This window comes from Canis lupus, chromosome 8, assembly GCF_011100685.1.
Source record: "Canis lupus familiaris isolate Mischka breed German Shepherd chromosome 8, alternate assembly UU_Cfam_GSD_1.0, whole genome shotgun sequence".
NCBI lineage: Eukaryota > Metazoa > Chordata > Mammalia > Carnivora > Canidae > Canis > Canis lupus.
In genome coordinates this window covers 69,489,388-69,770,794 of record NC_049229.1, presented here as the reverse complement: position 1 = coordinate 69,770,794, position 281,407 = coordinate 69,489,388, and the positions used below count along the sequence as shown (strand labels likewise).

The 281,407-nt window shown below is 46.5% G+C and overlaps 1 protein-coding gene, 5 long non-coding RNA genes, 92 other non-coding genes and 7 pseudogenes across 102 annotated transcripts; 3 read left to right on the top strand and 102 right to left on the bottom strand.

The window, feature by feature from the left end:
* Nucleotides 1–67,077: 67,077 nt before the first annotated feature.
* MIR410 (microRNA mir-410) lies at nucleotides 67,078–67,133 on the bottom strand. Its single transcript, NR_049375.1, has one exon. It is a non-coding gene; the product is annotated as a microRNA mir-410 (primary transcript).
* A 538-nt stretch (nucleotides 67,134–67,671) lies between these two features.
* MIR409 (microRNA mir-409) lies at nucleotides 67,672–67,725 on the bottom strand. Its single transcript, NR_049373.1, is given in 1 exon segment — nucleotides 67,672–67,725. It is a non-coding gene; the product is annotated as a microRNA mir-409 (primary transcript).
* Nucleotides 67,726–70,502: 2,777 nt separating this feature from the next.
* On the bottom strand, nucleotides 70,503–70,571 carry MIR377 (microRNA mir-377). Its single transcript, NR_049479.1, has one exon. It is a non-coding gene; the product is annotated as a microRNA mir-377 (primary transcript).
* Nucleotides 70,572–72,000: 1,429 nt separating this feature from the next.
* On the bottom strand, nucleotides 72,001–72,098 carry MIR496 (microRNA mir-496). Its single transcript, NR_049495.1, has one exon. It is a non-coding gene; the product is annotated as a microRNA mir-496 (primary transcript).
* A 5,112-nt stretch (nucleotides 72,099–77,210) lies between these two features.
* Nucleotides 77,211–77,269, bottom strand: MIR485 (microRNA mir-485). The gene has a single exon (NR_049372.1). It is a non-coding gene; the product is annotated as a microRNA mir-485 (primary transcript).
* A 670-nt stretch (nucleotides 77,270–77,939) lies between these two features.
* MIR134 (microRNA mir-134) lies at nucleotides 77,940–78,012 on the bottom strand. The gene has a single exon (NR_049472.1). It is a non-coding gene; the product is annotated as a microRNA mir-134 (primary transcript).
* A 316-nt stretch (nucleotides 78,013–78,328) lies between these two features.
* MIR382 (microRNA mir-382) lies at nucleotides 78,329–78,385 on the bottom strand. The gene has a single exon (NR_049371.1). It is a non-coding gene; the product is annotated as a microRNA mir-382 (primary transcript).
* A 1,965-nt stretch (nucleotides 78,386–80,350) lies between these two features.
* On the bottom strand, nucleotides 80,351–80,430 carry MIR487A (microRNA mir-487a). The gene has a single exon (NR_049491.1). It is a non-coding gene; the product is annotated as a microRNA mir-487a (primary transcript).
* A 3,333-nt stretch (nucleotides 80,431–83,763) lies between these two features.
* MIR544 (microRNA mir-544) lies at nucleotides 83,764–83,852 on the bottom strand. Its single transcript, NR_049499.1, has one exon. It is a non-coding gene; the product is annotated as a microRNA mir-544 (primary transcript).
* A 675-nt stretch (nucleotides 83,853–84,527) lies between these two features.
* On the bottom strand, nucleotides 84,528–84,666 carry MIR889 (microRNA mir-889). Its single transcript, NR_128844.1, has one exon. It is a non-coding gene; the product is annotated as a microRNA mir-889 (primary transcript).
* A 455-nt stretch (nucleotides 84,667–85,121) lies between these two features.
* Nucleotides 85,122–85,197, bottom strand: MIR539 (microRNA mir-539). The gene has a single exon (NR_049498.1). It is a non-coding gene; the product is annotated as a microRNA mir-539 (primary transcript).
* Nucleotides 85,198–85,954: 757 nt separating this feature from the next.
* MIR487B (microRNA mir-487b) lies at nucleotides 85,955–86,012 on the bottom strand. Its single transcript, NR_049370.1, has one exon. It is a non-coding gene; the product is annotated as a microRNA mir-487b (primary transcript).
* A 438-nt stretch (nucleotides 86,013–86,450) lies between these two features.
* On the bottom strand, nucleotides 86,451–86,525 carry MIR381 (microRNA mir-381). The gene has a single exon (NR_049480.1). It is a non-coding gene; the product is annotated as a microRNA mir-381 (primary transcript).
* A 1,652-nt stretch (nucleotides 86,526–88,177) lies between these two features.
* On the bottom strand, nucleotides 88,178–88,306 carry MIR1185 (microRNA mir-1185). Its single transcript, NR_128840.1, has one exon. It is a non-coding gene; the product is annotated as a microRNA mir-1185 (primary transcript).
* Nucleotides 88,307–89,553: 1,247 nt separating this feature from the next.
* On the bottom strand, nucleotides 89,554–89,631 carry MIR300 (microRNA mir-300). The gene has a single exon (NR_049517.1). It is a non-coding gene; the product is annotated as a microRNA mir-300 (primary transcript).
* A 498-nt stretch (nucleotides 89,632–90,129) lies between these two features.
* On the bottom strand, nucleotides 90,130–90,187 carry MIR376A-1 (microRNA mir-376a-1). Its single transcript, NR_049369.1, has one exon. It is a non-coding gene; the product is annotated as a microRNA mir-376a-1 (primary transcript).
* Nucleotides 90,188–90,489: 302 nt separating this feature from the next.
* MIR376B (microRNA mir-376b) lies at nucleotides 90,490–90,588 on the bottom strand. The gene has a single exon (NR_049476.1). It is a non-coding gene; the product is annotated as a microRNA mir-376b (primary transcript).
* A 301-nt stretch (nucleotides 90,589–90,889) lies between these two features.
* MIR376A-2 (microRNA mir-376a-2) lies at nucleotides 90,890–90,947 on the bottom strand. Its single transcript, NR_049368.1, has one exon. It is a non-coding gene; the product is annotated as a microRNA mir-376a-2 (primary transcript).
* Nucleotides 90,948–91,260: 313 nt separating this feature from the next.
* On the bottom strand, nucleotides 91,261–91,346 carry MIR376C (microRNA mir-376c). The gene has a single exon (NR_049477.1). It is a non-coding gene; the product is annotated as a microRNA mir-376c (primary transcript).
* Nucleotides 91,347–91,635: 289 nt separating this feature from the next.
* On the bottom strand, nucleotides 91,636–91,694 carry MIR376A-3 (microRNA mir-376a-3). Its single transcript, NR_049367.1, has one exon. It is a non-coding gene; the product is annotated as a microRNA mir-376a-3 (primary transcript).
* A 2,477-nt stretch (nucleotides 91,695–94,171) lies between these two features.
* Nucleotides 94,172–94,312, bottom strand: MIR3958 (microRNA mir-3958). The gene has a single exon (NR_128845.1). It is a non-coding gene; the product is annotated as a microRNA mir-3958 (primary transcript).
* Nucleotides 94,313–96,219: 1,907 nt separating this feature from the next.
* Nucleotides 96,220–96,277, bottom strand: MIR495 (microRNA mir-495). Its single transcript, NR_049366.1, has one exon. It is a non-coding gene; the product is annotated as a microRNA mir-495 (primary transcript).
* Nucleotides 96,278–97,982: 1,705 nt separating this feature from the next.
* Nucleotides 97,983–98,040, bottom strand: MIR543 (microRNA mir-543). Its single transcript, NR_049365.1, has one exon. It is a non-coding gene; the product is annotated as a microRNA mir-543 (primary transcript).
* Nucleotides 98,041–99,980: 1,940 nt separating this feature from the next.
* On the bottom strand, nucleotides 99,981–100,061 carry MIR494 (microRNA mir-494). The gene has a single exon (NR_049494.1). It is a non-coding gene; the product is annotated as a microRNA mir-494 (primary transcript).
* A 2,470-nt stretch (nucleotides 100,062–102,531) lies between these two features.
* Nucleotides 102,532–102,591, bottom strand: MIR329A (microRNA mir-329a). Its single transcript, NR_049364.1, has one exon. It is a non-coding gene; the product is annotated as a microRNA mir-329a (primary transcript).
* Nucleotides 102,592–102,838: 247 nt separating this feature from the next.
* Nucleotides 102,839–102,918, bottom strand: MIR329B (microRNA mir-329b). Its single transcript, NR_049488.1, has one exon. It is a non-coding gene; the product is annotated as a microRNA mir-329b (primary transcript).
* A 665-nt stretch (nucleotides 102,919–103,583) lies between these two features.
* MIR758 (microRNA mir-758) lies at nucleotides 103,584–103,664 on the bottom strand. The gene has a single exon (NR_049513.1). It is a non-coding gene; the product is annotated as a microRNA mir-758 (primary transcript).
* Nucleotides 103,665–103,896: 232 nt separating this feature from the next.
* On the bottom strand, nucleotides 103,897–103,952 carry MIR323 (microRNA mir-323). The gene has a single exon (NR_049363.1). It is a non-coding gene; the product is annotated as a microRNA mir-323 (primary transcript).
* A 673-nt stretch (nucleotides 103,953–104,625) lies between these two features.
* MIR380 (microRNA mir-380) lies at nucleotides 104,626–104,682 on the bottom strand. The gene has a single exon (NR_049362.1). It is a non-coding gene; the product is annotated as a microRNA mir-380 (primary transcript).
* A 1,153-nt stretch (nucleotides 104,683–105,835) lies between these two features.
* MIR299 (microRNA mir-299) lies at nucleotides 105,836–105,898 on the bottom strand. The gene has a single exon (NR_049474.1). It is a non-coding gene; the product is annotated as a microRNA mir-299 (primary transcript).
* Nucleotides 105,899–106,294: 396 nt separating this feature from the next.
* On the bottom strand, nucleotides 106,295–106,352 carry MIR411 (microRNA mir-411). The gene has a single exon (NR_049361.1). It is a non-coding gene; the product is annotated as a microRNA mir-411 (primary transcript).
* A 1,226-nt stretch (nucleotides 106,353–107,578) lies between these two features.
* MIR379 (microRNA mir-379) lies at nucleotides 107,579–107,637 on the bottom strand. Its single transcript, NR_049360.1, has one exon. It is a non-coding gene; the product is annotated as a microRNA mir-379 (primary transcript).
* A 249-nt stretch (nucleotides 107,638–107,886) lies between these two features.
* LOC111097169 lies at nucleotides 107,887–110,969 on the top strand. Its single transcript, XR_005363791.1, has 2 exons — nucleotides 107,887–109,015; nucleotides 110,051–110,969. It is a non-coding gene; the product is annotated as an uncharacterized LOC111097169 (long non-coding RNA).
* LOC111097168 lies at nucleotides 109,456–125,660 on the bottom strand. Its single transcript, XR_005363792.1, has 4 exons — nucleotides 125,497–125,660; nucleotides 122,319–122,379; nucleotides 119,045–119,141; nucleotides 109,456–110,068 (listed from the first exon to the last, which is right to left on the bottom strand). It is a non-coding gene; the product is annotated as an uncharacterized LOC111097168 (long non-coding RNA).
* Nucleotides 125,661–125,819: 159 nt separating this feature from the next.
* LOC119873027 lies at nucleotides 125,820–135,427 on the bottom strand. 2 transcript variants are annotated; one of them, XR_005362967.1, is made up of 9 exons: nucleotides 135,314–135,427; nucleotides 134,312–134,396; nucleotides 133,335–133,426; nucleotides 132,345–132,427; nucleotides 131,123–131,174; nucleotides 130,580–130,665; nucleotides 129,137–129,200; nucleotides 126,128–126,190; nucleotides 125,820–125,942 (listed from the first exon to the last, which is right to left on the bottom strand). It is a non-coding gene; the product is annotated as an uncharacterized LOC119873027 (long non-coding RNA). The 2 variants fall into 2 exon arrangements; XR_005362968.1 differs by having other exon boundaries at nucleotides 125,820–125,939.
* On the bottom strand, nucleotides 129,659–129,732 carry LOC119873128. The gene has a single exon (XR_005363920.1). It is a non-coding gene; the product is annotated as a small nucleolar RNA SNORD113/SNORD114 family (small nucleolar RNA).
* LOC119873069 lies at nucleotides 132,921–132,996 on the bottom strand (annotated as a pseudogene).
* Nucleotides 133,907–133,981, bottom strand: LOC119873068. Its single transcript, XR_005363869.1, has one exon. It is a non-coding gene; the product is annotated as a small nucleolar RNA SNORD113/SNORD114 family (small nucleolar RNA).
* On the bottom strand, nucleotides 134,882–134,952 carry LOC119873091. The gene has a single exon (XR_005363888.1). It is a non-coding gene; the product is annotated as a small nucleolar RNA SNORD113/SNORD114 family (small nucleolar RNA).
* Nucleotides 135,428–135,882: 455 nt separating the features above from the next.
* On the bottom strand, nucleotides 135,883–135,944 carry LOC119873117 (annotated as a pseudogene).
* An 873-nt stretch (nucleotides 135,945–136,817) lies between these two features.
* LOC119873096 lies at nucleotides 136,818–136,892 on the bottom strand. The gene has a single exon (XR_005363892.1). It is a non-coding gene; the product is annotated as a small nucleolar RNA SNORD113/SNORD114 family (small nucleolar RNA).
* Nucleotides 136,893–137,785: 893 nt separating this feature from the next.
* LOC119873121 lies at nucleotides 137,786–137,855 on the bottom strand. Its single transcript, XR_005363914.1, has one exon. It is a non-coding gene; the product is annotated as a small nucleolar RNA SNORD113/SNORD114 family (small nucleolar RNA).
* A 478-nt stretch (nucleotides 137,856–138,333) lies between these two features.
* Nucleotides 138,334–245,194, bottom strand: LOC102152259. Of its 3 annotated transcripts, XR_005363788.1 has the most exons (55): nucleotides 245,099–245,194; nucleotides 244,843–244,997; nucleotides 244,030–244,201; nucleotides 242,229–242,384; nucleotides 240,992–241,085; nucleotides 233,658–233,724; nucleotides 232,812–232,884; nucleotides 229,863–229,934; nucleotides 226,895–226,984; nucleotides 223,099–223,177; nucleotides 218,385–218,471; nucleotides 210,275–210,379; nucleotides 204,594–204,680; nucleotides 202,545–202,615; nucleotides 201,070–201,146; nucleotides 196,081–196,121; nucleotides 194,016–194,079; nucleotides 191,262–191,303; nucleotides 190,117–190,191; nucleotides 189,185–189,246; nucleotides 188,261–188,326; nucleotides 187,482–187,560; nucleotides 186,382–186,462; nucleotides 185,457–185,525; nucleotides 184,498–184,582; nucleotides 182,624–182,752; nucleotides 181,948–182,016; nucleotides 180,976–181,051; nucleotides 180,003–180,087; nucleotides 179,024–179,107; nucleotides 177,499–177,583; nucleotides 176,317–176,398; nucleotides 170,305–170,390; nucleotides 169,524–169,607; nucleotides 165,041–165,125; nucleotides 164,113–164,190; nucleotides 163,138–163,222; nucleotides 162,171–162,252; nucleotides 161,549–161,624; nucleotides 160,381–160,468; nucleotides 159,423–159,494; nucleotides 158,511–158,589; nucleotides 157,517–157,584; nucleotides 156,487–156,570; nucleotides 155,516–155,603; nucleotides 154,601–154,686; nucleotides 153,667–153,715; nucleotides 152,684–152,765; nucleotides 151,637–151,719; nucleotides 150,471–150,555; nucleotides 145,577–145,663; nucleotides 143,093–143,187; nucleotides 140,809–140,892; nucleotides 140,245–140,331; nucleotides 138,334–138,401 (listed from the first exon to the last, which is right to left on the bottom strand). It is a non-coding gene; the product is annotated as an uncharacterized LOC102152259 (long non-coding RNA). The 3 variants fall into 3 exon arrangements; XR_005363789.1 differs by lacking the exon at nucleotides 140,245–140,331; XR_005363790.1 differs by lacking the exons at nucleotides 138,334–138,401; nucleotides 140,245–140,331; nucleotides 140,809–140,892; ... (16 more) ...; nucleotides 164,113–164,190; nucleotides 165,041–165,125 and adding an exon at nucleotides 168,449–168,666.
* LOC119873097 lies at nucleotides 138,905–138,979 on the bottom strand. Its single transcript, XR_005363893.1, has one exon. It is a non-coding gene; the product is annotated as a small nucleolar RNA SNORD113/SNORD114 family (small nucleolar RNA).
* On the bottom strand, nucleotides 140,638–140,709 carry LOC119873077. The gene has a single exon (XR_005363876.1). It is a non-coding gene; the product is annotated as a small nucleolar RNA SNORD113/SNORD114 family (small nucleolar RNA).
* On the bottom strand, nucleotides 142,684–142,758 carry LOC119873090. The gene has a single exon (XR_005363887.1). It is a non-coding gene; the product is annotated as a small nucleolar RNA SNORD113/SNORD114 family (small nucleolar RNA).
* Nucleotides 143,660–143,735, bottom strand: LOC119873102 (annotated as a pseudogene).
* On the bottom strand, nucleotides 144,633–144,706 carry LOC119873123. Its single transcript, XR_005363916.1, has one exon. It is a non-coding gene; the product is annotated as a small nucleolar RNA SNORD113/SNORD114 family (small nucleolar RNA).
* Nucleotides 145,182–145,253, bottom strand: LOC119873103. Its single transcript, XR_005363899.1, has one exon. It is a non-coding gene; the product is annotated as a small nucleolar RNA SNORD113/SNORD114 family (small nucleolar RNA).
* LOC119873076 lies at nucleotides 146,154–146,225 on the bottom strand. Its single transcript, XR_005363875.1, has one exon. It is a non-coding gene; the product is annotated as a small nucleolar RNA SNORD113/SNORD114 family (small nucleolar RNA).
* Nucleotides 147,832–147,901, bottom strand: LOC119873116. Its single transcript, XR_005363909.1, has one exon. It is a non-coding gene; the product is annotated as a small nucleolar RNA SNORD113/SNORD114 family (small nucleolar RNA).
* Nucleotides 148,857–148,931, bottom strand: LOC119873124. Its single transcript, XR_005363917.1, has one exon. It is a non-coding gene; the product is annotated as a small nucleolar RNA SNORD113/SNORD114 family (small nucleolar RNA).
* Nucleotides 149,732–149,803, bottom strand: LOC119873084. The gene has a single exon (XR_005363881.1). It is a non-coding gene; the product is annotated as a small nucleolar RNA SNORD113/SNORD114 family (small nucleolar RNA).
* Nucleotides 152,226–152,297, bottom strand: LOC119873094. Its single transcript, XR_005363890.1, has one exon. It is a non-coding gene; the product is annotated as a small nucleolar RNA SNORD113/SNORD114 family (small nucleolar RNA).
* Nucleotides 153,242–153,313, bottom strand: LOC119873125. The gene has a single exon (XR_005363918.1). It is a non-coding gene; the product is annotated as a small nucleolar RNA SNORD113/SNORD114 family (small nucleolar RNA).
* Nucleotides 154,230–154,303, bottom strand: LOC119873114. Its single transcript, XR_005363908.1, has one exon. It is a non-coding gene; the product is annotated as a small nucleolar RNA SNORD113/SNORD114 family (small nucleolar RNA).
* LOC119873088 lies at nucleotides 155,115–155,189 on the bottom strand. The gene has a single exon (XR_005363886.1). It is a non-coding gene; the product is annotated as a small nucleolar RNA SNORD113/SNORD114 family (small nucleolar RNA).
* LOC119873064 lies at nucleotides 156,090–156,161 on the bottom strand. Its single transcript, XR_005363865.1, has one exon. It is a non-coding gene; the product is annotated as a small nucleolar RNA SNORD113/SNORD114 family (small nucleolar RNA).
* On the bottom strand, nucleotides 157,072–157,143 carry LOC119873079. Its single transcript, XR_005363878.1, has one exon. It is a non-coding gene; the product is annotated as a small nucleolar RNA SNORD113/SNORD114 family (small nucleolar RNA).
* Nucleotides 158,109–158,182, bottom strand: LOC119873105. The gene has a single exon (XR_005363900.1). It is a non-coding gene; the product is annotated as a small nucleolar RNA SNORD113/SNORD114 family (small nucleolar RNA).
* On the bottom strand, nucleotides 159,017–159,091 carry LOC119873087. Its single transcript, XR_005363885.1, has one exon. It is a non-coding gene; the product is annotated as a small nucleolar RNA SNORD113/SNORD114 family (small nucleolar RNA).
* Nucleotides 159,985–160,052, bottom strand: LOC119873089 (annotated as a pseudogene).
* Nucleotides 161,151–161,225, bottom strand: LOC119873127. The gene has a single exon (XR_005363919.1). It is a non-coding gene; the product is annotated as a small nucleolar RNA SNORD113/SNORD114 family (small nucleolar RNA).
* Nucleotides 161,768–161,842, bottom strand: LOC119873085. The gene has a single exon (XR_005363882.1). It is a non-coding gene; the product is annotated as a small nucleolar RNA SNORD113/SNORD114 family (small nucleolar RNA).
* Nucleotides 162,747–162,818, bottom strand: LOC119873092. The gene has a single exon (XR_005363889.1). It is a non-coding gene; the product is annotated as a small nucleolar RNA SNORD113/SNORD114 family (small nucleolar RNA).
* On the bottom strand, nucleotides 163,716–163,789 carry LOC119873095. The gene has a single exon (XR_005363891.1). It is a non-coding gene; the product is annotated as a small nucleolar RNA SNORD113/SNORD114 family (small nucleolar RNA).
* LOC119873098 lies at nucleotides 164,627–164,701 on the bottom strand. The gene has a single exon (XR_005363895.1). It is a non-coding gene; the product is annotated as a small nucleolar RNA SNORD113/SNORD114 family (small nucleolar RNA).
* LOC119873073 lies at nucleotides 165,634–165,705 on the bottom strand. The gene has a single exon (XR_005363872.1). It is a non-coding gene; the product is annotated as a small nucleolar RNA SNORD113/SNORD114 family (small nucleolar RNA).
* Nucleotides 166,789–166,863, bottom strand: LOC119873120. The gene has a single exon (XR_005363913.1). It is a non-coding gene; the product is annotated as a small nucleolar RNA SNORD113/SNORD114 family (small nucleolar RNA).
* Nucleotides 167,762–167,834, bottom strand: LOC119873119. The gene has a single exon (XR_005363911.1). It is a non-coding gene; the product is annotated as a small nucleolar RNA SNORD113/SNORD114 family (small nucleolar RNA).
* LOC119873099 lies at nucleotides 169,132–169,206 on the bottom strand. The gene has a single exon (XR_005363896.1). It is a non-coding gene; the product is annotated as a small nucleolar RNA SNORD113/SNORD114 family (small nucleolar RNA).
* Nucleotides 170,111–170,188, bottom strand: LOC119876580 (annotated as a pseudogene).
* Nucleotides 176,900–176,971, bottom strand: LOC119873086. Its single transcript, XR_005363883.1, has one exon. It is a non-coding gene; the product is annotated as a small nucleolar RNA SNORD113/SNORD114 family (small nucleolar RNA).
* Nucleotides 178,029–178,103, bottom strand: LOC119873065. Its single transcript, XR_005363866.1, has one exon. It is a non-coding gene; the product is annotated as a small nucleolar RNA SNORD113/SNORD114 family (small nucleolar RNA).
* On the bottom strand, nucleotides 179,581–179,655 carry LOC119873067. The gene has a single exon (XR_005363868.1). It is a non-coding gene; the product is annotated as a small nucleolar RNA SNORD113/SNORD114 family (small nucleolar RNA).
* Nucleotides 180,559–180,633, bottom strand: LOC119873072. Its single transcript, XR_005363871.1, has one exon. It is a non-coding gene; the product is annotated as a small nucleolar RNA SNORD113/SNORD114 family (small nucleolar RNA).
* LOC119873113 lies at nucleotides 181,538–181,611 on the bottom strand. The gene has a single exon (XR_005363907.1). It is a non-coding gene; the product is annotated as a small nucleolar RNA SNORD113/SNORD114 family (small nucleolar RNA).
* Nucleotides 184,065–184,139, bottom strand: LOC119873074. Its single transcript, XR_005363873.1, has one exon. It is a non-coding gene; the product is annotated as a small nucleolar RNA SNORD113/SNORD114 family (small nucleolar RNA).
* LOC119873080 lies at nucleotides 185,055–185,129 on the bottom strand. The gene has a single exon (XR_005363879.1). It is a non-coding gene; the product is annotated as a small nucleolar RNA SNORD113/SNORD114 family (small nucleolar RNA).
* Nucleotides 185,960–186,034, bottom strand: LOC119873066. Its single transcript, XR_005363867.1, has one exon. It is a non-coding gene; the product is annotated as a small nucleolar RNA SNORD113/SNORD114 family (small nucleolar RNA).
* Nucleotides 186,865–186,936, bottom strand: LOC119873101. Its single transcript, XR_005363898.1, has one exon. It is a non-coding gene; the product is annotated as a small nucleolar RNA SNORD113/SNORD114 family (small nucleolar RNA).
* On the bottom strand, nucleotides 187,853–187,927 carry LOC119873078. Its single transcript, XR_005363877.1, has one exon. It is a non-coding gene; the product is annotated as a small nucleolar RNA SNORD113/SNORD114 family (small nucleolar RNA).
* On the bottom strand, nucleotides 188,801–188,875 carry LOC119873081. The gene has a single exon (XR_005363880.1). It is a non-coding gene; the product is annotated as a small nucleolar RNA SNORD113/SNORD114 family (small nucleolar RNA).
* Nucleotides 189,745–189,819, bottom strand: LOC119873075. Its single transcript, XR_005363874.1, has one exon. It is a non-coding gene; the product is annotated as a small nucleolar RNA SNORD113/SNORD114 family (small nucleolar RNA).
* Nucleotides 190,670–190,744, bottom strand: LOC119873070. Its single transcript, XR_005363870.1, has one exon. It is a non-coding gene; the product is annotated as a small nucleolar RNA SNORD113/SNORD114 family (small nucleolar RNA).
* On the bottom strand, nucleotides 193,169–193,241 carry LOC119873110. Its single transcript, XR_005363904.1, has one exon. It is a non-coding gene; the product is annotated as a small nucleolar RNA SNORD113/SNORD114 family (small nucleolar RNA).
* On the bottom strand, nucleotides 195,382–195,455 carry LOC119873100. The gene has a single exon (XR_005363897.1). It is a non-coding gene; the product is annotated as a small nucleolar RNA SNORD113/SNORD114 family (small nucleolar RNA).
* On the bottom strand, nucleotides 198,051–198,126 carry LOC119873109 (annotated as a pseudogene).
* LOC119873118 lies at nucleotides 200,396–200,468 on the bottom strand. The gene has a single exon (XR_005363910.1). It is a non-coding gene; the product is annotated as a small nucleolar RNA SNORD113/SNORD114 family (small nucleolar RNA).
* On the bottom strand, nucleotides 201,765–201,842 carry LOC119873107 (annotated as a pseudogene).
* LOC119873106 lies at nucleotides 203,859–203,933 on the bottom strand. Its single transcript, XR_005363901.1, has one exon. It is a non-coding gene; the product is annotated as a small nucleolar RNA SNORD113/SNORD114 family (small nucleolar RNA).
* On the bottom strand, nucleotides 206,762–206,833 carry LOC119873111. Its single transcript, XR_005363905.1, has one exon. It is a non-coding gene; the product is annotated as a small nucleolar RNA SNORD113/SNORD114 family (small nucleolar RNA).
* On the bottom strand, nucleotides 209,556–209,627 carry LOC119873122. Its single transcript, XR_005363915.1, has one exon. It is a non-coding gene; the product is annotated as a small nucleolar RNA SNORD113/SNORD114 family (small nucleolar RNA).
* On the bottom strand, nucleotides 217,605–217,676 carry LOC119873108. The gene has a single exon (XR_005363902.1). It is a non-coding gene; the product is annotated as a small nucleolar RNA SNORD113/SNORD114 family (small nucleolar RNA).
* Nucleotides 219,719–219,790, bottom strand: LOC119873112. The gene has a single exon (XR_005363906.1). It is a non-coding gene; the product is annotated as a small nucleolar RNA SNORD113/SNORD114 family (small nucleolar RNA).
* MIR370 (microRNA mir-370) lies at nucleotides 228,929–229,007 on the bottom strand. Its single transcript, NR_049478.1, has one exon. It is a non-coding gene; the product is annotated as a microRNA mir-370 (primary transcript).
* On the top strand, nucleotides 236,523–259,324 carry RTL1 (retrotransposon Gag like 1). 2 transcript variants are annotated; one of them, XM_038545742.1, is made up of 3 exons: nucleotides 236,523–236,599; nucleotides 245,946–246,008; nucleotides 254,779–259,324. In XM_038545742.1, the coding sequence occupies exon 3, from the start codon at nucleotides 254,865–254,867 to the stop codon at nucleotides 258,906–258,908; it is 4,044 nt and encodes a 1,347-aa protein (XP_038401670.1). In that variant the 5' UTR covers nucleotides 236,523–236,599; nucleotides 245,946–246,008; nucleotides 254,779–254,864; the 3' UTR covers nucleotides 258,909–259,324. The 2 variants fall into 2 exon arrangements, with proteins under 2 accessions (XP_038401670.1, XP_038401671.1); XM_038545743.1 differs by lacking the exon at nucleotides 236,523–236,599 and adding an exon at nucleotides 237,821–238,090.
* On the bottom strand, nucleotides 242,054–242,130 carry LOC119873140. The gene has a single exon (XR_005363931.1). It is a non-coding gene; the product is annotated as a small nucleolar RNA SNORD112 (small nucleolar RNA).
* Nucleotides 254,882–254,937, bottom strand: MIR136 (microRNA mir-136). The gene has a single exon (NR_049359.1). It is a non-coding gene; the product is annotated as a microRNA mir-136 (primary transcript).
* On the bottom strand, nucleotides 255,051–255,137 carry MIR432 (microRNA mir-432). Its single transcript, NR_049493.1, has one exon. It is a non-coding gene; the product is annotated as a microRNA mir-432 (primary transcript).
* On the bottom strand, nucleotides 256,555–256,614 carry MIR127 (microRNA mir-127). Its single transcript, NR_049358.1, has one exon. It is a non-coding gene; the product is annotated as a microRNA mir-127 (primary transcript).
* MIR433 (microRNA mir-433) lies at nucleotides 257,641–257,714 on the bottom strand. Its single transcript, NR_049357.1, has one exon. It is a non-coding gene; the product is annotated as a microRNA mir-433 (primary transcript).
* Nucleotides 259,325–263,658: 4,334 nt separating the features above from the next.
* On the bottom strand, nucleotides 263,659–263,726 carry MIR665 (microRNA mir-665). The gene has a single exon (NR_049522.1). It is a non-coding gene; the product is annotated as a microRNA mir-665 (primary transcript).
* A 1,861-nt stretch (nucleotides 263,727–265,587) lies between these two features.
* LOC111097167 lies at nucleotides 265,588–266,645 on the top strand. The gene is made up of 2 exons (XR_005362966.1): nucleotides 265,588–265,636; nucleotides 266,212–266,645. It is a non-coding gene; the product is annotated as an uncharacterized LOC111097167 (long non-coding RNA).
* A 578-nt stretch (nucleotides 266,646–267,223) lies between these two features.
* Nucleotides 267,224–267,284, bottom strand: MIR493 (microRNA mir-493). The gene has a single exon (NR_049356.1). It is a non-coding gene; the product is annotated as a microRNA mir-493 (primary transcript).
* Nucleotides 267,285–281,407: the final 14,123 nt, after the last annotated feature.

Sequence of the window (281,407 nt, the reverse complement as noted above, 5' to 3'; positions counted from 1 at the left end):
CCCTATGTTGTGCAGAGGACAGAGAGGGTTCTGGTGCCGGCCCAGGTCTCTGAGGCCTCCGCACACCCAGGACACCTGCCCCCAGTCTTCTGGTGTGACTGTGAGTAGCACCCAAGGCTGGCCGCTGGCCCCTCCGGGAGTCCGGCCCCAGCGGTGAGGCTTTGGCCATCTCCAGGGGCTGCAGACAGTGTCTAGGAGCTCCTCGGCCCAGGCCCCCAGGGGGACGCCCAGGACATTCTGAACCCCCTCGCCTCCCGGCTTTGGAGGCCACCCCCAGATCTGCTGCACTTTCCTTCCATCGGGAAGATGTTGGACAAGGAGCGCTGGCCACCGGGGTCACTTGAGGCCGGGAGGACTTGGCCCCACGCCCCGACCCTGGCACCGAGCTACCAGAACCGGCTGCGCCACCGCGTTTTGAGACACACGAGTGTGTGCCCGGGAGCTCGCCGAGAGGGAGAGCACGCGGACGCATTGCCATTTTCCGAATGGCTTACCAAAAAAAAGGTTCTTTTCTTTGGGGCTGGCAAGGATGCCAGACGTGCTCGCATCTGCATCCTTGCCAGCGTGGTAACCTATTCGTGCTGGGGCTACAACCCAGTGGTAATTTATTTGCTGTTTCTTTGAAAGTCCACCTCCCTGGCAGTCGGGCCAAAGCCTTAAATCCTGCAGCTCCACTCCGGGTGGAGGGCCCAGGGCCTGGTCCAGGTAGGACCCTGCTCCACAGCCGAGCCCTGGCGCTGCCACCAACTCCCTTCTCATGACTCACTCTCCCCTCCAACCTGAGCCTGGCCTCCCACCATCAGAATCCCTTGCAGAGGACTGCAAGAAGGTGGCCTGTCCAGCCCCCACCTCCCCATGGTATTACATGGAAAACAGTGAGTGCCAAGTTGCCGTGAGGGCGCCGTCCTTCTGGGTCCCTACTGCCCTCCGACACAGCCTGTCATCTCCCCGTGGGGCGGCAGCAGCCCATTTCCTTCTGGGAAGATTGGGAAGCCTTTGGGGCCCGGATTGTCAGGAGTGGCCTCCCTGTGCACCCTGGGCAAGTCCTGTCCCCGCATGGAGTATGGGTCATCTTCCAATGTCTACAGGTCTTCCTTTGATGGCAGTATCAAAGCCCAGGGCCCTCGGGACATGAATCTCCTGCCCACTAGGAGAGGCTGACTCAGCTCCCAGTGAAGGTGCTGTGGTCAGTCTTCGGGGGAGGCAGAGATCGAGGTGGGACATTGCTGGGGAAAGAGAGGGACACTGTTGATGCCCCAGTCTTTAAAGTCAGATTCCTCAATTAAATACCCATATCATCTCCTTGCAGAAGAAAGAAAGGGAGAAAGAGGGAAGGAAGGAAGGAAGGAAGGAAGGAAGGAAGGAAGGAAGGAAGGAAGGAAGGAAGGAAGGAAAGAAGGAAGGAGGGAGAGAGGAAGGGAAGATCACTACTTGGATTGGAGACCTGCAGAGGCCCCTCTCTGTCCCTCAAAGCTTTCTGGAGAGTTCACAAAGAGGCCTGGCCTTGGTGCTCTGCCTCCAGGTCTGGCCTCCCTTCTGTCCACATCCGCTCCCTACCGTCTCCAGCAGGACCAGATGAGGGACGAGGTGAAGGGTCTGGCTTCCTTGCCTGAGGTCTCCCCCTCTTTTCCCTCTTCCCCTTCTTTTGTTCTCTCCCTTTCTTCCTCCCACTGCCTTAAAGCTCCAGAGTGAGATGTTTGGTTTAGCTCACGGTTTGTTCCTGAGACTGTAAATCTGATGGACCTGAGGATCTTGAGAGGGGAGAATGACCCTGGGGCACCCAGGTTGCCCCTACCTGTAATTATCATGTGTCCTCACGAGGGAGAGACCTGATTATGGAAGAAGGTGGTGGTGTGGTCACCGAAATAAGTAAGATGCAGTAGTGTCAGCAGTCAGAGGAAGGAATGAGCCCAGGAATATGGAAGCCAGAAGAGACAAGAGAAGATTCTCCCCGAAGAGCCTCCAACCTGCAAACACCTGGTTTTGGACCAGTGAAGCTATGGAGGACTTCTGGCTTCCAGGACCATCAGAGGATAAATGTCTGTTTTAAGCCACCAAATTGGTGGCAATTTGTTACAGCAGCCACAGGAAACTGATACAAAGGCTTTCTGGCATTGGTCAAACCAGCAGGGCAGGTCGGTGCTGCCTGGAAGGAAGAAACAATGAGATTAACCAGCTTTCTGCCTAGAACCACTATTTTCGTTGTCTGTGTTTCAAGTAGGCTCTACTCCCAGCACGGAGCCCAACATGGGGCCCGATCTCACAATCCTGAGATCAAGACCTGAGCTTGACTCTTGAAATCAAGAGTCGGACGCTTAACTGACTGAACCTCCAAGGCGCCCCTGCTTAGAACCACCATGAGGTCAGGTCCACAGTAGGAGGAGGACTCCTATATGAACACAGTGGTCTGGTGGGGATGAGCAGGGCAGGATTGCAGTTCAGGGCTCCCAAGGCTGCTGGGGTTTGTAGAGTCAGGTTGAAATGAGAAGGGATCGAATCCGGTAGAAGAGTTGCTGCAGAAACTCTGGGTTCTTTTAAATAACATGCTGTGTATATGTGCCAGGCGAGACTCCAGGAGGCTAGGCGAGGAACAATTCTGGATAGCTGTGGGCCGGACAAGTTCCAGAGCTCACAAACAGTTGCTTGCTTTCCAACTGGCCAGAGTGGAGGGACTGGGAAGGCCACACTTTAAAGTAGAACTAAATCAGTCTGAGAGGAGAGGCCACATAGTTTATAAATATCTCCAAAAGGAAAAGCTTATCCACGTGAAAATTAACTCCCCACTGGAACAAAACTCAACATTCTAAGTGCAAAAGACAAAACCAGCTGTTTAGCAAAATAGCATCATAACATCCAGGACCTTAGAAAGGAAGGAAAGAAGGAAGGAGGGAAGGAAGAAAGACAAACAAACGTTACTCTTGAAAGTGTCAGAAAAATAGATCCCAAACTATAGCAGAAATGATGGAATTAAACAAAAAATTTAAAAATTTATTAGAAACAGGATCGTAAATTTAAAGAAAACCATGTACATTATGAGGAAACAAATACAGAATCTCAGTGGAGAAAAGAGAACTATTCCCAACAAAATTAAGTGAAAATTCTAGAACTAAGAAATACAAGCATCTAACCTGACATGTTCACTGGATGGGCACAACAGCAGATTAGTTGTCCATAGCTAATATCACACAGAACTGTGAAGAAGACTGAATGCTTTTCCTCTGAAATTGAGGGCAAAGCAAGGATAGCCAACCTCATCATTTCCACCCAGCATGCGCTGGAGGCCCCAGCCAGGGCAAACAAAAGATATAGAAGGCACACAGATCAAGCAGAAATATGAAAGTATATATTTGCAGACAACATCTTATCTACGCAGAGAATCCCAAAGAATCTGCAGCCGAAGCTCCTAGAACTAAGTAAATCTACCAAGCTTACAGGTTAAGAAGTCCATATACAAAAATTAGTCGTTTTTCTGTAGCATGTGAAAATTGAGAAAACTGTAAAATGGCAATTAACAATAGCACCCAAAGTCAAATACTCAGGGGTTAATCTAATAAAATATGTGCAAGATCTGTACACAAAATCTCCAGAGTACCGATGAAACAAATAAAGATCTACATACGTGAGACGATGCCCGTTAGTTAGAAGATCAATTATTGCTGAGCCTTCAAATCTCTCCAAGTTCATCTATAGATCCCAGAAGTATGCTTGACAGATATTCACAAGCTTATTCTAAAATTCATATGGAAGGCGAAGAAACTAGAAGAGCCAAGATAATTTTGAAAAGGAAGTTGGAGGACTTACACTACCCAATCCCAAGATCCATTATAAAGCTATGGTCATCAAGACAGCACGGCTCTGGTGAAAGCACAGACATATAGATCAATGGGAAAGCATAGAGATTTCAGAAATAGAATAGAGACTCCCACACATGGGGCCAATTTGGATGTAGTTGAAAAGCATTGCAATGGCTAAAAAATTGTCTTTTCAACAAATGGTGATGGGATCATTAAGCATCCAAATGCAAATATGAAACTGGCCTCATACCTCATGCCTTACACAAAGATTAGCTCAGAATGGACTAGAGACTAAATATAGCACTTAAAACTATAAAAATTCTAGAAGAAAATACAGGAGAAAATCTCTGTGTCCTTCCTTGAGTTCATCAAAGCTTTCTTATGTATGACACCAAAATCACGATTCACAAAAGAATAAAATTAATTGATTGCATCAAAGTTAATAATTCTAACCTTCGAAAGGCTGCTTTATTAATATTAATAAAACAAGCCACAGATAGAAGAAAATATTTGATAAGGTTCCTGATAAAAGTTTTCTATCCCAAATATATAAAGACTCTCAAACCTCAAAGTTTTTTGAAACGTGCAAAGGATTTGAGCAGATACACTTCACGGAAGGAAAATAAGCACAGATAAAGATATTCAGCATCACTGAGCATCAGGGAAATGTAATTTAAAACCACAGTCTGATGCCACAGTATGCTTATTAGAATTGCTACCATTTTTTAAGGGGAAAAAAAACCCACTGTAATATCATGGTGGCGGAGAGGATGTGAAGCAACTGGAACCCTCATTTTTGCTGGCTGGAATGCAAATTGTTACAACCACTTTGAAAAATGTTTGACAGCTTCCTACAGCTTTAAACACACACTTGCCATATAACCCAGTGATCTCGCTCTCAGGTATGAATGCAGAGGAAATGAAAATGTATGGCCACACCAAGGCCTGTATGTGAGAGTCCGTGGTGGCTTTCTTCACGATTCCCAAAGATCAGAAATGACATAAATACCATCCACCCAGTGAATGCACAAGGAAACCAAACAACATCCTTAGAACGGACCACTACCCCCAAACTGAAGCCGCCTGCTGATCCCTGGAACAGACATGATGCAACTCAAAAGCATCATACTAAGACTGGCTGAGCTAGGAACTCAGTGAACCCACCGTCCCCTCAAAGCCACAAACATTCCTGCAAAACAGTGAAGTCCAACCGTGTTGGAGCTCTGGAAATGAACTATAGGCAGAGAAAGACTGAAAACCACCTATTCAAGAAAGACAGCTGAAGCTTGGTGACAACAGTGGGCCTGTGGCATTTCAGAGTGGGGGCTGATCCCACATGCCATCCTCTCCCACTTCGGTGCTGCGGTTCTGTTAGAAGCTCGGAACCAGAGAACAGTCAGCAGGTTGACCTGCAACTCGGATCCGCAGGGAAATCTCCATCGCCCGGGGGTATTGTTGCTCTGTGATTTGACTGAGACCGAGGATCTGCAAATAAAGCCCGGTGCCCGGAGCATGACTGAAAAATATAGGAATCTGCTGGTCACATCGCAGTTGCCTGAGGCTGTGATTTGTGTCGGGGCAAATGAGCCTGGCCAAAAAAATTGAAAAGCAAGACCTGGATAACCAGGAAGCCAAAGAAAACTTGGAAGAGTCTGGCATATTCCTGAGAGCCTTAGCGGTCCTGTGTCTATGCAGGGCCACGTACTGACCTCTGGCTGACTCACAGGTCCTGCACAAACAGGAAGTGAAAACAGGGACAATTTCTAAACCACCTGAGGTTTGAAGATGTACCTTCGCTCACAGATAATCTTGACAAAGGACAGGAAACAAATTCTTAAAGCAGTTAAGGAACTCTTCCCATCGATCACTGCCTGAGCGCTAAATTGTACTCACACAGGGAGGAACCCTAGGAAGCCAGGCTTGAAAATATAAACAAGAACTTAAAGAAAAAGCAAGCAGAGAACTCAGTGGCTTGCACTAGAAAGAATGCAGCATTAGTCCAGGAGAGCCACCAAACCAACAAGCAGCAGAAGGAAAAACAAAAGCGAGCAAACAACAAAAAAACCCAGCAACATCACCAGTCCCTGGAGGCAGAGGGGCTGATGACAGAATTGTTACAATATGTTCTTTAAAATGTCCAGTTTTCAACAAATATTATGACACATGCAATGAAAGAGGAAAATGTAGTCCATACACGGGGCAAAAAAGCAGCCAGCAGAAAATGTCCCTATGGTGACCCAAGGTTGGATTTAAGAGACAGTTTACATCTGTTAGTATAAAAATGTTCAGAGAACTTTTAAAACTATTTTTAAAGAATGAAAGTACAATAACTATGTCTCACCAAACAAAGAATATCATAAAAGAGATAGACAAAATTGGAAACAAACAAAAGAACCAAGTAGAAATTCTGGAGTTCAAAAGTATAATACCTGAAATGAAAAAATCTCTAGAGAAGCTCAACAACAAATTTGAACTCACCTAAGAAAGAATTAGGGGCCAAACGTTAAAAAAAATCAATACCAACTCTTCACAAACTCTTCTTCAACATAGAAGAGGAGGAAGCGCTTCCCAGATCATTCCTTTAGGCCAACATCATCCTGACGCCAAAACCAGAAAAAGACAGCACAAGAGATCAATATCTCTTATGAATATACATGCAAAGTCCACAACAAAATACCAGCAAACCCAATCCAGCAATTATTCAAAAATGTTACAGCATGACCAAGTGGGATTTACCCCAAGGATGCAAAGTTGCTTTAACATCCAAAAATCAATTAATGCAACTCACATCAATGGAAACCAGGGGATCACCTGACTATATGGAGAAAAAGCAAATGACAAAATTCGACATCCTTCATGATGAAAATATGCAACAACCTAGTAATAGGTGGGAGCTTCTTCAAAATGACAAAGGTATCTGGAAAAATCTGCAGCTAAAATTATATTTACTGGTGAAATCCTGGATGCCTTCCCCCATAAGATCATGACCAAGATAAGAATGTCTGTTCTTACCATTTCTATTCAACTTTGTATTGGAGGTTCTAGCCAAGGCAATTAACAAAGAAATTTTTAAAATCCATATTAGAAAGGAAGAGGTAAAGCCATCTCTCTTTGCAGCTGACATAATCTTATACAGAGAAAATTCTAAGGAACTTACTTAAAATACTATTAGAACTTAAAAATGAATTCAGTAAGGTTACAGGATGAGAGATCAATATACAAAAATCAATTGCATGTCTATAGTTGCAATAAATAATCCAAAAATGAAATTAAGAAAACAACTCCACTCATGACGGCATCAAAAAGAATGAAATACTTTGGAATAAATTTAACCAAATAAATGCAAAACTTGTATTCAGAAAACTACAAAGCATTGTCAGAAGGAATTAAAGCAACTCTAAATAAATGGAAAACATCCCATGTTTACAGACCAAAATACATAATTCTGTTAAGATGGCAATGCTCCCCAAACTGATCTGAGTTCAACACAATCCCTATCCAAATTCCAGCTGACTTCTTTGTATGAAATGACAAGCTGACTATAAAATTCGTATTCAACTCAAGGGACTCAGAATACAAAATAGCTAAAAACTAATTTTAAAAAGAAGAACAAAGTAGGATTTCAGAATGTACTACTTCCTGATTCCAGAATTACTACAAAGCAATAATAATCGTCACAGTGTGGTAACTGGCATATGGATAAGTATACAGATGAAGGGAATAGAATTGAGAATTCAGAAATAAATCCATATGTCTAACGTAAACTGGCTTTTGACAAGATCACCCAATGGGGGAAAGAATAGCCTTTCAACAAATGGTGCTGAGACGACTGGAGAGTCACATGCAAAAGACTGAAGTTGGACCTCACACCATATTCAAAAGTTAAAATGGATCAAATTGGGATGCCTGGGTGGCTCAGTGGGTTAAGTGTCTGCCTTTGGCTCAGGTCATGACCCCAGGGTCCTGGGATTGAGCCCCATATCAGGCTCCTTGTTCAGCAGGAGTCTGTTTCTCCCTCCTCCTCTGACCCTGCTCATGCTCTCAATTGGGCTCTGTCTCTCTCTCTCTCTGTTGTAAATGAATAAAATATTTTTTTAAAAGTATCAAACGTCTAAATGTAGGAGCTGAAATTCCAGAAGAAAACATAGAGGTAAATCTCCATGAAATCCAATTATGGCAGTGAATTATTAGATATGACACCAGAAACAAGAGCAATAAAGGAAAAGATAGTTACATCAGACTTTGTCAAAATTAAAATATTTCATGCTTCAAAGGATGCTACTGAAAGACAGCTCACAGAATGTGAGAAAATATTTGCAAATCATATATCTGATAAGAACTTACAGTAGCCAAAAGGTGGAAATATCCCACTTGTCCATCAACTAACAAATGGATGAACAAAATGTGATCTAATCATAAAATGGAAATAAAGCACTGACATCTGCAGCAACACGATGAACCTTGAAATTGCAGTGCTAAGTAAAAGAAGTCAGTCACAAGAGGCTACACATTATATGACTCCATATATATGAACCGTCTACAACAGGCAAAACCAAAGAGATGGAAAGTAACTTAGTAACTGCTTTGGTCTGGGGTGCTGTGGGTGTGGAGGACAGGAGGGTGATGGCTAAAGAATACAGGGTTACTTTCTGAGGTGTGAATGTTCTGCATTCTTGACTGCAGTGCTAGCTGAAATTAATCTACAAATACATTGAAGACCATTGAACAGTTTAAATGGATAAATTGTAGGGTATGTGAATCATATTTCAATAAAGCTAGTTTTAAGAAGGAGGCAGTTATAAACTGTGCAGAATGCTGCTGAGATGAAAATTAAAATAAGAAGGCTGGCCATGGGATGTGACAACCTGGAAGTCACTGGTGGCAGAGCGTGAGTGATAGCTCATCAATCACACAACACATGCATAATGGGAGCCCCAAGATGGAGAAAAAGAAAGAATGTGGCCAAAAGAAATATTTGAAGAAATAATGGCCTAAATCTTCCCAAGTTGGATGAAACTATTAATATATACATCCAAGAAGCTCAGCAAAATCCAGGTAGATTAGACTCAAAGAGGTCCACACCTAAACACATTACAGTCAAACTGACCAACGTCAAAACCAGAAAGAACATATTGAGAGTAGCAGGAGAGATCCATTTAAAACGTACAAGGGAACTTGTGTGAGATTAACAGCCGACTTCACCTCAGAAAGTGTGGAGGACAAAAAGCAACAGCTGCAAAACATTGAAAATAAAGACTGTCAATGAACATCTATTTAGCAAGACCACCCTTCAAAAAGGAAATAAAAATAAAGCCATTCTCAGATAAACAAAGACCTAGAGAATGTGTAGCCCTCATATCAGCTGGATCAGGAAGATTAAAGTGCATCCTCTAAGCTAACAGGAGAGGACACTAGGTGAGTACTTGGATCTTCACGAAGAAACAGGGAGCACTGACAAAGGCAACACACAGGTAAATATGAAAGACAGTATAAATGTACTTTTGTAATTATTTTTCTCCCATCTAATTAAAAAGACAACCACATAAAGCAATAATTATAAATTTGTGTTGGTGGATATACAAGGTACATGGTTGTCACTTATGATCATAACAGCACAAAGGAATGGGGAAGAAATGGAGCCATAAGGGACAAATATTTTGGTGGTGTTAAAATTAAGTTTGTATTAATCCAAACTAAACTGTTATAAGATTATCATTTTAATCTACAAGCAACCACTAAGAAAATAACTTAAAAACATGGATTAAAAGAAATGGCAAGAGTTTGAAATGGTACACTAGAAAATATCTATTTAACATAAAATAAGGCAGTTACGGTGGAGTAGAAGAACAGAAAAAGTATAGGACACATAGAAAATAAATAGCAAAATGGCATACATAAATCTTATCTATTTACATTAAATATCAATAGGTTAAGCACTCCAATTAAAATTCAAGAATTGGAAGAATGGATAAAAATATGATCCAACTATATACAATCTAAAAGAGACACATTCTAGATCCAAAGATACTAATAGATCAAAAGTAAATGGATGGAAAAAAGCCATCCTTTGCAAATAGTGACAGAGAACTGGGGAGGCTATAGTAATATGAGATAACATACATTTTAAGATAAAGGTCTTGCTAGAGAGGGAGGGATGACATTTTATAACAATAAAAGAGTCAGTTTATCAAAAAGATATAAGAATCATAAACATATATGCACCTAATAACATAGTTCCAAAATACATGAAGAAAAAATTCAGAATTGAAGATGCAAATAGACAATTCAGTAAGAATAGTTGCTTTCAACACCTCACTTTCTATGATGGGTGGGAAAGGAAATAAAACAGGAAATAGAGGACCTGAAAATTATGAACCAGCTAGACCCACCAGAAATCTGTAGCACACACCACTCAGCAGGAGCACAATCCACACTCTGCTCAAGCACACATGGGGATTTTTTTTGGGACACACTGTATGTTAGGGCATTCAAAAAGTCTCAATAAATTCAAAAGGACTGACATCATACAAAGTATGTCCTCTGATGACAATAGATGAATGACAATCAGAAATCAATGATGAGAGGAATGTCAGTAAATTTATCCATATGTGAACTTAAACAAAGCACTCCTAACTAACAATTGATCAAAGGATAAATTGCAAGGGAAATGAGAATTTATATTGAGATGAATGAAAACAAAACCACAGCACACCAACACCTGTGAGATGAAAAGAAAACAGTACTAAGAAGAAAATGTGTAGCTGTAAATGCCTCCATCGAACAAATAAGATTTCAAACCCATAACCTAACATTTTGCCTTAAGAAATTAGGAGAACACTAAACCCAAAGCAGTACAAGGAAAGAAATTAACAAAGACTGGAGTGAAAATTAATGGAAGAGAGAAGAGAAAAACTATGGAGACATCAACGGAACCAAAAGATCAACAAAACTGACAAATTATAGCAAGCCTGATGGAGAGAGGAAGGGAGAGAATTCACATCAGTAAAATCAGGTATTAAAGAGGCTTCATCACTACAAACCTTACAGAAATAAAATGTATTCTAAGGAAATACTATGAACAATGGTCTGTCAGCAAATTTGATGACCAGGGTGAAATCATTTCCTAGAAAGACGCAGACTCCCAAAATGGGGAAAAAGAGAAAATTAAAATATACCTCTAACAAGTAAAGAGAATGAGTTAGTAATCACAACGCTTCCCACAAATCAAAACTGCGAACCAGCTGGTCTCACGGGCCTCACTGGCGAATTCTGACAAATGTTTAGAGAAGAACTCATGTCAGCCCAAATCCACCCCAAACCTGGAAACAGAAGAGGTGGGAGCACTTCTCAATTCATTTTTTGCAGCCAGCATCACCCTGATACCAAAACCAGACAAAAACATGACGAGGAAAGAAAAGCAACATCCTTTGTGAATACAGATGCGAAACTCCCCAGCAAAATACTGGGGAGTTATAATAACTCCCGAATCCACCAGCGTATGAATAAAAAGGACCATACACCATGCCCAGCTGAGATGTATCCCAGGAAAGCAAGGCTGGTTAGATCACAATAACAACACACAAAATCAATTAATGGAAGATGCTCTTTTAAGAGAAGAAGGGATAAAAGTCACATCATCTCAATAGATTAAAAAGAAAAAGCATTTGACAAAATCTAACAACCATCTGTGATTAAAACAACAACAAACCACAACTCTCAATAAAGTTGGACTAGAAGGGAACTTTCTCAGCCTGATCAAGAGTATCCAGGAGAAAGCTCCGAGAAACATGAGACTCGACGGTGAAAGACTGGATGCTTCCCCCGCCAAGATCAAGAACAGGACAAGGATGTCTGCTCTCAGCACTCCTAGTGAGGGGTGCCCCCAGATATTTATAACAGTAATACCAAAGATCTCTGAGCACAGATCACCATAACAAAGAGCAAAATATTGGACGAGTTGGGAATGTTTCGAGAATCCCCGAACGCGGACACAAGACATGAAATGAGCAGATGCAGTTGGATACATGGGGCCGACAGATGAGCTCCACGCCAAGTTCCCACGAACCTTCCATTTGTGAGAAACACAGTCTCCGTGAAGCACAGTGAAATGGGCTGTGCCTGAATATTCTCTCAGTCACAGCTTCAGCATCCAGTCTCCGTCAGGACAAGGCCATGTTTTAGGGCTTGGGGTTCCCTTGGGACACGTTCATGGATTGAGGCCAGGGGCTCCCTCAGCACTCATGGTTTTAATGGGATCATCTCCCTCAGGAGGTGGATACAACTCTAGAGCTACGGGCACCATCCGAGCAGGGCCTTAAGGGACCGACCATAAGCTCTCGCTCCAGAGTGTGGTGATATGGATCGATGGGCTCTTGAGGACTGTCATTTCTCTCAGCACCTCGGGCACCCTGCATCACCCCCATACTGGGCAGGTCCCAGCTGCCAGCCATCCAGAGAAATCTCCCTGGCTTTGCCTGATTCCTGGGAGTTTGTGGCAATGGAGGGGGGGGTGGGGCTCCTGGGCAGGTGAGGGCTAGGGGCTCCTCCTGAGGTTGGGGGCCGCAAGAGACCAAAAAAGAGCAGAGGTTTCAGTGTCACTCCCAAATCTCTTCCCAAATCTGGATTGAGGACATGTGGTTCAAATCTCCTGTTTGGGTTTCAGTGCTTAGCACTTGGCAAGAATTTCTGTCAATCCTATATATTCCAAATAAATCCGCCTGCAAGCTGAAGCTGGGAAGGGTTTTTATTTTTTCTTTTTTTTTTCCTTCAACACTGACATCCCAGAGTACTCGAGGAGCTCAGACCATAAGGGCACAGAAAGTGCTTTCTGGAGATGTGCTCATCACTGCTGAGGCTTTTTGCTCCGACCCCCACTGCAAGTGGCCTGACACTTGCTTGTCATCCTATCATTCATACATGACTGGCATTTCATCCAAGGGATGCAGGTCTCCCGGGTGTGGGCCAGCCCAGGGCAGCTGGGGGCTTGACCTGGCCCCAAAGCTTCCCACCCGGATTCTCCATCAGCTCCACATTCAGCTGCACTGACCAGGGCTCCAGACTTGCAACTGCCTTTGCACCTGCTCACCCTTCTGCCTAGACTGGCCTCCGGCTCCTTCCCCGGTTGAGTCCCGTGTCTCCCCGAGGAGGGCCAGCATGGTGGGTCATGGTCACTTCCCTTGCAGCGCAGCGAGTGGCCCCTCCCACAAGTGGGAACCCATCAAGGAAGCTCCCTGACTCTGTTTCTTCTTCTAAAGAATGGGGTCTTCATGGCCCCCACCAACGGGGCTGGGACGAGGGTGAGGCGAGGGAGGCCCTTGCTTGGGGTGCAACATTCAAAAAGACACCAAAACACTCAATAATTGAGATCCACAATACTCAATCGGCACAGCCTATTAGAAAAATCAAAATTAATGCTAATATATCCACAATGATTGAAATATCAAAATTGTACATAAAGATGGAATGAGTCTATCCGAGGCTTTCTCGGCCACGGGCTCCTTCCTGTACTGTCGGGGTGGCGCAGCTCGCCCTACGAGGGGGCGCCCCCCGGGACCCAGAGCTGGGAGAGCGCTGTGTCAGCCACGCAGACCTGGCCCACGGTGGTCCTCGAGGCCCTTTTCCATGGATCCAGCACGGATGGATCAGGGGCCCTGTGCTCCCCTCGTGTCCGTTCTCTATCTGCAGCCCGTGGCCCGCCTCAGGGCCTGTGAAATAAAGCAGCCTGGAGTCTGGGGACATGAAGGGTTCTTCAAGGGCACCTCAGGACAGTGGCAGGGAGGAGCAAAGGCCACAGCAGGGAGGAGCAAAGGACAGTGGCAGGGAGGAGCAAAGGGGGCAGGGCGGCAGGGCCAGAGCAGGGAGTGGGGTCCGGCCTCACCCTGACCGTCTGTGGGGTCTGCGCAGAAACAGTCTTCCCTCCGTGGGGAGATGCTCCCACGCTGGACCCCTCGCATCTCAGCTGCGAGACCCACAAACATTGCAGGCAGCGAGGATCAAGGGAGCCCGGCCCTATCCTGCCTCGGGTCTCCGTGTCCTCATCTGGGCAACGACCCGGGTCCCCTCCTCTGTGGGAAGGTGGCTCCTCGCTTCCCTGCTCTGTTTCTGTTTCCTCAGCTCTTCAGCTCCCGCCGAGGTCATCTGGCGATGGCGCTGTCGCCTCTTCTGTCCCTTCCTCTTCCAGCCCTGTCTCCGTTACCAGCCTCGCCCAGCTGCATGGGGTCCATCTGTCCCGGCCGCCCAGGCAGTCGCCCCTCTGCCAAAGGCCCCCTCCCCTCTACTCCACATTTTATCCGCACCATCCAACGTGGGCCACGCTGTCCTTTGTCACCCCCCGCGCCAAGCCCCGCGTAAGGACCCCTGGGCATCTGTGTTGACGGAATGGTGGAAACGCCCATTCTTGGAGCCTTCTCCGTGTCCCCCCCCACCCATCGCCACCTTCCCAGCAAATACCCACACGAGCTCATGTTTTGCAGTCGGGCTTTTTTCCTTTTTTTAAGTCAACAACTGTGAAGCAAAGCGAGGCCTGTCTTTCAGGCCCCTTTCTTATTTTTTTTTTTGTCAACATGTAGTATAACATCCAGTGCTCATCCCGTCAAGTGCCCCCCTCAGTGCCCGTCACCCTGTCCCCCCGCCTACCTCCCCTTCCTCTACCCTTTGTTCATTTCCCAGAGTTAGGAGTCTCTCGTTTCAGGCCCCTTTCTCTTTTTCCTTTTTATAGATTTATTTTTTATTGGTGTTCAACTTGCCAACATATAGAATAACACCCAGTGCTCATCCCATCAAGTGCCCACCTCAGTGCCCATCACCCAGTCACCCCCACCCCCCACCCACCTCCCCTTCCACCACCCCTAGTTCGTTTCCCAGAGTTAGGAATCTCTCATGTTCTGTCTCCCTTTCTGATCTTTCCTACCCATTTTTTCTCCTTTCCCCTTTATTCCCTTTCACTATTCTGATCAGCCTCCTGTCATCGGAGGCGTCTGCAAGATTTCAGCCACCAGCCATCCTGCCGCCAGCTGTCCCGGGACCGCTGCTCTGGGACTGAGAAGCTGGGGGCCAGCTGCAGACGGCCGGGTAGGGGCCTAGATGCTCCCTCAAAAAGCACGTTCTGGGGACATCAGCCTGGCCTCTCTCACTACCTGCCCTGTGCCTTCCCCACATCCAAACTGTCATTACATAGGAGGGACATGTGCGCGCACACACGCACACACGCACACACACACACACACACACACACACACAAAATCCCAAGTTCCACAGCAGGAAGCCCAGCCCACCGCATGTCTTCCCCCCCCCCCCCCCCCCCCCCCCCCCCGCCCCATGCCCTCACCACCAGGATCCGTGGGGAGGGCGGGGAGTGGGGGGTAGCCAGGGCCTGGGAGCCTGCAAAGAAAACCTGTCACTTGATACTGTTTCTTTTGTTGTTGTGAAAATACCTCTCTGGGAAACCAGTGATAGCAGTTTGCGCTCCAGACCTTTCCTTTGCATTGGCAAATACCTAGATGGATATTTTACCAAGACATCGCTCAGTATTGTCCTGCAACGACTTTCTCTCACTCGTGGAAATATTTTCACATTAGTATGCGTGCATCTACCACATTCTTAATTGACTGTATAATATTCCGTTGTTTGGAAGTATTATTTTGTTGAATGGGTTCCTCTGCCTAAGAGCTTTTTCTTGGCTCTTACAAATAACATGATGGGAAACATTCTTGTAAATACACACTAGCACGTGCATTTCTGCTACTAGTTCTATGGGGTGGTTTCTGAGAAGTGCTCACGCTTGGTTAGAGAGTGTGCATATTTTAAAAGGTGTTAGGTGACACTAAATCACTCGATCATGTGAGTCCTCAAATGAGAAACAAAGCAACACACACACACACACACACACACACACACACACACACACCTCTCTGGGAAGAGGATGGCTGGGCCCCGGAGAAACCGCCCTGGTGGATCAGGCCAGAGATTTGCAAATTTCAAGGGACTGTCCAGGCAGAGTGAGTCTGTCTGTCCAAAGGCTGTCGGGGGCGAGACTCGTCTCCTTCCCCCCGGGCTCCACTCCCAAGGGCCCCCTGGAACCAGCTGGTTGGATGCAGATTCCAGAGACTTCAAGGTGGGACCATGGCGGAGGCTGGCCCTGCAAGGCTTCAGAGACAGACCTCATACCTGTGCGCTTGAGCCCCCGGGAATCCGTGTCTTTACTCCTAGGAGCTGTGGCTTCCTTTTCTTACAAAATGGAGAAAATACATCTACCCTGGATGGTTTTCCCTAAGTGAAAAAGAATCAACGTGTAACTTGTAAATGCCAAAGAGCCATCTAGGTGTCATTCTTATCAATCACGTTAAAAAAAAAAAGAAAAAAGAAAAAAAAAAGATCGTTCCTATGACATAAAATAAGTTTTTAGTCTGTTCATTCCATCCTGCTCTGGGGTCTGCATCCTGGAGCACAAAATCCTTTCCTTTCCGTTTTATCTATTTTATCCATCTCACCTGATCTGGTCTGCCCCTCCAGCTCACTCTCCTTGGTGGGTGGTGGCTCTGGGGGTCTGACAACAGTAACAGGGGTGGGGGCGACTCAGTTGGTCCTTGGTCCTCTGGCAGCCCTTGGAGGCACGGTGCTGGGGGAGGCGTCTGGCTGGGCAGGACTCTGGTCAGAGTCACAGACCAAGTCTGTCTGTGAGAGGACAAAGGTCCTGGAGAGTCCCGGGCCAGCCGCTGCCTCTGCTACATGCCCGGGACTCGCTGAGCTGGGTGTCCTCACAGAGTGACATCCTGGGAGGGAGGCCGGGAGGCAGGGAGGCTGGTCTTCTCTAGATGGTGGTGTCTGAGGCTGCTGGACAGAATCAGAGTCCAGAGGCTTCCTCATGTGGATGCTGACACCCATCTCTCAGGTGGGAAAACCAAGGTTCAGAGAACCCCAGCTCCATCTCCAGAGATCTCCCATTTGGATCTCATATACCTGTCGTTAGGCTCAACAGGGGAAGCCCCCCAGGATGTGGGACCGGCCCTGAACCTGGCACACAGTCCTGGGAGACAGAATCATGGCCACACAGACACAGGCTCTGGCACAACAGGACTTAATCTCCTCCCCAGCGCCCAGCGTGGCCCACAGAAGTGGCAGTAAGTGCTGGCCCGGGTGTTGGCTTGGCTGCCGGTGGCTCAGCTGGGTTTGGTTCAACCTGGATTGTCCCGATGCTGCAGCAAGAGCCAGACCCCAGGACTCCGGGTGCTTGGGCCGCGGACATGGTGTGAGGGCATCGCCTCCATCCCAGCCTGAGAGGGACGGCAGCCTGGCCCGTGGCTGACCATCTTGCTGAGCATTATTACCAGAGCAGCCCCTGCAGGGGCTCAAAATTGGTTGAGCCTCCTGGTGGGAAGATCCAATTTTCACCTGGGAAAAAAGGAGGGGGGGTTGCAGCCTATTGAGGTGCCAAGCATCGCCATCCCATTTGCGCCCGAAAGGCCAGAGGCCGACCGTTTCCCTGCTGGGCAGGAGGGCTGCCAGCAGGAGCAGGGGCCAGGCTGAGCTGTCTGAGCTGGCCTCTGAGGTCCCCAGGGTTCACACACCAACCCTCCACACCCTGTCTGGGTCTCCACTTCTGTGCCTACAAAATGAGGGAGCTCTGTGGACTCTCCAAGCCCTGCCATTCTGCTCTGAGATACCCCCGACTCCTGCTTTGAGCTTAGAACATTCAGCCACTCAGCGAAACTTCTGGGGCACCTGCTCCGGGCCAGCGGGTTAGTTCTACCCAGGGCTGATGGCACTGAGTCACTGAAGATGGGAGAGAGGAGGAGACCAGCTGCAGCGGCAGCTCTGAGAAGGGGCATGCGGCCCAAGCTAGAGAACGTCAATTCTTCATTCAACACTTATTGAGTACCTTCTATGTGCCAAGATCCCTAGGCAAGAGCCGGCCCTGGACGAGGCCCCTGGCCTCCTAGAGCTGACACTCCAGCGGGTGGGACGCCATAGAGAAATACACGGATGAGCAAATGAGGTAACGTCAGACCACAATCATGCTGTAAAGAAAACAAAATAAGAGGGGCCTGGGTGGCTCAGTTGGTTGAGCGTCTGCCTTTGGCCCAGGTCATGATTCCAGGGTCCTGGGATCGAGCTCCACATCGGGCTTCCTACTCCAAAGGAGGGGGGGTCTGCTTCTCCCTCTCCCTGTGCTCCTCCCCCCTGCTCATTCTCTCTCTCTTTCTCTCTCTCTCTCTGTCAAATAAATAAAATCTTTAATAAAAAGAACAAAAACAAAATAAGGAATGGTCGAGGCATGGCATGGCTGGCAGGGCAGGGCACTCCCTCCAGCTGGGGTGGCCAAGGCGGGCCTCACAGAGGAGGTGATGGCTGGGAGGAGTCCTAAACAGCTGCCCCATGGGCTGTGCTTGGGAGTCAGAGGCCACAGGACTTGCTGGTGGCCGGGGTGTGGGCAGCAAGCAGCCTCGGGGATGCACTTGCATTTTTGGCCTGAGCAGATGGGGTGGTGGTGTCATCTGCGGCAACAGAAAACTGGAGAGTGACCAAGGTTTGGAGGGTTGGTGAGTGATGTGTTCACTCTTTTGTCCTATTGAGCCTCGGGGTTCAGGGGGGTGTGGTGCTCCTCCCCTCTGAGAGAGGAGCTCGATGCCTCATCCACTTGAGCGCACGTTGGGCCGGGCACCCCTCTGTCGGGCACCCCTCTGCCTCCCCCACGGAGGCTGGGAGGGGGTGGGATTGAGTTCTCTCTCCTCCCCGAGTATAAAGGAACAAGGGACTGCAGAGACGGGCGTCCTCCACCAGACCTGCCCCTGAGGCCTCAGTTTACCCGTCTGAAAACTCTCCAGTGTGAACCCCATGTGCTCCATGCATTTCCTTGGTTTTGCTCTGCAGCTCCGTCCGCAAGTGTGTCTGTACCCCTGTCCCTCTTGTTTTGAGAAACTTTTCCCTAGAGAAGGCAACTTTAGAATTTCTCCCTTCCATCATATTTTTTTTTCTTTATAATGATACAGTCTCTCAAAGTAGCCTTCTATTTTTACTTTTCCTTTGGCAAGATAATTTTCTAGCCTTTTCTCACCACTCATGTCAATTTCCTTTGTTAATTTCCAAGCCTTTTTTTTTTTTTCCCCCTGCAGGGGCCTCACCTCTTAGCACTTAATTGATTTATTCTATCACATAATTCCATGGTTTCATCAATAAGTAATTTCAGAGCCACTGTCAATTTCTATTTTTTATACCATTTGATCTCTCAGAGGTGAGTATCCGGATTAGACACGAGATGAGCTTTCATTATCGCGTAGATGTCAATTTTCCCCCTGGCCCCTTTCATGGAGGCAAGAACATCTTCGGGACTTTCTGTCCTCCCTTGTAATTAGTCTCCGTTTTATTCACTCTGCTGACTTCAATCCTGTGGGTTAAAAGTGTAAATTAACACATGTCTCCTGCTTCAGCTGTTATTCTAACATTCGGGGATTTTACCACACGGACCCTCGCTCCCCCCACGTTACATCCCGGATGCCACCGGGGTGATTTTATCGACATTTAAGTGGGATTTCTTTCTACACCCGCCCCGAGGATGCGCTTTTCCCGTTGCACGCCTCTCGCCGCCCCCGTGCATGGTCAGGTCCTCGAGTGTGGGAGGCACAAGAGGTCGGGGACGGCCAGGGGCTGAAGGTGACCTTGGGGGTGGGCATGGCAGGTGCTCGGGAACCCTCGCTGGACTCCGTGCACACAGCGCCTTGGGGCCCGCCTTTAGCAGGCGGCTTGCAGGCCCGGCCAGGCACCGCGGACCCCCGTCTGGACTTCTGACCACCTCGAGGAGAAATCTGTCAAAAACATTCTGGATCGGGATCCCTGGGTGGCTCAGTGGTTCAGCGCCTGCCTTTGGCCCAGGGCGTGATCCTGGAGTCCAGGGATCGAGTCCTGCATCGGGCTCCCAGCATGGAACCTGCTTCTTCCTCCTCCTCTGTCTCTGCCTCTCTCTCTCTCTCTATGTCTATCATGAATAAATAAATAAAATATTTTTAAAAAAAGCATTCTAGATTGTTTTCAGCTTGCATCCACCGGCCCTGCCTCTGCCTCTCCGGAGCAGATTATGCTAAGCTGAGCAAGCAGCATAGTGAGGCCCACATCCCTAACCCGCCTCGTGATCCTACCTGCCGGGAGCGCCCCACCACCACCACCACTGCCCCAAAGAGAACAGGTCCTGCTGGGAGTGTGTTCTGCGCCTTTTATGTTTGTTCCTGAGCTGCCAGGGAGCTGCAGCCCAGGCCCACGGTCCGCCGCTGATCCCCGGAGTGGCCGGACACCCCCACGGCCCCTGGGCCGCCGTTCCTCCGGGCCTCTCATGGCCTCCCCTGACGTCCCAAGCATCACAGCAGATGCCTTTGGCCACTGCTGCGACATAAGCCACCAGGCTGCACGAAAACTCAGCCCCGCTGAAAGTGTCGCCAATGCTTCCCGCAAGGAGGTCGGTGGCCCTGTGACATCACAGGTGGGTCCCTTTAAGAGGACTCTCAGGGCAAATGTCCTTTTGGGCTCGGGGCCTAACCCATCCAGATGCCTCCTGACCGGTTTGGCCTACCTCATTGTCATGTGACTCACGTAAGCATGAGTGGCGATGATGATCATGTTTCTCTCTTCGGTTTGGCCATTAGGGAGCTCAGGAAATAGGGCTTCAGGGCAGGCATTTGGTGAGCCCAGCTCCAGTCGCCGGCTCCATTTGCTGCCCTGCTCGTGTGTTCCCCTTGCCTCTCCTTCCCTATCCACTTCTCATTCGTTCATTCATTCATTCATTCATTCATTCATTCATTTATTCCCTTACTGAGCACAACCTCATACTGACACTGTGCAACACCAACTACCAAGTGACTTGGTGCTCAGGGAGGACATAATCCAGTGACACTTAAGAATCAACAAGCAGGGGAGCTGGGGTGGCTCAGTCAGTGAAGCATCTGCCTTCGGCTCAGGTCATGATCTCAGAGTCCTGGGATCTAGTCCCGCATCCGGCTCTCTGCTCAGCAGGGAATCTGCTTGTCCCTCTGCCTCTGCCCCTCACTCCTGCTTGTGCACGCTCATAAATAAATAAATAAATAAATAAATAAATAAATAAATATCTTAAGAAAAAAGAATCAGCGAGTAAACAAGCAAGACTCTTTCAAATTAGTGAGAAGTGCTAGGTGTGAGCATAAATAGGATTGCAGGATTGTCACAGTCATTGGCAGGGGTGGGTACAGGTGGATGGGGAGGGGGAGTTCTCTTTGAAGAAAATGCATTGTAGCTGACAGCAGCTAACTGAGAAGGAGCCAGCTGACCCGCAGGGGTGGCAAAGCCTCACATAGGCAGGAAGGACCTCAACTGTTCTGGGAAGAGCAAGGAGGCCCGCAGGGCTGGAGCCAGGAAGGGAAGGGGACAGAGGCATCGGTGGGACCTTGCAGGCTTTGCCAATATCTGTGTGGTTTAGGTAACCTTGAGCATGCCCTTCCTGAAATCCTCCTCTGAAAGAAATAAACAAATCAGCAAACTCACGTACATGTGTACGGACACTCGACAACTCTGCGCCTTTTGGTCTCCCGTGAGCAGCTTGTCGAATGCGATGGTGCAGTACGTGTGTGTGTGCAGGAAATGACACCTCTGCACCTCAGCGTTGGCCTTAACAGGACAGGAATCCAGCAGCACGTTTCTGGTGGCGCTGCAGGGACGGTGAGTTGACCCTGGCCGCAGCCGAGCCGGGCCTCCTGCGGAAAGGACTCACACAGGTCGGCTCCCGTTACCGCGTGTGTATATTTGACATGTGGGACTGGTTAGGGGAGCGTGAGCCTGGCCGTGGCTACTGACATGATGAGTTACATAAGATCCGACAGCGAAAGTTTCCGTGGACGTCTGGCAGGACGTATATAACCTAATAAGAATCCATAACCTCTTTAAGGCGCATGGAGACTTTGCCCCTCTCTTGCCTCCTTTGATGGAGAATGACCTCAGCTTACGAGAACCCTCCTTACTGGAAATGCCTGTGACGCACATGACTTTTCCTCCCGCCCTGGAAATTGTTGAGGGTCAGCATCCCGCGGCCCCGGGAGGTGGCCAAGGGTGTCTGGAAGCTGGGGCCCAGAGAGGGGTTTGGGCTGAGTTGGGCCATGGGGCTGAGACGACTGTTTCCTGGGTCTCGTGTCAGGGAGGTGGTGGGGGGGGGTGCAGGGGCAGGGGGGGGCATGGTGGCCAACAGAAAAGCATTTTCCTCTCTGCAGCTTGGCAGGAAGAGGAGCCCCAGAGAAAGGGACCTCGGCTGGCATGACAAAGCCTTCCTGTCCCCTGGGATGTGGATGGGGCAGCCCTGCCAGGTGGTGAGCTCCCCATCTCAGAGTGTGCAGCAAGGTCTTAATGCCTCTGCTGACATGTTTGGAGGCCGCGGGCCCCTCTGTCCTGCGGGGGGGGGGGCTGTGTTCTGGCTTCCCGTGTAGTCCAGTGACCCTTTCTCCCTGCTGGGCCCCAGTCTCCCTTTTGAAAAATTATGGGGAGGGGCCACCTCCCCCACCCTCAGCCCCCCAGGCTGAGCAGCAAGGGGTCCTGCGGGCCCGGGGCTCCCTGGGCCTGCCGCCCCTATGGGGCCCGAGCAGGAGGGGGCCCCTGCTTTCCAAAGCCAAGCTCTCAGCCCGGGCCAAGCTGGAGTCGGAGCGCCCGGTGCCCGTCCGCGATCCCCTCGCCGCGCCGGCGGCTGATTGACCACAGGACGGGATCCATGGCGCGTGTACAATAAACATTACTTCGGCCTGGAACCGTCTCCTGCCGAGCTGTCCACCCCCAAGCGCTGGGCCCAAGCAGGGCTGGGGCCTGGCACACCGAGGCTCCCACGGTCACCACCAGCACGGCTCCCCCTCCTTCCCGGGACCGGCCTCCTCGGCCCAAAGGCTCCGAGGGGCAGCAGGGAACACGTCTGGGTAGGTCTTCGGGGCGCAGGGACTCAGACAGGCAGAGCCACTGCCCCAAGGTCACACAGGAGGCAGTGTCAGACCCCGGGTCTGACCCCAGATCTGCTGGTGTCCTGTGATAGTGTCCTGGGGCTGCCCTAAGAGACCATCCCACGCTGCGGGGGCTGAAAACCACAGAAGCATAATTGCTCGCGGTTCCAAAAGCCCGAAATCTGAAGCTAAGTGTCATTCCAGGCCCACGCTCCCTCCTGAGGCTCGAGGGCAGCCCTTCCTCACCTCTTCCAGTTTCCGGTGGCCGCCAGCGTTCCTTGGGTGGTGGTCACACCACTCTGACCCCTGCCTCTGTCTCCAGACGCTCTCCTGCTCTTTGCCTCTTCTTCTGTCGTGTGTAGGGACTCCCGTCGTTGGGTTTAGGGCCTCCCCAGGACGACCCCATCTCCAGATCCTTTCCTGCATCAGCAAAGACCCTGCTTCCCAATAAGGTCACATTCCCGTGCAGATTCCAGGAGCGGGGGGGTGGGGGGGGGCGGGCATGGACGTATCCACGCACCATATGAGGCCCACGGTCCTGCTAGAACCTAATTCAGGTGGGAGGAGGAAGCTGTGTTCAACAGAAAGGCTTCGGGATGCCCGGGTGGCTCAGTGGTTGAGCGTCTGCCTTCGGCTCAGGTCGTGATCCCCAGGTCCCAGGATCGAGTCCCACGTCAGGCTCCCTGCATGGGGCCCGCTTCTCCCTCTGCCTGTGTCTCTGCCTCTCTGTCTCTGTGTCTCCCATGACTAAATAAATAAAATCTTTAAAAAAACCCCAAAACCAGAAAGGCTCCAGCGTGCTGGCTGTGGGGGACGTGGACAGGGAGGCTTGGCACCCACCCTGCCCCAACCCCAGCCCCAGCCTCCCTCCAGGGTGCCTGGCACCCTCTAGCCTTGGGCCTTCAGGGACGGGGCTGATGCTGATGGAGGAGGTGGGGACCCAGGTGGGCGGTGGTGGGCCTGACCCCATGTGGGAGGAACCCTGGTCAGGTTGCTATTCGCAGGGCAGCACCGGGCCCACACTGGGGCCAGGGGGCTGGGTGGCCTGGCGGGGACGGCACTGGATCGCCAGGCTGCGGGGTGACCCCAGTGCCGGAGGCCCAGAGAGGGCCCTCGATGGGAAGCGACGGGCCGAGGCCCCGGGCTCAGGGGCGGTGCGGGCGGGGGGCAGACCCGGGCAGGGAAACAGAAAGAGCCCAGGGGCCACCTGGAGGCAGCGAGGTGCGCCGGGCCTTGGCTTTACGGGCTCTGGCGGGGGACCCCGTGGCAAGGCCACCTTCTCCCGGTGCCAGGCAGACAAGACGCCCACCGAGTGCCGCATGGGGTCCGTTCAAGCTGCTGTAACAGAGACGCCCCGGACTGGGGGCGGACACACGGCACACCTTTATCCCTCGGTTCTGGACGCGGGGTTCGGGGTCTGGCGAAGGCCCACTCCCCGGGCACAGGCGCTGTCTTCTCCCCGAGTCCTCGGGGGCAGAAGGGGCCGTGCAGGAGCCCTGTGGGGTCCCTCCCAGGAGGGCAAGAATCCTGAGCTGAGGGCCCCGCCCTCGTGCCCCAACCGCCTGGCAAAGGCCCCCCTCGGCCAGCGCTGCGGGTCATGAAGCGGGGACCCACGCTCGGTCCACAGCGGCGGCTCTTGGGCCGGCCCCGCGCGCTGGCGGGGAGGCGGCGGGCGCTCAGGGACCAATTCCCCGGACCTCGTGTCCGCGGCTGCGGAGGACATGGTGGCCCCCGAATCCAGGTGGCCGAGGCTGTGCTTGCCAGGAACCGCGTGTGCCACAGAGCTGTGTGCACGCTCACACGTGAGGGTGTGTATGCGCGTGGGGAGGGGGTGCCCGTGTACACCTGGGCCTGTGAGGGGCTGTATGCCTGTGTCTCTGTGAGTGTGTCTGTGTGTGTGAGTCTGTATGTGCGTCTGTGTGTGTGTGAGTGTGCCTGTGTGTGTGTCTCTGTGTGTGTAGGTATGTGTGTGTCTGTGTGAGTGTGTGTCTGTGTCTATATGTGCATGTATCTGTGTGTATCTATGTGTGTGTATATCTCTGTGTGTCTGTGTGTGTCTGTGAGTGCATCTGTGTGTGTATGTGTGAGTGTGTGCATCTTTGTGTTGTGTGTTTGTGTGTGTGTCTCTGTGTGAGTGTGTGTCTGTGTGTCTATGTGAATGCGTCTGTGTGTGAATGTATCTGTGTGCGTCTGTGTGTGAGTCTGTGTGTGTCTGTGTGTCTATGTGAGTGTGTCTGTGAGTGTGTCTGTGTGTGCATCTGTGTATGTGAGCGTGTATCCGTGTGTGTCTGTGAGTGTCCCTGCGTGAGTGTGGCAGTGCTTACGTGTGCACGTGTGTGTAGTATGTGGGGATGTGTACCTATGTTTGTGTGCGAGCGCGTGAGACGCATGTACGTGAGCACGTGTGAGCGTGTGCGGGGAGGGTGCACATCGCCCCCAGGACTCCTCCCGGCACCCAGGTGCCCAGCCCCAAGGAGGAGGCAGCCTCCCCATCGGGCCACAACTGCGGGAACGACGGGCCAGGTTGGGGTCCCACGCACGACTGAGACCAAGGGTCAGAGTGTGGGGCCAGCGCGGCAGAGCCCCGACTGGACCGCGCCCCCAGGGGACCCCCATTCCCGCCATCTGTTCTCCGCGGTGAGGCCGGGGGGCCCGGCGGGACGGAGAAGTCTGCCGCCGCCCCGGGGTGCTGGTGGGCTGGGTTCGGCGACTCCGGCCCAGGAAGAGGGGCTTGTGCTGGGGCATTGCCGATAGCGCAGGAGCTCGGGGCTCGGGAGCCGCCACGGCTGCCGCAGCGAGAAGCCAGAGTCGGTTCTAAGCCGCTGATCTCTCCTTCCCCGGGGACGGTGACAGGCCCCGACCCTTCCGCGGGCCAGCCTGTGGGCCTCAGCCCCCGCCGGTCCCCAGGGCAGAGCAGTCGGCATAAGGCGTCGGGAGGCAGAGTCCAGAGCTGAGTGTCTGGAGGCCCTACTCCGGGGGACTCGGCGTGGTAGGGCGCACGGTCGGGGGTGCACGGTCCCCACCCCACTGGGACACTGACTGGCCGGGCCTGGGGGGCGCGGGAGGAAGACACGAGGTGGCGGCAGAGATGTGGTGTCCAGGTGTTCCAGACGGTTCTGGTCACGGGGCCCCAGGCCAGGCCGGCACAGCGTCGCCCCCAGCCTCACAAGACCGCGGAGGGTGGCGGCAGGGCCATTCCTGCCCCCCCGGGGTGCCCGACATGCACAGCGGCCTTTGCGGTGGGAAGACATTCAATCCGGCGTCCTTTTTTTTTTTTTGTATATTTTTTATTGGAATTCAATTTGCCAACAAATCATATAACACCCAGTGCTCGTGCCATCAAGTGCCACCCAGTCCCCCCACCGCCCCACCTCCCCTTCCACCACCCCTTGTTCGTTTCCCAGAGTTAGGAGCCTCCCATGTTCCGTCTCCCTCACTGACATTTCCCACTCAGTTCCCCTCCTTTCCCCTATGATCCCTGTCACTCTTCCTTACAGTCCCCGTATGAGTGACACCATAGGATTGTCCTTCTCCGACTGACTCACTTCACTCCGCATCGTACCCTCCAGTTCCATCCACGTGGAAGCACATGGCGCGGATTCGTCGCCTCCGAAGGCTGGGGAACATTCCAGCGTATGTCTACACCACATCCCCTTCATCCATCATCTGTCGACGGGCACCGAGGCTCCTTCCGCAGTGCGGCTGCTGCGGACTTGGCTGCCGTGAACACTGGGGCGCGGGTGTCCCGCCGTTTCCCTGCACCTCTGTCTTGGGGTTAACGCCCAGCAGTGCGATCGGACAAGGCGCGGGATCTGGAAGGTTTAAAGCGCCCCGGGTGGGAGGCCGGCTCCCCCACAGGCACAGCCTAGAGCCCCCTTTCCGGTGGGAGCAGTGGTCTGGATGTGGGCAGTCGGGGGATCCAGAGCTCCGAGCGCGGTGGGAGCCCCACCAGCAAGCCTGCAGGAGGCGGTTCTGTGGGCTGCATTCAGCTTTTAAAGAATTTTACAAAGTGAGAGCCACACAGGAAAGGGGGTGACTCAGGTGGGCAGGTGGTGCCTCCCCATCTGCAGACATGCAGGAAACCTCCCACCGAGAGAACATCCCCTGGGCCAAGGAGCCCCCTGACCCTCTCCGTCCGTACCCCCCGCAAGGGTCACCTGGAAGTTGTCCCCCGAGATCCCTTTGCCTGGTTGCGAGCAAATATAAATGACCGCACGCAGTGGGCCTCTTCGGGGTTGGCTTCTTCGGCTCCACCGAGGTCAACGGGGTGCGTCCTCGCCGCGTGCTCTTCCTCTGGCGAACGTAACAGCATTTCTTTGGTGGCCCACGCTGCAGGCAGATCTCGGGGCTCCCCCCCACCCCGGGGCGGCTCCTTCCCTCAGGCCTGCAGCTCTGTCCACCTGCACCCCAGGCTGAGGAGAACGGAGCCTCTCAGACGCTGGGTCTCCCGCCAGGACTCAAGAGCCCCCACCCCCACGTCCAGGCCCGGTCCTGTCAGCCAGGACTCAAGGTCACAGCACAACATCCCACTTAGCCGGCTGGGGGCCGAGGGCCACTTCTTTACTTCCCCAAGCCTCAGTTTTTCTACCTGGAAAATGGGTATGTTGATGCTGACAACCACATTGAGATGCTTAGCACAGAGCCTGAAACCCAGGAGCGCTCCCCCTGTGCCCCCTCCCGGGCTCCCCTTGGAAGAACCTCCCCAACCATATTGGCCCTCCACCCCTGTCCCCCAAGACTTGGGAAAGTTGCAATAATTGACTGACAAGAGTCGTGGCCCGGCAGATGAAACCAATTTGGTGCTTCCCCCAGATCCGGGTAGCTCAGGCTGGCTTCCCCTTTGTGACCCATCAGAGGGCGAGGGGGCCCCCAGAGGGTCCTTCGGAGGCCAGAGGGGCCCTGGGCCACCAACATCCAGACCCTTGGAGCACCCCCCCCACCCCGCCCACGGACAACAAAGCCTCCCCACCGTTGCAAGGTCGTGATCCTGGCCCGTTGTGCTGATTAATTACTGGAAGCCTCCCTTCCCTCAGCTGGGGGTGGGGGGGGACGTGTGTGCGTGTGCGTGTGTGCGCGTTTGTGTGTCAACAGAGGGAATATTCATGAACTCTGGGGGCGGGCGGTTTTGGAAGACAGATCTGGATTTCTGAGGGAAAAGACACTAACAAGATCTCGGTGGCCGGCCAAGTTCCCCCGCCAGAGTCTCGGGCAGCGCCTGAACAAGGAGGCCGCACAATCGGAGGCATCCGGGCCTCTCAAGAAACCTGGATACCCCGGGGCCAACTATTTGGTCTCCGCCGATGAACAATTTAATGAGGGTTTTTAGAAGGGCCAGACGAGGTGAATGGCTGATCCCGAAAAAAAGCCTCAGCTGCCACTTGGGCAGGAGAGGTTTAAAAACAGAAACAGCCTTCAAAGAAGGATGCCCCGGTCCCGGGCCTGGAGCATTCTCCTGCGATGGGCTGGGGAGGCCTGTTCCCCAGGGAAACTTGGGTGCCCCCGCAGGCAGCCGGGCGCAGATATGGGGCTCTTGCACCCCTGCCTGGCAGAGGCCAGAACGGGCTTTTGGGGTGGCGGGAGGAGCCTCAGATGAGCCCCGTCCTGCCCTGGCACCTGCTGCGCTCGGACACTCAGCCCGAATTTCTCCTCTCCAAGTTCTGGCCCCTGCCTGGGGCCATAGGACAGGGGTGAAGTCAGCCCCGGACCCTCCCCTGCAGCCTCTCCCGAAGCCGGAGCGCCCCATTGCCTCACCTGGCCAGCCGTGACCAGCCGTGACCTCCTCAGCTCCTGAACCATCATCCCCTCTGTCGCCTGAACCCCCTCAGAGCGGGCACGATGGGTCCCAGGGAGGCCGTTCTAGATGGGGACAGGGTCTCAGACCCTCGTGGAGTTAAAGGGAACTTTCTGCACTGGACTAGTTAAAAACCAGCAAGAAAGACTTTATTCAAGGGATGCCTGCGTGGCTCAGTGGTTGAGCATCGGCCTTGGGCTCAGGGCCTGATCTCAGGGTCCTGGGATCGAGTCCTGCATCGGGCTCCCTGCAAGGGACCTGCTTCTCCCTCTGTGTCTCTCATGAATAAACAAATAAAATCTGTTTTTTAAGACTTCATTCAAGACTACTGTAATAGGGGCAAGAGCGTGAACCCCAAAAGCAGCTGGGGGTGTACAGGCAAGGAGCACAGTAAGGGGTCAGTGGACGGGCAATCAGTAAGAGGACCTCGGTCAGAGGCCATGGGTGCGAGGGTTCCCTGATGTACGATGTAATAAATACGTGAAATGTACAGTTCACATCATATGGATGGGGATTCTGGGGATTCTTTGCTAAACTGGGTTCAGCCGGCCCGGGGTGGGCTGGTCAATGCCCAGGAGACATGAAGGCTCAGAGCACCCTGGGAAGTTTGGTCAAGGAGGGGGTTGTCCCTGTGGCCCCGCCACCCCCACCCCGCACAGGGCTCTCGGACGCACTGTCCCCTGGCCTGGCTGGGCTTTCTTGACCCTCACAGCACGGCCGGCATAGCCCAGAGGCTTGGACAAGCTTGTCTGATGCCAGGGGGAGCCAGCAGTCTTGGGTCCCCCATGGGGCTTCTAGGGTCTCCCACTTTTCCTGGGCGCCACGCCACACCGGTCCTGTGGGTGCCTCTGGCTCTGACTGCATTTCTGATCTGTCCCCATTTGCCACCCTGTGTGCTCCCAGGCGTGGACATGTGTTCGTCCACAGGATCGGGCTGGCGTGATGGAGGCTGCCTCCAGGCCGGGGCTTCTGAGACGGGGCTGCGCCCGTCCCCACTGCCAGCGGCTCACCGAGGGGGCTCATGCCCCAGAGGATGCCAGAGCCACAAGATGGAAGGGGCCTGGGTCCCCGGGTCCCCCCTGGAGGAAAGTCGCCCGCGGACCAGCAGCATCCACATTGAACTGTTCAGGAAGCGAGACCTGACAGTGTCACAGCAGGCCACTGAAATTTGGAGGCTTTGTTTGTTATCGATTATAATTTCCCGAATACGGCATGCCGCAAATGATTAGCCTCTGGCCGTCCCTGAATATAATCTATTTTTCTAAACCCAAATTTGGGAGTTTGTCTGTGCTTTCTCTGTGTCTCCCCAGCATGCAGCTGATCCCCTGGGTGGGGGGGGGGGCATGCACCTCCCAACACCTGGTGTTTCCCCGACCCCACAAGAGGGTCCCAGGAACGGAGGCTGAGCCCTGGGGCCCCGGGGGTCCCGTGGTGGCTGCTTACAAGAGAGGCAGCTTACCCCGCCACCTGCTCCATTGTCCTTGCTCTGCTTCTCCTGCCTGTCCTGGAGCTGGTGGGCGCCTCTTTCCCCTCGTTTCTTATTCATATGACTTTCATGGGAAGAAATTTCCCTGACAGCTGTTTGCACAGATTTTTCCGAGACAAGCGGTGTTGTTCGCTTCTCTTTCTCTAATCATCTGGAAATACTGTGTCTCTTGGCATCCCTGTCTCCCCTGTCTTCCATCCTCCAGCTGTCCAGCTCAGAGCATGCTGGAAGAGATTTGGCTCTGGAGGAGGATGCAACCCCCTTCAGAAGGTTCTGGAATTTAGAGGGCCGCCTTTCCTTGAGGCTGTGTGCGGTGGAGGGTACAAGGGGGAGAGGGAGGCGGGCTCACTGCTCCTGTTCTGGGCCTCGCCTCTGCACCCGGAGGTGCAGGAGCGGAGAGCAGGGTGGGCCTAAGGGGCAGGGCTGGGGGTGGAGGGGAGAAGACCCCTCCGGATCAGGCTCCTGGCTTCACACCCCCGGCTTGACCACAGATGTGCAGTCTCCAAACTGGAGAGGCCTCAGAAGCAGGAAGAATGACTATTTGGAGCTTGTACCCCTTTGTCCTGGGGGATCCTTCTGCTCATTTTACAGATGAGCAGGCTGAGGCTGAGGGAGGTCACTGGGCCTCACGCCGGGGAAGTAAGACTCTCGGGGGAGAAGTGACCGGTTCAGGACCTCAGGACGCGGCCCAGTGGTACCAAATGGATCCACACCCTGCCTCCCCTGACTCCCCCCCTCCTCTTCCTCTGATGAACACGCCCACGGTGGTCAGGGGGCTAGCGTCCCGGCGTCCATCTCTGAGAAGGGGAGCCCCAGTCCCTCTCAGGTCCTGGCTGCTGTGCCCACTCTTCTCCAGGCTCCACGGGGCTGGTTTTGGATGCTCTGTGCTCGCTGTGTCCTCAGGAGCCCTGCTCTCCTTCCAGCATCTTCCCTTCTTGCTCAAACCGGTTTCACCTGGTCTCCATTCCAGGGAATCAAACTCTCTAACCTGAGACCCTAAGAGCCCCACCTTTCTCACCCCAGGGCTGTTGCCCCCACCGAGAGAACACCTTTCCTCGCCCACCACGGGCAGCTGTGATGCCCAAGGGGATCTGCTCTCCCCCGGGGTTGTGGAGGTGTGGGCTGGGCCCAGGCCAGAGCCTTTGACCTTGCAGTACCCAACCAGTGTGTGGTTTATGGGACCCACAGAAAGGGGGGCGGGGGGAAGGACAAGGAAAGGACTCCTTCTCAGGAAAAGACAACACCTATGAGGAAGACAACACGACAAGATAATTTTTTCGTGGAGCCGAGAGGCGGAGACAAATGGGGTCTGCGGGGACTCTCCCCACCTTCTCGTGCAGCCGCATAACTTTGTTTCAAAGAACATTTTAAGGTTTTAGCCAGGCTTAATTTGTTCCAAAGAACAAAGTTTAAATAGTTTGTAGGCGAGAACTTGGTGAAAATTTGACATTTGATAAGAAACTAATTTTGGTTGCCTTTTTAATACTTTGAAACACTAAAGTAATAAACAACATCTATAAATGTCAAACTTTTCTATTTTGACTATGTTGCTTTGATTTTTATCAACATTTTTTTATTAAAAATCTACTGGAAATGAAATAGAGAAGGGGAGGATCGACACAAGAAGATAAATTTTACAATTTATCGAGATGTAAGAGGCAGCATCTCATTTTTTTCTCAGCACTGGGGATTGTTAGTATTTTTTGTCTCCCTGCGGTTATTATGATGTTTTTATCTGGTCTTCGAGTCTAGGAAAGCTGTGACTCTACGGGAATGGGGATTAAATTGCAGAATGAAGGCAGCTGTCAGGTTGGCCGGGCGGGGGACGAGGATGCATTTCCATGCTCTAGCCCTTTGGACAGCTGCAGGAAACACATGGTTGTACCCCTTCTGGGGAGGCTCCGACAGAGCCATGCCCTCCTCTGGCAGCCCTAAAGTTTTTCTCCGGACCCCTGTAAAATCCCCCTGATGTGGGACCCCCGTATCACCCTCCACCTGGGACTCCGTGTTGAATTGAAGCCTCCCATGGCAGCCCAGCTGTTCCTCCAGATGCATGGGTCTGACTCTCTGTCTTGGTTCTTTGTGCCCAACACAGAGGAAGTGTCTGCAGATGCTTCAAGGAGTGGTGGATCATGGATGGATGGATGGACACAAATGGTTGGATGAGTGATAGGTGGATGGATAAATGGTAGATGGATGGATGGATGGATGGATGGATGGATGGATGGAGAGATGAATAGATGGAATAATGGGTGAAGGGAGAGATAGATAGATGGGTGGATGGAGTAATGGAGTGATAGAGAAATGGCTGGATGAATGGAGAAATGGATGGAAGGATGGAAAGAGTGATGAATAGATGGGGTAATGGAAGGAGGGAGAGATGGATGGATGGATGGATGGATGGATGGATGGATGGAGAGATGAATAGATGGAATAATGGGCAAAGGGAGAGATAGATAGATGGGTGGATGGAGTAATGGAGTGATAGAGAGATGGCTGGATGAATGAAGAAATGGATGGATGGAGGGATGGATGGATGGATGGAAGGAGTGAGGAATAGATGAAGTAATGGAAGGAGGGAGAGAAGGATGGATGGATGGATGGATGGATGGATGGATGGATGGATGGACACAGATGGTTGGATGGTGAAAGGATGGGGAGATGAATAGATGGAATAATGGATGGAGGGAGAGATAGCTGGATGACTGTCTGGCTGGAGAAATGGTGGATAGAGGGAAGGAATGATGAATAATAGAGGGAGTAATGGAAGGGCAGAGGCATGGGTGGATGGGTGGATGGATGGATCGATAGAGAGATGGATGAAGAGATGGAAGGAGTGATGAATAGGTGGAGTGTGGAAGGAGGGAAAGATGGATGGATGAGTAGATGAAGTGTTGGAGGGACAGAGGCCTGGGCGGATGAAGGCAGGCAGGGAGGGAGGGAGGAAGAAAGGAGGGAGAATCAGAGTCTCAGCCCTGCCCGCTGGCTGGCAACCTTAGAACCCCGACGCTTCAAGGCTTTCGGCAGGCTTAGGAACCTCTCAAGAGCTTTCCAGTTCTGATCATCTTCAGGCTTCCAACGTGATGAGAAAATAAAGGGGGTGGAAAATAACCTTCCTGCTCCGAGAAGCAGCGCCCTAAAAGAACAGCCACAATCATTTCGTGGCCCGTCCTGATATGCAGGACCACATGTGACCACAACCTCGAGTAAACCGCCGAGAGTGAGCACCGCTCCTATTTACACACAGGGAAGCTGAGACTCGCAGAGGAAGGGGCCAAGTTCAGACGGTAAGTGCTGCGCAGCCAGGACCTGACCCTGGGGAGTCAAGCCTTCGGGTCCTCCTCCCCCAGGGAAGTCATCCCTGCCTCCAGGGAGCCGCACATCGCTGGGGTCCGGGGTGTGTGGGGGTGACACGTTAGCTCAGGGTCAATTACCGCAGTTTCGCGGGGAAGAAGGTGGAGCCAGAGAATGCCAGACAGTATCAGACGTCTTGCCAGAGGCGTCCCTCTAGCTCTGAAGCACCGTGGGGTCTGCGCGTTCACCCCAAGAGTCCAGGGGACCGGCCCCCCGGGCACAGTTCATTGTCACACCGGCGGCGTCCTTGGTCCGGCCCCCAGGAATCAGCCGGTCCTAAGGCTGCCGCGTGAAGGTGGCAGCGGGGCTACGTGGAGCCCAAGTCAACAGCAGCAGAGTCCGTGGGTCTCCTTTGAACAAACACTGCTGTGTGGGTGCCTCGGGGGCTCCCGATGGGAAAGATGCGCACATGGAACCCCGCGGGTCACGTCCCCTGTGCCCAAGAGGTTACGCTCCTGCTTGAGAAAAGCCCTCGGGGCTCCCCCCTAGGAATCACCTCTGCTCCCCTTGAACTCCAAGAAACACCTGCAGCCAGAGGGGGCAGCTCAGAACGCCCTTTAACGGACCCCTGAGCCCACCAGCTGCTCAACAATGAGCAAAACTTCCAGAAGCCCCAATGGCTCTGGAGTAGCTTGCGGTTTCAGCGGGCAGGGACTGGAGGGACATCGTCCACCACAACCCCACGTGGCTTCCTCCATCACCCCCTGGGGCGCCCAGGGGCCGCGGACCCCACGGTTAGGGCCCCCGTGAGCTGGGATGCCAGCCTTCCCTCCACCCGGGGGAACGGCCTACTTTTCTCACGTTGACATCGTATTACAGCAACCCCAGCTCTCGGAAGCTCGTTGCTCCTTTTAGCAAAACTAATAGATGATTTCATCTGCGTTGAGATTGGGGTTGCCCGCAAACTGAGGCCGGGCTGTGATCCTCCTCAGACAGGTTTTCAGGGGCCCCCAGAGCTTCGGGGAAACCTCCCCCTCCAGAGGGCTTCAGGCAACAGGGCAGGCCTGGCCTCGGAGTTGTGTCTAGAGGGCCGGTACTCCTGGGGTTGTGGGGATTTTGAGCTCAAAAGGGCCCCAAGCAGGTGCTGCAGCCTGCATGGCAAGGCCTGGGGCCCCAGGGACCACCCTGGCTGGACAGGGCCACGCAGCCTCCCAACAGCCTCCTGGCTCCACTCAGCCCTGCTGGGGGCTGCCTGGAGCTGCCTGAGGTGCTGATGGTTCTTCCAGACTTTTCTTCCAGGGCAAAAAATGGCCCCACTGTGTGGAGGGGAGACTTTGGGGTTGGTGATGGGAAGGCTGTGAGCCCTGCCTTCTAGGGTGGCCATGCACCTGGTGACCCCAGAGACGGAGGTCTGTCTGGGGGGGCCCGGAGTGGGGCTCGAGGGTGAGGTACGAGTCTACTGTGGCTGCTCTAATGTGTTACCACAAACTGCACATCTTCAAACAACACAGACACGATCCGAAGCATCTGGAGGCGTGAAGTCGGCAATGGCTCTCCCTGAGCCGGTGTCAGGGTGGTGGCAGGGCAGGATCCTTCTTAGAGGCGTGGCCCTGCAGGACCAGTGTGGGCGGGGACCAGGCTGCGGGAGGCGGAGGCCCAGTGGCTCCTCATCACAGCCACGCTGCCGGGACCCTATGCTGGGGTGTGTCCGGGGCCACAGACAAGAGTCCTCACCTGAGGGGCCAGAGCCACAGAGCGCACACGGGTTGGGGTCGGGTGGGGCAGAGGGTGAGGGATCAGGTCAGCAGTCAGGGGCCAGAGACAGACGAGGCCAGCGGAGGCTGAGGATGGATTTCAGGTAGAGGCAGGGATCCTATCCCTTTCTTCCCTCCCTCCTCTGAGTGTCCAGCCAAGGGCTCAAAGGTGACATCCCTGCACTCCAGAGTCCCCGGGCCAGTGCAGGACATCGTGACAGAGGCCAGTGTGGCCAGTGGCCCACGGGGCTGGCCTGGGCTGCCTGGGTGGGCAGGAAAGGCGTGCAGGGGCGCGTGGTATCCGGGCTAGCCTCCGGAAGGAGGGACCGGAGCTCCCCAGGTGCAGGAGGACCAGGTGCGGGGACCAGCGTCCCAGGCTGAGGTCCCAGCCGGGGGACAGGCCCACCCCGCCGGCCGCCCCCACTCCGTCTCCCCGGCTGGGCTGACTCGGCCAGGGCGTCCTAGGGCAGGCACCTGCCTTGGGCAGGGGGAGCGAGGGGGCGAGCGGGGGGAGCGGGCCTCGGCCTCGAGAGGAGGTTCACGGTGTTCCGAGGCCAGGCAGGGACCGGGCATCTATTTTTAAACCCAAGTGGGGCCCCTTTCTTCCCGTCTCCAGGAGCAAATGTTCACTCCTTTATGAGCAGCCTCAGAGGCCCCGCACCCCCTGGCCCCCTCGGCCCCCCTCAGCCCTTGACTGTTGCTATTTAAAAGCTTCTTGGTCCGGGCCAGAGAAAGGGGTAATTGGGGGCCTGGGAGATGAAAGGGCCCAGCCCCGCCCCGTGTGCCTGCCCTCGCTGAGAGGTCAACAAAACCCTCCTTGTGGCCCTGCCAATTATAGGCACTGAAGGGGGCCACTGGGCCAGACAGGAGACGTGACTGCCCCCCTCCCCGGGGTGAGCTGGGGTCACCGCCGCCCGCCCGCAGGGGCCTCGGGCTGCCAGGGTCAGCCTAGGAGAGTGGCCCCAGGCCGAAGCCCCGAAAGCCCCCAGCCCTCGGGAAGGCACGGAGCTCGCCCCACCTCACTTGGGGACACGGGTCTGCCCGTCACGGGAGGAGCCCGGCAGAGTCGTCCCCTCGTCCCCTCGTCCCCTCCGTGCAGGCCTCTGCGGCTGGTGGTCCGAGGCCGCTGAGCCCAACTGCCCCGGATGACGGCAGGGGGAGCCGGCCGCCACAAAGGGCCCTTTCTGGGCCCGCCAAGAGCCTGTCCTCGGCCACCCAGCAGCTGGCCTGAGGACTGCAGGTGGCCCAGAGTGTCACCGCCTGTCCCCTCGCCAGCCCGTATCCTGCACCTGCGCCCAACTGTCCCGGGGCAGGAAGAGAGGCCCTGGATGTGGCATTTGGGGTGCCGGTTGTCCCAGGCCCTGACGTGGCTGCCCCCTGGCGTCCCCGGCCTCCCGACTGGGACTGTTCCCACTCACTTCTTCCCAGACCAACAGAGTGCCAGCTGGGTCCCTGCTCACTGAGGCTCCCTCTGTGGCTCTGCCTCTGCTTCTATGCCCCTGTGTTCTCCGGCTCTCTATCTCTCTGTCTCTCTACCTGTTGCTCCCGGGCTGTCTCTGTCCCTCTCTGCGTCACGGGTTCCCCAAGGGGCTCCCAGCCCCAGAGCCATCGGCGTCACCCGGGCACATCTTGGAAATGGGTATTTTCTCGGACAGCACCCCTGACTCGCTGCGGTGGGAGAGGGAACAGTGGCACCCCCGTCCCCGCCATTCCTGGGAAACTCAGGGCCCTGGGGACTTCAGGGCCGACATCTAGGGGCGCATGGTGTCATCCCTGGCTCTGGGCACATGCTACATGTCATGGGGCCCAGTGAGTCTCTTGAACTTCTGGGGCCTTGTCTTCTTCTGAGAAATGGGTGCTGGGAGCTGGAGTCTCCCCCACAGGCCTGAGCACTCAACGCCTGCCACCCCGAAGCCAGCCCCGACCCCCAGTCCTCCTGGTGCTCGCCTACATCCCCCGTCCCCTCCCTGCCCGTCAGCATTGTCCCCCCGTCCACTGCCTTCCCCCAGCAATGTCCTCCCAGGCTCCTACCTGTCAGGGAGCCCTGGGCACCGTCCCCCTCCATCCAGAAGCTGATTTTTCCTTGGCCCAAGCAGGCCCCCCACCTCTCTCCGCTACTCCGTCTCCCCAGCCGACCGCCCCACCTTTGGCCAGGGTCATCACCTCCCTCTGCTCCACCTTCCCCACTGGGGCAGCCAGGTCACCTTCTGGAAACTCCCCGACCCCTTGTGGCTCCGAGGTGCTCCCTGGGCCTCGGAGCCCTCCCCAGTCCTGCCAGCCGCGCCCCTGCTAATCCCAGCAGGTACGAGCTCACTTCCCGCCCACTTAGTTCCAGCTGCTCCCTCATCCGAGGATGCCTGCCAGTGTGCGGCCAGCAGAGTGGGGGCATCAGAACTCGTCGCGGGCGCAGATCCCTCGGGGCTCCCACTGTGGGGACTCTACCCACCTCCCAATCTCACATCAGTTGATGTCTGGCTCCATCTGAGACCCACTGCACAACCCGTGCAATTCACTTCCTATCTCAGAGCCTCAGTTTCCCCACCTGTGAAATGGGCTGCAATGTTAGCCTTCCTCCTAGTTTGCAGACACTAGTGAGATGACGCAGGTGGGATGCCCAGCGCGAGCAGGTGCCCGGCACACAGTTCCCTTGCCGCCACCCTGGAACGTCACAGCCTTTGTGAGGATGTCAGCAACGCAGGGGGAAGGCGTCCGAAGCGACACCTTTTCCAGAGCCGCACATCTCAACCACAGACGCTCCCAGCATGCGTCTGCCAATCTCTGGCTTCCCGGGGTTCCCGTTCTTGCTGAAAGCCATGCACCCGGTGGTGGCCGCTCCTCCCCTCACCGCCGGGCAATCGTGCCGCTCACCCTGGTGGGACAGCTCAGTCCAGACCGAGCACGTGCTGCGTCCCCAGGCCGACCCTCCTAGGCCCCCGGGGGAGAGGCTGGGCCACTGAGGCCCGGGGCCCGAGACGGTGGACATGGGCGGGGAAGCCGGAGGCCAGGGTGCGGCCGGCAGGTGGCTGGAGAAGAAATCCCCTCTGCTTTCCCAGCAAAGGGGGCATCCGGATGGAGGTGCAGCCACGGGCGGGACAACCGCTCCACAGATAGGCCCAGAGGGAAAACAGTGCGGAAATGACGCAGGGAGTCGAGAGGACACGATGCTCCCTGGAGGCTGGGCAGCCTGGACCGCGGGGTGGCCGGAGCGTGTGGCCCGCACTGGGAGCCCGGGGCGGGGGGGGGGGCGGCGAGCGGCCCGCAGGAGCCGGGAGCTGTACGTGCACTGGGTGCCCTCAGCAAGTCTGCGATCCCCGGGGCAGCCCGTTTTACAGGCGAGGGGTGTTGGGCGGGGCGCGGAGTCGGCCCAGGCGCGGCCACCCCGGCTCCCCTGGCAGGGGGGGGCGCAGTTCCCCAAGGTCCGACGGGGTTCTGGGTCCGCGGACAGCCCTGCCCATTGACGGGGGCGGAGGATGGGCTTCGGGCAAGGCTCTCCGCCTCCGGGGCTTCTTCCCAGCCCCCCCCCACTGGCCGTGACCCGTGACCCCCCCCCCCCCCGCCAGGGAGAGTGACTGAGACTCGCCGTGGTGGGTAGCGTGAGGCCAGAGGGGGGCCTTGCCTGAGGACTGTCGTGCAGCGCGGGCACCTGCCCTCCTGGCCACAGGACTCCGCGGGCAGCCACCCCAGGGGTTGGACCCACACCCCCCAACGGGGGCAGGACTCTGCTCGGAGATGCTGAGGGCTTCCAGAGGGTCAGTGGCACAGCTACGACACTGGGGTCCCCCAAATCTTGGCTTCCGACTGTCCCAGGAGAATCCCAAGCAAAACACCCCACCTGGGGGGCCACTGACCCCGATAGTCTCGGGGTCCCTGTGACATTCGTGCAGCAACCAGGCCATAACTCGGGGCCCCGGGGCAGAGTGGGTATCTGTGTCCTCTGAGTGTGGGGGTCTCTGCTGGCCTCTTGCCGTCCACCTGCCCGAGGGCGGCCACCTGCGCTGGTGCTGGCTGGGTCTGCGGGGGAGGGGGCGTTGACTGGCTCGTCTCCGGACAGTCCCGTCCCATCCCTGGCAAGGGGCCTGCCAACCCCATGGCCGAGTCTGCCCTCAATTTCCTCATCTGTGAGATGAATGGCTTCCCAGAGTCCATCCGTCCGTCCTTGCTGCTGAATTACGAGGGCCACCCACCTGCTGCTCGCCCCTCTGTCCCTCACAAATCTCCAGCCACGGAGGGCTCTAGGGCTCAGGGCCCCAGGGTGTCCCCGGGAGCTGGGTGGCTCTCCCTGTCCAGGTGGGCACATTGGTTTCAAGGGCTTTTGAGGCCCCCGGTTAGACCCTCACACGCCCTTCGGCCCCACGTAAGAGTCGGGGCTCCCCAGCCACTACAAGGCCCTGACCCTTACGGCCTCCAGCCTCTGCAGAGCCCACGGTCAGCTCCCCAGGTGGACAGAGGGGACACGGAGAGGGTGAGACACCCCCCAGGCCTGGGGTAGGGGTTATGGTGACCCCTAACAGAGAACCTTTCCGGAGCATTCACCACCCCCAGATTCCCTCCCTGCTGTAGGGTAATGCCTTCCTCTGGGGGTCTCTCGCTCTGGGTCGGGGCTCAGCCACTTGCTAGAGATGGCCCAGATGGCGGGGCGACCCGGGCCACACACCGGCCACCTCCTGGAGGAGGTGAGGGGCCACGGGTGACGTAGTTTCCAGTAGCAGCGGTTCTGCTAGGTGTGGGGGTGATGGGGGCGGAGGGGGGGAGAGGCCGTCCGTCCTCCAGCTGCAGCATGCTGGGGAGGGGCTGGTGATGTCATCCTGGAACCCGTGGGAGGATGATGATCTGCATGTGTGCCCCGCGCCGCCCGCCGAGCAGGGACACGACGTAGGGAGCCGCTCCGCCACGTGGGCCGGGGAGCTCAGCCGCAGAGGCAGGAGGGCGCGTGGGGCGTGGGGCGGGAGCAGCAGGGGGAAGGCCCCAGGGGGTCGGAAATGCGCAACATGGGCAAAGAGGTGCGGGGAGGGCTCAGCTGGCCTTGACGTTAGTGACCGTGTCCCCCACTGTCCCCCGGGGACACCCAGTCCTCACAGCCCCTTCCTTCCCTCCCTCACATTCCACAGTCCATGTCCAGAGGAAGAGGTCCCTCCTGGCAGCCGGGACCACAGGGCAAGTCACTGGACAGCAGGACGGAGCCGAGCTGTCCGGGGGCGGTGGGCTGGAGGCCCAGGACACCGTGGGCGGGAGGTGGCCACAGAAACCTCAGAGCTGGCGCGAGTGGCCCCACCTGGGGTCACTTACACCACCTGCCCGTGGCCCCCGGTCCCCATCCCCACGTCCTAGAGCGTCTGGACCGTGGGCGGAGACACTGCGCCTGCCTGCACCCCGAGGCCTGTCTGGGTGCCTGGAACCTGCTAGAACACCCCCTGCCAGAGGAACTCAGCATTCCTCATTCCGTGGCTGAGGCTGCCCCACCAGCCCCAGGCCCTGGGCGCCTCTGCTCCTGCCCAAGGCCCCGTTCAAACACGCCCACCCCTCTGGAACCGCCTGGGCTTCCCCCCTCCCTGCAACAGGGCTCCTGAAACCCGCATCATGTAGAAATAGGGCTCAGAGCTCAGTCAGGGAAAGCAGGGTCCAGCTCGTAGCGGCACCCCCTTCCAGGCCAGGACCTTGCCCAGGCTGCTTGTCAGTTTTTCCATCCGTGAAATGGGCTGAGTCAATCATGGGGCTGCTGGGAGGGCAGAGCAGGGCCTGCAGGCAGCCTCCGGGAGTCAGGCTCGAGCTCACGGCCCTCTCCGGGGCTCGCCTGTCTCTGGGCCCCAGCAGCCAGCCCAGCCCAGTGCCCTAATGCCCTTCAGGAGATCCAAACTCACTCCCTGACATCTATAAACCCACTTACATTTCATGCGAAATCGAATCGGTGTATTTCTGATTCATTTACCATTAATTTGTGAGTGGTTGCTCTGCAAGGAGCCGCTTGGCCCAAACACCCCAAGGTCCCAAACGCCTGAAGGCTGCATCTCACCTCCCCGCAGGGACACCCCCCAGGCTGGCAGGAAGCCCCCCACGGGGGTCCAAGAGGCAGCATGAAAGCCACAGACTTCCAAGGGGTCAGGCTGCTGGTTCACTCGGACCTTGGCAGCAGGAGCAGGAGCAGAGGCAGAGTGAGGCCGTGAAGCAGGGGTGCCCCTGGAACCGGGGTCCGTCGGAGGGGCTGGAGAGGAGCTCAGTTCTGCGAGTGTGGAAGGGGCCTGAGGAGCTGCTGGCCACCTGATCAGCCTGCGTTCGGGTCAGAATGAGCGGGGTGTGGGGTCCCGGCCCTGCCCTCCCCGCCCCTGAGGCCTCCGGTGTCTTAACAGCTCCAACTTCGGTTTGCCGGTCAGGGAAGTGGGGGGTTGCCGCCGCTTACCGTGCATGCCAAGTACCTGGACTGTAACGGGGGCCCAGCGAGACAGCATGTCTGGGGGGCTCCCTGCAGCCTTGGGCTCTGGAGGACCCCTTCAAGTCGCCCAGGCAGAAGCGGGCCAGTCGGCAAGTAGGAGAACCCGGTCCCCGTTCAGCGAGGATGTTGCCGCCCTTGGGGTCGGGAGGGTGTTCAAGGTGATCAAATCCTTGGTTCTCCCTTATTTCCTTATCCACATCCTCTACTTTCTCTGCAGTGACCGCTGAGCACTTGGCGCTGTTTCCATGGCAGCAGGTGTGCTGCTTCCTGCTTCCCAGGACCCCCTGGCTACCACCTCCAAGCGCTCAGCGGGACGGGGGCCGGTGAGACGAGGATGGGGCCAACGGAGGAGGTTTGCCCCTGAGCTAAGGGAAAGGAGAAGCCGTGCTCCCTGGTCGGCTCCAGGTGAAGAGCAGCGCCCTCCCAGGAAAGGCCAGGAAGGCCGACCGGGATGCGGCCCTGTGCCCCCCGAGCCTTGCCAAGCCCGCGGCTGTCCACGGAGCCTGGTCTGGCCGACCCAGCAGAGTCTGGGCGCAGCTTCCACCCCAACGGCTATGGCCTGCTGGCCACCGAGGCCGTGAGGTTGCCAGGCTCGGCCGGCTCCGGCCATAAACACTTCCTACCAGCACGAGTGGAAAGAGGCTCCTGTCCCCTGGGTCCCCGTCTCTGCTTCCAAGTGGCCATTGAGGAATTCTGGCTGCAGAGGTGGGCAGCTCCCAGGCTGGCGGGACATGCTGTCCAGGGGGCCCCGGGCTCTACAGCGCCATACGCAGGCCTTGCTTCGCTGTTGGGTGACGTCCAGAGTTCTGCAAGAAACGATGTTCATGTGATGCTTCACCCCTGGCAATTTGCTCGTGGTTTTTGATGGGTGCTCATCGTGTCTCAGAAGGCCGTGGTTCTGCAAACGTGAACGGGAGGGCAGGGCGGGGCCTCCCGCCTTCAGGGCTGGGCCTGTGCGCAGGATTCTGTGTCCACGCAGCTCCTGGGGCATCCTTCGAGGGTCACGGGCCCCTGTGGCTGCCCTTCGTGGCTCCCTGCCCCACCTGGCCAGGGCCAAATCGTCACCTCCCCACAAACCCATTTGTCCTCCTGGCCCCTGGTCCCACCTGTAGTTCCAGACCACACGTTAAGGCCTGAGCCTGCGACCCTAAGGTCCCTCCCCTAGTGCCCCAGCCCCAGGGTAGGTTCATTCTCCATCTTTACTGTCTTGACACCTGCTGGACCCATTAACTTCTCTCGCTCCCTGTACCGAGCCACCTCCCTCTCCACCTGGACGGGACTGCAGCCTCTGCCTCACCTCCCCACTCAGCCTCAGTCCCCTACTGCTCCCCAGGAGTATCCAAGTGCATTCTGGTGGGAACACCAGAGCTTCTCTAGTCAGTCCCATCTGTCATGAGCAAAGGTCTCCTGTCCTGAAATGTCCAGGGCCCCGGACCAAGGACGCTTACTGCCCCAGCTGCCCCAGCCTCTTGACACAGCGGACAGGTGAGTGTCAGGCGCCTGAAACAGGCCCTCAGCACCTGCTATGAGTCCAGCAGGCCATCCTGAGGTGTCCCGCTGGCTCTGCTGGCCTTCCAGAGCCCGGGACATCTGCAGCCAGCACCCTGCGCAGGGGGAGGAGCTGCCTCAGTCGGGGTCCATCCTGCAGCCCCAGCAACGAGAGCGTGTACCCCTCGTGCCCTGTCTGGGACAGGAAGGCCCCGGGAAGGGGAGACCGCCTGGAAGAGCTGCCTGGGCGGAGTGAGGAAGTGCTTCCCGGTCATCTGTCTGGTCCCACTGTCCACATAATGGGGTTTCCCAAGGAGTCCGACGGTCCCCAGGGTCCGGCAGGCATCCTTCCCAGTCCTGGGACCGAGCACTGGCCGGTGAACGTTATCCAGCCTGTGCTTCCTGCCCAGCCTCCCTGAAGCCTGAGCTCCACAGGTGGCCATGGGTCCCTGCCTCCACCGTACCCCGTCACACGGTCACAGGTCCCTCCTTCTGCCTCGCGCTGCGGCTCCACTCGCGGGTCTGGGCGCGCCTTTCCCTCCTGGGTGCCGGATCTTCCCCCGGGAGCCTCTCCCTCCTCCCCACCCCCCTGCTCCTCCCTCCTTTCCAACACCTGCAATTATGTCAAGATTCCCTGTTCCCCAGTGCCCATCACCCAGTCACCCCAACCCCCCGCCCACCTCCCCTTCCACTATCCCTTATTCGTTTCCCAGAGTTAGGAGTCTCTCGTGTTTTGTCACCCTCACTGATATTTTCACTCATTTTCTCTCCTTTCCCTTTATTCCCTTTCACTAATTTTTATATTCCCCAAATGAATGAGGGGGGCACTTGGCGGGATGAGCACTGGGTGTTATGCTATATGTTGGCAAATTGAACTCCAATAAAAAAATAAATAAAAATTAAAGATAAATAAATAAATAAATAAATAATAAATAAATAAATAAATATAAAAAGATTCCCTGTCCCCACACCCCGCACCTGACCTCCTTGGGCCCAAGGGGATCAGCTCCCCTTGGTTGAGTGGGGGAGTGAAAGAAGAGGCACCATCAGGCAGATGCTGATACGCAGGAAGGGTCCTCCCCCGAATCAGGAGCACAAGGCCCCCGGGGGAGGGAGGCAGGCTGGGCGCCTCGGCCGTGCCAGGGAAGCCTCCGGACCGGCCACTCGCTTGCAGGGCCCAGCGAGGACTGCCATTGCTCCGAGGCAGCACCCGGCACACGACACCCTGCAAAGGCCAGCTGCCCCCCGCTGCCCTGCTGCTAGATACACCACCCCTGGGTGGAACCACGGAACACACCTGCGGCTCCCCACCTTGTCATCCTGGCCCCGGCAGCCGGTGGGCAGGGCGGTCTTCTCGATCCCGCCTTCCGCTCAGGAAGGAGGAGCCCTGAGTGGCTCCCAGGCACGAGGATTTGAACCCCGTGGGAGTTTCCTGTTGATGCTTTGACAAAATACCACGATCTCAGCATCTTAAATCAATACATGTGCATTCCCTGAATGCTAAAAGGAGAGCAGGAGTTCTAAATGGTTCTCGCTGGAATAAAGTCGACGTATCGGCCGGACGGCGTTCCTTCGGGAGGCTCTAAAGTAGAACTAGTCTATCCTGGCCAGCTTCCAGAAGCCGCCTGCGTTCCTTGGCTCGTGGGCCGTCCCTGCATCTTCAAGCCGGCAGCTTGGCTTCTTCCGATCTCTCTTCGACCTCTGATGCTGTTGTCCCGTCTCCTTCCCCGCTGCTGACCCTCCTGCCTGGTCTTACAGGGATGGCTGCGATGCTGTGGGGCCTGTGCACACAATCCAAGATCATCGCCCCATCCCAAGGTCCTTAATGATCACATCTGTAAGGTCCCTCTCGCCCTGTAAGGACACAGAGTCACAGACACTGGGAATGAGGACATGGACATCTTGGTGGGTCGAAAGCTATGTCACGAAGATAAGCACAGATTCTGAAGCCGAAGGACCGGAGTTCAAATTACAGCCTAACCACTTAGCAGCTCTGTGATCCTGGCAAGTCATTCAAATGCTCTGGCCTCAGTTTACTCATCAGTCAAAAGGAGCTGACAATAACACCCACCCATTGGAGCTGTGGTCAGGATTCAAGACGGCCAGATTCCTAAAATGCTTGAAATCTTAACATAATGTCCCCCAGGTGGATCCAAGCTGTCCCGAGTGACAAGATTTCCTTTTTTTGTGTGATGAAGGGATATTCCATTATATGTAGCTCCGTGTCCCCTCATCCATTCATCCAGCAGTGACACTCAGGCTGTCCCCGTGCCCTGGCTACTGTGGGTAATGCTGCATGGGCACGGGGGTGCAGGTATCTGTTCAAGATGGTGATTTCATTTCCTTTGCACATATACCCAGAAACGGATGGCTGCATCACGGGGGAGGTCTATTTTTATTTTTATTTTTTTTTTCAGGGGAAGAAGGGGCAGAGGGAAAAGGAGAGAATCTTTTAAAAAAAGATTTATTTGAGAGAGAGTGCACATGCGTGCATGGGTGGGGGGAGGAGCACAGGGAGAGAATCTCAAGTAGGCTCCCCGCTAAGGGGACAGCCCAGCACAGGGCTCCATCCCAGGACCCAGGAGATCACGACCTGAGCAGAAATCACCAGTCCCATGCTTAGCTACTCAGCCGCCCAGGCGCCCCTGTTTCTGATTTCTGGAGGAGCCTCCATACCGTCTCCCACAGTGGCTGTCTCGGGGGGCACCCCCACCAGCGGCGCACACGGGCTCCCTCTACTCCACATCCTCGCCAGCCCTGTCATCTCTTGTCTTTTCCACACTAGCCATCCTAACAGGTGGGAGGTGGGAGCTCGCGGTGGTTTGGGTTGGCATTTGCCCGGGGATGAGTGTGGCTGGGCATCCTTTCGTGTGCCTGTTGGCCGTCGGTATGCCTTCTTTGGAACCGTGTCTATTCAGATCTTCTGTCCATTTTTCAGTCAGATTTTGCTTTTGCTGTTGAGTTCTGGGACTTCTTTAGGTTATATATTTTTTATTTATATTTTATATATATATTTATATATTTATATATTTATTTATTTATATATATATTTATATATATATTTATATATAATATATTTTTAAATATATATTTATATATAATATATTATTTATATTTTATATATTATATATAATATAAATATATATATTTATTTTATTTTATTTATTTATTTTTTTGACAACGCCATTATGCTGTGCTCACCACAAGTGTGGCTACCATCTGTCGCCATACAACCCACTTAGGGCACCATCGTTTGTATTGCCTTGACTCCTTTCTATATTTTGAATATCAGCTCCTTATCAGGTATATAGCTGGCAGATACTTTCTCCCATTTAGTAGGTAGGTGGCCTTCTTGTTTTGTTGACGCTTTCCTTTGCTGCACAGAAGCTTTTGTTCTTTTCTCTCGTTTTTTTTTTTATCTTGATGTGGTTCTGCTTGTCTAGCTTTGCTTTCATTGCCTGTGCTTTGGGTGTCAGATGCAAGAAATCACTGCCAAGACCCATGTCGAGGAGCTTGGCCCCTGTGTTTCCTTCTAGGAGATTTTGCGGAGTTTGTGGGTTACATCTGAGTCTTTGATCCATTTTGATTTAATATCTGTGAGTGGTGTAAGGGAAGGGTCCAGTTGCATTCTATTGCGTGTGGAGATCCAGTTTTCCCAGCACCGTTTATTGAAGGGACTGTCCTTGCCCATCGTGTGTTTTGGTGTCCTTTTCGAGGATTCATTGAGCTTATATGCATGAGTTTATTTCTGAGCTCTCTATTCTGTTCTATTATTCTGTGAGTCCAAATTTATGCCAATACCACACTGTTTTAATTACCAGAGCTCTGTACTATGGTTTGAAATCAGGGAATGTTTTGCCTCCAGCTTTGTTCTTTTTTCTCAGCATTGCTTTGGCTATTTGAGGTCTTTTATGGTTCCCTTTGAATATTAGGATTGTTTCTCCTATTTCTGTGAAAAATTCCATTGGATTTTTGACAGGGATTGCATTGAGTCTATAGATGGCTTTGGGTAGTATGGACAGTTAACAGCATCAACTCTTCCAAACCAGCACCATGGGATAGCTTCCAATTTATTTGCACTTTCTTCAATTTCTTTCATTAATCTCTTGTACTTTTTAGTATACAGGTCTTTCACCTCCTTGATTAAACTTATTCCCAGGTATTTTGTTCTTCTTGATGCTAATGTAAATGGGATTGCTTTCTCAATTTTTCATTCATGATTAGTGTACAGAAATACGATAGATTTTAGCATATTGATCTTGTATCCTGCAACTCTACTGAATTCATTGATTAGTTCTAATAGTTTTTCAGTGGACTCTGTAGAATTTTCTGCAGATAATACCATGCCATCTGCAAACAATGACAATTTTACTTTCCTTTCCATACAGATTCCTTAGGAGTGTCTTATGATCCTTTGTGTTTCCCTGGTATCAAACATAACCTCCTCTTCCATTTCAAATTTCATTTCTTTCAGTCTTTTCTCTTTTTTTTCTTACTTGAACTAAAGGTTTGTCAGTTTTGTTTATCTTTTCAAATACCCAGCTCCAAGTTTTGTGGATCTTTTCTACTGTTTTTCTGGTCTCTATTTTGTTTATTTCTGCTCAGATCTCTATTTTTTCCTCCCTCTAGCTAACTTTGGGCTTAGTGTGTTCTTTTAGTAGCCACTTTAGGTGTAAAGTTAGGTTTCTTATCTGAGATCCATATTTTTTCTTACTGTGGGCATTCATCTCTATAATATTTCCCTCTGACAACTGCTTTTGTCACATCCTATAAGTTTTGATATGTTGTATTTCCATTTTAATTTTTCCCAAGATTTTTTTTTAATTTTCTTATTGATTTCTTCTTTGAGCCATTCATTGATTGCCTAGGAATGTGTTTAATTACCACTATTTGTGAATTTCTTGATGTTATTGTGAATTTCTTCTGTTATTGCTTTCTGGTTCATGCTATGTGGTGAGAAATGATATTTGATATAATTTCAATCTTCTTAAATTTTTTAAGATTTATTTCCTAGCCTTATGGTCTATCCTGAAGAAGTTCTTTGTGAGCCTTGAGAAGAATGTATATTCTGCTGCTGTTGGATGAAGTGTTCTGTGTATGATTGAGAGATCCATTAATTCTAAAGTGGAGTTCAAATCCAATGTTTCCTTATTGATTTTCTCTCTGGATGAAAGCGGAGTATTGAAGACCCCAGTAGCTTTGCATTGCTGTATATTCTTCCCTTCAGGTCTGTTAATATGTGCTTAATATATTTAGGTACTATGATGTCAGATGCATATATGTTTACAATTGTTATATCTTCTTGATGAGTTGACTCCTTTATCATTTATTATGATTTCCTTTGTGCCTTGTTACACTTTTTGACTTAAGGTCTATTTTGGCAGATGTAATCTGGCAATCCCAACTCTCTTGTAGTTCCCATTTGCGTGGAATGTGTTTATCCATCCATCCCTTCACTTTCAATCCATGAAACCTGAATTGAGTATCCTGTAGGTAGCATACAGCTGACTCTTGTTTTTTATTTTTTAATCCATTCAGCCATTCTAAGTAGCCACTCTACCAGTTTTGCCTGGAAATTTTAATCCATTTACATTTAAAGTAAATATTGATAAGTAAAAACTAACTATTGTAATCTTGTTAACTATTTTATTTTTTTAATATTTTATTTATTCATGAGAGACACAGAGAGAGAGGCAGAGACATAGGCAGAGGGAGAAGCAGACCCCTGCAGGGAGCATGATGTGGGACTTGATTCCAGGACCCCAGAATCACTACCTAGTTGAAAGCAGACACTCAGCCACTGAGCCACCCAGGTACCCCAACTATTTTTTAAAGATTTTATTTATTTATTTATTTATTTATTTATTTATTTATTTATTTGAGAGAGAAAGAGAGAGAGAGAGAGGCAGAGACACAGGCAGAGGAAGAAGCAGGCTCCATGCAGGGAGCCTGATGTGGGACTCCATCCTGGGTCTCTGGGATCAGGCCCTGGGCTGAAGGTGGCGCTAAACTGCTGAGCCAACCGGGCTGCCCAGTACCCCAACTATTTTCTGTTTTGTAGTTTCTGTGTTCCCTTGTTCCTTTTTTGCTGTCTTCCTCTGTGATTTGATGATTCTCTATAGTGGTATACTTTTATTCCTTTCTCTTTATCTTTGCATGTCTAGTACAAGTTTCTTTTCCCCTTGTGATTCCATGAAGCTTACATAAAACATCTTAGTTATAATAGTTGATTTTAAGCTGATAACAACTTATTTTTGATCACATACAAAAACTCTAACCTTTTACTCATTTCCAACTTTTATACTTTTGATATCACAATTTATATCTTTTGATATTGTGTATTCACCAACAAATCACAGTAACTATATTTGTGTTTAATACTTTTGTCTTTTCAGCCATATACTAGAGTTAAGTATTACACATAACCCTTACAGTATTAGAATATTCTGAATTTGACAACATACTTACTTTTATCAGTGAGTTTTATATTTTCCTATGTTTTAGAGTTACTAATTGGCATCCTTTCATTTCAGCTTGAAGAACTCCCTTTAGCAATTCTTATAAGGCTGGTCCAGTGGTGATAAACTCCCCTAGCTTTTGTTTATCTTAGAGTCTTTATCTCGTCTTCATTTCTGAAGGACAGCTTTGCTGAGTAATGTGTTCCGGGATGGCCATTTGTTTTTTCTTTCAGCACTTTGAATATATCATCCCACTCTCTCCTGGCCTGCAAGGTTTCTGCTGAGAAATCCACTGATAGTCTTATGGAGGTTCCTTTCTAGCAAATGAGTTTCTTTGGCTCTTTAGAATTTTGCTTTGAAATTGAAGACAACATAAATAGAAGCAACTTTATGGTGCTGGTTTGGAAGAATTGATACTGTTAACTGTCCATACTACCCAAAGCCATCTATAGACTCATTGCAATCCCTGTCAAAATTCCAATGGAATTTTTCACAGAAATAGGAGGAACAATCTTAATATTCAAAGGGAACCATAAAAGACCTCAAATAGCCAAAGCAATGCTGAGAAAAAAGAACAAAGCTGGAGGCATCACGTTCCCTGATTTCAAACTATAGTACAGAGCTCTAGTATCTAAAACAGTGTGGTATTGGCATAAAAACGGACACACAGAATAATAGAACAGAATAGAGAGCTCAGAAATAAACTCATGCATATAAGCTCAACGAATCCTCGAAAAGGACACCAAAACACACGATGGGCAAAGGGCAGTCCCTTCAATAAATGGTGCTGGGAAAACTGGATCTCCACACGCAATAGAATGCAACTGGACCCCCCTCTTACAACACTCACAAAAATTAAATCAAAATGGATCAAAGACTCAAATGTAACCCACAAACTCCACAAAAGCTCCTAGAAGGAAACACAGGGGCCAAGCTCCTCGACATGGGTCTTGGCAGTGATTTCTTGCATCTGACACCCAAAGCACAGGCAATGAAAGCAAAGCTAGACAAGCGGAACCACATCAAGATTAAAAAAAAGAGAGAAAAGAACAAAAGCTTCTGTGCAGCAAAGGAAAGTATCAACAAAACAAGAAGGCCACCTACCTACTAAATGGGAGAAAGTATCTGCCAGCTATATACCTGATAAGGAGCTGATATTCAAAATATAGAAAGGAGTCAAGGCAACACAAACGATGGTGCCCTAAGTGGGTTGTATGGTAGCCACACTTGTGGTGAGCACAGCATAATGGCGTTGTCAAAAAAATAAATAATAATATATATATAACCTAAAGAAGTCCCAGAACTCAACAGCAAAAACAAAATCTGACTGAAAAATGGACAGAAGATCTGAATAGACACGGTTCCAAAGAAGGCATACCGACGGCCAACAGGCACACGAAAGGATGCCCAGCCACACTCATCCCCGGGCAAATGCCAACCCAAACCACCGCGAGCTCCCACCTCCCACCTGTTAGGATGGCTAGTGTGGAAAAGACAAGAGACGACAGGGCTGGCGAGGATGTGGAGTAGAGGGAGCTCGTGTGCGCCGCTGGTGGGGGTGCCCCCCGAGACAGCCACTGTGGGAGACGGTATGGAGGCTCCTCCAGAAATCAGAAACAGGGGCGCCTGGGCGGCTGAGTAGTTAAGCATGGGACTGGTGATTTCTGCTCAGGTTGTGATCTCCTGGGTCCTGGGATGGAGCCCTGTGCTGGGCTGTCCCCTTAGCGGGGAGCCTGCTTGAGATTCTCTCCCTCTGCTCCTCCCCTTACCCACACATGCACGTGCGCTCTCTCTCTCTCTCTCAAATAAATAATTCTTAAAAAAAAATTCCCTCCCTTTTCCTCTGCCCCTTCTTCCCCTAAAGAGAATTAAAAATAGAACTCCCCTGTGATGCAGCCATCCCGTTTCTGTGTAAATGTGCAAAGGAAACGAAATCACCATCTTTTTTTTTTTTTTTTTAAGATTTTACTTATTTATTCCTGAGAGAGAGGCAGAGATACAGGCAGAGGGAGAAGCAGGAACCCAACGCAGGACTGGATCCCAGTACCCCTGGATCACCCTCTCATCCACCCAGGCGCCCCTGAAATCACCATCTTGTACAGATACCCACGTCCCCGTGCCCCCTGCAGCATTACCCACAGTAGCCAGGGCACGGGGACAGCCTGAGTGTCACTGCTGGATGAATGCCTGAGGGGACACGGTGCTTACATGCAATGGAACATCCCTTGGTCACAAAAAAAGAGGGAAGTTCTGCTATTTGGGACACGTTGCATCCACCTGCGGGACATCAAGCTGAGTGAGGGAAGTTGGACAGGAAAGGCAATTGCTGTGTGCTGTCGCTTCTGTGCGGAAGCTAAAAAAAGAAAAGGCAGGGCTCAGAGAGACACAGAGTAGAATGACAGGGGCCAGGCCCGGGAGGCGGCCGCCGGGGGGCGCGGGGCGGGGGGCCGGCCTCCCGGGGCCGGCCAGGATGTTCTGGGCGTCTGATGGACAGCACGGGGCACTGGGTCACGGCGCCGCCGCCGGGGCTGCAAAGGTGCTGCGCGCCTGCCAGCCTCCCCCGCCCGCCCGCAGCGCCAACTCCGGGGGGATGTGCGCGTCAATTAACTTGATTACAGTAATCATTTCATAATGTATAGGTATATCAAATCATCACATTGTACAACTTGAACATCTGCAATTTTATTTGTCAATTATACCTTCAGAAAGCTGGAGGATTAAAAAAAAAGAAAGAAATCCTAGCTAAAAAACAGCGCGCTTGGAACCGTGCCTGGCGCGTAGGTGGGCTCTCATGCTTAGCACGACCTGCCGAGGTTGGCCTCGCTCTCAGCTACTGAGAACCAGAACCCCGAGCAGCCCCGGCCCCCCGGGAGCCGGCCCCGCGCGCCCCGCGGCCCGTGTCGCTCTCCCGGAGGACCTGAATCATCTCACGGACACCGCGCTCAGACAAGGCCCCTCGGAGACAGTGATGGAAGGGGAGAAGCAGGGCCACCCCAGAACTTCGCTAAAGCGTGGATGGAAACGAGCTGGCCGTGCTCCCCTTCCACCCCGCACTCCCGCCCACTAGGGAGCAGCCCCTCTCTGGGCTCAAGGGCGCGACATCTGCGGCTCTGTCTTCCCTGCTGTCTGCAGATCAGGGTTCTCGAGCCCCCGTATGACAAGACAGGCCCAGCTTGTTCAGCTGCAGGTGGGATCCTGTGGCATGCGGCTGAGGGCACGGACACAGCAGCTGCGTGGCTCTGGACACCAGGCTCCAGCCCTCTGGGCACCTCTGGAAGTTAGAGAGCAGGAGGCAGTGGCCCGGCCTGAGGAGCTGCCCCTGGCCCCGCCCTGGCTCTCCACCTCCACGCAGGACGCCCTTGGAGAAAGAGCCTGGAGCAAACCGCCCCCACTGTCCCCAGGCGCAAAGGCAGTGGGCCCTGCCCACCAGGGAGGCCAGAGCACAGGTGCTCGTGCACCTTGGCCTTTTTATTTTTTTATTTTTATTTTTTAAAGATTTTATTTATTCGAGAGAGAGAGGGGGGTGGGCAGAGACACAAGGAGAGGGAGAAGCAGGCTCCATGCAGGGAACCTGATGCGGGACTGGATCCCAGGACTCCAGGATCACACCCTAGGTGGAAGGCCGGCGCTAAATCGCTGAGCCACCCAGGGATCCCCACCTTGGCCTTTTTAAATTAAAGTTTTATTTATTTATTCATAAGAGACACAGAGAGAGGCAGAGACAGAGGCAGAGGGAGAAGCAGGCTCCATGTGGGGAGCCCAATGCGGGACTCGATCCTGGGACTCCAGGATCACACCCTGAGCTGAAGGCAGACGCTCAACCACTGAGCCACCCAGGTGCCCCTCACCTTGGCTTTTTATCTTCATTTTGTATATATGGAAACTGTGTCAGAAGCATCTTCCCCAGGGATCCGCAGAGTCCCATGGCATCGGGTGGATGAGGAGAGGGACCCTGGGAGATATCTGGTAACTGAGGACAGGTGGGTGGGCTTGGTGGCTCCTGGGGACAGCCTCACTATGTACAGGAAGATTTGGTTTCAGATCCCCTAGCCCCAGATGTCTCTGTTGGCCACCACTCTCCCCCCGCGTAGTGGGGAGGGCCTCCCTCCGTGGGGAGAGCGGGTTCCTCAGGGTGACAAGCGAGAGGAGGAGGGACAGCAGGGCCCCACTCTGGGGGAGGGCCCCACAGGAGGCTGGGACGCACCTGCCCCTCACTGGCCTGGCTGTGTGTTCTGGAAAGCAGGAGAGGCATCCAGTGATGGGGAGCTGGAGTCCAAACGTGGCCCCGGGGGCTTAGGAAGCGCAGGCAGGGGGCGCATAGCGGGGTGCAGGCCCAGCGTGGACGTGAGCGTTCCGCGTGAATCCCTACCAGCCACCGCATCCTGTGTTCCATCGTGGGGACCTGAAGGCCCTGAGAGGCCAAGGGCCTGGCTGAGGGCACACAGCACCTGCTCAGAGGATCCGGCCACCGGGGGCCCACGTCCCTTGCCGCCCATCCAGGTGTGGGAGCTCTGGAGCCCCCCCAGGAAGGCAGCTGACTCTTGCGGGACCTTTCACAGCCCCGGGGAGCCCCAGGGTGGGCTTTATCCTTTCCACAGCTGAGCAGGAGGCAGGCCAGCTGCGGCCCCGCCCTGCGGAGCCCCCGGCGCAGCCCCCCAGGGCAGCGCTGCAGCTGTCTGCCAACCAGATGTGCACGCCCCCCGCTCGCCCCCAGACCCACCGGGCTGAAGGGGGGGCCGGGGTGGGGGGGAGATGCGCAAGGCCTCCAAGCAGCCCTAGGTGGCCTGATGCCCAAGCACGCGCGAGTCCCCACACCTGGGGCAGGTCCCTAACCGTGAGTGACAGGGCGCATGCATGGTCCCCCAGCAGCTGCCCACCCCGCCTGGCACCGGGCCCCCGCGGAGCAAGCCCACGCGGCCGCCCCCCCTGCAGCCCGAGCTCCGGGCCCCCCCAGCCCCCCTCGGCCCCCCAGCCCGCCGCCCCGCAGCCCGCAGCCCCCGCCTCCTGCCGGGACCCAGCAGCCGGCGGTGCGTCAGCGGCTGGGGCTGTGCGCACTTCATTTATTCAATAGCTTTGGGCCTGAAAAACACCGGCGAAATTGCATCCCATTTTCCCCGAGCCCATTAGCAACCAGCGGCTCTTCTCCGTGATTCTGCGAGGCACCCTGGGCCGGCGGGGAGGGGGCTGCGTTCAGCTGCCGCCCCCGCGGACCCGGAACAATGGCCCGTCTTAGTCACCATCAGAGGGCGGCCCCGCCTCTGCCAGCTGAGCCCTTTCTGGCCTCTTCTCTGCCTCTAGTGGCCTTCCTTCCTCCACCAGCGCTCCTGGCCGCAGCCCCACCCCGGGGCTCCCCAGCCTGGCTGCCCCGACCACCTGCCACCCCAGGTGCGAGGACCCGGGTCCCTGGGGCCCGTCAGTTAGAACAGTGACGGCCACAGCCAGCACCTTCCTTCCCCGAGGGTTTGCCGGGTGGGCACTGTGCCCACCTGAGCTGCATTAAAGCCCCCTCTCCCCCGCCTTCCCACTGGGGACCCCGACTTGGCACGGAGCGCCTCCCACCTGCTGGCCCAGGACCTCAGGCAGGTGGCTGTCCCAGGCCCAGGCTGCCTTGTTTTCAGCTGACAGAGGGAAAAGTGGTGCTAACAGCTGCCAGGCAGGGGGCCCGGGGCATTTGGGGAAGGAGGATGGAAGGGGGCCTTGTCACCGGGCATATCCCAGGGCCGTCGATGCATCACTCCATGCAGAGGCCGTGACCCGAGGGTCTCTCTCTCCCACCCTGAGGGTGGCCCGGGCCTCTTGGGGTCTCACGCCTCTGTCTCCTGGCTTGCTGGTGGCTCGAGACGCACCGAGCGCAGCGAGGTCTCCGTCCAGAGCACTGGGGTGCTGGGGTACCGCTGGCTAGGTGGAGGTTGGATGCGTGAAATATTAATACACACCCGTGGTGGTTGTCTGGTTCCAGGTTACGTTCAAAGTGCCGGGGAGCCCGGGAGGCCAGCGAGCCCCTAGCTGAGGCTCCTTGCAGTGAATCACAGCACTCACAGGGGAAGGGGACATCGGAGGGACCAGTCCTCCCCGGGAGGGGACGGGTGTCTAGCTCCAGGGCCCCTCTGTGGCTCACGTGTGAGGCAGGAGAACAGGGTACCCACAGGGCTTTTCGGGGGACCCCCCCCAAGTGACCCCCCATTGGAGAGATGGGGCACATGCCGTCTCTGTGCCCCAGGCCAGGGAAGAGGCAGCCTGAGTAAAGCGGGGGCACCCCCCACCCGCCGCGTGCTGTGCGGCCGCCAGCCCCCTTCCTCCTGGCCTGGCCTCAGGAAAGTGTCAGCGCGGGAGGGAGATGCCAAGTGGAGGATGGCAGCAGGCAGGAGACAAACAGCCGCCCCGCCCGCCTGGCCAGGCCTCTGCAGGGAAGGGGCCCTGGGCCCCGCGCCCCTCCGAGGGCTCTGATCACCGCAAGGCCCCGAGCGCAGCTGCCTGGTGGGCACAGCCTCATCCCCCGAGCGGCCGAGCCAGGCGTGGGGCGGGGGCAGGACAGGCCCAGCAGCGGGCAGAGACCTGCGAGGGCCCGGGCCCCGGCCAGCCGCCCCGCGCCGTGCCAGGCACCGTGTGCCACCTCTCTCCCAAGGCCCCAGGCCAGACAATGGGGAAGCCAGACTCCGAGGGTTTGAGACGCTTCCCCATGATCCCACGGCAAGTCCGCGGCGGAGCTGGGCCTGTGGCTCGGGCCCTGTCAAGGACACCTTTGTCCCCGTCCCGATCTGCTGTTTAAGCTTAGGTGGAGAGTGGAGCGTAAGCGGCTTCAATCCATCGGCCACTCGATCCCCCTTCCTGACGCCTGGAAATGTAATTGTCTCCGTCTTCTGGAAAACAAACTTTCTTTCTATGAGAGAAACTCAGTTTTATTCTCGGGAGGTGTGTGACCCCAGCCTGGCTCCGTCAGATGTGTCGCCTTCCCGGCCACCCACCAAAGGGGAGGTGGGGCCCTCTGAACAGTCCTCAGAGCAGGAACAGTGTCCCCGGAACCTCGGGAAGCAAATGAGCTTGGCCATTAAGGGAGCTGGATGTGAGGGGAAGAACCACCCACCTTGGAGAAAAGAGGCCTCATCACCAAGAGGCCAGAGTGGGGTCACCCTCATTAGTGACTGGGAGAGGATGAGAGTCCTGTGGCTTGGTGGCATCACACAGTGACCCCGGGGAACACCCGCCCAGAGGGTGGGTTGCTTTAGTCTCAGAAAGAACCAGGGAGAAGCCCCAGTGAGCTGGTCCACTCTGACCCCAAACCTTTCTTCTAGCCCAGCCGGTCACACAGCAGTCACCCATCACCGGTGTCCACAGCTCCTCGCCATCCCTGCCTGCAGACGTTTCTGCTGCCTAACTTCTCCGGCCACTTGGCACCCATTTGGGCTCCCTGACCTTGGCTGGGACACGTACCATGGCCCCTCTCCCTCACGTGACGCCTGCGTGAGTACGTGAGCCCCAGCACGGGGAGGGGTGTGTGTGTAAGGTGTACACGATCGCTTGTACCCATTCCTCAACCTTCCGCAAGTCAGTGCGGGGCCGGCGGGGTAGAGCTGGGACTGGAGCTCGCGTAGGGAGACAGAGGAGCTCCCGGCCGAGAGAGGCCTGGCCGCACCGCCCCTCCCTGAGGTTTGGGGGGCAAGCTCCGGGGAGGCCGCCCTGCCAGGCACGGTGCCCAGAGCCAGCCGGAATCACAGCGCTGACCGTCCCCGTCTGTCCTGCACTCCGACCCCGAGTTCATTTGCATCGATGCCTCTGAGAGTCCCCAAACCCAGTGCCCCCCACTCTGTCGTGAATTCTCTAGCTCCTCCCCGGTGCCAGGCTCCCTGCTGAGTCCCCAACTATCAACACCTAACTCGGACCCCGACTTGAACTTCTGCCTCCAGACCCTCCCATCGAGGCATCCGCCCACGCCTCCCCACTTCCAGAAGCCGCGGGAGGGAGGGTCTCCAAGACAGCAGTCAGGCCCCAGCGGCTCAGCAGTTGACCTCTGCTCCGAGGACCAAGAGGGGTCAAGGATAAGGCAAGAGAGCGGGTATAGAGTGCACGTATCACCATCTTAACCACAAAAATAAGGGGGGACGCCCTAGCTAAGTCTCAGGGTCTCAGGTCCCAGCTCGAGGGTCCTGAGACAGCGCAGTGAATCCCTCACCTCCTTGCCGTGCGTGAACTCATCCGCTCCTCACCGCAGCCCCATTCGACGGATGGGAAGCCCGAGGCAGCAGAGCTGGAGCAGTGCTCTCAGGGTCATACTCGGGCTGCCGGGGTGCAGTGCCGCACCCCCAGGACGCTGCTGCATGCCCTTGCGGTGGGGCGGGAGGAAATGACTGTCTCTCAACGGTCTGCTCCCCGGGGGGACCAGGAGAGCCCCTGTGGGCCCCGGCGTCCCAGGTAGGACAGGGATCCCCTGAAGGGACAGCACGTTTAGGGCGACAGAAGCTTCAGAAGCAATGAGGTCTGATTCTCGGATTCCAGTCGTTTCCCCTGGGGAGCCCTGATTCCCCCAGGTAGCTTCTAGAAACTTCCACGGAAGCTTCCAGCTGGATGGTACATTGGGAAGAGAAGGGCGAGGCGGGGGTGAGGAGTCCTGGGGGAGGGTGGGGGCAGGCTCCGTGCTGTCCCACTTCCCTGGACTTGGGGAATGCAGGAAGAGCAGCAGGGCTGGGGGCTTCCTTGGGTGATGGGGGGGAGCTGGGAATGTGGCGGGGGGGGGGGGCCGGGGGGATTGGACAGTCAAGGGGAGGGTGGCCCAGGAGTCCCCGCAGCTGGATCTGCATAGGGTGGGGAAACAGGAAGGGACGCCTGGGACTGTGGTGTTGCATAATCTGATTCAATGACGCCCATTTTACAGATGAGAAGACTGAAGGGCGGTGCAGGCAAGTGGCTTCCCGGGGTTCACCTGGGGCCAGGAGCCTGACAGAGCCACCACCGGGGGGTCGCCGGGGCCCTGTCCCGCGGCTCTGAGTGCAGCAGCCAGCCCTGCCCGCTGCGCGCGGGGCACAATGGCAGAGGCTGGTGGCGTGGTGCGACTTAGAACAGCGGGCGGCTCCGGGGGACAGTGCACAGGCAGGAGGGACAGGCTGGGGCCGCGGTGGCACCCGCCCTGAGCCAGCCCCTCGGCACATCCGTCTGGGGTCCCTACAGGAAGTGTAGAAGCTTATGGGGGCAGCTGACATGACCTGTGGGGCGGGGTGGGGGTGGACCTTGGGGACCACCCTGTCTACGCCTCTACAGCCACCCCCACCCCCAGAAGGTGACTTCAGCAGGCCACGGACCCACCACCAACAGAGCTGCTCATAGGTGCAGCGTTGTCCCTAGGCTTGGAGCAGAGGAGGTTGGTGCGGGCGGGGCTCCGGGGATGCCTGCCCCAGGTCTGGGGGACCCTCGGCACCCTCGGTGACCTGCTGTGGAGCTTTCCTTGGGACCCGGATACAGCTCTGAGCTCTGTTCCTCGTGGTTCTGGTCGGGGGTGCCTCTGGAAGCGAGGGGGACGCTGGGACTAGCACTGTGGGGTGGTCTGGACCATCAGGGGCTGTCCCCAGGCCCGAGTGCCTTGGGCTGCAGGTGTGCGGGGACTTCAGGATCCGTGGGGACCCTACCCAGCCATGGGTCACCAGGAGGAAGCCCCCAGTTTAATGAGAACCTAACCCAGTCAAGCACCCCACGAGGCACTCTGTACTAAGAACCCATCTCTCGTCCTGCTCAGGTGCGGGCGATAGTGCCCATTTCACAGATGAGGAAGCAGAGGCTCAGTGCCAGGAAAGGACAAGGCTGGATTCAAATCGAGGACCTCCCCGGAGCCCGCACACACCAGCCTTATTCTACCAGGTTTTTATTTTTTTAAGTTGACCTTTTTTTTTTTTTTTTAAGTAATCTCTGCGCCCAACCAAGGGCTCGAACTCACGACCTTGGGATCAAGAATCGGATGCTTTTCTAACTGAACTAGCCAGGCACCCCTATTGGTTTTTTTCTTTCTAATTTAAAAACATGAGCCCCTCTGGGGTCCCCCACCAGGCGCACAACGAGCTTGGGTTGGAAAGGCGACCTCATGCCTCCTTCCCAGACAGTCCCTGTCGGGAGAAGTGGTTTTGTTCCCCAAGGGAGAGTTTGCCACCTCAAGGGACTGGGGAGAAGGGGTGGCGGGTGCCAGGGGCCCACGGGGGGGGGGGGGCGGTGAGGGTCCGTCCAGCAGCGAGCAGTGGGCTCCCTGGGGGCTCCACTGGGTGGGAGGGGGCCGGCGGGCCAGAGCCACTTCCCGCTGTGGGTGGCCGTGGGTGGCTGTGGGTGGCCGTGGGTGGCCGGGCCGAGGAACGAGGCTGCCCTGGGCGCAGGGCCCCCTCTGGCAGGTGGGGACAGGCTCTCAGGAGGGCTGCTGGGGGGGTGCAGGGGCCCGGCTGCGAGCCGTGGTGGGGGGCGATGGCTGGCGGGGGCCCAGCCCAGACCCAGAGCGAGGCGGCCGCGCGGGGAGAGGCTCCGGGGAGAACAGTGAGTCACGGCCCGGCCGGGAGCGCGCAGGTTCCGCGGGTAATTATGTAATTTAGGGCTCGCGCCCCCTGAGTCAGCCCGGTGGCTGCGTCGTGACCAGCGGCCGCGGAGGAGGCGGGGGCTCGGCCTCTGCCCCAGGAGGGGGGCCGCGGAGGCGGAGCGCGCCCGGGCAGCTGCCTTCTGGGCCCTGGTGCCCACCTGGGGGTGCGCGCTGGCCCGGGGGGTGGGGGGGGGGGGTGGCTGCTGGGGCAGGGTGCCCTTCCACGGCCCCCCTTGGGCCAAGGCCAGCGACTCCCCAGGAGAACCCCTCCTCCCCGGGGGCAGGTGGCCTTTGTTTTTAAACCTTCCACTTAATGAACATCATCTCTGAACATATAGACACACAAACATATTTAGATCTTTATAATGTGTATTTATTATTCAAATAGCCCAACGACATGCCAAGTGTTTGCGAAGGGAGTTCCTGAGCCCCAGGTTGTGGGGGGGGGGCTGGGGTCTTCGGCTCTTGCGTTCTGGTTCACTGCCACTGGGAGTTCCCTGCGTGCCCACTGGGTCCACCCACCACCACCCCGGGCCCCCCCCACCCAGGGTGGGCCTGTCCCCGGATGGATCCCCCCCCTCCCCCCCCCCCCCCGGTCCCCACTCAGGGTCCCCTGAGGGGTGAGGAGTGCAGGGCCTTCTGTTCTTCCTGGGGGAGGCAGGAGAGGGTGCTGGTGAGGCAGGGCTGTGGGTCTGTCCCCGCGGAGCGCATGGGTGCCATCTGTCTTCTGCAAGAGTGGGACCTTCTGGGAGTCCAGGGAGGAAGACGCTGACACTCCGGGAGGGGAGGGTTCACAGCAGCAGAGGCCCCTAGTCGGGGAGGCAAGATGGGGAGTGAGGAGCAGGACCCAGAGCCCACCTGCAAACCAGCCGAGCGCTTCCCTGGGGTCCCCGGAGGGCGTCCATGGCTCTGAACCACCCGGCCCAGCTGGCACGGGCCTCTGAGTGACACCGAGTGACACCTGTGCCTCTGTTTCCTCACCTGACACCTGGCATTCTGGACAGAAGGGGATGCAGACCCCGGGGCCCCGGGGAGGGGCAGGCCCACCTCCCCTCTGCTCCTGCTCTTCCTCCCATCGCTTCCTCCCCCAACCAGCCCCCTCCCCACTTAAGCCCCCCTTCTATGTTTCCTGGCTTAAACCTGCCACAGACACCACCACGCCCGGAAAGAGATAAATAAATAAAAGAAAAACAGCCTCAACTGTGAAAAGCAGTCCAGATCTGAATTTTTTCCGGCCTGAGTTAATTACACTTTAAATTGGCATGTTTACTGATCGGGGATTTCAAGTTAACAGAGCCACCCCCCTCCCCAACTGTTTGTACAGTAAAACTCAGCAGGCTGGCGGGCTCCCCCAGCCCTTGGCAGGCCCCGCAGCTCCCCTGCCAACGAGAAGCATAACAGAAACATCTATTTTTGAGTGTTAGAGAAAACGAAGATATCACAGATGGTGGGAAGCAGCATTCTGGAAGGTTTCCCACACTCCGGGCTCTGCACAGCGGCTTGCCCCACGGAAGACCGGAGCCTTCACTCCCGGGGGAGCCTGGAGCCAGGGCCCCACCGTCCCCTGCTCAAGTCCCCCCCCCCCCCCCCCCCCCCCCCCGGGCAGCCCTCCTGCGGCAAGGCCGTGTGGGGTGCAGCCGGGAGGCCCTGTTTCCCTCCTTCATTCACTCCATGCTCACCGTGTGGGGTCTGGGGGAGATGGCTCCCTGTCCTGAGACCCTGCCTAATAATGAGCTTGGGTCTCCCCTAGACCCTGCGTGCCCTGGGCAAACCCCGCCTCTGCTCCGGGCCCAAATGGGAGGCAACCAGTGGTCCTGCCAGTGCGCACTCACCTGCCCCAAGGAGTGCCCCAGGGTCAGACGGCCCCCTGGCCCACAGCCCCCTCCATCCGGGCGGAGGTGGCCCGGTGTGGCTGCCACCACCCCGAGGCTCCATGCCCTGGGCGCCTGCCGAAAGCCCGATCCCGAGTGCCTGCAAAGGGAAGACGAGGTCAACGAGATCACGCGATACTTTCCCTGGGCCAGGTCCTGTGGGCCCCACGGTGCCCAAACCAGAACAGCCCCTGTCCCTGCAGAGCTTGCCAGCCGGGCAGGGGGATAAGCTGCTGATCAAAGAATCAGGGGACTTGATTTCGGACTGCAGGTTGAGGCCCTGTGTGCGTGTGTTGGGGGCAGGGGTACATCAGGGAAGGCTTCCTGTAGGAGGTGGCAGGGGACCTGGGCCTCTCAGGAGGGGCAGGCATCTCAGGTAGGGGCACAGCAGGAGGACAGGCATGGCGCTTACAGGTATGGTAAGCACCACCACACACCAAGGTCACGGGGTGGGCTTTCAGGTGCACCCATTGGGGCCCAGCAGCCATAACGGCCCCAAAGTCCTGCCCGACGGTGGGTCTCGTGGCCTTGGGTGACTCCTGTCCTCTCTGCTGCCCACTCTCGGGCTCCGGGGCCTGACCCACAGCTGCTGGCTCACCTGCCAGCGTGTCCTTCCCGGTGGTGGGGGGGTCCCTCCCCAGGCCCAACCCCACACTCACGCTGCCCCATGGGCAGTGGGTGGCGCGGGCCCCCTTCCGCGTCCTGGGGATAATGGGAAAACGATGAACGAGCCTCCTTCACACCCCTGCTTCCTGGCCCCGAGCCGGTGCCCCCCGCCCCGCCAGTGACACATGGCCCCTCGGCCTCTGCGGGGTCTTGTCAGCCACCTTGGTGGCGCTTGGTGGACATTTATGTCCGTCTTCCCTGGATTCTTCTTCTCTCTCTGCTCCTTTATTCCCTCGAACAACACGCTTTTGTTCATTCATTCTGCAAACGCCCTCCCAGCCCCGCCTGTGTGCTTCTCCCCGGCAGGGAAGGGAGCGGGGTCCCATGCACCCTCACGTGCTGAACACCTACTTTGCGCTGGTGTCTGGCCAGGCTGCATCCAGGCGTTAGCTGAGCACCTGCTGCAGCCAACACTGCCTGCCGGGCCAAGGTCCCGGCTTCTAGAAGCTCTGCCGTGGCGTGGCCGCATCACTCCCCCTTGGGTGTTGAGGTATTGAATCCTGCTTGCTGTTCCCGCAGCCCTGGGTCACCCCATTTTCACAAAGAAGGAAACCTACTGGGACGCCTGCGTGGCTCAGCGGTTAAGCCCTGCTCTTGGCTCAGGACGTGATCCTGGGGTTCAGGGGTCTAGTCCCACTGACAGGGAGCCTGCTTCTCCCTCTGCCTGCATCTCTGCTTCTCTCTGTGTGTCTCTCATGAATAAATAAATTAAAAAAAAATAAAAAAGAAGAAGAAGAAAACTTATTTGCCAGAGGTGGGTCCTGACCCTGAAGTTTGAGAGGATGCTCAGAAAAAAAAGCCAGGGCAAAGCATGCCACCCTCTGGAACCTGGGGTTCCTTACCTGCATGAGGATGTGAGTGGCAGGGATGGAGGGTGGGGACAAGATGGAATGAACTGGGGGGGGGGGCGCGTTCAGCCCTGACACCCATTGGTCCTTCCAGGACTGCACCAGCCACTGAGCTGTGCGGTGTGGGGTGCAGAGCAGGGCAGGGGGGAGGCTGTGGGAGCGGGGCTGGTGCCTGGCCCTGCCCCGTAGGGACCAGCCGGCTTGTTGGAGCTCCCCACCCTTGCTCACCAGCTGCCCTGACTAGATCTGCACACGACCCTCAAATGTGCTCCGATGTCGGCACCAAACTGGAGAGATGCCAAGTGGGTGCAGGGGAACAACCACAGAAGAGTATGGCAAGCGATGTGTTGGGCAAAGCAGGCCCACCTCATCGTGCAAAGGGAATGTGGGCGGGGGGCTGTTCTAAAGCCCTGTGGCTCTCGGGGGGGGGGGGGGGACCAGTAGCCTGGAGCCAGCACCATCCTGCCTGCCCGCTGGGTGCTTGCGGAGGAGCGTCTCAACCTCTCTGCGCCCCACATCCTCGCTGCAGAATAATGTCCATCCCCTCCCCACAACAGGCTGGCAAACACCCCAGAGGGGGGTGGGTGGGGCCGGGGCCAGGGTCGGGGCTGGAGAGGATTCAGGATTTCCCTGCTTATCCCCCACCCACCCCCGAAAAGGCTAAGGCAAGGAAACTACAGGGCCAGATGCTCTAAAGCGCCCCATTTGCAAAGTGGCTCCCATCAAACTGTGTCCAGGAGACGCAGTGCGGGGAGCGGGCCCTTGCCCACGTGGGCCCCGGGGGCTGGTCCGCGCCCCCGAGAGCTCAGCCCCACAGCCGGGTTAACTCGGTGCCTCGGGATGGGCCCAAGTCACTGACCCTCTGGCTCAAGGGTCCATAGCGACTGTCATCCCAGCCACTGCGGGGACAGACATTTTCATTTGGCCCTTTGTTTATTCTCTCTTCTGCTCAAACAATAGATAAACCAGTAATTTGGCTTTTAATGAAATTCTGCACGGAGCAGCATGGGGTCACCGTCTTTGGGTCTAAAATGAGTTTGGAACATATGCCGCTGAATGCCTGGTACCCCGGGCTGACATTTTGTCTCATGCATAATTCTCGAGCGGTGGTTGATCTACCAACGCTTCCCCCGAGCGGCAGTCTAGGGGGGCACCCGGGCTATTCAAGCTGGGGTGTGGGGATGGTTACATTGGAGCTATTAAATACGGCTAATGTCGCCTCCCACCCCCTACAAACATTTAATATATTCCAAAGATGTGTGGATGCATTAACAGCAATTTTCATCTCCAAATGTCCCATTTAGTCAGTTCCATGCATAAAATATTAGCCCTGACACCACACGCCAGCCTGTTGCAGGCAGAGCTCCCCAGAGCACCTGGCTCTGAGCACCGCAGTGTGCTACCAGGGGGGGCCGGGGGGGCGCTCAGTTGGAGGCTGCAGGATTATATTGGGGCTCATCACTCCCTTTGGGGGACTGGGGAGCCCCTTGGGAAGTGGAGAGGGGAGCCCAGACCCAGCTTCTGACCCCTGCTGCAGCAAAGCTTGTGTCTCCCACATGGCATCTGGAAGGGGCAGAAAAAGCCAGAAAATCAAACAGTGTCTAACAAATGTAAAGAGATTCTAAACCCCGGATGACTGTATTCACACGCTCAGTCAGGTCTTCAGGGTTTCCTCTGCGTCCCTGCGCTTTCCTGGGGATTAAGTTGATAAAGGTCCCCGTCCTTAGTGGGAATCTGTTAGTCAATCAACAAACACTCACCATCCCTCTATGATGGGCCTGGCCTGGGTCCCGGGACTGGGGACAGAGCAGAGAACAGCACAGAGAAAAAAAAAAAAAAAATTCCCTGCCCTGAGAAATCTTAGTCTGGGGGAGGAGAGGGCGAGAGGAGACATCGACGGCAGGTAATTTCAGGCAGCAGTGAGCCAGGAGGAAAACCCTAAGAGGATAAGTGACAGAGGGTGACTAGGACGAGGGGCGGCAAGACGGGGGTGGGGTGGGGTGGGGGTGGGGGGGTCAGGGACAGCATCGCTGACCCAAGGACATTTCATCCCCTCCAGAATCCTGAACCCCTGTCCTAGAGAGGGGCAGCCCCCTCTTCAGCAAGAGACTGTGCTGAGTCCCCGGAGATGGAGGCATGCAGGGCACCGGGGAGGCCGAGGCGGGGAGGCCTGGCCCCCGCAGGGAGGAGGCTGCCCAGGGCCCAGCTCCCAACACACAGGGTGGGGGGTATAAACGTCACAAGAAGGACGTGGCAGGGAGTGAGGGGGGCTCGTCTATGGGCCCGGGGTGTTGCGGGGCGGGGGGGGCGGGGCTCCGGGCAGTGCAGAGAGAGCCAGAGTGCTCGCTGGAAGGTTCTCCTGGCAAAAGCAGGAGGGGAGGCCCCACTGGGGCCCGTACGGTGGTCTGAGCCACAGAGGGCAGCCCCTGGGCCCGACTATGGGGGGGGGGCACACGCAGCAGGTGCAGCTGCCACAGCTGGGGCCTGGCGGGCAGGAGAGGGGAGGCGGCCTGGGGCGACAGCTCCACTGGGCAGTGACTGCTGGAGGCCGGGCGCCGGGTGCAGCGACGACACCAACGACACCGGGGCCTGGGAGGCAGCGGCCACCAGGGGAAAGGCGGGCGCAGAGCGGGGTGTCCCAGCCCGGGCTGACGGGGCCAGCACAGGAGCTCCCCGAAGCCCAGAGAGCGTCCACAAACACCAACACCCTTAGGTGGCCCCTGCGAGGCGCTCGGGAGCTCACCTCTGCGCTAACCCGGCCCTTCCCCCCCCGCGCCCCCCCCCCCCCCCCCGCCCCGTGACCCTGCCTTGGCCTGGGCGCCCCGGGAAGCAGCGTCAGCAGGAGGCGGCCTAGCCGGGCCGTGGGGCTCATCGGGGCTCCGTGGGGCCCTCGCAGCCTCCGGGGAGGGGGAGCTGGCAGGGGCACGCCGGGGGGGCCGACGGAGGGGACGTCGTCGGAGGCGGGAGTCGACACCGGAAAGAGGTTGACTGTATAATATTCATCGTATAGAAAGTGAACACCTCACAGGCAACCTATTTCAGGCACCACTGAGCAGGGCTGACTCCAGACGGGAGGCTTCTTCCTCGGGAGCCCGCGCGCGCCCCGGGCCGGGCTGGGAGTCAGCACGTGCTCGGCACCCTGGGCCCCCATGCACCCCCCCCCCCCGCGGCCCACAGCGCGAGCAGGACACATGCAAGGCGGGAGCTGATGCTGAAGAGAGGCCGACCGTGTATTGTGCGTCATGATGAATGCGAACGCGCCACGGGCAGCCTCTCCTCAAGCACCACACGGAGCAGCACGCACAGCCACAGGGCCCCGGGGCGCCCCCGAGGGGGAGGTGGTCGCGGGGTGACCCCCTGGGCGGGGGGGAGCGGAGCAGCAAAGCAGCTGGGACGTGCCTCCCGGGTGCAGGCCATGCAGGGGGTCGGCCCGGGGCCGGGGGTGCGGGGACACACGCCGGGGACCAGGACAGCAGTGGGGACCCTCCCCGCGTGGCCTTGGGCGCAGAGGACGGAGGATCAGAGCCATTCGTCTCGCGGCAAGCCAGGGCTTCGGGGCCAGCGTGGCGCTGCGACCCCCCGGCGTCCAGGGCCCTCCAGGAAGCTCTCCCGGGACGGACGCGACGTCGAGGGTCAGCGGAGAGGGCGACACAGGTCGGATGCAGAGCCCATGCACTCACGTACCCGGGACGGGGCCGGCCTCAGAGTCGCAGGGGGTACCGAAAACAGGCCATCTGTGTTATATTCGGCATTAATAAAGCGAACTCATCACAGACAACCTCTCCTCAAGTACCCAAAGAGACGCCGTCGAGGGCCGCAGCCGCCGCGCCGTGGTGACCGCCTCGCCGAAGCCGTCCTGCGGGGGGATCAGACACGACAGGTGAGGGGGCGCGAACCCCGCCCCGCCCCCACCCCAGGGGCACCCCGCTGGGGCGGTGACACCGTCCCCCCCACCGCCGCCACCCCGCGCCCGCCCCCGCAGGGCTCCGTGTCCAAGAGATCCTCCAAGGTGAGATTTGATACTGAGAAAAGATCAACCATGTATTATTCGAAGTCAATAAAGCGAATATAACACGGTCGATCTCCCTTCAAGTACCAGGAGAGGTGCTGAGCGGAGGAGCGGCTGTGCCCGGGCCCGCGGGCCCCGCAGGCTGCAGTGGACACGGACGGCTAGTGGACCAGGTGAAGTACATTCGAAACAATTACTTTCCAACTGGTCGACCATCCGTCCTGTACCCCAGAGCGGTGCTGCTCACGACGTCTTCCCCGAGGAGCCACGGCCTCCGAGTCCGCCTCTCTGGTGGCATTTGATACCGAAAAGGGGTTCACCGAGCAACATTCGTCGTCCAGATGCAAAGTTGCTCGGGTAACCTCTCCCCGAGTACCATGGAGAGGCTCGGGCGCTTGGACTAAGGCGGACGCTTCAAGGTGGCTGTGCTTCCGGAAGACCCCCCACCGCCTTCCCCAAGGGCGGCCTGAGCGCCGGGCATGCCGGGCGGGAACTTCGCCCCCTACCAGGACCCCCCCCCCAAGTTGTCGAGGCCAATTGGTCCATCACTTCCCCAGAATAAGCCAGATCCAGAGACCATTCCCCAAGTGAAATGCGAGGGCCAGTTGGTGGGGGGCGAGGGATCTTATGCTGGTGACAGGGTGCCCCTGCTTGGGCACGCCACCCCAAAGGGCTCCTCCGGGGAGCTGAGGGGCATCTGAGGTGCCCCTCTGCCCTATTGTCCTATGCATGGGCTACATGCAGAGGAGTTGGACCCTGACGCACAGCAGACAGAGATGCCACCCTGCCTGCCCTCAGCTCTTGATTTGCAGACCCCGGACAGAGAGTGACCCTGGGCCCTGCACAGGTACAAAGCCTCCCTCCGTGGGGGCATTGTGCGTGTGTGCACGTGTGTGCGTGCACGGCGCCAACGCCCATCTCTGCCTCCCTGAGGTGCCCCCAACACCACCTCTAGGCCTGTGTAGGGGCCGCCACCCCAGAGTCCTCCAAAGGGCCTTCTGATGCAAAACAACTGGTTGACCATTTGATCAGCCTCACAAATAAAGCAAACAAAACACCAAAAAACAGAGGCTGGGAGGGGGGGAGAAAAAAGCAAATGAGCCAAATGTAATCTCTCTTCAAAAAAAAAAAAAAAAAAAAAAGGCAAAGCAGCTCTGATATCAGAACCCTGGCTTTTCCCAGAGTTGACATCAGATCCCGAATCTGCCCCAAGGAATGGACTGGCCAGGGAGGGACAGGGAGCTGATGACACCTGCCACAAGCAGAGTCTGGATTCTGTGCCCACCACCTATTTTGCGAACTTTGGGGTGGGACCCACAGCAGAATCCTCTCCCTGGTGTCACGACATCAGGGAAAGTTCAGAAAGCCCTTGGGTCTTGCCTCAGCTGCAGCAAGAAACCAGCCACCCAAGGTCTGTCCTGAAGAAAGAAAACGTATTATGGAAGCTTCCCCGTCCACGGATACTGACCTGCAGTTCAGAGATGCTTTCCCAGAGTTGACATCGCCTCCTGGAAGTGCTCGTGAGAACGGGCTGGCAGCAACGGCTAGTGGACCAGATGACATACATCATCAACACATTCAGAGCATGTCCTGGGGCTGCGCCCATGCACCTACCCTGGGGAGGGCTCCAGCTGCTGGCCACCTCCTGAGGATGGTGGGGCTTCTGCGAATCTTCCAAGGTGGGGGTTCATCTGGAAAGAGATCCGCCATACAGTGTTGGTCATAAACAAATCATGCCAACCAAGGACAACCCCCGTTCACGCCCCAGCCAGTGGTTTTGATCCTAGAAACACCCCTTCCAGGACCACCTCCCAAGCAAGGCCAGCCTCCGTGACCAAGCGGCATCCAGCTGGTCTGTGGGGCTAGCATGGGGCTTTGGGACGTGCCCACACTGGGATCCTAGGAAGGAGTACACCTGAGGAAGTCCCAGCCTTCCTGTGGTTCAACAACAGTACTGATGACCACTGTCCCCACTGACCAAGGAACTCCTGCCTCACTTCGGGAGTCAGCACGTCCCCCAGAGCTCCACAGGGGGACGGAGGGAAACCAAGAGGGCACACACGCTGGTGACAACATGCACCCCCATTACCAGCGTGACACCCCTGACGTCAGCAAGCCTGCTCAGGAAGCTCTCTGGGACAGAAAGAAAAGGTCAGAGGCATAAAGGACGCTGCGCCTGGGCCCCGCGTTCCTACAGACCCCGCTGACTGCACTCTGCCCATGCGGACTGAACCACCTTAATGAGAACTGTGCCAACACTGATTTTCATACAAATCGTGTTTTTCACAGTGAATTCCATTAAACTAATCAAATTCCCTGTTTAGCCTTCCTGGCTATGCTGTTGGGCTGTTTTCATTTCTTTTATTTCCCTTTGCTGTTTTCCCCCAAATCATTTTCATTAGGATCAATTCTTTTCCATTTAAAAATTTGAATGGGGCTCTGATTCCTCAGTAAGCCTTTGTCTGCATCAACTATGGCTGCGTCGGGGCGCGCCACCGTCCGTCTCCTCGCGCGGCCGCCACGTCTAGAGTTCCATGTCCCCGGGTCGGATGTGGCAGCCGAAACGTTGTCGAGAAAATTGGATTCTTCTGCCAATTTGTAGACAATTGAGCATGTCTTACGCTGTGCCTTTTCAGTTGTGTTTAGTGTTATTTTGTGTTGATTACTTTTATCACTATTATTTAATACAAATGGGATGGACTACTGACAGCTCCTATTCGTCTCCTAACCCAGGAGAAAACTGAGAATGCTAGCGGGCCAGGGGGATGGCGAGACAGAGAGAGAGAGAGAGAGAGAGAGAGAGGAGTAGCCAACTCTTCACTAACCCGCAGGGGCAAAACTCCTCCTAGGGGGAAGTGGAGCCAGCAGACTGAGTTTGGGATCAGTGGTCCGAATGGGGACGTGAAGAGGGGCCCAGGTACGCTCTGGAGCAGATTCAGCCCTGACCCCATCCTCCCAGGGGACCCACGCTTTGCACAGAGCCTGTGTTCTCCGACCAAGCTCAAGCCTCACCCACTGGGGAAGGGGAGCATCCCCCACAGCGCCCGCCCCCTCACACCGTCCGTGCTTGCTCAGGGGACAGGTGCAGCCCTCGACCTTGCCACTGGGCCCCGGAAGCCATCACAGGCAGGATTTGATACTCAAACAAAAGTTGCCTTTGTGTGATTCAACATAAATAAAGCGAATTCACCAAGGGCAACCTCTGCTCAAGGGTCAAAGGTCAGCAGGGGCAAGAGCACCAGCAAGACGCCTCTTCACCGGGGCAGCGCTGCCTGCAGGCTCTAGCTGTGCATCCCCCCGGCCCCCGCTCTCTGGACAGGCTGGCACTACATCTGAGGAGCCTCCCCCGCCTGATCAGGACATGTCTTGGAGGGAGGGTATCATGCACCAGCTCGAATGACACCGGCTGACCCCCTGACCTGGCCTTGGCTGGGAGCGGGGTTGGTGGGTGAGGCCCTGAGCACACGTATCACAAGTCAGCCCCATGTTTGAGGCAGCATCTGGCCACTTACCCTCAAGAGGTGCAGACACCAAGGTCCCCTCCCAAGGCTGGCGTCTCCTCTGGGAAGTGCCTGCACGGGGATTTAACACAGAGAAAGGAGCTGTTCAGAAGTGCTGTGGCCAAGGCAGGACCCTTCTGCCTCCGAGCGGGCGGGGTCCCTGACCTGAAGACCGGTGAGTCCTCCTGGCCAGGGGTGGGCGGCGCAGCGAGGGCAAGCAGGCCACATCGTCGGGGAAGCCGAGGCTTGCCACTGTCCTTCATTCCCTCTTCCTGCCAGGAGGGCCTCAGAGGGGCACTTACTAAAGAGAATGTGTCAACCAGCCACTACCCATTCATTCAACATCACATCTACCACGTGCAATGAGGGGCACAGCAGTAGGCCAAAGAGACAAAACGTCTGCCCTCGGGGAGCTTGCACTCTGGTGGGCAAGAGAACAATAAAGGAAGACCTACGATACAGCAGCAGCAGCAGCAGAATAACGGTCACCCCAAGAGCCGGTTCTTATTCAACTTCACTAAGTGTCCAGCGCTGTCTAAACACCTTACGTATATATTGAGTTTTTATACCTACTCTACGAGTAGGTGTTGTCCTCGTTTTACAGATGAGTAAACTGAGGCACACTGGTGATCGCCTGAGTAACTTGCCCAAGATCACAAAGCGAGTAAACATAAGGTAATCATAAATGCTATGAAGGAGCCTTATCCTCCACCAGGAATCAACAAATCACGCCATGGAAACCTGTCTTCAAATACCTCGATGCTTACTCCCCAAGAAACCCCCACCCCCAGCCGCACGTCCCCAGGGTGGGCTTTGCTTCCCAGAGGTCACCCTGAGGACTAGGACACTCAAGGGGGTAGTAACACATTGCACGCACACGTTGTGAAGTGTGTGCCTTGTTGGAGCTGGAATGGCGCAAAGGCTCCAACAGGACAGAGGCTACCAAATATGCTTTCTTCACTAGTCAGTCTCCAAGAAAGGAGGGGTAACGACGACCAGAAAACCATGGTCTCCCCTAAAAAGCCAGCATCGTCCCTGGAAATTCTGGGCTGGGCGACATGTGTCACTCATCATGGGGTAAATGGTCCATTTCCTTACCGTGGACAGACACCGGATGAAACATGCCCTTGTGCAGTTTTCCCAAGAAGAATTTAGTACTGAAAGGAGATTGGCCATGTAATACTCATCATAAATAAAATGAACACACCATGGACAACCTCCATTCAAGTACCTGACTCGGGTCCTGGCTTCCGGCACGTCCCAGACAGCAGGCCTAAGGACGGAAGGGGTCCAGAGTGAGGATGCTGGCCGCTCCAGTGTGAGGAGGACGCATGCTCTGCAGGCCTGGCCCACTCAGCTGGGCACCACCGGTGGGCGTGGACCCACCACCCCTTACTTGAAATTAGTGTCCCTCCCAGGAAGTCATGCAGGGAGGGACAGGCTGGAGAGGAAGAGACAGCGCAGGGATGACTTCCTGTCAAACATGCAGAGACTCTACGATGAGATTACTGCTCCTTCAAGGAAACTGGTGGTAACCCTGGAGGTGGTGTGGACACAGGGGGCACACACACGGGAAGACGTGCACACGCTCAAGACCATCCAGTCAAGTGTGTGGATGCCAACTCTAGTTCCTGAAGTCGGCATCACCCCAGGGTGTTCAAAGGCTACATCTGATACTTAAAAAAAAAAAAGGTCAACCATGTATGATTGGTCAAAAGATAAAGCGAGGACATCACAGAAGACCTCTCTTCAAGTGCTGCCAAGAAACTTTGGTAGGGGGCACCCTGGGTGACTCAGTGGTTGACCGTCTGACTCTGGCTTGGGTCATGACCCCAGGGTCCTGGGATCAAGTTCTGCAGCAGGCTCCCTACAAGGAGCCTGCTTCTCCCTCTGCCTGTGTCTCTCATGAATAAATAAGATATTTTTTTAAAAAAAAAAAGAAAGAACCTTTGGTAAGAAAAGCCCCATTTTCCCCAAGATGGCACTGCCTCCCCAGATCTAGCTACAGAGGGATCACACAGAGGTCAGGATGGCACCTGCTCTGCAGTCAGCTCTGACCCATGATCCAACACCAACCACCACCCTTCCCGTCACTGACCCTGGAGAGGAATGGACACTGAGGTCTCACCCTGAAGCAGGGTTCCGCTCCAAACAGCGCTCCACAGCAGGCTTTGGAACTGAAAAATCGATGGATCACGTATGAGTCCCATAAACGAAGTGAAGGGAACACAATCTAACTTCCAGTTCCGCAGGTTAGCATCAACCAGTTGCTAATTCCTCTTCTCCAAAGTTAGCCTTCTCCAGGAAGTCCCCCTGAGGACAGAGTGAACACTGAGGGTTAGCAGACCGAGGGTCATGCAGGAAGTGCACCTGCCATGTTCCATTGTCCCATCCTAGACACTGAAGTAGCCCAGAAGCCAACACCTTCGTGGTGCTTGGCACAGTGTCTCAGAAGCACTTCCAGGGGATTTGAATGCGGAAAGGTCAAGTACATAAGAAGTCACTATTCTGATCACAGCAAGGGACCCTTTCCCATTCACATCAGCATACAACTGACATCAGGGATCCTTCCTTCACATAGTCTTGTGTCCAGCAAGTCCTCCAAAGCTGAAGTTCATTCATTGCAATACTGATTGTTCAAAAAAAAAAAAAAAAAACTGACCGCATGGGATGCAAACATGATTATAGCATGCACAGTGTGACACTCACTTCAGAATTATGGCCTCATCTCCAAAGGTGGCCTTAACTTCCAACAAGTCTTCCTGAAGATAAATTGCACACTTAGAGTTAATAGGCCAGTTGACATATGACCAAAATATAAATCCTCCGTTGTTAAAAGTAAATTCACATACCTAGAAGATGGTACCGACTCCATGTCCATCCCAGAAGTTGGCACTGCGATGAGGCATCCTGCCAAGGTGGAAGATGATACTGAGAAGGGGGCATCCAGGTAGGATTCATTTTAAATAGGCAAATGACAGCAAAAGAGACTTCCAGAAAAGATGGCAGCATGGGGCCAGATCACAGATTTTTTTCCCTCCCCCAAGAAACCCCCAGAAAAGACCAACACATAGAAGAGAAAAACACTCATAGAAATAATAGAGGGGGGAAAAAAGAAATAACAGAGGAAGACCTCCTTGAAACAAAGGAGCTTTTTGAATCAAGAAGGCACAACATAAAAAATAAAAAAATAAATAAAAAAAAAAGAAGGCACAACATGATTCAGAAAAGTTGATAAAGAGAACTAGTGACTGAGTAGGATCCTGGTACTGAGCTAGAGAACCCTCTCCTTCACAAAGGCAGAGAAATAGGACTACACATAGCCACAGCCGAAATCAACTAGTAAATGAATGCACAGCTAAAAGGAATGAAAGCCAGGGAAATGATCTGCTGCCAGTGAAGAGAGAATTCAATTCAGGGCAATGAGCTTGCAACCTGCCAATGAAGAGACCTAAGGGACATTGCTCTGGAGACTCAGAGAGCTTGCAGTCATCATGTCCAAGCAGAACAGGAGATGTGACGTTGTAGCCAACAAGTGCGGAGATCTGGAATGGAAAGAGGAGCTAGAATGTATTATGGTCCCAGAGAAATGACAAAGTTTGATTACATCTGGGCTGTGGATGGGATGGGCTCTCCTGTGAGCAGCAAAGGTCCAGGATAAAGATGCAATGAGGATGTATACCAGCCATAAGGTGTGGGAGTCTTTAAGCCAACAACTGGGTAGGAAAACTGGTCCCAACTGGTGACAGCCTTGGGTGCCAGATGGAACCAAACAGAGGGCCATGATGTCACAGCTCTTTTGCTCTTTTGCAAAGAGAATGAAACAGAAACAGTTTACTCCCCACTGATGATAGGTATCCTACAAAAAAGCTACAAAAGCCCACACCAAGAAAAGCACTGTCGGGAGTCACCAGACACAAAAAGAAGGACTTGTACCCCTTGAGTTGAAAGAAATTAATAATAAGTATCTCTAAAGCGACAAAGGTGATTAAAAAGAGGGAAAGATCACAGGGCCACATAGAACATCTGAAAAACCAGGTGGATGAGTAAAGGTAAGGGGAGTGATGGTTAGACAGAGATGAAAGACCTCACATAATATAGCCCACCAAAGTCTTTCTGGCCACCTACATGAAGATCCACCACACAATACAGTCCAGCTAAGCAAGAGTTACATGGAGAAGCCCCATCAAAAGACCTAGTAAAATAGTAAATGTATCAGGCAGTGGAGCAGTATCTACAAAGTTCTAAGGAAAAAAAGAAGTAGGCTGAGATTCTTATACCTAGCTAAGCTGTCCCTTGTGTCCAACAGCAAGAGACAGAGCTTCTCAAATGTGCAAGGACTGAGCAGTAGCGTCGATGAGCCATTCTTGAAGAAACAATGATAAAATCCATTGCACTGAGAGATGAAATAAAATTAAAAACTCAAGAATAGAGAAGGCTTCGTTTGAGGAAAAACAAAACAGAACAACTGGTGGTCAGTAATGAATCCATTTGAATATAAAACTATGATTAAGCACCTGCAAGAATTGTGGTCACAGAACAAAATGCAAATATCTATAATGGGAAAGTTAAATTGTAAAAAGCAGGAGGTGGATCAAAATGTACGAATGCTGGTTTCCCTATATTTCAGAACTAGAAGTGAAGTTGAAACAAGTAAAAACATTTAACGATCCCAACCAGTTAATGTTTTACACGTTAAAATTTTCCTTAATTTTAGAGGGATCTTTGAGGAATGAATACTTCTTGTAGTAGAGTGCGAGACCTTTAACAATTCTTTCAATTTTCTTCAGCATATTTTTATATTAAATTCAAGAAAATTAGAGTTAACATTTTTTAATAAAAAGATCAGGTAACTGTGCAATCTCATATTTATAAAATATTTTTTTCTCTTTGTCTATTTACCTTTCTATTTGCATATTTGCTCAGACAGGTATTTGAAATTTCTGCAGTGCTGACAGTTATTTCTGGGTGCACAGAGAATTGGGCAATTTTCTCCCCTTTTTTATTTACATTTTTCCACATTGCTTGAATTCTTATTATAAGCATATGTCATTTTCATAAATACAGCAATATGGTAAGATAATTATTCTTTTTGGAAAGAAAACCAAGAAATCGAAAACAGAACTGCCCTCTGTCCTCACATTCAGTACAGTTTCCAGGTCAACAGATGCAGTGAATCACCCCTTCGCTTAGCCCAGAAAAACTGTTGAGACCAATGCCCTTCCCTGACTTTGCCGGCATATCTAAGGAGTCATCCTTCTAAGACAAGATTTAACACTAAAAGAGAAGGCAACTGGCTGTTTTTCCTTAAAACACAAAAAAAACCCAGTCCAGAAGCATCATGAATACCACTACTCCCTCAGTCACTTGGGCTCCTAGATCACATGCTTTTTGCCCCAAATTGTCAAGGCCCCCCATGAGGATGAGAAGCACTAGGGACACATCTAGCCACTCGTTCCCGGGGCCCATTGCAGGTTCAAGAACATTGGCAGGGGACCCTGGTTGGCATCAGCTCCAAGAAGACGCCTGACGAGATGTGGTACCGAAAAGAGATCGACCGTGTATTGGGCATCATTAAATAATGCGAACTCACCACGGACAACCTCCCTCCGAGCACCATGAGGTGCCGCTGCTCGCGGCGTCCCTGCTTCCACGCGGTCTGGGCAGCTTGGATGGGGGTGGCCTCTCGGGGTGGACGGGACACTGAAGATGACGGGACCAGATGGCTCAAACCCCAAATCAAACCCATGCACTCCGGTCAACCCCTGGTTCACTAGCCCGGGATTAGTTGCCACTTCCTGTACCAGGCTGGCCATGCAAGCAACACTCGACGATGCTGAGAAGTCAGCCACGTGTGAGTCATTATCAATGAAGCAAAGAGCGCTCAAAAGGCCACACGTTTGTGAAAACAGATTAGCCACTGCCTCCTTAATAAGCCTGGAATCACCCCATGGGGGGTTCCCCGGAGGGTGTGAGGCTGCTGCAGGTTAGTAAACCAGGGGTCACAGGGGCCCTTTCCTGTTTTCTCCTACATCCCAAGAGCTAATGAAAGATGCTTCTCGATGCCCCTCTGACCTTGGATCTGACAGTACAAGGAGCTCGCTGTGTGCGTGGCAATGTTAATATCTTAAAAAGTTAGGGCATCCCAACAACCTCTCTACGTTATCCTGGAGGTGGTAGTGCCCCAGGAAGTGGCCCTAGGGTCACAGCGTCAGCCTGGTCATTGGGGTTAGTGCATCAGTAGCATGCGTCCTCAGGAAAGCGCCTGCTGTGGACTCAGCCATCCAGGCACCTACCTTGGGGACAGCACTGGCTCGGGACGCCTTCCGAGGCAGAATTTGACACTAAAAGAGAGGAGAGCCGTGTATGACTCGCTTTGATGAATCGAATTCATCACGGCCAGCCTCTCTTCAAGTACCATAAGTGAAGGCTGGCGCGAATCCATCGCCTCTCCCGTGAAGGCGGCTGCCGTCTCCGGGGCCCTGTAGGGGATGGGCGGGACAACATTGGGTAGTGGGCCGAGTGACATACTACCATTTTAATTGCATGCTCACCCGAGACGCACTTACCCTAAGGCGGGGTGGGCCCCGTTAGTCTTCCTGCAAGAGGGGGCACCATTCGACGGCCGTCAGCAAGCAGCGCGTCGTGGTGCCCCCTCGGCTGCTGAGGGCAGCAGCACTGACTGGAGCATCGGGGCCGCTCCCCAAGGCAGGCCTCGCCTCCACGGGGTCCTCCTGTGCAGAGACAGGATGGGATGCTGGGGGTTAGGAGGGCAGGTGCCTCACCTACTAGAGAAAACACACGCTCCGTGAACTGGTACGTACCCTGGAGAGGAGCCGGCCCGCTCGCGTCACGTCCCTCATCCGAAGGCAGCGCCACGTCCCAGGAGCGCTTCAGGGAGGCTGCATGGTGACAGCGACGAGGGGGCTACCAAGGAGTCACCACATTTTAAGTGAACACACCCTCCCGACCATGGCTGTCCAGGTCCACCGAGCAGCTGCCGCCACAAGTCCATTGCTGCTTGCCCCAAGTTGGCTGGACCTCCAAGAAGTCTTCCTGGGCGGGCGGGGTGGGTGCTGAGGGTTGGTGACTAGGTGGCCCACAGGGTGAACAGAGTGCTTGCCCCTCTGGTCAACCAGTCACACACCCTGGACAATGCTCACACCAGCATCTCTTCTAGAAGTTGGCCTGAGGCCCAGGAAGCCTCTCTTCCAAGTCTTGTAAGGTGACGCTGGTGACAGAAGCACAGCCATTTCCCCAGAGTTAGCATGGCCCAGGGGAAGGCCCCCTACAGGTGGATCGGACGCTCAGGTTAGTGGGCCAGATGACTTACAGCTAGGTCAAGCACGGTGTCCCTGGCCAACCCTCCATCCTTGTCTTCTCCACATGGTTGACAACACGAACGCATCTTCCCTGATGTTGCCATTGTGTCCAGGAGGTCCTTAGAGGTAGCATTTGGTACTGAAAAAAGTGTTGTCCGTGAATGATTCGTCATAAGTAAAGCGAATCCACCACGAACAACTTCTCTTCAAGTACCACAGAAAGGCAGAGACAAGACAGACAAGAGGTCCCCTTCCTCTTCTTTGAGGGGCGTGGCCTCCAACCGCCATCCTGTGGGCAGAAAGGACACAGAGCGTTAGTGACACGGTTGATGCGGGGCCTGAGAACACACTGGAGGTTGGGGGCGGGGGGCATCCACTCACCTCCCTGGGAGGGGTGCTGATACAGCCCCCCCCTCCCTGGAGTTGAATTTGTGTTCCTGAGTCCTCAGGGGCAGGGTTTAGAAACGAGAAGAGGGGGCGGGCCGCTTGTGCTTCGATGTGCAAACTCGCCACGGGTCGGGGCTCTCCACGCATGTACGGACCCAAGGGTATCTGAACGGAGGCCTTGGACTTCTCAACAGAGCACACTCGATTATCCACCAAGCACATGGAGGCACTAGCCAAGCTCCTTCATGACTTGGGGGGTCCACCAAACTGGGGGAGTTCCAGAGAGATCTCCATGGCCACTGTAGGGTGCTCCTGGAGAGTCTGGCCAGCCTGGGACCCAAGGCACCCTCAGGACGATCTGAGGGAGGCTTATCAAGCTCTTCCACCATTCCAGGAGACCCCTCCACTCCCCCCTTCCCACCTGCCCTCTACCCCCCCGGCTCCATTACCCATCACCCCGGAAAAGCACCCAAGAAAGCAATTCCAAGAAGGACACCATCAAAAAGTCACTCGCCCACCTTTTGCCAAACAACCTGGGACCAGTAGGACCAGGTTCCATCTTCTCAGGGTCAGAGTAATCTTTTCAACATAGAACCTATCTCTCCCTCTCACAGCCTCCACGTCACTCAGAACAGAATCCCAACCTGCCCCCACCTCAGCTCCAGCCACTCCTCCATAGCTCCGCCCAATCCCACTGGCCTTCTTCCTTTTTCTCAAAGATGCCAGAGGGCTTTCCATATACCATGCCCTCCTTCTGAAACGCTCTGATCCCAGATCGCCATCTGACCCACCCCCCAGTTAGTTCCTACTCTCCCCTCCCCAGAAAGAACTTTCCAGACCCCCGTGATTACCAGAATCATCCATCCCACTTCTATTTCTCTCTGAGACCTTACCCTACTTTCTTTTTCTCCATAAAACTCAATAGTGGATGTAATTATATCTCACAGCTGGCTTCTTATTGTCCATCTCTCCCATCAGGCTATAACGAGCAAGGACTTTCTCTTGTTCCCTGCTCTACCCCCAGTTCAGAGGAAAGACCTAAGGTCTAGAATCATCTAGAATGCATTCCTCATTGGTTGCTCAATTCACAGACCGTGTGGTTATGCCAGTAACAAGAGAATCTGATAATGAAAAGAGAAAGTCCTACTGAGAATCTGCCAAAGCAGATTACCCTTCCCCAAGGCAGTCATAGAAATGGGCTGGGTCTTGCAGGGGAGGAAAGCAAGTGAGGACCATCAGAAACAAAGAGCAGACTCTGCTCAACTCTCTCTCTCTACACACACTGGAAAGACATGAGGGCAACATGTCTCCCTGTGAAGTTGACACTGCTTCTGGAAAGCCTTTCTGGGCAAGATTTGATGCTCAGAAAGTGTCTGGCCTGGAGCAAATGCAATAAAGATGACCCAGTAGGTATCAGCCAGCATCAGTACCATGTCCTCATGCTGGCGTGGTCTCCAGGGGTTTATCTTACAGAGAGGACTGGGTTCTCATGGGTTCTCATGGCAGCAGGTGTTTGGTGGGAGTGGGATTCTCACTGGTCAACCTCCCATGACGGTTGGTACAGATACCAATATCCCTTCCAGAAGATCACAGCCCTGCTAGGCGGCCACTGTCTGCATAGAGTAGATTCTGGGCATGGGTGCGACAAGTGACAGGCATCGTCAAAGAAGCCTGTGCACCGTGCTCCACCGCCCGTGTACATACCTTGGGTGGGTATGGAAGCCAAGACCTCCTCCCTGCCGGTGGAATGCTGTCTGGGAGGCCCTCCAGAGCAGTATTTGATACTGAAAAACTGGATGTCCCTGTATGATTCGTCATAAATACAGCGAACACAGCAGGGATAACCACTCTTCAAGTACCGAAGGCTAACGCAGCTGAACCGTGTCTTCACCAGAGTCGGCCTGGCCTCCAGCTAGTCCTCCTAAGGACGAATTGGGGACTGAGGGTTAGGAGAATTGGGTGCTACATTTTGTAAATAAAGCCCATGCTCTCTGGCCAGCCATGCATTCCTGTCCCCCAGGAAGGGGCTGGGACCAACAGCTCTTCCCAGGCAAGATCAATACTTAAAAACACAAACCTTCCCTCATATGACTCAGCATAAAGAGAGCCAACCCAGCAAAGAGAAGGTCTTTTCAAGGGCCGGCCACTAGCATGGATAAGGAAACCACCACCTCTTCTCCCGGAGTCTGTCCCGAGAAGTCACTGGATAGGTAGGGACTGTGGATCAGTTGACATACATCATTGATAAAATGTATGTTCTCTGATCAACCATCCATTCCCCTATCATGGACAACGCCCTGCCCTCACGCTGGAGTCCTGTCGGGACACATTTCCAGGTGGGAGTTTGTCCTGAAAAACAGCAGCTCCGATGTGATTAGCCACAAACACAGCAAAGCCCCAACAATCAACCCAATACCACTCCACCCACCCCCACCCCCAGAGGCTGAGCATCGAGGGCTCAGTGCTACAGGGAGGGGGACTGTGGCTTAATCCTATTTTAGTATCTATGCTGCCGAAGCAAGCACAACTGTGGCTTAATCCTAATTAACACACAGGCTCTACAGCGGGCCATTCTTTCAAGTATCTGGGGAGGTCACTCCTCCGTAAAGTTGGAATTATATCCGGGAAAGATGAAATACTGTATTGTGTTTATAATGGAAAAGCATTGAAGAGCGACCCCGCCATGTCAGCCCTGTACAGGCGTGGCCGAGTAGGAGCCCCCACAGCCCCGCCTCCTCCTGCAGGTGGGCTGGATGCTGAGGGTCAAATCAGCTCTGTCTAGACCTTGCACTGGCACTGCCAACCATGACCTCTCCCAGGAGGGCCTCCTGGGCAGGATGGGATACGAGAGCTGAAGGACCACGTACTGTAAGCCACGAATACAGTACTCCCCACACCAGAACTCTGTCATCATGACAGGTCAGATGGAGCTGAGCGCTCAAATGGCCTGGCCCCTGGAAGTCCCGTATAGACGGGCTGTGGCCCGGGAGCCTGTGGACTCTCACATGCTGACTCCACCCATGGATGGTGTGATGGGGCTGACACAGATCCCCTCCCTGCAGGTGGGCACCTCCACACATTCTTCCATGATACCAGCATGAGGTCAACCGTGCGATATCCACCAAAGGGCGCCCCGGCGGCCCCTCGCTGATAAGAACCTTGGTGTCCCATCTCCAAAGCCTGCTTCACTCTGGGGGCTTCTCCTTCTCATTCTGAGGGTAGAATGAATTCTCTGGGTTAGTGGAGCAGGGAACATGCTCACCTAAAAAATGCACACCCCGGGGTCAACTGTGCATTCACGTACCTTAGGTGGAGGTGGACAGTTTTCTTACTGTGAGACTGGCGTCCCCAACACCACGCATCCATCCTGAATCCCTTCCATCGACAGACCCGACCACGCTGGTCATCACAAAAGGATGGGGGGCAGGAGGGCTTTGCAGCAGCACCAGGGTGTCACTCTCAGCATAGGCAAGATCCTGGGGCTCAGGGGACCCTCCACCAAATCTGGGGTCTGGGCCAGCCTGCCTCCCTCATAACAGAGGAAGTTTCTGAGATCGCTGTTGTGCTCCCGAATTGGACGCCGTCTGCAGGGAGCTGCCCGGGGCAGAGCCGTGGAGGAAAAGAGGCATCGGCTGTGTGCAGTCTTCATCGTGAGCACAGGGCGGGAACGCAGCTGAGAGCCAGGCTCTTCAAGGACCCGGCAGCGGCACGAGAGTCCCTCGTGGGAGCCCACCTGGAAAGGAAGTGGACAGTGGGGCCTGTGGCTTCACTGAGACATACGTAGGTAGAGCAGAAGACAACCTTTCACGTACCTGGAGAGATGGTGGCAGGGATTCAGGGAGCCATCCGGGGTGGGGTCTGGCCCTTGACACAGATTGCCCTCAGAGAAGTCTTGAAAGAAGTAACTTCACCTGGAGTATCCCCGGTGGGGTACGTGGTGGAAACCACAGTGTATCCAGGGGGCAGCACAGCCACCCTGCAAGGGGCTGCGTCGGGAGGTTCAGGGCCGGGCAGTGCTCTGGCCCCGGGGGTCGGCTCGCCAGTCAGGCATTCGCCGCCCAGCCCTGCAGGGATGTGGACACGGAGGCCCCAGCTCTGCAGCTGACCCTGCATCACACCCCTCACTCCAAGGCGGGTCGGCATTGACACGGGGCCGACTTTGTACAAATCAAAAACCACAGCAAGTTCACTGCAAAAACACTGCAAAGCCCCCCGGGCTCTTCCCGCCGCCGGCCTCCCTTCCAGGAAGCATGCCTCACGGAGCTCAGGACGGGCCCGGCTCACACCACACACCAGGCACACACTCTCACGTCTCTTGTGCGGGCGGCCCTCCGAGGCAGAGTTTGATATTCAAAAAGAGGTTAACCATGTATTATTCATGGCGAATGAAGCGAACAGAACACGGATAACCTCTCCTCAAATATCCCTGAATAGCTCTGATACGAAAACCATGGCCTCTTCCCCACCGGTGTCTTTGCCTCTGGAACATTCTTGGGATGGGCTGAATCCCAAAAGCCAGGGAGCCAGGCGTTCGCACCCTGTGAAGAAAGCACAGGTGCCAGCATCAACCGTCTGCTCCCGTGCTTGGGTCCCAGGCCTACGCTTGGCCCTGACACCACCCCAAAGTTCAAAGCATGCTCAAAGAGACCCCCAAAGCAGGTTGTAAGGGAAACAAAGCAACAAGAAAGCTTCCTCCGGGGATTCCTGGCAGATGGGATTTGACGCCAAGAAGTGACCAGGAGATTAATGCGTGGCATACATACCTCTTCGGATAAGACGGAGCGTCACGGATCCCCAAGACGAGGTCTCTACCGCAAGGTGGCCTCGGTCCCAGGAACATCTCCTCCGGACTGACTGGAAACGAAGGATTGCAGAATTAGAAGGTCTAAGCCATCGATGACGCTGCTGACCTAGCACCTGACGGGTCCTGCACCAGGCTGACACTAGCAGCCTCTCCCTGGAGGCATGATCTGGCTCCAAAGAAGAGCAATCTCCTGACATCAATGCACACGCTGAGCCCATCACAGATAAGCGTTGTTCACGAACACACCAGGAGCAGCGTGTGGATTCTGGGAAGTTCTCTCATGATGGATGGCATGTGGAGGGCAGGGGGCCGGGGCACACACAGCACAAACAAGGCACGTCATATCCAGCCCCGAACGGTTCCAAGTGTTGTCCACCGACCAGCAGCGCTAGCATCACTTGGGAACTTGCTAAAAATGCAGAATCTTGGTCCCTAAATCAGAATCTGCCTTTTAACAAGATCCCTAGGTGATGAAAATCTTAGAGGCATTTTATAGTTTGAGGAACGCTGTTCTAGCCAGTAGCTCACACGCACACGGATACGCACACACACACTACACACGCGGGCGCACACACACCCCAGAGGTGCCGCTGACCACAAGGCCTTATTCTCAAAGTCTGTGTTCCATCAGCGAGTCTAGGGTCTAGTCTAGATAGACCAGACTCTGGTCTAGAGTCTAGATAGAGTGAGTCCAAAAGAAGGCGTGGGCCCACACCACGTCCACCGAGAATAAACAGAACTTTCAGTGGACAGCTGCTCGGGCACACCGAGCGGCAGGGGTGGCGGGAAACATACCGTGCTGAATGTCTGCGCCTCCCCTGGGCACTACCCCAGGCTTTGGAGATACACCAAAGACCAGGGGACGCGGGACCCCGGTGCCCCCAGTCCACCCCCCAGGTGCCTCGAGAGATGCCTGGAACCAGCCTCTCTCCGAGGGCTGATATTTAAGCACAGAGAAGACAAAAGACAGTTGAATAATTATCAGCATCTTCCACGTGGCCCCCAACACCCAAACTGTTAACTCCACCCCAAAGCCGGTATTAGTTCAAGGAAATCACACCGATGGCTTGCATCCCAAGGCTACTGAATTAGTTATTCTACATCTTCAGAACAGGCATGCTCCGCGGCGGCTGTCCTCCTGCCGAAGTCAGCAGCGTGCTTGGGAGAACTTTTGAAGCAAAGTTGGATACTAAAACAATGGTTGTCCGATATTAATCACCATGAATATAGAGACCATACTACGGACAACCATTCTTTAAGCACCAAAGAACTGCACCATCCAGAAGAGCTTGGCATCTTCTCCAAAGTCGGTGTCTCTTCCAGAACGTTCTTCCCGGGTGGTCCGGACAATAAGGGCTTAGCAGGTCAGCTTCACACACTGAGGGTAGTCAGGCACATGCTTGGGGACCAGTCACATCCTCGGGTGGTGGTGGGGAGCGGGGGGGGGGGGGGGTGCTGACCAATGACCTGTCCCTAAGGCTGGCTTCACGTCCAAGAAGCAGGACCGACGAGCCTCAAAAGCCATGCCTGACACCTGCCCATGACCAACGCAAGTCAGCGGCAGCACCAAGGAGCCCACCGGGCCCTGGCCAAGCTGCGCCCCGCCGCCAGGGCCCCCGCCACAAGCCAAGCGCGTGCTCGCTCGTCCGTCCCCCAGCCCGGCAGGAGCCTTGGGGAGGGGTGCCACACGCAGCCCCCTTCTGGAACTTGCCATGGCGTCCAGGAAGTCTGCTGAGGCAGGATTTGATACTCAAAAAGAAATTGTCCTTGTATGATTCCTCACAAACACAGCGAACACACCAAGGATAATTTCTCCTCAAGTATGAAACAGCACGGACAGGAACACCGGCACCTCCAGGTCTCTGGCTCAGGGTTGGGCAAGTGACTGAAATTTAGCAAACCCAGGCGCTCACGCACACGCGCATGCACACACACGCAGGAGGATACCGCACACGCACGCACACACGCACGCACCACATGCACCTTGGACAGCCTCTCTTTGAGCACCGGGGAGACGAGCTCCCCGAACACGCTCTTCGCACTGCTTGGCATCCACGCCCAAGGGGCCTTCAGAGGGTGGATGGCGGCGCGGGTCAAGAACCCAAGGGTTGACCCTCTCACACGGAGCGGACGCTCTCGCTTGCCCTGCCGACCCCACCGTATTCAGCCTCGTTTCTGAGTGCCACCCGAGAAGGGCCCAGCAGCTCTGCTCTGGACAATCCCGTCACATACCTGAGGGAGGGTCTGAGGTCCACATCTCGACATTGCTCCAAAACGCCAAGGAAGGAATGTGATACCACCACCACCACCACCACCGCCGCCGCCACCACCACCGGGTTCGTGGCACCCGTAAGCATCGCGGCTACTACTTATGAAGTGCCAAGCGCCAGGCTCTACCCTAAGCCACGTACAAGCCTTAACTCCATCAGCCCCCAGCAGCCCCACGATCCCCGCTGGACAGGCGAGGCAGCAGGCACAGCGCGATGAAATCTTGCCCAATGTTGCATGGTTAGTAAGTGTCAGAGGCGGGATCCAAACACAGGAAATCGGACTCTATGGTCTGCGCTCTTGATACTGAAAAAGTGGATGACCCTGTACGATTCGACATGAGTAAAACGAACAGGACAGGGATAACCACTCTCCAAGTACCAAAGGTTAGCACGGAAAAGAAAGCCACTGCCTTGGGAGGACTTGGTACGTCTTCAAGGCGCAGTCCTGGGGATGAATTAGACGCTGCGGGTTAGTGGACCAGGGCACACACACCAAGCGTAAGCGTGCAGGCTCATGTACCAAATCACAACAGTGACGACAAACACCGCCCCACGCCAACACCGACCTGGCCGTCTCAGGACCCGGACCACACACACAGCGCATGCCTTCCGACCCACCCACGCAAAACGGGGAGAGGTGACGCTCCTTCCCTAGTGTCGGCTGCGCGCCGGCAAAGACGTCTCCGAAAAGTGGCGACCCGTAGCGATTTGCCACACAGCAAATGGACACGCACAGTCATGCACACACATACCGCATCCCTCGGTGAGTGTGATTGGGTCCAAGAAGACTCCCAGACAAGGTTTGATACTCACAGAGAGCTTGCCCTTGTATATTCTATGTCAATAAACCGAATATACAAAGGGCAACCTCGCTTTAAGTACCAAACAATAGCATTGGGCAGGTCCATCGCTACGGTTCACAGGCCTGGCCTCGTCTCCTGGGATCCGTCCTAGGGAGGGGTGGGAGATGCAGATCGGCAGACCCGAGGGCAAACACCTCCTGCCAGGTGTGTGCCCGTTGGTCGGCTCCCCATCCCACGGAGCCCAGGGAGGGGCAGAGACGCCAGTGCCCCTTCACGGCAATCGGCATCATGTCCAGGAATCGCTCCAACTCAGGACTTGTTCCTGAGAAGGAGATTAAGCCCACAGCCTTTGAGTGCACGCACAGAGCTCAGCCTCTCGATTTCTGCAAAATGACACCGGGAGTGGAATGAGCATGAGCACCTCCTCCAGGAAGTCCTCCTGATAACACACTGGGCTCTGAGGGCAAGGGGACCGGGCATATTTACATCGTAGAGAAAGCAAAGGCCCTGTGGTCACCACCCCAACATACCTCCCACTGTGAGGCATAGACATCGAGGTCATTCCCAGAACCAGGCCCCTCCCCACTGCCCTCCTGGAGGTTGGCATCATGCCTAGGAAGCCATGCTAGGATGGTTTCTATGGAAAAGGGGTCAACCCCCACATACTACAGAGTAACGGAGAACACACACCCACAACCAGTTGCCCATGGTGGCCTCTCCCCCGAGACGGCCCCACAGAAGGAGTGGGAAGTGAAAGCTAGAGGTCAGCGGGGACCTGACTCATCCCCCAGGCGAGGTGCTCACCTTTCTGAGAAGACATTTGCTCTTGATGGCGGCTGCCACAGGGCTCCTTCCCGAGGCTGGTCCCAGGGCCAGCTGACCCCCACGGCAACCAGGGCAAAGTCAACGGCCACACGGCCCAAGAAATGTCTCTGCAAACAGAACCGGAGCTCTCTTCTCCTAGCCACCGTCCTAGGGGTGAACGAAATTGCAGGCCGTTAGAGAACCGGAAGGCAAACACCGAGACAGAACCACGTCCCTCTGACCTGCCCGGGTTCACATACCTGGCGCAGGGGGACGGCTCCCATGGCTCTTCCCCAGAGCCCGGCAAGTCCTGTAAAGGACACTGTCTCCAAGGCAGGACATGAACCACAAATCACAAAAAGAAAACAGCTCTTACAGATTCATCTCAGGGACCGTGAGCAGGAGAACGTCCATCTGAACACTGAAGAGCATTGACAAGCAAATCTCAGCCTCTCTCCCAAAGCTGATGCCACCTCCTGGAAGCCCTCCAGGATGGATGAGTGGAGGCTGGTCCATCAGGCGTGAGACCGTCCTAAAGAAAGCTGGAGCTCTGGGGTCGACCGTCACGCACGTGTTACCCTTGGAAGGGTCTGGTATCAAGGTCTGTCTCCTGAGCTTGACATTGTACCGGGACTCTCCTGGGTATGACTCGGTACTGACAAAGGGCAGGTCCATGCATAACTCATCTTTAAAAAAGCAAACCACCATTAAACTCGGTGCAGACAAGAGGCGGCGTGTGCAAAAGGCCCCTCTCCCCCCCCCCACAGCCCCCCCCATCAGCATAGCACAGCCTCTGGGGCGTCCCCCAGAGGAGGGTCCCAGGGTCAGCATCACAGCCGAAGCCCATGTCTGGGCCTAGGGAAGCCGGGCCATACCTGGAAGGGCTGACATCTGGCTGACATCTCTGTCCTGAAGATGGAGCTGGGTCCGAGCGCCTTCCCGGTCAGAGTTTGATACGCAAATAAGAGTCTCCCCCTGTATATTCGCCATTAATAAAGTGAACATACAAAGGGTATCCTCTCTTCAAGTACCAAAGAGCAGCTCCAGTGAGGACCACACTGCGTCTTCCGGGGTGGTCTCCTCCTGCGGGGCCTGAGACCAGGGGGAGGGGCCGGTGATAACCCTGCCTCCTGCGTGCTGTGACCCAGCCCTGAGATGGGCTGTACTTCCAGCATCTCTCCAAGACAGGATTGTCTCCCTACAAACAGGCGATCCTACATGACCCAACATAAAATGGATGGATGAAGGGTGACGTTCCCGCAGGGCATGCAAAACCGCCCTGGGGAAAGCTTGCTGCCCCGCCCCAAACCACTGCCTCCAGGAAGTCCACCTGATAACACATTGGCTGCTTGCGGGTAGAAGACACAATAGCATGCATCATCAGAGGGGGAGAAAGCAAAAAAAAAAAAGAAAGAAAGAAAGAAAGAAAGAAAAAAGAAAACCAACACATTCCACGATGGACCGCCCATTCGCAAATGGTGTAACAGGGCTAAGACAAGCATCCCTTCTCCTGAACTTGGCATTGTGTCCACAAAGCCACCCACACTGCCACTCAAAGCACTTATCTAGTGCAAGATCCATCAGAGGAAAATGAAATCCTCGTGGGCCAGTACTAATTAAACAGATAATGACATCAGGGGTCCTGGGTCCTTCCATCACACCCAGCAATGATGCCGAGGGGGTGTCTATGGACAAAAAGAGCACTGGCGCTTGATGGTCCCAGCAGCACGTCCCATGCAGACACTGGGTGCTCTGGGGTCACCCTGTTCCCTCCCTCTGGACTAGCACCAACCTATCCCCTTCCCTCAAGTGGACGTGAAGACCCAGAAGTCAGCCCATGGATGATGGGCTGGGTGTGGAGGCCGGGTGGACCAATGACCCAAATCTCAATTAGACACTGACATTGCTCTCGAGCATCCTTTCATGTATCTGGGAGGTGAACAGACCAGGAGGTCCCCTCCCAGCGCTTGGAATCATGTCTGGAAAGCACCTGCCAGACCAGCGGCAAGGATGCTTCATCATCCCACGAAGCGGGCCCACCCAGGGAAGCACCGCTTTCTAAACAGAACGGTGGCCTTGAAAGGAAAACCAGCACATCATCTCCCAAAGTCATCATCTCTTCCAGAAAGTCCTCTGAAAGACGCACGGGATGGGGAGGGCGGGAGCGCCAGGTCACAAAGAGCAGGAAAGAGGCACATGCCCAGTGGCCAACCATGCACCTGCGTACCCTGCAGCAGTCCTGGCCCTCTGCTGGGTCCCCGAAGTCAGCCTGGTCTCCAAGCAGCCTTCCCAGGCGGGGTTTGCTCCTCGGAGAGAGCTTGTCCTTGCATATTCATTACAATCATACAAACACACGAAGGATAACCTCTCTTCAAGTAGCAAACGGCAGCACTAGCAGCAAGGCCACTGGCGCTGTGACACAGTTGGCATCAGCTCCAGAAGTGAGCCTAAGATAAACAGATCGGATGCGCGGGGTCAGCAGGCGGGCGGGCGGGCGGCACACGCCGCGTGGGGAGTACGCGCCCGTGGGTGACCCGAGCACCCACTCCGCCCACACCCGCCGGCGCCCCCACCGGTGCCCCTTGCCCCGAAACCCACAGCCCACCCAGGTACGCTCTCTAAAGTGCCTGCGGAGGAGACTGATCCCGGAAAACGCATCATAAACATGGTAAACACACAGACAACGGAATTCATTCCAGGTCAGTAAAGCACAGCGCAGCCTGGAAACCACGCGCTCTATGCCGAGGGCGCGTTTCACGCAGCGCGCGGGGCTACGTTGCGGTGGGCTCCTGCACCCGGCAGGGGTAGCCACACCATCTCTTCTTTGACGGCGAACTTCATATCGGCGGAGATTTCCCAGCAGCATTTGATACTGAAAACGTGGATTTTCCTCTATGATTAATCATAAATAATGTACTCATAGAAGGAGAATCTACCTTTTAAATACCAAAGAAGGATTCTGTCCAGGAGAGCGTGAACCTGCGTTTGAGTCATCAAAAATGAAAGTCACGTAAGGTGGACGAGCTTCCACGCAGAAATCGGACGACAGACCCCCGCCACACGATAACCTCACCAAGTTGGCCTCCTGGTGAGAAGTGGCTCCTAGGCACGTACGATCCTCAGGCGTTTGTCCCAAACTACCACGCGATGGGCAGCCCACCGCGATCTCACCTGCCCAGGCCCCGGGGCTGCCGGGGAGGGCCTCGCCCTACCGTCTCCTCCAGAAATATTCCCAAAGCAGCATTTGATACTGAAAACATGGATTTTCCTCTATGATTATCTATGAATCACGTAAACATAGAAGGAATATCCACCTTTTAAATACCAAAGAAAGACTCAGTTCTGGAAAGGACAAATGCGTGCACAGTTCATCAAAAGTGGAGGCGAGACAGCAAAGCAAGTTGCCTTCGGTCCTGTGGCACGGCTGTGACGACACACCACGGCCTCTCTGCCCGGGTGGCTCCTCCGCGAGCGGGGGCTTCTAAAGGTGATGGTCGGCAGACATATGGCACGAACGAAGCACATGTTCCGCGGTCCACCAGCTTTTCACTTACCCTGACGGGGCGCAGCCCTATCTCGCTCCCCTGACCGTTGGCTTCAGGCCAGCCATGTTTCCAAAGCAGCATTTGATACTGAAAACGTGGATTTTCCTCTATGATTAACCATCAAACACGTAATCATAGAAGGAAAATCTACCTTTTAAATACCAAAGAGGATTAATCCTGGAAAGCGTGAACCTCTGCACAATCCATCAAAAATGAAAGACGCGTGGCACAGCAAACACGGGTTGGCTGCCACGGAGAGACCGTGACCACGGACCCCAGCCTCCTCCCCGCGGTGGCGGCTCCGTGAAGGCCTCGCAAGACGAGGGGGGGTGGTCTGCAGGCATATGGCATGAAGATAGCGCATGGGCTGGGGGCCACCGTCTTTCCACTTACCCTGGAGGGGCTCACCCCGCCCCCCGGCTTCCCTGACGGTAGTGAGAGTCCAGCCATGCTTCCCAGCAGCATTTGATACTGAAAACGTGGAATTTCCTCTATGTTTAACCATAAATAACATAAACATAGAAGGAATATCCACCTTTTAAATACCAAAGAAGGATTTAGTCCTGTAAAGCCTGAACCTGAGCACAAACCATCAAAAACAAAGGTAACGCAGGGCCGGCGTGCTTGGCTTGTGCCTGCAGGGGTGGCGGGGTGGCGGTCCCCTCTGAGGACGGCAACTGTCCCATCACTAACGAGAACCTAAGTTTTGGGATGTGTCTTCGGTTCGCTCCCTCTGTTGGCGGGAGGAGGGGCGGGAGGCGCACATCAACTTTCCTCTCTTTCCCCCGAGAGGGGTTTCGTGTTCCGAAGTGTTTTAAAACCAACTTCAAATACCAAAAACGTGGATTTTCCTCTATGATTAACTATAAATCCCGTAAACATAGAAGGAACATCCACCGTCTGAATATCAAAAATTGAACAGCCCCAGAAAGCACAAACCTGCATGCAATTCGTCAAGTAAAAAAGCATCGTGGGGCAGTCTAGGACCTGTGGCACTCTGTGGCGGAGCTGTGACGCCAGGCCCTGGCCTTGTCGTGTCCAGATGGCAGGCCTGGCTCACAGGCACATGATTAGGGGTGAGCCCTGCTGTCTCTCATCCTGGGGAGGATCCCCCTAATGGCTCATAGGGATTTCACGGCCAAAAGTGTTTCCAAAGCAGGGTCTGAGTCCGAAAAAGTGGACACACTTCAAAAATTCGCCATTAAATAAAAGCAAGCACAGTAGGGATGTCCGTTCTTTTACCTTCCACAAATATCACAGACAAAAGAAAAAAGACCTACAAAGTTCCTAAAGTCAGCCTCAAGTCTGTGAAGCCTGTCTAAGGCACCCGATGGCGAAGGCCACGTAGAAGTGTGTGCTGAGAGCTGAGCATCCTTTCACGTACCTTAGAGGGATTGAGGACACCAAAGAACTTTCCAGAAAGGGAGACTTGTATCCAAAAGGTCCCGATAGTCAGGATTCGGTAAGTCAACGGGATAGGCTGTTAGGAGTACACAAGAGAAAGATCACAAACGAGACCTCCTCAAATACAACCAAGTGGCATCAAAGCATGATGCTCACCAGCCGCCGCCACCACCACCCCCGGAAAAATACCCCACAGCTTCCAGAAAAATCACTCTTCAAGTGGACTGTACACAGAGACTTACTGACATAGGTGCTATGGATCCTCAGTAAAGTATGCTTCCAACAGCAAAAACAAAAGCATCGATGACCCCAGACGTAGTCCCTGCCCTGTAGGGTCGTCACCTCCAGCAGGTCCTCCTGAAAACAGAGTCAGTGCCGAAGACACGTGGGCCAGGCGGCATTCTTCATAAACAACGCATAGGCTCTCTGGTCAACTGGTCAACCCTCCATTCGTATTCCCCAAAGGGGCACCCACATCAATACTGCTGTCCTAGCGTTGGAATCGTTTCCAAAAAAAGTCTTGTGCTTGCAAAACCACTGCCTGTCATGAAGGGTGGGGTTAGACATGCCTCCTAAGGACAAATAGATACTGAGGATAAAGTGGACCGAGGAACATCCATCATTTACAAAGAGCCAGATGCGGCTTGTTGAGGAAGCCGTCCTGATCCCCCCAAAGCCCCCAAGCACAATCTGTCATAAATAAAGCAAACACACAAGGCCGAGTGTTCTTCACATACCATCAGGAGCAAGGCCACACTCCCTCGGTGGGAGCTGCCTCTATGAAGCCCTGTCAAAAATAATGAGACACAGCTGGTTGGGGGGGGGGTCAGATGGTCCAAGTCATAAATAAGTATCCACGTGTCTTCCCAGGGGTGATTCTTGCAAGCATGGCCATGAATGAGGACGGCTTGCTATCGAGGAGGAATACCTGGCTGGGCAATTTTTTTTTTCCATTGAAATACAGGCAGCCAGGCAAGAGTGGGGATAGAGGTAGTGACTAGCCACCGAGCTCCTCCCCAGGTATCCCGGACGGCAATGCCAACCCACCTGTTGTCGCTTCCAAGAGGTTAGCATCCTCCCTGAGCGTCCTGCTAGGGCTAAAATGTTGGTTAGGGTACCAAAGGCCAGTGAGCTGAGGGTCCTGCTGACCGTGGCATGGCTTCATCCCCTTCCCTCCCCTGCCACCAGCATTTCCTTCTGGAATGGTCTTCCTTAGAATGCTTCTTGAATAAACCACCTGCCCCCAAGTCCTGAGGAGCAACCCCCCCCCCGCCTCGCCTCCTCCAAGTATAAGGAAAAAGTATGTGTTAATCACAGCAGGAAGAGGACAGAAAGGTAAGTCAGAGCCTATGTCCTGGGGACCCAGGGAACCCCTGGAGCAGTAGCTGAGACGGGAGATAGGGACATCTGAAGAGTGCAAAGACCCCGTGGTCTCTCTTTCTCTCTGTTGCCCATTTGGGAAGTTCCCCCAAATAACCTGGTATTCCACACCTTTAAAAAACAGCTATTGTTAAAATAAAGTTACGTTAAACTAAGTTACACACAAAAACATCGGCACACCTGCCACATATTTGTAAAAATTCCCACGATCATCTCGCATCTGTCATTTCAATTTTTCCAGCCTAGGTCTGTGTCTTATCGTTTCCTACAGAAGTTGACCTTCAGAAACCAAGGGGCTGGCGAGTGTATATTTGGGATTCTTCTAAAACTCTGAAAACCGTGTTAAACATTTTTTGGTTCACATTTCTTTGTCGACTCTTCAAAGAAATTGGTGTCACAGAACCTCATTTTCCACATATATGGCTTTACCTTCGGCAACAAGATTATATGGTGATTCATTCAATAAATTCTCAGATCTCAAAATAAATAAATGAAGGAAAACACTTGCCATCTGGTCAACCATCTGCTCACATACCCATACCCTCAGAGAGGGAGGGGCTCACACTCACACCCATTCCTGAACCTGACACCACGTGCCGCGGGTCCTTCAAGAAGGCATTTGATGATGAAAAGAGATCAACCGTGCAATATCTGCCATAAACAAAGCAAATACATCACGGACAACCTCCTTTCGAACATCTCAGACCAGCTTCTGTGACCACGCTCGTCCTCTGGCCGCCAGGGACTCCTCCTACAAAGGAGACAGAGGGTGAGGGTTCGCGCACGGGGAACACACGCCATCCGAGACGTGCTGCTCCCTCAGGGCCTCTCTCTGACGTACCTGGGGTGCTACAGGTAACCGTGGCCCACCCTGACATTAGCAGCAGGATTCGATGGAAAAGGAGGCTCAATGGAAAGAGTACTGTACCTTTCACGTTTCCCAGGCATAAAACAGAGGCCTCATGGGACAACCGTTCAACCTCTAGAGTAGAGGTGTCTCAGAACCAGAATCCCCTCCAGGAGCATCTCCTCTGGGCTGCAGGGACTCTGCGGGCCCACGGGCCAGGTGGCACACGTCATACACAGGAAGCATACACAGCCCGCCCGCCGTGTTGAGTCCAGAAACCCCGAGGAGGTGCTCCCGTGGCCGTGCTTTCCCGAAGTTGGCACCCCACCATCTAGAAGGATGGGACCTGAAGGTACAACAGGGTAACTGTGTGTGCCACAGCTTGGACAGCCTTTCTCCACGGGGTGCAGATAAGGCTGACACGGAGACAGCTGTTTCCTTTCCAAAGGCGCTTCTGCCCCTGGGAGGACCTCTGAAGGGAGGATGGGCCCTAGAGAATGGGTGGGACGGGAGCCACCACTGTGCAGGCATCTGCTGGGCCCAGGGAGACCCGAGTACCCTCAGTGGGGCTGCCAGCAGCAGCTCTTCCCAGAAGCTGGTCGGTGCTGGGCGTCAGTGACGGGATATGATACTCAAACAGAAGTGCACCCGTATTTTTCGTCATAAATAAAGCGAAGAAACACGGATAACCTCTTTTCTAGTACCAAAGTGTAGCACCAAGAATGACCCCGTGGCATCTCGTCCCAGCCGGCGGAGCTCCAGGCACTCCTCCTAGGGTAGACAGAAACAGAGGGTGAGTGGCCAAAGCGACCGTGACCGCCCCACACACGCTCTCTGGACCGTGACCCACCACTGACCCCCGAGAGCTGCTGACACCCCGAGCGTGTCAGCTCAAACCACCTATCCTCCCGGGCAGATGTGGTCCTGGAATGGGCCCGGCCAAGAATGACTCGTCACGAACACAACGAGTTCATTTGGGAAAACTCCTCTTCGAGTGCCACACAATGGAGCCGTCCGGGAGCCCTGGGGCCCCTCCTCCAGGAAGGCAGCCTGAGGATGGATTCATGGGGGCGGGGAGCAGAGAGACCCCAACAGCTGAGTCGCTCACGAGGCCCCATTCTGCAGTCACATCATTCTGTGGCCCTCCTTGGGGGCCGGCACCGAGGTCCCTTCTCCGCTGATGGCACCAAGGTCCCTCTGAGGCAAAACAGGAACCTGGGAAGAGTCAGGCTAGGGGAGGGGAGTGTTAGTCCCCATATAACAACCATCCTGGGGAAACCTCTCTCCCAGACCACAGGGACTGCCACCTTCCGCCATTGTTGGTGCTCCCAACCAATTCCACTATGGATGCGCGGGTGACCGTCCACCAAGTGACACGTCATAGTCAAACTGCACACAGCTGGCAACCGTCCACCCGCACCTCTGGAGGGACCTGGAGGATGGTTTTCACCAGCTACTTGTCTTTAGGACTGTAGCAGTGTTGGGGGGACTGTCACCCGAGTTCCTTTCAAATGTTGGGGGAATTCTTCATGAGAGAGCCTGGAAGTAGGTCTCCCCAGGCCTCCGTGCAGGGGGGGCTGCATAGGACTGAGAGGCCCAGCTGCGTCTATTCTTCGAGGTGGACATGGCCCGTGGCTGAGCTGCAGGTGGCCAGACGCCATGTGTCCCTCAAGCCGCCAACACGCAGGCCCAGGGCAGACCCTCCATGTACGTACCAAGACAGGCAGTGACACCAAGGTCCCTTCTCCAGTTGGGCCCAGGGAGCTCTTCAAGGCGAGATTTGATACCGAGAAAGAAGTGCACCATGTTTGTTTCGGCACGTATCAAGCGAAAATAACACGGGCAACTTCTTCCCAGGCACCAGAGGTGGGCGCCACTGGGCTCGCTCCCTCTGGCCGTCCACCTGCGTGAGAAGGGACACGGGGGTCAGAGTGCGCTGGTGAGCCGGGCCAATGCCACCCATCAAACACGTGCTGGAGAGCAGTAGGGCGCCGGCTCACCCTGGGTGGGGGGTGCAGCACGTCCGGGACGTCCTCGCAGGCGAGGCTGACACCGAGCGGGGGTGGGGCGGGTGGCGGTCCCTCTGCTCCACGACCCCAGGGAGTCCTCCCGGGCAGGAACCGACCATCAGGGCAAACAGGCTCCAGAATATTTCCTAATAACTCCACAAATGCTCACAGAGAGCGTCACTCCAGAGAAAACAGGACAGTCTGGACCTCAAGACGGAGTTTCTTTCACCAGTCAGCGGTTCTAGCACGGCCTCCTCTTGAGGGACAGGAGACCGAGGAGTCGGAATCAGGCCAAAGAGGCCACCAGGGCAGCATGAGCTCTCCTGTGTCTTGCACGGTTCCGATGGCTTCCCCTCCTGACAGGAGCTTCTGTTTCCTTCGCGACACGGCTGTGCTCTACAACACCGGCCGTTCAGGGTCTAGTACGACTTATGGCAGGTAGAGCAAACCCATCACAGAGGGCCAAGGAGCAGTAGATGTGAACAAGAACATCTTCCCCAAAGTCAACAGCACATCCGGGAAAGTCCTCCGAGGAGGGAGGGAGTCTGAGGGTGAAGGGTCAAGGGAGATGCTCTGGGATCTTCCATCCTTCAGGTCTCCCGGAGAAGGGCCCATGCCAGGGGCCCTACCCTGGATACAAAACACATTAATCAGGAATTATTTGTCATTTCATAAATCAACACATTTAAAGTCCAAACATAGTAAGTCCGTAAGAAAAAAATCCCTTTTTTACCAAGAATCTGCCTTAGATAGGATAACTGCGACTAGCCGACCAAGAGACACATGCCACTGAAAAAAGTGCATGAGGTGATCATCTGTTTTTAGCCCAAGATAAAACACAACTCAAACTGGCTTAAACGATAGATTTTTAGGCTTCATGCAACTCATAGGCCTAAATAATGTGAAAGTGAAGAGGCAGGGCAAGCTTCAGGTACAGTTTGATCCAGGGGCTCAAACAATATCATCCAGGTCCTGGTTCCCGGCTAACTCCCTAATCACTGCCTTTTATGGTACACATTTCCGTCTCTGGGTCTGCACAGCCCGGCCTTGCACAGAATCAGGCACTCTCCTCTCGGTCATTAAATGGCCATGGGAGCATCAAGGCTCACATTACCACATCACATGGCTGATGGGAAATACAGGATCTACTCTGGCATCTCTCACAGGAGATGGAGAAATATTTCCTTTCCCAGAAGCCTCGGCAAACACCTGGCATCTCATTAGCTCAGTGGAGTTAGGGGCCCACCTTTGGATCCATCGCAACAGCAAAGGGGAAGAGATAAAGCAACTCACTTAACCCGGGGTGCTGTGTGTAGGGTTGGGGCACCTGGGGGGTGGGGGAAGGGGCTTCAGTCCAATCCGGGCCACGTGGCAGGAAGAGGGGGAGCTTTCAGGACAGAAGCCAGGGGAAACTGAGGAAGGGGAAGGAACACATGCAGGGGGGCCGAGATCTCGACCAAAGCCCACTACGGCCGGAGCAGACGCGGCTTCCCCGAAGTCGGCGCCCGAAGCCAGCAGTCCTCGAGGCAGATTTTGGATACTGAAAAAGAAGTGCACCGCGAATGTTTCGTCACAAATAAAGCGAAAAAAACACGGGCAACTTCTCATTAAGTACCGCAGGTTGAGTCAGAGCGGCGGGGCGGCCCGGGCGGACGTCCTGAGAGCAGGTGGGCAAGCACGCCGTCCCGGATGGGCGCCGCGGAGGTCCGGTGTTCGTCAAACACACACGGTGGCTCACGGACAACGCTGCCTCGAACGCAATGGTAAGACCTGGGCCCCGACAGTCGCCCCGCTGCCGACCGGCCCTGGCTCCAGGCAGTGCTCGCGGGGCACGCGGGACGCTGGAGGTCACCGACTCAAGAACGAATCACGAACGAAACCCAAGTGCTCAGTGGCCCATGAGGACTGCCGGGCCACTCGCTCCACATACTCACCATCCCCACATCCGCACCCTCGCCACGACCTCCTCGTAGGTGGAGAGGGGTGCACCCACCCCTTGTCTTTGGGCTTGGCCATGCAACCCGCTCTGGCCAAACAGACGCAGGCAGAAATGCTCCAGTTCCAAGTTTCGGGGTTAAGTGACCACTTACTTTCTCGCGTGCCTGGCATCGCCGTGGGAGCCCCGGAGGAGGATTGCGGGGAGACGTCCACTCCTGCCTCCACTGCACAGAGTAGGCCTGGTCTCTGTACGCTGTCCTGGGGTGGGGGTGGGGGTGCCTTGGATCACGGGGCCAGGAGACGTGTGCTCCCGGGTGAGACATCCACCCCGTACCTCCAGGAATGAGGGCCCCTCTCTCAAGTCGGCATCACTCCAGAATGCCTCTTAGACAGAAGCTGAAACCCAAAGACATCCAGTCTGCTTGGGTCCTCGCAAGTCCAGCAAAGCTGGACAACAGACACGGAGTCGAGTGATGACAGCAAAGCCTCTCTCCCCGAGTAGTGAGCCTGGACGTGAAACCCACCCAGAGAGGAGTGGGATGACCCAGCAGGGGCTCACCGAAACCACACTCAGAGCTCCTCTGCCCCCCATCCCTTCACTCACCAGTAGTGCTGTAGACGCCAACGGCCCTGCCTGGAATCTGGCATCGCATCCAGGAGATCCTCTGGGGGTGAGACTTCCCACTGAAAAGAGACAGACCGTGTGACATTCATCATCTACGCGCCTAGCTCATCAGACCGGCCCTCTCCGGGTACCACAGAATGGAGCTGACTTCACAGCCACAGACGATCCCCACATCAGCATCGCTGCGCTCACGCCCTCCCACCGGGCCGCCCAAGGACAGACGGGCCCCCTGCATCAGCTGATACACCCATCCTGCATTCAACGCACGCTGCGGGGAGGGGGGCGCGGTGGGGGCACCGATAGCAAGGCCTCATCCCTGACCTTGTCTGTAGGCAGGCGGACGGTCCTCCTAGGCAGGATGTGAGGCTGAAAGAGAAGATTATTCACTAATGATTGTTTATACTTATTTTAAAACGATGAGACAGGGATCCCTCCCGCAAAGGGTGACCGCTCTATAGACACTGTATTCACACTGGCCTCAAACCCTCCTATATCTTCACCAAAGCATCCACGTGCACCAAGATGTCATCCCACAGATGAACTGGGCGCTGATGGATAGTCAAACGGGTGACCTACAGCATAAATGAAGCGCACGTCACCGGTCTACCATCCTCTCAGCTACCCTGGAGAGCGGCTGGCATTACAGTCCCTTCAATGATGCTGTTGGCGTGTCCAGAAAGCCATCCGAGCGAGACCCCACCCTGAAGAGCCACCACCCACCGGGAGTCATCAAATAAGACGCACACCATAGTGAGCCGCCTCCCTCCACCATGAAAACCTGGGCCCTGCTCCAAATGTGGCCTCCCTTCCAAGGAGCTGTCCACGGGACGGCAGGATCCTGAGGGCCACACACCGCCCGCCCTCCGCCCCGCGACACATGTCGCCCGGTCCGCCTTCCTTGCGCCTACTCAGGGTGAAGCTGGCCAGGTCCCTTCCCTGAAGGCCGCATCGGGAACAGGAAGTGCCTCCAGGGTGGGATTTGATACTAAAAAAGAGGTTTCCCGTGTATGTTTCATCATAAATAAAGAGAAGACAACACGGACAACCTCTCCTTCGAGTATCGACGATTAGCACTCATAAAAAAAAAATTAAAAGAAAAAAAAAGGAAAACACAAAAAGAAAACTGCTGAATCTTCACCGACGCTGGTGTGACCTCTGGGGACATTTCCTGAGTCTACGCTGCACCTGGGAGGCCAGATGTCATGTGTCCTATTCAAGCGTCCTGCAGTGGTTTCTGGACATCAGCCAAGAAACCCCTTAAAACTGATACCGGAAAGAGGTCCCCCATGAAATATTTTCCACCAAGACAGAGAACACTTAGTGTACAACCTCCCTCCGGTTATTGGCGCCTTCCTGCTGATGGCGCCACAGTCTCCTTCTGGAAGTCCGTAGGCCTCCGCGAGTGCCTCAGCGCATCAGGACAGAGTTCCCTGTACTGCCCACACTTTGTGGTCCTGGGACAGGTGACGCGGTCTGCAGCAGGCTGGCAGCCCGGCCCCTGTGCCGAACTGGCCATGCGGTCTTCCAGGCTAAGGTGTGATCCTAAAACCAGATGCACAGTACGGGGTTGGTCATAAGTCAAGTGAGCGCCCACTGCAACCTCCTGCTGGGTAGAGGAGGAAAGCAAGGGGCGGGGCCGGGCCCCTGCCCTCCAGAGGAAACACCATTCAGTGGCCTCCACTGCTTTCCCTTTAAGTTGGTACCATTGAGGAATGAAAACCAATCTCCTTTCCTTCAGTCGGTTACCCGAATGTTGGTGCCAACTCTGGGTTGGCTTTTCTGTTTTGCTACCAAACACCTTTGACCATTAACTTTTTCATCATAGAGGGATTATTGAGATCTCTGGACTCTTTGCAGCCCCACCAGGGAGGGAGGCCAGCCAAAACCCTGATAGGATGGAAGAGAGAGAGGAGTCACACCCCAAGGGAAAGCAAGCCCCAGGCTTCTTCTTCCAGAGTTATACGACTGTGCCCTTCCTTCCCTCCAGGTCAGGCTAGTGAGCAGAGGACAAGGAGAGTCATCATCAAGCCATATGCCACCCCCATGCCCCACATTCTGTCTTTCAACTTCTGCTTAACTAATGGAGTGCATGAACTCAGCAGTTCCTTGCCCGGATGGCGCCTTACCTCTGCCACAAGTTGTCTGTCTGTCTGTCTCTCTCTCTCAGCTCTTTCTAGGTAGACAAGATGGTGTTTGAGCATCAGCTGATGTTAAAGACTGGGTTGTGCCCGTCACCGTCGCCACCGCATGTGTTCTGGCTCTCAAAAAACAGAGTGGGATTTAGTGGAAATGACCGGGGCCTTCTTAAGGACCCCCACGTCCCTTCCCCCAAACGTCTCAAAAGAGCCCAGAATCGAGTCATGGCATACTGCCATCAAAACCAACACGCCATCAACAACTTACCTCTGTGCCTTGGCTTTTGAGCCGGCCAAGAACCATCTCCTCTCCCAAAGGTTGACGTCGTCTTCTTGAAGTCCTCCTGAGAAGGACTGGCAAGGAGCACCAGCGTCAGACACAATGGGCAGAGCGAGGGAAGCCTAAGTGTTGGCTCGCTCACCCAGGACAAGGGCTGACCACTTCCGTCTGTGCAGAAGTCTCCCCAGCTGGCATTTCATACTGAAGAGTGGTCGGGGGAAATGACTTGCCCTAGAAGAAACAAACACACCAAAGGAAACCTCTCCTTAAGGACTGCAAAGAAGAATCATCCAGAGAAACCCAGCCTCCTCCCTAACATCAGCATTGCCTCCTAAGGGTGCATAGGATAGAGTGCATCCTAGTGCATCTCTGGTAAATCCCACGGCCTGAGGTTAGCTAGCTGCTCACGTCTCCTGGATCAGGGATGAGGACAAAGGCCTTTCCCCTAAACTGGCATAACAGCAAGCACTCTTCCAGGTTTAACATTAATCAACACCAGAATTCTTATTAGAGATAAACAGGTCCATCCCAGACTAACGTCAGGGGAACCCTCCGACCCCCCACCCCCCACCCATACACACAAAGATCTCATCTTGATCTCAGAATAATCTTTTTTTTTTCCCCAGAGATGTTATGACGTCCAGAACACCTTTTCAGAATGAACTAGAAGCTGAGGGGCAGAGGCCCGGGCCACCTACATTGTCTCTCCAGGGCATGCTGTCTGTGCAAGAAGCATCTACCTAACGTGGGCTGGGCTTACTCCAAGCCCATCGCCAAAGGGGACACAGACCAGCCATCCCTCCATAGCGGGACCGGATACTGCATGAGGCTGGCTGTGTATGCCTCCTCGGAAGCAAGATAAACACAACTGCTGATGACCTACCTGCATGTTCTGGGACATGGAGCTGTCATGGGGACCGCTGTCTTCCTCCAGGTCAGCAGCACCTTGGGAAGGCCTCCTAAGAATGGATAAGATATTGGAGGTTAGTAGAATAGATGACAAAAGTCAGAAATATGGGACAGGCTTTGTGGCCAAACACATATTCGTGTCCACAGTGCCCATTCCCTGATGCTGGGATCTGGACCAGAAGGCCTCCAAGGAGAGGCAAATGCTGGAAAAGAGGTTAACTGGGTGTGTTTCATCCTCATGAAAGAAACAGAAACCCAGAAAACCTCTCTTCAGGTACCACTGATTAACACTGACCCAGAAGACCACTGATCCTTCCCCAGACTGGACACTCCGTTCTGGAAGTCCTGCTAATATGACTGGACACTGATAGTTAGTGTAACAGGTGACGTTAGTTGTAAATATAAGGCACAGGCTTTGTGGTCAACCACTTATTTCTGTCCACTGGATGGGAGCTGACAGTAACACCCTTCCCTGAAGCTGGGATCTGGACCAGAAGGCCTCCAAGATGGGATTTGATACTGGAAAAGAGGTTAACCAGGTGTGTTTCATCCTCATTAAAGAAACAGAAACCCAGAAAACCTCTCTTCAGGTACCACTGATTAACACTGACAAGAATACCACTGATCCTTCCCCAGACTTGCCATTCAGTTCTGGAAGTCCTGCTACTATGGATGGGACACTGCGCATGAGTCAGTTTGCTGGTGTAAGCCATCAGTTCAGTGCATGCTGTCCGACAACCAACTATCCAAGTACCCCCGTGGAGCAGACCCCAACGGCATCCCGAACTTCCTAAAGTTGGCATCCTGGCCAGAGGGTAGTGATACCACAGAGAGGCTGGTCACAAGAACCATCGGATTTAGAGTTAACCCCCAGGGCCACAGAGAGACACGGATGCCCCAAGGCAAGGCTGGCTCCCCAAAAGGTCTTCTCAACCCTCCCCAGATACTGAGGTGCACGGGCCAAGCGACCTGCGTCGTAAGTAAAGTGCACGCGCTCTGGTCAGCCGATCACTCGAGTACTTTGGGGTGGTGCAGACAGCATGCTCCTTTGCCTGTGTTTGGACGGCCTCACATTTAGGAAGCCCTCCAAGGAAAGGCCCTCCTACTAAAAATAAGTCCAAGTTTGCCATATCTGGCCCACGTATGGTGGACACCTCGCAGACGCTCTCTCTTCCAAGTCTAGCGGAGCCTGGCTGGCCCTGGTTTATGGTCTCTTTCCCAGAGTCGCCACTTCTTCCGGAAGTTCTCCAAGAGGAGATCAGATACTGAGGGTTAGTGGACCAGGTCACAAACGGCACAAATAAAGCGTGTGCTCTCTGGTCAACCATCTCATGTACCCAGACACGTGTCGATGCCACTCGCCTTGTCCGCAAAGTTACCCCTGCCCTTGAAGCCGCCAAGCCAGAGTGGTTTGCTGAGAAAAAGGCTGCCACACATGAGTTATCAATCACACACAAGACAAAGGAACGCATCACAAACCCCGCGGAGTTGCAGTGAGCGCAGAACTAGTGTCCCCACCCCACGGTTGATGTTAGCTCCAGGAAAGCTTGCAAGGCGGGATTAGATACTGCAAAGAGGTCGACCGTGTAATGTGCGCCATAAATAAAGCGAACGCGCCACGGACCACCTCTCTCCAAGTACCAAGCAGCAGCAGTACTGACACCAGGACAGTGGCTCTTCCTCAAAGCTGATATCACCTCCTGGAAGTCTTCCGAGGCGAGATGTGATATTGAGAAGAAGTAGACCATGTGTCCTACGTCATAAATAAAGCGTACACACCATGGTCAACCGCATCTTCAAATACCAGGAAGTGACGCGGACCCTGCCTCTCTTCCCTTAATTTGGTGTGTCACCTCCAGGAACCCCTTTGCCATCAGTGAGCGTCATGAATTATCACCAATCAGCAAACGTGGCAATGACCACAAGCCCGTGTCCAATGCCACTACCATCTCCAGGATGCCCTGTAAGGCTGGGATTGGGTGCTGAGTGTTGGTGGGGGGACCAAGCGGCCAACGTCATAAATAAAGCACGTGGTCTACGGCCAGGCGCCTGGTGATCTATGCCGGATGGTGCCTACCACACAGGCCTGCTCTCAAGTCGGCATGGCCCCCGGGAAGGCCCTAAGGCTGACTGATGCTGAGAATTAGTGGACCATGTCACATACGTCGTAAACAACACGTACGCTTTATGGTCTACCATCTCTCTACACACTGTGGCGTGGTGCTGAAGCCAGACCAATGTGTCTCCCACGAAGTTGGCTTTGCCTCTGGGAAGCCCTCTGCGACTGAATTTGATATTGAGAAGACGTGGACCATATTACATACGACATAGAGCTAGCGCATGTTCTATGGTCAACCATCTTTTCAGGTACCGTGGAAAGGGCTGATGTCAAAACCGGCGTCTCTTTCCTCTCGTTAGCACCACCTCCAGGAAGCCCTCTGAGGCTAGATGCAGTATTGAGAAGAAGCCACCATGCAATGTCTGCTACAGATGCAGTGGGCGCAGCACAGAGAGACCCCTCCAGGACCCAGAGTGGAGATGACGTCGGAACGAGCACGATGCCTGATGCTTAGTATCGCCTACAGGAAGCCCCCCAAGGTGCATCTGCTGTTATGAAAAGGTGGACCAAGTGACATGCGTTGTAAGTAAAACGTATGAAGCATGGTCAACTTCCACTAAGTATCCCAAAGCGGCGCGGGTGCCGGAACTGGCACCTCCTCTCCAAAGGCCGGCGTGGCCTGCCTGGAGACCTCCAAGGCTGAATTTGATACTGAAAAGAAGTCGACCATGTTACATACGCTGTTAATAAAATACATGCAGTGCGGTCGAACCCTTTCCAGGTACCGTGAGGTGGGTGCTGACATCAGAACCAGTGCTCCAACTCGACTCTGAGGCCGGATTGCAGATAGGGAGAAGTGGGCCACGGAACGTGCATCACGTCTGTAAGCATACACGGCGGGGCCAATCAGATCTTCGTGGAGGAGCAGTGTTGAGTCCAGAGCCAGGGCATCTTCCCCGAGATGACTACACTTGACATGGGAAAAAGATAGACTGTACACGTATCGTCAATGAAAACAACGGGTCAGTGTGTCTTCAAGTACCTGGAGTGGCACCATCTCGTGGGCACCCACGCCTGTCTCTACACAGGCACTGGGTCTTGAAGCCATCTGAGGACAGCTCGGAGGATGACAAGAGGCGGACCACGTGTAATATCCCTCCTTCACGAACATCTGAGGCACCGACCACCATTTCTTCAAGGACTAACGGGGGGGGACGTGCCAACGTGGAAGCAGGACACCCTCCTAGAGGGTAGCATTGTCCTAGGGAAGCCCTTGGAGGCTGCGTTTGACACCGAGAAGACTGTGTTGCAAGCATTAACAGATTAAGTACACATCTAACAGTCTACCGTTCCGCCAAGTACCACGGAGCAGGCAGGGTGCTGAGGGAGACCAGTGTCGCTTCTCTGACTTCGGGCTCGCTCCGGGATGGTTTGGACGGCTGGGCTAGATACCAAGAAGCGGTTTACCGTCCCACATACATACTCAAAATGTATGTGGGACGGTAAACCATTTCTTCAAGTACCGCACGAGGGCAGTGATGACCGGAAGAAGGCTCACGTTCACAAGGTTGCCTCTGGGGACCTCTTCGCGGCTGCGTGTGACGCTGAGGAGCAGCAGGCCATGGTGCACACTAAACAACAGTTGCGTGGTCAACCATGTCATTGAATGCCAGAGAGCAGCACTGATCCCAGAAAGAATCAAGATCTCCTCCCCAGAGATGGCGAGATTTCCCGAGGCAGAACTTGATATAAGAAGAGCGAGAGTATGTCATTTTGCATCATGCAGAAAAGAACATGCCATACAGAAAACCATGTCTTCGAGCGTCACGAAGAGGCCTGGTGTGGGATCCAATGGCGCCTCCCCGAAGACAGCGTCGTTTCCAGGAGCCTCGAGGATGGATTTGATACTGAGGGTTAGTGGACCGTGTTACATACGTCACAGATAAAGCGTACGCTATACGGTCTACTATCTCTCCAAGTACCACACAGGGACGCCGAGGACAGAGGTTGAGGACGCGTCCAGAAAGCCTTCCAGAGCTGGGGGAATCAGAGGGCAGGTCGAGCACAACACATGCATCATGCGACAAGCACACACAGGCTAGGAGTCTTGTCTCCACTGTGAGGAGCTGGTGCTGACGCTGGTACTGGTGGCTTATCCCCAAAGCTGGCAACTCCTCCAGGAAGCCCTCCAAGGCTGCAAGTCCCACTGAGCAGAAGTGGACGACGTTATGGATTTCATGATTCCAGAAACACTGATTAAGTGCCTACTATGTGCTGGGCACCGTGCTGGATCTGAGGGAATGGGTAAGCGGGCACAGTGGGAGGGTGGCCATGGCGTGTGGCTAAAGGGACGGGGTGGGGCCGGGGGAGGGTTTGGGAGGGGAGTGGTGAGCAAAATGACAACTCTAAGATGGCCTGTGTGCAACCGGAAAGAACACCTGTCTAGTTCTACTGAGCAGGCCACGCAGGTAGACTCGGGGCATGTGAAGCCCGGGCTGTAAACCCAAGTACTGGGCACCAAAAAAAAAAAAAAAATGCCACAAGCAAAAGACTAATGGCCATCTCCGCCTCAAAGTCAGGGGCATTCCCCAGAGGTCCTCGTAGGCCGACTGGACCTGAGCAGTAACCACCATGCCATCTTCACAAGCAAAGCAGATGTCGTTTTGCTCAACTGACTCCCTAAGGTCAGAACCTCCGTTTCATCCCCCATCTTGGCACTGCCTCCAGAAAACCCTCTGAGATGGCATTTAATCTCGATCAGAGGGGAACATTAGTACAAAGAGAGGAACGTCAACATAGGGCAATAGCTCTTCAATACCACACAGCGTGCTGGAGGCTGGACTGCTGGGTCCCCCTGAAGGCAGTATTGGCTCCGCGGAGCCCTCCCAAAGCTGGCTGGGCTTCTGGGAAGTGGTGGACCATGCCACCCAAACGCTTCCTTGTGCATACGCCACAGGGCAAACCATCTCTTCAAGCACCACGGCTGAGGCTGGAACCGGTGTCCTTGCCCCTGGGTTGCATCGCCTCCAGAAACCCCCCAGAGGGTGCATCGGATAGGCCTTGTCGCGCAATTCGGGCATCAAACACAGGCACCAGGAGTTACCATGGAGCAGTGCCAGAGCTAAACCCAGTGTCCTCGTCCCTCACGTTGGCAACACCTCCGGGGTGCCCTCCGAGGATGGATTGGATACTGAGAGTTAGTGGACCATGTTACATAGGTCAAAAATCACAAAGCCTACGTTCCATAGTCTACCATCTCTTCAGGAACCATGGAGTGGTGCTGACCCCAGACCAGGGCTTGCCCCTGAAGTTGGTGTCACTTCCAGAAAGCTTTCTGAGGCCTGATTTGGCACTGGGAAGCAGACACGTGGTGACCATAAATGAGCCCTCCTCGAGTGTGGGGGGAGCGGTGCTGTTGGGAAGAGGCGCCTCTACCCTCAAGTAGCACCTCTCCCGGGAAGGCCATGCCACCTCGGAAAGACTGAGGAGAGGCCAGCCATGCAACGTTGGCCACGCTTCGGCCAAGGCATGGTCAACTATCTCTTTATCAAGGTGAAGGGCCGTGGTTTGCTCTGCATGGCAGGATGGGAAATTCTAAGGGCAGAACTCAGATGTGAAAGGGGGTCCCTCACCTTCTGGGTAACAACTTGGCCAAGCTGCCCCAAGCTAGGACGGTCCTTGCCACACCCTACATCACTGTGGCATATTCAAGTCACAGACCCGCATGAGCAGTGGGTTTTTCTAGCTCCTCCTCGACAGCTCCACCTCCCCCCAAGAGGCTTTCCCTGGGTCTCTCCATTCCCTCCCTCCCATAATCCAACTGTCAGTACCACCACCCCGTAGAAATGGAATGCACAGCCATGACAGTTGGTCTCCAAGGACAGGGCAAGGGCAGGCTCATGGGCAGCAAGGTGAGAAGACACAAGCTATCCTCCAAAGTCTTGAAACCCAGCACCGAGCATGTCGTCCCCCTGCTCACAATCCAGTTGTCGAAGACCAGACTCCTTAGGATGGCATTCAAGGCTTCTACCTCCCCATCCACTTCCTGCCCCAAGTCCTGACACCGCCTCAGCCAACTCAGCCCTTTGCACCCCCTGACCCTCCACAGCAGCCTGCCCGGACCTCTCCAACGACCCAATCCCATCTTCCATTCGGTCAGGCACAGAAATACGCTCATGTTTATGAAACACCCGCAAGGCGCTGGAGCTGTGAATAACACAGGGTCTCTGCCCTCCTGCAGCCTCCAGCTTAGCAGGGGAGACCCACACTGAAATAATTAACACAGAGCATGGATTTCAAAATGAAAAGAGGTCAAAGTGTTGTGAAGGAGCAGGGAACAGTTAGTAAGAAGATCCGACCAGTTAGGGGGAGCTTCTCAGAAGTAGTTTACAGTAAAAGATGAAAGATGAGGAGACTAAGCCAGGAAGAGAGGGGTAAGAGTGGACAATGCAGGGTGGAAGTGGAAGACCGGGTGGTGCACGGACCGGGTGGAGCACAATCCAGATGGAGAATGGACCAGGTGGAGCACGATCCAGGTGGAGCACGGACCAGGTGGCGCATGGACCAGGTGGTGCACTGACCAGGTGGATGACCCGTGGACCAGATGGGTGAAGCATGGTCTGGATGGAGCATGGTAACCAAAAGACCTGTGAATGGAGCATGGGGAGCCAGGAACATGCCAGAAATGAGGAGCTAGGGGGAGGCTAGGACATTCAGAGCCTTACGACAAAGGTTAAAGATTACAGGTTTTAGCCTCAGGCAAAGAGCAAGCCCTTATTAGCTGATAAAGGACGTGAGCTTCACATTTTTCTAAGACAGCTCTTGCTGATGTGAAAAGATCATGCTTCTGGGAGGCAAGAGTGGGACAGGAAGAGAGTCTAAGAGTTCAAAAAAGAGAGCGTAGCCTGGGCAGCAGAGGGCTCAGGAAGTGGGGAGAGTGGGCACATCTAAGAACAGTTAGGAAGAAGAGCCCGAGAGATGTGGTGATGCCCCAAGTGCAGGTAAGGAATGGTGAGCGATACAAAAGGGTCAAGAACCTGGGCAGGTACCTGGCATGGAAAGTAGGAGGGAAAGGCTCCACTTCCCGAGCTGGGGGAAGCCCGGATGAGAAGCAAGTGTCGGTGGGGGAAGAGTTTAGTTTGAGTGCACCAGGTCTGAAATGCCAGCGAGAGGCCCTAGCAATCAGATGGAGGCCACTGGTCATCTTAACGAAAGCTCCTCCAGGGGAGTGCTAGGGTCAGAAGCCAAATAAAAGTGAAATGCAGAGAAAGCACCAAGAGGGTGGCAGCTAGAGGGAGGAGGTGGCTTCCTGGGATTTTTCAGACTGAAGGCACTACAGCATGCTAAGAGCCAAGGGAAGCCTCCAGGAGAGCAGAAAAACTGGCCAAGGCAGTAGAAGGCTCTAGAGGAGCTGGAGGGTGGAGGGTAATGGAGCCCATGCTCAGGTGGCGATGTGCCATGCATCAGTGGCAGGTGGCTTCCTCCACTGGTCATCAGGGAAAGAGAAGCAAGAGAGCAAGGCTAATCGAGAGAAGCTGGGGGAGTTCTTTTGATGGCTTTTATTTTCTCTGTGTCCGTGATTGGAGAGGACGCCACTCATGTCTCCTCTTGGAATGGGAACTCCTCTGGGCGGGAAGGGGTCACATTGGCCTCTGCTTTGAATCCCCAGTGACCAGAACCAGACATTCTGTAGAATGAACAGCAAGAATATCAAGGAATGAAAGGATGGACAACTCTGAAGAGCAGCGATGAACCCTGAAAGCATCCCTGCCCCTCCTGGGTCTCTGGAGAAGCAGGCAAGCTCACCTTCCCCACCCGGCTCCCCAACACATGGACACCAGCCTGGACTGAGCATCCCCGCAGCTCAGACGGCTGGTGGCTGGTGGCTCTTCTCACTCTTCCAGACCGATGTCAATGCCCCACTCACCACCTGCCCATTGGCTTGGCCATTCTCTCAATGGCGCACGGATCTTCCTGCTCGTGTGTGCCCTCCTTGCTTGGCCTGATAGAATCACTAGGGTATTTGTCTGCTCCGCAGAGGCTCACCCTAGCACTGACTGGTCCACACATCCTCTCAGGCACTCAGCCATGAGCACGGACTTGCTAGCATCACCCTGGGTGGAGGCCGAGACTGCCCTGATTTACTGTTCTTACCTCTCCAGGGCTCACAGGCTTGGGGGGGAGAGGGACAGACACTCAATCCACGTGTTGATAAGACATCAGGGAAGTGCATGAAGTGCTAGGATTTCAGGCTTACAACTTCCATAGTCCAGAAACAACAAGGAGCTTCAGCCCCTACAGAGGCCCAGAGAAAGCAAAGAGAGGCAACTCCCTCCTCCCAAAGACTAGGGCACAGGGTGTAGAGGCAAACAGGAGACAGTGATGACTCCCCACCCCCTCAGACCTCATCATCTGGAAGCATGTAAACAGGAGGAATGGGGGGAAAAAATGATACACACTCATCTTAATAATTACACAAAGTCAGAGAACACTATTTCTTTCTTTCTTTTTCTTTTCTTTTCTTTTTTCTTTTACCATAGACCAATACGGATGTCAGTACGGTTTAAAAAAAAAAAAAAAAAAAAAAACCCTGAAATGTAAACACTAAGACACTTAGAAAATGGTCATGTGCTCTCTGAATTACCAGAAAAAAATTTTAAAAAGAAAAATGTGGTCTGTATGATAAAAAGATAGCAGGAAAGAAAGGAAGGATGAAACAAATCAAACAAGCATTAGTGCAATTGTTTTAAGTCCAAACAAGACAATAGAAAAATAAAAAGGTAAGTGAGTTACACACTCGTAAAAAGAGAGATTTTTCAAGTCAAGGCAAAAGCCTCAAATCCAAAGTATCTGTTGTCCGTTTGAGACACACTTTAAAAAATGAACTAAAAAAAATTTCAAATCCAAGGAATGGGCACAGATAAGTAGGAAGGCCTCAATTTTCATGCATTTGGCTTTCAGGCAATCCACACTATCATGCACTGACATCTCAAAAACCACAAAATTTATGCAACAGTTGACTGCCAGCAATCAACTCCCCATCAATGGCACCCCCAGTTTTGCATATACAGCAATTTGTTCGATTTGTGCAATTGCCTAAATATCTCATTGCAGAAGCTTCCAAAGGATATTCTAAGGGGCGCCTGGGGTCCCCCATGCTTCTCTTGGAATGATGCCCACAGCTTGAGTTCACTGCCCAGCTCCAAATAGGGCAGTGCTGATTTGATCTACTTTACTTATTGGGCTTCTGGGTAATATGTGGTCTGAATAAAGCAGTTGGCTGCATTTGAGAACCAGTATTTAATTACAGTTTGCTCTTATTGTTTTGTAAAAATAAGTGAAAATGGAAAAAATAAAATTGCTGATATCTGTGGTAAAAGCATAGATGTCATATATACTTAAGAAATTAAGATGAAGATGGAAATCGTTAGGCAGGCCCAATGTGGCCAATCTCTAGCCTTGGTAGTTGTATTTAAGGCAGTCAACTATTTGTTTGAAAAGAACAAAATTAAAAAACATCTGTGGAATGCTAGAAATTGCCTAGAAATGTGCAGAATATTGAGCTCTCAAGGAGCAGAATACTTGGGAACATGCAAGTCTCTGGTTCAACTTCCAAAAAACAGTTTGCCTTGAATACAGACTTCCAGAAACAATTACATGGGAGTGTAGGGCAACCTAACTCAGGAACACAAAGGAAAATAAAGCAGAGGTGCCTCTGCAATCAATTTCAAGTACCCGAGAGCAAAATCATTAAACAGGTTGATAAAAACCACCTCTCAGGGGTGGAAGGTACAATCCACAACAATGATATAACATTCACAAACATTTACATTAGGAATAAAATAGCATCCAAAGGAAATGAGGGAACAGATAGAAACAGTTTTCAGGGCCCTCTCAAGTTCTAAAGACATCAAATAGGCAAAAAAGTAAATGATAAACAAATTCAGAGGCGAACAACATCATAATTAACAAAAAATGAGAAATAAAGAATAGATGCTTACTTCATCAATATTAAGTTATACTGTCCAAAAAGCTCTGACTCATGTAACAAAACAGATAAATGTTATAAACTCTTAGAATGAGATTAAGTTATGTTCATAGATCACTTCATTCTTTATGATGAAAACCCAAAAGAAGTGACTGAAAACTTAGTAAAACTAAATGTCTTTACATCAAAATCTGTACCCTATAAATGAGATGTACACCTTACTTTTGAAGGTCCATGGAATGTTTACAGAATTGATTATATAAAGCACAGAGAAGACATCCATAAATTCCCCAAATAGGATCTATATATCCACATTCTCTAGCCACAATGAAATAGAACCACAATTGAATAAAACAAGATAAGCAACGCACAACTCAAGTCAATTAGAAATTAATTTAAAAATAATCTCTACTTTTGCACATTTAATTCAGATAATCATTTCTTCTAAGAACAAGAAGAAATGAAAATGCATAATTACAAATATTTTTAAAAATTTTAAAAACTACATAGTAAAACTTAAGCAGTCAACATTGCAAGCAGAGGCAAATTCATACCATGAAATGTTTTCATTATTTAAGAAGAGTAACATAAGGAATATATGGACAGACCCACAACACAAGGTTCAGGAAAAGCAGAAGGAAGGAATCAATAAAGATAAAGGCAGATACTGTTGAATTTGAACACACACACACACAAACAGTTGAATTGATAAATAATTCCAAAAACGAATTTTTTTGAAAACCTCTAATAGGAACACTCCTCTAGCTCATCTAATAAAAAAGAGATAAAGTACACATACACAAAATTAAGAATGACAAAGGTGATATAACCACAGAAATGGATCTGAAAGTTATAAAAATACTATTTATAGCTCTATGCTAAGAAGTTTTTAAATTTCAGAAAAATCTATTATTTTCTAGGATTAATAATAGGTTTTAAAAATCACTGAGCACTCACTATGTGCCAGACAAAGTGCAAGGTACTTTATCTCTTTGATCCTTACAGTGGCCCTCTTAGCTACAGGCTCTCATTTTAATCATTTAACAACTGAGGAAACTAAGAATTAGGAAGGAGACATGGTTTTCCCAAGGTCACAAGGGAAATGACAGAGCAAGAATTTGAACCCAAGTTGTCTGACTCCAATACGTGTACATTTAAATGCTGAGCTGTATTATAAAAAAGAAGCATATATTCTACAGATGCAAAAAATAGGAAGAATCCAATAAATACAGAAGAAATAGGACAAGTTGTCAAAGGATTATCCCAGGAGAGTTATATGGGTGAGTTCTTTCAAGCTTTCATGGAATAGATCATTCAAATGATGTATATATGGTACAGAATACAGAAAAAGATGGAATGCTCCCTAATTCATTTTACAAAGCCAGCATAACTTTGATACCAAAACCAACAAAAAAATAAATTTGAAAAGTCCTAAGTGAAATCCTAACAAATCATGTGGTATATTAAAGAACATACTCCATAACTAGGTAGAATTTGATCCGAAAAATGTTTCAAAGTTATGAAACATTATTATAATTCATTGCATCAACAAGTCAACACAAATATCTCCATATATTAATCAAGAAAGCATTTCATAAAGTTCTAAATCCATTCCTGATTTTAAAGTCATATATGAACTAAAATGAAATACTTCATTAACATTATGAAAAACATATACCTGAAATATTTGTTATCATACTTAACAGTGAACGAGAAACAAGATGAAGATTTCTATTTTCAACAATTTAATGTTTTGGAAGATCTAGCCAATGCTATAAGACAAGAAAGAGAAATAGAGGAGATTAAAATATCGGAAAAGGGGCAAAATTTGTATTATATAGAAGTGAATGACTTTTTACCTAGAAGTTCCAAAACATTCAACTAAAAGCTTGTAGAAAAATGAAAGAATTCAAGGAGACATCCAATAACAATAAATATGCAATCTCTTCCCTACATGCTACTAGTAACCAGTTAGAAAATATAAGGAACAAATTCACAATAGAAACATGTAAGCAATATTTAATTCCTCAAAATAAACTTAAAGATGAATTGTGAATTTGTCAAATTTGACAGTTGTGAAATATATATATATATACTATATATATATTACTTTGAAAGATTTTACAAAGCCCACGTATCAAAAATTACAAATTCTCTTTAATTTACAATTTTATGAAATTCCACAGAAAAACTATAAAAATGTCTTTAACTTCCCAATATCACTAAAATTCATCTAGAAAAATAAACAAGTGAGACTAATGAAGAAAATATTGAGATATGTGAATGAAAGACTATTGCTACCAAATAATAATACATATTATAGCAATATTGTATTAAAACAAAGCAATACTAGCATAAGAATAAACAGATTGATTGAATAATAGAAATCCACAGCAAGAACATAAACTATAAAAGTATCTACCATGTGGTAAATATGGAAACAGAACATATAGTTATTTCTTACAATAAATAAATGATTAAAGATTCAAATATAAAAGATGAAATCATGAAAGAACTAGAAAAATTAAAAGTGCCTATGTAAGCTCAGGGTGGGCAAGGCTTTTCTAAGGAAAAAGAAAGCATAAGGAAATATTGCTGATAGATTTTTAGAACATAAAAATGTTTTAAATTAAAAAAAATGAAAAACCCCATGAGTAAAATGGAATGGCAAATGAAAACAGCAAGGGGGTGAGGTGGGGGGGGCATCAGTAATACGTGATAGAAAAAGTTACTGTTCTTATTTTAAAAGTCTTCTGAAATAAAAATAAAACAGGAACACACTAATAGAGAAAAATGAGTAAATGACTTTTAGTTCAATATGGTGAATTAATAAATACAGATGTTCACCTGCCTTCCCCTTAAAGATGTGTTAAATGGGGGTGAAGAGATTTTCATTTTGAGATAAGCACACAGGCACAAAGACAGGAAGACAAGAGTGGAAACTGATTCAGAAATGGGAAAATCAAACTTAAACTGGCTCTGAGGACAGTTGAAATAAAATCTAGTGTATTCCATGGGACCCACAGAAGTCTCAGGAATTGATGGCACCAGGTGCCTCGATGTGAAAGGGAAATCTAAGCCTAAATAGGATGAATTGACTGAAAGTCTGTTTAAGAAGGAGGCAGGTCCCCAAATCCTCACCCACAGTGCAGACCCTTCCCTGATCCTGAGGGAAGAATGAAAATGTGTTACAACAGAGAAAATCATGCAGAGGTGACTGACACAGAAACACCATGCATAGCTGAGGGTAAGAGTTCTAAATTAAGAAAAGAAAGAAGGGAAAAAATTTTAAGCTGGATGTCAAGACCCCATCCCCTGTCTTCCTCCTCAAACCTCCCAGGGCACTGGCAGCCAGATATACTCTAGACCAGAAACTTAAAAAAAAATCTTCTTTGGAGCATCTAAGCAGTCCAAAAGAAAGAGTTTAACTAAACATGGGGTGCACTAGGCAGCTCATGCTACAGTAGAGCCCACAACTCACAAGTCCAAACTAGATCCTCAGTTTGAATGCTGAGAGCTTCCAAACAGCTCATTAGTGGATTTGTGTGTGTGTGTGTGTGTGTGTGTGTGTGTGTGTGCATCTACATCTATACAATGATCTGTATCACTAGAGAGTTGAGAAAAGCATATAACATGGAAGTCAGAGACACATATGCTTGGAGACTCCATAGGAAGACGAAAATTTCAGCAAAGTTACCATTAATATTATCAGGGATATCAAATATTATCAGGAATATCAAATCAATCACATCCATGAAACAAAATGTTATAAAATAATATTTAGAGTATAATAAAAGATCTGGCGTGTAAGAGATTGTGGAAATGAGACTAGGTTAAAAAATAAAGACAGAGAAATTGCTCAGAAAGAGAACAAAAAAAAAAAAATCAAGGGTTGAAATCAGAGGGAAAAAAATGTGGGAAAATATAAGAGAACCAGTCAAAGAGATCCAACATACAAAATATAAAAGTTCTAGAGAAACATATGGAAGTAAGTTATCCAAAGATTGTTCAAAAAATACGTCTACAGTAAGTTTCAGATCAAAAGAGCCTAGCAGGGATGCGTAGGTGGCTCAGTGGTTGAGTGCCTGCCTTCCTGGAGTTTCAGGATCAAGTCCTGCATTGGGCTCCTGCATGGAGCCTGCTTCTCCTCCCTCTGCCTATGTCTCTGCCTCTTTATGTATCTCTCATGAATAAATAAATAAAATCTTTTTTTAAAAAAAGGGGGCCTAGCAGAATGGATGAACATAGATCCATATCAAGATGCATATGCATGAAATTTAAAACACTAGAAGACAATGAGAAAATCCTACATATTCCAGAAAGGGAGAAAACAAAGATCACATCCAAGGGATGGGGAATCACAAAGGTTTCAGACTTCTCACCACCAGCACTAGAAGTTAGAAGACAATTATTTATGCTGTTTCAAAATCTGAGGGGAAGAAAGATGACCGACCAGAATTCTATACCCAGCCAAACTATCCATGTCATTGTGAAGCAGACATTCTTTTCAGATGAGAAAAGTCTTCAAAAATTTACCTCCTCTGAACCCTTTCTGACATAACTGCTAGAGGATGCACTCTAGCAAAACAGAAGAGTAAATGAAAAAGATAACCCAGGATTTATGAAATCAGGGATCCACCCAAGGAGAGAGGATCAAGGGAATCCCTGGGAAGAGAATGAGAGCCCAACCATGAAGCTCAACCAATCCAGAACAGAATAAGCAAGAGGGCCCCAGGAAGAGATTTCTTCAGAAAGACAAAACACACGTGTATTTTTTATTTGTATTTGAATGTATTGAGAGGCTTGGAATAAATCTGTGATAAGTTCACTTAAAACTAACCAAAGAAACAAACACCCAGATAATTATTAATTCCAAAGAAAACAAAAAGTTTAGAAGGAGAGGTAAATGATCATAATGCTGCTGCTCGGCTGTCAAGAGTGTTTCCATGGTTATAATAATGTAAACACTGAATACTGACTAAATCAAAAATATAAATCAAATATATGAGGAAGATGGGGTAGAGGTATGCTCGTGGATGGTGAGGCCAAAGACTCATGTTCTGTGGTTGAAAAATCAAGATAACACCCAAGCTTAAAAATAACTTGAAAAGTAGAAAAACAAGAACGTTACTTAAAAAAAATGTATATAAATGTCAAAAGAATGAGTTAAAAGAGTCAAAAGCAGGAGCAGGGCATGGGGCCAGGGTTGGGGGTGGGGGTACTGGTACTTCTACAACGGGCCTATAGAACTATTTGACTCTTAAAATGATATAAATGCAGGACTTTTACAAAAATAAAACTCAGAGAAAGATGAAAAATGCAAGGAACCTGAACTGGCAGTTCAGATACTAACCCAGTAAAGATATGGGGGAAATGCTATGATCACAGGTAATGAAAGAACTGACAATGATGGGTGTTAACAAATTGGCAAATGTCAAAACCTCGATAATTCCCATGGAAACAGGCACTTAAACTAATTCTGAGATTGCAAATTGGTACAAAGTTTAAGGAGGGCAAGTTGGTCATAAAATGCTCACATCTCTGGCATGGCCATTCCACTTTCAAAATGAACTTCCGAATACATTGGACACATATGTGAGATGAATGAAGATGCTCACCCCAACTTACACAATCCAACTGTGATAATTATTTAAATATCTGATAAGAGAGGACCTATTAAATCAGTTAGTGGATAGTAAATTGCTAGAATGCTCCATAACCACTAAAACATCACAAGCTAGAAAATTACTTACTGGCATGGGAAGATATTCAAGATACAGAGTTAAGTGAAAAAAATAGCATGACAATAATGAACCCAATCGAAAATATACATACATGATATTGTGTATAAAAACACACGCACACAACCACACACGCACTCACATCCATGTGCACGCACCACTCGTGTAGGTTACAGCGGAAAACAAAAGACCAGAGGGCGGTCATTAAAATACTGGCAGTGTTCAACTTTGCATGATTGGGATGAGGGTAATTCCTATTTTTCACTTTATTGTTTTTAGTATTGTACAAGCTTTTACAATAAACATGTTTTTCATTTGTAACGAGAAAAAATACTATTTTTTGGTATTATTGTATGCAATACATTTTAGTTATTAGTGTAGTGTTTTATGGGAAAAACTCACATGGCTCCATTGTTTATTGCATTTTCCATTATAGTCATGAGTTAACAAAATGCAATTTTATGCATAATTTTTAAAAGAAGACTCATTTGCTGCCAGGAGCATGAAGGTTAAGCTGAGTCCCAACTCAAGCTGCCAAAAAGGAGTCTGGTGGCCAGTCAGCTGTGAAGTGAACACGGTCCCTACCACTTGGATGGGACCAGGGACCAGGGACCAGGGACAGCTGTCTGGGGTCGACCCCTACTGGCCTCACTCCTTGCCTGCACACTCTCTAGTGCAGCCATGGGCAACTTCTAAGTGGCTTATGTGGCCAATCTGCCCTCCACGCAGAGAGGCAGCTGCCAGAAACAGCCCAGCCTCTGCCTGACAATGCCCTGGATGGGCAGTGCGTGCATTCCGGCCCCTCCGAGGCCTTTACACATGCACCGGGTCCATGTTGGATCACCTATAGTCTTCATATTACCTAGACCATGTGTGGCTCTTCATCATGGCATATATGCCTTTTAAGGTACAACCAGGAAAAAGCAGAACTCACCCAGTGAAGCAAGTGGTGCCCCCATCAAAGGTGGTGGTCCCCGGGATAACTCATGCTCAAGAAACCACTCCTCCATGGCTCCCTGTGGATGGATGACCTTCCAAGACAAAAGGGCCATGTCACAAGACCAAATCTAACCCGTATGAACATGTCTGACTCACAGGGTAGGGGTAACTGGCAAACACTCACAAAGGGTACTTGGGGAATGGCCAGCATCAGGGACACACAACAGCTGGATCAGAGCTGGCTGTTGCCCTCCAGCCACTCAGAATTACATGGGAAACAAACAGGTATGAATGCAATGTGGGAGTTCCATGCAGGGCAGATCCCGAGCACCTCTGGGTCAGAAGACCCTCCCAGAGTGACAGAAAGGATGGGGTCATACATTCAGTGTTGCAACTTTTTCCTTCAGTGGTCTATCCTGAAATTTTTCCACATAGATACTCTTGAGGAAAAAAATGTGATTTGTTTTTGTTGTTGGGTGTTTGGTGTCACGTATTGTGGTTTATCATATTTAGGTTGTTTTCCAACTTTGATCTGTGATAAAGCTCCTTGTGCTGAATATGTGTGTGATTTTCTGGTTATTTCTCCAAATTGCTGGGTTATAGAATATGAATATATCATTTTACCTTTTTTCAAAACTTTTAAATCTATAGAAAAGTTGTGAAAATAGTATATTAAATTCCCATAGTTCTTCAAAAAAGAATAAAAAAGGAAGGAGGGGTGGATGGGCATCTCAAGACGCTCAGGCTGGGCAAGGTGAAGGAGGGGAAGGAGGCAGGACAAGGAACTGTGGGGCCCGCCTCGCAGATCAGAGCCTTCAGATTCCCACCTGTTGAGTTACTGCTGTTGCTAGTATGACTATTATTGTCGGTGACCCCGAGTCCCCCCAGGAGTAAACCAAATTATCAATTATCAATTATTATTAAACTTTCATTATCTTTATTTAGCTGTGAAGGGCTTAATGCCCATCCATAAACCCTGCATAGCACCAACCCAGAGCCAGACACTAACTGACCTGCAGCCCCCTGTGCTGGGTGGCTGTTCCTATAGCTGCCAGCAGTCCTGACTCACGGGCTGAGACCCACCCCCGGCTATGCCCCGATCCTGGATTCGGAGCTGTGCTTGGGCTGCTTACTGCCTTGCCCGTTTTTGGACAGTTCTAGCCACACCATTCCTTGGCCGCTCTCCTTGCAGGGACAGAAGTGGGCTGGTCTCAACAACAGATGGATGCCCCCCAGTTAACACGGCCCCTAAGGTCATGGCAGGGGGACTTTGGGGGCAAGCGGGCATCCAGTGGGCTCTGGTAGGGAGCAAGCTCAGGTGGGCTAAGGGTGGTCCCGCCCCCACTCCCCTGATGGGCCAGGCCAGGAGCGAGCTAGCTCTACAGCCTGTACGTTCTGTGTATTTTGAAGCATGCCATTAGGGGCAACTGTCAGGAGCAGGAAGGAGTTTTCCAGACACTGAAGGGCTTTTACAAAGGTCACTTAGCTATAAAAGTTTGTTACGTTCTTTGGTCCTGATGAGCAAACCATAAACATGTACTGCCAGGCTCTTAGGACCCAAGCCTCTAACATGAAGGAGGACGGTGCCACCAATCTCCCAGGTGGGACAACAGACATCTGGGCTCTGAGTTCAAGGCACCCTTCTGCTGCACCTGTCCATCCTGTGCATTCAGGGGAGGCAACAAGCACGGGAGCTGCTGTGAGGGTGTGGGACACGCCCTAGACTTGGGGACATCGCTGGGCTCACTGTACTCATCTGAGCCTCAGTTTCCTTTTCTGCAGTGGGGGACTGATGATGCACCCTCTGTGGTACCAGGAGTCCTCAGTGAGATGCAAGGTAGCAGCACCCACCTACTGGGGCCAGCTCTGGGGGAGATGGGGGAGGGGAAAGGAGGGGTGGACGCCCTATGAGCATCTCCCTCCTTGTTTCTCTAATACCTTTCCAGTGCTTTCTAGCTCACGAAACCCCTTTATTTTGTGCCCCGCTGCCCCCCAGAGAACAGCCATCACACAGGAGGCCTCATCAGCCAACCAACACCAGCTCCCCACTTCCATTCTGCCTCTCTCTCCTCCCAGTAGGAACCCAAGTCTGCATGCAGCACGGGCCCCGGGAAGGGGTGACTGAGGAGATATGGCCCTGGGAGGAGCCAGGAGACCCACCAAGGGAAGGCCTCGGGCCAGAGGGTCCCAGGCCACTCCCATCGTCTTCTGTGGCTCGAGGGGAATGCATCCACCTTTGGGGGGCCACCCCTACACTTCGAGTATGGCTTTCCCAAGGTGGATGAGCTCCCACCACCTGCATAAACAGCCAGACCAAGGAATGTGGGCCCACGGCTCACCAGGGTACAAAATATTTGGATAGGTGACGTGCAGAGCGGCGGGATCAGGAGGGCAGGAGGAGGGCCTATACGAGGGGTATGTATAGGAAGGCTGAGCAAGAACATGAGGGGCAGGGACCCAAAGCTGCAGGGAAGCAGCAGGGGACCCCAGGGGCACAGGGGGTTGGACGAATGCCTCTTTAAAAAGTCTGAACTCTGGCCTGGGGAGGTTCCCCAGAGAACCCCATGGTGGGCCCGCCAGTAAATGAGGCCAGAATCCCAGGGGCACCCAGGAGGCAGCAGAGAAGAGGAGGCCCCTGAGGAACGAGAGGCCATGGCAGGGACACATGTGCCCAGGCCTGCCCTTGTCCCCTCTGGACATCGGCCAGCAGCCCCGGCCGGTGGGGACCACTGGCTCCTGCTGACACCGGGAACATCTGCAGGGGCACAGGGTCCGGCCCCTGCCAAGCTAGCAGGACTGTCTTTTATTTTATTGTGTTGATCTGAGGGAAAAGAAAATATAACAAACCGGTCCCCAAGTGACCAGTGAGGATCAAGGGCCTGGAGGACAGTGAGGAGGAGGGGTGGGACCAGAGTCCAAGGGAGAGGCATCTTTCTTCCTCCCACCCCCACCCCCTACAGGATAGACAAAATGGTGATGTGGAGACTCCTACCATCATCTTTCTCCCGTGTTTACAGATGGGGACACTGAGACTGGGCAGCTGTTGGCTCCAACCCAAGTCTCAGATGGAGGGAAGAAGGACATGTCACCCTTTGTGAAGGTCCTAGGTAGCCACTGAGGCCCAGTGAGCGTGGTGGGCCGGTGGAGGGGGTGCTGGCTCAGGGGGCCCGGCAGGAGGCCACCCACCGTGGGGAACCCCAGCTCAGGGGAGAGCTCTATGGGGCATGGCATGCAGCAAGACTTCTGCGGGACAAATGAATGAAACTTACTTCTCTCTTACAGATCAGGAGCCCGGAACATGGTGACTTTGAAGACACAGACCACTCTTCCCTGGCAGAGAAAGACAAATGTCAACAGAGAATGAAAGGCCACACATCTCCCTGTCCTAGAGGCCAGTCCAGGGCCTGGGCTCACTCATGGCTCAGCAGGGACAGTGGGACAGCCCGTCACAAGGGCTCAAACACTGAGACCCCTTCTCTGGGGCCTGTGTGTCCCTGTGTCCCCCCGCCCTGCTGCACCTGTGACTCTGGGGTGCCAGCCTCTGCCACCACTCTGGGAAGTGGGAGCCCCGAGCCCCGAGTCACGACTGCCCTCCCCAGGCCTCTCCACACTGAGGAATTGATGTCACCTGTCTCTGGGGGAAGCAGGGCAACTCTTGGCTGTGCCTGGTGACGACAGGCATGATATAATGTTTTAATAATAATATAATATAATGTTACCCTTTCCATCAGCGTCAGGATGCCCAGGCTCCCGTGCCCGGCCCCACCCGGAACCGCCCACCCTCCACGGGAAGGTCGAACCCTAAGCTGGGCCTGCCGCTGAGCATCCCGGTCCCAGCTAGCACCACATTCTCGGCCTCTCCATTCCAGGACCAACTCAGACTCCCCTCTGGCTCCAGGAGGGTTTGAGGCCTCCGCCAAAAGCTTGGAGGAAGAGCTGATGGGGCTGAGCAAGCTCACTCCAGTTTCGTTCGAGAAGCAAAACCGAACCGCGGAATTCTGTTTGCAGACCATGGGCCTGCTCAGTGACAGCTGAAGGTTTGTTTTCAATCTTCACTTCCCTGCTTTGCGAGGAGGCCCCAGCGACCCCCACAAACCAGGCCCGGCTCTGGCCAGTGGCCACGGGGTTTCAAATTTTCAAACAGGCCTTTTGCAAGACGTTCAGTTTCAAGCCCTGGTCCAATTGCCCACATCCTGTCCAAACGTCCTGGGGGAGTGAGATTTATTTAAGGAGGAATAAAATCTCCATGTTCATGTCCTTGAGTGAAAACACGCTCCGTCCCAGGCAATTTCAAGGATTAAGGTTACATATCTCTTAATGAGTCGCAGGCGGAAGGCAAAGTGGAGTTGGCTGGAGAAGAGGACAGGCCTCAGTAATGAGGAGGTGCTATTTCCCAGCTCTAAGGACCCCAGTTCTCTGCCAGGAATAGAATCTGCCCCAGAATGGCCTCACAATCCTTCTTATGTGCGTCCATTCATGGTCTCATTCAACCAGCTTCTGACAGATGAACCCACCACTCTGTACAGGTTTTGTCCCAGACAGAGTGGGGTCCAAGACACCCAAGACCAAGCACCCACCACCAGGCTGGGAAGGCGAACACCTACACCAAGCACAGGAGAGGTTTCTGAATGGAGGTCAAGTTCATGGCCATGCAACCGTTCCAAATGTGGGGTGACCCAATCCACCAGGGGGAGACAGGACAAGCTGTCCAACTACTGAGCAGTGTGAGGACAGGGTCAGAGCAGGAGCATGTGCAAAGGCACAGAGATGCAGATGCACAGACTCAGGGAGGGTCTGCAGGGTGCCACACAGGGTCAGGAGTGTGTGGTGGAGGCAGGATGGCAGGCCAAGTCATGAAGAACCTGAGCCCAAGCTCCTGGGCTTCCAGAACACAAAAGAGGGCTCTAGGGAGCATGGATTCTTTTTCATGCATTCTAGAAAAATCTAGAAGGATTGTACTAACTGCAGCAAAGAAAAAAAAACAAAAAACAAAAAACTGGAAGAGGGGCAAAAAAGGCCAATCTGGAGGCTGATGCCAGCCCAAGATGAGGGAAGTCTGGACTGGTGTGGTGGAAGGGATGCCAGAGGTGGCCTCTGGGACTCCCTGGAGACATGCTGATGGGGCAGGACTGAAGTCGGAGGTGGAGGGAGGGAGGCATCGGTCACGGTGTGCCGACTGCCAGGTGTGCTACTGAACACCCAAGGGATGCTAGTGACACTAGGGTTTCTCAGGCGGCCGTTTTAAGAGACTCAGAATGCCATGTGGTGGAGGGAGAAGAGATCAACATGTATTCCAACGTACCCTTGGTTTGTCATCTGTCAGTACTTCTAAGACAAAACCTTGGATATTGATGGGCAGCTCAAACCCTGACCCTCAGCGGAGCCATCCTTAACAAGCACAGGGCTTGCATGAGACGCAATGTTTGGCTGCTCACCACTGCCCAGGTAATAACCAAGCAGCTGCAACACAGACCCCACAGTCCACTCACCCCTCTTTCCTCCAAGGATCTCTGAGGACCCCCAAGACCTGATCGCAGGGAGCCACAGCCGTCCACCAGTTCTGCCCGTGGCTGTGGCCCAGCCCTCTCAGAGCACCCCAGAACATGGAAGAGAAGCAGAGGGAGCTTGTCATGAGGGCCAGCCCAGCCCAGGCAGCAGGCAGGTCAACCAAGCTAATGGCAACTTGGCTTCATAGAACTCATCATGAGTGTAATAGAGGAATTTTGCAGGGAGAATTTGTTTAAAATCTATCTCTCAGCCAAGCCTAGGAGCTTCACAAGGGCAAAGAGAGGATATGGCTTTTTCTTGCCATTTATATGCAGCATCTGGCACCATAGAAAGAGCCCGATGTTTTCTGAATACATGAAAGAATAGACAATTAAATCACCAAACATTTTCTCAAGTCGACCTTCTGGTGGGCTACATGACACAGAGAAGACTCTATCCTCAAGGAGTTCATTCCCTTTGGGAGAAACCAGCAGGTCATAATGAACCCCATAACACGGGCTCCATCAGGAGTGTCAGGACGTACTGTGAGTACAACAGGGTGATTCTGGACAGAAGGACATGAGGAGCCAGGAAGACAAAGGGCTATGTGAGCGTGAGGCAGGTTACGGGTGATAGACCTTAGCATAAAGCTGAGCAATCATCGTTAAACACAGACTAGAATCAACTGGAAGCTGTTGACTGCTGTGAGATCCAAACAGCTCGTCCACCTAGCAGTCCTGGGGAATGTGAGAGCCCACGTCCCATCCCCAACATCCACACACTTGCCAGTCACACCTTTGATTCTAGCCTATAAGCCACCAATGGTCATCCTTCTGCCCACCCTCAGCATTTGGGGGACCCGGAGAGGCCAGAGGCTGCCCTGATGGGAGATAGCCAACCCAGAAGACTCAAAGTTAGGGTCCCAGATGCCCACAATTAAGAACAGGGGGAGATATCTACCTGATTTAGTCTGAAGTAGAAAGGCCAGTGATTTGAGCTGAGATCAATCGTCAGGAAGGAGAAGGCCATATTCCAAGCCAAGTGACCAGGTTCCATCACAAAGGCCAAAGGATGCAAAACCAGGAGTGAGATACGGAATCCAGGGTCGGGAGCCAGCAAGACAGGAAAGGGAGAGGAGTGGTTAATGTCAGCCATAAAGTGAATATAAAATTATAACATATAATGCAGGAGGGAGGGAGGATGTCATACAAGGGGTGGGGGGGTGGGGCAGAGGGTGGGTCTTGTGCAAATACCCCACATGGGGCAAAGGTGTTGCCAACTTACTTTTCTTGTCATCTGCCCCAGGCAGAATGGCACGTTATGCTGCCTTAAAGGTGCATGGTCTGGGCTGGTCCATCCCATCCAAACTGGCATTCCTCCAGAACTTCGTTGGCCTCGCTATTCTTCTGGGACAGGGGAATCTGGGTATTACTTGGCTATCATTTGAGAGCTTTCAAATACATACAGCTGAAACCACCGATTACAGCTACTTCAGGTGATTTCTGAGGCTTCTGTTCCCTCCCAGGTACAATAGTGTGGGCCTTCTAACAAGCTCCCGCTGGACAAGGTTAATTCCCATAACAGCCATTACCCTCATCAAGCAGATGAAGCTGAGGCCAGAGATCCAGAGGCACTTCCCGTCTAACCCAGAGTCCTGCAACGACAACCAGAGGAAATCGGTTTGCTTGCACAGGCAAGGAGCAGGCCCACTTGCTGGAGGCATAAAAACAAGACCAGGTTATTTTCAACGTCCTGTCTTGGCAGAGACAAGAGCAGCTTTCGGGAAGACCCAGGGCTTCCATTCCCCCATGCCAAGCCAATGTTGCCCAAGGATGGGCCAATGTCCAGGACGGTCAGAACTGCCAGTATCCTGTCTCACTGTCTGGCACCGAACCTAGAAGCTGGACCCGAGGGAGAATGTGGACTTGCGTAGGAGGATGCCACAGACCATCTGACACACAGCGCACTTCCCCATAGAACAGTTCCCAGACTATGCGGTGAAGGGCCATCCTAGTTCCACAAAAGCACATGTATTTTTAGTTATTCATTAATTCATTCAGCAATAATTTACTGGGCGCCTCCTAGGCTCCGGGCCGGGCAGGCGCTGGGGATATGGAGAAGAATGTGACCTGGTTCCTGGCTCTCGGGGCACATCCGTTTAGTGATGACATGTACACAAATGCCGGTGATGGAGTAGAAGGGGCGGGTGCCCCAGTGGAGGCATTTACAGCGTGCCATGAGGTTGGGGTGTGGCTAGCTCTCTCTGGAGAGATCGGGGAATGGATCCCAGTGTGAGCTCACTCATGCCCTGCCTCACACGTGGATCACTGACTCACTCACTCATTTCTCAACTCACTGATTTACTCACTCATTCATTCAGTGAAGTTGTTCTTGGATTACATTCACATCCACTGACTCATTTACTCACTCGCTAATTCATTATTTTATTCACTCACCCGAATATCCATTCCATCCCTCCATCCACTTGCTAATTCATCCGCTCATTAATTTGTCTCATTCATGGACTTATTTATTTACTCATGGGTTAAATTATTCAACTTCTTCCTTCTTTCGCTAATTTATTAATTTCTTCACCCACTCAGCTTTTGGCTTATTAATTAATTCATTTGGTTACTCACTCATTGATGCATACATTGACTCATGGGTTCATTCATTCGCTCATTACTAATTAATTTTCAATTCTCTAGTAATTCAGGAGCTCATTCAGGGATTCACTTATTCATTATCTCATCCATTTGTGCACTCGTCCTTACTGAGTCCTTGAGCTGCTTGTCTTTCACTCATTCATTCATCACTCACTCATTCTCCTTCTGACAGTTTTACTTACACATGGTCTCATCCATGCATTAACTCATCAATTAATTCATCATACATTTATGCACATTTCGTTACTCAACTCATTGTCATGTGTTAACTCATTTGCATACTCTGCATTTTCATCAATATTTTCCCTTTGTTTACTCAAAGATTCAGTCATTCACTAACTCACTGCATCATTCATTCTCTATTTCATTCACCATTTATTCCATTTCTCATTCAACAAAGGTCTATTCATGTGCTCTGCGAGCTGGGCATAATGGGCAGCACAGTGGATAAGAAGGTGAAGATTCCTGACTTCCCAGAGCTCACAGCCTGGGAAGTAAGTTTTTCATCAGCCCAGGGGTCATCTCTCTCATAAAGCATCTGATACTTAACGACTGAGCTGAGGGCCCGCCTTCTGTGTTCCTGAAAACCCATGTACTTGCCCAATTATATTGAATTGTTACATTTATAAATTAGTCTCTACCTAATCCCAAAGAGCTACCTAATGACTGGAACTAAACTGGATTCGGATACAAGTGCTATGACCAACACGGAGACTCACATGGATTTGGGGCGATGTTTGTTGAGCTGAAATTAATAGCTTATTAGTTATTTTAGCACTCTCTCAGACATCAAGGGCCAGAAAATTTTAGAATAGGGAATTCCTGCCACTACCTCCAAATAAGTCATCAGTATTTGTGACTGAGACAGAGGAAAGAAATAATCCAGGTGAGTAGCATGCAAAAATATCTAAATTATTTCAATACAACATGCAGACTAGTACTGCATGCTATTATATACTACTAAAACAAAGATAAAAGAGGTAAATGCTTTATTTCATAAATGTCCGTGGTGCAGACCTATAATAACTATAATCCTCATTTCAAATCACATTTTCACCACTGGTCCAGGATTTTGCCTCCTGTGATTTAATTTTTCCAAGATCGATTTATCAAAATAGTAACAGCAGCAGCAATGGTAATAGTAACATCCATGAACCCACCAAAGCAGAAGAATGAAAACAACGAATATTTTAGCAACTGTGTCTGTCCTTATTATACACAGAGGCCAAGATTAAATATTTTCTGTTAAATGGATCTCAGAGAAGCAAAATTGGGTTGATCCTAATTCTTGTTTCAGAAGATTTTACCATTGGGATACTCTTGACCACTTTAATTTTCTTTATGTATGGATTTTTCCTTGCTTATTAATTTAGTCAGTTACTCCTTTTCAAAAACAAAGTAACAGCAAAGAATTTATTTCTAAACAAGAGGGGAAATTTTTACTGGTAAGTCTCTCTACATACTCCTTAAACAGAGTAGTGAAATAATTGACCCAAGTGAAACAAATCCTTGTCTCATGAGTACTCACATCCTTTGCCATCAGTGGCCATCGTAATTTTTCTAGCATATTTGCTTTTAATTTGCTCAATTATTTATTATTTTTAATAAAGTAATAAAACCCAAAGAAAATACAATCAGCCCAAGGACAAGATCTTTGACTATGACCAGAAGGTGTCTATAATCTTCTTAATCTGAGAGAGAAAAGCCCAAATCTATTTTTTGAATGGAGATCTGTCTGTTGTTGTTATTTTATAGTTTTGCAAAATGAATTAAGCAGGACCTTGTGAGGATACATTCTTATCACTGGTCCATGCATGGTCTTCTTCAATTTCATTTCATGATTGCATGAAGCTAATTATTATTTTTAGATAATATAGTCATCCCCCATGAATAAAAAGACAAAACTGTAAATAAAAACTCAATCTACTACTTACCGTAATCTTTACTCTCCTTAGCCACATTGGTCACAGTCAGGGTCTTCATCATTAAATATAATGACTGAAGCAGCCAATATGTGGCCATTCAAGGGTACAAGGCAGACATGAGAAAGAATAAAATATATTCATCACTGGCTTATACTTGGCACACACTCATTTAATTAACCATTTGTTCAATTTTAACTTTTTCTTTCTTCATAAATCAAACATATAGGAATCCTAAGAGCAGAACATTGACCATTAAATACCTTGGTCTAGCTGCTTCTTATGCAAAGTGGTAACAACTTAATCTACATATTTTTTTTCTTAATGGACCAATGTATATCAGAACTGAATTAGTAGCATTTCCTGTTTTATAACAAATCCTATGAATTGGTCCACATTTTGACCTATTTTTCTTTACCTTATCTGTTTATTGATCCATTCTTTTATTCACTAATAATACAAAATCAATATCCATGATTCTTAAACTTTCCTGAGATCATTCCCCCAAAGTCATACACTAGTTCTTTTTTTGCATTGGACCTCAGTGGTTCAAAAAATGATTGATCATAATTTTTATTCAGATGCATTCCATTCACATCATCGGTCCAGGGGTGGCCCTTCTGCCTTTACCTTTTAGATATTACACTGAACCATTTTTAGGTGTTATAGTGAATAACCATATCATCCTATTCAACAACTAGAATACTGACTCCTGAAATGAGTAACAGCCTAGATCTTTATCAAGAGAGGAATGTTTAAATAATCAGTGGGACTAAATAAATAAATAAATAATCAGTGGGACAAACAAAATGAGACTGGAAGTTTTGAAATGGATGAAAAAAGCTAAGTTTTTTTACTTGAACTTCATTTGTGCTACATTGGATTAATTATAAGCTGTGGTTCATAATAGATTCGCATTCTTGGTCTATGCATGACATTTTAAAAGTTAATTTACATTTATTGTTTCCTTTCATTTTTGTTTACATTTTCCATATATATTTTTTATTTGAGTATAGCCAACACACAATGTTACATTAGTTTCAAGTGTACAACACAGTGATTCAACAATTCCTGGAGGGAATTATGTTAAGGAAAATAAGTCAGAGAAAGGCAAAGAGTGTATGATTTCAATTATATGTGTAATCTAAAAAATACACCAAAAGAATAAACAAAAATCAGAGTCAGACCTATGCATACAGGGAACAAACTGACAGTCACCTGAGAGGCAGGGATGGGATGGGCAAAATGGGTGAAAGGGGTGGGAGATACAGACCCCCACTGTGGAATGGACAAGTCACAGGGGTAAAGGCAGAGCATAGGGAATATGGTCAGTGGTATTGTAAGAGTGTTGCATGTTAACAGATGGAAAGTTCTTTTGGGTTTTTTTTTTTTTTTTTTTTTAGATAATATGAAAACCCACAAACTAACCACCAAACCAAGAACTTTGTTACTTACGTAGGATGACATACTCCTTCCCTGCAGTGATAAGGCAAAGATCCTCATGATTGGAGAATAATTTAATTAGCTATGGTGCATCCATCCTGCAGAATGTAAAGAGGATGTTGACAAACCAGATTTGGGTTTTAATTGTCGAACATGAGGGAACCGTGACAGAAATTTCTCGGAAACAATGATGCATGCCACATTATTACATCTGGATTATGAATAGACCACCATTTTATTAATTAATATGTTAAGTTATCCATTTTAATAATATAATGAGCACCACTAAATAAACCACCCAGCAAAGAATGAGGAGTGCTGCAGATTATTGACTCTGGGTCTTGCACCCTCAGAGATAAAAGGTTAGAACTTCTTTTTTAAAGGGGTATGTGTTATGCTAGATCAGATTTATCATGAACCTTGGTTTGTAACACAATCTCATCATTGGTCCTTATGTGGCCTTCTTTGATTATATTCCATACTTTTTAATCATACAGCCAACCCTGAATACCCTAAATAGCCCCAACAAAGACAAGAATCTAGACTGTTACTTACACTGAATCAAAAAGGTCTTGATCATTACAGAATCATTTCAAGTGTGTCCATTCTGTAGAAGAAAGCAGATGAAGGAAAAAAAGGGAAAATAAATATGAATTCTTTTTTTTAATTTTTAAATTTTTTAATTTAAATTCTAATTGGAAAAAAAATAAACTCTAATTGGTTAGGGGCACCTGGGTGTCTCAGTGGTTGAGCATCTGCCTTCAGATCAGGTCATGATCCCAGGGTCCTGGGATTGAGTCCTGCATCAGGTTCCCCGTGGGGAGCCTGCTTCTCCCTCTGCCTTTGTCTCTGTCTCTCTCTGTGTGTCTCTCATGAATAAACAAATAAAATCTTTAAAAAATAAAAAAATAAAATAAATTCCAATTGGTTAAAGTATGGTGTAATATTAGTTTCAGGTGTACCATATAGTGATTTAACACTTCCATATAGAGGTCCAAACACATTCATCATTCTTAACCAGTACACTACCAGTCACTATCAATGATTCAAGCCTGTGAATTCTTTTCTTTTTTTAAGATTTTATTTATTCATGAGAGACAGAGACAGAGATAGGCAGAGGGAGAAGCAGGCTCCACGCAGGGAGGCTGATGTGGGACTCAATCCCAGGACTCCAGGATCACACCCTGAGCTGAAGGCAGGGGCCAAACCATTGAGCCACCCAGGGATCCCTAATTCTTTTCATTTATATCTTGCCTATTGGTTTATTCACTAATTTACTATTTACTCATGAAGAAATACATATGAATCTGAAAACCCCAGTATAAGAGCCTTGACATCCCTAATATCCATCTATAAAATCATTTCCCACAGACATCAGATCTGTTTCTTAAATCAGCCTCAGTGTTTCACATACGGACATCTCAACATAATGTTTCACATCATTCCCATGTTTATTACTAGGTCCTGTTTGGCTTTCTTTAATTATATTTCCTAGTTCATTTTTTTTAAGATTTACTTATTTATTTGAGAGAGAGAGAGAGAACACACAAGCAAGGGGAAAGGCAGAGGGAAAGAGAAAATCTCAAGCAGATGCCCCACTGTGGTGGGAGCTCAACTCAGGGCTTGGTCTTAAGACCTAAAGATCATGACCTGAGCCGAAATCAAGAGTTGAACACTTAACTGAGCCGCCCAGGTATCCCTATTTCCTACTGGTTAATAATGTATTCATTACTCTTAAATTGCCCAAACTGAGACAAGAACTCTGACTATTACTCACACACACTGGTCTCCATGCTCTTAAGACAACCATTGAGTTCGAGGCCATGACAGAATGCCAGAATTGGTGTAGCAGTGTCCATTCTGAGGAGTATAAGAGCAAGCAGAAAATAAAGTGTGACATCTTCTACCCATTGGTCCTTCGTATTTCACCTTTCATTTACTCAGCCATTTAATATTAATTTATTGTGCTATTTGCTTACTTTTCTCTTAATAAAACAAATGTCGAACTCACAATTAGTTGATTCAGAACAACAAAACTGATTATTACTTATCAGTACCTATGTAATCCTTAGCCAAAGGGGTAACACCCTTGGTCCATTTATTATCCATTCCACATAATATTAATAGTATTGCTTTCCTTACCACATCTTTCCATAATTTGAAATATGCCTCACTCTGTTTACCTTTAAGTATTTAAATTTTTTATTGATCCTTCCATTGATTCTTTTATATTAATATGATTATAATCTATGAGCCATAACTTTAGAAGCAAAAGATTCTTACATATCTCTAACATCTATCTATAGGATATTTTCCAACAATAAGAAGAGACTAGATTTCTATAGTATTAGTGTTGGACCTCAGAGTTCCAGACATGTAGTAGTCATCATCCATGACTCATACCGCCACCAGTGGTCATCATTGATCCAGACTTGGCCCTCATTTTAATTTGTGTCTACATGAATTTTATTAACTCATCAATAATATTAAAATAAATACCTAAAGTCATAAAACATGAGAGTAAGATCCATAAGTATCTCTAACATCTGTCTATAGAAGTATTGCTCATGGCAATATACCTCTTTCATTAATTTATTTCAATGCTGCATGTAAAAATTAATCAAAACAATGCCTCACATCAACCCCATACTTATGCCAGGGCAATGGTTAACCTTCAAAATTTATATTTCATATTTTTAAAATAATATGTGAATGCCTTTAAAAAACAAACACTGAAACCAAGACAACAACCTTGACTATTACTCACATTGGTCTCCATGATCTTAATGCAGAGATGTAACCATGGAGCTCACAACCATAGAGGATGCTTACATCAGCTCAAGGGTGTCCATTCTAAGGCTTACAAGGCAGAGGAGGTGATAAAGAAAGGTTGAGACATTATCTGCATTGGTCCTTGCATTCCACTTTTTATTTAACCAGTCATTTAGGTAGTTATTTGGGATAACATTTTATCTTCTCTAAAGTAAACAGTATAGGTCTTGCCATTGACCCAGAACATGAGCACTGACTATTGATAACACTGTCTATATTATCTTTAGTTAAAGAGTAACACCCTTATGCCATTTACTTCCTAATGAATATCAGAGTTTTCAATATATATCAGCAGTATTTCTTGTCTCATCAGATATTTTTATAATTGAACAATGCTTAATGTTATTCATCTTTACCTATACATTTTTAATGTTCTTTCATTGATCCAATTGTAATAATAGTTTGAAAATGCATGAGCGCAAAGACCAAAATGAAAGCCTTGTATTCTTCTGACATCTGTTTATATAATCATTTCAAAAAGAGAAAATGGACTAGATCTCTTTTGGGTTGGACCTCAGAGTTCCAGACACGTAGCATTCATCGTATATGACTCATACGCCACCAGCCGTCATCATTGATCCAGGATTAGTCCACTTTCTCTTCATTCATTTCTATATTTATTAATTCATTAATTCACTAATCATACTTTTAAACTCCATGACTCATAAAAACTGAAAAAGAGTCCTGGTATCTCTAATCTGTATATAGAATCATTCTCATATCAATATATCTCTCTCATTAATATCCTTAGATTTTCATATACACATCCATTGATAGAATGCTTCAAATCCACCCTGTATTTACCACTAGTCTACAATTGGCCTTATTTGATTATCTTTCAAACTTTGTTACACATTAAATACTCTTAAATAAAGAAATCAAACCAAAATAAGAACATTGATTATTACTCACATTGGTCTCCATGCCCCTAACAAATAGATGGAACCAGAAGCTCAAGACCATGAAAGATGCTTACATCCTCTCAAGTGTTTCCATTCTGAGGAGTACAGAGCAGAACAGATGATAAAATATATATATATATATATATATATATATATGCCTTCTCTCCATTAATCCTTGCCTTTTAATTTAGACAATCATTTATGCAATCATTAATTTCAAGTATATTTATTTCATTTCCTCCTAAGAAAATAATTTTCAACTTGCCGCTGACCCAGGACATAAACGTTTGTCTGTAATTAATAATATATTTCCCCCAACTTAAGAGGTAACTGTTATGCTGTTGGACTTCAGTGTTAACAATATATATTAATAGCATTTCTTGCCTTATCATGTATTTTTATAATTGGACATGCTTCATTCCACTTTTCTTTCTCTACTTCTTTCTTTCAATTCACTTATCGAGTTATAATAATGAAATGAAAAACAATGAACCCAAAGACCAAAAATATCTTTGTATATTCCTGATCTCTATATATAGAATCACTTTAAACAAAAGGAATGGACTAGATTTCTCTTCTGTCGGACCTCAGAGTTCCAGACACATATTCACCGTATACGACTCATACGCCTCAGTAGTCATCATTGATCCAGTATTGTCTCTCTTTTTCTTCATTCATTTCCATCTGTTTATTGACCATAATTCACTAATAATAGACCATAATTCACTAATAATAATTTGTAATCACTGTGATTCACAAAGACCCAAGAGGAGTTTTATCCCTAATCTTCATAATGAATAATTCTCATATCAATCTCTTTCATTAATTAACCTCAATTTTATATACATGCAATAATCAGTATAATGCACCATCTCAATCTCACATTTATCACTACTGTACAATTGGCCATCTTTTAAGTAATACTTTGAGTACTCTTTTTTTTTTTTTTTTTACGTTGAGTACTCTTAAACCACCCACCCAAACTAAGACAAACACGGTGTCTACTACTCACATTGGTCTCTGTGCTCCTAGCACACATATGCAACATGGAGCTCGTGACCACAGAAGGTGTTAAATCAACTCAAGTGTGTCCACTCTGAAGAGTACAGAACAGAACAGATGATTACTAAAAAACAAAAATAAATAAATCTTATCAACAGACCTTTGATTTCTGCATTTCAGTTATTTATTGATATATGTATTAATTTTCCACAAATATTTTTTCTCTTAACAAAAGGAATAATCTCAAACTTGGATCTGATCCAGAACAATAAAATTTACTCTTACTAAACAGTGTCTACATGATCTTAAACCAAAGAGATAACATTCTTAATCCATTTATTTCTGAATGAACATCAGTGTTTTCAGTTTTTAGTAATATTTTTTGCCTCACCACATAGGTTTATAATTGAAAAATGCTTCCTCTTCTTTATCTATTTATATTTGTTTGGTGGCTCTATCCCTGATTCATTAGTAATAGTGAATCTAAATCTGTGAATCTAAAATAATAACATGATATCTGTATACTCCTGACATGTGTCTAAGGGATCATTTCAAACAGGAAATAGACTACGTATTGTGTTGAACCTCATATGTATTGCTCATCATCCATAACTCATACACCACCAATCATCATTGGTCCATGCTAGATCCTCACTTTTTTTATGTGTTTTACATTTACCCTCAATTAAAGCATTAATTCATAGATATTAATAAAAGACACACTTATTCAAGAAAAACATGAGCACAAGATGCCTGAATATCATTAATGCTGTTCTATGGAATCCTTTCCCATATATACTATATTTTTCCTATTTTATTAATCAACACAATGTTTCCTATTATATCTACTTTTGTGCCATGGATAACTTTATTATGTTTAATACTTTTTAACAATGCTGAGAATACTCTTAAACAAATTATTAAAACCAAGCTAAGATCTTTGACTATAACTCACCTTGTCTCTTTCCTGACACAGAGACAACATAATCTTAATTAAGGCAAAAGCTAAAATCAGCTCAGTGCATCCACTCTGAAGACACAATGATTTAAAAAAATGAGACATTCTCCCCGTTGACCCACAGTTTTCATCTTTCATTTACATAATCATTTAAGTGTTTATTAATGTATGGTAATATTTATTTTTCTCTCAATGCAATAAACATCAAACTCGCGACTGACTGACTCAGGGTGATACTACTACCTATCACCATCCATGCCACCCTTACTCAAAGGTGTAATATACTTGGTCTATTTATTATCCATTCCAGTGAATATTAATATTCATCTCCCTAACTATATATTTTAGTAATGAACAATGCTTCACCCTCTTCATCTTTATTCATTTATACATTTGCAAATTTATTCTTGCCATTGATTCTTTTATAATCATATTTTTAAAATTCATGAACACAAAGACCAAGGAAAAGATCACTGTAGAATGCTGAAATCTATCTACAAGTCTTAAAATATGGCAAATGAAAAAAATATGGTGAATGGATTAGAGTCTTTTTGTGTGGGACCTCAAAGTTCTAGACATGAGGTATTCATTGTATATGATTCAAAAACCACCAGTTATCATCACTGGACCATGATTGCCCATCTTCATTCTCATCTACATTTGTTTAGTAATTAATGAGGAAATCCATGTAAATCACAAAAACACAAGAATAAAGTCCTTGAAGATTCCATAATCACCTCTAGAATCATTCTCATAGAGATTAAATCTCTTTCATTTAACTGAACTCCATGTTTCATTTATGGATTAAACAACGTAATGCTCCATATCAATCTGATATGAAACATCACTATGGATAGCCTTCTTTGATTATATTCAGTACTTTTTAATAATTCAGTGAATAATTTTTTTAAAGCCACTCAAACTAAATCAAAAACTTTGACTATTACTCACATTGTTTTCCATGCTCCTAACACACAAAGATGAAACCATAGAGTTCATGACCTTGGAAGAGTCCTTAAATCAGGTCAAGAGTGTCCATTTTAAGGAGTACAGAGCATCACATCATAGCAGATGATAACACAATTAAGAAATTGTCTCCTTTGTACCCTGCTTTTTACCTTCATTTGTTTAGTCATTTTGGCAACCATTATTTGGAGTATATTTGATAAATAAATGACCAACTTTGACTTGAGACTGACCCAAAACAAACATTTTCTCTGTAACTTATACTATCTATATCACCATTAGCCAAAAAGGAAACAGTCATGTACCACTAATTTCTCTTTAAATTTCAGTGTTCTCAATTTATGTTAAAGTGTTTTTGTCTCATCACATATTTTTATAATTGTACAATGTGGAACTCTATTCTTTATGTTTTTGTTTATTGATTCTTCCATTGATCCCATTAGAACTACAGAATGAAATTATATACAAACAAGGAACAAATAGAAATTCATTCTGTATTTCTGAAATTTGTCTACAAGATCATTTCAAATAAGAGGAATAGGCTAGATTTCTGTTGTTTTAGGTCTCAAAGTTCCAGACACATACTATTCATTGCATATGGCTCATATGCCATCTGTCATCATCACTTGTGCAGGATTGGTCCATATTTCCATCATCTATTCCTTGTTTTTTTTTTTAATTTTTTATTGGTGTTCAATTTACTAACATACAGAATAACCCCCAGTGCCCGTCACCCATTCACTCCCACCCCCCGCCCTCCTCCCCTTCTACCACCCCTAGTTCGTGTTTATTGATTATTTCATTAATAAGAGTTTTATTTTTTTATTTTTTTAATAATAAGAATTTTAAATGCTATTACTTCACCCAATGGAAAAATTCAACAGGATGCTGTATATCCCTAATCTGTATATAAAATCATTCTAACATCAACGTATCGGTTTCATATATTCTCCTCAGAATTTCATATATGCATTAAAAATAATACTTCATATAAATCCCATTGTTATCACAGTTGGCCATCTTTGACTATACTTCAATTTTAATAATGCATTAAATACCCTTACACAAGCCACCCAAATGAGATAAAAACTTTGACTGTTACTCACATGATCTTTAGCCTCCTAACAAAGAGATGCAACATAGACTACAGAAGGTGCTCAAATCATCTTGATTTCTAAGAAGTACAAAACAAAGCAAGTGACTTTTAAAATGGAGACCATATACACTATGATTCTTGTTTTCTACATTTTATTTACTCAATTACTAAAGTATTTATAATTTTTCATAATGTATATATATTTTTTCTCTTAACAAAAGGAGAAACTCAGATTTGGAACTGATCTTGTACAACCAAACGGACTTTTACATATTACTGTCTATAAGATCCTAAGCTAAAAAGGTAAAATTCTTGTTCTTTTTATGTTTTAATAGGTATAGGTGTTTTCAATTTTTATTAATATTTTCTGCCTTAACACATAAATTCATAGTTGAATAATGCTTACCCTTCTTCTTTTTGATCTACATATTTTTATTTGTTTAATTGTTCTGTCAAAGAGCCATAAATAGTAAACCAAAATCTATTAATCTAAAATAAGACCATGACATTTGTGCATTTCTGACTTCTGTTAATAGGATCATTTCCAAAATAAGAGATAAGTCGATTAATTATGTTTTGTGTTGGACTTCAGAATTCTAGATACATTTTATTCACTGTCCCTGACTCATAAGCCACTAGTCATCATCAACGGGCCATGTGAAGTCCCATTTTTCTTCATTCATTTCTAAATTTGTATCAAATCATTAATTTATTGATAATAACAAAATATACATGATTCATGATAACACAAGAACAATATCCCTGAATATCCCATCCCTAAAATCTATGAATACAAATCTTTCTCAAAACACTGTATCTTTCTCATTAAGTGACATCAAAATTGCACATTATTAATCAATATTTCATATCACATTAATAGGTGGGCCATATATATCTTTTTAAATTAGACTTAATACTTTAAAATAATACAGCGAATGCCTTACATAAGTGACCAAAACCAAGACAAGAACTTTGACTATTACTCTACTGAGGTGTCTTTCTGAGAACAGAGATAATGTAACAATTTTGATGGCAGAAAAAGGCTTAAGTCCTGCTTGTTGTTTCTGAAGAGTATCAAGCAGAAAAGATGATAAAAAGATTGAGTCATTCTTTCTACTGATCTATAATTTCTATACTTCATGTATATTGTCATCTGGGTATTAATTACTTTATAGTAAAATTTATTTATCTTTCTCTCAATACAATAAACATCAAACTTTCAACTGACCTCAGGGTTATACTGACCACGACCTATCACTGTCCATGTCACCCTTACTCAAACATTTAACAGACTTGGTCAACTTATTATCCATTCCAGTAGATATTAATATTCATTTTCCTGACTATGTATTTTAATAATGAACAATAATTCACCCTCTTCATCTTTATTCATTTATACATTTGCTAATTTATTCTGTCATTGATTCTTTCATAATTACATTTTTTATAATTCATGAACACAAAGACCAAGAAAAAGATCACTGTATAATCCTGAGATCTGTCTATGGTATGACTTAAAATATGGGGAACAGACTAGATTCCTTTTGCACTGGCCCTCAGAGTTCCGCACAAATATTATGCATCATCTATGACTTATGTCATCATCATGGTCCAAGATTGGCTGTCTTTCTGACCACTCGTATCTATATTTCCTTATTGATGATGTGTGTATTTCTAATTAATTAATGAAGAAATACACACAAATCACACCAAAAAAATAAGATCTTTCACTATCCCTAGCATTAATCCACAATATCCCCATAATATAAACAGGCTAAATCCTTTTCATTAACTGAACTTAGTATTTGTTTCTTTATGGATTACTTACTTTAATGCCTCCTATCAATCTGATATTGAACATTGGCATGGCTAGCCTTCTTTGAACCATTCAAACCAAGAAAGAATTGTGACTATTACTCACATTGATTTCTATGCTCTTAACAGGTAGATGCAAACATAAAGATCATGACTGTAAATGAATCCTTAAATAGGCTCAAGTATGTCCATTCTGAGAGTAAGGAGCAGAGCAAATGATAAAAAATTAAGACACCGATCCATTGATCCATACATTATACCATCCATTTATATACTTTTTATGTTAATATACTTTTCTTAATACATCAAATGTAAAACTTGAAACTGACAGCAGTAACTGACTGTTACTTATACTGTTCTATTACCATCCTTTCATCAGAGATCCAGCGGTCTGTTTACTGTCCATTCCAAGTTATAATATTATTTCTTTTTGTACATTCCTGATGTACAGTTAAAAGAGTCAATTCAAACAGAGGGAATGAACTAGATTTCTTGCATGTTGGACCTCAGAGTTCCAGACACGTATTCATCACATACGATTCATACGCCACCAGTGGTCATCATTGATCCAGTACTGTTCCTCTTATTTAAATGTATTTTGCACTTTTTAACAAATAATCTTAAAATACAACACACTGAAACCAAGAAAATAAACTCAACTGTTACTCACATTAATTTCTGTCCTCCTATTATATAGAACCAACCATTGAGCTCTTGACCATGGAAGATGTTAAATCAGCTCAAGTGCATCATTCTGAGGAATACAGATAGAATAGAAGGAAAAAAGAAAGAAAGAAAGAAAGAAAGAAAGAAAGAAAGAAAGAAAGAAAGAAAGAAAGAAAGAAAGAAAGAAGAAAGAAAGAAAGAAAGAAAGAAAGAAAGAAAGAAAGAAAGAAAGAAAGAAAGAAAGAAAGAAAAAAGAAACCTTTCTGAATTTCATTAATTAGGTATTTATTACTTTTTCTTAATACGTAATTTTTATCTTAGCAAAAGGAAAAACTCAATCTAAAGATTGACCCAGAAAAATAAAATTCACTCTTCCTCATCATGTGCCTATATGAACCTTAGCCTCTTGATTCACTGATTCCTTAAAGGGTATCAGATAATATATAAATATAATATAAAAATTATATCTTTTGCTTCACTACATACATTCATAATTGGACCATGCTTCACCTTCTTCTTCTTAATATATTAACTTATATTTATTTAAATATTTCTATCATTATTCCATTAATAATAACTAATCTATGAAATCAATATAAGAATATGATTTTGTATATTCCTGACATCTCTTCAGGGAAACAATTTCAATGGAGGAAATACAGTGATCATGTCCCATATGGGACCTCAGAGTTTCAGACACATATTTTTTTATCCTTGATTCCTATGTTTCCAGTCATCATCATCGCATCATGGCTGTTTTTCTTTGTTTCTTCATCAGTATTGATTAAATTATGAATTCATTAGTAACAATACATGCTTCATAAAAACCCAAGAACAAATACTGAATATCCATAACTATGGTTTACAGAATAATTTCTCACTTAGACTATATCTTTTTCATTAAGAGACCTCGATCCTGCACATTATAAATTAATCAACATAATGTTTTATATCATATTTATCATTAGGTCATGGTAAACTTTTAAATTAATTTAATAATTTTTAATAATACCATAAATACTTTCAAACAAATGACCCAATCCAAGACAACAACTTTGACCATTACTCACTTTGGTCCCTCTCTACAGAGGCACCATGACAATTTTGATGAGACAAAAGCTAAAACTGGTTCCAGCATCTCTTCTAAAGAGTACTAAGCAGAAAAGGCGACTAAAATGTTGACACTTTCCACTGATTCATAGTTTTCATCATTCATTTGCATAATCACCTGGGCATTTATTAATTTATGGTAATATTTATTTTTCCCTTAATAAATTAAATGTCAAGGTTTTGACGGACTCAAACAATAAGTATTACTTATCACTATCATTCTCACTCAAAACATATACACTTGATCATTTTTTCCATTCCAATTATATCATATTTATTATTATATATTTTAACAATAAATAGTGTCTTATTCTTTTAAGATTTATCCATTTCATTTTATTTATATTGCCATTGATTTTTTTTTGAAGTACGGTTGACACACAATGTTACTTTATTTTTTTTATTTTTTTATTTTTTTACAATGTTACTTTAGATTCAGGTGTACAACAGAGTGACTTAACAACACTCTATACATTATGCTATGCTCACCACAAGTGTAGCTACCACCTGTCACCATACAATAACACAGGAAGCCTGTATCTGGAAACCTGTATCTCCCACTCCCCTTCACCCATTTTGCCTATCCTCTCCACCCCCTCCCCTTCTAGCAACCACCAGTTTGTTCTCTATATTTCTACCACTGATTTTATAATAATAATACTTTTAAACATTCATGTACACAAAGGCCAAGAACATGACCCTCACAAATGCCTGACATCCCTCTATAGGATCACTTCAAATGAGGATAAAGGACTAGATTTATTTTGTGTTGGACCCCAGAGTTCCAGATTTGTAGTGTTCATCATCCAAGACTCATATGCCACTACTTGTCATCATTTATCCAGGTATGTCCCTCATTATCTTCAATCATGTCCACATGTTTTTACTAATTCATCAATTCACTAATAATAATAAAATAAATACCTACAGTCACAAAAATTTGAAACAAGACCCCTGAATATCTCTGATATCTGCCTATGGAATTTCTTTTCACAGACAATATATATCTTTCATTAATGCCTTCAAAATTTCCTACAAAGATTAATTACAATAATGCTTCATATTAACATCATCTTTCTTTTTAGCATGTTTGGCGATTACTGATCCTATTTCACGCTTTTTAATAATGTGGTGAAAACCTTTTTGAAAAACCACAAAACCAAGAAAAGAATTTTTACCATTATTCACGTTGGGCTCCATGCTCTTTACACATAGATGCAACCACTGATCCCAGGACATGGTGGACTGCTTAAATCAGCCAAGAATGACCATTCTAAGGAATACAAGTTAGAGCAGATATAAAGAAACTATGACCTTATGTTCATTCATCACTGTATTCCATCTTTCATTCAGTCACTCAGGTAGGTATCAACTTGGATAATGTTTATTTTATTTTTCTTAAGTGAATGAACAATATCTTGTCCTTGACAGAAAACATGAATATTAACTATTATTTAGAAATTATATCACTTTAGTCAAAGAATAGATGCATATGTATCTTTCATAATAAGCATTTATTTTTTATATACAGTAATAATATTTCTTGCCTAATTCCATATTTTAATAATGGACAAAGTTTCACCACCTTCATCTTTCTCTGTATTTGTTTATTATTTTATTCAACTAGTTATAATAATAATAGAAATGCATGAATGTAAAGGCCAAAAGAAGATCCCTGTATATATTCCTGGCACGTGTCTAGAGGATCACTTGAAATGGGGGTGGTGGACAACAATCTATCCATGTTGGACTTCAGAGTTTCAGAGTTCCATATATTCATCGTATACAACTCCTACGTCACTAGTGGCCATCACCAATCCATATTATAACTGTTTTCTTCATTTCTAGAGTGCTATTGACTAATTTATTAATTCACTAATTATTTTGAAGCCCAATTATCAAAAAAAGCAGCCATGAAATCCCTATTCTGTTTATCGAATCATTTTCATATTAATATATCTCTTTCTTTAAATATCCTGTTTTTATGTTTCGTATCATTTCAATATTTGCCACTTGGCTACAGGTGACCAACTTTATTAAATATGCCACTTTTAAAAACTACACTGAATATCCTGAAAAAAAATCACTGAAACCCAGACAAGAACTTTGACTCTTATGCTGATTTCTATGCCACCAGGTCATATGGCTTGAACTAGCTCAAGTGTGTCCATTCTGAGAAGGATAGCTGATGATTTAAAAAAATGGTTAAATTCCTATTCCAAAAAAAAAAAAAAAAATTCCTATTCCCATTGATCCTTGATTTCCTCATTTTTTACCTATTCATTTAGTAATTTATAAATCATATATACTATTTATCTTAATAAAATGAAGAGCAGAAAACTTGAAACAGACCCACAACAACAACAAAAAAATGGACTCTTAATTATCTGTGTTAATAGGATTCTTAGTCAAACAAATGACACTCCATTCTTTGTCTTTTTTTCTTTTTTTTTAGATTATATTCTTGATCCCTTTATTCCTTAATGAGTTTCAGTGTTTTCAATTGTGCTAATACTATCTCATACCTGATCACAAATGTTCAGAGTTAAAAAGCACTTTGTCCTTTCCTTCTTTATTTATTATTTGTATTTCTTTAATGGTCCTACAATTAGTCTATTAACAATAATAAATTGTAATCTATAAACCCAATACTGACATGGGGTATATTTCTAACACCTGTCTATAGGATTAAATAAACAGAATATACTAGATATTATGTTGGACCTTGGTATCCAGACACATGGTATTCATTGTCCATGACTCACCCACCATCATTCATCACCACTGACTCATGATTAGACCTCTTTCTTTTCATTCTCATTAACATTTGCTTATGGTTTAACAAAATTAATTCACGAAATTAAAAATAAACAAATGTAAGATCCCTTAATATCCTTAATATCTCTCTCTACAATCTTTTCCAGAGACTAACTCTGTTTCAAAATCTGACTTCAAGGTTTGCATTTATGGATATAAATCATCAAATTAATGTTTCATATCAATCTGATATTTAATACTGGCATATTTTGCCTTCTTTTATTGTATTTAATATTTGGAATAATCTAATGAATGCCCTTAAACAAACCACCTAAGCTCAAATACTGACACTCACACTGGTCTCTTCAGCATTCCTAATAACATAGACGCAACTGGAGAGCACATCATCTTGAAAGATGCTTTTATCAGCTCAAGTGGGTCCATTCTGAGGTGTACAGATCAGAGAAGATGATAATAAAAAAAAACTCAAGAACTCAAGTTTCTTTTGTGTTGGACCTCAGAGGTCCAGACATATATCATTCATCATACGTGAATCCTATGCCAAGAGTTATCATTGATCCAAAGAAGACCACTCTCTCTTCATTCTTCTCTATACTGTTTATTGATTTATTAATTTATTAATTATAATTCTGAAACTGTATTATAAAAAATAAAACAAGTCCTTGAGCTCCCTAGTAGTAACTAGAATGATTCTCAGAATATCTATGTCATTAACTATCCTCAGTTTCTCATTTATTAATGAAAACAATACCTCATATTAAGCCTGTAATTGTTACTAGGATAGAGTTCACATTCTTTGATTATATTTCACACTTTATACAAGTACAGCGAATATCCTTAAGCAAAATACCAGAATGAAGATAAGAACACCGATTATTACTCACATTGGTCTCCAGACTCCTCCAACAGAACTATAGCCCTGGAGCTCATGATCAGGGAAGAATCCTTAAAGCAAGTCCAGTGTGTCTGTTCTGAGGAATGCAGGGCAGAGCAGATGATAAAAAAGTGAGACATCTCTCCAATAATTGTTGCTTTTCACTTTTTATTTAGTTAAGCACTTAGGTAATCACTAATTTGGTATAAATATTGTTTTTCTCTTAAGGAAAAACAACTTTGATTTTACCACTGACCCAGAATCTGAACATTGTTTATGCCTTACACCATCAATAGCCTCCTTAGCCATCCAGGCAACAGTCCTGTACCATCTTCTTCAAATGGAAACCCAGAGTCTTCACAGGATGTTAACAGTATTTCTTACATAATCATATATTTTTATAATTGAACAATGCTTTACTCATTCATATAAATTTATATATTTATTTATAGATTCTCCTATTTATCCAATTATACTAATAGCATGAAAACACGTGAACTTTAACATCAAAGATAATATCATTTTATATTCCTGACATGTGTCTAGAGAACCCCTTCAAACAATGGGAATGGACTAGATTTCTTCCATTGGACCTCAGAGTTCCAGACACGTATTCATCGTATACAACTCATATGCCACCAGTGGTCATCATCGATCCAGCATCCTCCCTCTTTTCCTTCATTCATTTCTTTGTTTAATGATTAAATTATTAATCCACTACTGATAATTTCTAAACACTATGATTCAGCAAAACCCAAGAAGAGTTATTGCATTCCTAATCTGTACATAGATTATACCCACATCAATGTGTCTCTTTCATTAATTATCCTGTTTTCCACACTTGAATTAATTAATATAATTTTCATATATCCCAGATTTATCACTGAGATACATTGCCTTCTTCAAGTACATTTTGTACTTTAAAAAAAATACTTAACCTAGGGATCCCTGGGTGGCGCAGCGGTTTGGCGCCTGCCTTCGGCCCAGGGCGCGATCCTGGAGACCCGGGATCAAATCCCACATCGGGCTCCCGGTGCATGGAGCCTGCTTCTCCCTCTGCCTGTGTCTCTGCCTCTCTCTCTCTCTCTCTCTCTCTCTGTGACTATCATAAATAAATAAAAATGTAAAAAATTTAAAAAAAAATACTTAACCTAGAAAAGAATTTAACTGTTATTCACACTAATCTGCATCCTCCAATTACATAGAGGGAACCACAGAGCTCATGCCCATGAGGGTATGAAGAATGTCCATTCTAAGGAGGTCAGAGCAGAGCAAGTGATAAAAATAACTAAAATCTAATTGACATTGATCTTTGCTTTTTATTTCATAGGCCCAGGATTTAGATATTTATTTTTCATCTTTATATATATATTTTTATATATAAATAAAAATTTTATATATGATACACAAATATATAATAAAATGTATATAAGTATATAATAAAATATATAACTTATAAATACATAAAATACATAAATAAAATGTTAAATATTTTAAAATATAGTTAAAATATAATACAAAATACATGAAATATAATATAAATGTGATCTATAAAATATGTAAATGAATAGAATACAATATGTAAATATATAAATACATAAAATATAATATGAATATGTAAGATATGTAACTAAAATGAAATATATAAAGGATAAAATAATATATAAATACATATTTTATTATATATTTATCCAAACAAAATGTAAAACTCAACCTTGAGACTAACCCAGAACAACACAACTGATTCTTACAAATCAATGCCTATCTGATTTTTAGCCAAAGAGGTGATACATCTTGATCTGTTATTTCAAATAAGCACCAGTATTTTCAGTTTTATTAATATCTTTTATATCACCACAGATGTTCAGTTAGGCAATGAATGTTTCATCCTATTTTTCTTTAATTTTTATTTATATTTGTTCAATACTTCTATCATTATTCCATTAATAACAACTACATCTATGAAATCAATACAAAAATATGATCTTGGTATTGATTTGTATTGACACTGACATCTTTCTGTGGAAAAAAAATTTGTCTATAAAATCAATAGCATTTCTTGCCTAACCCAGTAATCTTTTATCTGGACAATATTTCATTCTTCTTATATTTATTCATTTTTATATTTACTATCTCATTGATCCAATTATAAAAATAGAAACAAAAATACATTAACATAAAAGACAAAACTAAGATCTTTCTGTATTCCTGACACCTGACGGTTGAATCATTTCCAACAGGGGTAATTAAGCAGGAAACTTTCTGCTGGGCCTCAGAGTTTCAGACATGTTTACTATATACAACCCATACACCACCAGTGGTGGTCATTGATCCAATATTGTACCTTTTCTTCATTTATTTCTACATTGTTGACTAATTCATTTATTCACTAACTATAATTTTACAACTATGATTCACAAAACCCAAGAAGCCACTGATATCCTTATATGTATCTAGAGTCATTTTCACATCAGTATATCTGATTCATTAATCATCTTAAATTTCATTTATGCCTTAATAAATAAAATTATATGTTTTCAGCCAGTTCAATATGTATCAATGGGTTACAGTGGCCTTCTTCAATTCTATATAGTACTTTTTTCTTTCTTTAAGTTTTTATTTAAATTCCAGTTAGTCAACATACAGTGTAATATTAGTTTCTGGTGTATCATATAGTGATTCATCAATTCCATACATGACCCGGTGCTCATCACAACAAGTGCCCTCCTTCATCCCCATCACCTGTTTCCCACATCCCACCCCCTCCTACTCCCCACCAATGACCATCAGTGTGTTCTCTACAGTTAAGAGTCTGTTTCTTGGTTTGTATCCCTCATTGTCCCTTCTTCCCTTTGCTTGTTTGTTTTGTTTATTGAATTCCACATATGAATGAAATCATATGGTATTTATCTTTCTTTGCCTGACTTATTTCACTTAGCATAATGCACTCTAGCTCCATCCATGTTGTCGTAAATGGCAAGATTTCATTTGTTTTTATGGCCAAGTAATATTCCATTGCAAACATATACCACTTCTTTTTCTTCTCAGATCTAGGGTTAGAGTTACGGTTAGGGGCTCATGACCCTGAGATCAAGAGGGATGTTCTACTGACTGGGGCAACCATGCATTCCCTTTGGTCTTTATACATGTCTTCTTTATCCCACCATTGACACCTTACAAATATCATTAAAATTCGTGAACACAAAGACCAAGAAAAAAAATCGTGTATATTCTTGACACCTGTCTACAAGATCCCTTGACACATGGGGAATGTACTAGATAACACCGTGTTGAACCCTAGAATTCCAGACATGTAGTATTCATTGTATATGCTTAATTTACCACTAGCCATCTTCACTGATCTGTGACTGGCCCTCTTTCTTTTCATTCTCATAAACATTTGTTTACTGATTAATTCATTCATAAAGAAATCTTTAAAAAATTAGAATAAGATCCATCAACATCTCTACCATCCATTTGTAGAATCATTTCCACAGAGACTAATCTGTTTCATTAGCTGACCTCAATATTATACTTTGGCCAACAAAATGCTTCATCTCAACCTAATAAATAACATTGGCATATTTTATATTCTTTAATAATACTTTTGAATAGTACAGTAAATAACCCTAAACAAATGACTCAGGCCGAGACAAGAACTTTAACTATTACTTCCATGGTCTCCATGCTCCTCAAACATAGATGCAACCAGAGGGCTCATGACATTGGAATGTTACAATCAGCTGGAGTGCATCCATTCTGAGGAGTACAGAGCAGAGCAGATGATAAAAAATTAGACATTCTTCCATTTACCCTTGATTTACATCTTGTATTTAGTTGGGCATTTAGACAATCATTATTTGAAGTCTATTTCATTTTTCTCTTAAGAGAACCAAAAAAAGAAAAAGAAAAAGAACCTACTTTGAACTTTGCACTGACCCAGAACATAAACATTGTCTATAATTGGTCCTCCATAGAGGTTACATTTGGGTACCATTTATTTCTCTTTGGACTACTCAGTGTTTTCAAAATATATTAATAGTATTTCTTGCCTCATTTTTTTACATCAGCTTTTCGAATCACGTATTTCCACAGTGATATTTCAATGATCCAATTTTAACAAAGAATATAAATGTATGAAGAGAAAGACCACATCTGTTTTGTGTTGGACCTCAGAGTTCCAGACACGTATTCATCGCATAGGACTCATACGCCACCAGTGGTCATCATCGATCCAATATTGTCCTTCTTTTTCTTCATTCATTTCTGTTTATTGGTTGATTAAAATATTAATTCATTAATAATAATTTCTAAACGCTATGATAAACAAAACCCTAGAAGAGCCTTTCTATCCCTAGTCTGTACATAGATTATTCCCATATCAATGTATCTTTTTTATTAATTATCCTTAGTTGTCTACACATGGACTAATCAATGTTTCATATATTCCATATTTATCACTGAGATACAGTTGCCTTTTTAAAAATTATATTTCAACATGAAAGACTCCTAACTCTGGGAAACAAACTAGGGGTGGTGGAAGGGGAGGTGGGTGGGGGGTGGGGGTGACTGGGTGGCGGGCACTGAGGTGGGCACTTGACGGGATGAGCACTAGGTGTTATTCTGTATGTTGACAAATTGAACACCAATAAAAAAATAAATTTATTAAAAATAAAATAAAATAAAATAAAAATTATATTTCACACTTTTTAATAATACAGTGAATTGCCTTTTAAAAACCACCTGGAGGAGTACCTGAGCAGCTCAATCAGTTAAACCTCTGACTCTTGATCTCAGCTCAGGTCTTGATCTCAGGGTTGTGAGTTCAAGTCCCATGTTGGGATCCACATTGAGTGGAATAAAAAAACAAACACATGGAAACCAAGAAAAGAACTATTACTCACATTAACCTCTGTCCTCTTCTTATACAGAGGTAACAAGGACCTCAAGACCATGGAAAATGCTTTCATCAGCTTGAGTGCATCCATTCTGAGGATGACAGAGCAGAGCAAGTAATAGAAAAAATTGAGACCTAACTGCAATTGATCTTTGCTCCTCACAATTCATACAGTCAATATTTAGTTATTTTTTTCAGTATGTATATATTTTTATCTTACAAAAGGAAAAATTCAATTTCACTACCAAAAAGAATAAAAATCACTCTTTTTATCAGAGTATATGTGTGTGACCTCAAAGAGGTGTGAGAACTTTGTCCATTTATCTCTTAATGGGAATTACTGTTTTCAATGGTTATTACTAATATCTCTTGCCTCATCACAAAACTTAATAACTAGACAATGTTCTGCTTTCTTGTTTTTTACAAATTTGTATTTTTAATAGTTCCATCATTATTCCATTAATAACAACCAATCTATGTCCATAAAATCACTATGAGAATATGATCTTTGTACATTCCAGACATTTCTTCACTGAAACAATTCCAAAAGAGGGAACAGATTAATTAATTTCCATGATTGCCTCAGAGTTCCAGATTCATACATGAGCAGTCACATTTGGGCCTCATTATAGTCATTAATGTCTACATGCTTTTATTGAATAATTCATCAATTAATAACGATAAAATAAATGCTTGGGGAGCTCAGAAACTTGAAGCAAGATCCTTAAATATCTCCAACATTTGTCTTTAGAATTACTTCCTGCTGACAATAGCTTTTATTAATTAACCAAAATGTTTCCTATATAGATTAATTAATATAATGCTTCATATTAGCCTCAAATTTACTCTCTGGCTATGGTTGTGACCATTAACTTTATATCACATTATTAATCATGCAGCTAAAATCTCTTTTAAAAGACCTCAAAACTGGGGCACCTGGGTGGCTCAGTTGGTTGGGAGTCTGCCTTCAGTTCAGGTCATGATCCCAAGGTCCTAGAATCAAGCCCTGCATCAGGCTCCCTGCTCGGTGGGGAGCCTGCTTCTCCCTTTCCCTCTGCCTGCCTCTCTCTCTGCTTGTGCTTTCTCTTTCTCTGTCAGATAAATAAATAAAATCTTTTTTAAAAAACCCACAAAATCAATTTGGACTCTCAAAGAATTTTAACTATTACCCACATTGAGCTCCATGCTCTTCACACATAGATGCAACCACAGAGCTCGTGACTGGCGGAATGTCTAAATCAGCAAGGGTGACTATTCTAAGGAGTACAAGACAGAGCAGAGGATAAAAAAAAATGAGACCTTATAATCATTGGTCCCTGCATTCCACCTTTCATTCAATCATTAATAAGCAATGAATTGGGATAACCTATATTTTATTTTTCTTAAGAAAATAAACAGTATCAATCCTGTAGCTGATAGCATGAACACTGACCATTACTCAAAGAATAATGCCATTATACCACATATTTCCTAATACATATTTGTTTTCAAAATGTATTGACGGTATTTCTTGTTTAACCACATATTTTTGTAACTAGACAATATTTTACCCACTTCTTATTTATTTATTATTTCATTGACCTAATTTAAAAATAGAAAGTATCAACATTAAAGACCAAACACAAGATTATAGATTTATTTATAAATCATTTATCCAAATATAATAATAACATGAAGACAGCTAAAAACAAGATTCTGATATATTCCTGATAGCTCTGTATAAGATCCCATCAAACGATGGGAATAGACATTTTATTGTGTGTTGGACCTCAGAGTTCCAGACACATACTCATCATATACGACTCATACACCACCAGTGGTCATTATCAATGCAGTATTATCCCTCTTTTCCTTCATTCAGTTCTATTTTATTGACTGTTTATTGACTAACTTATTAATTCATTAACAATAATTTAAAATCCTATTATTCAGAATAACGCAAGAGTTATGATAATCCTAATCTGTATATAGAATAATTCTCAAATATAGCTCATTCATTAAGTATCTTAAATTTCATCTGTGATATAATAATAATAATAAAAGAAAATGTAAAAAACTATCTTAAATTTCATGCATGTAATAATATAATGCTTCACAGGAATTCAGTAGTTGTCACTAGGCTACACTTGGCTACGTTTGACCTTATGGTACTTTTAAAAATACATTGAATATCCTTAAAAAAAAAACACAGCGGAAACCAAGAACTTGACTATTACTCACATTGGTCTCTGTGCTTCTAACGTACAGATGCGATCATAGAGCTCACCACCATAAAACAATTCTTAGCTTGAGTATGTCGGTTCTGAAATACACAGCACAGTAAATGATAAAAAGAAAAAGAAAGTTAAGACTTTATCTCCACTGATCCTTGCTTTTCACATTTCATTTACTCACTTATTTCATGACATGAATATGTTTTTCTCTTAATAAAAGAATCTACCTCAAACTTGACATTGACTCAGAAAGACTACACTCTTACTTATCTGTATAACTCTTAGCTAAGAAGGTAACACCCTTTTTCCACTTCTTAACATAAATATTTTCAATTTTATTATTTCTTGCCTCACCATATGATACTTCATAGTTAGATAATCCTTCTCCCTCTGTTCTTTACCTATTATGTATATTTCTTTAATATGCATATTATTGATCCACTAATCGTTGATCTACTAATAATAACAAACCCAAACTTACAAACTCAAAATAAGAATATGATCTTTGTATATTCCAAATATCCATGTACAGAGTCAAAGAGAATAGCAGGAGTGGACTATTATGTTGGACCTTGTATATCCAGACACAAATTGCTCATCACCCATGATTCATCAATCATTTGTCATCACTGTTCCTCTAGAGGCCCACCTTTTCTTCATTCCTTCCTACATTTGTATTGATTAAATCATTAATTCATTGAAAATATTTTTTAAAAATGAGTATAATTCACAAAAACTGAAGCATCTTATTGTTGTTCGAATGCCCTCAACTTCTGCCAACAGAGGCTCTATTTCTTTCATTAATCAATCTCAATGCTATGTAATAGATTAATGAACACAATGTTTTATATCATATCTATTTGTTAAGCATAGTGAACCTTTTTATTATATTTATTACTTTTTAGTAATACCATGAACACAAACAAATGACCAAATCAAAACACTACTATTACTCTCCTTATTCCGTTTCCTAACACAAAGGAGAATCACCTGACAATCCTGATCACAGCAGAAGATGAAATCAGCTCAAGCATCTGTTCTGAAGAATATGAAACAGAGAAGGGGATGAAAAGATTGAGACCTCCTCTCCACTGACCCATGTGTCCCACCATTCATTTATATAATCATTTAAGCATTTATTGGCTTAATGGAAATATTAATTTTACCTTAAAAATAAACTTCAAACTTGGAACTGAGTCAGACAATAACTGACTATAGCATTTCACTGGGTTTTTTTTTTCCAGTCCCACCCATTTCACTGTTTATATCAACCTTAGTCGAAGATGTAATATACTTGGTCCTTTTATATACATCCTAATGTATATTAATATTCTTTTACCTTGCTACATATTTACCAAAAAGCAATACTTCAACTTCCTCACCTTTATTCATTCATATATTTATCCTATTAATAGTTTTATAAATTTTATTTTAATTAATTTTATAAATTATTAAAATTCATGAACACAAAGACCAACAAAATTCTTATATATTCCTAACATCTGTATTTAGGATCCCTAGACACAAGAGAAAAAGACTAGATTACTTCTGTATCAGATCTGAGTTCCAGACGCATAGCATTCATCATATATGAGCTCATACACCACCAGCTTTTATCACTGGTCCAAGACTGACCCTCTTTCTCTCCATTCTCAAGAAAATTTATTTATTAATTCATTAATCAAAAACTATACATAAATTAAAAATATAGTCCTTCAACATTTCTAACGTGTCTATATAATATTACAGAGACTAAATCTCTTTCATTAACTACCCCAGGATTACCTTTATGGATTAGTAAACATATTGCTTCATATCAGTCTAGTATTAAACATTGCTATATTTTGCTTTCTTTGATTATATTTAATACTTTTGAATAACGCACTGAATAGCCCTAAACCAAGACAAGAGCTTTGAGTCTTACATAGTCTTGATGCTCCTCCAACACAGATGCAACCAGAGGGCTCACGACCTTGGAAGAATGTTACAATCAGCTGGAGTGCATCATTTCTGAGGAGTACAGAGCAGAGCAGGTGATTAAAAAAAATGAGATATTTTCCCACTGATCCTTGCTTTATATCTTTCATTAAGTCAGGCATTTAGGAAACCATTACTGGAGAATATTTATTTCATCGTCTTTTACAAAAATGAACTGCTTTGAACTTCCTAGTGATCCAGAATATAAAAACTATCTAAAATTTGTCCTGTCCATACCATCCTAGCCAAAGAGGGGACAGTCACGTACCATTCATTTCTCTTTGGACTTCAGTGTTTTCAAATTATATGAATTGTACTTCTTGCCTCTTCACATATTTTTAAAATTGGACAATGTTTCTACAATTCACTTTTTAAAAATATATTTCCTTATTGATATTTCAGTGATCTAATTATAATCAAGAATGGAATCGCACGAAGAGAAAGACCACATCTCTTTTGTGTTGGACCTCAGAGTTCCAGACACGTATCATTCATCATCCGTGACTCATACGCTGGCAGTTATCATCATTGATCCAAAAAGACCACCTTCTCCTCATTCATTTCTACATTGTTCATTGATTAATTCATTAATTCACAAATTACTATTTAAAACTATATGATTCACAAAACTTAAAGAAGAAACTGTTATCCATAATATGTATCTAGAATCATTCACACATCACTATATCTTTCAACAATTATCCTGCTTTTCATAAATGTTATGTAATACTTCATTTTAATCCTATATTTGTCACTAAGACATAGTTGGCCTTCTTTGATTACAGTTCATACTGTCTATTGATACAATGAATATCCTTAAAAAAACACCAGAAACAAGACAAGAACTTTGATTATTACTCACATTTGTCTCCTGTCTCCCCAGTACAGAAATACAATTCTGGGGCTCTTGATCAGGGTAAAATTCTTGAAGCATGTCTAATTTTTCTGTCCTGAGGAGTATAAAGCAGAGCATATCATAAAAATAGTCAAGATATTCTCTACTCGTCCTTGCTTTTAACCTTTCATTAAATCCATTGTTGGTCAACTATTAATTCGGTGTAAATGTTTTTTTCTCTTAAGAAAATGAATAACTTTGATCTTACAGTGACCCAGAATCTGAACATTGTCTATGACTTATACTATCTATGTCAACCTTAGCCATACATATAACACTTGGGTAGCTTTTACTTTTAATTAAACTTCACAGTTTTCAAAGAATGTTAATACTATTTCTTGCATAATAACATATTTCTATAACTGGATAATGCTTTATTGCATTTTTTATATTTGTTTATTGATTATTTCATTGATCCAATTATAAAAATTGAAAGAAAATGCATGGACACTAACACCAAAAACCAAATCCTTGTATATTCTAGACATCTGTCCACACAGGATCTCTTCAAACAATAGGAATAAACTAGATTTCTTTTCTGTTGGACCTCAGAGTTCCAGACACGTATTCATCATATATGACTCATACGCCACCAGTGGTCATCATCGATCCAATATTGTCCCTTTTCTTCATTCACTTCTTATTGTTTACTGAGTAAATCATTAATTCACTAATAATTTTAAATGCTGCAATTCACAAAAACTGAGGAAAACTTGTATGTTCCTATCTCTACCGAGATAATTCTCACATCGATACATTTCTTTAATTATTTATCTTCAGTTTCCCATGGATTAATCACTGCAACAGTTTATATATCGCATATTTATCACTAAAATATAGTGCCTCTCTCTATTATATATTGTAGTTTTTAATAATATAGTGAAATACCTTTTAAAAACAACGCATAAACCAAGAAAAAAATTTCAACTGTTACTTACATTTATCCCATCCTCCTATTATACAGAGGCAACCACAGAACTCAGGATCATGGAAGATGTTAAATCAGCTCAAGTATGTCTGTTCTGAAGAGTACAGAGTAGAGCAAGATAAAAAAAAAAAAAAAGTTTGGGATATTATATACGTTGGTCCTTGCATCCCATCTTCAGTTTAGTAAATCATTAAGCAGTGCTTTGCAATATTTCACATTTTATTTTCTCATAAGTAAATGAAAAATATCGATCTAGCCACTAATGAAGAGTATAAACATTGACTATTAATTATCAAGAATTATATCATCCTCAGGCAAAGAACAAGTCCTGTACCATATATTCCCTTATAGGTATCACTATTTTAAATATACACTAATATTAGTCCTTACCTAACCACATATTTTTATAATTGGACAAGATTTCACTGCTTTCATCCTTATTTATTTATATGTTTGTTTATTATTTCATTGATCCAATTATAAAAATTGAAAGAAAATGTATGAACATAAGGACCAAAACGAAGATCCTTATATATTCTTGATATCTGTCTATAGAATTACCTAATACAGGACAATAAACCAGATTCCACTTCTGCTGGACCTCAGAGTTCCAGACATGTATTCATCGTATATGACTCATACGCCACCAGTGGTCATCATCGATCTAGTATTGCTCCTCTTTTCCTTCATTCAATTCTACATTGTCTATTGACTAATTCATTAAATCACTAACAATAATGCCAGGACCCTATCATTCACAAAAGCCCAAGAGAAGTCATAATATCTTTAATCTGTAAATAGAATCATTCTCACATCAACATATCTCTTTTAAAACGATGCTGTTAAAATAAATAAATAAATAAAATAAAATGATGCTGTTATTTATGCATTAATCAATATAATGTTTCATAAAATTCAATATTCATCACTGAGCTATTGTTGGCCTTCTGTAAGTCTACTACATGGACTTTCAAATAATATACTGATTCACTGAATAAAATAATCATTGGAGCCACGACAAGAAATTGGAGATTACTCACATTGTTCTCTGTGCTAAAACAGAGATGCAACCACAGAGCTTGCCACCATGGAATATTGTTTAATTCAGCTCAAATGTGTCCATTTTGAGAAATGAAAAGCACAGTCGATGATAAATAAAATAAAATAAAATAAAATAAAAAATAAAATAAAACACTTATTTCCATTGATTCTTGCTTTCCACATTTCATTTACTCAGGCATTTAGATATTTATAAATATTTCATAACATTGATTTTTTTCTTATACAGCAGTGCAAAAATCCTCAAACTTGAGATTGACCCAGAACAATGAAATTGACTCTTAATTGTTCATGTCTAAAGGACTGTGGGCTAAAGTGACACTCTTGATTCATTTAATTCTTAATGGGTGTCAGTATTTGAAATTTTTATTAATATTTCATGCCTAAATACAGGTCTTCATAGTTGGACATCTTCATGCTTTTATATTTATCTGCTATTCATATATCTCCATGGTTCTATCCTTGATCCACTTGTAATAATAAATATAAATCTATGAACCCAATAAAAACATTATCTTTGTTATTTCAGAAAAACTGTCCATAGGATCAAATAAACAGAAAGACTGTACTGAACTGGACCTCAGAGTTCTAGATACACAGGATTCATCATCCAAACTCATCTGCCACCAGTCATTATCATAGGTACAAAAAAGACCCACTTTTTCTTCATTAATTTCTACATTGTATCAATTCAATCATTAATTTTTTGATCATAGTCAAATATGCAATTAACAAAACCTAAAGAATCAACAATTTGAATATTCCTAACATCTATCTACAGAATAATTGCCAACATAGATCATATCTCTCTCATTAATCAATCTCAATGTTACATATTATCAATTAATCAATGTTCCATATCATATTTATCACTGGGCCATAATTTACTTTTTTATTACATTTATTAATTTTTAATAATACTTTGAATACCCTTAAATGACCCAAACCGAGATAGAATCTCTAATTACTACTCACCTTGGTTTACTCTCCTAAGACACAGGAAATACAACAATCTTGATCAGGGTGGAAGCTGAAACCAGCTGGAGCATCTGTCCTGAAGAGTACCAAGCAGATAACATGAGGACAAAAATGAGACATTCTTCCACTGACACTTGCTCTACATCTTTCATTAAGTCAGGCATTTAGGAAACCATTACTGGAGAATATTTATTTCATTGTCTTTTACAAAAATGAACTGCTTTGAACTTCCCAGTGATCCAGAATATAAAAACTATCTAAAATTTGTCCTGTCCATACCATCCTAGCCAAAGAGGGGACAGTCACGTACCATTCATTTCTCTTTGGACTTCAGTGTTTTCAAATTATATGAATTGTACTTCTTGCCTCTTCACATATTTTTAAAATTGGACCATGTTTCTACAATTCACTTTTTAAAAATATATTTCCTTATTGATATTTCAGTGATCTAATTATAATCAAGAATGGAAACGCACGAAGAGAAAGACCACATCTCTTTTGTGTTGGACCTCAGAGTTCCAGACACGTATCATTCATCATCCGTGACTCATACGCTGGCAGTTATCATCATTGATCCAAAAAGACCACCTTCTCTTCATTCATTTCTACATTCTTTATTAATTCATTAATACCCTAATTATAATTTTTACACTGTATGATTCACAAAAACTCAAAAGGGCCTTGATTGCCTTAATATATATCTGAACAAATCCCACATTATTATATATCTGTCATATTTACTATCATTTTTTCATAAATGCTTTCATCATTGTAATATTTCATTTTAACCCCATATTTGTTACTAGGACACAGTTGAACATCTGAGTATATTTCATCTTTTTTAGTACTACAGTGACTACTCTTAGACACACCACCCAAACCAAGACAAGAATATTGGTTATTACTCACATTGGTCTTCCAACTCCTAAAACAGAGATGGAACTGGAGCTCCATAATCAGGGAAGGTGTGGTATGTCTGTTCTGAGGAGTATAAGGAAGAGCAAATGATAAGAAAGGTTGAGACATTCTTTCCATCGGTCTTCACTTTCCCCCGCCCATGTAGTCAGTCATTTGGGCAATCATTAATTTGGTGTACATATTTTTTCCCCTTAAGAAAACAAACTTCAAATTTACCACGGACTCAGACGATGAGCATTGTCTATAACTTATCCTGTTAATATCATCATCCTTAGCTGCTATACCACTTGCTTCTAAGTGAACTGCAGAGTTTTCATGATATATTAATAGTATTTCTTGCCTAATTGCATATTTTTATAATTAGACAATGCTTCACTTCTTTCATCATTTTTATTTATATATTTATTTATAGAATCACTTATTCGTCTAATTGCAATGATACATATAAATGCATGAACTTTAAAATCAAAAACAAGATCTTAGTGTATTCCTGACATATATCTAATCTATTGGATACCTTCAAATAATGAGAATGTACTAGATTAATTTTTCGTTGGACCTCAGAGTTCCACGTATTCATCGTATACGACTCATACGCCACCAGTGGTCATCATCGATCCAATATTGTCCCTCTTTGTTATATTCTCTCTGTATGTTGATTAAATCATTGGTTCACTAATAATTTAAAACCCTACTATTCACAAAAATTGAAATGAGTCTTTATGTCCTTAAACTGAATATAGACTTGTTCTCACATTATTATCCTTCATTAATTATCTTCAGTTTTCCATATATGCATTAATCAATATAATATTTTCTAAAACTCAATATTTATCACAGAGCTATAGTTAGCCTCCTATGATTCTACATGGAATTTTCAAATAATACACCAAATGTGTCGAGAAAAAAAATCAATGAATCAAAGACAAGAAATTTGATTATTACTCACATTGGTTTCTGTGTGTTTCTGTCACACAGATGGCATCATAGAGCTCACTGCCATGGAATAATGCTTGGTTAGCTCAAATGTGTCCATTCTGAGAAGTACAAACCATAGTCGATAACAGGAAAAAATTATAAAAGTTTTATCCTCATTGATTCTTGCCTTCCACATTGAATTTACTGAGTCATTTAGGAATTCATAAATTTTTTGTAATATAGATCTTGTCTCTTAACAAAAAGGAAAATTTCAAACTTGATACTTACCAGGAATAATGAAACTGACTCTTAATTATTCATGTCTGTATAATCTTTGGCCAAAGAAGGGGCATCCTTGAAAGATCTATTTCATGGAGGGCATCAGTGTTTGCAAATTTTATCAGTATTTCTTGCCTCAACATATTATGTTCATAGTTAGATAATAACTCACTTTTTCTTCTTAATCTATTATTTATATTTCCTTTAATGGTTCTATCATTGGTCCACTAATAATAACAAATATAAATATATTCATCCAAGGGACACCTGGGTGGCTCAGTCGGTTAAGTGTCCAACTCTTGATTTCAGCTCAGGTCATGATCTCAGAGTCATGGGGTCAAGCTCCAAGTCAGGCACCACATCCAGTGTGGAGCCTGCTTAGGATTCTCTATCCCTCTCCCTCTGCCCTTGTCCTCAATCAATCAATCAATCAATACCTCTAAAATAAGAACATGATCTTTATTCATTCCTAACATCTATCCATAGGATCAAATAAACAGAGAAAACAGAATACTTATTGTATTGCACCTCATGGTTCCAAACACATACTGTCCACTGTCCAAGACTCATCCCCCACCTGTCATCCTCACTGGTTCCATTAGAGGTTTGTTTATACACTCATATAGTTCTATCAGTTAAATCATATCATCATTGGTAATAATGAAATCAATACACGATTAACAAAAACTGAAGAACATGATACTTGAATATCCCTAACCTCTTCCTATAGAAGCATTGCCAAAATCAATCTCTTCCATTAATAAATATCAATAATACATATTATCAATTAATCAGCATATTCCATATAATATCATTGAGCCATAGTTAATTTTTCATTATATTTATTACATTTTAATAATATCATGAAAGCCCTGGAACAAATGACCCAAACCAAGAAAAGAACTTTGAGCATTACTCACATGGTCTCTTTCCTATAAAAGGGAAACATGGTGACCTTGATCACAATAAAGGTAGAAATCACCTTGAGCTTCTATTCTGAAAAGTACCAAACACAAAAAGTGATAAAAAGATTGAGACTTTCTCTCAACTGATCCATGTATCTGTCTATTGATTATTTCATGGTTCAATTATAGTAAGAAATGGAAATGCATGAAGAGAAAGAACACATCACTTTTGTGTTGGACCTCAGAGTTTCAGACACATATTACTCATCATCCATGACTCATACGCCGGCAGTTATCATCACTGATCCAGAAAAGACGGCTTTCTCTTCATTCATTTCACTATTGTTTATGGATTAATGTATTAATTCATTAATACTTAAACTCTATTATTTATAAAACCCTAACAAAGCCTTGATAATCCCTAATATCCTTCTAGATCCATTTTCATATCATTATAGCTCTATCATTTATTAGCTTTTCATACATGCATTAATCAATATCACACTTCCTATAAATCTCTTATTTGTCAATAGGATGAAGATAACCCTCTTTGTTTATATTTCAAATATTTTATTGCTATAGTAAATACCCTTAGACAAACAATCCAAACCAAGACAATAAATATGATTATGCTTACACTGGTCTCCAGTCTCCTAAAATAGATGCAACCTTAGAGGTTGGGATCAAGGAAGAATCTTTAAATCAGGTCCAGTTCTCTTCTAAGGAGTACAAAACAAAGCAGGTGATTAAAACAGTTGAGACATTCTCTCCATTGATCCCAGCTTCAAGATCCACATAGCTCTCTAGACAGTCATTAATTTGGTATATATATTTAGTCTGTTAAGAAAACAAACAACTTTGATCTTGCCACTGAGCCAGAATAGAAACACTGTCTATAACTTATACCGTCTACATCATTCTTACCCTAAGAGGTAATGGTCTAATACCACTCATTTCTAACTGAACTTCAGGGTTTCCATTACAGGTTAATAGTATTTCTTGCCTCACCACATATTTTTATAATTGGACAATGCTTTACTCTATCATCTTTAATTATTCCTATATTTATTTGTAGATTCTCACATTTATCCAATTATAATAATTTTAAAATGCATGAATACCAAGATCAACAACAAACCCATCATTTATTCCTGACTATAGGATGTCTATTGGATGCTTTCAAACAATGGGAATGGACTAGACCAATTTTATGTTAGCCCTCAGAGTTCCAGACAGGTATTCATCATATACAAATCATACACCACCAGTGGTCATCATCGATCCAATATTGTACCTCTTCTACATGTTTCTATTTGTTCATTTATCAAATCATTAATTCACAAATAACTTTTGAGCACTAAAACTCAAAAAAAAGAGGCTGTAAGCCTCAAATCTATATACAGAATTAAAATCACATCAAATATAACTCCCATTAATATCCTCAGCTTTTCACACATGCATTAATCAATGTGTTTCATATATCCCATATTTAACACCGAGATCCAGCTGCCTTCTTTAATTATATTCTACACATTTTAATAACACAGTGAATAACCTTTAAAAAATCCACTTAAATTGAGAAAAGAACTTCAACTGTTACTCACATTAATCTCCATCCTCCTATTATATAGAGGCAACCACAGAATTCATGCCCACGGAAGACACTGAATCATCTCTTGTGAGTTCATTCTGAGGAGTACAGAACAGAGCAGATAATTAAAAAAAATTGAAACCTAATCCACATTGATCCTTGCCTTCTGGTTTCATTTACTCAGTATTTAGGTATTTATTATTGTTTCTTTATATATATTGTAACGTTATAAAAATTCAATCTTTAGGCTGAGGAAGAACAATTAAAGTGACTCATACCTCGTACCCAGACTTGCCCATATACCCATGGTCAGAGAGATGACCCTTTGATCCACTTACTTCTTAATGGACATCATTCAATGTTTGCAATTTTTAGTAATAATAGAGCCTGCCTTGCTACATGGGCTTGTATTTCGACAATTCCTCACTCTATTCTTCCTTATATGTTTATTTATATTTACTTGATGGTTCTATCATTAAGCCATTAATAATAACAAGTCTGTATCTATGAAACAATACAAGAATATGATCTTATTCCCTACAGCTTCTGTAAAATCAATTTCAACAGAAGGACAGAACATCATGTTCTGTGTTGGACCTCAGAGTTTCAGACACATAGTTTCATCGTCCATGACTCCTATGCCACTGGTCATCATCATGGGTCCAGGACTGAGTCTCTTCTTAGTTCATTTCTACTTTTGTATGAATTAAATGATCAATTCATAGATAATTATAAAAATAATAAATGGTTCACAGGAACCCAAAAATAAGATCCTTTAATATCACTAACATCAATTTACAGAATCATTATCCAAATGGACTGCATGACCTCTATCCTATACGTTATTGATTAATCAACATAATGTTTTTTATCACATTTATCTTGAGGCCACAGTTAATTTTTTATTAATTTAATAATTTTTAGTTATACCATGATTATCCCTAAACAAATATCCCATTCTAAGACAACCACTTTGACCACTGTTCACCTTCGTCTTTTTCCATACTCAAAGGGAACACTATGATCTTCATCACGGCAGGAGCTGAAATCAGCTCAAGCATCTGTTCTGAAGAGGAACAAGCAGATAATATGATAAAAATATTGAGATATTCTCTCCATTGATTCTATTAGCTTGTAGTAATTTAGGCATTTATTTAATTATTATAATTTTCCCCTTAATAAATTTAAATGCCAAAGTTGTAACTGACTTAGTAACTACTACTTACTCTCCATATCACTCTTACTCAGACTTGTGCACATGAATCTTTTATTTCCCATTCTGATTTATATTAAGATCATTTTACTTATTACATATTATAGCAATGAACAATGCTTCACTCTCTTCATAGTCATTTACTATATATTTATGCTACTATTCATTTTTTATAACAATACTTTTAAATATTCATGTACACAAAGGCCAAGAACATGATCCTCACATATGCCTGACATCTCTCTGTAGGGTCCCTTCAAATGGGAAAAAGAACTAGGTTTCCCTTCTGTTGGACCCCAGAGTTCCAGGCCTGTAGTGGTCATCATCCAAAACTTGCATGCCACCACTTGTCATCATTTATCCAGTTATGTCCCTCATTATCTTCAATCATGTCCACATATTTTTATTAATTCATCAATTCACTAATAATAATAAAATAATATGTAGGGGTCCCAAAAAGTTAAAACAAGTCTCTTGAATATCTCTAACGTTTATCTACAGAATTAACTCCCATTGATAATATATAATATTCATTAACTGACCTCAATGTTTCCACATAGATTAACTAACATAATGCTTCATATTAATCTGTTTCTAATTATTTGGTCATTGCTGGCCATAAAAAATTATACTTCACAATTTTTTAATAATGCAGTGAAAACCTTTTTGAAAAACGAAGAAAAGAATTTTGACCATTACTCACATTGGGCTCCATGCTCGTCACACATAGATGCAACCACAGAGCTTGAGACAATGGTGAACTGCTTAAATCACCAAAGATGACCATTCTAAGGAGTATAAGAAGATCAGGGGATAAAAGATTGAGACCTTATGTTCATTCTTCCCTATATTCCACCTTTCATTCAGTCAGTCATTTAGATAGGCAGTGACTTGGGATTACATATATTTTATTTTCTATTAAGTACACAAACAATAACAATCTCCACCCTGCCGTCAAAGAATATTAACACTATCACTTAACACAGTCTATACCAACAACTTTAGTCAAAAAAACAATACCCTTATACCATCTCTTTCCTAATGGATATGTCTTTTCAATATAATTAATGTGTTACTATATTAATTTTTGCCTAACCAAATTGGCAAGACTTGGTTAATTGGACAAGGCTTCACCTTCTTCATTTAAATTTGTCTACACATTTGTGTATTAATAATTTCATTGATTCAATTATAAAAATAGGAAGAAAATTCATGAACATAATGACCAAAATAACAATCTTTATATATTCCTCTAGATCACATCAAACAGGGACAATGGAGTAGATTCCATCTGTGTTGGACCTCAGAGTTCCAGACACGTATTCATCGTGCACAACTCATACGCCACCAGTGGTCATCATCGATCCAATACCGTCCCTCTTTTTCATCTTTTGTCTCTATGTTATTTATTGATCAACTCATAATTTAGTAATTATACTTTTAAAAAGATTGTTCAGGGATCCCTGGGTGGCGCAGCGGTTTAGCGCCTGCCTTTTGGCCCAGGGAGCGATCCTGGAGACCCGGGATTAAATCCCACATCGGGTTCCCGGTGCATGGAGCCTGCTTCTCCCTCTGCCTGTGTCTCTGCCTCTCTCTCTTTCTCTCTCTGACTATCATAAATAAATAAGTTAATTAATAAATAAATAAATTTTAAAAAAAGGAAAAAAAAATTTTTCACAGAACCCACAAAGTGCCTAGAAATCCCAAATATCTATTTAGAATAAATCTCATGTCAATATCATTTCCATTAATTATTCCCAATTTGTATTACATGCATTAATCAATATAATGCTTCATATTAATCCCATATTTCTCAGTGGGATATTCAGATTCCACTGATTATATTCCATGATTTTCAATAGTGCACTGAATACCCTTAAATAAAGTATGAAACTAAGACCATAAGCTCGACTATTACTCACATGGTCTCCATGCTCCTAATACATGAATGCAACCCAAGAACTTGGGACCATGGAAAAATCCCTATTATCTGCTTGACAGGTCCATTCTAAGGAGTACAGAGTAGAGCAGACAATAGAAAATTTTAGATCCTATATCCATTGATCCTTTTTTACTGCATTTCATTTATTCATTTAGGCATGCAGTATTTTTTCTTTTATCTAAAGGAAAGCTTAAACTTGAGACTGATCAATAACAATAATGACTTTTAATTATCAGTGCCTATATAATTCTTAAGCAAAAGGGCAAAAATTTATTCTATTTATTGCTTCATGACCATTTTTGCTCATTTCTTATGTCACCACATATATTCCTATCTGGACAATGTTTCACCTTATTTATCTGTGTTTTACATTCTTAATGTTTTAATCGCTGATCCATTCATAATAATATCTAAAAATATCAAATCAAAATAAAAATATGAGTTTTGTATATTTCTACATTGACCCATGGGATCATTTACAACAGAAAATAGGCTAGATTTTGTTTTGTGTTGACTCAGAGCTCCAGACATGTAGCAACCAAACATGAAAAACTCCTATGCCAACATTTTTTATCACTGTTCTATATTTGGGCCTCCTTCTCTTCATTTGTTTCCACATTTGTAATAACTACATTGTTAATTCATTGGTAATAAAAATCAATACATGATTCACAAAATTAAAAAAAAAACCTTGAATAAACCAAATTTCTATCTTTAGAATCATGTTACACAAAGATCACATCTTCCATTAGTTGACCTCAATGTTGCACATTATCAATGAATCAACAATATTTCATATCCTATTTCTCATCAGGCCATAGTTAACTTTTTGATTTCACTTACTACTTTTAAATAATACCATGAACTCTCTTAAACAAATAACCCAGACCAAGGTAAGGCCTTTGACAGTTATTCACCTTGGTTTCTTTTCTAACACAAAGGTAACATAACAACCTAAATCACCATGGATGCTAAAATCAGCTCTGTGCATTCACTCTGAAGACTTGATTAAATATATGATATAAGCAGACAATATGATGAAAGATTTAGTTATTATCTCTATATTTTCCACCACTTATAATATATAGTCATTTAGGCATTTATTAATTTTTGGTAATATTTATTTTTCCGTTAATAAAATAAACTTCAAATTAATATTGACTGAGAGCAATAACTGACTATTCCCTATCGTTATCTAAATCATCCTTAGCCAAATACATGACATACTTGGTCCTTTTTTTTTTAAGCCATTCCTTTACACTAATGTGCATTTCTTTAGTATATGTTTTATTTTATAAACAAAGCTTCATTCTCTCCATATTTAGCCATTTATACATGTTTATTTATTCTTGCATTAATACTTTTATAATAATATTTTAAAGCTTCATGAACTCAAAGACCAAGAATAAAATCCTTATATATTCCTGACACCCATCCATACATTCCCTTCATAAAGGAAAGTAGACCAGATTCCATTTGTGTTGGAACCTCAGAGCTCCAGAAAATGTCTCCATCATATATGATTCATATACCATCCATCATCACTGGTGGTCCAGGACTAGCTTTCTTTCTCCACAACCACCTACATTTGTTCACCATGTAATTCATTAATAAAGAAATATACATAAATCACATGAAAAAAACAAGAATAAGATCCTTTAATATTTCTAACATCCATATACCCAATCATTTCCACTGAGACCAAATTTCTTTCATTAACTTAGCTTAGTGTTTTATACATGCATTAATCAACACAGTGCTTCGTATTAATCTGATATTTAACGTTAGCCTATCTCACCTTCTTTGATTATATTTAATATTTCTAAGCCTTTATTTCAATTCCAGTTAGTTAACATACAGTGTTAATTTCAGGTGTACAATTTAGTGATTTAACACTTGCATACAATACCCTGTGCTCATCACAAGTGTTCTCCTTCATCCCCATCACCTCTTTAGCCATCCCCTCCTCCCTCCAGCTCTGCTCTGATAACCATCAGTTTGTTCTCTGGAGTTAAGAGTCTATTTCTTAACAGAAAAAAAAAAAAGGAGTCTATTTCTTGGTTTGCACCCCTCTCTTTTTTCCCCTTTGTTTATTTTGTTTCTTAAATCCACATTTGAGTGAAATCATATGGGTATTTGTCTTTTTCTGACTGAGTTATTTCACTTAGCATAACACTTTCTAGCTTCATCCATGTCACTCCCAAATGGTAAAATTTCATTTTAATATGATTATATAATATGAATTTTAATAATACAATGAAAAATTTTTTTAAAACAATAGTCTAGCCAAGAAAAACACTGAATATTACTCACACTGCTCACCATGCTTCTAAAACTATAAAGCTCCTGACCATGGAAGATCTTAAATTAACTGGAATACATCCATTCTGTGGGGCACAAAAAGGCAGAGCAACAACAACAAAAAGATTGAGACATTCTCTCCATTGGCCCTTAATTCTACCGTTAATTCAGTCATGTAGGCAATTAGCAAATTGTGATCATGTCTATTTTATTTTTTCTTAAGTAACAAATGACATCAATATTGCCACTGACGAAGAATATGAACATTGACTGCTACTCATTACTGCCTATGTCATACTCAGCAGAAGGGGCCACATGCTTATATCATTTATTTTCATTCATTTGCCAAATATCACCAAATATTTTTATAATTGGACAAGCTTTACTCCTATTATCTTTATTTATTTGTAATATGTTTATTGCTATTTTCACTGACCCAATTATTTTTATAGAATGAAAATGAATAAAACCCAAGACTAAAAGCAAGAGCCTTGTATATCCTGACATCTGAATAGGACCATTTCAACAACATGAAATGGATTTGTTTTGTGCTGGACCTCAGAGTTCTAGACACAGAGTATGCATCACACAAGACTCTTAGGCCAACAGTTACCATCATTGCTCCAGGACTAGCTCTTTTTTCTACTGTCATCTGCATCTGTTCATCGATTAACTGCCTAATATAGAAATAAACATGTCATCAAAAAAATCACAAATAAAATCTTTGACGATCCCTAACATTTATCCATACAATCATTTCCACTGAAGACAAACTCTTTCATTAACTGAACTCGGTGTTTCACATGTGGATTAACATCATATTGGTTCACATCGATGATATTTGATATTGGTATGTTTGGACTTTTTGATTATATTAAACACTTTTTAATAATAGAGTAATTTAAAAAAATATTCCATCCAAGATAAAGACATTATTACTCACATTGTTCTCCATGCTCCTAAGATACAGATGCAACCATGGCGCTCCTACATGTGAAGATGCTTTAATAAGCTTGTGTGTGTCATTCTGAGGAGTAGAAAGCAGAGAGGATGATAATAAATTGCAAACTAATCTTCATTGATCCTTGTTTTTTTGTATTTCGTTTTTCAGTTAGACAATCATTAATTAGAAGCATACTATATTTATTTCATTTTCTCTTAAGAAAATGAACAACTTAGGCCTTGTCCTCAACCCAGAAAATGAGCATCAACTATTATTTATCTATATAATCTTCAGCCAGAGATTTTACAGTCATGTAACATTTATTTGTCTTTTAGACTTCACAGTGTTTTCAAATTTATTAATACTATTTCTTGCCTTACTACATATTTTTATAATTAGAGCATGCCATATTCCTCTTTATTTATTTATATTTATATATATTTGTTTAGTGACTATTTCAATGCTCCAATTATAATTGTGGAATGAAAATGCATTAACAAACAGAGACCCAAAACAAGATCTTCATATACTCCTGACTTCTGCCTATAGCATCCTTTCAAACAAAGAGAATGGACAGTAGTGTGTCGTTGGACCTCAGAGTTTCAGACACATGTTATTCATCATCATCCATGACTCATACGCCACCAGTCATCATCATTGGTCCAGGATTGGCTTCTTTCTCTTTGTTTACTTCTAAGTTGTTTATTAATTTACACTAATGATGCAGGGAATATTCTTAACAAACCACCCAACCCAACACAAGAACTTTGACTTTACTCACGTTGGTCTATACATTCCTAATGCATAAGTGCAGACATGGAGCTCATGACCATGGAAGATGCTTACATCAGCCTCAGTGCGGCCATTCTGAGGAGTACAGAGCAAAGCAGTGGATAAAGAAAATTAAGCCCTTATCTACATTTACCCTTCCTTTCCACATGTCATTTACTAATGTTTTACATGTGTATTAATTTTTCATTATAGATATGTATGTTTTTCCTATCAACAAAGGGAAAAACCTTGAACTTGGAACCAATTCAGAATTGAAAAATTGATTTCTAACTACCTGTGTCTACATAATCCTTAGCCAAAGAAGTAATACTCTGATCCTTTTATTTCTTACTAGGCATCAGTGTTTTTGTCATTAATAATACGTCCTGCCATAAAAGGCATTCAAATTGGCAAAGAAGAAGTCAAACTCTCCCTCTTTGCTGATGACATGATACTCTACATAGAAAACCCAAAAGACTCCACCCCAAGATTGCTAGAACTCATACAGCAATTTGGCAGTGTGGCAGGATACAAAATCAATGCCCAGAAGTCAGTGGCATTTCTATACACTAACAATGAGACTGAAGAAAGAGAAATACGTCCTGCCTCACAACATACGTTCATAATTGGACAGTGCTTCATTTTCTCTTTATTTATTTATATTTCTTAAATGGTTCTAACACTGATCCATTGATGATAATAAATTTAAGCTATAAATCCAAGTGAGAGTATGACCTTTATAGATTTCTAATATTTGTCCATAAGATCATGTACAAAAAAAGGGAATGGACTAATTATGTATTATGTTGGATCTCAGAGTTTTAGATATTTATTTTCCATCGTCCATGCCTCATATACCATCTCTTGTAAGTATAGAAAACAAACTGAGGATTGCTGGAGGGGAGGTGGGTGAGGGGATGGGAAATTGGGTGATGGGCATTAAGGACATTTTGATGTAATGAGCAGTGGGTGTTATATGCAACTGATGAATCACTAAATTCTCCCCTGAAATTAATAATACATTATATGTTAACTAATCTGAATTTACATAAAACAAAAAAAGCAATCACACATACTATTCCATATCACCATCTGTATCATCCTTATGCCAAAATGTAATCTCCTGACCCATTTATTAATGAATTCCATTTGTTCCAAGTTATATTAATAGTAATTCTTGCCTCAACCCATATATTCATAGTTGGCTATGCCTCCTCACCCTTTTCATCTTTATGCACTGACATATTTGTTTCTCTCATTTATTCATTATGAGAACAAAAAAAAAATCCATGAAGCACCAAAGGCTAAGAACATGATCCTTGAATATTACTGAAACCTATAGGCTCAGTCTCACAGATATAAACACTTAAATCTCTTTTTGTAATGGACTTTAGTAGGTCATAGATGTTTTAATCATAAAATATAGTTCAGAATGTATTCCATTCACATCACTGGTCCATGGCTTGCCCTTTTTCATATAATTTGCATATCCTTTTTATATATAGTCACCACTTGCACCAGAACTAAAACACTGACTACCTCTTACATCTCCTATGTGCTTCTACCTCATAGTAGAAGTGGTTAAGATCTTTATCAGTTAAAGAATGTTTAGTAAAAACCTGAAACAGAAATCAAAAGAACTATAAAAATGAGTAACATGGACTTGGTCTATTTTTTTTATTTTTATTATTTTTTATATGTATTTTTTTTGGAGTTTGATTTGCCAACCTATAGTATAACACCCAGTGCTCATCCTGTCAAGGTGCCCCCCTCAGTTCCCGTCACCCAGTCACCCCATTCCCCCCCACCTCCCCTTCCACTACCCCTTGTTTTTTTCCCAGAGTTAGGAGTCTCTCATGTTTTGTCACCCCCTCTGATTTTTCCCACTCATTTTCTTTCCTTTCCCCTATAATCCCTTTCACTATTTTTTATATTCCCCATATGAGTGAAACCATATAATGATTGGTCTTCTCTGATTGACTTACTTCACTCAGCATAATACCCTCCAGTTCCATCCACGTTGAAGCAAATGGTGGATATTCATCATTTCTAATGGCTCAGTAATATTCCATTGTATATATACACCACATCTTCTTTATCCATTCATCTTTCAATGGACACCGAGGCTTGGTCTATTTTTAAAATCATCCTGAGTAGGGGAGGTGGATTGGGGGAGAAGATGGCTAAAGAGGTGATGTTGATGAAAGAGTGCACTTGTGATGGGCACAGGGTGTTGTATGCAATCACTATATTGTATACCTGAAACTAATATTACACTGTATGTTAGTTAACTAACTGTAATTGAAAAAGAAACTTTAAAAAAAAGTATTAAATATAATCAAAGAAATGCTGAGGGTAAGGCCAGCAATCTATAGTTTAACCAGCCTTTCAGGTGACTGTGGTACTCACTCAAGATTTAGAACCATTGCCCTTATAGTCAGCTCACCCAGAGAGGTAACACCTTTAATATACTGAGTTCTTAATACACTACAGAATTTCCCAATTATATAAATGAAAATTTCAACCTCAGAACATTTTTTCTAGCATTCATTACTTTCTTTATCTACCTACCATCATTTATCTCTCTACCTATTATCTATCTACTTATCATCTACTGATTTTTTTTATTTATTCCCTTAGAATAATGTACTAAATTCCCAGGATCCACATATACCTTATAATTAGATTCTTGCAAATTACTGAAGTCTAGCTATAGTCTTATTCCCACAGAAGTAATATACCAAATCTCCTTTTTAAAAGAAATTCAGTACTGCAGAAATGAATTAATCAGAAGACACATTCAAAATGCATTCCATTCAGATCATGGGTCCTTGCTTGGCTCTTTTTTTCAAGTTTTTATTTCAGTTAGTTAACAGATAGTGTAATATTAGTTTCAGGTGTAGAATTTAGTGATTCATCACTTACATTTAACACCCAGTGCTCATCACAAGAAGTGTATTCCTTATACCCATCCCCCACTTAGCCGATTCCCCTGCCTACTTCCCCTCTAGCAAGCCTTAGTTTATCCTCTAGAGTTAAGAGTCTGTTTTATGGTTTGCTGCTCTCTCTATTTTCCCCTAGGTTCACCTGGTTCATTGCTTAAATTCTAATATGAGTGAAATCATATGGTATTTTTCTCTGGCTGACTTATTTCACTTAGCATTATACCATCTAGCCCCATACATGTCATTATAAATGGCGAGATGTCATTCTTTTTTATGGCTGAGTAATATTCCTTTGTATATATTTACTACAACTTCCTTTTTTTAAATAAATTTATTTTTTATTGGTGTTCAATTTGCCAATGTACAGAATAACACCCAGTGCTCATCCCATCAAGTGCCCACCTCAGTGCCTGCCACCCAGTCACCCCCACCCCCCGCCCTCCTCCCCTTCCATCACCCCTAGTTTGTTTCCCAGAGTTTGGAGTCTTCCATGTTTTGTCTCCCTTTCTGATATTTCCCACTTATTTTTTCTCCTTTCCCCTTTATTCCCTTTCACTATTTTTTATATTCCCCAGATGAATGAGACCATTTAATGTTTGTCCTTCTCCGATTGACTTATTACTACAACTTCCTAATCCATTCATCTATCGATGGACATTTGGGCTCTTTCCATATTTTGACTATTGTAGATAATGCTGTGATAAATATTGGGGTGCATGTGCCCCTTCAAATCAGCACTTTTGTATCCTTGGGCAAATATCTAATAATACAATTGCTGGATCATAGGGTGGTTCTATTTTTAATATTTTGAGGAACCTCCATACATTTTCATTTAACTTGTACATTCTTTAAAGATATAGGTACACTCATGAACCCACTATCCATTCCTCATTCCAAAGACTGTACCTTACATCTTTCTATGAGTTGTTTCATTGATTTAACAACTTAGATCTTTTCCACAGAAGAATGATTATAAACTGTGGTGCAAATCTAAGATGGAAAATTAGATACTTAAGAATGTGAATGTAGACTGGGTGACGGGCACTGAGGGGGGCACCTGATGGGATGAGCACTGGGTGTTATTCTATATGTTGGCAAATTGAACACCAATAAAAAATAAATTTATAAAAAAAAAAGAATGTGGGATCCCTGGGTGGCGCAGCGGTTTGGCGCCTGCCTTTGGCTCAGGGCGCGATCCTGGAGACCCGGGATCGAATCCCACATCGGGCTCCCGGTGCATGGAGCCTGCTTCTCCCTCTGCCTGTGTCTCTGCCTCTCTCTCTCTCTCTCTCTCTCTCTGTGACTATCATAAATAAATTTTAAAAATTAAAAAAAAAAGAATGTGAATGTAAAATCCTCAATCCTTTAAAAAAAATCATACTGAAATTGGTTACTTCATAAACCTTGCCACATATCTCCACCATAGACTCATATTTGGTCTTCTTTAATTTTATTTATGCATATAAATATTTGTTGATCGCTTTAACATTCATTCATTCAAACTTTAATTCATAAAAAATTGACAAACTATTCACTTTTTTTAAAAAATGAAAACCATTGAAAAAAATGAAAGTTCTTTAACTTCCCAGAAACCCAGAATAGAAATGCTAATTGTACATCTGCACAGTTCCCCTAAATCAACTTGGAGAGAACTGAGATTTGTTTCTTGGAGGGACAAAACATGAGTAGAACTACTGAATCATGTATCACCCCATGCTCATTGCTGGCCACGTGTTTTGTCCTCTTTTTTATCTTATTAATTTATTTATTAATTTATAATGATAAAATGTGTACTGTTATATACAAACTTAAGATTATAACACTAATTAATAATAACTGTGTACAAAAATAATAATAGTAGTAATAATAATAATAATAACTGTGTACAGGTACTCACTATAATAAATGACAAAGGACTATATACTTCTTTTCCAACTTTACTGAGAAGTTATTGATAAACACATTGCATATATTTAAAGTATACAATGTGACATTTGATTTACATATACATTGAGGAATGATCACCAATAGAACATAGTGAAGCCAATTGGATTGATCATATCTTGTTATATGACTTAATTTTGTCACTGGTTCATGCTTGACCCTCTTTAAAATAGTTAGTTGATGACATTATATAAACTTTTTCCCTATTTCTCAACTGAAAAAAACAAAAACACTTGCAATCCAAAGATGGCATGGAACATGAACATCAACAATGACACACATCTGTCCCTATGTCCCTTCTGATGAGGTATAAATGCCTTTATATTTTTTTAATGGATTTCTGTTCCTTAGAAATGAATTTGGAATGATGTTAATTTCATTACATATGCTATAATCACACCGCATTTGGACCTATTTTTCCCTCATTTATTCATGCTTTTAGCTATTGTTGCATTGCTTAATTTTTAATAAACAATCAATATTTGTGAAACTCAGTAGCCCAATAGTAATATTCCTGGATATCTCTAACAACTGCTTATAGGACCATTTATAACAGAAGCAATAGACTAGATTTCCTTTTGCACTGGATCACAATGTTGTAGATAAGCCTTATTCATACTTGCCTCTTCTCGGACTAGTTAGTCTTCAATATTGGTCCAGATTTTGCCCTCTTTTTCTTCTTTGAACCATGATTTTGTTTAGATATTAATTCATTAATTCACTAATAATAAAAAATGCTCATGAGGCTTTGAAAACTTTAACATCCCTAATATCTGTACATAAAATCACTTTCTACCGGGCAAATAGTCTAGATAGACTTTGCTACCTGACCTCGGTGTTGAATGTATAGATTAGCCAACATGTTCATTTTAACCTCTTACTTTATTATTAGTGCATGGTTGACAGGGACTAATGTGTAACATCTGTCAATAGTATTATTTACCCCCAGCAACTCATTTCTTTCATTAACTGACCTCAATGTTTTGAATATGCATTAATGAACACAATGTTTCATATTAGCTGCATTTTAGGGCCATGGTTGGCATTCACTGATTATATTTTACATTTTTTAACAATACAGTGAATATCCTTAAACCACCTAAACTGAGACAAGAACATTGACTATTACTCACATTGGTCTCCATTCTCCAACACAAAGATGTAGCCATAGAACTTGCGATCATGGAAGAATGCTTAAATCAGCGTGCGTCTATTCTGCAGAGTAAAGAGCAGAGCAGATGAAAAGAAAAAGCTTGAGACCTTATTATCTCCATTGGTCCTTGCACCCCACCTCTTATCTAGTTGGTCATTTAGGGAATTTGCAATTAGGGTACCTGTTTACTTAGTTTCTCCTAGTAAATGAATAATAGTGAGCTTGCCACTGACACAGAATAGGAGCATTAACCATTACTATTTAACACTGCCTATGCAGTCACTCGCCAAAGAGGCAACACTTTTGTTTGTATCACTTATTTCTTAGTGGATAAGGGTGTGTTTTCAACACACATTCATAGTTATTTCTTGTCTCTCTAGGTGTTTTTATAATTGGACATGCCTTATGACCATAATCTTTATACAGTTTATTGATCATCTCATTGATCCAATTATAAAAATAGAGAATGCATGAACATGAACCCAAAACAGGATCCTTCTGTATTCATGATATCTGTCTATAAGATCACTTCACACAGGGTGGTGGACTAGACTGTATTTCTGTTGGACCTCGGACTTCCAGACACATATTCATTGTATATGACTCACACGCCACCAGTGGTCATCATCGATCCAATAATGTCCCTCTTTTTCTCCATTCAGTGTTACATTGTTTATTGACTAATTCATTAATTCACTAATAATAATTTTAAGATGCTATTATTCACAAAAGTGCAAAGAAAGCCTTGATATCTCTACTATGTCCATAAGATTATCACTTTTGTTAATTATACTGTTTTTTTAAAGATTTTATTTATTCATTCATGAGAGACACAGAGAGAGAGGCAGAGACACAGGCAGAGGGAGAAGCAGGCTTCATGCAGGAAGCCCAATGTGGGACTCCATCCCCGGTCTCCAGGATCACACCCTGGGCTGAAGACGACCCTAAACCGCTGAGCCACCTGGGCTGCCCTAATTATAATATTTTATACAAATGCATTAATCACTACAATCAACCCCTACTAATCAATATAATCAATTCCATATTTGTCACTGGGCTATAGTTGCCCTTAATTATATTGCATACTTCCTAATGATATAGTAAATACCTTTTTTTAAAAAAAAGAAACCAGGAAAAGACAAAAACTTTGACTATTACTCACATTGGTCTCTATGCTCCTAACTCACAGATGCAACCAGAGAGCTCGTAACCATGGAAGTGCTTATAGCAGCTGGAGTGCATGCATTCTGAGGAGTACAGAGCAGAGCAGATGATAACAAGATGGAGAGACACTCTACTGATGCACTTATTTTACCTTCATTTTGTCTGTCACTTAGAAATACAGCACGTTGGAGTCATATTTATTAATTTTCCCTGAACAAACAGTATCAATATCTTGCTCTTGACACAGAGCAAGAATAAGAATTTGGGCTGTTATTTACTGTCTATATCCTCCTTAACCAAAGAGATAAGACACTTGAACCATTTACATTTTGTAATAAACTTCAGTATTTTCAATAAATGTGAATAATTTTTACTAAGAGCAGATATGCTTCACCCTCTTGATCTTATTTGTACTTGCATATGGGTTCTTCTTTGAGTCATTTATTACAGTAGAATCAAAATTCATGAAAATGAACCAAGAAAATGGTCCTTTTTCTTTCCCTAACATCTGTCCATAGAATTATTTTATTGGACCTCAGAGTTTCAGACACGTAATATTCATCATCCATGACTCATACGCCACCAACTGTCATCATTGGTCCAAATCTGAGCCCTGTTTTCTTCATTCTCTTGTATACTACTTCACTAACTACTAAATTCACTAATGTTAATTTTTAAAACCTGTGATTCACAAAAATCCAATGAATATTGTACATCTGCCTATAGGATTATTTGCCACATTGTTAGATCTCTTATGATCATCAATACTTCACATATGCATTAGCAAGTGTTATATACCATATTTACCAGTTCCCATATTTAGGGGGTTTTTTTTATTTTAATAATAAATTTATTTTTGGGATCCCTGGGTGGCGCAGCGGTTTGGCGCCTGCCTTTGGCCCAGGGCGCGATCCTGGAGACCTGGGATCGAATCCCACGTCAGGCTCCCGGTGCATGGAGCCTGCTTCTCCCTCTGCCTATGTCTCTGCCTCTCTCTCTCTCTGTGTGACTATCATAAATAAATAAAAATAAAAATAAAATAAAATAAAATAAATTTATTTTTTATTGGTGTTCAATTTGCCAACATACAGAATAATACCCAGTGCTCATCCCATCAAGTGCCCACCTCAGTGCCCACCACCCAGTCACCTCCACCCCCTGCCCTCCTCCCCTTCCACCACCCCTAGTTTGTTTCCCAGAGTTAGGAGTCTTCCATGTTATGTCTCCCTTTCTGATATTTCTCACTTATTTTATTTTATTTTTAAAGGTTTTATTTATTTATTCATGAAAGACACAGAGGCAGAGACATAGGCAGAGGGAGAAGCAGGCTCCCCATGGGGAGACTGATGTAGAACCTGATCCCAGAACCCTGGAATCATGACCTGAGCCAAAGGCAGACGCTCAACCACCGAGCCACCCAGGTGTCCCTAGGGATTTAAATTATATTTCATACTTTCAATAATACAGCAGATACCTTTTTTAAAAACATTTAAACAAATACAAGAACTTTAACCTTTACTCACATTCATCTCTATGCTCAGAACACACAGGACATCACAGACCTTTTGACTATGGAAAATGCTTATATCAGCTGGAGTGTGTCGATTCTGAGGAGTGTTAACACAGAGCAGATAATTAAAATTGAAACTTCAACCCTATTAGTCCTTGTTTTCCTCATTTCATTTTTTCAGTTATCTGGGTATTGGTTAATTTTTCACAACATATATACATATGAAAATATAAACATATATATTACAAAATTAATATCCTCAACTCGAAAATGACCCAGGCTTAGAAAATTGGATACTGCTTATTAGTGTCAGTGTCTACATGATCCTTAGTAAAAGAGATAACACCTTTGGTCCATTAATTTCTCAAGTTTCTTTAGTTTACATTAAAAGGATTTCTTGCCTCACCAAATATATTCATACTTGGTAAGTCTTCATCCTCTTTTTATTTATAGATTTTTTTATTGGTTCTATCATTGATCTATGTATTCTAATAATATAGAAATCCATAAATCCAAAATGACAAGAACACTATCTATATATTCCTAACATGTATCCATAGGATCATTGTGTTGGACCTCAGACTTCCAGACACGTAGCATTCATCGTATATGACTCATACGCCACCAGCTGTCATCATTGGTCCATGCACAAGCCTCCTTTTCTTTATTCTCATATGCATTTTTTAAGGATCAATTCATCAATTCACTATGGTAATTAGATAAATATCTATGAATCTCAAAAGTGGAAGGACAAAAGCCTACAGTATTTCGATCATTTTTCTTTAGAATCATTGGCTAATTAAATAAACTTCTTCATTAACCACCCTCATTGTGGTAAAGGTAGGATGGTCAACATAATGTTTCATACATTTCCAACTTAGTCATTGGACCATGCTTGGTCTTTTTTCTTATATTGAATGCTTTTTAAACAATTACAGTGATACCCTAAACAAACCCTCCAAAGCAAGGAAAGAACTTTGATTATTACGCACATCGGGCTTCATGCTCCCACACAGAGAGGCTAGCCTGGAGCGCCTGAACATGGCAGATGCTTACATCGGGTCAAGTATTTTCTTTCTGAGAAGCACAAAGCAAAATAGGTGAGAACAAGATTGAAATGTTGTCTCCCGTGTTCTGCACATTCCATTTTACATGGAGTCAATCATCTGGAAATATATTAATTTGCAATCATGCTTATTAATTTTCTATTTAAAAAATGAATAATACTTGCTACTGACCCAGAATAAGAACTTCTCTATTCTCACTAAAGAGGTAAAGCACATGAACCATTTATTTTTCTTAATGGAATTCAGTATATTCAATATCTTTGAATAGTTCTTATTGCCTCACCACATATACTAAGAGTGCATATGCTTTATGTTCTTCATTTTTACTTTTTAATATTTGTGCATTGATTCTTAAATTGATTCATTGATAATAAAAGAATCAAAATTCAGGAAAGCAATCTAAGAAAATGGTCCCTTTGCATTCCTAAAATCAGTCTATAGGATAATTTCAGACAGGTAATAGATTGTATCTCTTTTTGCATTGGACCTCAGAGTTCCAGACACGTAGTATTCATCGTCCATGACTCCTACGCCACCAGCCGTCATCATTGGTCCATATTTAAGCCCCTTTCTCTTCATATTCTATATATTATTTCACTAATTCCTTAATTCACTAATGTCATTTTTTTAAAAACCCTATGATTCACCAAAAAATGATGAATAAGAACCTTGAATATTCTACATCTGTCCAGAGAATCATTTATCACATTGATATAACCTTTCATTAATTATACTTAATCTATCATAAATGCATTAATAAATATAATGCTTGGTAATACTCACATATTTATCATTGGCCATGATTGGCCTTTCGAATTATATTCACACTATTAATAATACAGTAAATGCTCCTTTTTTTTATAACCTGTCAAATGAAAACATAAGACTTATTACTCACACTGGTCTCTGTAATCAGAGATGCAATCATAGAGATTGTAACCAAGAATTCTTCAACCAGCTTTGGGATGTCCATCCTGAGGAATACAAAGCAGAGCATGTGATAAAAAAGATCAGAGATCTCATCTAAATTGATCCTTCCTTTCATATTTTATTCACTCTATCATTTAGGTATTTATTAATTTTCATTCTCTTAATAAAAGGAACCACCACAAATTTGAGACTTACCTAAAAACTAAAATTGACTCTTACTTGTGAGTTTCTATGACCCTTAGCCAAAGAGAGGACACTCTCAATCAATTTATTTCTTAAGGGACATCAATGTTTTCAATTTTTGGTAATAATTATTCTTGCCTTACCACATATATTCACAGCTGGACGATGCTTCACTCTCTTTTTCTTTATCTGTCTATTTATATCTCATTAATGGTTCTATCATTGATCCATCTATAATAATAAATCTATATTGATAAAACCAAGGCAAGAACGTGATCTTTGTATATTTCTAGTATCTGTCTACAGGAGCATGTCCGAAAGAAGGATCTGACTAATTATGTCTTATATTGGACCTCAGAATACCAGGCACATATTATTCACCATCCAGATACATATGCCACCAGTCACCATCAAAGGTTCAGGTTTGGGTCTCTTTTTCTTCATTCATTTCTACCTTGATACCAAATAAATCATTAATCCATTAATAACAATAAAATAAACACATGATTCACAAAATCCAAGAAGATCCTTTCAGATCTCTAAAATCTCTCTATAGAATCATTTCCCACAGAGACTGATTCTGTCTCATTAATCAACCTCTATATTGCCATTATTGATTAATCAACATTACAATTGATATATTTCTCACTGGGACATAGCTAACTTTTTAAAATTATGTTTCATACTTTTTAATAATTCAATGAATACCTATAAACAGATGACCCAATATAAGATGACAACTTTGACCATTACTTACCATGGTCTCTTTCCACCACGGAAGCAGCATGACAACCTTGACCACAGCCAGACCGCTCGAGGTTCCATTCTGAAGAGTACCAGTTAGAACAAATGATAAAAAGATTGAGACATTCTCTCCATTGATCCAAAGTTCCTACCACTCATGTATGTAGTCATTTAGATATTTACTAATGTATGGTTAATATTTATTTAACCTTCATAAAGTAAACATTAAACATGCAAGTTTCTCAGTTTAATAATGGACTTTTAAAAATAAAGATCTCAGGATCCCTAGGTGGCGCAGCGGTTTAGCGCCTGCCTTTGGCCCAGGGCAAGGTCCTGGAGACCTGGGATCGAAACCCACATCAGGCTCCCAGCATGGAGCCTGCTTCTCCCTCTACCTATGTCTCTGCCTCTCTCTCTCTGTGTGACTATCATAAATAAATAAAAATTAAAAAAAATAAATAAAAAATAAAGGTCTCTCATTTTAATTGAGATAAAATTAGCCATTGAAAGTTAACAAATTAGTAGCATTCAGTATTTTCACAATATTGTGCAACTGCCATTTCTATGTAGTTTCAAAATACTTGCATCACTCCAAAATAAAATCCCATATTCATTAAGCAGTCTGTCCTCCTCCTCCTGCCTCAAGCCCTGGGCAACTACCAATCTTTATTCTCGCCCTCTGGATTTACCTACTTTGGAGATTTCATATAAATGGAGTTATGCATGACGTAACCTTTTCCATATGCCTTCTTTCACTTGGCACAATGTTTTCAAGGGACATCTGCATCGCAGCACTACTTCATTCCTTCGCAGCCACCCTGGAAAACAGTATGGAGGGTCCTCAAAAAGTTAAAAATAGAGCTATCCTATGATCCAGCAATTGCACTACTAGGTATTTATTCAAAGGATTTTATAAACATGTTGATTCAAAGGGTCACCTACAACCCAATGTTTATTTATTTTTTTATAATTTTTTTTAAATTTATTTATGATAGTCACACACAGAGAGAGAGAGAGAGGCAGAGACACAGGCAGAGGGAGAAGCAGGCTCCATGCACCAGGAGCCCGACGTGGGATTCGATACCGGGGCTCCAGGATCGTGCCCTGGGCCAAAGGCAGGCGCCAAACCACTGCGCCACCCAGGGATCCCCAACCCAATGTTTATAGCAGCAATGACCACAATAGCCAAACTATGGAAAGTGCCCAGATGTCCATCAACAGATGAAGGGATAAAGAAGAGGTGGTACATACACACAATGGAATATTACTCGGCCATCAAAAAGAATGAAATCTTGCCATTTGCAACAACATGGATGGAACTAGAGGGTATTACTCTAAGTGAAATAAGTCAGTCTGAGAAAGGCAAATACCATAGGATTTCGCTCATATGTGGAATTTAAGAAACAGAACAGAGGACCATAGGGGAAGGAAAAAGAAAAGAAGATGGAAAGAAACCATAAGAGACTCTTAATCATAAGAAACAAACAGGGTTGCTGGAAGGGAGTGAGATGGGGAATGGGGTAACTAGGTGATGCTCATGAAGGAGGGCATGTGATATAATGACTCCTGGGTGTTATATGCAACTGACAAATCACTAAATTCTACCTCTGAAACTAATAATACACTATATGTTAATTAAATTGAATTTAAAATTTTTTTTAATTTTCTTTTTATTTGAGTACAGTTGACACAGTGCTACATTAGTTTCAGGTGTACAATACATGATCCAACATCTCTAAACATTATGCTATACTCAATATGCTATTATGATATCATTGACTATATTCTTTATATTGTACCCTTTATTTCCATGACACAATAATTGAGTATTACTGATTGCTGTCTATATTACCCTTAGTCAAAAATGTAAAATAAATTTCATTCATTTATTATCCATTCTTCTACTAATATTTCTCTTTGCTATATATTTTAATAATGAACAATACTTAACCCTCTTCATCTTTATTCATTTGCTCATTTATTCATTTGTTTATTCTGTCATTAATACTTCTATAATATTTCTAAAAATTCATGAACACAAAGAATAAGAACAAAGTCCTTGTATATTCCTGACCTCTGTCTATAGGAACACTGTGAACAGAGGGACTAGACTAGATATCTTTGTGTTGGCTGGACCTCAGACTTCCAGACACATAGCATTCATTGTATATGACTCATACGCCACCAGCTGTCATCATTGGTCCATGCTTGGATCTCCTTTTCTTCATTCTTGTTTACATTTGTTTACTATCAATTTATTAAGTCAATAATAATAATAAAATAAGTATCTGTGAATCACAAAACTCAAGGACAAGATACTTAAGTATCTTTGGCATCTGTCTATAGAACCTTTTGCCTCACTGAATATATTTATTTGACCAATGGTCTTCATTGTGGAACATATTGATTAGTTACCATAATGTTTATTGTCAACACCAATTTTATTGTATCATTGTATTGTTTATTGTATCATTGAGCTATGTTTGGAAATCCTTGAATTTTTAATATGACACTGAATATCCTATACAAACCACCTAAACCAGGAGAAGAATCTGTCACTCACATTGGCTTTCATGCTCTCACACACAGGGGCATCCATGAGCACCTGATCACAGCCAAATGCCTAAGTAAGTTCAAGTGTATCCATTCTGAGGAATACAAAGCAGAACAGACAATAATGGTATGAGAGACTATTGATCCACACATTTTATCTTCAGTTAGTCATTTAGGAATGCAGTGAATTGGGATCATATTAACTATTTTTCTCAAAAAAAATGTCAAACCTAACACTAACATAAAATAAGAATTTTTATATTCATTGTCTATATAATCATTCTTGGCCAAAGAGTAAGACACGTGAAACATTTACATTTCTTAATGAACTGTAGCATTTTAAATATATATTAATAGCTTTTATCCCCTCACCACATATACTAAGAGCAAACATGTTTCACTCTCTTTATCTTATTTGTAACTGTACACTTATTGTCTCTTTGGGCCATTTTTAACAGTAAAACCAAAACTCATAAACACAAAGCAAGAAAATTATTATTCTATATTCCTAATATTTGTCTAAAATACCATGTCAAACAGAGGCAACAGATCAGCTTTCTTTTTTTATTGGACCTCAGGGTTTCAGACACATAATATTCATCATCCATGACTCATACGCCACCAACTATCATCATTGGTCCAAACCTGAGCCTCTTTTCATTCTTAACTGCATAAGTTCACTGACCAATTCATGAATTCACTAATATCAATTCCTAAAATTCTATGATTCACAAAAACCCAAGAATAAGAATATTCTATATCTGCCTATAGGATCATCTACCACATTGATATATCTCTTTCACTAATTATCATCAAAGTTCTATATATGGATTAATACAATGCAGCAGACCAATCCCATATATATCATTCCTGATGGTTGACATTTCTTATTATATTTCATACTTTTGATAATACAGTGAATACTTGAAACAATAAATTTGCAAATGCAGACACACAACTATTACTCACATTCGTCTCTGCAACATAGAGCTTGTGACCGCAGGAGATGCTTCAGCCCACTGGAGTTGTGCACCCATTCTGAGGAGTACAGAGCAGAGCAGGTAATAAAAAAAATTGAAGTCTTCTTTAAATGGATCCTTGTTTTACTCATTTCATTTATTCAATCATAAAGGTACCTTTTATTTTTCATAATTTCTACACATATATTAGCATAAATATAAATGTAACATTATGATCCTTAGATAAAGAGGGAACACCCTTGGTCCATTTTATCTCTTAACCTGCATTGGTTTCTTCAGTTTATATTAATAGTAGTTCTTGCTCCACTGCATATATATATATATATACATAATTGACAAGGCTTCTTCCATGGTTCTATTTACTTACATGTTTATTTATTGGTTCTAGAAGTGACCCATTCATTTATATGAATAACATAGAAATTCATGAATCCATGATTACTATAACAATATTCTTGTATTTTCCTAACACCGATCCACAGGAACATTGTGTTGGACCTCAGACTTCCAGACACGTAGCATTCATCGTATATGACTCATACGCCACCAGCTGTCATCATTGGTCCATGCACAAGCCTCCTTTTCTTTATTCTCCTATGCATTTTTTAAGGATCAATTCATCAATTCACTTTGGTGATTAAATAAATATCTATGACTCACAAAAGCCCAAGGACAAGGGCCTTCAGTAACCCTATCATTTTTCTTTAGAATCATTGCATCATTGAAATACCTTCCATTAATCATCTTCATTGCTGTATAAGTAGATTAATCAACATCATGTTTCATACATTTCCAATTTCATGACTGGATCATGGTTGGTCTTTCCTCTTACACTGAATACTTGTTTCAAATATTACAGAGAATCCCCTAAAGAAACCACCCAAAGTGAGATGAAAATGTTGACTATGACTCACGTTGGTATCCATGTTCCTACAGGCAAATGCAGAGATCATTGGTCGAGGCATACTACTTAAACCACCTTGAGTGTGTGCATTCTAAAAAGTAGAAAGCAGAGTAGACAATAACATGATTGAGATATTTCCTCTATTGATCCTTGCACTACATTTCATTACTCAGTAATTAAACTGCATATTAATTTGGGGTAATATGCATTTAACTTTTTCTTAAGGAAAACAAACATTGAACTTTCCACTAACTCAGAACAAGAATATTGGCCATTGTTTATATTACCTATAACATTCTTATCTAGAGGTATTACCTGCAAACTATTTCTCTCTCACTCTTGCCTTACTACATTTTTTCTTCTATTGATTCACCTACTGCAATAGGATCAAAATTCATTAATGCAAAGACTGTAGAACCAGATCCTTGTGAAATCCTAAATCTGTCTATAGGATCATTTCCAACATAGGCAATAAACTAGATTTCTTTTTTTGCTGGACCTCAGAGTTCCAGACGCATACTCATTAATCATGACTCATACGCCATCAGCCACCATCATTGGACCACCCTTGGCCTTTGTTTTCCCCGCTGTCATCTACCTTTGTTTATTAATTAATTAATTAATCAATTTATCTGATAGTAATAAAATAAATACCTATGAAGTAAAAAAGAAAATGAATCCAACAACAACAACCTAGAACAGAGGCCTTAAAAAATCCCTATCTGTCCATAGAATCATTTACTACATCAATATATTTCCTTGATTAATCATCCTCAGAGTTTCATAGAGGGACTAATCAATGTAATGCAATGTAATATTAATTCCATATTTATTGGGGATCCCCGGGTGGCGCAGCAGTTTGGCGCCTGCCTTTGGCCCAGGGCGCGATCCTGGAGACCTGGGATCGAATCCCACATTGGGCTCCCAGTGCATGGAGCCTGCTTCTCCCTCTGCCTGTCTCTGCCTCTCTCTCTCTCTCTCTCTCTGTGACTATCAAATAAATAAATAAAAATTTTAAAAAAATATAATTCCATATTTATCAGTGGACCATGGAGGCTTTATTATATTTCATACTTTTCAAATCCAGAGTATATACCCATAAAAACTCACCCTTCTTTCTATGTACCAAACACATAGAGACAAGCAGACATCTTGTGACCATGGAAGAATCAGGTCCAATGGATCCATTCTGAGAAATGCACATTACAGGTGATATAAAAAAAAATTAGGCCTTTTCTTCATTGGTTTTGCTTTCCACATTTCATTTACTCAGCCACTTAGGTATTTATTAATTTTCATAATTTACAATCCACTTATTCATGTTTATTTAGATTGAATTATTGATTCTTTCACTTCTCTGTTTATACTAAAAGAATCAAAATCCATGAACACAAAGACCAAGAACATGATCCTTGTACATTACTAATATCTATCAATATAGTCATTTCCAACAGAGAAAAAAGACTAGATTTCTTGTTGTGTTGGACCTCAGAGTTCCCGACACGTAGTATTCATCATCCATGACTCATACGCCACCAGCCGTCATCATCAGTCCAGCACTGGCCCTTTTCCTTGTACATTTCTTTACTGATCAACATATCAATAAATCAATGACTATAAAATAAACATCTATGAAGCAAAAATACTTAAAAATAAGACCCTTAAGAATCCCTAACATCTGACCATGGAATCATTGCCTCCTTGAATATGTATTTCATTAATCATCTACAATTTTGCAAATACCAGTTAATCAATATAATGTTTCATGTCAATTCTCTATTTATCATGGGGCTGTGGTTGGCCTTTTTTATTATATTTAAATATTTCTTAATATTACAATTAACATCCTAAGCCAACTACCAAAAATAAGATAAGAACTTTATACTCACGCTGGTCTCCATATCCTATAGAGCTCATAATAATGAAAGGTGCTTTAATCAGCTTGTGTGACCACTCTGAGAAGTACAGAGCAGAGTAGATAGAAAAAAAAAGAGAGAGAGAGACATTATCTCTCCATTAATCCATTTCAACTTTTATTTAGTGAGTAATTTAGGCATTTATTATTTTGGGATAACATTTATTAATATTTTTTTAAGAAAATAAACATCAAATTTGTCACTGAGCCAGAATAGGAACAATGATTCAACATTAGCCAAAGAAGTCACACCATTGAACCATGTCTTTCTTAATCGGCTCAGTGTTTTTAATACATATTAATAGATTCTCTTATGTTGTGACACATTTTCATAATGGAACAATATTTTACTTATTTATATTTATTGATCAATTGTTTATAATTTTAATATATCCAATTATAATAATAGAATCAAAATCCATGAACAAAAAGACCAAGAACATGGTCCTTATATATTCTTAACATCTGTTTATAGGGCCATTTCCAATAGAGGCAGTAGACCAGATTTTCTTTGTTGGACCTCAGAGTTCCAGACACGTATCATTCATTATGCATGATTCATACGCCACCAGCCATCATCATCGATCCAAGCCTGGGCCTCTTTTTTGTTTTCATCAATATTTATTTATGAATTAATTTACCAATTCCCTGGTAATAATAAAACAAATACCTATGAATAAAAAAAAAAAACAAGAATAAGGACCCTAAATATCCCTATACAATCATTTACCAAATCAGTATATTTCTTATATTAATTATCCTCAATGTTTCATATAATAATTTATCACTGGGCCATAGTTGGCCTTCTTTGCTTATACAAAATATATCTTATTAAAACAGTGAATATTCTTTTTAAAAAATAACCATTCAAACTAAGAGCACTGTAACTATTACTCACATTCATGTCTCTGTTCCTAACAATGGAGCCAACCACAGAGAATCATCTCAAGTGTGTCCATTCTGAGGAGTATAAAGCAGAAGAGATGGTTTAAAAGACTGAGATATTCTCTCCCTTTAGCCTTGCTTTCACATTTAATTTACTCAGCCATTTGATTGTTTATTAATTTTTCATAATATTTACATATTTTCCTCCTAACAAAATGAACAACCTTGCCCATGAGACTGGTCTGTGACAACAAAAGTGACTATTATTAATCAATGCCTATATGATGCCTGCTCAGAGGTAACACAGTTGGTCCATTTAATTCTTAATGGACTTCTATGATTTCAATTAATATTAATAGTATTTCTTGCCTCACTACTTTTTTTAGTTTAACAATACTTCATCTTTTTATATTTACTGATTTATATATTTGTTTATGGTTCTATCATTGATCCATTTATAAATATGAAATCAAAACCAGGTATACATAGTGAAAGAACAAAATCCTTATGTATTCCTAACATCTGTCCATAGGATTATTTCCAACATAAGGAACGCACTAGATTTCTTATTTGTCGGACCTCAGAGTTTCAGACACGTAATATTCATCATCCATGACTCATACGCCACCCTTTGTCATCATTGGTCCAGAACTGGCCCTCTTCTCCTCCATTAATTTCTACATTTGTTTGTTGGTTAATTCCTCATTTCATTAGTAACTTAACTCTGAATCACAAAAACTTAAGAACAAGATTTTTAAGTATCTGTAATAGCTATCTATAGGATCATTTGCTACCTTGATTATATCTCTCATTAATCATTCTTAATTTTGCAATCATCAACAACAGTGTTCACAGCAATGCCGTATTTATCATGGGGCCATGGTTGTCCCTTTTGGATCCTTTAACAACGATCCAAACCAAGACAAAGACTTTGACCATACTCACATTGGTCTCTATGCTCCTAGGGAACCAGAGAGCTCATGATCATGGAGATGCTTAAATTGGCCGGGAGCATCCATTCTGAGAGTAGAAAAACAGATAATAAAAAGGATTTGAAATATTCTCTCCATTTATCCTTGCATGCCTCCTTTCATTTTATTTGTCATTTAGGTATGTATTAAATTGTTATGTTTTTTTCCTTGAGGTAACAAACAACATTGAACAAGGCCCTGGTCAAAGAAGAAAATGGGCTATGATTTACGCTGTACATATCAACCTGAGCCAAAGAGAGAATATCTTTAGGACATTTATTTCCTAATAGAACTCAGTGTTTTTTAATATTTAGTAATAACATTTCTGGACTCATCATATATTTTCATAATTGGATAATACTTCACTTTCCTGTTTTATTTATGTATTTGTTTGATTCTTTTGGTGATCTATTTACAATAACAGAATCAAATTCCATGAACACAAAAATTAAGGATATCCTTATATATTCCTAGCATCTGTCCATTGGATCATTTACAGCAGAAGGTATAGACTGTTTCCTATTGTGTTGGACCTCAGAGTTCCAGTTACATAGTATTCATCATCCATGACTCATACTCCACCAGTCATCATCATTGGTCCAGGATTGGCCCTTATTATCTTCAATCATGTGCACATGTTTTAATGCTTAATTGATCAATTTCCTAATGATAACAAAATTCATAAAGGTCATGAAAACTTGAGACAAGATCCTTGAATATCTCTAACATTTCTGTATAGAATTATATCCCACTAACATATATCTTTCATTAATTTTCCATACTATATAGACTAATATAATACTTCATATTAACCCCATTTTACTATTTGAATGTGACCAAACTATGTCTCCATAAATAAAGGGAGGTTTAAATCAACTGTGACTCAAAATTAAAATTGAATAATTCATTTTACATTAATTAATTGAATAACTAACTGTGAAAATGAATAAAATGGTCCTGTTTTTTTCTCCTTAATTGACCACAGATGTGCTGTACTGGCCCACACATGACCTTCATTCATTTTATTTGTATATGCAGCCATTTATTCCCTTTCAATAATGGAGTTAACACCCATGACAGACCGCCAAACCAGAAGCAATTATCTCGACTGTTACTTACATAAGTTTCTACACTCCATAATTGATTCATCATGCATCCATCCTGTAGAGTATAAAGCAAATATAAAAACACAGAGATTCAATGATACAGATGACAGATATAGAAGAGCCTAGATTCAGATATTTTAGTTCAAGTCAACAATAAATGATTACAAATAAACTTTAGTGCTTATTATGTATTAAAACTCAGAAAAGCATATTTATTTCTTGATTGATCCAAGCAATACACTTAACTGACATAATGAACTTCTCTGAAATCAACACCAAATAAAAGAATAAGACCCATGACTACTACTCATATCTGTTTCTGTGTCCTCTACTGAGCCAAGTGAGAGCTCTATCTTTTTGCTAAATGAATCTTGCTTAGAAAGAACTTGGTTGGGGCAGCCTGGGTGGCTCAGTGGTTTAGTGCCACCTTCAACCCAGGGCGTGATCCTGGAGACCCAGAATTGAGTCCCCATCATGCTTCTAGCATTTCTCTCTCTCTCTCTCTCTCTCTCTCTCTCTCTCTCATAAATAAATGAAATCTTTAAAAAAAAGAAAGAAATGAAAGAACTAGATTAATCTGAATCCTAGATTCTAGGACATTCTCAACAATTGTGCATCCTTGTCCCATCTTTATATATTTATGTAGGAACATAGTTATGTATGGAGTCATTTATCTTAGGCTTTTTAAAAGAAATTGCACCAAGCCAGAAAAAAGAAATCCTATCTAAATATATTCACTGGGGCACCTGGGTTGCTCAGTGGTTGAGCGTCTGCCTTAGGCTCAGGGCATGATCCTGGGGTCCTGGGATGGAGTCCCACATCAGGCTCCCCGCAGGGAGTCTGCTTCTCTCTCTGCCAATGTCTCTGCCTCTCTCTATGTCTCTCATGAATAAAAAAATAAAATCTTTAAAATATATGTATATATTCACCATTCCTAAAACTTAAGAGTATAAGTATTTTATCCGGAAAGCAATTGTGTAGAACTGGATTGATTAATCTCTCTCCTCGTTTCAAAACACATGCTCCTCATGGTCCAAATAATTGATTACAATGTTAACTTAGGGACGCCGGGGTGGCTCAGTGGTTGAGTGTCTGCCTTTGGCTCAGGGTGTGATCCCAGTGGTCCTGGGATCGAGTCCCACGTTGGGCTCTCCACAGGGAAACTGCTTCCCCCTCTGCCTGTGCCTCTGCCTGTGTGTGTATGTGTGTGTGTGTGTGTGTGTGTCCCTCATGAATAAATAAATAAAATCTTAAAAAAAAAGAAAAGATGCCATGATTCATTTAAAAAATGTTAACTTATTGTTTTATATATTTATAATAATATTAATATGTGTGACTCCACAGAAACAAGACAATATTAATGCATGCCCATATGCTCCTTAGGCACAGAAAAAAGATCAGATAATTTTTCCTTTTTTTTAAATTAAAACATAGTGAAGATCACTGGATTAGTTGTAACTGGTCATATGACACATTCTCAACATAAGTCCATGTGTAAGCCCTCTCTCAATTATGTAGTTACTTAATCAATAATTAATTTTAAGTAAATGTTTTGCTCTTCTCTGGGTAAAACAAAAAACCAACAACCCAACCCAGAAATACAACATGAGTTCTTACATCCATTTATCTAAATTATCTTTACCCAAAAGGGTCAGATTTAATCAATTTACCTTACTGGAACTCAGTGCTTCAGAAATTTATTAACAATGATTTTTATATTCATATATTATATTACATACTCTCCTATTTGGACCAAGAATAACCCATTTTGTCTTTATTCATTTATTTATTTCTTGATTTATTCATGCATTGATTTACTGAAAATACAATACTCAAAAGCCCAAGAACAAACTCCTGAGTATTTTTAACTCCTAGAATAAGCTCATTTCCCATAGAGACAACAGAGAGGAATCTTTTGTAATGGACCTCAGAGTCATAGGGTTTAATCAAAATCCTTGATTTCAGACACCCCAGGGTACTCATCATTGATCCAGGTTAAGCAATCTTTTTCTTCATTTATACCTTTGTTTATTGATCCATTCACTGATCCACAAACAGTAATAAAATCAATATCCATGAATTTTTAAAAAGCCAAGAACAAGGTCCTTGGATATGACCAAAGTCTACTTACAGGCTCTTTTCCCATAACTAGACCTTTTCCCAAAGGACTTTTTTTTTTTTTGCAGGGGCCCTCAGCTAGGTATGTATCGATCAATTAACATCCCAGCTTCATGTGCATTCTATTCCAACTATCTTCAATCTTTCTATGTACTCCTTCAGTGAGAAGCTATCCAATAATTCTTTGCATCATAATATGGATGTGCTATAACTGCACTCTCTCTCACAGTCACCACTAGCCACACGGAGCTACTAAGTACTTGAAATGTGGCTAATGCAACTGAAGAACTGAATTTAAAATTCAGTGAATTTTAATTATCTTAGATTTAAACAGCCACATGTGGCTAGGAGCAACCACAGTGAACAGCACAGTCTTAGATTTTATTACTGGATAAATGCTTAAGTCAAATGCACTACAAAAATAAGATGGATTATTCACCTACTTTGAAAATGAATAAAATGCCTTCCATCTTATTTTTAACCACAATTGTACTGAATTGGATTAAGCATAATCTTTATTTCACAGCACATTCATATCATTGATCTACGTATAGCTTAATATAAGTAATTCAGTGAACACTAATGAAAAATTCACCCCTGTTGACAAGATCTTTTGACTATTATTTACCTTAGTCATTAGGTTCCTTACCCACAAAGGTAGCAGCCAAGATCTTCATCAGCAAAGACGGATTAAATCAACCATGGTCTTCATTCTGTGGAGTCAAGTGCCAATATTCAAAAGAATGAACAGTTCAGATTTAGATTGATTTAAAAGACAATAGTTGTATGATACAAGATTAATCAGGAAATTTGATTCACTTCTCATTTTCATCACTGACCCAAGAACATCACTTCTTATTTATTTATTTGACTATAAATTTTAAATAATACAATGTTCATCACACAAAAATAGAAACTCTGACCATTGCACATATCTGTCTAGAGACCTCCTACTCACATAGGCAAGAGCCTAGACAATCTTTTTTTTTTCTGAAGGATTCAATTTATGTAGAAATAGATGAGTTTAAATCTGTGATTCATGGCATATTCTCACCAAGATCTATGCTTGACCCTCCTCATATATTAATTCAACTGTTCACTGTTTTATTTATTCTTTTATGGAGTGACTTATGGAATATTTGATCACATATTTAAACATACTAAATATATTAAATATACACACACACGTTTACACACACAATGGTAAACCCATGAACAACTCAGAATAGAAATGCTCTTCATATGCAAGTGTCTATATACCCATTCCCAAGCCAGGAAGAGAGGACCAATAGTACAGACAGATTAATCCTTACTCTTGCTCTTTACTAGGCCATGTTTTATATCCCCCTTTTAAAAACTGTGATTAGGACTTAATCTACTCAAATGTAACAATTCATCAATATTTGGGAATTAACTAATATTAGACAGGAAACCTGAATAACATTATTTTGCCTCCATACCTATTATATTACCCATAAAGCTTTAAAAATGAGCTGTTTCTCCTTCTTTTTAATAAAATTCAGTAAACAGAGGGAGATTAATAATAACTCAGTTCCTAAGGCACATTCTAATATGAACTATGCTCATTCTTTTTCCAATTAAGTATTTAATGACTTATTTATATATGCAATTTATTCTTTTCAAAATAAAAAACAACTAACCAGCAAATAACCACCTATATCAAACAATGATACTGAGTCTTATGTACTTCTGCCTACCCATTCATTCCAAAAAGGGGAAACAGCCTTTAGAAATAGATTTCACTAGAATTCAGTGCCACAGAAATGTATAATAATAATAATAAACTCTATTTCATTACATACTCTCATAGTTGTCTATGCTCAGATTTATTTTTACTTTTTAATATTTATTTAATTTATTCTTGCATAATTTACTTACAAGAATTCAATCTATATCCATAAAGTGTGTATGCCCATAATCAAGACACTTGAACACTCTGAACTTCTGCCCTAAGCTCAATTCCATAGAGGAAAAAATGAGGCCACTTTTTAATTATGGACCTCAGAGTCACAGATGGCTTTAATCAAAATTTTTGATTCAGACACCCTCCAATCTCATCATTGGTCCACACTTGGCACTCTTTTTCTTCATTCATTTCTACCTTCATTTTCCCATGGATCACCAACTCCCAGAGCAAGATACTCAATACAACTATGATCTGTCTCTAGACTGATTTCTCACAAAGCTTTCATACTAGGTCTCCACAGGAACCTTGTTTCATATCAATGCCATCATTAAAAATGTTCCATGATTGAGCCATGTTCATTTCATTTGTCCAGTTTTAATCATGGTGTAATCAACAATGAAAAACCACAGGGCATCCCACATCTAGAATACAAGCAATATGCTCTACCTTCTGAGAGCTCCTTCCTCTAAACAGTTAATAGCCTGGATCTCTATCAAAATGCAAATGCTTCAATCAACTGTGGTTTAGAAATAATATGAAATATCATTATTAATATTAATATTAATTAAATGCCTTCCACTCAAAAACAAAATGCATCTCAGTTGTGCTGAAATGGGTTAATTCTACTTCTTGGCCCAAAACACATTCCCACTATTGGTCCATATTTGATGTTCCTAGATTTTATTTTTGTGTATATAGGCTTTTGTTCTATTCAATGACTTTAGTGACCACACATGGACAAACCATACAAATGAGGACAAACTCTGACTGTTACATTGGTTCTTACCCACAGAAGTAACAGTCAAGATCTTCTTCATTGGATAATAGCTGAATCCAATGTGGAGTATTCATCCAGGAGGATAAAGTAGATTTTTAAAAGAGTGAAAAGTATAAATTTAGATTTTTAAATAAAAGTTAGTTCTGCATTAGATTAATCATAAATATTGGTCCGTGTCACATTTTCATCAATACAACAGTGCTATCCTTTTCATCTACTGAATTACTCAATTTTCAGTGTGAAATAACATAAAGAAGACCTTTATAATCTACACACCCAACACAAAAAGAACTAAAACTATTATTGATATCTGACTATATAACCTACCAAAAAGTAAAAAGTCCAGATAATATTTCAGTGGGAAAACTTTAGCAAAATGGAATGAATTTAAATTCTTATTTCATAAAACAACCTGACCAATGAGCCACACTGTACTTTCATACATGTGTTTATCGATTTGTTGACTCATTTATTTATTCACTTTTTAAGCAACTCTAAGGATAATTTAATTATCTGCTCTTTTTTTCTACAGAAAACACAAAATGGTTATCAACTACTCAAAACTGAATACTATTACATGCAACTTCCTATCTCAGCATTGTTTGCACTGATGGAACTTTCTGCAGTAATGGAAATATCCTCTATTAGCACTATTCAATATGGTAGCCACTGGCCACATTTGGCTTAAAATGTGGCTAGTGTTACTAAGGAAGTGATCTTTTATTTTTAATTAATTTGAATTTAAATGTTAACAGTAAGGTGTACTAGAGAGAATGGGGGTATTCTCCCATTCCCTTCCCCAAAGGAGGAGCCTAGATCTTTTTTATTTAAGTGGACTTTGAAAGCACAAACAGGATTTTTTTTTTTTTTTTTTTTTTTTAGCACTGGATGTTATACTACATGTTGGCAAATTGAACTCTAATAAAAAAAGATACAAAAAAATAAATAAATAAAAAATAAAGTTAAAATTTAAAAAAAAGAACAGGGTTAATCACACTCCTTCATACATTATACATGCTTCTCACTGACCCATGATTTACATTCTTTTCAATAATGGATTGAAATATAAAATTTTTTTTACTCACTAATAATAATAGCATCAATAATGGTGAGCTCTAAGGATACTTCACAAGAAGGCTGAGTGATACTACAAGTATCCATTGGCTTTTCACTTTCAGAAATCATCAACAAAATACATTTACATTTTTCTTTCATTTTTAGTTATTTACCTATTTTTACATTTTTCTTTGAAAGAAAAGTCAATGAACATAATTACTATACTCACTCTTCTAATGTTCATGCTTCGGCCTTTCTTAAGTTTCAATAATTATTTAATAATTTACTTTATTTTTTAACACTGATTGTATTAAATTTTTATTTATTAAAATCATTTTATACTGGGCAGCCCAGGTGGCTCAGCAATTTAGCACTGCCTTTGGCCCAAGGCATGATCCTGCAGATCCCCCGATCGAGTCCCACGTCAGGCCCCCAGCATGGAGCCTGTTTCTCCCTCTGCCTGTGTCTCTGCCGCTCTCTGTGTTTCTCATGAATGAATAAATAAAATCTTTTAAAAAATCATTTTATATTAATGGGTTTATCATGATTTGTTAGATTATTATTGGTATATGTATTCTACTAAGTATTGCTGATTACTATGCAATTATGTAAGTTTTTTGTCCTTTTTGAAAATAATACATGCCATCAATTCACTACCACCTCAAAACAATATTGATGTTCACATATATCTATCATATGTTCCCAAAGAAGGAGCAGCCTTAGTCTACTTTATTTTAATTCAAAATTCCAGAAATATATTAATAATCCTGGATTCATTAGCTCCTTTCATGATTAGATAAGGTATAGCCCTTTCTTTACTTATTCATAGTTGTGAACAATAAAACAATAACAACAGCACAAATCAAGACTGTGGTCCTTGAATATTTCTAATTTTATCCATAAGCACATTTCCCATAGATGCAATGGACCTCAGAGTTACAGACTGGGTTTAATCAAAAATTTTATTCAGATGCCCCACGCACACTCATCATTGATCCAGACTTGGTATTCTGTGCCTTCATTTAATATATTGTTCTGACTTATTCACTGATTCATTAATAATTCAGTCAACATGCACGAATTAGGAAAATAAAACAAAGGCCCTTGAAAATAGGAGTATGTCCAAGAAAGTGACTTACTACAGAGCTACAGAACTGACTCTCTCTGTGCAATGTACCCCAGCATTGTAAATATGAATTAATCCATTTCCTTGCATCATCTTAATTCCATTAGTCATTGGTCCCTGCTTGGGCCTCTTTCATTTGACATCTGTGTTTTTTTTTTTAATTTTTTTTTTAATTTTTATTTATTTATGATAGTCACAGAGAGAGAGAGAGAGAGAGGCGCAGAGACACAGGCAGAGGGAGAAGCAGGCTCCATGCACCGGGAGCCCGATGTGGGATTCGATCCCGAGTCTCCAGGATCGCGCCCTGGGCCAAAGGCAGGCGCCAAACCGCTGCGCCACCCAGGGATCCCGACATCCGTGTTTTAAAGATGGTAGAGTGAACTACCACTGTGTGCCATGATTAAGGAAAAAGCAAAATTTCCCATTTTCTTATGTTATGTTTCTTCAATGAGTTCATAGTCTGTAATGATGTCAACCAATGGACAAGTGCTTAAATCCACCATGGAACAAAAATAAAATGGAATATTAAAATGTTTTAAAGATGATTGAAATGATTTTCATCTTTCATTCCAATAAATTCAGTAATGCTGAAATGGATTAATCATAATTCTGAATTCATAACATATTTTAATCATTGGTCAATGCATGACCATCTTTGAATTGTTCATGTATGCAGCCATTTATTCTTTCAAAACATTTCAGTGAGTACCCATGACCAAGCCCCCAAGCAATACATGAACACTAATTATTGCTTTCATTGATCTCCTCTCTCTTTACCCAAAGAGATAAAAGGCAAGATCTTCACCATGAGATAAAAACCAAATCTAAAAAAAAAAAAAAAAAAAAAAAAAAAAACCAAATCTAGTAGATTGTGCTCATTCTGAGGAGTAAAAAGCAAGCTTTAAAAAGAATCAGTCTACATTTAACTATTTTAAATGATCAAAAATCTAGTAGCCATAAAACTTAGTTTGCATACTTTTTAAACATTCGGAAGAGAGAACTCTACTTTATATTTACTAATCTGTGCAATTTTTTATTTTAAATAATATAATGAACACCACTGAACTTAGCATTAAAAAGAAGGAAGATAATTATAATTATTAGGAATATCTGTCTGGACTTGCTACCCATGTAGATAAAAGCCAGGATCATCTTTTCTGTTGAATTTTATTTGTGCAGAATTGGATACCTGGGAGATTCAATTCAGGACACAATCTCACCAATGATCCAAGCTTGACCCTACTTAATAAATTTATTATTCACTCACTAATTGTTCTGTTTAATTACTCATGGGATAATAAGGATATCCCTTCATTTTTCTAAAAGAATTCCAAAAATTAAACAACCATCAAAACAGAAGCAAAAAACTTATTATTTACAAATGTCTGCGTGCATCATTAGAAAGGCCTAGAGCTTTTTGTCTTCTTATGGATATCAGTCGTGTAAAACATCATGATCTTTACATCCAACTGCATGCTTTCCTTTCATGCATTGTGGGATTTTTAAAAAACTGATATAAATGCAAATGCATTTGCTCACTTATAATTATACTTCAATATATGTCAGCCCACCCACACCAGATAAGTACCTTGAATAATATTTACATTTGTCCTTATGTCATTACCCAAAAGAATAGCAAACTGATTCTTTAATATCTGTTTGCTTACATAAAACTGCATAAAGAGATTGCATTAATCATGAGTGTGGTTGTATAAAACATTATCATCATTGCTCCATGCTCTCCCTCTCAATTACATAGTTTATTCAATCAACTACTTATGTAAATGTATTTCCCTTTCCTTAATAAAATGATCAATTGGCAATATGCCTCAACATAAAACAAAACACTGACTCTTATGCACAGTTGACCATATGCCCCTTAACAAAGTGATAAAAGCCTTGGCTATTAATTTATTGGGAATAAATACCTCAAAATTGTTTTTAATAACTACTCACGTTCCATTATATGCCTTAAAAGTAGTGCATCCTTATCTCTCTTATTCTTTATTCATTGATATATTTCTTTATTCATGGGCTAATTGTATTATAATAATGCAATTCATACCCCAAACCACAAAAGCCCACGAATAAGATGCTGTAGGCTCATTTCCCACAAAGAGAATAATGAGGTGTTTCTTTGTAATGGACCTCAGTTGCAGATGGGTTTAATCAAAATTCTTGTTTCAGAAACCCCATGACATTCATCATTGGTCCATGCTAGGAAATTTTTGTTTATTGATTAATTTTCTGATTCACAAATAATAATACAATCACAAAATTCCAAAAACAAGATCCTTGAATGTTAGGCTTTTCTCCTATAAAGCTAACAAACTCATTTTTTACAAAGACACTCAAAGCTGCATATGTGGATGGGTCAACTTCCCTGCTTTGTATCAAACCCACATTTAGCACTGCTTCCTGTGTGGCCCTCTCTTATTTAATTTGTCCATATGTCAAAGATGGTTCAATGAAAAATAATGAAACCACCATCTTCAATCACCTCTGGGCTGCTCCCAAAGAGCTATCAGCTACCTCTATCCATATGGGAATGCTTAAATCAACCATGGTAAAAAAATAAAGAATACTAAACTGCTCTGAAAATAAATTAAGTAACTTCTATCTTCTTTTAAAATTACCTCCACTGTACTGCTTTAGATTAAACGTAGTTTTTGGTTTATAACACATTCCCATATCAGTCCACACTTGGAGTGTTTTATTTATTTTGTGTGTGTAGTACACAATTATTTACTTTGGTATCTTCAGATAGCACCCATGAACAAGCCATCCAAACAAAGAATGTGAACTAAGGGACTTACTTATATTAGTCTTCATGCTCCTGGTTGACTACAATAATTCTTACTAAACGATTGAGTCAGCCATGCTATTGTTCACTCTGGGTAGGAAAAAGCAGATTTAGACTACATTTAGAATTTTTTAATGGCTGTTGGACAAAGCTAGATACCAATAAGAACTTTGGCTCAAAGATGCAATTCTTTATTAATCCAGGACAGAATTCTTAGTGATAAGTAATATAATAAATACTATTAAGTTCATCACCTAGTCCAAAGTTAAGATCTATAATGGTTACAAATATCTACCTGTATCAACACTTATTAAAGAGATGGTTATCTAACAGATTATTGACTGATGAAAACACTTTCCTTTTCCGTAGTTTAAAAAAACCCATCAAACTACAGAAACTCGAAACACTGCCTCTTAGCTGTACACACTAATATGTTCCACAAAAAGGGGGATTACAGAGTAAGCCTTTCCATTTTCCTTCAGGATTGTATTGATATTAATAGTGTTTACTGCACTCTGCTAATCGCCCCACAAGGAGGCTTTTGGTGTTTCATGTATTCATTTCTTTATTTATTCACACATTGATTCACTTGAAATAATACAATCCATATCCATGAACCACAAAAGCCTGGGGCAAGTTTATTGAATTTTCCTAACTTCTACTATTAGCTAATTTCTACAGAGAATATCGACCAATTCCTGCTCTGTAATGGACCTCAGAGTTACACAGAGGGCTTCATCAAAGGTGTTGATTCAGATACCTCCACCAATACTCATCATTGATCCAGGCACAGCTTGCTAGTTCTTCATTCACTTAGGCCTTCTTGAATGGATTCATTCATTCATGGACTCATGAATAGTAATTATACAATCAATAACCTTTAATGACACAAAACTGAGAACAAAAGTCTGAAAGACAACCAAGATCTGTTCATTGCCCCCTTTATGGAGAGCAAATAGTCACTCACTTTTCACAATGAACTTCTGTTTTGCCATAGGGATTAATCAGCACGCTTGCTTCATATCAATCCCTTACTTGTGACTGGCATCCACCTGCTTTTTTTTCACTTGACTTGCCTATACATTAAAGCTGGTGTCATCAACAACCACAAACCTATCATCTTAACCCACAAGTGACAAAACTGACCTCTGCCATCCTTCAAGATGTTCTAGCCTCAAAGGGTTAATAACTGAAATTTTTATCAGTAAAGGAATGTATTAAGCAAAGGTGGAAAAATGTATTAAATGGGAGGATACACTGCTTTGAGAATATGTGAAATGCCTCCTCCCCCTCACCTTAGTGGTGGTCCTTAGTTGGGATGCATTAAAGTAAATACAAATTTTAATTCATGACACATTTCAATCACGGAGCTCAGGACTGACACTCTTTAATTTCATATATTACTTAACTATTTATTTTATTGAAATAATTTAGTGGGCTTCCATAAATAACCTCCATCTTAGAACACAAACATTGATATTTACTTACATCAGTTTTTATGCTTCTCAGTCTCAGAATTAACAGCCAGGTCTCACAATTATAGGATGATTAAATCAGCTCTATAAACAAAGGAAAAAGTGGGGAGGGAAGTCAATTTGTAAAAACAGTGAAAACAGAGTTCGCTTTCCTAAACTGAAACTAGTGAAAGGACCAGTTAATCAGAAGTTCTATTTCATATCACATTCTTATCATTTTCCCAGGATGGTACTCTCTTACTTAGTAAAATTTTTACTAAATAATTTGAATACTATTGAATTTCTTGCTCAGCACAAAATTAAATAAAAATTACCAAATAGAGACATCTGACTTTACTTGCTACCTACCTAGAGGGAGCTATCATCACCTTTTTATTAGACTTCTATGTGTTAAATTTAATGTATTTAATTTAGTTTTCTGATCCAATCTCCCAATCCTCCACTACATGGATTTATGGATTTATGGATTCACTCACTTACTGGTTGTTTTTATTATTCAGGGAATAACAATACCATCTTTCTAAAGAAAACTCGAAAAGGTTAAACATCAACCCAGAACCAAAATACCACAATTTGGAAAGGTCCAGATGCATCTTTCAAAAAACTGAAGAGCCTAAAATTTCCTAGAATATTTGTCATTGGAAAACTAAGATGAATCAAAAGTCCTCATATTTAAACATGTGTTCCTAATTGGTCCATGATTTGCTTACTTTTTAAAAATAGATTGATATATAAAACCATACTTTCTCTTATACAAAGACACTAGTAACTGTGATCTTATCCACCAGACAAGAATAGTGAACAAAATTTATGTCTGACCATAGCCATTACCATCAATAACAGACTTGCCTCTTTTTTTATTGTTTGAATAAAATTGGTTTAAAAAGATTGGATTAATGATGAGTGTAGTCATATAAATCATTCTCATCATTGGTCTCTGCCTGTCTCTCAATTCTGTGGTTATTTAACTAACTATTATAGAGTAAATGTGTTGCCATTTCCTTAATAAAAGAATCAGTTGACAACCCACCACCAACAAACACTCCTGGGTATTATGTACAAATAACCAGATAGCCCTTTAATTTACTATTAATTTATTGGAGTAAGAGTTTCAGACAAATTTTAATAATACGACTCCATGTTGCATTACATTCCTTAATAATAAGTGTATAATTTGTCCTCTTTTTTTCATTCATTAGTGCATTTTTTTAATTTGTGGGTCAATTTTAGAATAAAATACAGTCCATCACTAAGAACCACAATAGCCCAAGCACACGGCACCATGTGCTCCGTTCCCACAGAGGGAATAACTACGTGTCTCTCTGTAATGGACCTCAGAGTTGCATATGGGTTTAATCAAAACTCCTGTTTCAGATACCCCATGGTACTCATCATTGGTCCAGGCACGTTTTTCTTCCTTAATGTCTTATTTATTTATTTATTTATTTATTTATTTATTTATTTATTCATCCATCGATCCATGAATAACAATACAATCATAAAATTCCAAGAACACTATCCTCCCACTAGTGGCTCTTTCCCTAAAGAGCAAATAGATTAGATCTCCTTTTACAATGGACCTCAGAGAATACATCTGATCACTTATTATCCATGCCTCATTCCAAACCACATTCACCATGGGTCCTTCTGTGGCTTTATTTTATTTTATTTGCCCATGTCTTAAAGATGGTTCAATGGAAGGTTATGAAACCACCACCTTAATCACATCTCAAAACAAAGTCTTCCATTTGCTTACAGGCTGCCACACAAAACAGTTGTCAGCCAGTACTACACCAATATGGAAATGTTTGAGTCCTCTGTGGAGGAAAATAAAGTGTAATATTAGGTAATTCTGAAAATGAATGAAATGACTATTTTTTTAATCACTTCAGTTGTGCCCAATTGGATTAAAAATAATTTTTGATTGATAACATATTCCCATCACTGGCCCTTATATGGAGATTTTTATTTCTTTTATAGACAATGATTCTTTCAATACACCACTGAACACTTGTGAACAAAAGCATCCCAACCAAGGTTGGGAACTCTGAATCTTACTTACATTTGTCTCTATGTTCTTTACACACAGAGCTAACTGTCAAGATGTTGTTTCATAGAAAATGAGTAAGTTTGCTGTTTTATGGTCATTCTGTGAAGGAAAATGTAGAATTAACCTAGGTTTTTTAATGTATGTTAATCATGTAGAACTAGATAGTAATAAACTTTGGCACTTCTTAGTCTAATATTTACTTTCACTTTTAAATAATGTACTAACCATTGTCCAATAAACCTCATAAGAATAAAAACAGTATCAAAAAAAGAATAAAAACAGTATCTATCAAAAATCTTTATATTTTAATAGTTTTAACAGAATAAAAAGTAATTTTAACAGATGTTACTTTTGCAGAATTGGATACATTTAAATCCTTATTGGGACACCTGAGTGGCTCAACAGTTGAGCATCTGCCTTTGGCAGGGGTCATGATCCAGGGGTCCTGGGATTGAGTCCTGCATCAGGCTCCCTGCTAGGAGCCTGCTTCTTTCTCCCTCTGCTTCTCTCTGTGTGTCTCTCATGAATAAATAAATAAAATCTTTTTAAAAATAAATAAATAAAATAAATAAATAAATAAATAAATAAATCCTTATTTTATATTCTCTGTAATGCCTCATGCCATGACCAAATCAAAATCACAATGAGGTACCAGCTCACACTGGTCAGGATGGCTAAAATTAACAACTCAGGAAACAACAGATGTTGGTGAGGATGCAGAAAAAGGGGAACCCTCTTACACTGTTGGTGGGAATCCAAACAGGTTCAGCTCCTTTGGAAAACAGTATGGGGGGTCCTCAAAAAGTTAAAAATAGAGCTACCTTGTGATCCAGCAATTGCACTACTAGATATTTATACAAAGGATACAAACATAGTGATTCGAAGGGATACATGCACCTCAATGTTTATCGCAGCAATGTCCACAATAGTTAAACTATGGAAAGAGCCTAGACGCCCATCCACAGATGAATGGATAAAGAAGGTATAGAGAGAGAGACTCTGTGTGTGTGTGTGTGTGTGTGTGTGTGTGTGTGTGTGTGGTGTATCTATAATGGAATATTACTCAGCCATCAAAAATAATGAAATCTTGCCATTTGTAACAATGTGGATAGAACTAGAAGGTGTTATGTCAAGCAAAAAAAAGTCAGAGAAAGACAAATACCACATGATTTCGCTCACACGTGGAATTTAAGAAACAAAACAGATGAACATAGGTGAATGGCAGGAAAAGTAAAATAAGATGAAAAGAGGGAGACAAACCAAAGGAGATGCTTAACTCTAGGAAACAAATTCAGGGTTGCTGAAGGGGACATGGGTGGGGAGGGGGTAACTGGGTGATGGGCATTAAGAAGGGCACATGATGTAATAAGCAACTGATGAATCACTAAGTTCTACCTCTGAAACTCATAATACACTATATGTTAATTAAATTGATTTTAGATTTATTTTTTTTAAAAAGAGACTAAAACTAAAGCAAAAAATCTGCTACCAGAGGACATTTACCAATGTCTAGAGACATTTTTGATTGTCACAACTGCAAGGGGGTGGACAATACTGGCATCTAGTAGAGGCCATGAAGTTACTAAACATTCTAAAATGTACAGGCAGCCTTCCCAGCAATGAATTATCCAGCCCAAAATGTCAGTAATGAGAGGTTGAGAAAATCCTGCTGTACCCTCTTCAAAATAATTGGTTGAGACATAAATGTATTTATACATTCACTCACAGTATCATCGATACCTACAAACATACAAACTGGATTAGAAATTTAAATGGAATTAACAGCTGTTCATATGCTCATTACTCCCAGATAGAACCAACTAGATCATATTTTCTTATTTTCAACAAGCAACCAGCATCTTAAAGACAATACAGAACAATACCACATTGCTTCCCTGGTACTCATCTGTGTCTGTTCCTGTCCCAGATAGATATGAGATTTAATCAATTTATTTTAGAACTGAGTGGTTCACAAAATATTAATAATAATAAGCACATTACACAGTCTCATACTGGGCCACATATAGCTCTTTGTTCATTTACATATTTATTTATTCATTTATTAATTTGCTTATAGTGTTACAATCCAGACCTATAAACCTTCATAGCTTAAGAACAAAATCCTGGATATTACTAACCTCTGCTGTAGGTGGATTTACTATATAGGCATTAACTAGGTCTCTGACCTCAGAGTTATAGGGTTTAATCAAAATCATTGATTCAGACACCCCAGGATACTCATCATTGGTCCAAACATGGTACCCTTTCCTTTACTCGTTAATACCTTTGTTTACTGGTTCCCTCATTAAGTTACTAATAGTAAGAAAGGCAATACACATGAATCACAAAACAAAAATACGACCCTAGAATACTACTAAATTATATCTGTAGGCTTATTTTCCATAAAACTAAGAAACTACTTTTTTACAATGATTCTTGGCATTATACACACAGACTGTCAAACTACTTGTTTCACATCAACCCCATATTTATACTTTGTCCGTGCTTGCCCTTCTTTCATTTAGTTACCCCATGTTTTAAAGATGGTACATAAGGTAGCCAGCCTCCAAGATGGCCCCCAATGATTCATGGCTTCTGGCATTCCAGCCTTGTGTAATCTCTCCCATTTGAAATAATGCCTGGCCTCTATGACCAATAGAATCCCGTGGAAGTGAAGGTATAGGACTCCTGAGTCTAGGTTATAAATACATTGAGGCTTCCATCTTCCTCTCTATTGGATTGGCTATTCTTTGCGAAGTCAGCTGTCATGTTGTGAGGATACTCAAGAAGTCATGAGGAGAGGTCTAGGAAGGGATTGTGGTCTCCCACCAACAACCAGCACCATGAAAGTGAGCCATGGAAGCAGATCCTCCAGCCCAGTCAAGCTTTCAAATGACTGCACTTTACCACCTGACATCTTGACTCCAACCACCCAAGAGAACCTAGGCCAAACTGCCCATCCATCCACTCCTGGATTCCTGCCCCATAGAAACTGTGTCAGATAACAAATGTTTATTCTTGTTTGAAACCACTAAGTTATAGGGACACCTGGGTGGCTCAGGGGTTGAGCGTCTGCCTTTGGCTCAGGGCGTGATCCCGGGGTCCCAGGATCCAGTCTCGCTTCAGATCCTGCATGGAGCCTACTTCTCCCTCTGCCTATGTTTCTGCCTCTCTTTCTGTGTGTCTCTCATGAATAAATAAATAAAATCTTTTTTTTAATTTTTTTAACAACCACTAAGTTATAGGGAAATTTGTTGCACGGCAGTAGAAAACTAATATAATACAATGATGAACCAACCACTATCGTATCTCACAATGAGGATACTGATACTACCTTCCCATTTCATATTTGCCCCCTGACATATGAAGAGTTAATGGCTTAGATCTTTATCATTGAAAAAATGTTTAAATTAACCATGATGGCAAACTAGAACATTAAAAGCCCTAAAAATGCATAAAAGTCCTCCATGTTTTAATAAACCCTAATTGCACTAAATTAGATGAATTGTAAAATTTGGTTAATTTCCTATTATGGGTCTCTGCATGGCATCCTTTGATTTTATTTAGGTATTAAGTATTTATGCCTTTGACATAATGTCATAATGAACAAACCATCTAAACCAAGGACATGAATACTAACTATAATTTACTACAATCTCTAGGCTCCTTACCCACAAAGGTAAAAACTAGAATCTTTATTACTATTGAAAAATTAAATCAGCAATAGCATTTTCATTCTGTAAGTTAAAAATACACTTTTTAAAAAGAACCAGACTTCTTTATAAAAAAGACTCAATTTTTTTTAATGGACTGAAATCATGAGGTACTGGATGAATAAACCTTGATTCCAATCACATTCTCATTATTGACTCAAGAATGACCCTATTTTTTATTGACTTATTTACTGTTTAATTTTTAATTTACATAGTGAACACTGTTAAATCCACCACCCACTAGTTGCTAAATGTAACTAGTACTACTAGCCATCTGTATACTCCCTAACCACATGGCTGACAGCGTCATTAATCTTTAAGATTCCATACTCCTGCATTGCTCAGAGTGTGCCATGAAGCACTGGCCTAAGATTTACTTTAATTTATATACATTTATTGATTCATTCATGTTTCTCTCTTATTTAATCACTCAAAGAATACTTCGATTATTTGTTCTTTTTTATTTTTAAAGAAAAAAAGTAAAACCCATCAGTACTCCAAAATTGAAATACTAGTTCATGCAATTGCTGATATCCACTTTGTCCAAAGTGGGATAAGTCTAGATTTCTTCCTCTTCATCTAAAATGGTTTAATCATTAAATTTACTTCATGACACCTCCTCCTCTGCCTGCTTTTAAATAATTGACCAATATATGAACTCTTTGTTCATTAACTTTTAACAATACATTCAAAGTGAAGGCAAGCTAGGGCAAGGACATTGGCTAATACTAGTATCTGTCCATATGTTCATTGTCCACAGATATAACTTGGTAGATTCCTTTTTGTTTTTTCAAATAATAATGAACAGAATTTGTTTGGTCATACCTACTATCAAATTCTCAATATTAGTCCATGCTGGGCTTTTTTCAATCAGGCACCTATTTAAGCAATTGTTTTTAATGTAAAGGATTTATTTCTGAGAACAGGACCAACAACCAGCTACCTACCAGCAAATGTGAAACAACATGGACTTTCATAGAATAGGATACATATTCTTTATGAAAAAAAGTAAGATAAACTTGATCTACTTATGATGAAACTCAGAGTTTCAAGGGATAATATAATAATAATCCTTGTTTCATTGCAAACTCAAATAATTAGTCATCATTCACTTACTCATCTTTATTCTCGCACTGCATTACTTACGATACATTTCACAGACATTATGAACTAAAGCTCAGGAACCAGATCATTGACTCCTCCTAACTTTTTGCTGCAAATCTCTCTCTCACAGAAGAAATAACCAGATTTCTTGTTTCTAATGGACATCAAAGTCACAGAGTTTAATTAAAATCTTTGATTCATACATCTCAGAATACTCATCATTAATCTATACTGAACATCATTTTCTTCCTTTATTGATGCACTGCTTATCCCTTTATTCATTGATTCACTAATAATAATATAATCCATTCTCATAAATCAAAAAGCCCAAGAACAACATCCTTGAATGTTGAGAGGACTGGCTCCATGCCCATTTCCCGCAGTGTTAATAGACAAGGACCTTTTTTGCAATACATATGTATGCTCCTTGCCAATATAAATTAGTCAACATCCTTGCTTCATATCAATCTCATGGGTCCATGCTGGCCCTTTTATATTTAAAGATGATTCAAGAAATAACCACAGGACCTTTAATATTTCTCCACATCCAGAATACCAACCATTTTGTCCATCTTCCTGTGTGCTCCTGCCTCAAGGAATTCATAGCTTAAATCTTTATCAATGGAGATGTACTTAAACATAGTTCAATGCAAAAATAAAACACAATGTGGAGCAGCCCCATAAATTAATGAAACACCTCGCATCTTTTTTTATTGAATTCCAGTAGTACTAAATCAGATTAATCATAAATCCCAATTCAGGTCTCCGCTAGTGTTACTTGGCTTTACTTATTAATATATCCATTCATTACTTTGAAAAATTCAAGCAACACCCAAAAGCCAACCTCACAACCCAAGAATATAAACTGCTACTTACATCAATTTCTTCTCTCCTTACCCACACGGTTTGTCAAAAGCAAGATCTTTAGCATTAGAGAATGATTAAATTATCTGTGGCGTTTTCACTTGGTGAAGATGCAGACTTTCAAAAGAGAGAAAGAGCCTGTAGTTAGAATTTTTAAAGTGGAGGTTAGTCTTGTAGTATCAGATCAATCATGAACAAGGGTCCTTTTAGAATGTCATCATTACCCATGAATCGCACTCTCATTTATTGACTTACTTAATTTTTCTTCTTAAACAACACAGTGAACACCAACATGAGAAGAAGAACCATTATCTACCATAAATATCTGTCTATGTACTCCCTATCCATAAATTTAACAACTCAGTGGTTGCTATTAATGGACCTCACTTGTACAAAATTGGATAAATGTAAATCTTTGTTTTATGGCATATTCTCACCAATGAAGCACAAATTTTTCTGATTGATGTCTACTGATTCATTTATTTATTCATATATATAATTAGGCATAAAATAAATCAATTACCTACCTATTTTTCTAAAGAATTTCTCCATGCAAATTTCTATGTTCACCTGAACCTAATATTACACTGTATGTTAACTAACTGGAATGTAAGTTAAAACTCGAAAAAAAAAAATGTGTGCTTTACCCAAAGTGGAAGAAATTGGTATTTCTATTTCTTTATCCAGACAACATTTGGGTATAAAAGGAGTAATCATTACCTTTGGTTCATAACACATATTCCTCATTGGCCCTTGCTCAGCCTTCTTTTGAATAATTAACCTATGCAGAAATGCACTCCTTCATTCCCTTATGACAATATGCCAGTATCAATGAAAACCAAGGCACAGAACAGGAATACTAAATATCCAGTCTCCATGCTCATGACCCAGAGACATAACTGATTACTAAAACCTCTTCTGATTTTTTTTAAATTAAGCTAGTGAATACAGTTATATTAATTGTAACTCTGGTCATATGACACATCCTCATAGGTTCACGTCTGGCCCACTCTTAATAAGACAATATTTAAACAATTATGCTTTTTATGTAAGCCTTTATTTTTGTCCTTCTTCACTAAAACCACCACACAAACAATCAAAACAGCAACATGAACTCTTAGGTGTATCTGTCCATACCTGTCCTTATGGTAGAGTTCAGAGCTTTAATTGAATCTTTGGAAACTGGTGTACAAATATACACTAATTATAATATTTTATTACATAACTTCATAGTTGGTCCACATGTGGTCTTCCTTATCTTTGCTCATTTACACATTTCCTTATTCATTCCTGAGTTCATTTCCCAAAGAGTCTACCTTATGTCCTTTTTGCAATAGTCCACAGATTTTCAGACTAGGACTAACACAAATTTCTTTGTTTGTTCCATTTTTATTTTTTTTATCTTTTTAAGTTTTTATTTAAATTCCAGTATAGTTAACATACAGTGTAATGTTAGTTTCAGGTGTACAATATAGTGATTCGGCACTTCCATACAATACCCAGTGCTCATCACAAGTGTACCCCTTCATCCCCATCAATTGTTTCCCCTATTCCTGCCCCTGACCTTCCCTCTGGTAACCCTCAGTTTGTTCACTATAATTAAGAGTTTGTTTCTCACTTTGTCTCTCTTTTTTTCCCTATCTCATTTTAGATTGTTAAATTCCAAATTGGAATGAAATCATATATTTATCTTTCTCCGATTGATTTATTTTGCTTAGCATAATATTCTCTAGCTCTATCGATGTCATTGTAAATGACAAGATTTCATTCTTTTTGATTAATATATATATTTATTAATTCTTTAAGTAAATACCTAGTAGTGCAGTTGCTGGATTGTAGCTTATTTCCATTTTTAACTTTTTGAGGAACCTCCATACTGTTTTCCATAGTGGCTTTACCAGTTTGCATTCCCACCAATAGCGTGAGAGGGTTTCCTTTCCCCACATCCCACAGGATTTTATTTTATTTATTTTTATTTATTTTTTAAGATTTTATTTATTTATTCATGGGAGACAGAGAGAGAGAGAGAGAGAGAGGCAGAGACACAGGCAGAGGGAGAAGCAGGCTCCACGTGGGGAGCCTGACGCAGGACTCAATCCTTGGGTCTCCAGGATCATGCCCTGGGCCGAAGGTGGCGCTAAACTGCTGAGCTACCCGGGCTGCCCCCCCACAGGATTTTAGATTCAAACTCAGCCTCCACTTGAGGACTCATCATTGTCTCCAGCTTTACACTCTTTCTTCAGTCCTTTATCCTTTTGTTTATTGATTCATTCACTGCTCCAAAAATAATATAGTCAATACATATAAATCACAAAAGCTCAAAAATATTATCTTGAAAATTACTAAGATCTATGCATATGCTCATTTCCCACAGAACTAATGCATTAGATCTCTTTTTGCAATGGCCTTCAGAGTAGCACACATGTGCTTCCTGAATATTTTGAAGAGATGAATGTTAAAATCCACCGTCATGTAAATACCATGTATAAACATGTATGAAACACCTGCCTTTTGTTAGGAGTCATCAGTTGTGCACAATTGAATCAATCATCATTATCTATGGTTCCTAATCTATCCCTGTCATAGGTAATGTACAGCATTCTTTAATGCTATACTTTCATGTAGCTCTTTATTAATTGAAATACTTCAGTGAACACCCTTGAGGAAGTTACCTTAACCAAGCACATAAACTTTGACTATTACCTCAGTATTTATGCTCCTTAACCACAGATCCAAAATCTTCATCATTAGATTTCATTAAAGCAACTATTCTGTCTTAATTCTGAGAGAAAAATCAGGCTTTAAAAATAATGGGAAAAAAATAATGACAAAAAACATAAATTTAGGTATGCTTAAAAGATATTAATTGTAGAGTTCTAGATTAAACATAAAACTTCTTTCTTTTCATTGGCTCAAGAATATCACTACTGTTTATTTACTTAATCATTTAATTTTAAATAATATAATGAACACCGTCAAATCTACCACTCAACCCACAAGGGATAACTACGATAATTATAAACATGCCCACGTACTTCACATAGGTAAAATCTACATTGTCCTTTTCAAAGGATCTCCCTTGTACTGACTGGATAAATTTTTTTTAAATTTTTTTTTTTTTTTTATGATAGTCACACAGAGAGAGAGAGAGAGAGAGGCAGAGACACAAGGCAGAGGGAGATGCAGGCTCCATGTACCGGGAGCCCGACGTGGGATTCGATCCCGGGTCTCCAGGATCACGCCCTGGGCCAAAGGCAGGCGCTAAACCGCTGCGCCACCCAGGGATCCCTGACTGGATAAATTTAAATCCTTGTTTCACAGCATACTTTAACAATGGTCCATGGTTGACTCTACATAATGTATTCATTCATTCATTCATTCAATTACCCATGGAATAATTTTAACTGTTGTTCATTATATAAAGAAAAAGCAGGAGCACCTGGGTGGCTCATTCAGTCAAACATCTGACTCTTGATTTCGGTTCAAGTCATGATCACAGGGTTCTGAGATGGAGCCCCAAGTCAGGCTCCTCGCTCGGCAGGGAGTTTGCTTGAGGATTTCTCTCTCCCTCTCCCTCTTCCCCTCCCCACACTCACTCTCATGAGCTCTCTCTCTAAAATAAATGAATAAATCGAAAGAAGAAAGAAAGAAAGAAAGAAAGAAAGAAAGAAAGAAAGAAAGAAAGAAAGAAAGAAAGAAAGAAGAAAAAGAAAGAAAAAGAAAGAAAGAAAGAAAGAAAGAAAGAAGAAAAAGAAAGAGAAAGAAAGAAAGAAAGAAAGAAAGAAAGAAAGAAAGAAAGAAAGAAAGAAAGAAAAAAGAAAAGAAGAGAAAAAAAGAGAAAAGAAAAGGCAAAGGTGGTAGCTTCACTGTTTCACTTATGGTGAGCACAGCATAACATACAGAGTTGTCAAATCACTATGATGTACATCTGAAACTAATGTAACACTATGTGTTAACTATACTTTGACTTAAAAAACAAGAAAAAAAAAGAAAAAGTGAAATGGTAAAATAGGCAGCACCTCAGAAAGGAAATAACTACTACATGTATCTGTGTACATTATACAAAGCAGGAAAAGCCTAGCTTTTTTTAAATATGCATAGAGTAGTGCAAAACAGGATAATCATCATCCTTATTCCATAATAAGGGACCTCGCTGGTGTATGATTTTCACCTTTTAAATAAAATATGAATCCATTCATACGCTTACAATAACATATAATGTGTCATTATTATAATTATAACTCACCGGACAAAACTTTGAATAATATTAACATGTGATCATATGCTCACAGTAAACCATCTTGTTACAGGATCTATTCTCATCACTGGTCTGTAACCTCTTTTTTCAATTAGAGCCTTATTATTTACTTATGCAAACATTTTTCCCTTTTCTTAATAGAATAAACCATCAGCAACCCACCATCAATTCATAATCACAACATTCAATCTTGGGCATACCTTTCTATCTGCTCCCTGCTGAACAGAGTAAAACCTTGACCTACTTATTTTTCTAGACCTCACTACTTCAGAAAGGTCTCAAAACATACTCTCATAACTGAACGAGGTGTGGCTTTCCTTGTCATCATTTACCCCTTCATTTCTTTCTTTAATCAGGCCTTATTTCATTTGTGAATAAAAACATCCTACACCCAAGGAATACAAAGCCTAGGAAAAGGATCCTGAATATTCCCTTCTTCCTTCACAAGTACATTCACCACAGAGGAACTCTTCCTCTTCTTGGGATGACCTCAGACCTACAGAGCTTCATCAAAATCTTTAATTCAGACACCCCAGGGTACTCATCCTGATCCAAACTTGGCAATTTTTTAAAAGATTTTATTTATTTATGAGACAAGGAGAGAGCACGAGCAGAGGGAGGGGCAGAGGGAGAGGGAGAAGCAGACTCCCCACTGAGCCGGAGTGGGGGGGTCCTCCATCCCAGGACCCTGAGATCATGACCTGAGCCAAAAGCTAATGTTTAACTGACTGAGCCACCTAGGCACCCCTAAACATGGCTCTTTTTGGTCTTCATTCATATCTTTCTGCGTCATTTTTACATGCACAAACTTTAACAATACAATCAATAGCCACGAATCACAAATGCCAAGAATGAGATGTATGATTCTTACTAACATTAGCCTATCCTCACTTGTCCCACAAAGCTAATACATTTGATGTCTTTATCTAGTGCACCTCTGGTTGCACATAGGGATTGACAGTGAGCTTCATATCAACATCACATTGATACAGGTTTTTGTTTGTCTCCTTACAAGTCCACATTGCAAAGATGGTAAAATGAACAACTGTCAACCCTCCTCTTCCCTAAAAGAATGTAATTTTCGCCCATCGTCCTATGTTCTCCTCCCTCAGCAAGTAAATGACCTTGATCTTTATCAACGAAGGGATATATACTTCTAAATATACTTTGGTGCCAAACTAAAATGACATATTATTAGGTGGCCTTGAAAATGACTAATCTAAAAAAAAGAAAAAAAGAAAATGACTAATCTATGAACCTTGATTCATAACATATTTATACTCTTGGTCAATGCTTGATGTTCTTTGATTTTATATATATGTATATCTATCTATCAAGCCAGTTTTTTAAAAAAAATTTCTTGGAAATTCATGAACAATCTCCTCAGAGAACAGGAACTTTGATAGCTATTTATATTGGTCTCTGTGCTCTTTGCCCACAGAGGCAACAAGTAAGATCTTTACCATTAGAGAATTACTAAGCTGGCTTTGGTGTGCTCTTGCTTTAAGTGAAAAAGCCAATTCTAAACAGTCTCTATTAAATGTGTCTAAGTGGACGTGAGTTTTACATTGCCTGATTAATGATAAAGCTGGATTGTATCACATTCCCAGTGTTGGCGCAAAAACCGTACTTCTTTTTATCAGTTCATTTTATTTTTAATTTTTGGCAATGTAGTAAACATCATGGAATCTGAGACTTGACTCAAGAAAAAGGCTTGTAACCATTATATTCCCTACTCTTGATAGCCTAGTAATTATTTTCCTGACTCGTGAAGAATTGTATGGATTTAGAACCTGGCATCATGGCACATTCTCAATAGTCTTAGTTTTATCACTTATTTATCTAATTACCAATGGAATAATGTGATCATCTATTTATTTCTCTAAAAGCATACATAATATATGAAAATTCATGTTTCACAGCATTATACACATATAATGTAAATAGATAATATGGTAAAATTATGTATATACAGTATATAATAGTAAACTTTCCAACTGAAACCCAGAACTGAAATACCATCATTACATAAAACTGTTTCTATGTCCTTAACCCAAGTAGGAAGAAACTAGACCTCATCTTTTTTATATGGCCATCAGTAGGGTACATTAAGATTACTTGTTAATGCTCCATATTGTCCATAATTTTACCTCTTTTAAGTAATCGTTTGAAATGATCATATTGGGGCACCCGGGTGGACCAGTTGGTTAGGTGTCCAACTCTTTATTTCAGCTCAGGTCATGATCTCAGGGTCATGAGATGGAGCCCTGCATCGGGTTCCACACTGGGTGTGGAGCCTGCTTAAGATGCTCTCTCTCCCTCTCCCTCCACCCTCTCCTCCTCTAAAAAAATAAAATAAAATAAACTGATCATATTCACTCACTCAATAACTTATAATAATATATAATTACTTGAGATTCTATAGACCCTATACTTGAACACCTAGACATACTATCAACTGCCCACACACTCACTGCCCACAGAAATAACTGTCTCTTTTCAGTTTGTGCTCTCAAATAAAATTCAGGGAACACAATTAGATTAATCATGACTGGTGTCACATAGCACCTCCTCAACACTGACTTGTTCTTGCTTCTTTTCAATTAGAGTTATGTAATCATTGGTTTATATAAACATTTTTTTCCTTCTTCCTAACAAAACTAACAACCAGCAAATTCCCAGCAATGAGACTGTGGACATGCACATGTTGATACATCTGTGTGTGCTCCTATGTGTCTGGACTTCCTATGTGCTCTAAAGGGGACAACAGCTTTTACCTATATATAGGTAATATATATTCAGTATATATTATATTGAAATTCAATGTTAAACAAATATGTTACTAATAATACTTGTTTCATGACAAGTTCTCGTAAGTGATTACATGTGATCTTCTTTGTCTTCATTCATTTATTCATGCATTCACTGATTCACTTACACAATACAATCCATACACAAAATCACTAAGACCCAAAACCAGATCACCAATGGGCTTGAACTCTATTCCCTTAAAGAAAACGACTAGGTCTCTTTTATTGTTTTTTCAATTTCAGTTCCTGTATAGTTAACATACAGTGTTATTATATGGACCTCAGAGTTAAGGGTTTAATCAAAATTCTTGATTCATATACCCCAGAACTACTCATCATTGATCCAAGCTCAACATTCTTTTACTTCGTTTATTTATGTATACATTGTGTATTGATTGTTTATGCATTACTTATTGATTACTTCATTCATGACTTCACTGATATAAAAAAAGTACTTCCTATGAATCACAAAAATCTAGGAACAAGATCTTTGAATATTGCAGGGAGCTGTTTATAGGCTTATTTCCCACAGAGCTAGTAAATGAGATCTCTTTTTAATTGGACCTCAGTGTTGCACGTATGGATTAATCAATAAACTTGCTTCATACCCATCCCATGTGTTTCACTGCACTCTTGCTCATCTTTCATTTAATTTCTTCATATTTTAAAAATAGTACACTGACCCTGCCTTCGACTTTCTCCACAACTAGAATGCTGGCAATACTTTCTATCTTCCCAGGTGCTCCTTCCTCAAAGATTTAACTATCTAGATAGCTATCAATAGAGAATGTTCTTAGAATGTGGTGCAGAAATAAAATGGAATATTAAGCATCTCTGAAAATGGATGAAAACCCTCAAATTTTGTTCCCAATGGATCTCAATTAGACTAAAATGAACTAATCTTAATCCGCGGTTCATTACACACTCCCAGCTGTGGTTTGTGCACAGCGTGTTTGGTTTCACTTATGTTTACAGTGGCCATTCTTCCTTTGAAAACAATCCCATGGACCACATGAATTACTTTCAAATCAAGAACACAAACTCTGTCACTTACATGAGTCACTTTGGTCCTTATCCATAGAAGGGACAGTCAATATCTTCCTCTTGAGATAATGAAGAAATCAGACTAGGTACATTGAAACTGTGGAGTAAGAAGCAGATTTTAGAAAACTGAAGAAGCAGTATAGATTCAAAATTTTTTAAAGGCACTTTAGTCCTACTGTACTAGATTTATCATAAATCTCGTTTTTAATTACATTCCCATTCTTAGCCCACAAATGGCAACCTTTTGCCTTACTGAATTCTTTAATTATTAATATATGTACTATAAGGATAACTGCTAAATCTATATCCTAGTAGAAGAATTAAGAACAATGCCTATTCCAAATTCTGTCTATTAAACCTTAGCCACACAGGTCCAAGCCTGGATTGTCTTTTGTATGGTCTTCCTTGATTAGAATTTGGAAAATTTACCTCTTCAATTCTTGACATAGTCTCATCAATGATCCATGCTTGACTGTATTTTATAAATTTATTTATTTGTTTGGGGTTTATTTGCCTATGAAATAATTTATTTGAATTTTCTCTTCTTTTCAAAAAAAAAAAAAAAAAGCAAAATACTATTACAAGTAATTGCCTCTACACCCTTTACCCAAAGTGGGCAGAGCAACCCCTTTTACTTATATGGACATCTGAATGACAGCGAAAGATTAATAATGAACTTCTTCTAATGACATATTTATCCTCATAATATGTTTGCCCTCTTTTAAATAATCTCTTCCTTCTTTCATAATAATATCAATATTTGTTGAAACTACATACCTAGACATACCTAAATAATACTAATATCTTCCCATAAACTCAAATACCCAGAGAAAAACAGTTAGATGTGTTTTTTAAAAATGATACTGATTTAGAATAACTAACCTAATCACAAGTCCTCTCATGTAATACATTAACATTGGGCCATGCTTGGTCTTCTTTAATTAAGTAGTTCTGTAATCAATATTTATTATGTTTTCTTTTTCTCCCTTTTCTTAATAAAATTAACAACCACGAATCCAGAAGTAATACCCATGGTCACAGACATCTGCCTACATGTTTCTGATAAAATACAGTAAAAGCCTTGCACTCTTCACTTGCTGGAACTCAGCTCCTCAGAAGTATTTTAATAATAATGTATTTCTCATTAAACACACTCATAATTGGCAAATACCTAGCCCTCATTGTATTTGTGGATATATTTCTTTCTTTACTCATACTGATTCACTACTACATGTGCATAAAAGTACCTAAAATGTACCAAAGCCACAAGCAAGGCATTTGTATTCCTAACTTCTGCCACAATTCATGTTCCACCAAGGCAAGAAATTAGGTTTGTTTTTTATGATAGACCTCAGAGTTATAAGGTTTAATCAAAATCCTTGGTTCAGACACCCCAGGGTACTCATCATTGGTCCAGGCTTGGGACTTTTTAATTTATTCATTTACACATTTGTTCATTCATTCATTCATTGACTAAAAATTATTCGATCATATTCATGAATCACAATAAAGCAAGAATAAGATATAAGAATATCACTAACTTCTGTCTTTTGTTTAATTTCTCCCAGAACTAATACACTACAGTGACTCACAGTTGTGTATACAGATCCATCATTCTTCATGCAAACTCATACTTATCATAACCATGTGTAGCATTCTTTCTTTAATTTGGTCAAATTTTAAACATATAATGAAGAAAATCCAGGAACCAACGGTTCACCAACAATCTTTACTTGTGGTCTTTATCACCATGTTAGACACTCAAATCTTTTTCAGTGGTGGAATGTGTAAATCAAGAATGATGGAATATAAAATGAAATATTAAAAAAGGTAAAATGAATGAAGCATCCTCTTTCACTTTTTTTTTCTCTTTCACTTATTAAAAAGGACCTTGTTTGTTCAAAGATTAAGCTAAAATTTTGTTTCATGGCACATTTACCAGTGCTCATTCCTGAGTCTCTTTATGTATTTATCTCTTTTTTTATTTATTATTTAATTTGATAGTCGTGGATTAACTAGTGATTTAACTATCTTATAGAAGAAAATTAACAAGAGTCTACCAGCAGCCTAAAGTGAAATAATACAACATGACTCTATCTATGAACCTGAAACAACTAGGTTGGAGCCTAGACTTTGTTTTTTTACATGGGTATTAACAACAAACACTGAATTTATCCTAACTCTTGCTTTATGAGTTATGCCCATCACTGGTCTATGATTTGCTTTCTTTTCATTATTTGATTGTGATTTAAATGTATTCATCCATTCCCTTAGAATCCCTAGCTTGGAATCTGAAGAAACTGACCAAAAACTCTCAATAAAACTAGTACCTGTCAACTTGTTCATTACCTCCAGAGGTAACCAACTAGATCTTTGCTATTTTTTAATGCACTCAATAAATAAACTAGGTTAATTATAATTCTTATATAATCTCAACATTGGTATTCTTCAATTTTCTTATTTATTTCTACTTTATTTCTCATCTTCCCCTTTTTATTTTTTTTTTAATTTTTATTTTATGATAGTCACAGAGAGAGAGAGAGAGAGAGGCAGAGACACAGGCAGAGGGAGAAGCAGGCTCCATGCACCGGGAGCCCGATGTGGGATTCGATCCCGGGTCTCCAGGATCGTGCCCTGGGCCAAAGGCAGGCGCCAAACCGCTGCGCCACCCAGGGATCCTCATCTTCCCCTTTTTAGAAATGGATATCAGTGCTTTATTTTTTTAATGAACTTCAGTGTTTCAAAAACATATCAATAATAATCCTTGGTCCATGAGATACACTCATCATTAGTCCATACTTGGCCTCTTTTCATTCATTTATACATTCGGTTAATGATTTGCTCATTGATTTGCTTATGCAATAATAACCTAATCAATACCTGTGAGCTTCAAAAGTCTATGAGTAAGACTGCAATCTTTCTAACCCCGGATGTCAAGCTCATTTCCCATAAAAGTGAGACCTGATATTTTTTGCAGTAGATTTCAGTGGTGCCCATCTGGATTAACCAACACCTTTGCTCAGAATGTTATCTCTCACTCTATGCTTACCCTGCTTGATTCTCTTCTAGTTAGTTAGTTAATCAGCTACTTGTTCACATAGGTCATTTTCTTTCAAAACAAAAACAAAACTAGCAACACATCAACAACCCAATACAACACCACTGATTACCACACATATCTGTTCATATGCTCATTAACCATAGGGATTAACCACTTTACATCATTTTTATGGATTTTGGTGCTTCACAAAAAAATATTTAAAATATTTCTCACTTCAATATGCACATTAATATTTAATGTGTGCTTTTTCCTATTTTTCTCTTTTGCTACTCATTTTTCATCGATCCATTAATTGACTAATAATAAAACAATCAGGGCAGCCCGGGGGGCTCAGCAGTTTAGTGCCGCCTTCAGCCCAGGGCGTGATCCTGGAGACCCAGGATCGAGTCCTGTATCAGGCTCCCTGCATGGAGCGTATCAGGCTCCCTGCATGGAGCCTGCTTCTCCCTCTGCCTGTGTCTTTGCCTATCTCTGTCTCTGTGTCTCTCATGAATAAATAAAATATTTAAAAATAATAATAATACTAATAGGGATCCCTGGGTGGCGCAGCGGTTTGGCTCCTGCCTTTGGCCCAGGGCGCGATCCTGGAGACCCGGGATCGAATCCCACATCGGGCTCCCGGTGCATGGAGCCTGCTCCTCTCTCTGCCTGTGTCTCTGCCTCTCTCTCTTTCTGTGACTATCATAAATAAATAAAAATTAAGAAAAAATAGTAATAATAATAAAACAATCAATATCCATGGGTCATAAAAACATAATGGAAAAGATCCCTGAATATTTTCACCACTGGTGCATAGTAGTGCTGGCCAGTAGACATAGTGCAAGCCATCCATAAACTTTTCAGTTTTCTAGAATCTGCATTTTAGAAAATTAAAAAGAAACAGGTAAAACCAATTGTAATTGTATATTTTATATAATCCAAATTGATTTAACCTAAAATACTATCATTTCAACATGTCATCTATATAAATATATTTCAATGAAATATTCTATTTTTTGGAGTGGGTCTTCTAAATTTGGTGTGTATTCTCAAAATAGATCACATCTTAATTCACACTAGCCGCATTCTAGTGCTCAGTCACCACCTGTGGCTAGTGGTCACTCTATTGGGCAGCATATGTGCACAGGCTAATTTCCCACAGAAATAATACACTATCTATCTCTCTATAATGATCAAAAACAGATAAGTCTATCAAACTCTTGATACATATCAATCCCACACTCATTACCAGCCTGTTCATAGCCCTCTTTTTTTTAATTTGTTTGTTTTTCAAATATAAAACAATGAACTATTATGAATTCCCCATCATCCAGAATAGAATACTGATAGTGTCTATCCATCTCTCCATGGGCCACCCTCTTGACTAGTTAACAGCATAGAGCTTTTGTACCAATGAGAAAATGTTTAAATCAGCAGTGATGTATTTAATAATGGAACAATAAAATGCCAATAACACAAGTAAAAGTTTGGTATATTTTTAGTAGAACTAAGTTGTATTGAATTGGGTTCATTGTAAGCTTTGGTTCATACCACACTCATCATTGGTTTACGCACGGCCTCCTGTGATATTACCAATATATGAAGCTATTTGTTTCTTTTAAGTAATACAGTTAACATACATGAGCAAACCACCCCAACCAAGAACAAGAACTTTGTCACTTACATTAGCCTCCATGCTCCTTACGCATAGAGGCAAGTTGCTTATCTGTTACAGATGGCTATTCAGCTCTAGTGCATTCTTTCTGTAGAATAGAAATCAGGTATAAGAAAAATGAAAGCTATTAAGATTTAAAATTCTTTTAAATGAATGTTAGTTGTGAAATACCAGAGTAACTATAATCCTTGGCTTCGGGGAAGTGTGGAAGTGGTTCCAACACAGTATGTTCACCATGTGAGAACAGATAATCCATCTCTAGAAATTTCTGCATAAGGAAGAGTCTCATTCAAACCAGAAGTGAATCATAATGGCCTAGACTTTGAACTAAAGCACTGGCTTTATGGACTTTTGTTCCAAAGAAAGAATAACTGTACTTTATGTATGACATGAAGTCCACATACTCTCACCAGTTGGGAGAAATGTGGTAGGTTATGTCATTTTTCAGCAAATGTTCCTTTTCCCTTCCTTAAACTCCATGGGAGGAATACCTTCCCTACACCATTGATGCTGCACTTGGTCATATGACTTGCATTGCCCAGTGCAACATAAGTGGATGTGGCTTAAAGCCTCTCCCAGAGGAGGCTTTCAGTGTGCTTGGGTGGTTTTTCTTGGCCCCTGGAGCTTCAAGCTTTCACTATAAGAAGAGGATGTCCCAGACACTACAGCTCCTATATCTAGGGACCTTGAATAACAAGGCAAATGAGGCAGATGTGAACCCAACCCACAGCCTGGAGTGTAACTGCCGTAAGAGACCCACAGACTCATATATGAGAAATAAATATTGTTATCATTATTCTTCTATAAGCCACTGAAATTGTGGATTACTTGTTATGTAGCACTGTCACAGCAATGACTAACTCATATATTTCTTTCCTTTTATTTTTAGGAATTTTTTCATTTACTGATTTTCTATAATATAGTCAATGAAATCACCATGAAGTCACCATCAAATGCACCAAGAAAACTAATTTGTATCTATATATACATTATATATATAATTTTATGTATTCATTACATATAATTAACACTATTTGTTATATTTTATCATATGTGATCACATATGTATACATGAATGTCATGTGTGGATATAAATTATAATTAGAATAGATAAATAATCTTTGAAATCCTTATCCATAAATAAAGACCTTTATATGATGAACTTGTATCACCTTATATAAATATTTGGTTCATGATACACTTTCATCATCAGTCCATACTTACTCCTCTTTATACATATTGACAATTAGTTACATCTGTCTCTACGCTCCTCAGTGACAAATGGAGAAGAGACCTTTTATTAATGGACCACAGTTGTGGTGACTTGTATGAATCACAAAAACTTTGGTCCATGCCACATTATCATCTTTGTACCATGCATGGACTATTATTTTTATTCATTTTTAAATTAAATAATATAATAATGTAATGAATATTGACAAAACCACTATTCAGCCATCTATCACTTGGACAATAGATTTTTAATCCTTTCCTACCAAGATGCAAAGATCAATGTTAGAGAAATGTTCACATAAACTGTGGAACACACACACCAGGTAATATAAACAGTTTATAAAAATAAATGAATAAGCCTATGTCTTTTTTCCATGACTTAAGACTTTTATGCCTGTGAATCTCAGTTGCACAGAACTGGATTAATTAAAATTTTTGTTTCATGAGGCATTCTCATCTCTGGCCCCATAACTAATCCTCTTTTATTAATTTATGTATTATTAATTTATGTGTTTATTCTTTTTAATATTCAAGAAATTCCCATTACCCAACTCCTCAACACAACTAATAGAGTAGCCATGAGTCACCTATGACTATTTAAATTAATAAAAATTTAAGATTCAGTTCCTCATACACACTAACTACATTTCACAGGCTCAAAGTCAAATGTAGCTAGTGGCTACCATATTGGACAGGACAAATTATATAAAACACATCTGTCACTGCAGAAAATTCTATTGGGCAATGCTAATAAATACTCTTTATCTTTAAGGAATAGTCTAGAACTTTTTCTCATGAAATTAAACCGCATTAATCATAGTTCTTGATCATTGGTCTATGCTGATTCGTTTGATTTGGTCATTTCTAAAGAAGTTTTAATGAAAACCCATAAATTCAATCTCTTACTCCACAGGTAGAACACTGACATTATCTTTTATCGACCTTGGTGCTCCTTGCTCAGAGTTAGCATCTTAGATCTTTATCCATGGAGAATTGTTTAAATAAACTATGGGTGTGTATGTTTATATATACATATACAGTGAAACAAAAAGTAGTTGGTAAAAGGAATGAAACAGACTAGATTATTTTGATAGAGGTCAAAAGCACAGAAATGAATTAACTGCAATCCCTGGGTCCTTCTTATCCCCAGTCTGTGTTTTGGCCTTTCGTGTATTTTATGTATGTATGTAATTATTTATTTGTTTTTAGCATTAAAATCAACATCCAACACACCATCATGCAAAACAAGAATACTGACTACTCCTTAACCAAATGTTTTTTTAAAAGGATCTTAGATGTACACAATTAGAATAATCTTAGTCCTGGGATCATGAGATATTATCATCATAGGCCCATGATTGCTATCTCTTATTTTATTCCTCAATTTGTTCATTCATTCATTTATTTAGTTATGAACACTCTTGAATAACTTCCCTGCCAATGATTTAAGAACATCAATAATCACTTACATTTTCTTTACGTACCTTATCCATCCAAATAAGATTCAACATCCTCACAAATATTGCATGATTAAATGCAGTATGGTGTGTCCATTTTGTGCAACAAAAAGCAACTATTTAAAAACTGAACACCCTGGATCGTTTTCAATGGTTTTCACTTGTGTAGAATTAAAATAGCGAGCCTTCGCTTATGAAACATTACCCTCATTGGTCTACACCTGGCCCTTTTTCATTTTATTTATCTTTTTCAAAACATCATAAAAAATTACCTGTGAATCTTACCCAATAAATAGAAAACTACCAATATCCATGTCTCTGTGAGCATCACTTTTGCCAAGTTAACATCCAAATTTATCAATGCAGAAGTGTCTATATAAGCCATAGTGTATAAATTAATATAAATGCTATTAAAATAAATAAAATTGCATATATTTTCTGTTTTAATGTCCTTCAAATTTGCAGGATTGGGTAATCATAAATCACAAATCTTGTCTTCATTAGTCCATGCTTAACCTTTTTTTATTTATGTACACATTCATTTATTTTTCATAAATCAATAAACACACATGACCTCACCACTCAACCTAAGAATAAGAAAAAGTAACAATTATATTTATGTAGAGATATGCATGTTATACACATATATATATACATGTATACAATTAACATACATGAATATAATTGTTTCTTTTTATTTTCTCATCTCCTACACGGAGAGCAATCTAGTTATATTTTTTTAATTAATTTATTTATTTATGATAGACATAGAGAGAGAGAGAGAGAGAGAGAGGCAGAGACACAGGAGGAGGGAGAAGCAGGCTCCATGCCAGGAGCCCGACATGGGACTCGATCCTGGGACTCCAGGATCGCGCCCTGGGCCAAAGGCAGACGCTAAACCACTGAGCCACCCAGGGATCCCTATATTATTTTTTCACTTGGTGACAGTTATGCCAAATGAGAGTCATCACCTTGGTTCATGGCACAGTCTCCTCATTGGTCTTTGCTTGACCATCTTTGATCTTATTTGTGCCTGTTCATGTTTAATAATGCATACACACACACCCATCAGCCAACCACCCAACCTTAGAACAGTAACACCAACCATCACTCACGTTGGTTGGTCCATGGCTCATTTCCCACCGAGGTCACAGCCAAGATCTTCATCAACAGAGTGTCATTACACCCACTCTGGGGCCTCCATTCTGTGGAACACAAGGCAGGTATTAAAAAGGATGAAACAACCCAGGTATTTTTTAACAGCCGTTGGATGAACAGCACAAGACTAATCACAATTTCATTCATGACACGATTTCACCATTGGCCTAAGCATAGCTCTCATTGTACATATTTTTTCACTTAATAATCTTATAATAAACGTGGGTGACCTAATCAAAAACAAGAGTAAGAGTAACAGCCATTACAAGCATCTGTCTCTATGCTTCTTACCCACAAAGGAACCAGCCCAGATCTTCTTCCTAATGGACTCAGATATGCAGAGTTGAGGTAATAACAATCTTTGATTCCAGGTATAATTGCATCATTGTTTCCTAACATCTCCCTTTTACTGTTTTTACTTAATTTTTTAAAGGTAATAAACACATCAGGTCAGCACTAACACAGAACAAAAATATCAATCAGCACTTATATTAGTATTTATATACCAATGCTTCTTTTCCACAGAGGTAAGAGCTTTATTTTCTTTTATGGTCTTAAACGGTCCACAATTGTACATAAGTGCATTAATATTAATCCATAATTCATAAAATATTGTCTCTGGTGGTTCATGATCAGCCCTCTTTCATTCTTTCGTTTATTTTATTTACTCATCTAATTCATGTTTAACTACACAGCAAATACACTCGAATCCACCATTCAGCCCAAGACCAATGACTGTTTTATATAACTGTTGATATGCTTTCACCCACCATCCTAACACCCTTGAATTCTTTGGGCTTTGTTTCTGTTTTATTTTGTTTTTTAATAACTACAGTTGGATACAACACATTACTCATAACCCTTGTTTAAAAACACATCCTCATCACCGGTCCATGCTTAGACCTCTTTAATTTTATTTATGCATTTATTCATTTTTAACTATTCAGTAAAACCCATTAAGCCCCACCTACACTCCTCTACAGCTCCTTTCCCCACAAAGATCTTTCATCTCCTGCGAAAAACCCCGGTGTGCCCATTCTATGGAACACAAAGCCCCATTAAAAGGAAGAAAATAGCCTAGACCTTTTTTTGTTTGTTAATGTCAGGTTAGCAGACCTGAATTAATCATAATCTTTTGTCCAGAACGCATTCTCACAATTGCTGTACTCAAGGCCTTTATTACATTATTTCTTTATCCTTTATTATTTTTAATAATAAAATTAATAACCACAAACCACTCTCATCTCTTTATAGCCCTCGGTTGTGGAGAATTAACCACGATCCTTGGTTCAGGGTTGCTTCTGGCCATTGCCCCAGGGTTGCCCCTCTCTTATTTTACTGATTCTTAGAAACTATACAATAACCATGCGTGACACCCACCTACCTCCATTTCCCCCGCTCTCAGCCCTTTGCTGCCCTCTGATTTAAATGGTCACTCCCCAATCTCCACAGTACCCTCCCCTGCCCCTATTATATATATATAATATATATATATATAAAGTTTGATCACATATATGTATTCTTTACAAATATTTTCCATGGGCCCCTGGCTTGCAGGACCTCTGTAGGGCTCTGTCAAAGGAGAGAATGAATCCATGGCTGAGTGAAGAGAACACCCACCAGGGGATAGTAGAAGGACTCAAACCAAGATCTTTGAACTCCGTGTGCCATCTTTCCTTCGCATGACTCTGTGCTCACAGTCAGAAGGCACTGTCAGCAATGGCCAGCGCACAACTGTTCACACCACACTGCCTGCCTCTGAATCCAGCCTCAAGCCCTGACGAGCTGGACAACAACAGAAAAGTGAACTAACCTCTCTGTGCCTGGTTCCCCCTCTGTAAGATAGTTGTAGCACTATGCCCTAAGCAGAATTATTCATTATTTTCCCACCAAAGGCAATCAGGTAAGCTCCCCCACCCCCACCCTGTCTCTGAGCCCCTCACCCAAATCTTTCTTCCCTCTGTAGCAGCGCCGGAGCTGTGGTGCTAGACAGACAGACAGACCAGGTTCCACCCCAGCAGGCACTCATGAGCTGTGTAACTGCAGAGACGTGACCTGGCCTCTCTGTCTTGTGCCCCGACTTGTGCGATTTGTAGACTGAGGACAGCAGCACCCTCGTGGGTCCAGCGTGAGGGCGCAGTGAACTACCGACAGTTCCTCAAGCAGCTCCCACCCTGAACCCCGCCACCCCCCACCGCGACCCCGCCCCCCACCCACCCCCCACTGGCCACACAGCCCCCAGTCTGATTAGAGAAATGAATTATCTCGACGCTCAGGCCAAGCCGAGGGTTTCGGGAAGGATGGGCCTCGGGCAGGAAATTGTTGGGATCTGTTCTTTTTTGGACACGGCATCAAAGCTTAAACAAGTGCCCTGGAAAATAGAAATCCAACTAAGGGATGCGCTTTAGAAAACTAAAATTCATTTCATGAAATGGGGCTGCCCTCGGGGGAGTCTATGCCAGGAGATTTTTGATGATCAAATCGTTTCCCAGAAACTACAAATGCCTCTACTCTGACCCTTACTGACAATATAGCCAGTTGCCTCCCTAGCCTCCCAGACTGGCCTGATAGGTGCCTGGCACACTGACCACAGTGCAACTCTTGAGACATGAAAAATTACAAATAAATTAAGTTTTAAAGCAGACATACATTGTGTTTATGTGTGCATAATGTAAGAGATACACAACTGTATCTACTCAGGGACCTTCTTAAGGGAGTCATGGGAACACCATCAGGCTGGGAACCTAGGCTCCTGCCTTTGCCTTCAACACACTAAATGGCCTTGGGTGAGGCCCTACCCCCTCTCTGAGCCTCAGGTGGCAACAATCCACCAGTCTGTCCTCCCTCCCAGGTGGTGTGGAAGTGATAAGCATAAAGTTTAAATGCAAGTTCCCTTCAAGCATCAGAGGATCATTAATGTTGTACCTCCTGTACCCAGCACGTAGTGTTCACAGCATGCCTTAGCATACATTATCTTGTTTGATCCTCACAGCAGCCCTGCGAATTAGACATAATAATCATAATTAGCCAATATTGATTGAATGCATACTCGGCACCAGGCACCATGCTGCCTGCTTGGCATGCATTGACAGTCTGCTGGGGTGGGTACAATTCAACAGCATCTTGTTTCTTCTCCCCCTCCCCCCAAAAGTTCTGAGCACACATTTTGGGCCAGGTACTGGTCTAGGTGCTGGGATACAGCAATGAACAAAACAAATAAAATCTGAGAGCTAACATCCCTTGGGTGGAGACAGAACAGACTACTAAAAATAAATAGTGGTGTATGGACTATGAAGAAAATAATGGTGTAAGGACTATAAAGAAAAATGAAGCAGGAGAAGGAGCGATAGCAAACAGCAATGAGAGAGCATCACCAAGAAGGGGATATTTGAGCAGACATGATTAGTCCCATTTTACAAAGGAGGAAACTGAACCTCAGAAAGGATAAGTGACTTACAAGTGGTCACACAGTAAGGAAGGTGCTGAGTTCCAGAGTTTGTCTTACCCAGTTATCCCCATTCCCTCATTTTTGTGGCAGTTCTTGCTCTCTGATACCCCACTGTCAGCCTATAAGGTGTGTGAACACGTGTATGGCTGAGTACGAGGGCTTGTCTGACCTCCTACACAGGCAGTCCCAGAAGCACAGGGCATCTCCAGGATATGCTAACAGCCATAGATGAATAAATACACTGCCTTTCTTAAAGAAGATGCAGTGGTGACAGTTCCTGCAGGACTTGCACAGATTCAGTGTCAGGTAACGCTGAATTCATAGCATGCTCCCAACGTCCAGCAAGTCAGCACAGAGGCTGACCCCATATCCTGTCATTTGGCTGGTAAGGCATCCAAACACACTCCTCCCCTAGTACTACCCCCATATGCAGCTACACATTGCCTAGGCTTAAGTTGCAAATATTATGCACAGAAATGAAAGGAGGTCACCCAGTCCTCATGCCCTAAGTGAGAAAAGACTCAGTGGAACAATTCTTTGTTCCAACTAGCCACCCTCAAAAGAGCAAACAAAGAAATATCTCTAAAGTGACTATTTTCTCCCCCACCCCCAAAAAACAGATATAGAAAGACATTTGGAAAAAAAAAAAAGAAATTTGGTAAGAACATATATGAGAATACTTGGGGAACTTGCCCACTGCTTCTAAAAGCCATGAAGTTGAATCAAGACAACTTAATTGTTCATCTTGCCCTTTACCTATTCAACTTCTTTTCAGCTTCCATTAAACTTCTCTATAATTCTCAATACTCCCAAGGAAATTCCTTTGGGGGGAGTTTCACCTATTCTAAGGCTTAATATTTCATTAGATGGATCGCGTCCATTTGGTATGTATAATTCTCATTTCCCTAACTAGAGCTAAAATCTTGTAGTCTTAAATTTATATATGTGTTTCTATTTCATGGACTCCCTCTCCAAAAGCAAACTCATACACCTCTCTGAGCACCTGTTCAGCTATCTATAAAACACGGATAATGATTTTTAAGCAGTCAGAGATATTAATACCATCTCAATAAAAATAGTTATGACAATTTTAATTTTAACTATAATAGAGTATTTATTGATGTTAACCATATGGGAAACATTGTTTTAAGCTCTAAATGTTTAATTCTTTTAATCTTCAAGTACCCATTAATAAGGTACTGTTGGTATCCCCATATTGCAACTGAGGAAACTGAGGCACAGAGATTAAATACTCACAAAACTAATAAATGGCAGACTCGAGAATTAAACATGAGCATCTGGGATGTGTCTAACACGATTTAGCCCATATGCAAGGCATCAAAACCTATCTGCTGATTTTGAGTCAGGCCTTCAGAAAGGCTTGCTGATTTGCCCTTCTGCCCTCTGTCTGACTCTCTCTCTCTCGATGCCTTGTACTCCTTCAGGCCCTAGAGTAATTTTTTATATCTACTTGCCTTAGTATTCAGTCATCATAGGAAATACCAAAAATTTAACTTGATTAATTATACTGCAAGATGTCAATGGTATACTTGACCCTTATATGTATGATAGTCACAAATAGGACAAACTAGGGAAGGTGTTACTTGAGAAATAAATTTAGAGTCTGGGGGCTGAGGTCTAGCCCCCTGACAGATCAGGAGGGCAATACTAACATGGGTTAACCCCAAGGAGTGAATTTTTTTTCAGACACGGTCTTAGAGAAAAAAGAAATGGGAAGAGGGTATGTGTTTGGAAGAAAAAGCAGACTAGAGTTCAAATCCTGGTTCTGTATTGTTCCCTATATGATTTGGGGCCAATCCCTTGGCATTCCTAAGCCTTAATTTTCTTGTATCTTAATTGAGGATGGTAGTTGCTAACATGGGGGGGTCACTGTGATGATTCAAAGGAGATAAAATTATGCCAAGTGGCTACAAAAGGACTGAGCATGCGGTTGGGCTCAGGGCTTAGTCATCCAGGAGAGCCAGAGGAGGGAGGCTGCCTGCTGTTTCTCAGTGCAGTGTGAAAACTGCTGGGAGCGAGAGTTGCTGCTGAGACGCTCCAGCAGCACAGCTGGGGCTTGGTCCCTGGGACCTGGCAGCCCACCTGTTGTCCCAGAGCCACCTGAGCCAGTCAGGACGCACAGAGGCAGAACAAAAGGCAGGAGCTTCGCCACCAAGCTCCATTCAGAGGAAACATCTCTTCAGAGACCAAGGAAGCCTTTGATGTTGGTGAGAAACCGGCTCTTCTCTCTCACTCATCCATCTAGCCACCCTCTGCACTTGAATTCATTCCCCCATCTCACCAGCATGCATCAGCCACCACACCATCTCTCCATCTGCTGATGCCTCATTGAGGCAAGCATCCATCCATCAGACCGGACATCCATCCTTCCACCTCTCCATATTATACACAGGAATCAGACAAACCTGGATTGGGAATCCTGGGTCTTGCTTCCTAGCTGACCTTGGACAAGTCATTAGCTTCTCAGAGTCCTCTCATCTGTAAAATAAAGGGAAATCAGTCATAGCTGGGGTGAGGATTTAAAGAGAGAGTGGACATACCAAGGCCTGGCCTGAGCAAATGATCATTAAATGTTCATTCCCTCTGCTTCTGCAATCGGGCTGGGGTATATACAGGGAGAAAACCAGTACGTCTCACGTGTCATATTGAGAAATGATTTTCTAGAAATTACCTGCAGTGTTTCAGTGGTGTGCATCCCCCTGCAGCACCAGGGGTTGGGCAGTGGCCAGAGCAGTTTGGGGTAGTGGTCCCTCCTGGACTCACAGCAGAGAGTGCCATCTAGTGGATCGGCAACCAGCGGGGTCCCTGGTAGGCCCCAGGTTGGTTGCTGTCTGCTGTTGGGTGACAGTTCTGAGCCAGCCCGGAGGTCCCAGCCCTCAGACTGCAGACTGCCCTTGTTGAGATGTGCTACACGTACGGTCTTAATCACTCAGGGGGCCTGGACCACCAGAACCTTTTGTTTTGTGGATGATAGCCAGTTCTGTGTTGCCTACCCTAGCCCAGCTCCTCTTTAAATGTTTCCAGAAAAAAAAAAAAAACTATTCTAGCACCTACTGTTTGTTGAGTGTCTGTCATGTATTAGAAATAGGGCTGGGGGCTTCACATGCACTGTCTCTAATCCTCTAAATGATCCTCGGAGAGACTCAGGAGTTTCCTCATTTTTAGTAAGAAAACCCACCTTTACTGAGGGTGGGTTACTCACTTAAGGTGAGGGTATACAGTCAGACCCAGGAATTTGTAGCTCCACTTACCTGCTGACATCCCAGTGCCCCCTTGAAACTGCAGGTAAGAATTTGGACACTGACTTGAACAAGCCAACTGTAAAAGAAATTTATGAGTCAATTGGGGATATTTGAATGCTGAATAGATGCTGGATGACATTAAGGAAACGCTGTTAATTTTTTAACTGTGAAAGTGGCATTGTGGTTATGTTTTTAAAACAGAAAAGAGTCCTTCTTTTTTAGAGAAAGGCACTGAAATATGCTCAGAGGAAACAATATGGTGTCTGGAATTTGCTTCAAAATAGTCCTGGGTGGAAGTGGAAGGAGGACAGTACACAGCTCTGACAGGATATGGGGGGCTGAGAGCTGTCGGCACCTGGGTGGCAGCAACATGAAAACTGTGTAAATTGTGATGGGAATATGTATTACTTTCTCTACTTTTGTGTTATTTCAAATTTTACATAATTGAAGGTTTTAAAGATCAACAGGTAAAAATGAAGTGCAGGAGGTGAGGGGGTAGGAGAGAGCCCACTGAAAAAAGCAAAGAGGCCTAGCGTCCAAACTAAATGTTGGGGGGGTGGGGGGAGGTGGGTATCAGGGAGCTGATTCATCGGAATGAATGCCTCCAAGTGGAGAGGGTACAAGAAAGGAGCCAGGGCTGGTGGGAGCAAGCCATTCTAAGTTGAGAGGATTAAGGACAAAGTGCAAAGGTGCAAGATGTTAAGGAATTAGGTGCCCACCAGCCACCCCTAGGCCCTCCCGCCTTCCTCAGATGCCCCCTTGGTCCCCCCTCCCAGGCCCTCCAGCCCCCTCCATGGCCCTCCTGCCTCCCTCAGACACCCCCTTGGGCCCCTCAGGCCCTCCAGCCCCCTCTATGGACCTCCTGCCTCCTTCAGATGCTCCATGTTTCCCCCAGGCCCTCCAGCCCCCTCCATGGCCCTCCTGCCCCCCTCAGAACCCCCATGCACACACACACACACACACACACACACACACCTGGCCCTGGCCCTCCTGGTCTGTCCCCACTCCCTAAGCCATCCTGGCCCTTGGCAACCTTTTCACTTGCTCTAAAAGGACCAGCCAGCACCTCTCTGCTCCAAGGCAGAGCTGCCCACCTGATGAGTCCCTCCTGAGACCAGCTTGGCTGGTAAGGATTGAGCTGTCTAGCTTTGAAATGTCTTTTTTTTTTTTTCTCCTTTTTTTTTAATTGCCTTTTGGGAAGGAAAAGAATCAGTGCTTTTGCCCTGAAACTGTGTGCCAAGCTGCTCTCCCGACCTCAGCCCCCCTCCCCCCATCAGCCACATCACCCACCGCAAAGTGACTAACTCTCAACCCCAGGTCCGATCCATTTCCCCAGACCCTGCGGGCTACCGCCGTGCCCTCCACCTGTCCCCGGTGATCCTGGCCCTTCTCCGGCCGCCAGGGTCCCTGTGCAGTGGCTTCCCGGACACCTCGTCACCCTGGAAAAGCTCCCTCCCCCTTCCTTCGTTTCCCATTTTGGAAAGCCAGCCACGGGACGGTTCTGGGACCCTCGGCCGCCGCTTACTGCATTGCAGCAGAGCCCCGAGTGAGGAGGGGCGCAGCCAGCAGCCACCCCAAGCCGGAGCCTGCCCCCCCTGCGGACTCCAGCCCAGGGCAGGGCCCGGCGCCCCCTCTCCCCTCTCCCTGGCCGCAATCAAAAGCGCCACTACAGAAGTAAAAGCACCAGTTGGTCCCGACTGACGGTCTCCCCCTCCTCACTTTCTGGGCTCAAAAATGTGGCCCAGGCAGCCCCCTTGTGGCACTTGGGGGCGCCACAGACTCTTGGCTGGTGTCTGAAGAATTCAGACTGTCTGATTCCACTGCACCGTGAGTTGGCACAAATCTGAAGTGGCCCAAGTCCTACCCGATGCAGACCTGGCTCGGCCGCCTCTCTGAGTCGGGGGCACGGCTCTCCCGCCTCCCTCCCCGTCCTCCCTCCCGCCCAGAACCCGCCTCTCCTGTTGAATACTGCTCCAAGGCGCAGACAGGTGTCTGCCGCCCGCTAACAGTGGTGGGAGCCGGAGGGAAGGTGTGGGGACTGGGGCTTTCCTCACTGTGATGTTTGGGGAAACTGAGGAGCGGGGAGGCTCACAATCCCTGTGCCTGTCGGAAAGGGGGCCGGAGACCCTCCCTCCGAGAGTGGGTTCCAGCTCAGAGCATCCCTCGGAGGCGAGGGGCTGCCCTCTGGACTGCCCCTGCTCCCCCTTCTCAGCCATCAAGCCCTCATCCCCTCCAAAGCCAGTCCTCCCCACGAAGAAGCCCTGGTGGGCCCCACCCCCCCATGTGCTCCATCCTCTTCTCACGCACTGTCCACATAAACAAGCCCCAGCCCCCTCCGTCTCTATCTGCAATCTGCTTGGAGGTGGGCAGGGCCCTCTCCACGTCAGGTTAATAATGCCATTTTCATAAGCCTCTGCCCATAGGTGCTACCACCTAATTTTGAATCTGCCCTTCAAACGGATTGGGCCACAGAGGAGCTGGGATCTCAAGCACCGCTGGGAGGTGCTTATAACTAATCAATCCATCCCCTGCCCACCCACGCCCCCCCAGCACTCGGCTCTGCCTTCCTGAGCAGTCTTCAGCAGCAGGGTGTGGTGGGGAGCTTCAGTCGGCCTGGGGTTCCAACCTAGCCTGGCTTCACAGCAGCTGAGAGACGGTGAGTATGTGACTTCACGTTCCCCTGCCTCAGTTTCCTTATCAACCCAACAGGGGATTAAGAGGTTGGTGCTCAGAGGCTTTCCTCCGGGGTGAGTCCTGTGGAGGCAGCCCAGCTCAGGGCTTGGCCCCTAGACAGGGCTCCATAAATCTCACCTGCCATCATCCCCCCGGATCACTTGATGTGCAGTGACTAACTCCCTGTCTCTCTCCCCCAGCAGACTGAGCTTCCAGGCCAGGAAGCCGACTGCCACTGCTTAGGGTCCAGCCTCCCACTCAGGTCTGGGCCTGACAAGGTAGGTGCACTGCGGTGGTTTGGAGAATGAGTGAATGGGTGGATGCCCGGAGCCCACAGTCTGTGGGATGCCCGGAGCCCACTGGGTTACTCTTTCCCAGACTGCCCCCCTACTGTCTAAGCCAGCCCTTCCACGCAGCCACAGAGCAAAGTATTCTTTTGTGCCTTGCCCCGGGCCCCCGCGTGCTGCTACATACAATGCAAATTCTTGCTGTATTAAATGCAGATGTGGGCTTGCATGTCGTTTCTACCGCCTGCTGCATCTACTGTGAGCTCACAGGCCAGGGGCTGCCTCTGGCTGACTTGATTTGTGCGATTAAGCCCACAGAGGGGTCTCTGGCAGGCGACGTTCCTGTTAGTATTCGGGGCAGGGTCGCGGAAGGCCGGGCTGTTTTCTTTCTTGCGCGCCACTTGTTACATGTGCGCCTCCCTCCCCGAGTCCCACTGGCTACTCCACAAGCATTCATGAAGTGTCTGGTGTGTGCTAGGCTACTCTTATCTCGTTTCATCTCACGGGGAGGGAGCCCTCCTCGTATCTAATTCACAGGGAAAAAGAGAGGCTCTGAAAAGTAAAGGGAATTGTGTGGTCTCACAGCTAGGAAGCGGGGAGTCCAGCCTGGTCTGGGGTGTCTGTCTCGGGACCCCCCCCCCCCCCCCCCGGCCCCACCGCGGCTGCCTGCCGCCGCCGCCGCTGCCGCTGCTGCGGGCTGACCAGGGCCAGCCAGCCGCCAGCGGCTCCTGCAGAAAAGGCAGGGGGTTGCATAGAGAGCGTTCTCCCTGGCAACTAGCAGAGGGGCCATAAAAAACGGAGGGTTCAGACGCTTAACAGAAATTCTAGCAGCTGGACCTGGGAGGGGAGACCCGCGCCCTCCCCTGGGCTCTCTGCAGAACAGCAGGGCAAAGGGCTCCGTCCCAGACCCCACGGAGCAGGGGCAGAGGCGCCCCGGGACAGGTGTAGACGGCTGTGATCCGGACGGTGACAGGAACCCCAAATCTGATCCCTCGGTGGGTGGGGGGCTCGCTCCTGAGCACGGAGAGGAGAGGAGTGAAGTGAGCTTGCTGTCTGCGAAGAGCCGAGGGCAGAGGGGGCGAGGGGGCTGCAGCAGAGCCGCGGAGGCAGATGCAGAAAGCAGGGGAGGGCTCGGCAAAGCAGCTCGGTGTGTGCGAGCCCTGAGCGGGCTGCTCGGGGAGAGAGGGAGCTCCCTGTTACGGGAGGCATCCGAGCAGAGAGAGGCAGGCCGGTACTTGGCCGGGAGGCTGCAGCACGGCTCCCTGCCCGGGCTGGCAGCCCGCACGTCTAGGCCTTTGAGAAGCTCCTACAGAGCTAAGTCCCGAGCGGGGCTGGCTGCGGAGGAGGCAGGCTGGGGTCAGAGCAAGGATGCGCAGACTTTCCCATGTACCTTGCCCTGAGCTGCATGGCAAAGGCACGGAGATGGCTGGTGGAGCGCTTCTGTCACAATGAGGCAGTGAGGGAGAGGAGCAGAGAATGGGGGTGAGTGCTCGGGGCCAGCGGGGGGGAAGTGGGGGGCTGTCCTGCAGCCAATTCCCCATCTCAAGGGCCGGGCCACCTGGAGTGGCCAAGTGCCCGCCCCAGCTCCCAGGCCCAGAAAGGCTGGCCTGGGTCCTCTCTGGGGCAACAGGCTGGTGCAGCGGGTGGTGGGGGGAGAGCCTTCCTGCGGGAGGGGGGGGAAGTGGGGGGGTCTGATGAGTTGAGAGGCCGCCCGGTCATGGGAAAAGCAAGGCCCTTTTCTGGAGGCTGGGCCGCAGCCACGGATTCAGCCGGCTGCTGGACCGTGACTTGGATGCTCTGGGGACTCGTGAAAGCCCCTCGCCCCAGCGACGGGGCCCAGGGGCCTGCATGTTGATGAATGAGGCCCACGCTGCATCGGGCGCTGGCTCTCCAGGCCCATTCATGGGGGCTCAGTTCCCAGGAACTCTGGGTGGACGGGGCCTTTATCAGGGGACCCCCGCTAGACGAGGCTCTGTTCTGCAGTTTCTAAAGGAGTTTTTTTGTCTTTGTTCCCAGTGTAGGCACTCAGCGAGCGCACGCAGGCGCGCGCACATGTGTGTGCGTGTGTGTGCGCGTGTGTGCGTATGTGTGTGTTTGTGCGTGCGTGTATTACAGGCTGGCTCTGAGGGGCCAGCCCGGGGGTCCTTGTCTGTGAAATGGCCAGGCTGTCCTAGCTCACCCTTGAGGCAGTGACGCACTTTCAAGGGGCAGCAAGAACGAGGGAGGGCTGAGGCACCTGGGGGCCTGGGGACAGAGCCCCGTGTCAGGGCAAGCCTGATTGTCCCGCTCCTGACAGCCCAACCTGCCAGGGCACTGTCGGGGTCCCGACAGCTGCTCTGACCCGCCGTGGGGGGGCAGCATCGTGTTGCAGGTGGAGAGTGCCTGGCTGGCTCCCCACAGACAGACAGACAGACAGACAGACTGCCCTTACCGCCCTGCTTAGGAGCTGTGAGCCCGTGGGGAAACTGCTTTCCAGAGCCTGGGGTTTCTGTTGTTATTTTGTCACTGCTCCTGTTTGAATCTATTAAAGGACTGCTTTGAAACTGTCGGATTTGCAAATGCTTGGTAAGGTGGTATTTGCATATGCGTTCCTGCCTCTGCGGCATTCTGTGGGGGGGCCAATGCGGGTGCGGAGCAGAAGCCACGCACTTAAGAAATGTTGCAGATACAGGTTTCTGGTCAGGGGCTCGTGTTGCAGGCAACAGCTCAGAACGTCACGGGTGTGCATGTGAAAAGTCACCTGCGCCCCAATCCCTAACCCCCAATCCCTAACGGGCCCGGAGGCCCCGGGGCAGCACACCCTCTCTAGCCCCTGCCGCGCTGGCTGGCTGGGGAGGGGGCTCCTCCTCCCCACTGCACTTCCTTCTGCTCCAGACGCAAACAGAGTCGGGCTCCCTGGCCCCTGCCCCTGCGTGAGGAAGTCGGGAGTGGGCTGGGGCTCCAGGGAAGGGGCGCAGGCGGCTCCACGCGGCCGCAGAGAACAGCCCCAGGGGCGAGCCGCCCAGAGTAAATAAACCCAACATTTCGGAGAGAGGAGCCTTTGTGCCCCGGGGTGAGGAAGTTCACTTTTGTGTAAAAGGCACCATACAAGCCCTCCTCGCACTAGGTAAGGCTGCCCCACACACAAAAACCTCCTTCAGCCTGGGCCCGGCCCAGGGAGCGTTTTCTGTGAAATTCAGGAGAAGTCAGGTTTAGCCAGAAGTTTTTCCAGGAATGATTAACCCCTGGAGACTGTACCACTGTTCCTTCCGAGCCCTCCTTGCCAAAGTCCATAAAATACACGCCTAAAAAATCTGCCTGAAGAGCAGTCTGACGTTTTATATATATTTATAAAAAAAAAATAAAATAAACTCTTGCCAAACTTTTCAGGAGAACCCAATTAAACCCGGCGGGGGCAGCCCCTTCCCCGGGGCCGGGGTGCTGTCCCTTGGGGGGTGTCTTCCCTGGGGCGAGGGGAGTGGGGGCCTTTATTCCTGCTCACACTCTTCCAGACTTTTCCTTTTGCTTTTTTTTCCCCCCATCCGTGGGTCTCTCCGCCCTGAAGAGGAGCTGCCTGCGTCTCTGGGAGGGAAGGTTAAGTGTTTCCAACAGGGGGGGGTCGTCGGGAGGGGAAAGGCTCCTGTTTTCCGCTGGCTACTGTGCTGGGTGATTTATCTGTGTTATTGTCTCCCTCTGCCTATCACTACTCCGTGTGTGCACATGCCTTCCTGATCAGGAAACTGAGGCACGGGGATTCTCGGGGCCTGCCCAAAGACACACACACCATGTATGTTCTGTAGGTGGGCTTGTGCTCTCAAAATGGTCGGCCTCTCTGGGGTGCCTCCCACCCACCACCCTGGGATGGGGGGGGTGGGGGAAGAACCAAAGCCTCCATCAAGTCAGGTGACTTCTGTCCCTCCCACAAGCAAGGGAGACCCTCTGCCCTCTGCGTGATGTGGACCTGGCACCAACGTCCCTCTGCCTCAAGCCTGTGCTCTCTAGAACATGACCCTGTCCCAAAAGTAGCAGCCACTCTCAGCCTGTCCTGTCCCCGGAGCCCTTGTCATCACCACAGCTGGTGTCCCTGCTGTCACATGCTAAGACTTACCTCCTTCTTATGTTCTGGGAACAGGCCCATTTCCCTCTGGCAAGGAGAAGGCCATAAAAGACGCAATCAACCATTTCCCAGCCCTAATCATGCCCCTCAAGCCCGTGATCACCAGCACACTGGACCCTCAGCCACCCCCTGCTCGTGGACCACAACCCAGGGTTCTGGGGTCCTGCCGGTAGGGAAGCTGGTATGGTGCCCCCGAGGGCAGGACAAAGCCCTTGGGGGGCTGTGGGGGGAGGCAGCCTGGGCCCCCCAGGCGTGTGTTTGTGGTCTGACGCTTTCTGAGCACTCACCCAGTAGCAGGGCAGATGGCTCAGTCCTCAGGAGAAGAAGGAGGCCTCTCCAGTTAGGGGAAGGCAGAACCAGGCGACCCAGGAGCCCAGGGCACTGGAAAGGGACAAAGGAAAGGGGGTGATTATTAACATGTGGCCGCTTTCTTAAATTCTAGAAAAGTGGCAAAACATTTTTGTTTTGAACTAGGAAAATGTGTCAATGAGGCATCACATTCATGGGGACTGTGCTTCGCTGGACTTTTGAACAAGGTGTCAGGGGGAGTTCACCGTGGGGTACGTTTCAAAGCCTGGTTTTAAAGGCTCAGGAGAAGCTGCTTGGGAAGCCCCAGCCAAAGGCCCCAGGTGTAAAAAGGCAGGGCACACAGACAGGAACAGGCGGCTCTTCCGGGGCCCAGTGCGCCCAGTGGGGGCAAGGGGCAGGGGCGATGATGCTGGGAAGCTTCCAGCCAGACCCCGAAGGGTCTTAGGTGCCCGGCTAAGGCTCTTGGACCACATCCCAGAAGCTCCAGGAAGTCAGAGGGAGGATTTAAGCAAGACAGTGACAAGGTCAAAATGGCATTTTAGAAAGATCAATGAAAATAAACTTTGCAAAACCATTTAACCCAGCTACCCCACCTCCAAGAAGCTGGGATAAAGAAATAACTAGGGACGTGTTTACAGATTTACCTATAAAAATGCTCATTGTGGGGCCATTAGCAATAAGAAAACACTGGAACGGCTTAGATATTTTTTTTAGCGGGTATCAGTTGAGCACAATCGCATTAATTAAAACCTCAGTTCCTGTCCTGCTCATTTATTTGTGCAAGGGCCACTTTTATTTCATGGATTCCCTTTCATTTATTTTCTTAAATGATATAACAAGCACCCATGAACCTGTGACCCCCCACCCAGACGACCAGGAGTTTGACCAGAGATTGTATCTGGACACATTCTCCGCCCCCAGCACGCTCACAGCTGGGATTTTCAACAATAGAAGAGGGTCTAATCAACAATGGTGCATACATACCCCGGAATATTAAACAGCTCTTAAAAAGAATGAAACAGCCGAGACCTATTGTCTTTAACGGACCTCAGTATTTTGCGCAGAACTGGATTAATCATGATCCTTTGTTCATAAACACCTTGTCATCATTGGTCCAGGCATGTCCCTCTTTAATTTTGCTAATTGATGCATCCATATATTCATTTGTGATAATGTCATAAACACTTGCGAGCCCGCTCCTGAGAAATTACTTACACCTGCCCTGCGCTCCGTCCCCACAGGGTAAGGACCTGGGGCTCTTGCGACAGACAGCGGTGAAGGGGTTAAAGCAGCCCCAGGGCGTACAGATTACAGGGTACTAAGGTGTATTCCAAGGCACGGTGTCGATCTTTATTATCTCCAAGCGGATTCCTGAGGGAAGAAAAATAAGCAGAAGGAAATGTACACTGTGATACAGCTTACGTAAAAAATAAACAAAATCATATATTTTAGAGGTCTATTTATATACATACATAAAAGCACAGAAAAATATCTGGAACCGTGTGCCTAAAACTGGTAACAGCAGTGAAAATGCTGGGGGTGGGGGGAGCTGGGCGTGAGGGAGGGGTTGCACACGGCTTTAGCTTTTATCTGCAATGTTTGATTGTTAGTAATGAGTGTATTAATTATCAGTGCATTCCTTGCATAATTAAAATAAACACTTTGTGTGGGTTTTTTTTTTCATTTGTTTGTTTGTTGGGGGTTGGGGGTGGGGTGGGGGTTGTTTTCCTGTTTTTACAACGAAAGGAAGAGCATTTTAGCTGATGTCTCCGGGACCAGGCACATATCCCCAAAACTAGTTGTGCAGACACGCAGGATTTATTTTATCCCAAAGATCATTCCTCTCTTAATTTTATATGTTCTAAAGCTGGAGCCCCGGGCCTCCCGGTGGCGTGTCAGTGACATGAGGCCAGCAGGTGTGTGCCTGCCGGCTGTGATTTCACCCCCCCCACCAGGCCCCAAATCCCTCCAGAGCCGCCTGGCGGGGGTGTCTGCAATGCACCCATCGGGGCGGACTTTCCTTTTCGGTCTTTAAGAGGCCCCAAAAGCCAATGCCCTGGCCCGTGTTCTCCGGGATTAGCTAAGTGGAATGAGAACGCAGGGAGAATGTCACATGAGCCAGGCCTGGCGGAGGGGACACGCGGGCCTCTGGGGAGCAGCGGCCCCTCAGCTCACATGCATCAACAGCCGCGCAGCTTGCTGGCGAGGAGCCGAGGAGCCTCGCTGTGTCCCCTGACATCCCCTGACAGCTAGATTTCCGCGGAACCCGTGGCTGCCATCATCCCCCCACTTCCCATCCAGAGGGAGTGCAGCTCAAGGGCACAGGTTTGCCTGACCTCAGGGTCCCAGACAAAGGGGATGGGCCCTGCAGGTCCTTGCTTGCTCCTCCCTCGAGTCCAGGGTGGCACGCTGCACCCCTGCCTCCCTCTCGGCCAAGACCCCTCAACTCCCCCTTGCTTGCTGAGCTTCAGACTCCACTCCCCAGGCCCCCTCACAGTTGTCTAGCTGCCAGAATGAATCCCCTTGCAGGCTGGAGGCTAAGTGCGCAGCAGAGACCAGCTCAGTCTCATCTACAGGTGGAGAGCTGAGGCCCCGAGACCCCCCAGAACACAAACCTAAGCCAAATTGCGGCCCCAATCACTATGAGCCCTCATCCGCTATCACCCTGGCCTCCATCTGCACAGATCAACTAACCCATCGGTCGGTTACAGTCCCTCCCCTCACTCGCACAGACAGGGACCTTCTAGAACTTTCCTCCCCTCTGCCAGGCAGGGATTTATTTTCGACCATGACTTTGTGCGGAAGAAATGTGAGCACAGGTTAACCAGCGCTCTGCCAGCGTGACCAGCTCTTAATCGCCTTTCCCGTACACGAGGCTCTGCTATTTATTACATAGCATTTTATTTTGGCCTGAGTTCGGTCCTGGAGAATACTTTGAGGTATTTGTCATAGTTTTTCAGATATGAAATATGGTAGGATAAAGAAAAATAAAATGCAGTACCCAGGCTGACATCACCTGCATCCACCTCCGGGCCAGGATAATTCAACATGAAGACGTTCACTCCTCCGGAAGGCCACATAAATCCAGACAATGCCAGTACAAGTTATACAGTTGACTCAAGAAAAGGATCTCTGGATCCCAGCATTGACCCCGACTGTCCCCGCTCCCCTTGTCTTCCCTCTGGGTTCTATAAAAATGAGAAGGGCTTTCTAAGAGGGAGGGGACAGATCCACGTAAAATAAGAATGATTTGTATCTGCGCCGAATACCTACTGTGTGCCAGGCATTTTCTATTTTATTTCATTTAGGGAATCAAGGCAACACTTAAAGATGACTGTCCCCATCCTATAGAAGGGGAGGGGGACTCGCCATCACTTGACCAAGGTCACCCAGGGGAGTCTGTGCTCTCTGCTTCCCAACAGGCCCCTGGGGCCCCCTTAAGCCCCCATCAGAGAGGTCTCACTTGTTGCACCCCTTTGTATCATGGTCAGAAATCCTAACACCTCCCCTGATTACATATAACAGAGGAACAGCATTATTCTGGATTTTTAATTATATTACTGTATTAATGTGGTATGAGGCCTCTACCTCCCCAGAACCTGTGTGGTTAAAGATAGGGCTTGGGCAGCCCGGGTGGCTCAGCGGTTTAGCGCCGCTTTGGCCCAGGGCATGATCCTGGGGACCCAGGATGGAGTCCCACGTCGGACTCCCTGCATGGAATCTGCTTCTCCCTCTGCCTGTGTCTCTGCCTCTGTGTGTGTGTGTGTGAGTGTGTGTGTGTGATGAATAAATAAATAAAATTTTTAAAAAAGAGACGGAGCATACATACCTGGTCTACTGTGAGGTCAGCCTAGGAGGACCCCATCCATCCCCCTCCGGGCAGGGGTGCCATCTCGGTGTCACGGAGCGGGGCCAGGGCTGGGCTACACCTTGGTCTCTGGAACCCACCAACTCACTGCCCATCCAGGGGGCAGTGAGCCTCAGCTGCAGAATAAAGAGCTCAGGTTAGTTCCATCCTGAGAGGGCTACGCACTTACAAATTGTCCAATTTTACAACTCAGAAAAAATAAATTCATAGGGCAGACCTTCTGATTCGATCCTGGGCCAGGCATCTGCTCCCTTCCTGGGGGAAAGCGCAGTCTCACCTCCAGCTACCTGGGAGGGGAGAAAAGACAACCTGCTCACAAGAGTTCCACCCACCTCTCAAGCCTCACCTGCTGCCCCCAGCCCTACTGTGTGCTGACAGAGGGTGGGACGAAGGAGTAGCACATACATACTGATATCAGGAGCATGACAAAACACCACAGGGGTCCCCCGTCCTGGGTGGGGACGCTGGGTGAGGGAAGGACCACCAGCCTGGGAAGATGCTACTTATAATCGCCTGTGAGGTTGAAGTTCAGGGAACTAAGAGATTTACTTGGGGTGACACAAGAGGCCCAGACCCCAGACTCTTGCTGAGGGCAAAATGAGGTCTGGCAAGAACGGGGGAGGGGGGTCTCGCCAAGAGCTTGGGGGTCCAGGGAGAGAGCTGAACAACGGTGCCATTGCAGACCTCAGTGGGTTGTGCGCTGTCCCTGAGGCCAGCAGGAGGCGCAGCCTCGGTCAGACCCAGTGGGAGAATGAGATCAGGCCTTCTAAGGATTTGAGGTCGGCCCCTGAGCCTCAGATTCCTCTTCTGAAGAATGGGAATAATAACAGGACCAGCTTCCCAGGTTGCCATAGGGATTGAAAGAATTAAAACAGCGTCTGGCACATAGTAAGTACTCGAGATGGGTGATGGAGGCACCCCACGGGGGCAGCGCGACCCAGCCCGGGGAGAGAAGCAGGACAGGAGGTGTGCGGTGTGCCATGGGGAACGGGGGAATGTGCACGCACGGCCCAGAGCCTGGACTTTCATAATTACAGAAATAAACGTATCCAATCGCTTTGTAGAGAGAAGCGAGATTCCAGTTGACAACGGGACAGGAGCAGAGCCACTGATCGCTTGCATCAAAGGTAAGACTTGGGGTGGAGGCTCATGCTGACCTCCCCTAGGGGAGGGAGCTCGCCGGGGAAGGGGGCATCCGGACGATCGATACATGGAGCAGGCGGGCTGGCTGGCACTCAGGAACAAAGGTTAAAGGGTTAGTTTGCAGGAAAAACCCATGACATGGGGGACTCAGTACCTCGTACAAATACTTGAGCGGCTATAATTAGCAGGGCCAGGGCCAGCTGTCCTGTCCCTCTGCCGACAACCAAATTAGCCAAAATGAGTTGGCAATGACCCCATGAGCTTTTCAGGGAGATGGAGGCAGACGCTGAGGCCCCGTTCCTAGGTTCTGGCCTCCCATCGGGTCACGAGGCTGAGCATGTGGATGCCACAGAAGGAAAGCGGCCTCTCGGGCCGAGGGTCCCTCGGGGTCCCCAAATGGCCACTGTCTGCCCCCCGCCAGGACCGAGGGCATCCGTTCCTGCCCTCTCCAGCCCCTGGTGGAAGCAGGAAAACCTGGCTTTCCACACGGCCTCTTCCTTCCTGACCCAGGTCCTCTTGGCGCCGCGAAATGGGGAACTCGGTCGGGAGCCAAGTCAGTGTCTGGGGTCAAGCTGCTAGGGTCGTGCCTGACACAGAGCAGACGCTGGGGAAACATCAGTTTCAATAAATAAATTCTAATTACCCCCGTCTGGACGGCACTGGCCTCCATGCGCGCAGGCCGCCCCTCGCCAGCCTCAGTCGCCAGCAGCCTGCGGCCTGGGGGAGGGGGGCCCTCGGTGGTCTTGGTCCTCGAGCCGTGGCTCCTGCTAATAATTAGAGCTCCCGGGTGAGTCACTTCAGCCCCCCCACCCCACCCCAGCTCCGCTGCACTCCCTTGCAAGGTGGAACGCCGTCACTTCACGGGGCGAGTGGGGAGATTAAAGCTGACCCAGGCGTGAAAATGCTGAGTGCTGACCGTCCCGTTACAGCAGGTGTTTCAAAACTAAAAATCCCAAAAGTCTTCGTGATAATCACAGGCCCTTCCTTGTTAAGACCGTTTTTGCAGCCTACGAAGGGCCCATGACCCCTGGGAAGGAGGTCTACCTCTGACTCTGGCCCTACTTCCACCCACACCAAGGCCAAGGTCCCCCCTGCCAGCTCCCCCCTAGGCCTACAGCTCCTGGCCCATCCTCAGACCCAGAAGAACACGGGGCATAGAGGGACCCCACCACAGACACACAGATTCCACTGAGACCCGTCCAGTCCCAAGGTCAAACAGGACCAACCCCGGAAGGAACAGGCCAGCCTGTGCTCCCAACCAGGACTTCTAGGTGGGGGCCTCTCTTTAAAGGAAATGGCATGAGGACCCCCCCAAGTAGTAAGTAGCGTAAGGAACCCCCCTCCCAAGTTTCTGGAATTGAGGCAGGGTGGGGACCCTGAGCTCCACTCGCTCAGTCAACCCCCTCCTTTTACCGCTGCTGCCCAGGTCACTCCTCAGGCATCTCCCAGAATCCCAGAGCTACAGGAACAAAGTGAAAAGACCCCCTGCCCAAGCCCGCCTTGCAGTTCTGGGGAAACTGAGGGCCCAGGAGGGGAAGGTCACGCTGAAAGTCAGTGTGGGTCCCGGGTTGGCAGCTGGTGCGCCTCCTTCCTCTGCCCGCTTGCCATGAAAGGCAAGAGCAGCCCGGGGAGCAGCTGATTGGCCTGGCCCATTTGGACAGCCCAAAGAAGAAGGACATTCTCATGTGTGACCCCTCTCCCAATCCCTCCCAGGGTTATTCTGGGCAGAGTGATCCAGCTGCCCCCTGGAGCTGCCAGTCAAGCAGTAGGGCGGGGGGATGGCCGCAGGAATATTGCTAGGTCAGGGGCACTGCCCCTCACCCTGATAGCTTGAGGAGGCAAGGGGCCGAGCCATCTTTTCTAGAAGGCATCCCACCCAACCAGTTTGGGTTTGGTGGAAAAGCCCTGGGACCAGCCCCAACCCTGCTGTAACTTCGTGTCTGTCCTGAATCACGGCCACCTCTCCTTCTATAGACTATCCCTACAGGGATGTCGGAGGCCCAGTGGGGCCTGACACCCAAGGCCCCAAGCCCGAGCCCCCAGGTGAAGAGTGGGAAGCCGCTGAGGCTGGCCACTCTGGGTCAAGACATGAAGGGTCTTCCAGCTATAAGGCCCAAGTGGTCTTAACCCACAAGGCAGGGGGTGAGCAGGCAAAGCAGGGGTCCACAGGACCAAGGTCTCATGGGGTGCTCAGGGATCCATCTTGAAAATCCCTAGTGACAAGCTGTGTGGGGAGTGACCGTACCCCTGGTCTACACCAGGAAACCAAGGAGCCACAGCCCTTAGCCTAATAAGGTACATCTGGACCTTGACACTAGTTTAATAAAATAACTAAGACTGACCTGCAGGCCCACCAGCGTCCCCACGTGCCCACTCCCACAGGGATGCTCAGCGGGTCTGGGGCAATAAAGGAGTCAATGAGGGATGTTCATCTCAAGGTCACTTAGTCCTCAAGACGTGGTGGCTGTGTCCCTCAAACCCAAGTGGCTCTGAGGCAGGCCATGGCACACAGGGTCTCCCCCCGACCTCAGCCCTGATGCCTATCCTGGCAGCCAAGAAGGCCAGGGCTGCAGGTGTGGCCGCCGGGCGTCTGAGAGGCTGGGAAAGGCGAGGCCGTGACAGAGAACCCCGTGGTCCCTCGTTCCCCTCTGTCCTCCCGCCTCCTCTTTCTTGGCTCTCTACCTTCCTCGTCAGCAACTCAGGCTGCAGGCCCCCCTCCCCTGTCCTCACCTCTCCCCTGCTCCCCGCCCCTGGCTAACTCTGCTCCTAAATACCCCTCATCTCCTCTTCCAAGCTCTATTTTTAAAATCAGATTTCCTTTACTGTACAAGTGAGCCGACAAGGCGAGGTATTCGCTGAGGGATCGGCCCCCCCCGCCCCCCCCTCCCATCCAACCCTTCATAGACTCACGTTGGCAGCCCTGACCCAATGGGCCACTTGCTCAGCGGCAAGCAAGGAGCTGACCTGGCCGAGAAGGCTCTGGGCACTGAAGGTGGTGAGGCTGGGGTGTCTGTCTATGAGTGTCGGCGGGGGGCAGAGGGTCCGACTCAAAGACCTCAAGGGCACTTCTGACCTGAACCAGGTGCACTAAATCCTGATTTTGATTTTGATTTTTTTTGGTAAGGTGAGAATTCCCCAATCAAGATATATTTCTTAAAGAAATTGCCTTGAGGCCTGAGACCTGAGCATTTATTAAGCTACATCTGTAGGACGGAACAGTATTACCTCTGGAGAGCCCAGAGAAGGGGCTGGGCAGCCTCCAGGCTGCACCAGCTGCAGCAGGTGGGCATGTGGAGGGTGGGCGTCAGAAGGAAGCCCGTAGCCACTGTATAAAGCCAGACGTGGGAGGCCAGAGGCACCTTCACTTTATGAAACACGGCCCCAGTAATGCCCAATGTCTTCCCAAAGGGTCAGGCGGCTGAACCCAGCAGAGCCTCAAAGGAGACGCTCACCATCAGTAAAGGGAGATCCCTTGGTCTTGGCCCCCAGGACCCTACACTCACCTCCAGCAGGACATTTAGCATGAGGGCGTGGTCCTCATCTCCTTGCTGGTGACGTTCTGCAAGGCATGGCTGCTTCCGTTTCTTCCCATCGGGGTCCTCAAACCAGCGCCTGGCCCAGAAAAAAAAATCAGGACACGTTGCTGTAATGAATTAATGAAATGGAGGCAGAGGAACCAGCTTAACAACATAAAAAGATCCAGAACTATAAAATTAAAATGAGTTCGGGGACAGGAAGTAAGAAACCCAGTCTTTGAGGAGCAAAGTGCGAGAGGAACAAGAAGCTGCATCGAGAAATTAGGGAGGATGAAAAATGTTGGTTTTGTGCAAAGGAATTTAGGCTTTATTCCCTAAGTAGTGAAAAAGCAATGTAAAGATTTTTTAATATAACAAATACCTGGTCCAATTTTCATTTCATGCTCAGGCATTTGGATTTTATGCTTTGGACGTGAAATCCGAAAGGTTTTACACTGAGAACACCATGATTGAAGACGCCGAGATGTCGAGATATGTTGTTAGTGATGAAAATACAGGAAAAGATTTTAAGCGGGGTTCTAGGAATAGATTTGGGGTTTGGGGGATAGCTTTATTTTGAGGAATGACTGGAACAAGTTTTTGTATCATGCTAAGGAGTTTGGATTCTTGCCAAAGGGTCTTAAGAAATGTGATGGTGAGATTTTTGCTTGTGGAAGATAAATCTGCAGAAAAACATGAAAAAATGTATTTTAAGGCTAACAGCTTTGGACTTTATTATACAGGGAACATTGAAAAACTATAAAGAGAAAACCGGTAAGAGCCACAAATTTAAGTCTCCTGCAAAAACCTTTGCACTTTATATCTCAGGGGTGCCAACGTCTGACTTTCAGAGATTTGATGGATGTTGACACCAAAGTTGAAAAACTTCAGTCCTAAGAGTTATGTGATCAACGCTGGGAACGCGCAAAGAAATTTGAAATTTATTTTGAGGCTCTGACATGATTGGAGTTCTGTACATGCCTAGAAATTTGATTTTAGCCAATGAAAAGTTCTAAGAGAGTGACATGGTAAGTTTGTTTTTTTTTTTTTTTTTTTTTTGGAGCGGATAATATGCGGTGAAATTACAAAATAAAATTCACATTTTGTGCTAAGAATTTGGACTTTGATTCCATAACTTCACAATGAAGAGGCATTGTTAAGATTTTAAGGCGGAATTACAAGATAAAATTTTATATGCTGTGCTAGGAAGTGTGAACTTTATTTTAAGGGATGACAAGATCGAATTTTTATATCATGCTAATAAGTTTGGATTTAAGCCAATAAAGGGTTTACAAGAATGACGGGATGAGATTTGGGGTTTTTTTTTTTTTTTTTTTATAGACCAGTCTGAAGATAAATTACATGGTACAACGTTGCATTTTATGTTAAGTAGTTGGGACGTTCTGTTACAGGCAACGAAGAAATCTTGGAAAGTTTTAAATTGGGAGTTACATGATCAAACTTATGCATTTTGGCAGAGCTACAAGAGTGGGTTTTTATGGTAAAGATAATATGATCAGATTTTTATAACATGCCAAGGAGATGTGATTTTATGTGAGAGTCAAAGGCATTCAAGCATTTCATTTTGGGGAGGGATATGATCTCATTTTTGAACCCTCATGCAGAGGTGTTTGGATTTTAGCCAGTAAAGGGTTTTAAGGAGTGACTGATGAGTTAGTTTTGTCTCCAGGGGAATTAGCTGCTAAAATATATTTTATGCTAAGGTGTCTGGATTTGATGAACCTGATAATGAACGCGCATCGACAGCTCAGAGGAGGTGCCCCTTGGCACAAGTGCACCGTCTGTACTTTATGCTGAAGGACTCGATCATTTTATAGCAAGTGATACAGAGGCGGGGCAGGTCTTAGGCAAAGGTTATGTGACTGAATTTCCATAGCTTGCTAAGAAGTCTGGACCCTATTTTGAGGAATGACAGGAATACATTTTTGTGCTGTGCTAAGGATTTTGGATTTCAGCCATTCAGAGATTTTAAGAGAGTGACATGGTAAAATTTCTGTGTTCGATAAGAGTAGTCTGCGGAGAAATTATATGGTAATACGTGTATTTTTGACTAAGCAGTTTAGATCTTATCTCATAAGTGATTAAGAGATATTAAAAAGTGTTAAGCAGAAGTTACAAGACCAAATTCATGTACCTTGCAAGGAAGTGTGACCTTTGGTTTTGAGGAATGACACGGTCAAATTTTTATATAATGCTGAGAGGTTTGGAATTAAGCCAATCAACGGTTTAAGAAGCGGCCTGGTAAGAGTTGGAGGTTTATATCCATCCATTTGCTGATAAATTACACGGTAAAATTTTTGTTTTATGCTAAGTGATTGGAACTTTATGTTTTAAGCAATGAAAAGAAACTTTTGTACATTTTAAATACAGCAGTTATGGGACAACTTTCACGCGTCCTACTAAAACTTTGAACTTTGATGCTAAGGAATATTCAGGTCAGGATTTTGTGATATGCCAAGGATATTGGATTTTAGACTGAAGACAGGTGAACAATTTCATCAGTTACATCATCATCAAATTCATAAATACGCTAAGACATATGGACTTAGAATAAAAGGGGTATAATCTAGTTTTCAAATCATCTGGCGAAGGAATTTAAATTTTAACCAATAAAGGGTTCTCAGGGTTTTAAGAGCCATATAAAGTGTTCTCAGGGTTTTAAGAGCCATACTGAGATTTCGCATTTTAAATTTTAGCCAATTTAGACTTAAAAAAAAAAAGACTTCTAGCAGTTTTAAAAGCTATATAGATTTTATACTTAAAACTTTAAATTTCAGCTGATTTAAATTTTTCAGTTTTAAAATTTAAATTTCAGTCAATATAAGTTTTTAAGTTTTAAATTTTACCAATAAAGTGCTTTAGGTTTTAAGAGATAGATATACAGGTTTCATGTTTAAATTTTTAAACTTTAGCCAATTTAAATGTTTCAATTTTATTTATTTTATTTATTTTATTTAAATTCAATTTGCCAACATTTAAGATGTTTCCATTTTAAGGTATTAAATGTTGGCCAATTTAAATGTTTCCATTTTAAAATATTAAATTTTAGCCAATTTAAATTTTTCAATTTTAAATTTTAAATTTCTGTCAATTAGAATTTTTGAATTTTAAATTGTAGCCAACAAAGAGTTTTATGGGTTTTAAGAGAGATACAGATTTCATATTTAAAAATCTAAATTTTAGCCAATTTAATATTTTCAATTTTTCAATTTTAAATTTTAGCCAATAATGGGTTTTAACAGTTTTAAGACAGGCACAGATTTTATATTTGAAATTTGAAATTTCAGCCAACTTAAATTTTTCCATTTTAAAATGCAAATTTCAGCCAATTCAAATTTTTAAGTTTTAAGTTTTAGCCAATTACGGGTTTTAAAAGACATACGGAGATTTTTATTTCTAATAGTGGAGTCTGTGGATGAGTTAGTCAAATTTTATATTTCAATTAGAGCTTTATACTAGATCTTGGAATTGTGGAATAGTTGCATACGCCTTATAGGACTTTGGTGAGGACAAATGAGTTAACTGAGGCGCCATGTATGTGGTGAGGATGGGGATGGTGATGATTTTACGTGACCGGTGCATCATGCTAGAAACATGTAATCTCTACCTGGAGGAATGGCATGAGCAGAATTTTCTATTATTCTAAGGCTTTTACATTTTAGCCAGAGAATGATTTTGGGGAGTTTCTTGTGTCAGCAACTGTTATGCTAAAAGGTTTGGATTTAATATTGTGAACAGTAAATAAACAACAAAACCTTTTCATCAGAGGCTCTGCGGGGTGGAATTAACTGTCACGCTAACCAGAATGTACTTAATTTTGAGAAACAGCAGATTGGAATCGTCTATCTTGTTGGAAAGTTTGGATTTTAGCCAATGAGGGAATGCCTTTTTTTTTTTTTTTTTTTTTTAATAGTTGGGCCTGGTGGCTAAGAGGAGTACTCAGAAGTAACAAAAGGTGTTAAATGTAGAAAGAGGGGTGACCACAGAGCCACTCTTTTGGATAACCAGAACTCAATTTGCTCTCCCAGCAGGGAAGACATGTGCAAAATAACCCCAACCCAGACATCTCTTTAAATTCAGCCTCAGCCCACTCAAACCACCCATGACTATGAAAACTCCATTCCAAGACAATCAGAGGTCAAAGATACCTCGCACCCTCCCCGTCCTCCCTCCCTCCCCCCTCCCCACCCCTTAGTCCCTACCCCAGCTCTCCTAGAGACACCCCTAGGTCAGGGAGAAACCAGCCAGAAACAGAGAGGGAGTGTCTGCTAGAGGAAAAAAACCAGTCCCACCTGGCAAGACTGGAGGGGCAGGTAAAATATGCTTGCTCACGTGTGTGGAATTGATGCCTGAACCCCCACAAGGAGGGGGATCTTGGAAAAGTGGCAGTTTTAGGAGAGGATCCACAGATCTCCCTGAGGGCTCAGAGCTGGGGAGATTGGAAACTGATGCAAGAGTAGGAGAAGTCAGCAAAGCTTCCAAGTGAGAACCAAGTCACGGGGTGCAAGTTTCTGCCACATAGTAGGTGCTTTATAAACGTTTATGGAAAAAAAATACAAGCCGGACCTCCAGATCTGCCCTCCCTCCACACTGGCCCAATTTCTACTGTGAATCTAGGGTAGGAAGTGAGAGCTATTTTAGGCTGCTGATCCAACTGATGGGACTGTGGCCAACTGCCCATTTTCTCCTCTTCCCCGGACCTTGTTAAACAGTAGGCATCTGCTAGAGATTCCCACTTCACAACGGGGGAGGGCGGGGGGAGCAGACGGCGAGCCAAGCTTGCTCCAGGGCACCTTGCCTGCCAGGGACAGCTCTGAATGGCACTGACATATGACCTCTGTGACTTTAGGGTGACCAGAGAAAGGAAGGAGGGTTGACCAGGCACGTGTGCCAGCGGGGGTGAAGCGGCCAAAGCATCCTGCCAGGGGCCTGCCTGCCACAGCGGCTGCTCTGGGCCTATTGCTCCACAGAATTTATGGGCTGTGAATTTCTCACGGCCATGGGGGAAGCAGGCAAGCCAGACAGGCCGAGCAAGCCTGGGAGAATCGGGAGAAGGTCAGGGGCAGAATGATATTCTAGGTTGGGCACGAGGAAGCTCTCCCCAGTTTCTCTCTGTTCTGAGGAGTTGGGCATCTGATTTGTCCCCGAGAACCTAACCTTGACCTCGCGAATCCCTAAACAGCTGCCTTTCCTCCTCACCCGTCCTCCCCACCCCCAGGTTCTGATCTCTGCCGTCCCAGTCGCTGACCAGACGCGTCACAACCTTACCGGTCTTCAGAGAACAACTCCTTTCCATCCGACGAAATGATAGAACCCTCTGAAGACTCATTTGAGACGATGATGGAGCGTAAGAATCCATCATCAAAACAAATGGAGTCCTCCGAGGGCTCATCCAACACCACCGTGGAGACATCAGGCAGCGGCGCGCAGGAGGCGGCGGGGCCCGCCAGTGGCCCAGCCCAGGGAATGAAAGAGCTGCCCATTGATCTCCGCCAAGACATGGAGGAGCCATCCAGTGGCCCACATAGGGAAATTAAGGATCCACCCAATGACCTACTCCAAGACCTGGAGGAGTCACGCAATGGTTCACATCAGGAAGTGGGGGATCCATCCGGTGAGGCACCTGGCACAACGGAAGAAGCATCAGTCAACCCAAGGGGAGCCCGAAACAAACACGGCAGCGACACTGACCTGGCCAGCGGGAGGGAGGAGGAGGAGCAGCTGGAAGAGGAGCCCGAGACTTCGGAGTTCATGGCCACGGTGAGATCCATCATCTCTCTGTACTTCCGCATGCAAGACCTCAGAGAGCAACAAAGAGTAGCAGAAGAGATCTTGATGGAAGCGATCAACGCAGGCCGACTGCCCGTCCCGGTAAACTTCTCCGGCGACCGCAGAGAATACCACGAGTTCATCGTGCTCTGCCAACTGATCCTACAAAGCTACCCGAGCATGTTCTACAACGACCGCCTGCGAGTGGGGTACATCATGTGCCACCTCTCGGGCATGGCCTTAGAATGGGCCAGGGCTCTGATGAATGAAAACAGCTCCCTGATGAGCGACTTCCCCGCCTTCCTGGAGGCCATGTCAGGTATGTTCGAGTACCGCCAGGCGCAGCGTGTGGCCGAAGATGCCATGTTCAACATCAGGCAGGGGAGTCGCACCGCCATCGAATACATCAATGAGTTCCAGGGCCTGGTACCCACCTTGGGCTGGTCGGACGAAGTCCTGCAGGCCCACCTGTGCCAGGGGCTCAACGAGGAAATCAGGCACTATCTGTTCCGCGTCCCGCAGCCGGATTCGCTCGAAAGTCTCATCGTGCTCGTCCTGCAGATAGAAGAAAAGCTGGCAGAGCGAAGGGCGATGCTCAGGCTGCCCCCAGAGGCTCGCCCACGGAACCTGACCTGGATCGACTCACCTGCCCCGGAGAGGTGGATGGTTAGCAGCTGGCTGCCCTGCGACGCCCGGCCCGCCATCGACCGCAACCACCTCTTCCTGCTGCTCCTGGTCAGGGTGAACCCCTACCACAGCGTCGCGGTTCAGGCCCTGGTCGACTCAGGGGCGGGCGGCAACTTCATGGATGAGAGGTTTGCCCAAGAGCACTATGTCGAGCTCTACGAGAAGCCCTACCCGCAGATGGTCCAAGGCGTGGACGGCTCACTGATCGGCAACGAACCTGTCTGGCTCTACACCGAGCCCCTGGTGTGCATCCATCAGAACCACCAGGAGTCCATCGAATTCGACATCGTTCCGTCCCCCAACTTCTCCGTGATATTAGGCATCAAGTGGCTCCGGATCCACACCCCCGAAGTCGACTGGGTCAGAGGCCGCTGCACCTTTCACTCTCCCTACTGCCTGCAGAAGTGCTTCCGCCCGCCCCCACCATGCATCGCACTGGAAAGACATGCCATCAGCCTGCTGCCCGGACTGCCGCCCCTGTACTCCGACCTGGCCGACGTGTTTAACCCGAAGGAAGCAGATGATGAGACTTCCGACCAGCCAAGCTCAGACGGATCCGATGATCTTTCTGAATCAGAGCCCTCTGAGCTTCAGCAGGCTGGAGACAGTGATCACAGCGAGACCTTTTACGAATGTCCCTCCATCGCGCCGTGGGAACCTGTGGGTGCCGGGATGCAAGAAAGTGCCAGGCCGCGGGATGACAACTGGAACGCGGAGAGCATGCTGACCGACAAACAAGACTACATACAGATCATTCCAGAACTATTCGACCAGTTACACGGAGCTACATGGTTCACGAAGCTGGAGCTGCGGGGGACCATCGTGGAGGAAAGCATGAACATACACCAAGCGGAGGACGTATGGAAAACAGCGTTTGGTTTCGAGCTCCCAAAGATGAAGAGCTACAAGCCCTTTCCACTATCCTCAGACCCGGTCATCCCTCAGAACGTGCTCCACTTTATCCTAAAGGACATGCTCGGCTACTTCGTGCTCTCTTACGGGCAGGACGTCGTGGTCTACTCAATGAGCCAGGAAGAACACTTCCAACACGTCCGCCAAGTCCTGGTCCGCTTCCGACACCACCACGTCTACTGCTCGCTGGACAGAAGCCAGTTCCACCGACACACGGTCGAATTCATGGGATTTGTCCTCACCCCCAAAGGGGTGAAACTGAACAAGACCATCGTGACCACCGTGACGGGGTACCCCACCCCTGGCTCTAAGAAGTCCCTGAAACACCTGCTCCGCTTCATCCTGCCCTACCAGCACTTCGTGGAGCGCTTCAGCGTCATCATAGAGCCCCTGGTGAGGCTGCTGCTGAACGCCCCAACGTTCTCCTGGGGAGACGAGGAGCAAGAGGCCTTCGAGTGCCTGAAGCGGGCTTTCCGCAAGGCGCCCCTCCTGCACCACCCCAAGCCGCAGAACCCCTTCTACTTGGAAACTGGCGTCACCAAGACAGCTCTGCACGCCTCCCTGATCCAGATAGACGAGCAGACCGGCAAGAGAGTCTCCTGCGCTTTCTACTCCCGAATTATCTCGCCTATCGAAGTCGCCTACTCTCAACTGGAAATGAAGATTCTTCCAATAAGGGCTTCCTTCATGGTGTGGTGCCGCTACCTGGAGAACACCGAGGAGCCCATCATGATCCTTCTCAACACAGAGGATCTAGCCTCTCTGAATAATGACAGGCTCACCGTACTTCTCCCCGGGCATTGGGTCTTCTTCTTCTCCCACTTCAACTTTGACGTCATGGAGCGGCCTGCGCAAGAGGGCGGCCGGCCTCTGCCACCCGTGAGAAACCTCACCCGAAGGGCTTTCCAGCACAACACTGCCACCCGGTCCAGGTCCCTGTTCACTACGGGAGGGTATTTCGGGGATCGGTCCCTAGACTCGGAGGAAGACGATGAGACTGAAGACGCATCGAACCAGGACGAGCCCAACGGGCGGAACCTCCAGCAGGAGTTCCTGGCTCTGATACCAATCGATCAAATATTCCACAGCTTCCTCGCCCACTTCAGCGTGGCCCAGATCAGGGCCGTCATCCTGCACTTCTTCCGGGGCCTCCTCTTCTGGAAGGACACCCTGGCCGTGGCAGCACTCCTGGTGCTGCTGAAGCTGAAGCGGCGCCTCTCCATGCTGCCCACGCCCGCCTGGGCGGCCGTGCGGCCCCCGCAGAGGCGCTGGCTGCGCCTCGGCCAGGCCGCGACCCTCGTCCCCGGCAGCGGCACGGCCACCGCCATCGCTCAGCTCCTCACCCAGGTGCCCCCCACCGTGGGCACGAGCGCCGTCCCGGCCCAAGAGCTGGCCGGGCTGCTCCTGGGCCCCGGCCACCGGCAGCAACGCGCCCTGCTCCCCCTGACCCGCCGGGGCCTGCAGCTCACACCCGGCTTCTGGCTGCTGCTGTGTGACTTCTTCGGGGTCCGAGTTGGCGTGTGGGAGGGAGCCCGCCCCCTCCCGGGGGGCACCCGCTATCTGGAGCTGCACGTCGTGGGTGATGAAGATGTCGTCTTGCGAGAAGCCCTGCAAGACGACCTGCAACGTTACCGTCAGTGTGGCCTGCATGACGGCCTGCAAGACACCTCGCAGGACGAGCAGGAGAACGACGTGCAGGAGGCCCTCAGCACCGACACCCCCATGGTCCTGCAGCCCCTCCGACACCTCCCCGTGCCCTCCGAAGTCCTCGCCTTCCTGAGCCGACACCCGCCCCGGGTCCGCAGCGCCTACGGGCAGCCTGACCCCGTCGCCCAGGAGCTGGCAGCCAGGGCCCTGCTCCGCTTTCTGACCACGGTCTACGCACAGGCACCACCGGCCCCCATCTGGGCGGGCCAGCCCCGGGGGGAAGCCAGGCTGGAAGAGCTGCCTGACGGCGAGGACAATGCGAGCCTCAAGTGAAGCGCCCCCTGGCCGGCCAGGGCCAAGCCCTCCGTTCCTCTGCCCCCCTCTCCTCGGCCTCTCCCTGCAGCCTCCCCATGCCTCAGCCTGCTTCACTCAGAACCAGCGCCCCCCAACTTCCTGCCACTCCTGACCCAAGGGGAACCCACTTGTGAAGGGCAAAAATTTCTTCAACTCATCAACCAGCAACGTCACCTGTGCCACAGTGAACTATCCAACCATCAGAGACCCAGAGCCAGCTCAGGGCCACACACACAGTCCGTCTTAACCGCCTAGGTCCCAGGCTTTGCAGCTGGGAGTGAGATCAATGAGGGAGCGAGCAGTGGTGAGCAGGAGATGACCCCATGACCCAAGGCCAGGTGAAGCATCAGGCACAGCAGACGCAGCCAAGCAAGCAGATGCCGGGACCCACCCCCCCCCCCCCCCACCCCCCGGGAGTGACGAGTGGCCACCATGTGCCATCCTGGGACACTGACCTCGGGTGCTCCACTGACTTCTTCTACCTCCACCACCGGTGCTCCTGCTCCCCCTGGGCTCCCGTCCCCCCGCCCCCTGCCCCCCACCCTGCTCACACCTCGTGGAGCGTTGGGGCACCTCCCTCGCCCACCCCGCTGCAAAGCCAGCCCACCCCCACCGTCTGGTTCAGCACCCCACACCCTGACTCTGTCTGGCCCTGAGCTCGGTTCTCACCTGGAAGGTGCCTCTCCATGGAACGTCCGACGTACCAGTACTTACCGGATTGGCATTCTCGAGAGTCCCCGTGACTCCCAGGACACTTGTCTGGGCTCCCCTTCCCCGCCCAGCCCTGACCACACAGGGGCCCAGAGGTTCCGCCACAGACTGAGGACGGCCCGGACACCCAGCCAACTGTGCTGAGCCAGTTCCTACCAGACTATCACTCTCTGCCACGGGGAGGAGACCCCCCCCCCCCCGACTTTCCCCTCACCTGTCCCACCCCCTAAATAAAGTAAAATAAAAGATTATCTGACTCTGTGGTTTGTCCTGAAGGTGGCTGGTGGGGGGACAAGAGAGTAGGAATGGGGATGGGAGGCAAGTGGAGTGGGAGCACTTTGGGGGCCCTTCCGCCAAAACAGGCACCACCTTGTGCTGGCTCACAAACTGGGGTGGGGGGCAGGGGGACACAGGGAGCCGCCTCCTCCTTACGGTCAAGTCTCACCTCTGGCCTGGGCCTAACTCCCACACAAGACCTGCGGGCTGAGCAGGCTGTTCTCTGGCCCCTGACTCGGAGGATTTGGCAACAGGAGCCCTGGACTCAAACAACTCCATCGCTACCACCCTCCTGTGGACGCCAAGGTCACATGGTCCTTTAAGTGGCAAAGTAGCTGTTCTGAGGGTGCACTGCCCTGGGAAGGGGAGGGGGCTCCCAGGGAGTCCAGGAAAATAGGATGGCATTCATTCACTCGGGGTGCATTCAACCCGCAGTCCAGCACACGCAGACTGAGGGCCCCTGCCTGGCCTCAGGTTCACCCGTCCAGCACCAATCTCTCACCTCCCTGAGCACAGTTGCCCCACCCTCCACACTGGGGACCTGGGGCATGGTGGAAGGTCATGGACTATCCCCTGCACGACTGGGACCCTCACCTGGGGGAGGGAGTCTGGGACCCTCACACCTCACCAACCAGGTCTGCCCCTGACTTTGCCCCCTGACCCTGACTCTGCCTCCTGACCCTGCCTTTGACTCTGCCCCCTGACCTTGAACCTGACCCTGCCCCTGACTCTGCCCCCTGACTCTGCCCCATGACCCTGCCCCTGACTCTACCCCCTGACTCTGCCCCATGACCCTGCCCCTGACTCTGCCCCCTGACTCTGCCCCATGACCCTGCCCCTGACTCTACCCCCTGACTCTGCCCCATGACCCTGCCCCTGACTCTGCCCCCTGACTCTGCCCCATGACCCTGCCCCTGACTCTACCCCCTGACTCTGCCCCATGACCCTGCCCCTGACTCTGCCCCCTGACTCTGCCCCATGACCCTGCCCCTGACTCTACCCCCTGACTCTGCCCCATGACCCTGCCCCTGACTCTGCCCCCTGACTCTGCCCCATGACCCTGCCCCCGACTCTGCCCCATGACCCTGCCCCCGACTCTGCCCCTGACTCTGGAGTCTGCTCTTGACTCTGCCCCTGACTCTGCCCCTGACCGTGGCACCATGAGATCACCAAGCAGATCTCAGGTTTAAAGGTCAGGGGCTCTGCAGGAGCCTGACATCCCATTCATCCCCCTTACTGGCCCTCCCCTCCTCACACCATCCTAAGGAAAACCACAGCCCCCACTGACCGCCAGAGCTCTGCACACCAGGCTCACGTCCCATGCCCTCACTGGTCCCCAGGGGAGACTAGCAGTTGCCTCCCATCCATCTAGCTGAGACATCTACCCCTGATAGCAGCACCAAGAGATCATGGTCAGGATCCCCAAGTGCAAAGCCAGGGGCTCAGCAGTGCTTCTGGGCTGCCGCCCATCCCCACCTGGCCCCTCTGATGGCTGGCTGCACACACAACCCCAGCCTCAGTTTCCTCATCTGTCAGAGACCCTGCGGGGCTACCAGGAGGATTCTAGATTCACAAAGGAAGTGGTCAGCACAGCTGGCACTCAGGGCTCCTATCCTCCCCCGCCCCACCCCCCAGGAAACCTTCTGGTACCTGCAGAGGAGTCAGGGACAGAGCCAGGACTGGGGACCCTCCCCGGTGGTCATTCCACCCCTGCCGCACCTACCCTGCATGTCTACTGTCATCGGGCCCGGAACAGCCCCCACAAAGAGCTGACGTCGTGGCGGCTCTAGGAGCCAGGGGCACCACATCTATCTGTCTGCCCACCTAGCATCTGACCCTGAGGGCGGCCCCAAGGGGCCACAAATGGGTCCTGTGGTCAAGAACAAAGGCTCAGCATCTCCCTAGTGACCCTGATCCTGACTTCTGGGTGGCCCTGGCCTAGGGCTGCTCGTCTCCATCCCCTCTGCTCCCAGATGGCATTTCTGGGAGCTCTCAAATTCTTTGGTGGTGGAGAACTGCCTTGGGGTCACAGGGGGGATGTCACTCCCAGCCTGGGCCCCTGAGCTCAGGCCGCCCCTGGGGGTCCCAGAGGCTGGAAACCCGCAGGCAAACTGCGGGCCTGCTTGGTAGGGGCTGCCCTGGAGGACTGGGTTGTGGAGGGGTGACCCTCGTGTGCCTGTAGTCCAGGTCCTACAAGAGCCCCGCCTCCCCTGCCAGGCCAGGACAACCTCCCGGCAGGGCCAACATAGAACTGCAATCAGCCCTGCCCCACCACGGAGGGTCCTCTGAGGTGCACACATTCATCCACGGTGACTGGCACACACATGCACACGCGCACACACACGTGTACTAGCAGGGCTGCCGGCCCAGGAAGGGACTCTGCCTCCTACACCAGCAGACGGCAGTGTCCTGGCCTCACTGTGTCCCCAGCCTCAATCCCAAACACAGGGGATTTATGGCCGTTTACAGAGAAGAGAGGCAGCCCCGGGGCCCCAGGGCCTTGGCTACTGACTGATGTCCCCACCTCCCTAGAAAGAGTTAAAAATAAAACAAAACAGAATACAAACCATTTTCCTCCTGGAGAAAACAGAAAACAAAATAACAAAAAGGAAAAGAAAGTTAGTATTAAGTGACCCGGCATAAAGGGTGAGAGGACAAGCATCTGGTTACTCTGGACAAGGGGTTCCCAGCGCTGAGGTGTGCGGCCTGCGCCCGGGCAGGATCCCTGGCATCCAGGGGGAGCCCCCAGTCCCACCCCAGGGAAGGCTATCATGCCCTCTGGTCACTTACTTGCCCTCCCCGCCGTCCCCAAGCCCCCAAGGGCTCTGCCTTCAGGCCTGGTTCCCGTCGGGCCCGTTTCCCAAACACGCGGTAGCACGCACACTGGTGGCTACTCACCGCTCAGGTCCAGACGTGCGCATCCCTCCCGCAGGTGGCCACAGGTCCGACGAGGGGCCTCGGACGCGGGCCCCCACCAGAGGGGTGTGACAGGAGCCAAGCCGGCACCCCGGCGCTGCTGCCAAGGCAAGACGGCCTGCCTTCCGCTCCCCACGGGCCCTGCTGCTGGGCCAACAGGCACTACCACGAGGGCGTTTGGGGCCCAAACAGCGAGCCGCATCCCAACCCCAGTCGGGGGTCTTCCAGAACAAACAGAGGACGCGTCACATACTGCCCACTTGTCGCAGCATCCCTGAGTGGCCCAGACCAAGTCCTTTCGGGATGGGACTTCAATCTTCCGTGCGTCGTGTCTTGCTCCCACACGTCCCAACACAACAAAGGCACCCCCCACCCCCCCCACCTGATATGGCCAGGCTCGTCAGGAAGGCCTTCCTGAACCCGCCAAGACCTCCTCCTGGCATGAAAGACCGGGAGAAGGGATGAAAAGAGAGGAGACGGGGGAGGGAAGAGGAGCTGGGGGGTGCGGGGGGGAGCCGGGCCTGTCCAGACCTGCTCTAGGGGCCTCCTGCTGTGGGCCTCCCCGTCTTACCACCCCACCTGGGCCAGCTGCCCCGGCTGGCTAGCGGGCTAGTGCCCCCGCACTGCGGGCGCTTGGCACGGGTCACCTTCTGCCACGCATGGAAGCTGAGTTAGTGGAGGCTGCAGAAGACAACAGCCATGGCCAAGGGGGACACTAGCCTGGCCCAGGGTGGACAGGGGAAGAACAGGGCGCCTCGTGACAGCTCCTGGCTGAGGGATCCTTGCGAAGCTGGGAAATCTCCAGAGGGTTTAAGGAGAGAGTAAGCAGCCGCCGTGAGGGGCCTTAGCCTCCTGGTCCGGACAGAGCCCCGGGTGGAGGCTGAGGCCGCGGGAGGAGACCCTCCACCCGGGCGGTGGGATTGGGGGGTGCGCGGTGGGAGGCGGGGGGGGGGGGGCGGGAGGACTAACCGTTGCCCAGGGGTTTCTTCTAGTGCAGATGACGACCTCCCGCTCCTGAACGCCTGGACGTTGCCCAGATCCCGGTATCTACCCTGGGCCCCTGCACGTTAGTACGTGGTTGCCTATATTTAATATCTCCGTAAAATAGTTTTTTGTTTTCTGAAGAAAGAACTTCCTTTGTTCCTGCCCACGCTTCTCGACCAGCGCGTGCCCCTCTCCCCGCTGCAGGCCTCGCCGGAGCTCAGCAGCCTCCAGGCCAGGGTGGGCTGCGCGGAGCGAGGGCTCGGGCTCGGGCTCGGCAACCTCCCCGCTGCTCGCTGCTCGGGACGTCCCTACGGGGCACAGGGAGGAAAGGCTCCAGGGTGTGCAGTTGAGGCTCGAAGGAGAAACGGAGGGAACGGGGGAAGGGCAGAGAGGTGCTCAGGGTGACAGGTGACGGAGGAGGGGCTCCGTGGGACACTGAGGGAGGAGAGTGTCAGGGTGACAGGTGGCGGAGGAGGGGCTCCGTGGGACAGGTGACTGAGAAAGGACTCAGTGTGACAGGTGAGGGAGGAGGGGCTGCCGTGATACATGAGGGAGGAGGGGCTCCGTGGGACACGTGAGGGAGGAGGGGTTCAGTGTGACACATGAAGGGGGAGGACTCTGTGTGACACACGAGGAGGGACTCAGTGTGCACAGGAGTGAGGAAGCATTCCCTGTGACATGTGAGGGAGGACCTCAGTGAGACAGGTGAGTGAGAAGGGGCTCCATGTGACACATAAAGAAGGAGGGGCTACCTGTGATACTTGAGGGAGGAGAGACTCAGGGTGACAGGTGACTGAGAAGGGACTCACTGTGACAGGTGAGGGAGGAGGGGCTCTGTGTGACAGGTGACTGAGAAAGGACTCAGTGAGACAGGTGAGGGAGGAGGGGCTCCAAGTGACACATGAGGGAGGAGGGTCTCCATGTGACACGTGAGAGAGGAGGACTCAGGGTGACAGGTGAGGAAGGAGGGGCTCCATGTGACAGGTGACTGAGAAAGGACTCAGTGGACAGGTGAGTGAGGAGGGGCTCTGAGTGACACATGAGGGAGGAGGAGCTCTGTGTGACATGTGAGGGAGGAGGGACTCCCTGTGACCCATGAGGGAAGAGGGTCTCCCTGTGACACGTGAGGAGGCATTCCATGTGACACATGAGGGAGGAGGGGATCCTTGTGACACATGAGAGAGGAGGGGCTCCATGTGACACTGAGGGAGGAGGACTTAGGGTGACAGGTGACTGTGAAGGGACTCAGTGTGACAGGTGAGGGAGGAGGAGCTCTGACTGACACATGAGAAGGGGCTTCATGTGACATGTGAGGAAGGAGGGGCTCCACATGACACGTGATGGAAGGGGACTCAGTGTGACAATTAAGTGAGGGGCTCTGTGTGACACACGAGGGAGGATGGGCTCAGTATGACACACGATGGGGGAGGGGCTCACTGTGATACATGAAGGAGGAGGGACTCAGTGTGACATGAGGGAGGAGGGTGTCAGTGTGACACAGGAGTGAGGAGGGTCTCACTTTGACACCTGAGGGAGGAAGGGCTCAGTGTGACACTTGAGGGAGGAAAGGCACCATGTGACACATAAAGAGCGGTGTGACACATGAGGGAGGAGGAGCTCAGAGTGACATATAAGTGAGGAGGGGCTCGTTGTGACAGGTGAGGGAGGAGCTCATTGTGACAGGTGAGGGAGGAGGGGCTCAGAGTGACAGGTGAGGGAGGAGGGATAGAGTGTGACACATCAGGAGGAGGGGCTCATTGTGACAGGTGAGGGAGGAGAGGTTCCATCTGTCACATGAGAGGAGGGGCTCAGGGTGACAGGTGAGTGAGACATGGCTCCAAGTGACAGGTTAGGGAGGGGCTCAGTATAACACATAAGGGAGGAGGCAGTCCATGTGACACCTGAGGGAGGAGGGGCTCAGTGTGACAAACCAGTGAGGAGAGGCTCAGTGTGACACATGAGGGGGAACGACTGAGTGTGACATGTGAGATGTGGGTCAATGTGGCACAAGAGGGGGGAGGGGCTCAGTGTGACACATCAGGGAGGACAGGGTAGTTCGTGCAGGGACCAGGAGCCGCGCTCACGCCCGGGAACACCAGTGAGGAGCAGCCCCTCCCCCGCAGTAACGGGTGGGGGGGGAGGGACGGGCGTCCCGGGGGGAGGGACGGAGCCCAAGGCCGTCTGCTCACACCACACTCATTGTGACCCAGAAACAAACCAAACGGGGCAACCTAACAATCCTAAAAATGACACAAGATCACACACCGAGGGTGGCCTTGACGTGAGCCTGACACATCTCCTGAAGCCCCCCAGGACCCTCTAACACGGAGGGCGCTCCAATTTTTGAAGGGGGCTTTTAGGACAATCTGACCCACCATCACACCCACCGGCCCAGGTCCCCTCAGCCCAAAACGTCCACAGGGTCTTCACGTACACTAGAAGGGCCAAGATTCTGGCCCTCCAAGACCTAGAAACTTCCAAAATGGACATGTGACAACAAACGCTTGGCCAAGCACAGGCATTGAATTCAAGACAGAAAACAAGCCCATCCTGGACCACAACCGTTTCGGAGCAGAAGAGGACATTGCAGCAGCCCCGAAGCCACAAGGACACAACTCGGATTTTTACATTCGAGGAAGTTTCGCTTTACAAACAATTCACCTCCTTGTCCAGCATTTTCTGCTTCCCCCCCCCCCCAGAAACATGAACACAGCATCACCCTTGGAGCCCGCTCCCCGCTCCCCCAGCACCCTCCCTTGTCCAGGTGGCCTGACCCTGCCTGGAAACCGCCCCTGGGCTGAGCAGTGAGAAGCAAAGGTCCTGCTCCCATCTCTCGTGTCATTCACTCGTTCATTTGTGTCAACTTTGGTGGCAAGAGCACAAAATCTGGTTCCTAACCCTGTGGGTGCTGACATTTCATACTCAGGGAACTCGTCTGAGCATGTGTTTTACCGTCTGTCAAGGGAATGAGGTGTGACCACAAAGGATGTAGGTAGGACTGGATGGTCTCCAGCATAAGGGGACCCCGAGGAGGTGACCTGGAGGACAGGGTGCAGAGTGCAGGAAGCCAAGGGCTCCCGGAGGGGCAGGCACTGCCCCGGGGCCCAGGAGCGAGGACCCCATGCGCAGGTCGAGAGCGTCTGGGTTCCTAGAGCCACTTCTGAGATGTCAGCCCCCAGCAGGGAAGAGAGGGCACATGTGACCCCTCCTTCCAGACCCGACTCAGCAGGACCTTGGCTGAGCACCCCCCTGCCCCTGCCCCCCATGCGGTCAGATCCCCTCTTCTCTGCACCACGTCCCCAGGCGGCCCCGGCCCAGGCTCTCTGCCATCCGATGGTTCTCGCGTGTCTCCCCGAGGCGTGCACTCCCAAGGGCAATGTCCATTTACTCGATGCCTGGCACAGGGCCTGGCACACAGTAGACCTTCACCGAATGTGCAAACGAATGAATGAAAGCCTACCATGTACAAGGCCCTGGCGGCCAGAGGGGGCCCCGAAGCGAGGATGATGGAGGTGAGGCGGATGATGGATGGGTGATGGCCAGGTCCACACTGATGGAGATGAGATGCGGTGCCCAGGATGACAGAGGCCAGGTGGGCGTGATGGGAGCCCGACGTGCCCGGCCCGCACTTGCAGGTGACAGTGAAACGGTGCGAGGTGTTAGGAGCCATGATGATGGAGCCCATGGTGACAGACGTGTGACGCTGACCCCCAAACGATTAGATGGCAAGGAGGAGGAACCCACGACCCACCAGGGGGACCTGGAAGCTTCTGAAGGCCAAGGTAGGACATGAACCAAGAGCCTTCACGGCCGCAGCCCAGCCCGGCGTCCAGCCCGACACCCGCCCCCCTCCACGCCCACTTCATCAACAGAATATCCACCACACGCGAAGCTTCGAGAACAATTTCCAAGGCCGAGAACCTTGCCGGTGAGGAACAGTGGACACCCTGAAACAGGTCAGCAAACACTTCTGCTTGCGTACCCCTCTGGAGGAATTTTGAAAAGCCACCTGAGCCCTCCCTCCCCGGCCCGTTTTTTATTTGGCGACAAAGCTTTCACGCCCAGCTTCAAGAGCTGCAACCACGCAACCTCTTGGATGCTCTATAATACCCACGTGGCGCGTGTTTAGAGACGGAGAGATTCATCAAAAGCTCAGGGCCGTTGCTGACGAGGCTCATTTGATTTGTCCACTCCCGACCTCACTGGCAAACCAATCGGACCGAAAAAAAAAAAAAAAAAGCAAAGCCTGACGTCACTCTTGGCACTTCTCAGTCCGGGGCATCGTGTTCAGACTGTGGGTCCCAGGTAGACGCGCGACCTGGAGGGGCAGGCGGAGGGGCAGCGGGAACTGACCTGGGTCCTGCGGCATCCGGGGCACAGTTCTCGGTCCGAGGTCGGTCAAGGGCGCCGTGCAGCAGCAGAGGTCTGGGGCGCCCCATCCGGTCCTGAGCACCCCGGACGGCGCCACCGGCGGCAGGGTGGCCCGGGCGGCACCTGGGGAGGCTGGGCAGGCTGCAGAGGCCACGCAGAGGCCCCGGCCGCGCCCTGCTCAACCCGGTTTTGTGCTTCCACCTGCGATGGCTCAACTCTACTGTGAGCTGCCCTCCTGGGGTCTCAGGGCTGCTACCGGGAAGCTGGTTAGACCCCCAGCCAAAGGGGCAGGAGCTGGGGTGGTTGGTGGGAGGGGAGGGCTCCACGCCAGGACACAGAAGGGAGAAGCCCACTGTGTCCCCTGGGCGGAGCTGGGTGCCGGAGCTCCTGGGGGCCAAATCCTCTGACCTGGGACAGCACTGCTGGGGGAGGCAATGGGGACGCACAAGGGGCCGGAGGCCAAGGTGGCCACTCCCCTGCCCGCCGTGGCAGAAATGGACACACAAATGGGCTGTGGACAAAGCTCCAGGGGGCATGTGGCAGGAGGTAACAGTGGGGAGTGGGTCCGGGGGAGAGAAGGGATGTGGACTCTGCACTTAGGGTGTCGGGGCTTACAGAGAGATCCAATCTGTCTCTCGCTTCCAGTCACCCTCCACCATCTGTCTCTCTCACCCATGCACACACACACACAAGCACAGACTCACGCATGCACGCACGCACGCACGCACGCTCACCACCCTGCTCCAGGCACACATCTGCCCCCCAACACAGGCCAGGGACCCTCTGCACACTGAGCCCTCCCTTGGTGGGGCCCACACCTGAGCCTGGCCCGGGGCAGTCACCCAGCATCAATCGAGTGCCTGCCTGGTGCCGGGGGCTGTGCGGAAGCTAGGGTAAAGGGGTGCAGACTAATTCCCGGACCGGGGTCCCAGGCTGCAGAAAAGCTCTGGAGGCGGCACGCTCGCAAGTAGCGTGAGCAAAGGCTGTGGCGGGCAGCGGGGGTGGGGGTGGAGCGATGGCCAAGGCCTGACCCTTTGGGGTCACAGTCAGTTCTGAGTGAAGGGAGGCACATTCCAGTCTGGGAAACCAATCCCAGGCCAGCTCTGGGGCACACCGGGGGGCTCTCCTGCCAGCGGAGTGGTCCTCTGATTGCTGGGCGCCGAGGGCCCCGGCCATGGCATCAGAGAAACAGCCCCTCCCAGGAGGGTGAATCCCTGTCCCCCTACGGACATAGGAGTATCCCCAGAATGGTCTTTGCCCCTCTCTGAGCCCAGGGGCGCCACCCTGACATGAGGGGGGCTGACAGGGGCACCCAGCCCACTGACAGGCACGCTTCCACTCAGCTCCACCATCAGCCAACACCAAGCAAACAGATAAAGTGCTTTGTAAAGTGCAGGTATATAGGTAATGCTCCACGACACCCTGCCAGCCCCCACCCCACCCCGCACCCAACCCAACTCGAGGTGGTCTGAGGATGCTCGGTCCATAGAGGCCCCTCAGCTCTAGAGGGCTGTGGGCGGTCTGGGAAATGCACAGATACCAAATCAGCCTAATAATGCCTCTCGGGGGTGTGGGGTTCCCCCTCCTCTGATGATTGAGTAACATTTGGCTTGAACTCGGCCTGACTCTTTGGGCTAGCTGGCCGCCGTCCTGCCCCCACTGCCCTGCCCATCCCTCCTCCTGACCCACCTCCGCCCACCCATGGGTGGGCCCAGCACCCGCAGAGGGCTTTCCCTGCTGCTGGGACTGCCTCCCCTAAGACTCCATGTGACTGCAGGGTGCAGAGAGGGCTAGAGCCCAAAGTGTCCCCTGAGAAGTGCACGGAGGACACTGCTAGGAGCACGGCCCTTGCTGGCAGGCTGGCACACGAAAACAAGCCTCCGGTGAGTGGAGCGTGGGAGAAAGTTTTCCAAGGGCCCACCTGACCCTGCCTCACCGCAGCCTCCAGCTCCAGGACGGCAGCTGCTGGTAAGAAGAACCCTGCGGCCCCAGGCATCTCTCTGCCTCCCCTGCTTCATCTAAAAGCTGAGCTGGAAGCTTCAGGGAAGTCTGGGGCCCCACTTGGTCCCTCCGGGGAAGCAAGGAAGCCGTGACCTTCCACTTCCCCAGCAACCCCAGGCTCCTCATCACTGATCCATTTGGGCCAGCGGCAGCCACTCCATCAAGCAGGAGAAGGACAAAGTGAATGATGGGGAAACTGAGGCCCTGATGGGGAGGTGGGGCAAACTGTGGCTGGGCCTGGCTCCCTAGACTCCTAGTCAGGCTTCCTCCTGGCCCAGCCCTCCCGCACGTCCTCGCTCCCCCTGGTCTGCTCTTCCAGAGTGGCGCTGGGGCCGGGCTCCTGGAGGATGTCACCACCACGATCAACCTGCCCGAGGAGGGGGGAGCTCCAGGGCGAAGCCTTCCTACTTCTGCTCTCTTGATGGGTGACTGCAGACCATCCACTCAGCCTTCAAGGCTCTTCCTGAATCTCAGTAAAATCAGAGGTGGCCTGGGGGAGGGAATTTTGACCTCCAGAGAGAGGGCTGGGCTTACCATCAAGGAAACAACCCGTCTCTGGGCCTCAGTTCCTCGTCTGGAAACGAGGGAAGCTAACCAGGAGACCTCTCTTGGCCATCTAACCCTGCTCCGAGGGAGGCCCTCCACACTGAGACCACGGTGGGAGAACCTGGAATGTGGCCTCTCACACTTGGAGGGCAGGGCACATCTAACTCATCTCTTCCCCAAGTCCAGCACAATGCCTAGCACACTCCAGAAACATCCCAGAGCTGGAGGACCTTCCTGGGAGGGGCTGTGTAGGAGTCTCTGATTTATCTTAAATCAGGGGCTCTGCCTAATGACCTAGAACTTCCACCCATCATCCTTAATGCCTACTCTGAGCCTTGCTCCCTGAAGCAGACGACTTTTTATAGAGCAGATTCCACATTTCTTCACAAGCGTTGCAAGCCTGCCGGCTCACCCGGTTTGCATTTGGCTTTGAATTTGTTGTGGGGACTTCTAGGAAATCAGCAATGAGTGATTCTAATAATTGCTTGTTCTTGGAAACCTCCTAAAATAACTTGGCCAAATGAGGGTGGGGGTAGGGCAGGGCAGTCCTCTAGGATGACATTTCTCCTCCATTCCATCCCAGGTCTAGAGTTCCAGTTACTCATAAAAGAAGTTTTTGTGCGCATAGTTCCAAATGCTAATGAATTTCCAGGAAATAACACCAAAATGATGTTGGCATCGTTAGGATGTGTTTTTCAAGAACTCTTGCTAGCTGCTCCCTTTTCCTGCAGGCTCCAACTGCATAAAATAAGTCAGTTTCTGGGATGTATTATTGGAGCTGTGTCTCAATGGCATAACTGTTGATATCAGATTCTCAGAATCTCCCAGTCTAGAGACTTCGGAGTCGGCACATCCAGATCCTGTGCATTCTCTTCCCCCAAAGTTGACACTTTCCATAGCTTCGACTCTATCCACCCATGAAGTTCTTATGGTTTCTGAGAAAGTCAATTATCTTTGGCCTTTTCTCTTTCATTGTCATCTCTCTCCAGCTTAGTGGACAGTCTGGTGTCAACTGAGTCCCCGAAGGACCACAGCTATCATCAAGGTGCTCGGGGCAGAGTCCCAGCCCAGAGGGCAGCTGCATCTGGGAAGCTGCCATCATGTCCCCATGGATTTGGAGGCGCCCCTTGCCTCCCATGCTGTCTTCACACCCATCATGATGGCCTGGCCCTGTCTCAGTCCCAACCTCAATGAGTTTCCGTTGCTAGAAAGAGGCAACCAAATCTGACCCGCCCCAAGGTCACAGCTTCACGCCAGTCTGGCAAGTGGGCGTTTAGCACCTTCCCCTGGGAGAGGAGCTAAGCCGCAGAAACGAGCTTGGGTTACATTCCAGGGTCCAGCCAACTTGGCAGCCCCATGGGTCAAGGCTGGTGTGCAGCCAGCCATGAGTCCAGCACAACTAAAAGGCATAAAAAACGGTGCTTTGCTGCACAGATACACTCTCATGGGCAAGTTTCGTCAGCAGCACCACCCATAATCCATTATTTCGACTGCCATGATCTTCCTAACACTTCCTCCTGCCAGGAGTCCCTACTCCACACCTCTCCTAATGCATCTGGAACCCAGCTTCCTATGGGGTCCAAATGCTACCTTGGGTGTGGCTAGTGAGGAGTGCTGCAGGCCATGGGTGGAGAACAGAGCCTCCTCTGCCATCTCCAGTCTCAATACACCCAGTCCTGCCCAAGCAAAGTCTTGTCCAAGAAAGCCTTGAGGCTTTCTCACCAGTTCTGCACATCTGAGTTTCATCAGAGGCTGGAGCTGAGGTTTTAACTCTGAATCACCAAGGGGACCCTTCATCATGGACATCTGAGCTTCATTAGAGGCAGGAGCTGAGGTTTTAACTCTGAATCACCAAGGGGACCCTTCATCATGGACATCTGAGCTTCATCAGAGGCAGGAGCTGATGTCTCAGCTCTGGAGCATTGAGGGGACCTTCATTCAGGATGCCCAAGTTTCATCAAAGGCTGGAACTGAGGAATCAGCTCTGGAATATCAAGGAGATCTTCCTTCTGGATGCACAAGCTACACTGAAGTCTGGAGCTGAGGTCTTGGCTCTGGAACATCAAGAGGACCACTCATCATGGACATCTGTGCTTCACTGGAGACCAGACCTGGAGTCTTGGCTCTGGAACATCAAGAGAACCCCTCATTCTGGATGCCCAAGCTTCATGAAAGGATGGAACTAGGGTCTCAGCTCTGGAACATCAAAGGGACCCTCATTCTGGATGTTCATGTTTCATCGAAACCTAGAACTAGAGTCTCAGCTCTGAAACATCAAGGAGACTCTGCTTCTGGATGCGGGAGATTGATCAAAGTCTGAAACTGAGATCTTGGCTCTAGAACATCAAGGGGCCACTCATCACGGACATCTGAGCTTCATCAAAGGCTGGAGCTGCAGTCTCGACTCTGGAACATCAAGGGGACCCTCATTCTGGAATCAAGATCTTCTTTGGAGGCTGGAGCTGGGGTGTTGGCTCTAGAACATCAAAGGGGGCCCCTTTGTCATGGACATCTGGGCTTCATTGGAGGCTGGAACTGGGTCTTGGCTCTGAAGCATCAAGGGGGCCCTTCATCATGGACATGTGAGCTTCAATGGAGGCTGGAGCTGATGTCTTGGCTCTGGAACCTCAAGGGGACCCTTCAGCATGGACATCTGAGCTTCATCAGAGGCTGGAGCTGAGGTCTCGGCTCTGGAACATAAAGGCGACCCTTCATCATGGACATCTGAGCTTCATCGGAGGCTTGAGCTGGGGTCTCGGCTCTGGAACATCAAGAGGACTCTTCATCATGGACATCTAAGCTTCATCAAAGGCTGGAGCTGGGGTCTCAGGCTCTGGAACACCAAGACAACTCTTCATCATGGACATCTGAACATCATCAAAGGCTGGAGCTGGGGTCTCAGCTCTGGAACATCTGGAACATCTAGAGGGCTCTTCATCATGGACATCTGAGCTTCAATGGAGGCTGGAGCTGGGGTCTCGGCTCTGGAACATCAAGGGGACCCTTCATCACGGACATCTGAATGTCTTGAGAGGCTGAGGCTCTGTCCACCACAGGCAGGACTCTCCTGGCCTCTTGGCCCAATCTTGGCTAGGATGGACTCATCTCAGTGGGACACACTCTGGAAGCCATCTTCTCCTTGTCTCCATGCTGCCTGGACCATACTCTGCACCATGGGTGTGGTCGTCTCCATCAGGGACTGGGGTCAAGTCTCCTTGGCTGAGACATGGCCATGGGCAACAAGGTGGGTTTTTTTTCTTTCTGCAAAGGGGCCATGCTCAGCCCCACACACTCATGGTGGGACTCGCCTGTAGTTCTCTTGAGGCACCTCCCTGCGTAGGGGAGGAGGAGGGGAGGAAGAAGAGAAGAAAGAGGAAGAGGAGGAGGAGAGAGGAGGAGAAGGCAGCAAGAAGGTGATGAAGGAGGAAGGAGGGGGAGGTCATGGAGGTGGCAGTGGTGGTGGCTTTTGGTGTTGATGGTGACGGTGGCAGAAGTCAGCCTCTCCTTTCCCTCTGGTTGCATGTCCAGTCCATCTGCTGCAGCCAAGCCAGGTGTGCTGACCCCCAGGACTCCGTGTGGACTCGGGTCCACAGCTCCCTTGCCCTTGGCTCCCCACTGTCACCATTTGGCCAACAGTCTGCCTTTCCTGAGCTGGGTCTCGGAGGCACAAGGCTCAGCGCCCGTGCCAGTGGGAACAGGGGCTGCATCTGAGGCGCCCCCTCTGCAGCCTCCTCAGGGTCCCACCCAGCTCAGTAACCATGCTGTGCAGCAAGCGTTGGCCCCAGGTCACAACCAGGCTGGCCACACACTCACCGTCAGTTCGAGCAGGACGACAGCCCTGCCCGGCCCCTGCAGGGCCCTGGGAGTGCAGGAGGAGGGGAGGCAGAGTCGCAGCCTGGGGGCAGCCCCCCTGGGGCTCCGGAGACCCCCAACGCTGCACTCAGCTCAGACTTCCTCCACCCCCCAGCTACATTCTTTTCTGGAAAGGAACCTGATGTCCCAAAACCATTAGAAGAAGGGGGACCAGCCCGAGTTAGTTCACCCCAGCACACATCAGCCACAGAAGGTCAGAGCTGGCTCCCCGGCCCTCCCCGCCCGCCACACACCCTGGGTGAGAGCAACCCCAGCCAGACAGGACACCCGACATTCAGCCCTCCTCATATTAGTAGCACATCCATCACTGTTTTTGTTAAGGCAAGAAACACATTTATTGAGAGCACAAGAGGGTGTGCCAAGCCCCAGGTCAGGCGCTTTCAAACCGCATCACTCGCTCCTCACAACAACCCTGTGAGGTAGGTTGTCCGAGCCCACTTCTCAGGTGCGGACAGTGAAGGCTCGGTGGCTCCCCCAAGTCTCAGGGTTCGTGAGGGGTGGGTAGGGGTCCAGCCCACGTGTCTGAGCCTCAGATCAGTGTAGTCCATCAGTCAGAGGGCGGGTGGCTATGCAAGGAGAGGCCGGGAGGGCATGCCCCTCCTCGCAGGGGGCGGCCCTGGTCCAGAGTCTTTGGGTCCGGCCTGTCCCGCGGGAACGTGTGCAGGGTGTCCCTGTGGCTGCGGAGGCTGAGAGAGACACAGGTGCAGATGAAGGGGCCTGCTCCCGGTCTCACTGGCTGACAAGAGTTCTCATGCAGACAGGCAGGCCGGGGGGGCGAGGAGAGGAGAGAGGCACCCGGGACTGAACACCACCGGACCACTCGGGGCAAAGGCCCTGGCTCCCAGCAGCCATGGGGGGCCAGGGGAGCACCCAGGCACCAGCTCCTGCCCCTCTACCTAGTGCCCCTCAACCGCGGGGCTCCCACACATCACCACCAACCCCCCTGCAGTCTCCCCCACCTGCAGAGATTTCCAGAAGCGTGCCCTTAGTCCTGACACCCTCCTGCACCCATGACCTCTGAGAGTTCTCACCTCACTGACCCGGAATCCGGAACTCTCAGCCTTTCTAAACGCCACCCCAGCTATCCCGTCCACACCCCTGCCAATTAAACTTGGATGTTCTCTAAAGTTCTCCCTCCTCTTCCTCGGTGGGTGGGGGGGTGGGGGTGGGAGGTTCTAAAAGTCTCCCTGACCACCACCCCCACCTCTGGCCTCAGCCCTACCCCCTCTGAACTTGTGAAATCTCTGTATGTAAAAGCAAACCTTCCCTCCCTCACTCCTCCCCAGAGCTGGCCGCGTGCTTCCCTGACGCCCTCCACTCCGCGCCACAGCCAGGTGGGCCACCGTAGTTCAGGAAGCACGGGGCTTTTGCCACCAGGCCCACGGGCTGCAGGGCTCTGTGGCCAAACCCAGGGCCCATCGGAGGACAAGGGGTGAGGCCACCTGTGCACCAGGTAACAAAGCATTTATTTTCACATAAACAATCTCATTGAATCCCACAATAACCATGCCAAGTAAACATGACTATTTCCAGGTTACAGGTGAGCAAACTTGGCCAGGCCACACACACGCAGGCACCAGAGTGGCCTCGACCCCAGACCATGACTCTCAGAGCCAGCATATGGGGTGCAGCAAGGCACGCAGCCTGCACTCGGTGCTTACCGGCATCCTTTGAACGGATACTGTCCCTCGGCACCCGTTCTACAGGTGGGAAAATCAAGACTCGAGGTGCCTGTAACCTGCCCAAGGCCCCTGCGCCGGCCAAAGGTGACACCAGGACCAGAATTCAAAAGAGCAAGACCTCCAGAGTCCCATCCTTCAACTTGTACCCATGTACTGCGCTTTGGGGGTGAGGGCAGATGGAAGGAACCAAGGTGTGGAGTCCAGTCCCCAGCCCTCGTTTTTTGGGTGCCCACGGCTGCATCTCAGACTTGGCATGTGCCTTACAGGTGAATTGTCACCAATGGTGCAGACAAGACATTTCAGGTGGAGACATCCACACCCCCAGGGCCCGCAGCCAACCACAGAGAGGGTGTGGGCATGACCAGAGCATCCCTCCAGCCCGGGAATTACCAAAGGCCACGTTACCGAAATGACTTGGGCCACAACACAAACGAGGACACTTTAGCCTAAATGAAGTTTTATTCTAGACATAAATACTTCCAAACATGGCAGAAGACAGACATTTCCTTCAGGAGGGACCCTCCGGTGGTTGCCCTCTGGGCTGCATCTGCCCGGGGGTGAGACCCTCAGGATTCGCCCCCTAGAGTCTGTGCCAAGAAAGCACACTTGCCTCTTAAACACACATGGATTCAACTTGCGGGTCAGCCAACAATCCATTCAGTTCTTCACGTGCATTGGGAACCCTGCCTTGTCAGTCAGTGAGCATGTATTAGGCGCCCACTAGTGCAGTTAACAGTGCTGTCAAGGGCCAGAGAAGCATAGATGTCAGAGTAAAGGATCAAGTACAGCTTGGCTGTGACCCCACTGAGCCTCAACTTCCTCACCTGCCCTCAGGAAACGGGGACCCAGCCCTGCCCATTTCAAGGGGATGGTGATGTGTAAACACTGGGCCCCTAGGGGAGTCCCTCATCCTGGGTCACACACAGGCCTAAGCTTCAAGGAGCCTGAAGCCCATCGGGGAGCAGACACCTGAACACAAGACTCAAGAGTCCTCTGGGAGAGGGGTCCTATCCACCTGTCCTTTCCATGGGGCCCCCTCGGGAGCACTGAGGCAAGGCCCTCACTCTGCTCAGGCACGTTCTCAAGGATGTGGGATGTCCATGGGGCAGACAGCAACAGTGACACAGCAAGGGCCCCCTCAGCAAAGCCCCAGGGAGGGGAATATCGGAGTGTGTGTGCTGGCGCTCCTACCAGCAGGTACACAGAGGTGGAGGCCAGACATCACAATAAAAACTCAGGCTGCTGCAAGAAGTGGCCAGGTTGACAGCAGCGAGGGCCACCGAGCCTGTGAAAGCGGGAGGCAGAAAGAAGGGGAGGCCAGTGAGGCTTCTGCAGAGGGAGGACAGGGCAAGAGGGAGGCTCGGGGTGCAGAACACGAGCCCACCCGGGATGGCGTTTGGGGATGACAGAACAGAACAAGAGCCAGGAAAAAAACTCAGAGGTCTCCTGATGAGACCCCCCAACCCCAAATAACCCCGTAATATCTTATCTAATCCAGCCAAGCCTCCATGTCCCACGTGCACCAAAGTGAGCTCTGGAGGCCTGTGCCCCCTGCAGGACCACAGCCAGGCACGGCCAAAGTAACTGGAGAGCTGGGCTGCCAGGGTCAAGGAGCACCAGCTCCTCACGAAAGACTGACTGTGTCCTCCTGGCTCCGATCTCCAGGCGTCTCTGAACCTCAACTTCCTCATCTGGAAACTGGGCCCACGGAAGCTCGCAGGGTGTGATGGCTGACAGCCCCACCCCAGCTCGGTTCCAGGCCCGCAGACGGGACCACAGACCGATTTCTTCACCTTACAGCCCAAGAAAGAAGGAAGAGGGATGTGAGGAAATTAGGATCACAGGCCTTTTGCCTAAAGGGTAGAAGAAGGAGCTTTTGTCCTCAAAGATGTCACCCTCCTCACCCATCCCAGCTCTCCCTGCCTAGCAGACTCGACCCAGGGCACACACGGATGTCTGCAGAAGCCCCCACAAAACCAGACACGGCATCGACAGGTACAGCAAACTCAAAGCAGTCACCCACCCAGGCCAGCTGCAACCTCCACGTGAGGAGCAGCAGCCAGGATGGAAAGTGGGGCTGTGGGGGGGCTCCAAGGAAGGAAAGAAGCCGTCACTCATTAATCAAACCAGTATCTACCCTGGGCCAACTCGCTAAATACTTGCAGACCACTCAGCCTCTGTCTTATACGTTCCATTGACTGTTGAAATACAATCTTAGCATAAACTCAATGCTCTCTACTCACTGAGAACCAGCAAGGGCTTGGAACTTTCCAGACAACCCCCAATATACAACCATTCTCACTGAGAGCCAGCATCTGATCAGCTGCGTTTTAGCGGACCCAGCCCTCGGCCTCACAACCACCCAGCAGAGGAAGCTTTCTGGGAACCCATCAGAGAAAAGGAGACCAAGGGTCAGAGAGGAAAGGGGGCTCGCCTACCGCGGCCCGGTCGGTTAAGTGGCCCCCGGGTCTGCCGGGCTCTGATTTCTAACACAAAACACAGACAGCTAAGGTTTCGTCGCAAGACACCCAAAACGAGAATCCCGGTTTTCAAACAACACACGTCATACAGGAGTCCGTAAGATACAATACAACGATTGTTAACAGGTTAATCAGGAGGAAATACAAACTCTTGGTGAGGGTTTTAACATCTGCCACTTGCATTTGGTTACAATTCGGTGTTTGGCCATTCACCCATGCATCCGTTCAACAAAACTGGAAGGCGACCCCTACCACTGGCTTGGTACTGTGTTAGGCATCCGGGCTGCTGGCATCTGAGCCCAACTGTTGTTAATTGAGAGAGGGGACATCGCAGTGTCTTTGATGGCTGATGCCTAATGTTTCGGGAGGGAGGACACGGCCAGGAGAGGTCTCTTGCAGGGGGACATGTGGAAGTGCCGCCCACAGGCCAGACACAGCGGTAGGCGAGACACAGCGGGTGCTTCCAACCTTTTACAGAGGTGAGGGTGAACGCGTACCCCAGGGGGGGACCAAAGGTGTTGCCCAAAGAGGCTCCCATCCCCCCAGCATGAAGGTCCCTGCGGAGGTTACTCCTGTCTGAGCTTACCGTGTCCTACAAATTGAGCACTCTATTCCACAATGCCTCCTGCATGTTCGGCAAAGTGATTTCCTCTAACCTGCTGAGTCGGGCTGCCCCTCCCGCCTTCCAGCCCACAGCCCACAGCCCCCCGGGGGCACGCGCACCGCCTTCAGAATCCCAGTTCAAAGCCCTGGTTACAAAAGTCCTCACAACAGCCCTGCGAGGTGGGTGCCATTGTCCCCCCAGAAGACAGACTCAAAGCTGTCAAGGTCAGTTTAAACCACACACGTTTGTCCAGCTCCAGGGTCCTGGCTTTGCCCACTACCCCCGCCTCCGGTGCAATGAATAAACTGCAGAATTCCTAGCAGAGGCCCCAGGACCCCTGCCTTGTCCCACAGGGGCAGCAGGGAGCTATAGGGGGTCCCGCCTGGCCCGCGAACCCACGTGAATGCTTGGGGCCACGTCCGGGGTTTGCAAAGTGCCACGTGCCTTGGATGCCCAGGTCTGCCAATGGATAATTCTGCACAGACCCCCGCACAGGGCATGTTCCCTGTCACCTCCGTGAGCAATCATCTCCCCCAATTTTCTCTAAATCGAGCCCAGCATTAACTAATTTCCGAAGGGACAGGAACCGCTCTTTAGATCACCACCGTGGCAAGACCAGGGTGTCCTAATGACTTAAAAGCCTGCTCACGGCCAGAAGCGGCCGTTCATCCCAGAGCCCCCAGCCGTCACTCTGGCCTCTTGAGGACACAGATTATGATTTCTGAACACTCAGGGACACAGTTTGCTGATTACCAATCAACCTAGTTTTGTAAGGAACAGAGTCGGGGAAGGCAATCAAACTTCCACCAGAACTCGGCTCCGGAAGTTGGGAGCCGGACCAAGGGTCGCGCCTTTTGCTGGCACACAAACACGGCCTCTTGGAGACATGCTCGTCTTTTCCCCCAGAAGGAGATATCGGGAAGAGTCCTTGGGAGCCAGCTCTAGTATAGCACCAGCTGATTTGAGAAAAATGTTGGTCGGTGGTGAAGGAATGAAGGGATGAAGGAATGAGGGGGTGAATTACAACCACTGCCATCTGGTGGAGGAAGCAGAGAGGCTGAAGGCAAAGCTCATGGCAGGGACCATGCACCAGGCAGGGCGGCCTGGGGAGGACACCTCCGCTCACGGCTGGAGGGCCCTCTCGGACCCGGCCCTGGATCCGTCGCGGTGGGGGATGCCTGGGAAAGCGCCATGGGGACAGAAGCCGTGTGGGTGACAGTGGCAGATGAGTCCAGCTGGGACGTGCTCAGAGCAGTGACCCCGGAGGAGAAAGCTCTAATACGGGCGTTCGCTTCATGACCACAGCCCATGGCGCTACACAGCCCGCCCAAAATGGAAAGGTTCGCTTTCGGGGAAGGGAGAGGCCGAAGCACCAGGTCAAGAATGGAGGCCAAACGCACGGATGAATGGATGGATGGATTGAACTGATGCTGGAAGTCACTGCTGGCCTCCCAAGCCTCGCTGCGGGGACAGACGTGTGCGTGACTGATTCTGACGCAGGCAAACAGCGCTCGGTGCTATAGTAGAGGGCTCGGCGGGAAGAAGCAGGCCCTGCTGAGGGCAGAGCGTGTTCTGGAAGGTAGGGCGGGCTCCTACCTTCCAGGGAGGGACCCACCCTCCCCAAGTGGTCTTGATGGCCTTTGAGCCGCGGTTAGTTTGTGGTGGGCACAAGGGGAGCCCCAGAAGAGCGTGGGGACCAGTCTGCTGCTCGGATCACGGAATCTAATTGCCCCATTGAAGAAAAACCGAGGGAGGATTCTCCGCCAGTCCTGATCCAAAACGTCCCATCCATCTGAGGCCTCGGGACATCTGCTCACACATCACAGGACCCTGGCAATGGAAAGGGCAGCAGATGGCCTCTCCTGATCCCCTAAGAGGTGGGAAATGACGGCCCAGGGGTCTGGCTTCCCCAAGGTGAGGCAGGGCTGCTGGGAAGTCACCAGCTAACTACACGAGATGCTAGGCACGGCTCTCTGGACCTTAGGGAGCCAAAGAGATATTCCTGTCCCACGAGAGTTCCAGAGGGTGCGGTTT

Bases quoted from the DNA above. Each gene is read 5' to 3' on its own strand.
- RTL1 (XM_038545742.1), top strand. From the start codon at position 254,865: ATGATAGAACCCTCTGAAGACTCATTTGAGACGATGATGGAGCGTAAG.